At 49.2% G+C, this 243655-nt stretch overlaps 15 protein-coding genes, 3 long non-coding RNA genes and 1 pseudogene across 44 annotated transcripts; 8 read left to right on the top strand and 11 right to left on the bottom strand.

The window, feature by feature from the left end:
- Window positions 1-30866: 30866 nt before the first annotated feature.
- KCTD13 (potassium channel tetramerization domain containing 13) lies at window positions 30867-44201 on the top strand. The gene is made up of 6 exons (XM_058710593.1): window positions 30867-31309; window positions 32618-32787; window positions 40550-40639; window positions 40729-40781; window positions 41442-41637; window positions 43358-44201. Exons 1-6 carry the CDS (start codon window positions 31066-31068, stop codon window positions 43592-43594), a joined length of 990 nt encoding a protein of 329 aa, XP_058566576.1. The 5' UTR covers window positions 30867-31065; the 3' UTR covers window positions 43595-44201.
- ASPHD1 (aspartate beta-hydroxylase domain containing 1) lies at window positions 44148-47629 on the bottom strand. The gene is made up of 3 exons (XM_058710592.1): window positions 46518-47629; window positions 45154-45267; window positions 44148-44618 (listed from the first exon to the last, which is right to left on the bottom strand). Exons 1-3 carry the CDS (start codon window positions 47395-47397, stop codon window positions 44509-44511), a joined length of 1104 nt encoding a protein of 367 aa, XP_058566575.1. The 5' UTR covers window positions 47398-47629; the 3' UTR covers window positions 44148-44508.
- A 1170-nt stretch (window positions 47630-48799) lies between these two features.
- On the top strand, window positions 48800-67605 carry SEZ6L2 (seizure related 6 homolog like 2). Of its 4 annotated transcripts, none has more exons than XM_058710585.1 (18): window positions 48800-49582; window positions 50527-50658; window positions 51321-51620; window positions 51985-52124; window positions 52393-52594; window positions 56917-57102; window positions 57752-57920; window positions 58551-58714; window positions 60684-60884; window positions 61369-61507; window positions 62359-62555; window positions 62696-62890; window positions 65018-65209; window positions 65301-65492; window positions 65981-66019; window positions 66198-66315; window positions 66417-66538; window positions 67011-67605. In XM_058710585.1, the coding sequence occupies exons 1-18, from the start codon at window positions 49504-49506 to the stop codon at window positions 67025-67027; spliced, it is 2784 nt and encodes a 927-aa protein (XP_058566568.1). In that variant the 5' UTR covers window positions 48800-49503; the 3' UTR covers window positions 67028-67605. The 4 variants fall into 4 exon arrangements, with proteins under 4 accessions (XP_058566568.1, XP_058566570.1, XP_058566569.1 ...); XM_058710586.1 differs by having other exon boundaries at window positions 48803-49582; window positions 66442-66538; XM_058710587.1 differs by lacking the exon at window positions 65981-66019.
- A 1534-nt stretch (window positions 67606-69139) lies between these two features.
- On the bottom strand, window positions 69140-73879 carry LOC131500852 (putative protein T-ENOL). Of its 6 annotated transcripts, none has more exons than XM_058710359.1 (6): window positions 73313-73335; window positions 72789-72885; window positions 72292-72439; window positions 71995-72025; window positions 71747-71804; window positions 69140-69337 (listed from the first exon to the last, which is right to left on the bottom strand). In XM_058710359.1, the coding sequence occupies exons 2-6, from the start codon at window positions 72879-72881 to the stop codon at window positions 69302-69304; spliced, it is 366 nt and encodes a 121-aa protein (XP_058566342.1). In that variant the 5' UTR covers window positions 72882-72885; window positions 73313-73335; the 3' UTR covers window positions 69140-69301. The 6 variants fall into 6 exon arrangements, 3 of the variants coding, with proteins under 3 accessions (XP_058566342.1, XP_058566341.1, XP_058566340.1); XM_058710358.1 differs by lacking the exon at window positions 73313-73335 and adding an exon at window positions 73135-73306; XM_058710357.1 differs by lacking the exon at window positions 73313-73335 and adding an exon at window positions 73180-73306.
- Window positions 73880-73966: 87 nt separating this feature from the next.
- Window positions 73967-77822, top strand: CDIPT (CDP-diacylglycerol--inositol 3-phosphatidyltransferase). Of its 2 annotated transcripts, none has more exons than XM_058710354.1 (6): window positions 73967-74330; window positions 74425-74559; window positions 75275-75428; window positions 75892-75973; window positions 76534-76615; window positions 76761-77822. In XM_058710354.1, the coding sequence occupies exons 1-6, from the start codon at window positions 74288-74290 to the stop codon at window positions 76904-76906; spliced, it is 642 nt and encodes a 213-aa protein (XP_058566337.1). In that variant the 5' UTR covers window positions 73967-74287; the 3' UTR covers window positions 76907-77822. The 2 variants fall into 2 exon arrangements, with proteins under 2 accessions (XP_058566337.1, XP_058566338.1); XM_058710355.1 differs by lacking the exon at window positions 73967-74330 and adding an exon at window positions 74971-75160 and having other exon boundaries at window positions 74439-74559.
- Window positions 77823-85084: 7262 nt separating this feature from the next.
- Window positions 85085-109406, bottom strand: MVP (major vault protein). 4 transcript variants are annotated; one of them, XM_058711224.1, is made up of 15 exons: window positions 108900-109406; window positions 102710-102842; window positions 102331-102526; window positions 94651-94774; window positions 94419-94550; window positions 94091-94185; window positions 93556-93792; window positions 90832-91113; window positions 89760-90004; window positions 89425-89622; window positions 88199-88585; window positions 86996-87112; window positions 86714-86840; window positions 86028-86216; window positions 85085-85347 (listed from the first exon to the last, which is right to left on the bottom strand). In XM_058711224.1, the coding sequence occupies exons 2-15, from the start codon at window positions 102832-102834 to the stop codon at window positions 85129-85131; spliced, it is 2673 nt and encodes an 890-aa protein (XP_058567207.1). In that variant the 5' UTR covers window positions 102835-102842; window positions 108900-109406; the 3' UTR covers window positions 85085-85128. The 4 variants fall into 4 exon arrangements, with proteins under 4 accessions (XP_058567207.1, XP_058567209.1, XP_058567210.1 ...); XM_058711226.1 differs by having other exon boundaries at window positions 108932-109406; XM_058711227.1 differs by lacking the exon at window positions 108900-109406 and adding an exon at window positions 108479-108844.
- A 143-nt stretch (window positions 109407-109549) lies between these two features.
- Window positions 109550-112084, bottom strand: PAGR1 (PAXIP1 associated glutamate rich protein 1). Its single transcript, XM_058711241.1, has 3 exons — window positions 111213-112084; window positions 110960-111042; window positions 109550-109839 (listed from the first exon to the last, which is right to left on the bottom strand). The coding sequence occupies exons 1-3, from the start codon at window positions 111692-111694 to the stop codon at window positions 109640-109642; spliced, it is 765 nt and encodes a 254-aa protein (XP_058567224.1). The 5' UTR covers window positions 111695-112084; the 3' UTR covers window positions 109550-109639.
- PRRT2 (proline rich transmembrane protein 2) lies at window positions 111285-116134 on the bottom strand. 4 transcript variants are annotated; one of them, XM_058711239.1, is made up of 5 exons: window positions 115948-116133; window positions 114317-115283; window positions 113795-113927; window positions 112091-112178; window positions 111285-111419 (listed from the first exon to the last, which is right to left on the bottom strand). In XM_058711239.1, exons 1-4 carry the CDS (start codon window positions 115962-115964, stop codon window positions 112126-112128), a joined length of 1170 nt encoding a protein of 389 aa, XP_058567222.1. In that variant the 5' UTR covers window positions 115965-116133; the 3' UTR covers window positions 111285-111419; window positions 112091-112125. The 4 variants fall into 4 exon arrangements, with proteins under 4 accessions (XP_058567222.1, XP_058567223.1, XP_058567221.1 ...); XM_058711240.1 differs by lacking the exons at window positions 111285-111419; window positions 112091-112178 and adding an exon at window positions 112374-113621 and having other exon boundaries at window positions 115948-116131; XM_058711238.1 differs by lacking the exons at window positions 111285-111419; window positions 112091-112178 and having other exon boundaries at window positions 113628-113927.
- A 129-nt stretch (window positions 116135-116263) lies between these two features.
- Window positions 116264-117654, top strand: LOC131501311 (uncharacterized). Its single transcript, XR_009256746.1, has 2 exons — window positions 116264-116847; window positions 116938-117654. It is a non-coding gene; the product is annotated as an uncharacterized LOC131501311 (long non-coding RNA).
- On the bottom strand, window positions 117226-122391 carry MAZ (MYC associated zinc finger protein). 5 transcript variants are annotated; one of them, XM_058711235.1, is made up of 6 exons: window positions 122280-122388; window positions 121539-121625; window positions 120599-121455; window positions 120134-120197; window positions 119686-119857; window positions 117226-118338 (listed from the first exon to the last, which is right to left on the bottom strand). In XM_058711235.1, exons 1-6 carry the CDS (start codon window positions 122313-122315, stop codon window positions 118181-118183), a joined length of 1374 nt encoding a protein of 457 aa, XP_058567218.1. In that variant the 5' UTR covers window positions 122316-122388; the 3' UTR covers window positions 117226-118180. The 5 variants fall into 5 exon arrangements, with proteins under 5 accessions (XP_058567218.1, XP_058567216.1, XP_058567217.1 ...); XM_058711234.1 differs by lacking the exon at window positions 117226-118338 and adding an exon at window positions 118672-118874 and having other exon boundaries at window positions 122280-122391; XM_058711233.1 differs by lacking the exon at window positions 122280-122388 and having other exon boundaries at window positions 121539-122016.
- Window positions 118740-119783, top strand: LOC131501310 (uncharacterized). Its single transcript, XR_009256745.1, has 3 exons — window positions 118740-118854; window positions 119345-119434; window positions 119569-119783. It is a non-coding gene; the product is annotated as an uncharacterized LOC131501310 (long non-coding RNA).
- Window positions 122392-123093: 702 nt separating the features above from the next.
- Window positions 123094-137930, bottom strand: KIF22 (kinesin family member 22). Of its 2 annotated transcripts, none has more exons than XM_058711229.1 (14): window positions 137835-137930; window positions 131391-131586; window positions 129724-129851; window positions 129479-129633; window positions 129033-129242; window positions 128723-128953; window positions 128232-128385; window positions 127971-128106; window positions 125536-125704; window positions 124846-125014; window positions 124408-124475; window positions 123482-123694; window positions 123317-123376; window positions 123094-123227 (listed from the first exon to the last, which is right to left on the bottom strand). In XM_058711229.1, the coding sequence occupies exons 1-14, from the start codon at window positions 137890-137892 to the stop codon at window positions 123180-123182; spliced, it is 1995 nt and encodes a 664-aa protein (XP_058567212.1). In that variant the 5' UTR covers window positions 137893-137930; the 3' UTR covers window positions 123094-123179. The 2 variants fall into 2 exon arrangements, with proteins under 2 accessions (XP_058567212.1, XP_058567214.1); XM_058711231.1 differs by lacking the exon at window positions 137835-137930 and adding an exon at window positions 131930-132203.
- LOC131501312 (uncharacterized) lies at window positions 123612-124696 on the top strand. The gene is made up of 2 exons (XR_009256747.1): window positions 123612-123711; window positions 124435-124696. It is a non-coding gene; the product is annotated as an uncharacterized LOC131501312 (long non-coding RNA).
- A 170-nt stretch (window positions 137931-138100) lies between the features above and the next one.
- Window positions 138101-193848, top strand: C18H16orf54 (chromosome 18 C16orf54 homolog). 5 transcript variants are annotated; one of them, XM_058711676.1, is made up of 3 exons: window positions 138101-138240; window positions 160435-160555; window positions 191999-193848. In XM_058711676.1, the coding sequence occupies exon 3, from the start codon at window positions 191999-192001 to the stop codon at window positions 192671-192673; it is 675 nt and encodes a 224-aa protein (XP_058567659.1). In that variant the 5' UTR covers window positions 138101-138240; window positions 160435-160555; the 3' UTR covers window positions 192674-193848. The 5 variants fall into 5 exon arrangements, with proteins under 5 accessions (XP_058567659.1, XP_058567661.1, XP_058567657.1 ...); XM_058711678.1 differs by lacking the exon at window positions 160435-160555 and having other exon boundaries at window positions 138118-138240; XM_058711674.1 differs by lacking the exons at window positions 138101-138240; window positions 160435-160555 and adding an exon at window positions 191135-191293.
- Window positions 150284-152687, bottom strand: LOC131501479 (zymogen granule membrane protein 16-like). The gene is made up of 4 exons (XM_058711681.1): window positions 152636-152687; window positions 151667-151728; window positions 151350-151482; window positions 150284-150676 (listed from the first exon to the last, which is right to left on the bottom strand). Exons 2-4 carry the CDS (start codon window positions 151719-151721, stop codon window positions 150373-150375), a joined length of 492 nt encoding a protein of 163 aa, XP_058567664.1. The 5' UTR covers window positions 151722-151728; window positions 152636-152687; the 3' UTR covers window positions 150284-150372.
- LOC131501478 (zymogen granule membrane protein 16) lies at window positions 177125-179442 on the bottom strand. Its single transcript, XM_058711680.1, has 4 exons — window positions 179377-179442; window positions 178535-178596; window positions 178219-178351; window positions 177125-177550 (listed from the first exon to the last, which is right to left on the bottom strand). The coding sequence occupies exons 2-4, from the start codon at window positions 178587-178589 to the stop codon at window positions 177235-177237; spliced, it is 504 nt and encodes a 167-aa protein (XP_058567663.1). The 5' UTR covers window positions 178590-178596; window positions 179377-179442; the 3' UTR covers window positions 177125-177234.
- A 12872-nt stretch (window positions 193849-206720) lies between the features above and the next one.
- On the bottom strand, window positions 206721-221909 carry QPRT (quinolinate phosphoribosyltransferase). Its single transcript, XM_058711673.1, has 4 exons — window positions 221771-221909; window positions 207638-208173; window positions 207200-207331; window positions 206721-207118 (listed from the first exon to the last, which is right to left on the bottom strand). Exons 1-4 carry the CDS (start codon window positions 221781-221783, stop codon window positions 206900-206902), a joined length of 900 nt encoding a protein of 299 aa, XP_058567656.1. The 5' UTR covers window positions 221784-221909; the 3' UTR covers window positions 206721-206899.
- LOC131501170 (small ribosomal subunit protein eS27-like) lies at window positions 218609-219174 on the top strand (annotated as a pseudogene).
- Window positions 221910-226632: 4723 nt separating the features above from the next.
- SPN (sialophorin) lies at window positions 226633-230772 on the bottom strand. Of its 3 annotated transcripts, none has more exons than XM_058711670.1 (2): window positions 230507-230772; window positions 226633-230138 (listed from the first exon to the last, which is right to left on the bottom strand). In XM_058711670.1, the coding sequence occupies exons 1-2, from the start codon at window positions 230755-230757 to the stop codon at window positions 228674-228676; spliced, it is 1716 nt and encodes a 571-aa protein (XP_058567653.1). In that variant the 5' UTR covers window positions 230758-230772; the 3' UTR covers window positions 226633-228673. The 3 variants fall into 3 exon arrangements, with proteins under 3 accessions (XP_058567653.1, XP_058567654.1, XP_058567655.1); XM_058711671.1 differs by having other exon boundaries at window positions 226633-230123; XM_058711672.1 differs by having other exon boundaries at window positions 230515-230702.
- Between the last annotated feature and the right edge of the window lie 12883 nt (window positions 230773-243655).

Genomic DNA, 243655 nt, shown 5'->3' with positions numbered 1-243655 from the left:
GAAGGCAACCACTAAGAAAATAATCAGAAAAAAATAGAAAAGGAAGTGAGAAAGGAATCAAAATGTTACATTACTTAAAAAAAATCAAATAAACTTAAGAAGTTAGGAGAAGAATGAAGGAATTGAGAAACCAAAAAGATATGACATACAGTACACAAATAACAAAGTGGCACAGGTAAGTCCTTCCCTATCAGTAATTACTTTAAATGTAAATTAATTAAACTCTACAGTTAAAAGACAGAGATGGGCAGAATGAATAAAAAAAGGAAAACATCTATGTGTTATTTACAAAAGACTCACATTAGATCCAAAGACACAAAGAGGTTGAAAGTAAAAGGATAGAAAAAGATATTCCAAGGGTGCTTGGGTGGCTCAGTTCGTTGAACATCCAACTTTTTATTTTGGCTCAGGTCTTGATCTCACAAGCCCCACATTTGAGCCCCACGTCAGGCTCTGCACTGACAACGTGGAGTCTGCTTGAGATTCTCCCTCTCTGCCACCTGCCACTCTCACTCTCTTTGTGTCTCTCAAAATAAATAAATAAATAAATAAATAAATAAATAAATAAATAAATGTAAAAAAAAGATATTCCATGCAAATAGTAATCAAAAGAGAGCAGGGTGGCTCTGCTAATATCAGACATAAAACTTTAAGTAAAAAATTGTTTCAAGAGACAAAGGGCATTACATATTGATGAAAGGGTCAATTCATCAAGAAGATACAACAATTACAAAGATTATACACACCTAACAACAGAGTCCCAAAATATGAGAAGCGAAAATTGATAAAATGGAAGGGAGAAAGAAACGGCGTTTAAATAATAGTTGGAAATCTCTATATTTTCAATAATGGCTAGAACAAATTGAAGATCAATAAGGACATAGAGAATTTGAACAGCGTTTTAATTTAACAATTAAATCTAACACACATTGAGACATTCTACCCAACAATAGTAGAATACATTCTCCTCAAGTGCACGTGTAAGATTCTCCAGGATAGACTGTATATTAGGTCACAAAACGAATCTCAACAAATGTAAAAGATTAGGGTCAAAGTATATCCTCCAACCACAGTGGAATAAAACTAGAAATCAATAAAAAGAAGAAAACTGGAAAATTCGCAAATGTGTGGAAATTAAACAACACACACATAAATAACCAATGATTCAAAGAAGAAATGACAAGAGAAATTAGAATACTTTCAGATGAATGAAAACGAAAAAATATATGGAAATATATACATTCCCAAATATATATGGAAATAAATATATATATGGAAATATATATATGGAAATATATATATGGAAATATATATATGGAAATATATATATGGAAATATATATATGGAAATATATATATATATATATATATATATATATATATATATATATATATGTATTTCAAAATTTAAGTTTCACATCTCCCATAAGGGATGCAGAGAAAGCAGTGCTCAGAGGAAAATTTATAGTTGTAAACACCTACCTACAGTAAAAAAAAAAAAAAAAGTTCTCAAATTAATGACCTATTTTAATACCTAAAGAAACTAGAAAAAGGAGAGCAAACCAAGCACAAATCTAAAAAAAAGAAGGAGTTAATAAATTTTAGAGTGGAGATAAAATAGAGAATAGAAAACAATAGAGAAAAACAATGAATACATAAGTTGGTTCTTTGAAAAGTTTAACAAAATTGACAAACCTTTAGCTAAATTGACTAAGGGGGAAAAAAAGAGAGACACAACTCAAATTACTAACATAAAAAATGACAGTGGGGACATTATTGGCAATCTTACAGAAAGAAAAAAGGGGCACCTGGTTGCTTGGTCAGAAGAACATGCAACTCTTGATCTTGGGGTTGTGAGTTCAAGCCCCATGTTGTGTATAGAGATCATTTAAACAAACTTTTAAAAAATAAAGAAAAAAGATTATGAGAATACTACAAACAATTGTACAGTAACAAATTAGAAAACCTAGATGAAATGGATTAATTGCTGGAAACACAAATTATCAAAATTGATGAAAAAGAAATAGAAAATCTGGACAGAACTATAACAAACAGACTGAATTGGTAATTTAAAAAAAAGTAAAACCTCCCCATGAAGAAAATCCCAGGACCAGATGGCCTCGCTGGTGAATGTTACCAAACATTTAATGAAGAATGAACACCAATCCTTCAGAAAGAGAAGAGGAGAGAACACTTCCTAACTCTTTCTGTGAGGCCAGCTTTACCCTGATACCAAACCCAGACAAAGGCATCACAAGAAAACTACAGACTAATATTACTTTTGAATAATTATGCAAATACCCTCAACAAAACACTAGCAAATCAAATCCAGCAGCATATTAAAAGGATTATATACCATAACCAATTTGGATTTATCCCAGGAATGTAAGGGTGGTTCAACATACAAAAATTGATCAATGTAATATACCACATTAAATAAATAGATACAAATATACAAATATAAAGTATAAATAGGATGGAACTAGAGTGTATTATGCTAAGCAAAATAAGTCAGTCAGAGAAAGACAAATATATGATTTCACTTATATGTGGAATTTAAGAAACAAAACAGATGAACATAGGGGAAGAGATGGAAAAATAAAATAAGATAAAAATAAAAAGGGAGGCAAACCATAAGAGACTGTTAAATACAGAGAAGAAACTAAGGGTTGCTGGAGGGGAAGTGGGTAGAGAGAGGGGCTAAATGGGTGATGGGCATTAAGGAAGGCACTTGTGATGAGCACTGGGTGTTATATGTAAGTGATGAATCATTAAATTCTCCTGAAACCAACACTACACTATATGTTAACTAGAATTTAAATTTAAAAAAAAAAAAAGGAATGGGGCATCTGGGTAGCTCAGTTGGTTAAGCCTCCGACTTCAGCTCAGGTCATGATCTCATGCTTCATGAGTTCGAGCCCCAAGTCAGGCTCTGTGCTGACAGCTCAGAGCCTGGAGCCTGCTTTGGATCCTGTGTCTCTTTCTCTTTCTGTCCTTCCCCCTGCCTCAAAAATAAATAAACATCAAAAAAATTATAAAGGTCATAGAAGAATAACCCACAGCTAACAATATGCTGAGTGGTAAAAGACTGAAAGATTTCCCCTAAGATCAGGAACAAGACAAGGATGCTTACTTTGGCCACTGCTTTTCAACACACACTGGAAGCCCTAGCCAGAGCAATTAAGCAAGAAAAAGAAGCAAAATACTTCCATGTTGGAATGTAAAAAGTAAATTTATGTCTTCCTACAGATGACTACAAAAAATTTTTAGAGCAAATAAATGAATTCAGCAAAGTTGCAGTATATAAAAACACATAAAAATCAGTTGTATTTCTACATATTTGCAACAAACAATCTGAAAAAGAAATTTTAAAAAATGACTCCATTTGAAATAGCATCCAAAAAATTCTTAGGAATAAATTTAACCAAGGAGGTCAAAGACCATATACTGAAAACTACAAAATATTTCTGAAAGAATTTAAGGAGACCTAAGAACATCCCTGTTCATAGATTGGAAGACTTAATATTGTGAAGATGACAATATTACCCAAAGCAACCCCCAGATTCAGTCCCTACCAAATCCCAATGGCATTCTTTAGAGAAATAGAAAAACCTATCTTAAAATTCATATGGACTCTCAATGGACCCCAAATAGCCAAAACTGTCTTGAAAAAAAAAAAAAAAAGGAAAGAGCAAAGTTGAAGGATTCGCTGTCCTGGTTTCCAAACATACTACAAAGGTACAGTCATCAAAACAGTGTGGTACTGGCATAAAGATAGACAGATAAACCAGCGGAATAGAATAAAGAACCCAGAAACCTTTACATACATGTTCAATTGATTTGCAACAAGGGAGCCAAGACCATTCAATGGACAAAGGACCAACCTTTGATAAGTGGGGAGAGGAAAACTTGATCTCCACATGCAAAAGAATAATGTTGGACCCTTATTTTACACCATGCACAAAAGTTAACTCAAATGGATCAAAGATCTAAATTTAAGTGCTAAAACTATAAAAATCTCAGAAAAAAATAGGAGGGAATCTTTGTGGTATTGTATTTGTCAATGATTTCTTGAGTATAACACTAACAGCAAAGCAACACATTTTTTTTTAAAGATAAATTGGCTTCATCAAAATTTGAATATTTTGTGGGGCACCTGGGTGGCTCAGTCAGTTAAACATCTGACTCTAGATTTTGGCTCAGGTCATGATCTTGTGGTTGTGGGATTGAGGCCCACATCAAGATCTGCACTGACAACATGGAAACTGCTTGGGATTTTCCCTTTGCCTCCCTCCCTCCCTCCCTCCCTCTCTCTCTCTCTCTCTGCACCTCCCCCGCTCACGTCCACATGCGCATGCTCTCTCTCTTTCTCAAAATAAACTTTTTTTTAATTTAAAAGTTTTGTGTATTCAAGAACACCACCAAGAGAGTGCAAAGAAAACCCACAGGAGAAAATATTTGCAAATCATGTATCTGATAAGGGGTTAATATAGGATATATAAAGAACTCCTAACAACTCAACAACAGCAAAAAACAGCCCAACTTTTAAAATGGGCAAAGGGCTTGAATAGACATTTCTCCAGAGGAGATATACAAATGACCAATAAGCATGTGAAAAGATGCTCAGCATCATTAGTCATTAGGGAGATGCAAATCAAAATCACAATGAGATAATACTTCACATTCACTAGGATGGCCATAATAATAATAATAATAATAATAATAATGATAATGATAATAATAATAATAATAATAATAATAATAAAAGGGAAATAGCACATGTTGGTGAGGATGTAGAGATGTTGGAACCTTGTACATGGCTAGTAGGAATGTAAAACGGTGAAGCCACTGAGGAAGTTAATAAATTAAACATACAACTACCATATGACCCAGCAAATCCACTCCTAAGCATATACCCCCCAAGGTTGAAAACAAGTGTTCAGACAAAAATCTGTACACTAATGTTCACAGTGTTTCTATTCATAATGGCCAAAAGGTGGAAATAACCCACATGTCTATCAGCAGATGAATGGATAAACAAAATATGATGGATATATAAAATGGAATACTATTTAGCCTTAAAAAGGAAGGACATTCTGACGCAGACTGCAACATGGATGCACCCTGAGAACATTATGCTAAGTGAAATGAGCTAGTCACAAAAAGACGCATACTGTATGGCTCCACGTATATGAGGTACTAGAGTAGCCAAATTCATAGAGACAGAAAGTAGAATGGTGTTGCTAGGGGCTCGAGGGAAAGGAGAATGGGGAGTCATTATTCAATGGGTACGGTTTCAGTTTGGGAAAATGAAAAAAGTTGAGGTGGACAGTGGTGGTGGTTACACAATGTGAATGTACATAATGCCACTGAACCTTGCCCTTAAAGATGGATAAAATGGTAAACTTTATGTTATATATTTTTTAACACAATAAAAAAGATGGGGAAATAAAGAATGAAGTACTGACATGTGACACAACATGGATGAACCCTGAAAACATTATGCTGAGTGAAAGAGGCCAGACACAAAAGGTCACATATTGTATGATTCCATTTATATGAAATGTCCAGAAGAGGCAAAGCCATAGAGACAGAAAGTAGACAAGTGGTTGCCAGAGGCTAGGCAGAAGGGGTCTAGGGAATAACAGTTTAATGGATGTGGGGTTTCCCCTAGGGTGATGAAAATATGTTGGAATTAGATAGAGGTAATGATTGCACAACATTGTAAATGTACTTAATGCCACAGATTATGCCCTTTAAAATGGTTAAAATTGTATGTTATATGTATTTTACCATAATTTTTTTTAAAAACTGAACTTATTACTTTTGCTTAGTATACCTCTCTTACTGTATCTTCATCTCAAGTAACAGTATCATTATCTACCCAGTCTCCAAAGCAAGAAACCTCTGAGTCAACCTTGACGCCACCCTCCCCCTCACCCCCCACACTCCATCCATCATCAAAACTGGAATCCCTCCCCTTCTCTCCATGCCTACTGCCTTTGATTTCTTGAGGCTGTCATTAGCTCTCATTGGGACTACAGCAGCCAGGTGTCTCCTCACCCTTCTCACTGCCTCCAGTTTCTCCTCCCTTCGAACAATCAGCCACATTGCCTACTGGGTTAGCTTCCTAAAAGAACAATCCCAAGATTCCACTGCTCTGCTAAAGACCTTTGCTGACTCCAGGAGAAAGTTCTAATTCCTGGTACATATAAGATCCTTTACAACCTAGCCTCAACCCTGCTTTCCAACAACGCCTTCCATTTTCCACTCCAGCCACATAAACGTCTTGCAATTCTGCTATTCCCCACCACCATACTTTTGGCTAGCACTGTTCTGTCTTCCTGGAACACACTTACTTACTTCTACCTGGTACACACTTTCTTTCTTCAAGACCAACCTCTAAGGGCACAACCTCTGTAATGTTTTTTTCCTACTCTCAAGAGTCCCCACCCTCATCATGCCTCTCTGCAACACTCCATCCATTACCATACAGAGCATCCTGCATTCCAACCTTCTTGTAGAAAGTCTATCTCCTTTGAGTTGCAAATTTCTGAAAGCAAAGACTGTTTCACATCCTCCTTATCTCTTATACCTCAACACTCATCCGGTAGCTGGCATGTGGTAGTCTCAAAATGTTGGGGAGTTCCCTCTCCCATTCTCCTCAGTAACTGTTCCAAGGCTCTCCCACTCTCCTTCAGATCCTTTACCGAACCTCTGAAACTTCCATCTGAGTTGTCAACAGGTGACCAGAAAGAAGCCATCAGCCATGAAATCCTTGGACTCCATGCTCTTGCCACACACCCACCATACCCCACAAACACACTTGCCTGCATACCCATCTAAGCTTTTCTCCCTGACTCTGTCACAGAGGAGCACGTATGTGTCCCTCATCCAGCCCAAGGCCAATCCCCTCATTGTGTTCCAGATCCCCTCTCAACTCCTCAGTGCTTTCTCCAACATCTTTCTCTCCTTTTCCACCTGCATTCATTCTACAAAAATTTACAGAGCAACCCCATGTGCCTGGATGCTAGGATTATAGTGGGGAACAAGTTCGATAATGCTCCAGACCTCATAAAGCTTCCATTGTAGTGAGAAAGATAGACCATTAGCAAGTAATTTTGAAATGGATGTGAAGGAAATGAATATGAAGATACAGGGAATAAGAGATGGGTCACTTTAAATAAGGGGGTCAGATAGGTTTTTTTTTTGGGGGGGGTGTTTTTTGGTGTGTGTGTGTGTGTGTGTGTGTGTGTGTGTGACATTTGAGCTGATACCTGAAGTTTGCTGTGTGAAAGTCTGGCAGATGATCATTCCAAGTAGAAGGAATAGCAGTGATAAACCCAGAGAGGAAAGGACTGGCTTGTAGGGAGTCAGGGTGACCAGAACATGAAGGAGGGGAGGGTGGTATGAAAAGAAATTGGAGAGCTACTCCAGGGCTGGGGCCTTGTAAACCATTGTAAAGAGACTGGAGTTTATTATAAAGAGAAATGGGAAGCCAATGGGGATTTTAAAGGAGAATAATACGATAATATATGCATTTGTAAGTGATCACTCTGGCCTCTGGAAGGAGAATAGACTGAAAGGAGGAAATAGAGGGAAAGGGGAAATTAGGAAAAATTCCCAAAGTGCAAGGAAGATATGATGAGCTAGTACCAAGGTCATCACATGGGGTTGGAGAAAAGTGGTTGAATTGAAGATACCAGAAGCAATAGGACTTGGTGATGGAGGGAAAGAGAGAAATCTAAGACTATCCTCTACTGGTTCCCTTCCCTCACCCAAACACACTCATACCCATGGTTTTAACTATCCTTTGATAACTAATTGTTATCAAAGGGATCCAAAATCCTAAGAGCAAACCTTTTGGTTGATATATCTAACATCCAACTGTCACCTCCAACTCAACATATCTAAAAGGACTCATGATGAGCTCGTGTTCTATCTGCAACTGCTCCTCTCTGCCTCCACTGTTCCCTGTCTTGATTGACACCACCGCCTGTACTCTTATCAAACCCAAAATCTCGGAATCCATCCTTGCCTCTTCCTGACTCCTGAACCCTCCTATCCAATCAATCTGAAACTCTACCGCCCTATAGGTATTTCTCAAATTCACTCTTCCCTCTGCCTTTCCACTGCCACTGCCTTGGTGCCAGCCCTCAACACCTCTCTTGCCTGGTCGAAACCATTTCCAGACTTGTTCCCCAGAATCCTTTCTCTCAGATGAAGAATGATCATTCTGAAATACCAGTTTCAGAAGTTGAAGTTTAAAGAAGGTAAAGTTGGGGCGCCTGGGTGGCTCACTCGGTTAAGCGGCCGACTTCGGCTCAGGTCACGATCTCGTGGTCTGTGAGTTCGAGCCCCGCGTTGGGCTCTGTGCTGACAGCTCAGAGCCTGGAGCCTGTTTCAGATTCTGTGTCTCCCTCTCTCTGACCCTCCCCTGTTCATGCTCTGTCTCTCCCTGTCTCAAAAATAAATCAAACGTTAAAAATTTTTTTTTAAAAATAAAGAAGGTAAAGTTGAAGTTTCTTGGTTTGTCCCATACCCTTGGCAGCCATGCTCCTGCTGACCTCTGCAGGGCTATCCTCTGTTGCTGTAACCCCCCCTTGTACTTTAAACCCCAGTGAAAACTGAACACTTATGGTTCCCCAGACATAAGTTGCTAATTGAAATATTTATGCCTGTGCTCAAGCTGTTTCTTTCACTAGATCACTCCACACCCTTATCTGCCTCAAAACCCCCTATTAATCATTTACATGTGGAATTTATATTTCTGGTCTAGACCTTTGTCTCAAAGTACACATTCATATCATTCACTGCCTATGTGAGATCTCCACTTACATGTCTAATAGGTCTCAGAAACTTAAAATATCCAAAACTGAATACTCCATCTTACCCCCTGAAACTTCTCTTACCTTCAGCCTACATGTCTCCATTGAGGGTAACATCATTTTTTTTTTTTTCAGTAGCTCAGGCCAAAACCCTGGAGGTCATTTTTAACTCCTTTCTTCCTCTCTCATGCCACTTCCAATTCTGTGGCTCCACCTTAAATACATGTCAGAATCCAACCACTTCTTAGAACCTCCACAACAATCATGTTGGTCCAAGCCTCCATCATCTCACAACTGACTTACTGGTCTCTCTGCCTCTACCTATACCCCACCACAGTCTGCTCTAAATACATCTAGAATAATCTTTTTCTTTTAATTTTTTAAAGTTTGTTTATTTAGAGAGAGAGTGTGCATGCACATGCGAGCACATACGTAGAGGAGGGGCAGAGAGAAAGAGAGACAGAATCCCAAGCAGGCTCCACACCATCAATGCAGAGCCCCATGCGGGCTCGAACCATGAGATCATGACCTTGGCAGAGATCAAGAGCTGGACGCTTAACTGACTGCACCACTCAGTCGCCCTACATCCAGAATAATCTTTAAAAAAATTATTTTAGGGGTGCCTGGGTGTCTCAGTTGATTGAGTGTCCAACTTCAGCTCAGGTCATGATCTCATGGTTGGAGTTTGAGCCCCTTATGGGGCTCCCAGCTGGCAGTGCAGAACCTGCTTGGGATTCTCTCTCTCTCCCTCTCTCTGCCCCTCCCCCAATGGTGCACTCGTGTGCACTCACTCTTCCTCTCTATCTCAAATAAAAAAATTATTTTATTTTATTTTTTCTTTTAATTTTTTATATTTCATTTATTTATTTATTTATCTTTAAGTAGGCCTCAGGCCCAGCATGGAGCCCAGTGTGGGGCCGGAACTGACAGGCCCAAGATCAAGACCTGAACTGAGGTCAAGAGTCAGGTGCTTCACTGACTGAGCCACTAAAGGGAAAAAAAAATTTTTTTAAGGAAGATCATGTTACTCTTCTGCTTAAAACCATGTAGTGACTCTCATTTTACCTAGAGGAAAAACCAAAGTTGTCTCAGTGGCCTACAAGGCCCTACAAGCTGTGGACCATATCATCTCTCTGACCTCCCTCTCCTACCATCCTTCCCCTCCCTCAGTCCACTGGCCTTATTGCTTCTTTTCAAATATGTCAGGCCTACACTCACCCGAGAGCCTTTGTGCTGGCTGTTCTGACTACCTGGAAAGCTTTTCCTTAGATATTTCCTAACCAACTCCCTTTTGACAGATCTTTGCTCAAGAATCACCTCCTTGATGGGGTGCCTGGATGGCTCAGTTAAGTGTCTGACTCCAGCTCGGGTCATGATCTCACAGCTTGTGGGTTTGAGCCCCGCATCAGGCTCTGTGCTGACAGCTCAGAGCCTGGAGCCTGCCTCAAATTCTGTGTCTCCCTCTCTCTGCCCCTCTCTGCTCACGCTCTGTCTCTCTCTCAAAAATAAATAAAAACATTAAAAAAAATCACCTCCCTGACAAGGTCTACCTGACTATCTTACTTAATGTTGCTATTCACATCCCCCTCTACCAAAGATACTCCTTATTCCCCTTACTGGATTTTGCTTTTTTATCTTTTCATAATGCGCATCACCTTGTAACGTGTGATATAATTTACTTATTTATTATATCTACTAGTTATTGACTCACTAGGATGTAAGTTTCATGAAGCAGGAATCTTTGACACTAATACAGCCTAAGAATCTAGAACAGTGCCTGGCACATAGCAGGCACTTAACACATATTTGTTAAATAAATGAATTCTTCACAAATTATCTCAGATATCTGGTTCTTCACCAAGTTTTTCCTGACTGTGAACAAACCCCACTGTCCCTCAAACAGATGAAATTAACCTCTCCCTTTGTTGTGCTACCTTTGTACCTTGTACCGTTGTTGCATTTTCCAGATAATACTGTAGTTTGCATGTCTCAATTATGAGGGCAAAGTTCAGGACTTGTCCTTTTCATTTTTACATTCTTGTGCTCAACTCAGGGCCTGACAATAATATGCATCATTTTGATGAATAAACTAATAAAGCTGCACCAAGATCAAATGTCTGGAAATATCCTATTGGTGGGGGGATGGGAAAATAGGCCCACCCTCAGTGTAGATGGGAGTCTAAATTGATTTAAGCTTTCTGCAGGACAAGGTGAAAATATCTGTCAAGATGAACATAACCTTTGACCTTTACCCTTAGGAATTTATCTGACAAACTTATTTATGTATTTCAAGAAGTATTACAAATATATTCATTGCAGCATTGTTTATACCATCAAAACAAAGAACACCACTGGAATTGTCCCCTCAGTAGGGCCATAATAGAATATGGTGCAGCTGCTGAGACATATCTACATGTACAGACCTGAAATAAGTCCCAAGTGGAGCTTATTTAGGTGAAAACAGTATAATATAAGAAAACATATAGTATGTTAATTAGTGTGTTTCACAAAAAGGAGATTAGATACACACGTGCTTATATATGTATAGTGTGTTTTGTAAAGATAAAGAAGAAACTCGAAACAGGGGCTGCCTCTAGAGAAGAGAACTAGAGGTCAGGGTCGGGGGTGGGGGAGGAAATGAATTTTATACTGCATACTCTATTACTGTTTGAATTTTTTATCATGTGTATCATATTTTCAATAGGAATTAAAAATTTCCTAATTAATAAATTAAGACCCAAAGGTGCATATTGGACAAGGATGGAGAAGAGATGTAGCCCTCCATTATGCCTTGGGTGACTGATTGATCGACTGAAAAACGACAGATCTTTTTTAGGAGCCTCTGTCCCCAACACATCTCTCTCCTCTCCTTTTCTCTCTGTCTCTGTCTTTATCTCTTTTTTTTTTTTTTTTTTTTTTTTTTTTTTTTTGTCATCTCTTTCAAAATGAGCAGCTTGGCCAGAGAGACATCTTGTCAGTAGCATGGTTGGGGTGAGAAAGAGGACAAGACTGGGGCTGGAGACCTGGGCTGGGAACCTGGTCCTGCACAGAGCCACTCCTTGAGAGATATGGCCATGAGCCACAGGACTGTGTCCAAGGCATCTTGATTCAGGCTGTTCAGTTCCATATAGTACACGAGAGGCAGTCAAATACTCTCTGTAGTGGCTGTATTCAGAATGTGGTTCTGAGTAATCAGTTTCTTACAACAAGGCTCAGCCTGACATTATGAGCATAGGAAGACGGTCTTGACTCCAAGGGCCAGCATTGGCCAGGGGAGCTAGCGCCAGTCCTGGGGAAACTGTTTTGTCATTCGGGGAAATTGAGGCAGAAACGTTGGCCCACATAGCAGAGAAAAGGGGAAAGGCAGGGGTTTTATGGGCTTAAGACTCCCAGGGCTCACCTTAGGCAGTCAAAGGAAGACATAGGTCCCTGGGCTTTTTGGAGAATAGAGTGAAGGACATATGGTGTGGGAAATGGCAAGGATACAGAAAGGGAAGTGAGTTAGTGGGAGCACTTAGCCTAAAGCTTTTTCTGTTTTCTCCCATCTTCACAAACCAAAGATGTCATAGAATTTGGTCCCTTGCTCCTATGATTCCAGTGCTGGAAGGATCCTTAAAGATTCTAGCCAATGCCCCGGGTGATGGTAGAATCCTTCTATACTCTAGGCACAATTCATACACTCAGAGATCTGGTAAAGCCCTCAGAGATCATGCTACCTGGTATACAAGCCCCTTTCTCCTTCTTTCTCCTCCGAAGAAGCATGCCCAAAGGATTTTTCCCCATATCCTTTTTCTGCCTGCCCCAGACCTAACTCCCAATAAGAAGCCCATACCTGAGACAGCTCCACTTTCTCTTCCTCCAAAGCCAGCTGGAAGTTAGGAGGTGGCACACTGCTGAGAAGCCCAGGAAGTCCCTCAGATTGCTCTGCAGTCAGACCAGCTTCATTAAAATGAACTTTGTTCCTCAGGGACTTGATCACGGAGATGTTATTGTGTACTTGATCACAGTTCCTATGGCTACAGGCTCACAGTGGGAAGGGAGCAGGTATACATTAGCATTTTCCTGTAAAATAGGGATTTGACCTCATTTATAGTCAAACATGCAGCAGGCGACCTTGCAAATGGCACAGCATGAATAGAATTCAGGGAGTTCTGAATGACTTATGCAGAAAAGAACATTAAATAAAACAGTACATGTGAAAGTATGTGTTCAGCTTAGGTACTTAATGGCTGTTAACTATTCATAATATTAATCTTTACATCCAGAAGGGAGATCTTCCAACAGAAAGGTTGCAAATTGGCAGCCCTCGGGCCAAATCAAGCCATAGACCTGTTGTGTATGATTTCAGACTTCTTAAAACTTATTTTGAGTTAACTTAAAAAAAAATCAGTATCTTTCAGTGAAAACAAACAAACAAAGCCAATTTCCAGTGGCAATGTCCTCCTGTCAAAGGCAACCAAGAACACACCTATAATTGAACAAAGTTGGGTTTATTGACTCATTGCAATGAGGGAGACCACACAAGATGGGAAATTGTAGAGCATTTCAGTATAAGAAGATGTTAGAAATGACTTCATATAGGACTTGAGCTTGGGTTAAGTTTCTGGAGAAGACCCAGGGAAAGGGGCTTTGCTCTGGTTTGAATGCTATGAGGAAATGGGGATAGTTCCATGATTGGGTATCTTAAAATTTTTTATATAAAAGGTGGGAAGAGGGGTGCCTGGGTGGCTCAGTCGGTTAAACATCCAACTCTTGATTTGGGCTGAGGTCATCACCTTGCAGGTCACAAGATTAAGCCCTGCAGAGAGCTCTGTGCTGACAGTGCCGAGCCTGCTTGGGATTCTCTCCCTCTCTCTCTGCCCCGCCCTCGCTCTCCCTCTCTCAAAATAAATTTAAAGGTAAACTTTAAAAAATAAATTAAAGGTGGGAAGAAAGGAGCAAGACTAAAGCTATAATTGATAAAGGAGCATAATTCTCATATTAGCCAGGATGGAGAATATTTGGTCATTTCTGTTTGGATGATGCTCGTTTTTGTCGGTGTTCAGTCATGATAGAATGGTCATGTTTTTGCCTTGATCCCTCACGGTGGTAGCCTTGTCATGTTAGTGTTTTGTGAAATTGTTTATGTTTATTAAGGGAAACCCACAGTCTAGCTGTGAGTGTCATACGAATTCCGATCAACACCAAAGCCTAGATGATAGTGTCAGGCAGTCTCCAGGCTGTCAGAGGATGCTTTCTCTTTCTCAGTCTCCCTCTTGGCCAAGGGCAGATGGAATCAGGACTTAGGAATTTAGTCTACTACTCAGCTCTTTGCCATTACCAAGATTTTTCTCATTAGGAGATTGCCAAGAGAACACCTATAGTTCAGTTTAGGTCAGTCTCACCTTCTCCTTTTGTTACAGCAAGAGTTGTTGAATCCTCTGACATGATTTTGGTTACACAGTAGCATTTAAGACTCTGAAGACAAGGTGCACCTTGGTGGCTCAGTTGGTTGGGCATCCAATTTTTTTTTTTTAATGTTTATTTATTTCTGAGACAAAGAGAGACAGAGCATGAGTGGGGGAGGGGCAGAGAGAGAGGGAGACACAGAATCAGAAGCAGGCTCCAGGCTCTGAGCTGTCAGCACAGAGCCCGATGCAGGGCTCGAACTCATGAAGCATGAGATCATGACCTGAGCTGAAGTGGGACGCTCAACCGACTGAGCCACCCAGGCACCCTGGGTGTCCAACTCTTGATTCTGGCTTAGGTCATGATCTCACAGTTCGTGTGTTCGAGCCTCACGTCAGGCCCTGCACTGTCAGCACGGAGCCTGCTTGGGATTCTCTCTCTCCCTCTCTCCGCCCCTACCCCACTCACTCTTGCTCTGTCTCACAAAATAAATAAATAAATAAATAAATAAAAAAATAAATAAATAAATATTTTTAAGAAAGACTCTGAAAATGGTACATCAGCCAACTACGTTACAGGAAATTACCAAAAACAAACTAGTTTCTATCGAACTATTACTTCTTGTAATAGGTCCTCAAGACAGTGGCCCAGGTTATCAAACCCAGGCAATGAAACCATGTCCAAAAGCCCAGCTTGTCTTTTTTAGAGATTCAAGTGACTTCTTCTTTATTTTAATGTTTATTTATTTTGAGAGAGAGAGAGAGAGAGAGAGAGAGAGAGAGAGAAAAGAAGAAGAAGAAGAAGAAGAAGAAGAAGAAGAAGAAGAAGAAGAAGAAGAAGAAGAAGAAAAAGAAAAAGAAGAAGGAGGAGGAGGAGGAGGAGGAGCAGAGAGAGAGGGAGAGAGAGATTCCCAAGCAGGCTCCATGCCCAGCACTGAGACCCACACAGGGCTCGATCCCACAACTGTGAGATCATGACCTGGGCCAAAATCAAGAGTCCAATGCTTAACCGACTGTGCCACCCAGGTGCCCCTCAAGTGACTTCTTTTAGCACAGTTGCAGACTGTTCTGCTTGACCTGTATTTTTGCAGGTGCAGCAACAAGTGTTTACAGAAGTATAACTTTCACCTTGGTTAACAAATTCAAGTTTAAGTTGGTTGTTGAGCTTCTGAGTAGATGTATCACTTATGATGTCTGCTGAGGTTACAGACAAGTTTTGCATCCTCTTTTCCAGTAGTATTTTCCCTTTCTGGGAAGTGAAGCTCATATCACATGCATGATTAGGGAGTAGGTTATCCCTCCTGGGAATTTATCTGAGTAGCCTATTCTTGTCTCATTTCAGAGATTTCTAGGTACCATTCTCAGGAAAACATGATCCACTGGAAAGGTGGTTGTTGAAAATACCCGAAAGGCTCTAACAGTTACCCTGAATCTGTAGGATAAGTTAGTGTGTAGCAGCAAGTAAGAGCTTGATGTCTGAACAAGAAGTATGACCCCAGCAAGGCATAGGTTGTATTGGGAGATAAATATCATGTATCAAAATAAGTGTATCCAACTTTTGAACTCCTGAGGTAGACAGATTCCTTGAGTGGGATTACATAATTACTATAAGTAGGCTAGGGTGTCTGTAGCAAGAATAGCCCCAACATTAGTTCCCATTCCCGATAACCTAGGTTTTACTAGTAGGGTTATAATGACCTCAGCAAAAACATTTTGTTCAGGTCCAATTTCTACAGGACTAAATTTTGGAATTAATTATGTAAGGAGAACTCAAGACTGGAAAGGACTTGTGGAAGGAATTTTACCTTCTGGAAGTTTTTTGTTTTTGCTTTTGTTTTTTTGTCAGCAAAATTAGCTGGAGAGGCGACAGGTCCAGCAATGAGTTAAATTCAGAGCAATACAAAAAGCAAGTGTTGGTGTGGATATGAAAAAAAGGGGAATCCTCATGCACTGTGAATGGTGGGAATGTGAATTGGAAATGTGCTTTCTACTGTGGAAAGAAGGATGGCAGTTCCTCAAAAAATTAAGAATAGAAATACCATACGATCCAGTAACTCTACTGCTGGGCATTTACCCAAAAAAGATGAAAACACTGGGGTGCCTGGGTGGCTCCATTGGTTAAGCATCCGACTTTGGCTCAGGTCATGATCTCACAGTTCATGGGTTTGAGCCCCACATCGGGCTCTGTGTTGACAGCTCAGAGCCTGGAGCCTGCTTCAGATTCTGTGTCTCCCTCCTTCTGCCCCTCCCCTGCTCATGCTCTGTCTCTCTCTGTCTCTCAAAACTAAAAACAAACAAATAAACAAATAGATACATAAATAGATAAGTAAATAAATAAATAGAAAATGAAAATGAAAACAGTAATTCGAAAAGATATATGTACCCCTATGTTTATTGCAGCATTGCACTAGCCAAGATATAGAACCTAAATTGTCCATCAATAGATGAATGGATAAAGATGTGGTATATATACATAATGAAATATTACTTAGCCATATAAAAGAATGAGATCTTGTTATTTGCAACAGCATAGATGGACCTGGAGGGTATTATACTAAGTAAAATAAGTCAGACAGAGAAATACAAATACCATATAACTTCACTTATATGTAGAATTTAAAAAGCAGAGTAAATGGACAAACAAAAAAACAGAAGCAGATTCATAAATACAGAGAATAAGCTGGTGGAGGCAAACTAGGTGAAGGAGATTAAGAGGCACAAATTTTCCAGTTATGACATAAATAAGCCATGCAGTTGAAGAGAACAGCATAGGGAATGTAGTCAGTAATTATGCAGTTCATAATACTGTAATACTGTTGGGTGGTGACTACACCATATTATAGTGATGAGCATTGAGTAATGTATAGAATTGTCCAATCACTATGTTGTACACCTGCAACTAATGTAATAACATTGTGTGTCATTTCTATTTTAAAAATAGAAAAAAAATTTTAATGGAATGTTGTACTTTACTTAGATTAGTGATAGATAACATTTAAAATGTGATTTTAATGTTTTTGTAATGTGCACATTGTAAAATAATTAAACACTGCCTACCTATCTGTGAAAGAAAATTCAGAGCAGTAGCTAAGGTCTGAGAAATATGCACCAGCATTTTTTTCCCCTTAAGTAACAAAAAGAAACCACTGGGGTTCAAAAGTAACAGAATGAAGATACAGAAGATCATATTAAGAAAATATTAGTCAATTAAAGAGGGGATGTTAAAGACAATAATAGGTAGAATTACTAGTAGAACAAAGGGTATGGAAAAGGGTACAGAAGAACTAAAAAATTACTCTTGTCTTCTGTAGAAGCTGTTCCATTAGCATCCTGTTCCATCATCTGGGACAGAAACTGCCCACAGTCAGCCATTTCTAGAGAAATGCCAAGAATCCTCATTTTGAGGTCCCCTATTGGACTAGATGCCAGTATTCAGGAGAAAGTGATATATGTCTTTTTAGTTGGGAAATATGAGCCTCAGGGTCAACAATTTGGAGTTTATTATCGTATCAGTTATTTGTTAAGGGTCATTTGTTTAGAGGATCAAGGGCAGTTGTTGTGGTTGTTGTTCTTCATTCCTTTCCAGAAGACCAAATCTCTAGGTATCAGATCATGCAGAGCTGCTTAGGTGGATGTTTTGGAAATACTTATCAGTGGTAAGTCTGGAGGTATTATACGAGTCCCTGCAGAAATTAGTCATATAAGTTTATAACAGGATCAGTCTAGGATTAGAAGTAATTCCCAAATGCATGGGGCCATTAACTCAGTAGGAAATAATTGTGAATCCTGGAAGGAATTGATCTTGTGGTACCAAGTGCAGTGGCAAAGCTTGGGGTTTCTGAGAGTTTTGATAATTATGAGCTTTCAAATTCCTTTAGTTCTCTTATTTTTGCTGAAGATAGTGGATGATATGGAGAGTTTATTTTCTGAGTAAAAGAAATTAAGAAAATAATGGTACCAGTGCATGTGTTTCTGTTACTAGAGAGATAAATTGAGACACCCCCCGCCCCAGCACCACCAACGTCGGGAATTTTAAAACCAAGTGATTTTTTCTCCACTAGTACGTACATAGCTCCCCAGCGAGAGAAAAACTTAATCCATCGTGAGAATAAACCACAATAACCAGAACACTCATAGTTCATCTGGAGGTGTTCACAGGGCCTGGGAGGCTTTGGTTCCTGTTCATGTCCTACCTTTATAGATAGTCTTGCAGGGAATATGTCCTTGGCAATTAGGGCATGCATTGGAAGCATCCTCTGCAAGACCCTGGAAGTTACCCCCACACATGTTGGTTCAGTGTTGTTAATTTATCTCTGCTATATGGGCAGTATCAGGAAGCATTTATACTAAACTCCATTTTGACTATGTTTACCTCTTAGATAACAGCAAAACATCTAAAAGTTCTTTTTTTTTTTAGTTTTTTTAAATGTTTATTTATTTTTGAAGGAGAGAGAGAGCATGAGCGGTGGAGGGGCAGAGAAAGAGGGAGACACAGAATCCAAAGCAGGCTCCAGGCTCTGAGCTGTCAGCACAGAGCCCAACGTGGGGGTTGAACTCAAACCGTGAGATCATGACCCAAGCCAAAGTCGGATGCTTAACCGACTGAGCCACCCAGGCACCCCAAACATCTAAAAGTTCTTAATTTGCTGTCCGTTTTAGAGGGATATGTCAGGAAATCTGTTTCTTTTTTAAAATTTAATAAGTTTTTATTTGGAAATAATAACATATCCACAAGTAATTCCAGTAATTCTACTTCTGGGCATTCACCCAAAGAAATGGTAACAATCCCAATGGTAACATCTTACATAACAGTAGTGCAGTGTCACAATCAGGAAATTGATACTTGTACAATCCACAGACTATTCAGACTTCATCAGTTTTACATGCATTCATTTGTGTCTGTGTATATACAGTTCTGTGTACATACTGAATTTTATCATGTGTAGAATTATGTAACCACCACCACCATCAAGATACAGGAGCCTGCTTGAGATTCTCTCTCTCACCCTCTGCTCCCCCCGCTCAAGTTCCCCCCACACACACACAAAAATTTTTAAATAATTTTATGTAAGTGACCTTGAGGTCTAAGTCGTTGCATGTTTCAATAGTTTTTTCCTTTTTATTGCTGAGTAGTATGATAACCAATGGCCGAGAACCCTAACAGGAGGTGGTAAGCTTCTCCAAAAATTAACAATAGCTGAAAGCTGTTAACCACTCTTAGGATGGAGGGACAAAGTTTAGTGTTACCAGATCCTAGGGTCAGGGTCACCTGTAGAAGTTGGAATTATGGCCAGCCTCTCCCATGGGAGATGTGATAGCTACAGCCATCATAGGGTATACTATGGCAATAGGAAGTGAGGGTGGGGGAGGGTGCTGGTAGAGAAATACCCTGGCTCCTCCCTTCCTTCTGCTTTACATTCTCCTTCCATTGCCTTCCATTGCTTGAACCCAACTGGAAGCCAGCTGACATGGCTGCTTGAGATGGATAGCCTGTAGCAGTCACCCAGCCATAAAACTGAGCACAGCAGGGGACTATGAGGAGTGGCTCCAAGAGCAAATAGGCCCAGAACCTGCACAATAGCATATATGAGTGTTCAATTTTATGAGATGAAGCCACACTGTTTTTCTAAGTTAGAATGTCTGTTTCCGATGCATTTTGAAGTCAGGAATTGACCTAAAAGTGTAAACCCACTGTCGGTATGAATATTTGTTTTATTATCTTTCATCAGTTTGCAGGCCTGGGTGAAGGTAATTTATTTACCATCTGAACTGATTTAACATCTGGAACAAGCTTACAAGGATAAATCCAAGATTGTGATAACATAGGCTGCTTGGATTTTTTTTTTTTAATTTTTCTTTTTTTTTTTTTTAAGTTTATTTCTTTATTGGGGCACCTGGGTGGCTCATTGGTTGAGTGTGCAACTTCGGCTCAGGTCATAATCTCACAGTCTGTGATTCTGAGCCCTGTGTTGGGCTCTGTACTGACAGCTCAGAGCCTGGAGCCTGCTTGAGATTCTGTGTCTTCCTCGCTCTGTGCCCCTCCCCCACTCACACTTTGTCTCTCGAAAACCAATAAATCTTTAAAAAATTTTAAGTTTAGGGGCGCCTGGGTGGCGCAGTCGGTTAAGCGTCCGACTTCAGCCAGGTCACGATCTCGCGGTCCGTGAGTTCGAGCCCCGCGTCAGGCTCTGGGTTGATGGCTCGGAGCCTGGAGCCTGTTTCCGATTCTGTGTCTCCATCTCTCTCTGCCCCTCCCCCATTCATGCTCTGTCTCTCTCTGTCCCAAAAATAAATAAAAAACGTTGAAAAAAAAATTAAAAAAAAATTTAAGTTTATTTCTTTATCATGACAGAGAGCAAGAGAGCACAAGCTGGGGAGAAGGGCAGAGAGAGAGAGAGAGAGAGAGAGAGAGAGAGAGAGAGAGAGAGGGTCCCAAGCAGGCTCCGCACCACCAGCGCCTAACCCAGCATGGAGCTCAAACCCACAAACTGTGAGATCATGACCTGAGCCAAAACCAACCGATGCCCAACCGACTGAGCCACCCAGGTGTCCCATATATTTCTCTCTTTTCTAAATTGTTAATTGTGGTAAAATACACATAAAGTAAATCTCATCTTATGGCTTAGCATCTTAGCCATTTTTAGGTGTACAGTTCAGTACATTTTTAAGGTACATTTTAAGAGTACATTCACATTGTGCAACCATCACAACTATCCATCTCCAGAACTTTTTTCATCTTGCAAAACTGAAACTCTGTTCTCGTTAAATGACTCCCCTTCCCCTTTTCCCCAAGCACTGGCAACCACCATTCTACTTTCTGTCTCTATGAATTTGACCACTCTAGTACCTCATATCAGTGGAATCATACAGTATTTGTCTTTTTGTGACTGGCTTATTTCACTTAACATAATGTCTTCAAGGTTCACCATATTAGAGCATATGTCAGAATTTCCTTCCTTTTTAAGGCTAAATAATATTTCATTGTATGCAGATACCATATTTGGTCTATTCATTCATCTGTTGATGGGCCCTTAGGTTTTTTCTACTTTTTGGCTCTTGTGAATATGCTGTGTACATATGGGTGTACAAATATCTCTTTGATACTCTGCTTTCAGTTCTTTTGGGTATATATCCAGGAGTGGAATTGCTGGGTCATATGGTAAATATGAAGTGGTAACTAACTGTGGTTTTGATTTGCATTCCCCTAATGATTAGTAATGTTGAGCATCTTTTCATGTGTTTTTGGTCATTTGTGTATGTTCTTTGGAAAAATATCTATTCAAGTGTTTTGCCCATTTTTTAGTCAGGTTAATTTTTTGTTGTTGCTGTTGTTGAATTGTAGGAGTTCTTTACGTGTTCCTGATATTAAGTCTTTAGCAGATACTGGATTGGCAGATATTTCCTCTCATTCCACAGGTTCCCTCTTCACTCTGTTGATTGTGTCCTTTGATACACAGAATTTTAATTTTTTATGTAGTTCCCGTTTATCTATTTTCTTCTCTCTCTCTCTCTCTCTCTCTTTTTTTTTTTTGTCTGTGATTTTGGTGTCTTATTTAAAAAATCATTGCCAAATCCAACATCATGAAGCTTTTCCCCTATGTTTTCTTCTAAGAGTATAATTTCAGGTCTTACATTTAGTTCTTCCATGCATTTTGAATTAATTTTTGTATATGGTGTAAGATAAAGGCTCGACTTCATTCTTTTGCATGTGGATATCCAGTTTTCTCAATACCATTTGTTGAAAAGACTAGCTTTTCCCCATTGAATGATGTTGGTATCCTCGTTGAAAATCATTTAACCATATGTTTGAGGGTTTATTTCTGGACTCTCTATTTTATTCCATTGGTCTATATATCTATCCTTATGTCAGTGCCCCACTGTTCTAATTGCTATAGCTTTGTGGTACATTTTGAAATCAGTAACTGTGAGATCTCCAATTTTGTTACTTTTCAAAACAATTTTGGCTATTCAGGGTCCATTGGGATTCCATATGAATTTTAGGATGGATTGTCCTATTTCTGCAAAAATCACTATTGGGCTTTTGATAGGGGACTGCACATATCTGTAGATGAATTTGGGTGGTATCGACATCTTAACAATATTAAGTCTTCCAACTCATAAACTTGGATTTCTTTTGATTTATTTGGTTCTTCCATAAGCTCTTTCAGCAACATTTTATAGTTTTCAGTGTACAAGCCCTTTGTCTACTTGGTTAAGCTTATTCCTCAGTATTTCATTACTAAAAATTTGTTTTATGTTTTATTTTACATTTGAGAGAGAAAGAGAGAGAGAGAGCAAGCAGAGGAGGGGTAGAGAGACAGAGACAGAAGCAGACTCCAGGCTCCAAGCTGCCATCCCAGAGCCTGATGCAGGGCTCGAACTCACGAACAGTGAGATCATGACCTGAGCCAAAGTCAGATGGTTAATGACTGAGCCACCCAGGTGCTCCAGTATTTTATTATTTTTGATGCTATTGTAAATGGAATTGTTTTCTTAATTTCATTCTCAGATTGGTCATTGTTAGTATGTAGAAACAACTGATTTTTGAGTGTCAATTTTGTATTGCACACTTTGTTAAAATTCCTTTATTGGCTCTAGTGGGTTTTTTGTGGAATCTTTAGGGCTTTCTACGTATAAGATCATGTCATCCTTGAATAAAGAAAAATTTACTTCTTCTTTCCAATTTGGATGACATTTTTATTCAGTTTGGATGACTTTAATTTTTCTCTTGCCTAACTGCTGTGGCTAGGACTTCCAGTACTATGTTAAATACAAATGGCAATAGTAGGCATTCTCATTATTTTTCTGATCTTAGAGGAAAAGCTTTCAGTCTTTCCTCATTAAGCTCCATTATGTCTGGTATTGGTATTTATCTTTTTAAAGTAAGATTAATCAACAAACGCAATTAAAGCAGGGGTACAAGGGAATCTCTAGAAGGTCTTTCCAGGATTTGTGAGTTCCCTAAGAGAGAAAAACAACCATGGGCTTCTCCTCCTCCATGTAAGAAAAGGAGGGTGTCTGATTTACAGGGTTGCAGTGACAGACAATGACACGTAAAGGGAAAATAATAGTATTTCATAGGGAGATAGGCCACCAGCTGAGAAGTGTTGAGTGTTTTCTGTCAGTAGAAGAGTCTTTAGAATGGGGAACCATAGTTAGCAGAGACCTTAGAACTAAATAAATCGATGGAAAGTTGTATGCATTCTGCTGTTGTTTCTATAGCTCTTAGACAAGGTAGGTATGCCGTGGCTATTGGATCTAATGAAAAACTGAAATAAGCAGTAGGCCTCTGATGACCCCCATCTGAAAGTTGACCAGTACTCCTAATGCTTGTTCAGATTTTTTTATTATTAAAACATTTTTTTTTACATTTATTCATTTTTGAGAGACAAAGAGAGACAGCGTGAGCAGGGGAGGGGCAGAGAGAGAGAGGGAGACACAGAATCCGAAGCAGGCTCCAGGTTCCAAGCTGTCAGCACAGAGCCCGACGCGGGGCTCGAATCCATGAACTGTGAGATCATGACCTGAGCCGAAGTCAGACGCTTAACCCACTGAGCCACCCAGGAGCCCCTTGTTCAGACTTTTCATGAAGATAAAGGAAAGATGCTTGTGACACTAAAATCTTGGAAACTGATCTTTTTGTAGTTATCACACCAATTTTTTTTTAAATTTTTTTATTTTTTCAATGTTTTTTATTTATTTTTGGGACAGAGAGAGACAGAGCATGAACAGGGGAGGGGCAGAGAGAGAGGGAGACACAGAATCGGAAACAGGCTCCAGGCTCCGAGCCATCAGCCCAGAGCCTGACGCGGGGCTCGAACTCACCGACCGCGAGATCGTGACCTGGCTGAAGTCGGACGCTTAACCGACTGCGCCACCCAGGCGCCCCTTTCACACCAATTTTTGTGCTTAAAAATGATTATGCTTGGGGCGCCTGGGTGGCTCAGTTGGTTAAGAGTCCGACTTCAGCTCAGGTCATGATCTCGCAGTTTGTGAGTTCGAGTCCCACATTGGGCTCTGCACTGGTAGTGTGGAGCCTGCTTGGGATTCTCTCTCCCTCTCCCTCTCTCTCTCTCTCTGCCTATCCCCCACTTGTACTCTCTCTTTCTCTCTCCCCTTAAATAAAAACTTAAAAAAATGATTATGCTTTTTTTTTTTTCTTTCAACGTTTTTTATTTATTTTTGGGACAGAGAGAGACAGAGCATGAACGGGGGAGGGGCAGAGAGAGAGGGAGACACAGAATCGGAAACAGGTTCCAGGCTCCGAGCCATCAGCCCAGAGCCCGACGCGGGGCTCGAACTCACGGACCGCGAGATCGTGACCTGGCTGAAGTCGGACGCTTAACCGACTGCGCCACCCAGGCGCCCCTTTTTTTTTTTTTTTTTACTAAAAAGCATATAATCATTGACAGATATTTACATTAACCTACACTTTAGTCACGTGTAAATAACTTAGGAAGAAAACTCTTTGGTTTATTATTTTTTAATTATAGTATAGAAGACAAAGAGTTCTTATTTAATGAATTCAAACTAATAGGAGAATTTGGAGAAGAGGAGTTTGGAGAATTCCTGGTAAACCTAATGATTCCTATTGTTCTTCATTTTATAAAGTAAAGGAGAAGATCTCTGTGTTACCTAATGGCTTTTTTAGAAAATCGAAGCTAATTTAGGCATAAAAAATATGCTAATAGTGTTATTAGTCTAATTTTGAGGACTGAATCTAGGAAAGGAAAAATCAAGAATAGTTGTAGAGGAAACAATATACAGGAAACAAATATCTAAAGAAAAGAGATATTTGGTGCCTGGGTGACTCAGTTGGTTTGAGCATCTGACTCTTGATTTCAGCTCAGGTCATGATCTCATGGTTCGTGAGATTTAGCCCTGTGTCAGGCTCTGTACTGACAGTACTAAGCCTTCTTGGCATTCTCTCTCTCTCCCTCTCTGCCCTTCCCCCCAAAAAATAAATAGATAAACTTAAAAAAAATAAAGTACCAAGAGTTAATAATCGCCAAATTTTTATGGTGTCACAACAGACTCCAAGTAGCCAAAGCAATCCTGAAGAACAAAGTGGGAGGTGTCACAATTCCTGATTTCAAGTTATCCTACAAAGTTATAGTAATCAAAACAGTATGGTACTTGCACAAAAAAGAGACATATAAATCAACAGAACAGAAAAGACCCTAGTAATAAACCCACACTTATATGGTCAATTAATCTACAACAAAGGAGGCAAGAATACACGATAGGGAAAAGACAGTCTCATCAATCAACAGTTTATCCTGGGAAAACAGGACAACTGCATGCAAAACTGGATAACTTTCTTACACCAAACACAAAAATAAACTCAAAATGGATTAAAGACTTAAATGTGAGGGGCGCCTGGGTGGCTCAGTCGGTTGAGCATCCGACTTCAGCTCAGGTCATGATCTCGCAGTTTGTGGGTTCGAGCCCCGCGTCGGGCTCTGTGCTGACACCTCAGAGCCTGGAGCCTGCTTTGGATTCCGTGTCTCCTTCTCTTTCTGCCCCTCTCCCTATCTCTCTCTGTCTCTCAAAAATAAATAAACGTAAAATAATTTTTAAAAAAAGACTTGAATGTGAAACCTGAAATAATAAAACTTCTTAAAGAACACATAAAAGCAGTAACCTCTTGGACACCAGCCTTAACAACATTTTTCTAGATATGTTTTCTCAAGCAAGGAAAACAAAAGCAAAAATAAACTATTGAGACTACACTAAAATAAAAAGTTTTAGCACAGCAAAGGAAGCTATCAACAAAACAAAAAGGCAACCTACTAAATGCAAGAAGATATTTGTAAATGACTATCCAATGATGGGATTAGGGTTCTGGGTGGCTCAGTCAGTTAAGTGTTTGACTTTGGTTCAGGTCATGATCTCAACGGTTCATAAGTTCAAGCCCCACATTGGGCTCTGTTGCTGACAGTTCAGAGCCTAGAGCCGGTTTTGGATTCTGTGTCTCCCTCTCTTTCTACCTCTCCCCCGCTCTCTCTCTCTTTCTCTCAAAAATAAATAAACATTAAAAAAAAATCCAATAATGATATTTTTACCTGAAATATATAAAGAACTTATACAACACCAAAAAAAAAAAATCTGATTTTAAAATGGGCAGAGGACCTGAATAGACATTTTTCCGAAGAGGACATACAGATAGCCAAAAGATACATGAAAAGATTCTCAGCATCACTAATTATCAGGGAAACGCAAGTCAAAACCACAAGGAGATATCACACCACATCAGTGAGAATGGCTAATATCAAAAAGACAAGAAAAAACAAGGGTTGGCAAGGATGTGGAAAAGAGGGAACCCTTGTGCACAGTCATTGGGAATGTAAATTGGTGCAACCACTGTGGAAAACAGTGTGGAGGCTCCTCAAAAAGTTAAAAATAGAAATACCATATGATCTAGTAATTCCACTACTGGGTATTTACCCAAAGAAAATGAAAATACTAATTCAAAAAGACATATGCATCCCTATGTTTATTGAAGGCAAGGGGTTATTTACAATAGCCAAGATATGGAAACAACCCACGTGTCCACTGATAGATGAATGGATAAAGAGGATGTGATTGATATGTATATTCGATGGAATACTACTCAGCCATAAAAAGGCAAGAAATTCTGCTATTTGTGACAGCATCGATGGAACTTGAAGGCACTATGATAAGTGAAATAAATTAAAGAAAGAGAAACACCATAATATTTCACTTATATGTGGAATCTAAACAACAACAAACAAAACTAATAGAGACAGAGAACAGATTGGTGATTGAAAGAGGCAGGGGTTGGGGTAAGGGAAATGAATGAAGGTGGTCAAGAGGTACAAACTTCCAATTATATGATAAGTTCTGGGGATATAATGTACAGCATGGTGACTATTTTATTTTATTTTTATTTGAAGGAGGGAGGGAGAGAGAGAAAGAGAGAGAGAGAGAGTGAGTGGAGGAGAGGGGCAGAGGCAGAAAGACAGAATCTTAAGCAGGTTGCATGCTGAGCACAGAGCCTGATGTGGACCTCGATCCCATGACCCTGGGATCATGACCTGAGCCAAAATCAAGAGCCAGACACTCAACTGACTGAACCACCCAGGCACCCCAACATGGTGACTATTTTTAAAAGAAAAATATTTTAAGGAAAATAGTATCTGAAAACTATGATAATTTACTTAACTTTTAAAATCAATATAAAATATAAGAAGGTTTAAATCACAAGAAGACTGACACTGATCTTATACAAACCAAAATATCGTACTGGTATTATTTTTACATGGCAAATTTAAATTTAAAGACATTGGATTATGCCAAAAGCTCTTCCTTTATCTTTGAACTGAGGCTTTTTCTTATCTTGTACTATAATAACAAAGCCTATTACATAAATATACTTTTCAGTGCACACTGAGGAAATCATATATAGTTTAACAATTAGTTTAGACATGTTTGTTTAACTAGATTAGATATTTCTAGAGTGCACACATTCAACAGAATAATTCCCTAAAGTTTTCCAAGAGAAGAAAATGGACAGCAAAAAAGGTGAGAGGTAGCTACTTAAGGCAAATATAAAATTATCACTCTGAAAGGCTAATTCATGTTTTTCCTGCAAGGAGAAGGAAAACAGTTTAAATGTTAAAAAAAACAAAACACATTTTGACATAATACACACACACACACACACACACACACACACACACACACACACAGTGATATTCCAGCCTATTTAAAAAAAAAATAAATGAGGCACTTGGCAATGTAATACAGCTATACAATTAAAAAGTCAGCATTTATTAATCTCCAAAGTATGGAAATGAAATAATCACCTATGTTAAACAAAATAACCTCTCTCTCTCTCTCTCTCTCTCTCTCTCTCTGTCTCTCTCTCTGTCTCTCTCTTTCTTAGGTAGGCTCCACATCCAATACAGAGCTTGAACTCACAATCTTGAGGTCAAGAGTTGCACACTCCACTAACTGAGCCAGCCAGGCACCCCATAAGATAATCTCTCCTTTTGACAAATAAGACAAATAATCTCCTCAGGAGACTTTCTTCCTTTTTTTGTTCTAAGGTACCTCTCAAATAAATAATCTTGTTAGGGGCCACTGCAATTCTAAATTGTCCCTAGTGAGACTGTGTCAGAGAGATAAGGGTACAAGTTAGTATAATTGTGAGAAGGAAGCAGGTATTTGGCCCAATCTTAGTTGAGACAAGGATCCATAAGGATGCTGTGCAACCTTGCATCTGCAGAACTTTGCCAAAGGCCAATTTTCATTGACAGGGACCAGAGAAAATGTCCTGATTCTGGTCAGAAGAAATGAAACAAAGAAGTTTGCAGGGACACAAACAAAACTGAGGAAGAAGACCTTATAGCAATTTAAAATGGCAATCTGCTGCAAAGTTTACCCAAAAGACACTGGTCCGAGGATACCTTTTGAATTTCATAGCCTCTAAGACTCGTTATAGTACAGACTTATTGGGCATTGGTTGATAGAGTGATTTGTCTGGTTTATCCTGGTAATAAATGACACTCCAGCATGCTAACTAGTTATATGACCCCTGAGTGGTTGACATCTCCAGCTTCTTAAAGGGACAAGTGACGTTCAATCATTAGAGTTTGAGCAGTAACAGGTTTGTGATGCCCTTAGACATCCAGGACTGTATACCTGTCCTTTCCCTAGAAATGTTTCCTGTTATAGACAAATGGCATTCAAAACACTAGGCAGGAGGTCAGACCATAACAGCAGGTATAAAAAGCCCGAAAACAATTTTACCAAGGAAAAATAAAAATCGAATTGGATAACCAAAAAACCAACGGGGACATTATACCAAGGAAAACAAAATAATCCTAACACATAAGGGTCTTAACAAAATATTAGAGCTCAATATAGTGAGAACTTGGCTCCTGGTCATGGACAGGATGGCACCTCCGAGACACAAGGATCTCAGATGTGTACATTATTACTAGAGTGCAGGGTTCCAGTCCACGGTGGTAAGGGCTTTAGCTGAATCTCTGTGGATTCCCCATTTCTGACAATGCCCTCCAGCCAAAGATCAACGGGAACACACCTGTAGTTAAACAGGGGCAATGGCACACCATGGGGAACCCCATCATGGACATCTCAGCAAGCGTGTGTTAGGAAGGACTTATTTATTACAGGATTTAGGCTTGTGTTGGATGATTTTCAAGGAGGGTTTGAGAAACGGGAGATTTGCGCTAGGTTGGAAGTTGTCAGGAGGTAGGGATAATTCTTTTTGGTTATCTTAATAATTCTTATCTAGAATTTAGGAGGAACGGATCAAGGATTAAAGCCGTACTTGGTAAAAAAAATAAAAAGGCAGTCACTCAAACTGGGGGGGAGAAAGAGTTATGTTTGGTCATTTTTGTGGTTGGGACAATGTTCTTGTTTTTGTGTTCAGACATGATTATGAAACGGTCTTTCAATCCATCAGAGACTGCCTTTGTCTGATGTTGGGAGTTCTGTGAAATTGTTTATGCTCAAAAGGACAACACCATAGCCCGGCTGACAGTGCTAGGCCAGCTCCTGGCAATACCAAGGCCCACCTTGGTATTGGGAGGGAGAGTGCCCACCAGCTCTCAGCTGTGATGGGCTGCTTTTCTCTTTTTCACCAGCTACACTTGTAAAATCACAATCGACAATCCCTTCTGGTAAAACATGAACTCTTTAGGTCACCCCAGGCCCCATTACTCCCCAGTGCCTTACAATGGCCCACCCCACTCATTTACACTCCTGTCCCCCGGGCACTGAAATCTGCACCCCTCGCTAACCAAAAAAGGAACCAAGCCCAGAGAGAGGTGGCTTGCCTAGGATCACTCCGTGAACTGGGAGCATGGTGGAAACTACAACTCCGTTTTTCCCTGCTAGACATTAAAGGCCCATTATTAAATCTCTGAAGTAGCAGCTTCTAGAAGGAAAGTAGATTTAGTCAGATAAAACACACGCTCTTGTCAACAAGGTGTTCCGATCTTATTCCTTCTTTCTTTCAGGATTGGCTGTCTCGTGACATCAGCCGGGATTCTGAGACCCTTGGCTGGCTGCAGCAGCCACCCTTGACATTCATTCTGCTCCTCAAAACCACCAAGCGCGTTCTGGCCTGGAGTCTGTGTTTGTGCCCTTCCCACAGCCCGGAACTCTTGTCCCTCACACCTCCACGTGGCCGCCTCTTCTCTGCTTCGGCCCCGCATCACCTCCTCAGGGACGCACTCCCTCTAGACCTCACCTACTCACACCCTGCGTGCCCTAGCACTCCTGTCACCTCCCCTAGAAGGCCACGTCACAGCAGTCTCTTGTAAGAATCTCCCTTGGTGCTTTGTTCGCAGCTCTTCTCAGTTTGTCAAAAACGCGGCGATGGGAGGCGGGAAACCTTGCCCTTCACGCCCACGAAGCGCTCTGAGGGCAGAGACCCAACGACGCGGAGGAGACCTCGTTTTCCACAGCAGACTCGCGACCGGGGGGGGGGGGGCGCGGAGGGGGAGCCTCCTACACTCAGGGTCCCGGGCTCGCGGAGGGGCGCCCGCCTTGCACAAGGCCCCGCCCCGCCATAGGCGGAGCGCTGTCTCCCAACCGGGCCCAAGGCCAGCACGCATGCTCCGCACCGCCAGCCCGCGAGGTCGGGGGCGGGACCTTGAGGCGCCTGCGCAGTTGCTCGGCCCCGGCTTCCGGGCCGTATCGGCGCGATGGAGCTGAGGGCCAGTGCCGCCGAGTAGCGGCGGCGTGAGGTCGCACGGGCCGGGGGGTGTGACCCGAGGGCTTGGGTCTCCGGGTACTTGGGAGCCGCCGGAGGGTGCGGAGAGAGCCTAGGATAGCCGTCCGCCGCCACTCCCGGGCATGTCGGCCGAGGCCTCGGGCCCGGCGGCGGCCGAGGCCCCGTCCCTGGAAGCGCCTAAGCCCTCGGGTCTCGAGCCTGGCTCCGCCGCCTACGGTCTGAAACCGCTGACCCCGAACAGCAAGTACGTGAAGCTGAACGTGGGCGGCTCGCTGCACTACACCACGCTGCGCACCCTCACGGGACAGGACACCATGCTCAAGGCCATGTTCAGCGGCCGCGCAGAGGTGCTCACCGATGCGGGAGGTACGCCGCGCCGCCCTCACCTGTGTGGTCTTCCAGATCCCCGTCTGCCTTCGCCCAGTCTCCTCCTACCCCCTCTCTCGTCTCTATCGTCCACTCAACTCTTTTCACCTCCCTCCAGCCCCACATCCCGTCTTATCTCCCCTTTCTCATCCATAATCTCCCTCAGTCCTTCACCCCCTGCAAATAACCAATGTTTATGGAACATCACTTCCCTCCCACCCCCCCGCAACAGGTGCTACGGTTGTGATTCAACGTGTCACTTCAGAATTTTTATTATCACTTCCCTCCAATTCTCCCACCCTTTGCTCCTCTGCCCAAACGACTTGGGAACCAGCCCTTCTGCCAGCAGCGCCCTTCCAGGCAACCTTCAGGTTCCTTCTAACTGCTTAGCCTTATGTTTGCCTCTCTACCTCAGCACTGCTAACCACCAGCCGGGAGGAGTTGTCTGTTAGCGTGTTCTTATAACACAGGTCCCTGTACACTCTAGGGATTCATCTGTAAATGCAGATTGTAGAAAAGGGCTGCTTTGGGTTTGCTAGGGACACCAGAATGGAGGGTGGACAGTTCTCTTTGGCAAGTGAACCTTACGTTCTTGGAGTGTTGCCTTCAGGGTTGGACACACATGCCCCGGTGGAACCTTAAAGTTTTTGTGAGGGGCGGGGGGGATTTAGAGGGATATAACGAGGATTGTAAGAGCAGGAGAATTAAAATTTCAGAGGTGGAGTTCAGTCTTCAAATATCTGAAATTGAAGAATGTATTTATTCAGCAATTATTTGTAAAGCGCCAGTTAGTGCCCGAGATACTTTGGTAAATGAATCAAACAAGATTAGTCTTGTGGACTTTACTTTTTTGTGGGAGCAGGAGGAAAATAATGAGCAAGTACACATGCAAAAAATACACGTAATTGCAGATAGTAATAAGTTCTATGAATAATATAAACGTTAAAATGGTAGTGAACTGGAGGATGGGGTAGACATTTTAATTAAGTAGGATGGTCAGAATTAACACCAAAGGTTAGAGTTTGTTGATACGGTAATCTGTAATAACTTTCTCACGGTGAGAGGTTTTTCAACATGGGACAGACTTGGAAGGGAGTTAATTCTCTGTGTCTGCAATATGTTGTTAAAAAGGGGCCTATGGGAGAACTCCCTGGAGATTTTTAAAAGGGATGTTCTTGGGGATGGCAGCAGTCTGAGACAGATCAGTATTCAGACTCGAAGAGGGAAAATCTGTTTTTCATAAAAGTTTAGCAGCTCCGGAGCCACCTACAAAGCCAGCCTTCCTCCTGCCTCTCTCCACCCCACCAGGTTGGGTGCTGATTGACCGGAGCGGCCGTCACTTTGGTACAATCCTCAACTACCTGCGGGATGGGTCCGTGCCACTGCCTGAGAGTACCAGAGAGCTGGGGGAGCTACTAGGCGAAGCGCGCTACTACCTGGTACAGGGCCTGATTGAGGACTGCCAGCTAGCACTGCAGGTGAGGGTCCCTGGGTCCCACCCTATGCCCGTGTCCCTGGGAGAGCTGCCCAAGCAGTTAGATACTAGGACATTAAAAAAAAGAGAGAGAGAGAAGAGGCATATGGGGTACTGTCCAGAGATGCTGCCCGTGGCCTGGCCGTGACTGGTCGTGACCACGGAAAATTTGGGGGTGCTTTCCACTGTATCCCTGCTGCCTCAAGAAGGACCTCTTTCACCACCTCATGCCAGGACTAATGCAGTTGTTAAATAACTGCTCTCTCCTTGCTGTTCCTACCCGGCTAATGGAGCTCTCACACTACCACCTGAATGATGGTCCTTAAACACAATCCCAATCTCTTCTCCTCCTTGCTCAGAAATCTTAAATAACTCCATGTACCACTAGGAAAAAACAAAAACAAAAAACTAATTTAAACTAGAATATAGTGACCTGTGTGATTTGGTTCTGTCCTGGGAGGCAGCATTCCACCTCCAACCAGGTTTGGTTTTTTTTCCTTTTCTTAACTTTTTTTTTTTTTTTATAGTGTTGAAATCCTAGAAGCAGAACTGCTCCCAATACAACAGGTTGGGGGTTCCAGAGCCCCAACTGCTGGGCTTCTCTTCTATGGATCTCTTAGGATTCTGAGGAGATAGAAAGCATAGCCAGGTCATTCAGCTCACTGAATGACCTTGATTGAATCATTTCCTACCTCTGGCATTCTGTCCTCATGTTCCAAAAGATAGGGAAACAAGAAAAATATGTACAGTGTAGTGAGTTTTACATAAGCCTTTTATTCTGTTCTACTTTTACAATGTTAAACATGTCCTTTCTTTTATGATACAATATTAATAGGAGATAATGAGGGTTTTTTTTAATGCCCTTTATGTGTTAAAAAGTGGCAACTATTAACAACTTTCTGTTGTCTTGGTGAATACTCACTGGTTCTGGAAATCCAAAAATATAGAGTTCCTTTGGACAATATCCATGTTTTTCAAACTGCATCCCATAGAAGAAAAAATGCACTTTATACTCACATATATATAACTTAAATAAGAGTTTTATGAAATGATACTTTTAGTGAAATACACACTGATATACTCTGTTCTCTTTTTAATGCTTTTTGGGACCCATTAAACTTATTCATGACCCACTAATGAGTAACCACTTGCAGTTTGAAAACCATTGCATTAAATGATCTTGAAAGTGGGTTCCTGCTCTGTAGTTCTACATTTATCCAGTGTTACCTCACACCCACTGTGTGTCAGGAGCAATTCTGCTATCTATTTGTGTGTACATCTTGTACCTCCTGTTCGACATAAAGGAGGGAAGTTGGGGATGCCTTCGAGGTCAAAGAGCCAGTAAGCTGCAGAGCTCAGATTCCCAGGTGCAGTGCTTTTTCCTCTGTACTCCAGCTGCCTCCTTTCCAGGTTTCCCTGACACCATTCCCATCCTCACCCCACTCAGAGTTTTCTTGTTTGCCTGGAGGTTTTGTTTTTGTTAAGATTTGGGTTTAGAGAATTGAGTTCATCATACTCCTCAGTGCGTGGTACTTAATCATTATTGGTGTATACAATCTTTTCTCTTTTTACTTTTTCCCTGTCATTCCCAGTCCCTTGCCCATTTCCCTTTGACCCATAGATAGCCCTCCAATTCTAATGTTTTGATACATATACTTGGATTATGTTTGTACCCTTGAAAAGCTAAAAGCATTGTTTTATATATGTACATGTTTTAAATATCCATAAATGGCATTGAGCTATCGATTGTGTTTTCTGTTTGAACACTTTTTTCAAGATCTATTCATGTTGCTCTATGTACATTTAGTTCTTTACTTCTGACTGCTGCACAAGAATCTATGGCTTGTATTCACCATATTTTATTTATACATTCCCCTGAGGTTGGAGACCTAGATTGCCTCCTACTTCTTCCTTCCCCTACAAACAGTGCCACCTGCCACTGTGAGTGTGGATCCTGGGCCAGGGTTTCTCATGTTTGGGAGTGGAATTGCTGGGTCACAGAACACATACAAATAAATTTCAGCAAGTATCCTCACATTACTCTCCCCATTGACTGTAAGCACTTGATACTCTTGATCAGCAATGCTTAAGGGATCTCGTTTCTGCATATTCTCAACCACACACAGCATTATCCAGTGTTCTAATTTTGCAAATCTGATTCGTATGGAGTGATCTCATTTTAATTTGCATGCCTCTGATTACTAATGAATTGAGCATCTTTTCATATGCTTAACTCACTTTTTTGGTTTCCCATTCTGTGAATTGCCTATTCATATTCTTTACCAAATTTTCTACTGAGTTTCCTATCTTTTTCTTGTTGCTTTGCAGAAGAGCCTTGCATATTTTAGTTTAGTTCCTGGGGAGAATTAAGCCCTAAGGCATATATTGCACATAATAAGTTTATTCTCCTCCTGTGCAGCTAGAATGGTACTATTTGCTTATCATCCTTGGAAGAATTGAGAAAATAGTTACTCAAATTATTTATTTGCTGGGTTTGCGATTTGGGTGAGGAATCCTAGTTGAGAAAATCTGTTTCAGATAATTTCTAGTCAGTTTTAATTGTGGCCAGTATTTTCTCTTGAAATGTCACCTGTCTGTGGCACCTGTTGTTGAATAGAAATCCTTGATTTTTTTTATTATAAATAACCATTTATTATTTTTAAAGCAGTATATATATGTATTGTAGAAATTTAGAAAACACAGATAATCAAAAAAAATAAAAGCACCAAATATCCTTCCGGGTCTATTTGTGTGTGTGTGTGTGTGTGTGTGTGTGCCAAATTATGGTCGTGCTGTATGTGTTGTTTTGTAGTCTGGTTTTTTTGTTTATTTGTTAATGATTGCCATCTTTCCATGTCAATAAATTTTTTTCTTATCTAACATCCAGGGTATACAAATTTCTCCATTTGTTCCAGAAACATCTTTTATAGCTGACTCATCTAAACCAGGATCCAGTCTAGATCTTTGCATTACATCTGGTTATTATGTCCGTTAAGTCTTCTTCCAGCCGAAAACCATCCCTTTTTTGTTCATGCTGACTTGTTAAAGAGACCACCAGCTGTCTTGCACAGTGACCCACTTTCCAAATTTGTGTGGTTGTTTACCTGTGGTGTCATTTGGTTTGTTACTCTACCCTATTCTGAGTTTTCTATAAACTGTAGATTTAAAGACTTGACACTAAACATTTTGGTTAGAATACATTGTAGGTAATTTTATGTATTTCATACTGTGTTATATGAAGTGACCCATAATATTGTTAATATGACCCATCTTTGGTAATGCTCAGAATTGGCTCCTAGATTCAGATGATAATGGTCAGATCCCTCCATTATAGTTACACTTCCTTCGTGCCAGCTGTAAAGCAATCTGTGTAATGTTTATGCACTGTGTGAATGGCAGTTATCTATCAACCACACACCAGTTGAGAATCCTTATGTGAATCAGTAGTTTCATTAGGGTTGTGGAGTAATTATAATTGTTATTATTCCTTCAACATTATGACCTGGGGTTATTTGTAAAGTCATGTTTTCTGTTGTTAACTGGAGAAATTCTTGATTTTTTTTAATTTTTTTTTTTTTTTTTTTTTTTGAGAGAGAGAAAGAGAGAAACAGAGTGTGAGTGGGGGAGGGACAGAGAGAGAGGGAGACAGAATCCGAAGCAGGCTCCAGGCTCTGAGCTGTCAGCACAGAGCCTGATGCGGAGCTCGAGCTCATGAACCGTGAGATCATGACCTGAGCCAAAGTTGGCTGCTTACTGACTGAGCCATCTAGGCTTCCTGTGAAATTCTTGATTTTTAATGTCAAATTCCTCCCCGCTCCTTTATTTCCCCCCTTAATGGTATATCCTTTCAGGGTCTTGCTTAAAAAGGTTTTTTGTTTGTTTTTTCCATTCTACATCTTTTATTAGCTTTATGGTTTTATCTTTCATATATGGGTCTAAATGGAATTCACTGTTAGAAATGTAAATTATGAAGGGATTTAACTATTTTTTGTCCTCCATAGAGTGAACTAGTTTTCCCAGTGCCACCTACTAAATATTCTGTGGTAGCCAGTGTCTAAGATGCCCACCCGCAATTCTTACTTCCTCCTTATTCATGCTCTTGTTTAGTTCCCTTCCACGCTGAATAGGGCTGACCTATGTAATCAGTAGGATATTGCAGAAGTGATGGTGTATGACTTCTAAAGCCAAGTCATAAAAGACATTGCCATTTCTGCCTATCTCGGGTCACTCACTCTGGGGGAAGCCAGCTGCCACACGAGGATAAGGGAGGTTCACTTGGTGAGGAACTGAAGCCCCCTGCCAATAGCCAGCACAGACTCCCAGCCATATGGGTGAACTATCTCAAGCAGATTCTCTAGGCCCAGTCAAGTCTTCGGATAACTACAGCCCTGGCCAATGTCTGGACTCCCAACTTCATGAGAGACCCTGGGCCAGGACCGTGATCTCAAGTTCCCAATCCACCGAAACTGTGTGATAATAAATGTTTATTGTTGTAAGCTGCTAAATTTGTAGTAATTTGTTACCCAGCAGTAGAGAACAGATTGGGTATCTGGAGTGGGGTTCTGTGGTAACAAAACTCTAAAGTGTAGGAGTGGCTTTAGAACTGGGAAGTGGGCACAAGCTGGCATGGCTTTGAGGAGAATATTAATAAAAGCCTAAAGAGCTTGAGAGGGTCTGTTCACAGAAGTCTGATGACCTTGGAGTAGGCTGCTGGGATGAAAATGTTACTGGAAACTGGTGTAAAGGGGATCCTTGTTATGTAGTGGCAGAAGTTTAACAACACTGTCTCCTACAGTAATGTAGAAAGTGGAAAATGTACCTAATGATCTGGGTGGTGTAGCTAAAGAGATTTCCAGAAAGAATGTTGAAGGTGCCACTGGGTTTATTGTTGCTGATAGTAAAATAGAAGAGGAGAGGGTAAGCAAGAGGAAAAACAATTGAACACAAAGGAGCCAGGTATTACTGGGTTTGAAAGTCCCCAGCCTTTCCAGGTAACGCATGATGTTAAAATTAACAAATGGCTTCCAGGCAAAGATCAAATATAGGGCATTCTCAGTAAAACATGATCTAAAGATGAAACTGAGGATATGATTGTAAAATCCTTTGTTAAGACTTCAGAAATATCCAAGAAGATGCCTCAGAGAACCTTTGAATCAAATAATAGTGCTTCTAAGAAACTTAAGGGTGTTACCCCTCAGCAGTCTCAGCACAAGCCCAAAGTAGAGGACAGCTTATCTCACGAAGATTTGTGGGTGTGGCATTCGTCTAATGAACTGAACCCCAGGACTCACAAGACACCCATTAAGTTTTTAAGAGAATTATATTGGCAGAAACCCTGCCAGCTTGGACCAAAAGTGACAGACCGTGCAAGACCTTTGGACCCCCAGAGTTCTACTGGCAGGAAACCATGGAGCTGCAAGCATGGATTATCTTTCATGGAAAAGGGAGGATGACTCAGGGCAGAGCCAAGAGCCATAGAGAATCATTTCTGAATAAGAGTAGGCATCAGAGAGCTCCCGGTATTCATCCAACTGGATTACAGAATTGGTACGAAACAGTGACTTCTGTGTGCCACCTACCTCCTCCCCAACCGTTTGAACAAGAGTGCCCCGGTGATTGTGCTAATGCCTGTTCCACCACTGCATAGTAGGTATATGGGAGAGATGAGTGCTGTCTTTAGTTCACGGGTCTTCAGATAGAGTGGAAATGTTTATGGAGCTATACTTAAGGAACTACACCTAAGGAGCCTCATCCCAACCTACACTGACTTAGATAAGATTCTGTACTTCAAGTGATGCTGAAATGGGATGAGACTTTGGAGGATCTTGGGAAGGAGGAAGTGTGTTTTTCAATGGGAAGGAGTTGAATCAAAGGAGCCAGAAGGTGGCCTGTAGAGTTAGTTAGCCTCCAAGGCAGTCCCCGGTGATTCTTATTCCCTAGTATTCATTCTTTCACGTAGTTTCCTTCCACACTGAACAGAGCTGACAAAACTAGGTCATGAAAGACATTTGAGCCCATCACCTTGGTCTCTCGGATCATCTGCTCTGGAGAAGCCAGCTGCCATTTTGTGAGGACACGCAAGCAACCCTATGGAGAGGTGCAGATGACAGGGATGAGATGTTTCCTGCCGACAGCCAGCATGAATTTGCCAGCCATATGAATAAGCTTTCTCAGACACAAACCGTCCAAATCAGGCATGTCTTCGGATTCCTGCAGCACTGGGTGACATGACTACAACCTCAAGGGAGACCCCTATGCCAAAACGACCCATCTGAGCCATTCCTGAATCCTTGACCCACAGACACTAGGATAATAAATATTTATTGTTGATTTAAGCTGCCAGGTTTGGAGATAGTTCATTACACAGCAGTAACCAATACATACTTCATACTTGCCCCCACTGATATGTGGTGTCCTCTTTATAAATATGTTTTCATATATATACACCAGCCCGTTTCCAAACTCTCTGTTGTGTTCCATTGGTTTCTTGTTTGTTCCCCCAAACCAAAACCACACTGTTTTCTTTAGTATGGCTTTGTAGGATACATTAATATATGATAGATTCAGTCTTTTCTCTTGGTTCTTTTTAAAAATTGACCTAAGTAATAGACTTTTATTTTTCCATATTAATTTTAGAAAAAGTCATATGAGTTTTTTTTCTTTTAATGTTTGTTTGTTTGTTCGTTTGTTTTGAGAGAGAGGAGAGGGGAGAGAAATTCCAAGCAGGCTCTGCACTTTCAGCACAGAGCCCGATGTGGGGATCAAACACATGAACCGGGTGAGATCATGACCTGAGCCAAAACCAAGAGTCAGACGCTTCACTGACTGAGCCACCCAGGTGCCCTAATTTTTAAAAATCTTCTGGAATTTATTTTTTTTTTTTTTAATTTTTTTTTTCAACGTTTTTTTTTATTTATTTTTGGGACAGAGAGAGACAGAGCATGAACGGGGGAGGGGCAGAGAGAGAGGGAGACACAGAATCGGAAACAGGCTCCAGGCTCCGAGCCATCAGCCCAGAGCCTGACGCGGGGCTCGAACTCACGGACCGTGAGATCGTGACCTGGCTGAAGTCGGACGCTTAACCGACTGCGCCACCCAGGCGCCCCTGGAATTTCTAGTTAAGAGATCTTCTGGTTGAGAGAGGTGAGAGGGGTTTTGGCGTAAAGATTCTTAAAGACAGGAAAGAGGAAAGAAGCCCATGTATCTGGTTTTGCCTCAGACCTCATCCCACCCAACCAAGTTCATTTATTGAACAGACACTGAACATCCACTGTATACTAGGAATTCCCTAGGTGAGAAGAGACCAGATCATAAGCAAACATACCCCAAAGTGAGAAAATGTGAAGAACTAAGAGCCATGAAGAATGAGCTGTTAATGTGAAAAGGAAGTAGAGGAGCCTACTTTACTCTAGTAGTGGTCAGGGAGCTTCAGGAATTGGACCAGCACCCTCTAGGGGGTACTGTTGGAGTTATCTTAATGGTATGAAGGGGCCAGCCATACATACAACAGTGTAGACCATTCCAGGCAGTGGGAACAGCAAAGGCCTGGGTGGGCACAAGGAACAGGCTATGGGTGGGGCTGAAGCCCAGCAAGTAGGGGAGAGTGGTAGAGATGAGATCGGAGAGGTTGAATCCTGCAGAGCTTTGTGGACCACTAAGGAGTCTGAATTTTTTTCCCAAAGGCAACAACAACTTTTGACAGCTTTTAAGTGGGGGAGTGAGTGACCTTTGGTTGTGCTGTTAACCACCTTCCGCTTCTTCTCCAGCAAAAAAGGGAGAACCTGTCCCCGCTGTGCCTCATCCCCACGGTGACATCTCCCCGGGAGGAGCAGCAGCTCCTGGCCAGCACCTCCAAGGTGAGGCCCCTGAGCCCTGTAGGGTGGAGGCCGGGGGCCTCTCCTTGCAGCCTGACCCCCACCCTTCTCCATGCTCTCTCCGCCAACAGCCCGTGGTGAAGCTCCTGCACAACCGCAGTAACAACAAGTACTCCTACACCAGGTGACCACCACGGGGCGGGAGGTGCACCGGGTGGAGTCCTGAGCTCAAGCACAGCCCAGGTCTGGGCCCAGGGGGAGGGACAGAGGGACAAAGAGAAGGCCTGCCTAGACCAGGGTTCCAGCTCTGCCACTTACCCACTGGGCACTTTGGGCAGGTCATTTTCATTCCTGAGCTTCAATGTGATCACCAGTAAACAGGCTTGAGGTGAGGATTAGATGATAATGGCTGGCATTTACTAAGTGCTTTTCCGTAACAGGCATTGCTGTCAGTGCTTCACACGTATTAACTCCCATCATCCTCACAGTCGTTTGAGGTCGGTACTATTGTGATCTCCATTTTACAGATGAGGGAACTGAGGCACCAAGAGGTGAAGTAACTTTCCTGGTGTCACTCAGTTAAAAAGCAGCTGGTCTAGGACGTTAGGTGAAGCAGCCCAGCCCCAGAGCCTGCACTGGGAGCCACTCCGCTGTGCTGGGATTTGCTCCGCAGATGCTGGTCCTCCCTGAGGCCCGCTTAGCCTGGCCCCAGGGGTGGAGGAAGCTCCCTGCTGGGCACCAAACCCCTGGGCAGGACCAGAGTGCTGGGTAGGGGGGCCCCTAGGCTAGGGGAACAGCGGGCAGGATGCCAGTGTACTGAGGCCTCCTGGCCCCTGGTCCTCAGCACTTCAGATGACAACCTACTTAAGAACATCGAGCTGTTTGACAAACTGGCCCTGCGCTTCCATGGGCGGCTGCTTTTCCTCAAGGATGTACTGGGGGACGAGATCTGCTGCTGGTCCTTCTACGGGCAGGGCCGCAAAATCGCCGAGGTGTGCTGCACCTCCATTGTCTATGCCACGGAAAAGAAGCAGACCAAGGTCAGAAGGGGTTCAGAGTCTGATCAGGGAGGGCTGTGGTGGTGGGCAGCACCAGGACCCTGGACTGGACAAAGGCAGCTCAGCAGACCAGGCAGCGGAGAGTCCGTTACTGGGAGCTAGGAGCTGCAGTTCCAAGTTCCAGGGTCTTTTGTAACCTTGGGCATGTCACCTTACTTCTGTGGGCCTGTTTCTCTGCCATGAAATGAAGGTGTTGGATTACAGTGGGATTCTTTACCTAGGCCATTTGGGTCTCCAGGCTATCTGGAAGTGGTTTGCAAGTTTGGGAGTGTGTATGCATCTTTCCATTTAGAAAGACCATAGTTGTTAGAATCTCAGAAGGGTCCATGACTCAAAATAGGCTTTTAAAACCTCAGGACCTTAGAACACACAGGTCTCTTAGAACAAGTGAGTGTATAATTCCTGAGTCATTAACATGACAGTCATCAGCAGATAACTTCCTGAGCACTCTGCACTAAGCTTTGCACCAGGCTTCAGATCAAGGTGAATGAAATGTCTGGTTAAGTACCAGCGCTCTGTCATGGCATCTACTTCCTTCTGCCCTTGATATGAGGGAAGAGCCTCAGATACACCCTCTGAGCACCCAGTGCTATCTCATACCTCCCCACCTTTGCACACACTGTCCCTCTTCTTAGACTGTTTCCTCAGCCCCGTCTGCCTAATGAACTTGTGCTTAATCTTTAAGACGCAAGTCAAGCACAGCTTTCTTTGGGACACCTTCGCTCATGAACTTTCAACCCCACAACCCCAGAGTTGATCATACTTCCTTCTTAGTCTGCAGCAGGCAGAGGCGGAGATAGGGGGCTGTCACACCAGCAGCAAGGGGTTAGCTTCTTGAGCGTAGGGGGTCTACCTTTTCTTCCTATCTCTCTAGTACTAGACAGGCACTTGCCACACAGCGAAAGCTAGGAAACATTCATTGAATGCATGCATGAATGAATGAGTGACCAACCCACCTTCCAAGAAGTTTCCACTGTAATTGGGAAAACAAGATAAACCAGTAATGAGAATGCAGCTTGTTAAGAGTTAGTTATATCCCTCCAGGCCACACAAAGAGACCCTCCATCACCTCCTCACTTCACTCCTTTCCACTCTCTCCACTGCCTCCCTCCTTACTATACTAAGTGCACTCCTGCCCCAGAGCTCTTGCACTTGATGTTGCCTGTTCCCCAGACTGCTCTTTCTCTGCTTATCCACCCGGCTCCTTCCCTCCTCCTTTGTCTCTTGGTTCAATGTCACCTTTTCCACGAGACTTTCTCTGAACTCCGTCTCTAAAATTGTAACATTCCTGGCCATGACAATCCCGCCCCCTTTTTATTACTTGTATGTCTGTGTCCTCCCCCTAGAATGTAAACTTTCTGCAGATAGAAACTTTGTTTAATTCACTGCTATCTTCTGAATGTCTAGAACAATGCCTGGTACAGTGCAGTCACTCAGTAAAAATTTGTCAAATGAAAGAACATACCAAGAAGACTTGGCAGCAAAGGAGAGAAAACAAATAACTCTGCCTGACTTTAGAGCTGGACCTTGAAGGATAAGTAAGACTTTGCTGAGTAAAAAATTTGCAAAGAAAATAGTCCAGGCCAAAGAACCTGTGATTGCAAAGGCTCAGGGGTGTGTCAGTGCAGGGCCAGCTGGGGGAGGGGCACGTCTGTGTATCTGGATCAGAGGGTTGGAGCTGGGGGTTGCTGGCCTTTTGCAGGTGGAGTTCCCAGAGGCCCGGATCTTTGAGGAGACCTTGAACATCCTGATCTACGAGACTCCCCGGGGCCCAGACCCAGCCCTCCTGGAGGCCACAGGGGGTGCAGCTGGAGGTGGTGGGGCAGGCCGAGGGGAGGATGAGGAGAACCGAGAGCACCGTGTCCGCAGGATCCATGTCCGGCGCCACATCACCCACGACGAGCGTCCTCATGGCCAACAGATTGTCTTCAAGGACTGACCTTTGACCTTTCTCCCTGTTTTCCTCCTGCCACTGGAACCCAGTTCCTCTCTCTTTCCCTCCTTTTCCCATACCTTTGCCCCGGCTTTGCTGGCCAAGTCGTGGGCCCATCTTCTGTCCCTTCATTGCATGGTACAGTTCACTGTGGCCCTTTTCCATTCATTCCCACCTCACTGCTAACAGCACGGTACATTCCAGCCCCCTCCCTAGGTCAGAGCCCTTCAGGAGGCCTGCATTTGTTCCCTTATCCCATTCTTGTCCTGCTCTTCCCTCACCAGCTGGTTTAGAGTGATTTAGAACTCCCTTTCTCCCCTTCTCTCTCTCTCTCTCTCCCCCCCCGTCCCCCCCCCCCCCCCCCCGCTTTTTCAGCACATTGTACACGCCAAAGTGTCAAGCCAGCCCTTACTGACATCCACCATGTTCTGAACCACCTCCCCACCACCGTGCAGGGTAGTTTCCCTCCCTTGTCCTTCCCCCACCAGCCCCCCCCCCCCACCTCCTTAACTTTGTACTAGGCTGGCCTGGGCTTGCACCAGCTCAGCCATCTTCTCAATCTATTTCATATTATTTATTTTAATTTTCTATTAAATTATTGGAATAAAGTTGAGTTGAGGGTCTGGTGCTGGCTCTGAGGGAGAGGATCGGGGAGATGGCTTGTGTTAAGGAGGTACTTAGCTAGTTGGATGGGACAGGCCAGGAGCTCCTGCCCAAAGCCTTGAACTGGGCTGGTAGCTAGAAAAAGGTAGTCAGGAGTTAGGAGAGGATTTAAAATCTGTATTTCAGTGTTGGCTGGTCCGTTCCCACCCGCAGCCCCACCCCACCCCCTGCAGTGGAGAGGCAGTCCTGGCTACCACTCAAGCCATCCCTGAGTGCAGCATCTCTCCAGCCTAGATGTCTGAAGGGAGCCCCTTCCTTCAAGGGTCTGGTGCGAAGACAAAGTCAAGGGCCTGGCGCTCAGCCCCAGCCACGTTGGGGTGCCAAAGGTCCACGATGAAGACCACTCGAGGCCCATCTTCTGGGGAGCCTAGGGCACATGGGGATGGAGACAAGAGAGCAGCTGACATTAATTATTTATATGCCAGAGCACTCGCCTGGTGCTCCTAACAGCAAACACTTTGTAAATAAGTGCCAGGCATTGTTCTAACCCCTTGTATATGTTAACTCTTCATCATCAGAACAAACTTGAGGGTCAGTACCACAATTATTCCCGTTTCATACAAAGTAACTGAGGCACAGAGAGATTAAATAACCTGCCCAAGATCACACAGCTAGTAAGTGCCAGAGGTAGGACTGGAACCCAGGTGGTTCAAGCCCAGACTCTTGTGCTGTTAACCACTTGGCTATGCACCTACATTAACTTATTTAATCCTTGCAGTCACCCAATAAAGAAGGTGATCGCCCCATTTCACAGGTGTTTGGGGAAGTTATAGGACTCGTTCAAGGTCATGCAGCTGGAAAATGATGGTGCTAGGACAGGAAGCCGGTTGGGCTTGATTCTGCAGTCTCTATTCCCTTTCACTCAGTCTCTCATCCCTCCTAGCAGAACGGGAGCCCATTACCATTATGAGCCACTGTGTGCAGGAACGAGTCGTCCACCAGTAGACAGTGTCCTTCAGCCCAGCACTGGGGCTCGCCCCCGACCACCAGCTCACAGCCAGGAGGAATCTTCAGGCCTGTGGAAAGAGACCCGGGCATCCAACACCCCTGCTTCCGTCAAATGGGCCCACCCATTTAGTCAAAATGCAGAATTGCAAGTCTTAAGCACCCCATGTAGTGTCCCTCTTTGCTGTCTGGAAGGTGACCCAAATGTAATTACGATATAGTAGCAGCTGAAGTGCTGGGAGATACAGGAAAGGCAGTGCAAAGCACAATATTTGTTTCAGAGAAAAGGGAAGGCTCCCTGGAGGAAGTGGCATCTTTTCTTGGGCTTCTGCCAATTTAACTCAAGAAGCTACTTAATGTGTGCTTGGCCCTCATTAGTATAATACTGATGGATCCACTTTGGCCCCAGGACCACAACACAGTAGAGTGCTGTGAGAAAAGTGAGCACCAACTCCAATGATGGGGAATAGTTAGACCTCCCAGAGGCGGTGCGGCACTTGAAAGTGGAGTCCTGAAGGCTGAGTAGGATTTTTCCAGGAGGTGATAAGGGAGAAAGACATTCTAGACTGAGGATAGCGTGAGTGTGGCATCTGCCAGGATCAGCCAGAAAGCTCTCATGATTTAACACATGGTGGGAGGGAAGGGGAGGAAGGGAACAGGTGGGAGATGAGGAGAGAAGGAATCTGGACTTGATCCTGAGACTGGTGTGCTTCGAAGTGAAGGACACGTCAAACTGGTGGCACACAAAATGCTTTTAGGCAAAACAAGGTTTTAAGTAACAGCACATTAAATAACAAAAAATGTTTCCTTTTCCATTTTCTTTCAGCTTTTAAAACATGAAGAAGAGAATCTCAGTTTGGTGCTACCATAACTTTAACACCCCACCAACACTGCTCCCTTCTAAAGGAAGAGAGTGGAGGCTTCAGCCTCAGAGAGACTAGAGTATTTAGCTGGGATTTTTAAAGCTTGCTTCTTTCTTTAAGTTTAAATTTGTTTTTATGAGTCCTTTCTATTTGGAGCAAGTAATACTGATTATCATTGTTCTCTAAAGATTCCTTTTAAATAAGCGAGACAAAATGTAGGGAGAATCGGTATCGAGAAAAACAGTACAGGTGGAAAATGACCATGGCAAAGCTTATGAAGATGGTTCGCAGGTAACTGAAGCTCAGGAAATGCTGCTGTGGGCAACAGGGAGTCATGGAAGATTTCTGAGAAGAGAGGCATGATCAGAACCATAGTGTAGAAAGCTCTGGTGGCAGAGAAGAGTCTGGAGGAGGAATCGTGGAGGCAAAGAGGTTGTCTGTAGGCAGCATCTACTTACCCAGATGGCATCTGACCCGGGCATTGGTGGGCCCACAGCGACCCTCAAGCCGGGCCCCAGGCAGGAGGACAGAAAAGCCAGCATTGCCGAAGGTGTTGGCACTCATAAAGCTCCGCAGCCCCCTCAGTGCCCGATAGGCACCCGGGCACCGGCGGCAGTTGCTGGGTTGGCACCGGCCTGCTTGGTACAGCAGGAGCTGGTAGCACCCAGGGGCCAGGGGTGGGGACCAGCCCCGAGGCAGAGGAGTTGTCCCTGAGAAGTCCCAGCTCACAGCCCCAAAGTCCCGCAAAATGGCAGGGAAGCTGCTCTCCAGGAGCTCCACATCATGCCGCTGGGCATCCCGTGGCACGAAGGGGACTGAGGGCAGGTCTGGCAGGAAAAGCAGGCCTGGGCGCTGAATGCCCAGGACCCCTGGCCCTCCCCCAGGGCCTGGACCACCTTGAGCTGCCCTCCTCACCCTACCCATGCCCGCCCAGGAGTAGCGCCTGGCATAGGCCCGCAGGCGACGGCTCACTAGGCCTTCTGTCCTGAGTCCTTCCCCAGGCTCCCCAGAGCTCCCAGGGCTTGGCCTGCCAGTCTCAGAGCATCCCCTAGGCCCTCCACTGACACCCCCAGCCCGACCCCCAGCCTCCAGGGCCTGCATGTCTTGGGAGCCCAGACGGTAACAGTACCAGAGGAAAAGGGAAGTGAGGGCTCCAAGGAGCAGGGTAAGGGCTGAGGAGGCCAGGGGCGATGGCCACGCAGGCACGATGGGCAGGGAGGCCCTGGCCAGGAGGCCTGGGGCATCTTCCAGACCCCAGTTCCCCTGTCCCCCCAGTTCTCCACCGGTTCCCTCTGTGGCTGCTCCAGGGTTACCCCCTGGGCTGTTTCCCCTCCACATTTCCCACTCTTGGTTCTGTCTCCTTCTGAGGTCTTCTCTTCACCTTCTAGCTTCCTCTTTCTCACCTGCTTCAAATACCTCCAACCCTCCTTTCTCTTTCTTCCCTTCTATCTCTCTCTCCTTCTACCTCTTTTTTCTCCTTCAACACTCTCCTCTTCCTCCTCCCCAACCCCCTCTCCTTTCTCCTTCCGGCAGTTTCCTCTCTCCCCTTCAGCCTCTCCTTTCTCCACTCTCTCTGTCTCCCGCTCTCCTTTCTCCTCTCTTCCCTCCCTTCCCCGCCCCTCTTTAAGCTCTCCCTCCCTTCTAGCTTCCCCGGACAGCAGTTCCTACCCCACCTGGACCCGCAGCCCCGGGAACCCGCAACCAGTCGTCCTCCGCAGCGGCTTCTCTCTCTCCTTCCTCCCCCTTCTCCCCTCTGCCCTCGCTTCTCACTCGACCCGACCCGCGGGTCTTCTCTCCCTCTCTCTCTCCTTCTTCCTCTCTCTCTCTCTCTCTCTCTCTCCCCCCTCCCTCCCTCTCTCCTACTCGTTCCTTCCTTGGCTCCCACTCACCCTGACGTCACCCATCCCCACAGTCCTCTCAGCTTAGCTACCCCCGCCCCCACCCAGTGGCAGCCGCATCTCAGCCGGGATGGGGGGGGGGGTCGTCTCCGGATTTGCCTCCCCGCCCCGACGGGGCGCCACGTGGGGCGCAGGGGGCACTGTGCCAACCTCCAGCCGCCCCGCAATGCGAAAAGAAGGGGCAGGGGCTAAGGAGGGGCGTGGCAAGGCAAGGGGCGGGGCGGGCGCGCGGACTGATGGACAAGGCCGGCGCTCGCGGACTGAGGACAGGGACACTGCGGCCCGTCCATAGGTCTGCAGATCCCTTGACCAGTCGGCCTGTGACTCCCCTCCCCCTCCGCCTTCACTAGAGCCGGCCCCCGGCGGGAGCCTGATTGATAGTGAGGGTGGCTTCAGCCAATCGCCGGCGGCGCGGGGGGCCGGGCCCGCTCCGGCTGGGCCGAGAAGAGCTGTCCGCTGGCTGGTGGTGCTGAAAAGGGCGCCCCAGAGGCGTGGTGACAGAGGCCAGGAGAAAAAAAATCAAAGTTGAAGCTGCCTGGCCGCTGGCCGGGGTCGTGAATGTAAGAGAAGGGGTTTCCCCTCCCCAGATCCCGGCCTGCCGCCCCTGCGACTTCTCATAAACGTGTAAACTTGCCATTCTCCTGGAAGAGGGGAGCCCATTGCACATGAATTGTAAAACAGAAAGGGAAGTCCTGTGGGGGGTGGGGGTCCTGGATGTGGGTAGGGGGCATACTGGGAAGCCGACCAAGCGTGAACCCAGCTGTGCCGCCCCTCGGCACCCTGGGAAGAGGAGATTCAGATTCCAGATGTGCTGGAAAGGCTGGGGGAAGAGGTTGTAATTACAGCTAGGACCAGAGTTTCCTTTGCCTCCCCTAGGGGCCGCGGGAGTGAGGATTACGGTCTGGCTCATGTGGTCCCTCCTTCCTCCATCTGCACTTCCTCCTTCTCCCTCCCCCCTCCCCGTCGCCCCCAAATAAATCCTGGCCCCTCCCTTCGCCCGTCCCCAGGATCTGACGTGGGTTCGACACCTTTCTCAGCTTCTCCCTCCCGCAGCTCCTGTGCCCGAGCTTCGGCTCTCCAGGTTCCGCAACCCCCTCCCCTCCCCGCCAAGCCCCGCTAGAGCACAGTAGGGACCCTCCTGATCCTCGACCCCACCCCAGACCCCCTGAAGCTGCCTTGCCTCTCCCCACTCCCCCAGCTTGGGATCCAGCCAGCTGGGGGGACCCAGGCGCCCGAGCGAGAGGGTAACCCAAGCGACCCGGCCCCTTCGGGCTTCTTGGTCCCACCCCCTGCAGCCGGAGCCGCGCCCCCTCTCCCACAGACCCGAGAGCAGAAGACAGAGGAGATTGGGCAAGGAGGGGGTGGGATCCAGGCGACCTCCAGCCCAATTCTGCCCCTCCAACCCAAGAGGCAGAGAAATTGTCTTTCTTGCTCCATGCTAGCAGGGAAAAAAATAAATAAGGAAAGGGAAAGATAAAAGGAGACGGAGGAAAGGTGACAGATTATTTAGGAGAGACGCAGAGGAGAGAAATCGGTGTGAGTCGCCATGGGGACTCCCAGGGTCCAGCACCCGCCGCCTCCCCAGCTGCTGTTCCTAATTCTGCTGAGCTGTCCCTGGATTCAGGGTAAGGACATGGGAGCGTGGGGGTAGGCCCGGGGAAGGTCCTCAGCTGGGTCTTCTGCCATCCTTTCTCTGAACATCCTGGGCTTTCTGAGCTTCTGGGGGAGGGGAGGGGTACAGCTGATGGGGAAGGGGCAAGCCAGGGCTTTCTCGCTGGTGCCTGGAGCCCTAACCCCCAATACTGAAGAGGTGGGGGAATGAATGAGGGGAGCTTTTACCAGAACCGGGGGGAGTGTTAAATCCAGGAAGAAGGGCTGGGGAAGTTGGGGGGATGTCTGCGGAGGCGGCATGAAGCATGCAGGGTACCTGGGTGGGACACGGAGGTGGTGGGAGAAACGCCAGGCACTGCACACACAAACGCTCTTGGACGAATGGACAAAGACAGATGAACAGAGGCAGTGCTCAGAGACCAGAGACCAAATATAAAGTCCTCTAATCTGACCCCTCGCCAGACTCCAGGGAAGCTGGCAGAGACTGCAGAGAGGGAGAGAGAGAGAGGGGGGGGGAGAGAGAGAGAGAGAGAGAGAGAGAGAGAGAGAGAGAGAGAGAGAGAACACCACACTGCAGAGACAGAAACCCAGAAAGAAAGCTGGGCACTGCGGAAGCAAGGGCTGGGAGGTACTGCCAGACCCTCTGCAGAGCTCCAGGGTTGGGGAAGAGCACCAGTGAGGGGAAAATGAAGGTAGCACTGTGGCCACGCTGCTGGCGCTGTCCAGGGTTCACTGAAGGCCCACTCAGCCTGGGGGGTTGGGGGAGAGGGGAAGGTGCAGGAGTGTGTGAGGCAGCTGGGAGCCCCTCCTCCAACCTTGGCTCTCAGCCCAGTCTGGGACCCTCTGAGCTCCTGCAGGCCCTGCTGACTGGGGAGAGGGGAAGAGCTCTGGAAAAGATCTTTCTGGAGAAGGAAAGAGTGTGGGGCAGTGGAAGGGCTCACACAACTTCATCTCCTAGGTCTGCCCCTGAAGGAAGAAGAGGTACTGCCAGAGCCCGGAAGTGAGGCCCCCACAGTAGCCTCCGAGGCTTTGGCCGAGCTGCTCCATGGGGCCCTGCTGAGGAGGGGTCCAGAGATGGGCTACCTGCCGGGTGAGGCCCCCAGAGTGGCACGAGTGGCATACAGAGAGGGAGGGAATAAACTCAGGGAGATGGGAACCCAAGCCAGTGACGTTCAGAGAGTGATGGTTAGAGCATGTCAAAACTGGGCATAGACAGAGACCCAGGGAAATCGAGACAGAATGATCAAGAGACAGAGCCAGACAGAAAAACAGACCATCAGAGAGAAACATAGAGGGAAACTCAGAGAACCAGACTCGGAGGAACAGGGGGGAGAGAGACACAGAAAGAGAGAAATGCAGAGAGTAGCAGATTTAGACTCATAAAGTCAGAGAGCCACGGGAATACTAAACAGAGAAGAGTTCCAGAGAGAGCGAAAGAGAGAGGAGAGAGAAAGGGGTACACAGGAAGGGGAGCCAGATCTGAAGGGGGAGGCATGGAGAGGCTCAAGGAGACTGTCAGAGTGGAAGGACCTAGGCAGAGAGGTGGCGAGGGATGGGGGGTCAGGCTGTGGACGCCTTGGGAGGAGGCTCAAAGTTCGGGTGGGGAAGGGAGACGTGGGGGGGGGGCTGCACCTTGTGGGGGAGGTCTTTGGGGTTCAGTGGGGGAGCCCCCAGTTTCCCTCAGCCCTGCTCCCTACCCATGGCCCCCCGATTTGCTCCTTCTGTGCCCTGACTTCCGTTGCACTGTCCCAGGATCTGATCCAGACCCCACACTAGCCACCCCTCCAGCCGGCCAGACTCTTGCAGCGCCCTCCCTGCCACGGGCCACTGAGCCAGGGACAGGGCCTCTGACAACAGCCGTAACCTCTAAAGGGGGCAGGGGGGCAGGCCCCACCGCACCAGAGCTGCTGACCCCGCCCCCAGGAACTACGGCCCCGCCCCTTCCTGGCCCCGCCTCCCCAGGCCCACCCCTCGGGCCTGAGGGAGGAGAGGAGGAGACCACGACCACCATCATCACCACGACAACTGTTACCACCACGGTGACCAGCCCAGGTGAGGCGAGGGAAAGGGGATGGGGACAGTGTGCAGGAGTACGAATGTGGGAGAGGAGCGGGTGTGCAGGGGGAGAGGCTGCTGGGAACGTGTGGAAGAAGGGGTCTGGGCTTCCGCTCAATAATAATAAAGGCTGGCATTCATATGCCCTTGCTATGTACCAGCACCTCTCTATGTGTTTTATCTCCATTATGGTTGGGGAAGGGAGTTGTGGGCACGGGGGAGGGCGAGGGGGGAGAGGGAGCACCGGATAAAGGTGGTGAGGGGTGCTGGGGCCAAGACAGGTGAGGACCCCCGGAGTTGCTTGGCTGGGAGGGCAAGAATCCAGTGATTCTCCCAACTCCAGCCACTTGTATCTCTTCAGTTCTGTGTAATAACAACATCTCTGAGGGGGAAGGGCACGTGGAGTCTCCAGATTTGGGGAGCGCAGCCAGCCGCACCTTGGGGCTCCTGGACTGCACATACAGCATCCATGTCTACCCTGGCTACGGCATTGAGATCCAGGTAACTGGACTTTGAAGCCCCCAAGCCCTTTCCTCTAGGCCCAGGGGTGTGCACAAGTTTGGCCTGGGAACCAGAGAACCTGTTTCCTAACTGAAGCGGGCCTGTTTTCCGAGGATCTCAAAGACCCTCCTAGAGTTCTATAATTTGACCGATGTCACAGTGATATTTGGCTGCCACACGCAAGGGAGGGGAAGGTGAGGGGTGGGGGACTTAGGGGTCACCCACCCTCACTGACTTGTCCCGGGGGGTCTGGGTCTGGCTTCTTTAGGTGCAGACGCTGAACCTGTCTCGGGAGGAGGAACTCCTGGTGCTGGCTGGTGGGGGGTCCCCAGGCCTGGCCCCCCGACTCCTGGCCAACTCCTCCATGCTGGGAGAAGGACAGGTCCTTAGGAGTCCAACCAACCGACTGCTCCTGCACTTCCAGAGTCCACGGGTCCCAAGGGGCGGTGGCTTCAGGATCCACTATCAGGGTGAGGAGTCTGGGGTGCTGGTGAAAGGGGAGGGGCCACACTGGGCACAAGGGACATCACCAGGAGCCTTTCCTCCTGGCTAGGACCCTGGGGGCAGAGCCCATAGAGGAGATCTACATACACTTATTTTACACACTCACAGACCTGTGTCTGGGTGTGCACACATCCAGGTGGCAGTTCACCCATTCACTCGACAAATGTTTATTGAGCACCCGTTTCATACCGGCCCTGTGTTATCCCTGGAGGGAGAAATGAACAAGCTAGATGTAAATCATCAAGGAACTCAGAATCTAGGTAAAGAGATGGGCAAGTAATCAGGATGATTATAATTCAGTGAGATTCGGACCTATATCCCTATGATGAAGGAAACACAGGCAGAGGGAAATTTCAAAGGGACCTAAATTTCTCCTAAGGGATACAGGGACACCTTCTTGGAGGAGGTAACTAAGCTGGGAACTAAAAGATGAGCTGCTAGGGGAAGGTGGGAGGGGGAGAAAGAGGCAAGTGTCCTGACGGATGAAAAAGCATGGCCTCCTTGAGGAGTTGAAGTGATTCAGCATGGAAGACAGAATTGTCTTAGCTGTGTGACCTGGGGGGAGTTACTTAACCTTTCTGTGCCTCACTTCTCACCTGAAAAGTGGGGATCATAATACTTAGTTCATGGCATTATTAGGAAGATCAAATTAACTAATACATGTCAGGTGCTTAAAATAGTGTCTCGTACACAGTGAGAGCTCAGCAATGTCAGTTGTTGCTACAGAAAAACCCAGAAAGTGGTGGGCGGGAAGCAGGCTCTAAGAGACCAGACTGGGAGGTAGGTTGGATTCAGATCATGAGGGGCCTTATCAGCTTCAGTAAGGAGTACAGACGACTTTATCCTGCAAGGGGCATGGATTGAGAGGTTTTAAGCAAGATAGTGACAGCCTCAGATATGTGGCCTAGAAAGATCCTGCTGGGTTTGGGGGGCGTAAGAGGCACAACTGCATTCATGAGCAACCACCCACGGACAGCCTACAAACAGGTGGACATTGGTGCTCACCCGTGTGTACGGGAACCTTCCCACAGTGCAAGGGTATGTTCTAGCATACACGTGTGTGTGAGGCAACAGTCCCAGCCCGCTGTCCCATTCTGGACCCTGCTGCCATCTCCAAAGTCCCTGTGTTCCTTGGAAAACAGAGAGGGAACTATGTTTGGGGCCAATGTCCCCATTTACATCACCTCATGGCCTTGCCTGCCTCTTGTGTGCTCTGCTGCCCCCCGTTTCCCTTGTGGGCTTTATCCAGCTCACACACCACCCGTACCCCTTCCTCACACCCTTTTGAGTTTCTCCTGAGGCCTCTGCCCAGCCCCAGGGGCTCATGTGTGCAAGGTGGAGAGACCTATTCACGGAGAACCCAGTGAGGTGGGGGCCATGTAACTGGTGGTCGGATCAGCAGGAAGCAAGGGCATGGCCCAGGGCCCGGGCCCAGGGCAGGACTTCCGATTTTACAAAATGGCTCCCTGCTGGCTCTCTTAAGCAGCCACTTCCCTAGGGCATTGAAAATAGGACTCTTTAGACTAAGTAGAACATTTGGGGAAGCAGGGCTATTGCATAAATTGCCCTTCATTACCTGCCTCGGTCTTCCCTGCTTTGCAGCTTCTCAGGGCACCTTTGGGACCGAGGCCCTGTTTAAGCGCTCCCGAGTCTGCACTAGCTGGGGCCTCTGGTCCAAAGTGGCCTCATTAGCTTCTCTGAAAGGCCAAAGGCTCCATCACTGCTCGCCCCAAGCCCAGCGAGCGTTCCATTTACAAAACCCTTGCGCCAACTGTGGTTTCCTTTGCATCTCCCAGCACCCCCCGAGAGTGACCCCCAGCTCTGAGAGGATGAAAGGTCAGATGGATGCTAAACCACCTGTAAGTTCATTGCAGAGTCAGCAGTCAGTCCCCAGCCCTGACTCTGAGGCATTCATTAATTGAGATGGAGTGGCAAGTGATTAAGCTTTTCTGAGTACTTTCTACGTGTCAGGTGCTTTGCATGTTTCTTTCCTTTAACCTGAAGGCCAGTTGTCAATGATAGTGGTTATTACTGCCATTTACAGGTGACAGGCCCTAGAGGTGACATCACCTGCTCAAGGTCATACAGCTAATAAGTCTTGGAGCTGGACCCAGAACTCAGGTCTGCCCGGTTCCAAATCCAGTGCTCTTGTGTATTGTTCCAAAAATCCTCTTTGCCGCCGCATCAGTGGGCCAGTTAGGCTAGGCTTTTGGGAGACAAAATAAATAAGGCGTGGTTCTGTCTCATCATGGCAATAGACAGCAGTCAATGTGATAAGATTATGCAGGTGCATGTGGAGAGGCAAGAAAGAAACGAACTCAGTTGGAAAGGGGAGGGGTGAGGAAGACTTCCTGGAAGAGGTGGTTCTTAAGTTAGTCCTTGAGAAATGAAAAAGGGCGAGAAGAGGGCCTTGCAGGTGGGGGAAATGGTGTGAAAAGATACGGAAGTCACAAAATTACATTGGGTAGGATATACGGATTGCGGGTGCAAAGACCTGACGCTGGGAGTGTTGCGCTGGACACAGCTATGGAAGGCACTTGAATGTCAACCCAAAGCATTTGGACTTGATTCTGCTAATTGTGGAGAGTCATCAAGAGGCTAATATGTACTTAAACCACTGTATTCTGGAAGGTTTTTGTGTTTATCTTCATAGACTGTGAACTCCCGAAGGGCAAAGCCTGGGGGCCCTTTTTGCCTCTCTGTGCCCAGCGCCCAGCCAAGGAAATGCTTATTGAATTTTGAAGTAGGGAGAGACCAGGTCTCTGACAGAATCACTTAGGGCTGGAGAGTTAGCAAAAACAAAGGCCCAGGCAAACTGGTACCTTCCAAGCACGGTTACCCAGAGCCTACCCCTGCTACAGAGACCCAGCTTTGGTGCACCTCCGCCTGGCAGCCCTTCTTGATGGACTGTGACTGGTCTGAAACAGACACACAGAACTGTGTCAGGACCAAATTTAGAGTCCATTGTTTACTACCAAGTCTCTTCCTTTCTTTTTCTTTGTTCCTTCCTTCCTTCTTTCCTCCTTCCTTCTTTTCCTTCCTATTTTCTTTCTTTCTTTCATTCTTTCTTTCTCTTATTTAATTAATCTCTACACCCAACATGGGGCTCAAACTAATGACCCTGAGATCAAGAGTCGCATGCTCGTCTGACTAAGCTAGCCAGGCATCCCCAAAGTCACTTTCTATTTATTTCTCTCATAGGATTCCACAAGGTTTTCAGGAGGCTTTCAAAAAAGAACACAGCAAAATTAAATAAAATAAGAAGAAAATTGGTGCCAGGAAGTGCGTATTAAAGATGAAAAAATAGACGTGGATGGACAGGCCCTTGTTGCTAGGGACAAGCCTCGATCTGGTTCCGAGCGTCTTAGCAGCCAGCACAAAAAGAGAGATTGGATAGTTCTCACTGCAAGAGAGGAGGAGAGAAACAAAGGAGAGCAAAGCTTTCCCTAGCACTTCACTTTCACTGGAGGATTCATTTAGGGGGCACTGAGTATGAAGGTCTTTAATGACAAGATGGTCAAAGTTCCTAAAGGAGTTTCATGTGGCTCCTCTGGATGAAAGCTGAGGGAATCCTACTACCACGCACCTCCGTGGAAGAGAGTCTGTATGTGTAGAAGGGAGAAAGCATAGGGGCGCCTGGGTGGCTCACTTGGTTAAGCCTCTGACTTTGGCTCAGGTCATGATCTCTCGGTTCGTGGGTTTGAGCCCCGTGTCAGCACAGAGCCTGACGCCTGCTTCAGATTCTGTGTCCCCTTCTCTCTCTGCCCCTCCCCCACTCATGCTCTCTCTGTCTCAAAAATAAATAAAACATTAAAAAAAATCCTTTTAAAGGAGGGAGAAAACATGATGAGGCACTTAGTAACCAATTTCTACATCTGGAAAACGTATCACAGTCTTACTCTGGCTACCTCAAAAGTGCTGCATAAACTCACCTTAGCAGCTGAACAGGCTCTGGAAATACTATTTGTTATTATTAGAGCTGGATGGGTTCAGAGCGGTCAACTGATTTGCCTGAGGTCACACACCAAATATGTACCACAGTCAGAATGTCTTTGAATCTCTGATACTTCATCTGTAAAATGGAAGCCAAAGTGGGTAGATTACAAAGATTAGGGGAGATAAGAGATATTGAAGTTATCTCTTCATTAGACCAAGTAGCCATGTGAAAACTCCAGTAAGGAGCCAGCCTGTGCCTCCAGGGGGATGTGGAAAGGGGGAAGGAAGTGCTGGGTGACTGGTGAGAGTGGCCTGGAGAAAAGAGTCCTTCTCCCTGCTCTGCCTTATCCAGCCTATCTCCTGAGCTGTGGCTTCCCTCCCCGGCCGACCCATGGGGATGTGAGCGTGACAGACCTGCACCCTGGGGGTACTGCCACCTTCCACTGTGATTCGGGCTACCAGCTGCAGGGGGAGGAGACCCTTATCTGCCTCAATGGCACCCGGCCAGCCTGGAGTGGTGAACCCCCCAGCTGTATGGGTGAGTCTCCTGCATGCTAGGTGGGGCCTGTCCTGGGAGCCCCATTGGGAGGGTACTATCTTGGGCATCTCCATCTTTGGGGAACATCCATCTTGAAGTGGTTTCTGCCTAGAAGAGTCCCTATCCTGGTGTCTCCATCTGGAGCGCCTTACACTGAATGTCCCTATCCCCTGAGAATCTCCATTCTTGGGGGTCTCTATCTGGGGATGTCCTGCCTAGAGGCTTTCCATTTGGGGAGTCACCATTCTGGCTGCCTCTTCTTTTAGGGACTCCTCATCCTCAAGGAAACCATTCTTGAGGTCCATATCTAGAGGGTCTCTATCCTGGGGAGTCTTCATCCTGGTGATCCCGTCTGGAAGATTTTCCATTTGAGGGCTTCAATTTGGGGGCTCCCCCATAACTCCAGATGCCAGGGTATCCACATCTGGAGAGTGTTCATATTAGCAGGATTTCCATCCTAGGAGGTGTCCATTCTGGGGTTTCCTATTTTAGGGCTGGTTCCCTACCTGAGTGGTGGCCTGGAAATGTCCTGTCCTCTGCCGTGAGCCTGTAGGGCACCCTGAGGCCAGGTCCCAACCAAAGGTGTGGATGTAACAGCTCTGAAGACAGGAGGACAAGTCACCTTAACATATCCCCCCCCCCCCAACAGCATCCTGTGGTGGTACCATCCACAATGCTACACTGGGCCGCATCGTGTCCCCTGAGCCTGGGGGAGCGGCAGGGCCCAACCTCACCTGCCGTTGGGTCATTGAAGCAGCTGAGGGACGCCGGCTTCACCTGCACTTCGAGAGGGTCTCACTGGATGAGGACAATGACCGGTGAGGATCTGCGCCTTGAGTCAGAGGTCCCCACCTCTGGGAAACAGGGAGGCTGCAGGGGGTGGTCAGACAGGTCTGGGGTGGATCCCAGTTAAAATTTGTGTCAAATACAGATTGGTCCTTCCCCTTCTTAGGCAGTATAGCTGTGTCAATTTAGATGAATCACTGAACTTCTCTGTGCCTCGGTTTCCTCTCCTGTAGAGTGGCAATAATAGGACCTCCTTTTGAAGGTTTCTGCGAGGATACATGTTAAGACACATGAAATACTTAGAAGGGTGCCTGGCCCACAGAGAGCACTGTAAATGTTCTTGGCATCCTCATCATCATTGGTACCCCCTCTATCTAACTGCTATCGCAGCTCGGCCACGAGTTGCTGTGTGATGTTGGGCAGGTTATTTACTCTTTCTGGGCCTCTGTGTCCTCATCTCTAAAGTAAGGAGTAATAAAGAGTACCCACTCAAGGGCTCTTGTGAAAATTAAATGAGACAAAATGTGTAAAGGCTTAGAATACTTGGCATGTAGTCGACCTTTGAAAACAATAGCTTGAAAATGAGTGAGGAGAGCCTGGCAAGAGGTGGGGCAGCTTCTGAGGGGAAACTGAGCTCCTGACGACCCTTTTGTCCATCTCAGGCTAATGGTGCGCTCAGGGGGCAGTCCCCTCTCCCCAGTCATCTATGACTCAGACATGGATGATGTCCCAGAGCGGGGTCTCATCAGTGATGCCCAGTCCCTGTATGTGGAGCTGCTCTCAGAGACACCTGCCAATCCCCTGCTGCTAAGCCTCCGATTTGAAGGTAACCGCCCTCCTCTCGGGGCCCCAACTCCTGCACTCTCCCCTCTTCCTGATGGCCAGGTACAGTCACAAGCACAAACACTGTCCCTATTCATCTCTGTGTTTGGATCCCTGGAACCTAACTTGCTTTCCCACCCCAAAACTCTAAAAATCCCCTCTGATGGACCCCTTCTAATTCCTGAAGTGGCTTTTTCTCTTTAAGTTTCATATATGGCTGGCTCTAGATACACAGCCAAGAGTCAAATTACCTTAATCTCTCAGTTCTTTGCTCTGCGTTGGCTTCATTGTCAGGCTCTCATATGTGGTGGACCTAGCAGTCCTGACTGATAAACCACCAACTTAGTAAGTCAACCAGAAAGAGAAAGTATAGCACTTTCTTAGCAGAAATGCCAAGAAGGGCTCTCATTTCCCTGGCTTAGGTCATGTGCCTACACCCGAGCCTCATTAAAGCTAGGGTCAAGTGGTGTTAGGATTGGCAGATCCACATCACATAACCATCCAGAGTTGGCCCCAACCGGACCTCATTGACCGGGGAGGCATGTATCCCAAAATGAAAAAAGGAGTGCTGTAAACAGAAGAAGGGGGACCGGATGCTGGACAGGTAGAAACAAGGAAGTCAGCCGACCATGGGAGAAGAGGTGTTTGAACACCTTTACAGGATAGAGAGAATTTTGAGAGTCTCATACTCTACCTACTGGCCAGGCTCTGGGATAGAGAGAATTTTAAAAGTGGGAGATTAGGGGCACCTAGGTGGCTCAGTCGGTTAAGGGTCTGACTTGGTTTCCACTCTGGTCATGATCTCATGGTTTGTGAGTTGGAGCATTGAGTGGGGTTCTGTGCTGACAGTGTGGAACCTGCTTGGGATTCTCTCTCTCCCTTACTCTGCCTCTCCCCCACTCATTCTCTCTCAAAATAAATAAACTTAAAAAAATAAATAAATAAAAGAGGGAGATTAGGGATGAGCATCTCAGGTGAAAGGAACAGTGTGAGCAATAGTAAAGAATCATAGAAAGGCCTGGTATGTTTGGGAAACAGGAAATTTCAGTGTGACTGGAGCAGAGGATTTGTGCAAACAGTAGCAGGAGAGAGATAAAGAAAATGAAATGCTCAGAGATGGGAGGGGCTGGTCTCTGGTATGAATCAAGGGAGAAATGGAATTGGCACTGGGCCCTGATGGGTGCATAGGATTTGGACATGACACTTAACCTCACTGGGTTAAATAACAGTAAACTACAACAGTGGATCTAAAAAATAATTTGCATTTTGTCTTTGAAAATGTGAAAAGAGTTCCAGGTTTAAGGCCTGCCTCCCTAGTTGTGGGTCATTGCTGTTCCATGAGCTTCAGATTCCTCTTCACGTATAGTTTTGCAGCTAAGATATGATCACGTGGGCCAAAACTAAAATGCTCTCCAAATGTTTATTTTTGCTGACTTAGTCCAAAATCAAAATTGAGTAGCTTCTGCATTCACTGCACTTTTGGATTCTAGCCACAGCATGGATGATCAGGGGTAATCAGGATCTGTTATTTTTGAGGGGAGAACACACTTACATGAGCCAGTTCTCCAAAGGCACCCTTTCCTCTCCCTCCTCTGCAGTTTCTAAAACCAAGTGTCTCTAGCTGGGAATCAAGCCATGTGAGTCTGAGACCTGATTCTGCCACTGCCTTAGTGTATGACACTGGGCAAGTGACTTTTTGTCCTTGGACCTCAGTTTCCTCATCTGTAGAATGGGAGCTGGGATTTGACTAGCCTAGCAGTTTTCCTCCAGAGGCCAGGAAGGTAACAGAAATGTGTAAATGAGAAGTGTTAGGGTTTGGAGGAGTCTGGAGAGTGAAAGTTAAGCCCTAAGCATTCCATTGTAAACAGACCACGGAATGGCCAAACGACACTTGAATTCAGCCTAAGTCCCCCCAGTCTGAGACCCCTGAGACCTATCTTAATGCTTAATTTCTGTGACTGACTCCTCTCTAGCCTTTGAAGAAGATCGCTGTTTTGCCCCCTTCCTGGCACATGGCAATGTCACCACCACGGACCCTGAGTACCGCCCAGGGGCACTGGCCACCTTCTCGTGCCTCCCAGGATATGCCCTAGAGCCCCCGGGCCCCCCCAATGCCATCGAATGTGTGGATCCCACAGAGCCCCACTGGAACGACACAGAGCCAGCCTGCAAGGGTGAGCCCTCGACATCGCCAGGAGGTCCTTCAGTCTACAGACTCCCCCCGGGCTGGGAATCTTAGGAAGGCCATTCAGGGAGGAGACTTGCCTCTCCAAACCTAATAAACCTAGGCCTTGGGCAAATCCCTGTCCCTTTCAGAAATAGTTTTCTTAACTAAATAACTGGTGGGTTTGTTACAAAACTTAGGGGTCACAACCCAAATGTCTTGAAGAGCTAGAAATAGAACTAAGTTATGGGTTGGCGGGGGGGGGGGGGGGTAATGCATAGGCTGGAGCATGGGCAGGGCTAATTGAGAGCAGGGCTGGGGATTGGGTACAACAGGACTGGGTACATCGAGAAACAGGTGTCTTAATAGATAACAGGAAACCTGTGAGGTGGTCTAGTGCATGCAGTTGGGAGAGGTGAGGTCTGTGGTGAACTGGAGACCGCCCTCCCACCTGGGTTCTGAATCTGACCCCACCCCCCCCCCTTCCACCCTAGCCATGTGTGGAGGGGAGCTGTCAGAGGCAGCTGGTGTGGTCCTCTCTCCTGACTGGCCCCAGAGCTATAGCCCCGGCCAGGACTGCGTGTGGGGCCTACATGTCCAAGAGGAGAAGCGCATCTTGCTCCAAGTGGAGATGTACGTTTGGGTGCTGCAGGGGTGCGGCGGGCGTGGGTCGGTGAAGTGTGGTATGACAAAAGCCTAGCCTGCATTCTGAGCCTGGCCGGCTTGCACGTCTACACGAGATTTGGTGAATATACGACCTAATGAAAGAGGCAACTAAGGGTTCAGGATGGGGGAGTGCGTTGTCGGGTAGACCTAGGTACAAATTATTAGCCAGGCGATTTTGGACAAGGAAATGGGCTAATGCAGTCTTCTGCGGCGGGGGGGGGGGGGGGGGGGGGGGGGGGGGGAGAGGTATAGTGAACAGGGGGCTCTGGCCTGGAGTCTCCCACTCTTTGGCTGTTTCTGAGGCCGCCCCTGGAATAACTTCCAGGGGCCCAGGCCCAAGCTGTTGTATCACCACCAGCACCCAAGGTGGGTGTGGGTGTGGGGAGAATCCAGTGAGCTGATTTGGTGTGAGGTGGTCACGTGACGAACCAGAAGCGGGCCTGCAGATACTCAGGTGGGGCCTGGAGTTGGGCTGGTGGTAAATGAACATGGCCTGTGATTGGTCAGGGCGGGGCTTGTGCGAGACTGTGGCTCACCGCGTGATGGAAGAGGGACCAATGAGTGCGAGGTCGCAAGGAGTTGGACTGGGAATGGGGAAGCAGGAACTGGGAAGAGCCCCAGAACAGGTGGAACCTGGAGTGGTTAGCACAGAGAAGCCCAAAATTGGTCAAAAGGCGGGGCCGGGCCTTGGATGGAAGAATGTGGGCAGGGCTGGAGAGTAGGTAGGGTTACTAATGAACTGAGTTAGGGATTGGGCAGAACCGGATAGGAGGGGCCGATCATAACCCAGCCCCCTTATCTGGTCCCACTCCCCGCAGCCTGAATGTGCGCGAAGGGGACATGCTGACACTGTTCGACGGGGACGGTCCCAGCGCCCGAGTCCTGGCCCAGCTGCGGGGACCCCAACCGCGCCGCCGCCTCCTCTCCTCTGGGCCCGACCTCACGCTGCAGTTCCAGGCACCGCCAGGGCCCCCAAACCCGGGCCTGGGGCAGGGTTTCGTGTTGCACTTCAAAGGTACCGAGGTCTAAGGTCCTGAAATGGGCAGGGTTCCGGTAGGCCAGAGATCGCGGGAGGAGCGCGAGGTCCCCGAGGCTGGAAGGGCTCCCCGAGTCATTCGCAGGGTAGCATCCAAACTCTCTGTCTTTCCCCTGCAGAGGTCCCGAGGAACGACACGTGCCCCGAGCTGCCACCCCCGGAGTGGGGCTGGAGGACGGCCTCCCACGGGGACCTGATCCGGGGCACCGTGCTTACTTACCAGTGCGAGCCTGGCTACGAGCTCCTCGGCTCCGACATTCTCACCTGCCAGTGGGACCTGTCCTGGAGCGCAGCGCCGCCCGCCTGCCAAAAGAGTGAGCTCGGGCCCCGCCCACATCTCTCATAGCCCCGCCCCTCCCCATCTGGGTTTCGCGGCTCAGCTTGGGCGCCGCCAGACCCCTCTGCGTCCCGCTTCGGTCCCTTTGTGTCCCCGCCCCTATCCCGGCCACGTTTCATCCCTTCGTTCTGGGTTCTGCCCAGATCTTGCTCAGGCCCCGTCCCCCTTTCCCTTTGGGGTCCATTCCTCCGATCCTCGGTGTCCCAAAACTGTCCCCTCTGGACCCACTCTCATCTCCGGGCGGCATCCCTCAAGTGCACTGTTCTGGGCTCTGACCCCGCGTGCCCTGGGTCCAGCTTCACCTTTTCGCGGCCCCGCCCCACAGCCTACTGGCCCCGCCTCTGCTGAGGCCGAGTTCCACCCCTCCCGGCCTTCCGGGTCAGCTCTCAGCTCCCGCTCGCTCTTTTCCTCTTTTCGTTCTAGACCCTGCTCCAGTCTCTCAGTCCCTAACCTTTGACCTTACAGGGAGTCACTGTACTAGGGCCGAGGCTGGTCAGAGAATTCGGTTTATTTCAATGCAGTCTTTGAAGCCCCATGCGGGGTTAGGGTTATGCAGAGGGTCTGGGGTCCCTCCCGACCCTGGCGGAGCTCACAGTCCAGAAGGGGGACAGACGCTTAAACAACTCAGAATATTGCACAGTGGTAACTGCGGGATGATTTGGGGCAAAGTGCTTAACATCTCTGAGCCTTGGCTGCCTCATCGGTGAGATAGGAAAAGGGGCTGTGAAGAGCAAATCAAGTTCACACAGCGCGCGTGTCAGCAGCAGTAAGTAGTAGCTGCTATAAATATGAAGAAGGGAAGGGAAGGGGGGGTCGTTGTTCCAGGGATGGGACAGGAGATTTCTCAGAGGAGGTGACATTGAAAGGAGCTGGGAGTGTTTATCTCTTAGAATAGCAGAAAGGGGTGGTTGCTGTCATTTTCTTCAAATTTGGGGAAGCCGGCCACGAGGACATGGGATGGGAGGTCTTCTACCTGGTCCTTGGGGGCAATGGTGGGCCCGATGAGGTTAAGCTCAGGAAGGCAGATTTGGGCTGCGCACAAGGAAAACGTTCTGGAGGACGCAGCTCCCCATCTCTGGAAGGATTCACAGGATGTCCAGTCTGAAACCCAGACAGGACAGGACAGGGACAGAGACAGGAAGGGACGGAGGCAGGACCCAGAGGGGATAGGGGACAGGGGATAGGGCCTGGCCAAGGGCCTGGCAGCACATTGAGCCTGAAGCTGAGCTGAGACTCAAGTCTCCGAATCTCAGCCCAGTGTTATGGGGCTGTGACCTGGCTGAGTGGCCATGGACCAGTTATTTGACCGCCTTGAGCCCTAGGAGACACGTTGGCCTTTCGGGACCATCAGGGTGTAGGATACCGTAGATGTAAAACATTTAACAGGGTGCCTTGTGCAGGTCTAAGTACAAGAAATGGCTATGATTGTTACTTCTTGCAAGTAAGTAAGCACCTGCAGGGCGGGCTGTAGGAGCACACAAGGGGCTGGGAAGGACAGTGATGAGCTGAGCAGGAGGGCTCTAAAGAGGACAGCTACTGGGCCACCTGGGTCGCTCAGTCGGTTAAGCATCCGACTTTGGCTCAGGCCATGATCTCACAGTTTGTGAGTTCGAGCCCCACACTGGGGTCTCTGCTGTCAGCACAGAGCCTGCTTTGGACCCTCTGTTCATCTCTCTCTCTGCCTACTCCTCCCCGGCTCATGCTCCCCCTCTCTCCCCCCTTTCCCTGCCCCCCTGTCTCTCTCTCTCCCTCTCTCTCTCAAAAATAAAATTAAAGAGAGCAGCTGCTGTACCGCCCAAGATCCACCATGCAGGGCTGGCAGTGCTGGGATGTAGCTGGTCTGCTCTGGTACAGGGGCCACCATATTTCAAATTTCACCCTAGGGTGAGGGCCTGGGTTGCCTCCACCACTCTTTTCTGGAAGAAGCCTGAAACCTAAAATGCATGGGGGTTTAGGGTTTTCCAACTTCTGATCTCTTCATTCAGAGGAAATAGGGGGAGAGGGGGGCTTGCCTAGAGGGAAGACGGCCCACGGCTCAGCCCTAAGCTTTCTGGGAGATCCTTTAAGGGCTGAGTTCCCCCTGACCTTGCCCTCCTGCCAACAGTCATGACTTGTGCCGACCCTGGTGAGATCACCAATGGGCACCGTACCACCTCGGACGCTGGCTTCCCTGTTGGCTCCCACGTCCAGTACCGCTGTCTGCCCGGGTACAGCCTGGAGGGGGCGGCCGTACTCACCTGCTACAGCCGGGACACAGGCACACCCAAGTGGAGCGACCGGGTCCCCAAGTGTGCCTGTGAGTCTGGGGACACCCTGGGAAGGGTGGCTGGGTGGCTGGGTGGCCTGCTCAGCAGCGAGCTGGCCTGTGACTGACATGTGCCCTGCAGTGAAGTATGAGCCGTGCCTGAACCCAGGGGTGCCAGAGAATGGCTATCAGACGTTGTATAAACATCACTACCAGGCGGGCGAGTCTCTGCGCTTCTTCTGCTATGAGGGCTTTGAGCTCATCGGCGAGGTCACCATCACCTGTGTGCCCGGCCACCCCTCCCAGTGGACCAGCCAGCCCCCACTCTGCAAAGGTGCCTGGGCAGACAGGGCCGGAGGGGGTGCAGCAGTGTCTGGGGAGTGACAGGGCTGGGAAAGTCAGGAAGCGAATTTGAGACCAGCGGTTAACCCTGCCGAGCTCCCCCTTCACCTACGGAGGGCTCTGATCCTCACGGGTATTACAGAATTGTCCTGAAGGATGATGGAGCAGAGGGGGCTTTGGCTTGGAAGTCCCATGCCCTCTGGAGCAGTCTCCACTTCCCTACTTTTGACAAATTCCACAGACCTGATTCATTTAGACTGCCCAAGAAGGCTGAACTTTTAGGGGTCTGGAGAAGGAGGAAGAAGGTCCTGCCCTGACTACTCCTGCCACGCCCCCGCCAAGGGAAGGATAAAGTTTAGGGTGAGCAGAGGGCAGAGAGACCCAGGCTGTCCAGCCCAGCCCCCCTGGGCTCCCGGCCTCTACCCAGCCTCCTCCCCTCCCTGGCTCAGACCCCGTCCCCTCCCCCTCCTCTCCCTGCAGTGGCCTATGAGGAGCTCCTGGACAACCGAAAACTGGAAGGTCAGTGAGGGCACAGGTGGAGAACCAGGCCTGGCCGAGTCGGGGGGGCAAGGCAGAGGCCGGGGGCAGGAGGCCAGGCCCCGGAGGGGTGAGGCCCAGGGTTCGAGGCCCAGGGCAGGAGGCTGGGAGAGCCCAGGGCTGGGCCCAGCCCCAGCTCACTGGCCTCTCCTCTCCCCAGTGACCCAGACCACAGATCCGTCGCGTCAGCTGGAGGGCGGGAACCTGGCTTTGGCTATCCTGCTGCCCCTAGGTTTGGTCATTGTCCTCGGCAGCGGCGTCTACATATACTACACCAAGTAAGTACCCTACTCGGGAAGCTTCGAGCCAGGGCAGACGTCCTGCCTGCCTGGCACAGACGCCTGGGTGAGGGGGGGTTGGGGGCTCACCTCTCGATAAGCCCCTCTATCTCCTCCCTTTCCCAGGCTACAGGGAAAATCCCTCTTCGGCTTCTCGGGCTCCCATTCCTACAGCCCCATCACTGTGGAGTCAGACTTCAGCAATCCACTGTACGAAGCTGGGGTGAGCCCTTCCCCTGCCCCCCGGAGCGCCACACCTCTCTGCTCCCCCAGGACTCCATAACCTTCTCTCAAAGTCTCTGTAATACCTGTCTGGGGAATTTCAACCTCATCTGCCTACCAAGGCCACGCCAATGAACAAAGCAAGTCAGGTGTGAACAATAGAGGGTGGTGAGGACTGTGGCTAAATGGAGACCTTGCACCCCATCGGGTCCGTAGTGGAGACTCGGGCGCAGTTGCCAGATCTTCCAGTTGTTCGAGACAATCCAGAAACTCTGATTTTGTATGTGATTTTAAGATAAGATAAACCGAACATCCCCTGGCTGTTCCCACCCCCTGGCTCCCAAACCTCGCGATTGATGTTATTTTTAAAAAGCCCACGGTCTCTCCCCTTCCTTGTGGGTGCCTCCTCTCACTTTGTTCCCTCCTCCATCCCCCTCCCACTCCAGCAACTGATCCCACCTCTCTGTCTCCAGGATACACGGGAGTATGAAGTTTCCATCTGAACCCCAAGACGAAGGCCGCAGGACCCAGGACGCCCTTCCCCTCTCCCTCCTGGGCAGGGAGGAGTACAGGACCTTGCCTCTGGCTCCCTTTCTCCCTGATGTGTAAATAGTCTCCTGGTCCCACGAGGGGGCTTTGATGGCCCTTGGGGACCCTACCGTAAATAAACCAGCATCCTGCCGCCCAAGCCTCCTCTTCTCAGTTGCCAAACAAGGGGCCTGCCCCTCCCCTCTGGCCCTACTGGCTTTTGGACCCTGGGAGGGGAACTCGGCCCCCCCGCAACTCCTGGGACCCCTCCAGCCCAGGGCAACCCCCCCCCCCCCCCCCCCCGCCACCGCCCCCTGCCAAAGGACTGCCTGAGAGCTCTGCATTCCCTTGGCCATGAAGCCTCTTCCCAGACGCTCTGGCCCCAGGCCTAACCCCTGGGCTCTGGAGAGTCACAGGAAGAGAGATGTAGGAGGAAAACAGGGACAAGGCCCCTACCCACTTCATGCCGTCTCCCAGCCCACCATCTCCCCGCCTTTGCTTATGGATTTTTGTTTTTGAGCAATAAACAGAAAACCACCATTTGTAACTGGGCTGGTGGGGCGTGGGAAGGTGGGTCACAGAGTGCTGGACACAGTGACGGTGGCCCATGTGGAGAGAGGCCTGGGGAAAGGGGAACAATTTGGAAAAAAGATGGCATTCCAAGACTGGGCACAGGGCAATGTCAAGGGGGGCTGGCTAGGGGTCAAAAAGCCTGGCTTTCGTCTCACCCTCTGTGGAAGCTGAGCCCCCTGTGGGCCTCAGCTGTCTCTCCACCAGGGCTTGGTGCTTCTAGGCTCGTATAGAAGCACCTAGTCAGGAGATGGCGGACAGTAGGCAGGAGGCAAACAGCTTTCCATTTGTTTCATAACCAGTGTACCTAAAATGCAAGCTCCTTTTGAGAACTTTTGTATCCATCCAAGTATACCATTCTTTTGTCCCCTAATCTGCTCTTACACATCTACTAAGGAAGGGTCAAATTTGTAGCATTTCACAAAGAATGAGCTTGTTTTTTACCCTGTGGGCTTCCTTTTCCAGCATATCCACTTTTGAACATTATAAGGAATTTGTAGCCCATTTGTCTAAAGAGTCTCCGAATTAATTGAATTTCACTTAATTCAGATTTTTATATTGAAATATAAACACTCTTAGGACACTCGAAAGGACACTGAAATACTCAAAAGGAGGTTGAATTTAGGAGAACATGATGCAAGCTGATCTTACTAGTAATAACAGCCTGCATTTCTGGGCATTTATTCTGTGCCAGGCATTGTGCTAAGCACTTTCTATGCATTATGTTTTTAACCCCTATGAGGACCCTGTGAGACAGGGACAATTATTCCCATTTTTCTCACAAGAAAACTGAGGCTCAGAGATGTGAATGGACTTCCTCATGAGGCTCCAATAAGTGGCTGGACCAGATTTATTTTGTTTTTCTATTTATTTATTTAATTTAGAGATACAGAGACAGCACGAGTGGGAGAGGGGCAGAGAGAGAGAGAGAGAGAGAGAGAGAGAGAATCTCAAGCAGACTCCACGCTGGCAGTGCAGAGCCTGACGCTCAGCCAACTGAGCCACCCAGGCGCACCCCAACCCCCCCCCCCTCAGATTTAAATGCAAACTCTACAAAGCTGGCTATAATGGGTGTGACCTGTTCCCCCAGGCATGAGGCCCCAGAGCTTGGAGGGGAGGCCTCAGCACTGCCATTAGTGGCAGAGAAGCTCCTCAGATGCCAGAAGCAAGGGTGTATCTTCTCAGATGCCAGAGGCCTAGACCTTAAGCTGTTGGAGTTTGGCTAGGAGGCTGGGTTTGGATCCATGAACTCATCTCTGCCAACAGGTTGACTGATAACAGTTTGTTAACTGCCTATATTAAAGCCATTCCAATAACATGGAATATTCCTGTCCACCAATATGCCCACACATCTGGCAAAACAAAAAAAGGAGCAGGAGGAGGGGGGAGGAGACGAAGGAAGGAAGGAAGGAAGGAAGGAAGGAAGGAAGGAAGGAAGGAAGGAAGGAAGATAGGGCCACCCTCTCATATCCCCACCCCAGAGAAGTCACTCCAGAGCATGACCTGGGTTGGGAGGAGGGAAGGACCTCTGTCTTTTTATTAAAGCCTTTGATTTCTGGTGATGTTCTTGCCAGTTGAGGGGGAGAGGTGTGTGATGGTTCCTGAACACCTAGGAAGCTTCCAGGGGTATGTTGCTCATGACCAGAAGTCCCAGCAAAGTGAAGTGTTAATGACTCGTGAAAGAGGAGCTCTGATGCACGTTCTAGAAGGACAGAACAGGGGAGGACTTGAGAGGCCAAGAGCAGCACCGAAGAGGGTTGGGGTCATCCTTCAGATGTTAAGAATCCTTCTGATTCTTTGGACCCAAGGCTCATGTCTTCTTATCCTTCTATCCTTCACCTATCCATCTAACCCATATACCCCACTCACCTATTTATGCATCCACTATTCCCTATTTACCCACTCATCCATCCATCCACCCACCCACCATCCATCCATCCATCCACCATCCATCCATCCACCGACCCACCCACCCACCATCCATCCATCCATCCACGTATTTATCCACATATCAACCCATCATTCTTCATCAATCTTTCTGCTCATCTGTCTGCCCATCCACCTATCCCTCATTCATCCATCCACTCACTCACCTCTCTTCCACCTAATCACTCCACCCCCATTTAAACTTCTCAAAAGCAAGGACTCTATCTTGCTCACTTCTAGCCTCCAGCCCCTACGGCACTGCTGGCACATAGAAAGTGTCCAATGAACATTCAGTGAATTTACCTAACCATTTATCCATTCATCCATTTGCCTACCCTCTCCATCCACTCACCCATCCCCCCACTCAACATTTCGATCACATACAATGACCTATATTTCAAGGGGCAATTCAAAGGTCTGTAGGCTTCCACGTTCTTTCTTGAGGAAGGAAAAAATCTGTTGGGACCATGGGGTGCTGCCCAGGGGGATGAGAGGGTATTGGCTCAGGATGAAATTCTCAATCAAGTGCCATTTGGGAAGAAGCAGGAAACCACTGTACGGGCAGGTAGGGCCCTTACAGAGCATCTTGTCCAAGGCTCCCATTTGACACATGGGGAGGAAGAAAGCAACTTGCTTCCTATCTAAGCTAACTATTAGGTTGACACCAGATTAACCCAGGGTTTTTCTGCTACTTCAAGCTGCTTCTAACACCAAAGCCCAATTGGGAGACCTCAAGTGTCCCAAAGGCACTAGGAAGCCAGCTCCCTGAGGATAAGAACAGTGGATTGTTCTTAGCTCTCTTGTGCTTCTGGTCTTGGTCATGAACATTTGAAGCAGCAGCCCTGGAGAAATGATTATCCCTCAGACCTGGTGGACCGGGCACGAACAAGACACTCAATAAATATTTGCTGTCAGTTCCTTTTCATGACCCCGTCTCCTCCTCCACCAACTCCTTACACGGAGACACTCTTCAGGGCTCTGCCCTCAGGGTCCTCTTTTTTCTTACTCTGCATAACCCCCACCTCTGGGGGCAACCACACATCCTTCAACTGCCAACTCCCTCCGAAATCCAATTTCTGTCGCCAGCCCAGATGTCTCCAGTGAGTTTTGAAGCCGTATTTCCCACTATCTACACTATGTTTCCACACGGAGTGGGATCTGTCCAAAGGCGGGAGCATGGCTGCCATACTCCAAGAAGAGTGAGAAGGCTGGCATGACTGGAACAGGGGCAAACAAGGGGAAGGAGAGAGATCATGTAGGGCCTTATAAGCTATGATGGGCTATGGCTTTTACTCCAAAATGGGGAACTAGTGTGGAGTTCGGAGCAGAAGCATGAGGTCATCAGACTTGTTACCTAAGTCAGAAACCTGGGGGGAGGGAGGGGTCATCTAATTTCCTCTTTTATTTGTTCCCCTATCATTTCTAATCAATTACCAAACTCAGTCTTCCTGGTCTTTATTTCTCATATCTGCTCCTCTTCTCATCACTGTGACAATTCGAGACCTAATCATCACCGACTCAGTCTCTTGGCACAATTCCTAACTGGCCTCCACCTCCGGTCTTCCCTTTCCAGGTCATTCGCCCCACTGACCACCAGAGTGACTGATCTAAAATTGCAGCCTCTCTTGCTCAAATCTCTTCAGTGACTTCTGATCTTAATAAGCACACATAAGGTCTCTGAATAGTCCCTGGCTACCCTGCCTGAGTCCTCCCGCAGTTAAACTGCCTCTGGTCCCACCCTCTCCCCTGCCCTAAGCATCCATACACTCCCATGCACTCTAGTGAGACTCACCTTTGTGTCTTCACCCAAGCAAGCCCTACCACTTGGAATACACTGACCAATCCATTTTTTTTTTTTTTCCTAGAAGATTCTTTCTTTCGGTGTCACCCCCTCCAGGAAGTCCCATGATTCCTTTCCTTGCTGTTCCAACTGCAGCTGGGATAAGGGCTCTTCTCACTGTTTCCACTTCTATTACACTTCTATTACAGGGCTCTTATACATATTATGCTGTAACTGACCATCTACTTGACCGGTCCCACACGACACCGTGAACTCTTCAGGGGCAGAGACCGTATCATTCGTTTCTGGGTCCCAAACTCCTGAAACGGGGACTCGCATAGCCTGTGAACTCCACACGTTTCGTTAATACTGAATGGCGTTGTCATTCATGGACTCGGTACAAACCTTGTCACGAGGGGATGGCAGGAGGTGGGTCTTGGTGCGGGTACGGTTTCTGTCAGAACTAGAGATGGCGGACGGAAAGGGGAGGGCTGAGAAGTCTGAATTTGAGGACCAGACCAGAAGAGAATCGGACTTCCCGGTTTAAAAATCCCCCTGCCCCCCTAGGATGTTGTCAAACCCTCCCTCTCTCCCCTCCAGGCTCCTTATCCTTTTCCCAGGACAAAGGGCATCTCCACTGAAGATTTACTCACCGGGTGTCGGTGCCTCGGGTCTTGAAGAACACTAGAAGTAGAAGCCCCAGTCAGAGAATTTCCTACCCCTCTAGCCAGAAAGAGATGTGGCTAGAGAGGAAGGGGCTGAGGTGATTCCTGGCCAGCAGTGGGGAGTGGGTACTGGGTGAGTTGTGTGGGGGAAGCACTAAGCAGTCCCAGGGAGGGCTGTGAGATGTGAGATTGCTGGAGAGCTCAGCTGTGGTTCGGAGGGGTCAAGGATTGGAACTAGGGGTATGGTGGGGTCTCTGGACACAGTGGTCCTGGAGGTGGGGTCACCGTGTTTGGATATCTGAGTCCCTCGGTCTTGGGTCTGTTTTTCCTTGGTGGGCACAGGGTTCGTGCCGTAGCCAGTGGTAAACAAGGCCTCATCAGTAAGTTCTGTGCTGATCTGGGTCAGGAATTCCTCAGAACGGGATAATGAAACCTGCAAAAGGGGAAATCAGAGAGACTCAGCCTAGGAGTCCCCACATGGGAGTCCTGGGTCTGGGGGCTCCCAGGCTGGGGCTCTGGGTCTAAGGAGTCTGGTACTGGAGGGCTGAGTCTCGTGCTCGCTTCGGCAGCACATATACTAAAACTGGAGGGCTGAGTCTTGAGATTTGACAAAGGCGGCCCTGGAAGTAGGGGGGCGTTGTTTTTTTTTTAGGGGGGGGGGGCGGGAGTTTCTTTGAGGACCTGAGGGCCTAGTGCTGGGGGCTATGGGCTCAGGGTTGAAGCTAGCCTCTCAAGGCTGGAGACTCTAACCCCTGGCCTAGGAGCTCTCCACTCCGTCTCACCCCCATGCTCACTGGACCTCCACCCAAGGAGGTTGCAGCTTGGGACATCCTGCTGCCCTTTTCCTCCTCATTCCTGGTAGGTGTGGACGCCATCCTCCTGGGAACAGGTGGAGCCTGTGTTAGGCTGAGAAACCAGCCCACTTCCCCCAGACCCATCCCACCACCATTCCTCGGGGCCAGATTTAAATAAGGCCTTTAGGTGAACCATCCTGCTGTCTCAGTTCTCTCCCTGGGTGGGGGAAATCCTTGCCTTAAATCTTCCTGGGAGGAGGGAGTGGAATAGGGACGCTCACAACAATCCTCTCCCCACCCCCACGTCTCCCAGGGACACTCTCCTTCCTCCCACCTAAGGCCCTTCCCAAATCAAGGCAGCTGGCTTGCCGGCCCAGACCTGGCAGGAGTTGAAGTCTCGGGAAGAGGTAAACGGAGAGGGCTAAGGAGCTCCTATTTAGGTCTCAGGGGACGGGGAGTAGGCGCTGGGGAGGAAGGTTGGAAAGAGGGGGGGACCGGGGTGGTGCGGCTACCGTCACTATAAAACCCTTGGTGTCTGCGGACGTTCTACAGCCCGGTTGCCAGGATATTAGGGATTCTAGAACCAAAGGCGGGGGCCGGGGACGGGGAGCATTTTCCCAGCATGTCGCGTTCGCTCCTCTGGTCTCCACTCCACCTCCTTCTGGGTCCCTCCTTGGGGATGCTGGGCCCAGCACCAGAAGTCTGAAAAACTTTGGAAGATCACAGGTAGTGCCTGGGACCCAGTCCTCCTACCACTAGGGGCACGCAAGAAACAACCCCGCCCTCGGCCGCCTTCCAACCTCTCTAGCCATTCTCTCGCTCCCTGGAGCCTGCGAGAGCAAGGGCGAGACAGGGGCGGGGAAGAAACCATGTGGGCTGTACTAAATAACCTTGTATCTCAGGGACACGTAGGTCTAGGAGGGCGGAATATTTTCTCCGTGTCTTCGTCTCCAGGAAGCTATACCCTCCGGAGAGGGAAGAGTAGAAGCAGTTCCTCTGGGCCTCCTTTTCTTTTGACCTCTCCTTCTCGGTTCCCCCCTCGGCGTCATGGGTTCCTTGCCCCCTCCTCCCTCTGCGTTTTGGTACGCGCCGATGGAAAGGGGCGGAGGGAGGAAAGGGAAGAGGAAGCGGGCAGGTCTTAAAGGGGCCGCAGCCATTTTTAAGCTTTTTATTTCTTTTTTCTTTTTTCTTCCAATTTTGCCCGGTGGGGCTCAGCTGGGGTGGCGAGGGCGGCCGCTGGAGGCGCGAGGGCCTGCCCCCCCCCGGGGAGGGCGGCGTGTGCGCGCCCCGGCGCCCGACGCACATCTGGGCCGGCCGGTGCCCCGGCGGGCTGCGAGCTCTAACACCTGGGGCCGGGCGGGGACAGCGGGGAGCTGCGCGCTCTTGGCGCTGCCGGTGCGCCGGGCCGGAGGGGGAGGCCGCGCGGCGGGGCTGGGACTCAGTTGCCACCTCCAGATCGGGCCCGGGGCTGCAAGGGGGTCGCCGCGATGCCAGGCGAAAATATCTTCCTGTTTGTGCCTAACCTCATCGGTGAGTGCTGCCCGCGGCTCCGGGCCGAACGGGAGGGTGAGGGGCCTCGGGCGGGGTCTCTGATTCCACCCTCTCTGCCCCCGTCCATCCCAAGGTTATGCCCGGATTGTCTTTGCCATCGTTTCTTTCTACTTCATGCCCTGTTGCCCCCTCACGGCCTCCTCCTTCTACTTGCTCAGCGGACTTCTGGACGCTTTCGATGGACACGCTGCTCGAGCCCTTAATCAAGGTGACTGACACCTTCCTCCCAACCAGCCTTGGGGCCCGACAACCCTCGGTCCCCTTTTCCTGCTTCCTGAGACCTTAGGGCGGCGGGTACTCGGAACCAGAGGGCTCCGTCATTCCCATCTCTAGAAGGCAGAACAGAATGGCCTGGTTTTGTAACCGAAGGGATTTTAGCGGGCTCTGAAGAAGAACTCACCGATAGGGTGTGGGGTAAGCAAGACGAGGTGGCAGTGGCAGTGCTGAAGGTCTCTCTGAATAAAAATCCACTCGACAGGTGTTTGCTGGGGGGTCTCCTGTGTGCCAGGCACAAGGAATAGGGGTTCCAGAAGGCATGTTTAGAGGGAGAATGGAGAAGGAAGACGGATGGTTTCTGGAGGGTTGATTTTTTTTTTATTCTATTCTCCAAACCCACCAGCAAGACTTTCCCTAAGACTTTAAGTCTGCTTGTCTTGAGTCCCGGACCATTGATTCTGGGATTGATGGGCTGTAGACCTAGCCTTCTCAGGCCCTGCTACTCGCTCCTGTGTCTCTGCATTTCCTGCATGGTGACCCTTGTCCACTGACCTCACACCGCACAGATAGCAGCAGCCTGTTTTCCTCCCCAGGCAAGTAGGTGGTGACATTTTCAGGCTTCTTTTAGACTCTGCATCAGAAAGACACAGCAAACCTGGTCCCTGCCCCTGATGGCCCCTTCCCACCTAACAGCCCCCGTTTTTCAGGGACCCGGTTTGGGGCCATGCTGGACATGCTGACGGACCGCTGCTCCACCATGTGTCTGCTGGTCAACCTGGCCCTGCTGTACCCACGGGCCACCCTTCTCTTCCAGCTCAGCATGAGCTTGGATGTGGCCAGCCACTGGCTGCACCTCCACAGGTCTGTGATTCTGGGGGTGCCGGCCAGCTGAAGAAGAAACTAGAGTGGGGAGGGGGGGAGGCTGTCTGGGAGGGTGTTTGGGACGGCTTCCGGCTTCCTGGGAGGTCTCCCTTTCAGCTCTCCTTTGCTGAAGGACCCTGGGCAAATCCTCTGTCGGTCAGCTCTTGGTCCCGTTCACAGTTGAATTAAGCAATCCCTAAAACTCTTCAGACCGGATGGTCCCAGAATTCCAAATAGATAACAGCTGGGGGCTTTTGAAACAGCCTTCGAATCCTGACTCTGCTAGGTAATTACCAACGAGGTAATTGTGTGGCTTCAGGCAAGACCGTGGTCCTCAGCTGTGCCCCACTTCCTCTGTACGGCAGGGACGATCCCAGCACCTACGTCGTGAGGGTGGATAGGAGGATTAGATGGGCGTTAGTGGTCAGGAGTGCTCATGGATTCCCCTTGCTTTCTCCCCAAGTTCTGTGGTCCGAGGCAGTGAGAGTCACAAGATGATCGACCTGTCTGGAAATCCCGTGCTTCGCATCTACTACACCTCCAGGGTGAGCATTTCCTGCCCCTCCCTTATTCCCCCAGCTCCCTCAGCTCCTGCGGGGGCCCAGCCCTAGTCCTACCTTAGGGGTCGGGAGGGAGGAACCAACCCAGAGTTTTCTCCGGAGGGGGCAGGGGAGGCCTGTAAGCTGAGGCACGAAGGGGAGGGCAGGATTGGTGAGGAGGACTTGTGCAGGCAGCAGGTGGGCTGGAGGCCCGGTGCACCCAGAGAGGGGCAGGTGCATCCAGAGAGGGGGAACCTGCCCGGGAGGGAAGGAGAGAGCGAAGCCAGATTGGCCTGTGGAGCCAGTGCGCAAGGAGTCTTACGCCGTAAAGTGTGGGCTTTATTCTGGAAGCGGAGGTCATGTCTGAAAGGATGTTTCAAGAGAGAAGCAATAAAGAGAGAGCTGAGATTGCTCTTTCCTCTCACCCTTGCCCCACCCTGCACACCCATTTCCCGGGTCTGGTTCTTCCCGGCTACCCATCCGCAGAGGGTTCTGGTCCCCCCTCCCTTCGCAGGGGGAGGGGCGGCACTACCCTTGCTGAAGCAGCTGATCTGCTGTTTGTGCAGCCCGCTCTGTTTACCCTGTGTGCTGGAAACGAGCTCTTCTACTGTCTCCTCTACCTGTTCAATTTCTCCGAGGGACCTTTAGGTAGGAGGCGAGGGGCTGGGCAGGAGCGTGGGAGGGGGGCCTGGCCTGCCCCGGGGTGACGAAGGCCTGAAGGCCTCCAGCTCCCAGGCCTCTCCCTCACCTGCCTCCCATTTTCTTTGTATCCTCCCCGTGCTCCCTTCTGCAGTTGGCTCTGTGGGTCTTTTCCGAGTGGGCCTCTGGGTCACCGCCCCTATCGCGGTGCTCAAGTCTCTCATCAGTGTCGTCCACCTGATCACAGCCGCCCGCAACATGGCTGCCCTGGACGCCGCGGACCGTGCCAGGAAGAAGTGACCCCGGAACCTCCAGCCCCTGGCTGCCTACCTGCCCTGGGAGTCTCGCTGTGCCACGCGGCTCCCCCTCTCACTCCCGTGAGGTCCCAGGCTCACGTCTTCCTAATGTGTTGTCCGGCCTGCTGGGAAGGGCGTCAGCCTCTTTGGTGATGCCATGTTCTCTGAAATCCTGAGGACCAGTCCCACCAGTAGGATTCCCCAGGACCTGGACTTCAAATCAGGAAGGATGCTCAGGAGGCCCTGCCCATACGGGCAGTGCTCCTAGGGCACCAAGAGACCTGTCTGAGGACCGGGCATTGTTGCACCTGCTGGCTCAGCTCTGGGGTCTGGCTTGGCCTGAGGCTTCAGAGACACCTGAATGAGGGAGATGGGGTAGGGGCCAGGTTTCTCGACAGGCAGGGAGTCAGGCCTGTGCCCCTGGCCAGAGGAAGCCTGCGGTCCCACGGCCAAGAGAGAAGGAGCCGAGTAGATCCTTTCCCATCCCAGCCTCCTGTGTCTGGTCTATCCCAGCTCTGAAAACCTCTGTAATAAAGGGGGAGGGGGACGTGACTCTCCAGGATTTGGTTTCCTTTGAGATACAGTTGGACCAAGGCCTGGTTGAGGGGAGCTTGGGGAAAAAGAAGATTCATCTGGATGCTTTCCCCTAGTTGCTTACTGTCTGGCTCTGTCCTGTCGTTCCACAGTGACCTCAGACAGAGGCCCTCCCTGCCACCCAAGCTCGTACCCTGTCTCTGCCTAGTTTCTTGATGACCTCGTCACTGGCTGTCTCATTTATTTGTATACCTCATATTTTCTATCCCCACCAGAATGTAAACTCCCTGAGGGCACAGACTTTTCTTGTTCTTCCTCTGTCCCCACAATGAAGATTAACCTGAACCTGGCATATCATAGCCACTTAATAAATATTCACGAACAGATCAGTTGGTTTCTCGAGAGTGCAGTCTTTGGATCACCTGTGGATTATTTCTTTAAAATTCAGCTGCTCGGACCTTGTGCCAGACCTTTGGAGTTGGAATCTCTAGTGATGGGCCCAGAGGTCCGCAAGTTTAATACACTGCAGGTGACCGATTCTTCCCCATAATGTTGAGAATCACTGTTCCTTCGTAAACAGTTCTGGGCACCTGCTGTAGTAGACATTGTTCTGGGCATCTGTCCCTAATAGCTACCTACCCCTGCCATTTGAGCTTTCTCTGCTGTCTGGCACCAGCTTGCTTTTTAAGGCTATATTGAGCCTACCATATGCCAGATCCTGTGCTGGGGGGTTGTGGATGCCACTCATTTCATCCTTATAATAGCTTGGCCAGGAGGCCTTCGTGTCCCGGAGAGCTGAAATTTAGCAGATGGGTATTGAGCCTCAACGCCTGTGCTAGGCCCAGGGGATTAGGTCAGCCCTCTTGGAGGTCACAGGCGAGCATGTGAGCGGCGGCGTTGGGGGCGGGGTGGGGGGGGGGTGGTCTGGTGGTGCTTGGAGGAGGGGACAGGAGAAGGAAGTCCAGAAGTCCCGGAGCGCTTAGGTGTGGCTGAAGCGGGTGGGTGTCTAGACCGCTGCCAGGGATTGGGGTGGGAAGGGTTAATGTATCAGAGAGGGTGGATTCACAGCTGAGACTTTGGGAGCCTGGAGAGGCCAGAGAGCACACTGAGCAGTTGCAGAAAGGGAAATGGAAACAGATCGATGTGCCTGGAACACTCAGCGCTGGGGGCTGGGGGCTGGGGGGCGGGTAAGAGATGCCCTCAAGCCAGCGGGGCAGCCCGAGGAGTCCCGTAGGGCATTTGGGTTTTGTCCTGCGGGCCACATGGAGCCACCGAGGAAATCTTTCCAAATAATAGGTAAAATATTCACGCGGCAAAGATACTAAATCGTGACCAAGTCTGCCTCCTTAAGCCCCCTCTCCTCCCCAGAGGTGACCAGGGCTACTCAGAGCTCAGATGTCTGTCTCGGTAAATTCTCCACGTCTGCACGCACACATTCCCATATCGTAAACCTCATCCTGCGGGTGTGCTGTTCCACTCTCCCAAGCCACCCTCGTGCCAAGTGCTTTTTGTGTGCGTCTGTTCCCTCACTTCGCCCCACACCCACGCTGTCCTGTGTACTAGACAGCACGACAAGCCTTTTATTGTGCCCATTTTCCAGAGAGTAGGTCAAGGCCCTCAGAGGCGTCCATCTTGCTTGGCCTGGCTCCAGAGCCTGCACCCTTAACGTTTACCGCCCACAGCCGTCCACGTCGGCAGTCTGCTTAATGGTGGCACAGAATGCCATTATTTGTTTCACTAGGTCCTGCCACCAAAACAAATGAGGCTGTGGTAAATTGCCTGTGCCCTCTTTTGGAGGGCACTTGTCTAGGCAGGGACAGATTTATACTTGAAGCTAGTATACGTTACTCAGCTGCCATTCCAATGCTTCAGGAGTCCCCCTGCCTGGCCTGCTCCCAGATTCCCATCTGTCTGCCCACTGTCCTTCATCCCTCGTGAACCAGCTGTCACCTCCAGAGGGGTGCATCCTTTCAGCACTCAAGATGGCTCCCTCCACCGCCGGCCCTGCCTCCTTGGCTCTTTGACCCTAACCATTTACAGCGACACCAGGAGTCTCTAACTTACATAAACCCAGCAAACCATGGCCTAAAAAAGAGGGAGAGGTGGGCAGGGGAGTGTGAGTGTCTCCACTCAGAAGAATACACCCCTGAGGCCCCAGCATCAAAGACTCATGAGTCCCCTCCCCTGGTAGGGCCTGGAGGTCAGCCTGTGCCTTTGGTCCCATGTCCAGTGGCTGGACTGAGCCCAGCAGAGTGGCCTGGAGGAGGCCAGCGGGGAAAGTGTAGGCTGAATTTGATCTAAGGAACGTGGTGGAGGAGCGCCTGGGTGGCTGTCGGTTGAGCATCCAAATTCGGCTCAGGTCATGATCTCGCAGTCTGTGAGTTCGAGCCCCGCATCGGGCTCTGTGCTGACAGCTCGGAGCCTGGAGCCTGCTTCAGATTCTGTGTCTCCCTCTCTCTCTGCCCCTCCCCTGATCATGCTCTGTCTCTCTCTGTCTCAAAAATAAATAAAAACATTAAGAAAAAAATTTTTTAAGGAACGTGGTGGAGCCATATGTTACCATGGGCTGTTTGTATGCTCCTAAAATTCATGTTGAAACCTAATGCTCGATGTGATGGCGTTTGGAAATGGGGCCCTTAGGAGGTGATAAGGTCTTGAGCCTTCATGAATGGGATTAGGGATCTCACAAAAGAGGCCCCAGAGAGCTAGCTCTCTTGCCCCTTCCACCAAGTGAGGACAAAGTGAAAGGTGCCGGCAGGAAGAAGCAGGAAGAGAATTCTCACCAGAACTTGACCGTGCCGGTGGTGCCTTGATCTTGGACTTCCAGCCTCCAGAACTGTGAGAAATGCATGACTGTGGTTTATAAGCCCCCCAGTCTGTGGTATCTTGCAGCCCAAATGGACTAAGACATCATATGTGCAGTAAGAACTTTCTGGATTTCAAGTATATGCTTTCAGAATAAACGAATAACCACCATGCAAGACATTCCATTTGCTCATTCCACTCAACGGGCTCAAGCCTCCGGGAGGGCACGGCCTGGGCACCGTGAATCTGTTCTTCCCTCCGGTAAGCCTCACCGCTATAACAACCTCAAGACGCACAGTGGCTCAATCACAACACAAGTTTATTTCTGACTCCTGTTAAGTCCTCATCAGGAGCTCCCGACTGGGAAGCAGCTCTCCTGAAGCTGAGACTCAGGGAAGCCGCCATTTTCAACACAGGACTTCCAAGAACATTCCACCCTCGCATTAGCTAGGCGGGGGAGGTGGGCCTGGAGGATTGTCTGAGGATGGCTTTTACGGGAAGCCAGGGAATTGGCACGTCTATTTCCCTTCACTTTCCATTGGCTACAACTCAGTCATGCAGCCACATCTCTATGCAAGGGAGGTTGGGAAATAGAGATTAGTTGTGGGCTTAGGAGGAAGAGAAAATAGACTGGGTAAACATCTTACCACGCTGAGTGTGATTTCACTGTTTAAAGATGCAGATTTTTCTTTCTTTTTAAATTAAAAAAAAATTTTTTTTAGCATTTATTTTTGAGAGACAGAGAAAGACTGAGGGCGAGCAGGGGAAGGGGCAGAGAGGGAGACACAGAATCCAAAGCAGGCTCCAGGCTCTGAAGCTTGTGGGCTTGAACCCACAGACCACGACATCATGACCTGAACTGAAGTTGGGAGGGAGCTTAACCAAATGAGCCACCCCAGGTGCTCCATTTTTCTTTTTAAACTTTTAGAGGAAACCAATTTGACAATAAATTTCATATATTGAAAAAAAAAATAAAAAAACATGTCCTTAAAAAATAAATAAATAAATAAATAAAATAAACTGAGAGAGAGAGAGATGGGGGAGAGGGGCAGAGGGAGCGAGAAAATCTAAAGCAGGCTCCATGCTCAGTGCAAAGCCCAGTGCTGGGCTCAATCCCATGACTCTGGGATCATGACCAGAACTGACATCGAGACAGACAACCAACTGAGCCACCCAGGCGCCCAGACACAGATCTTTCTTACTCAAAGTGTCCTTAAGTCAATTACTTTATCGGTATTCAAGCAAAGAAAAGCCAATTGCTTGACTGCTGGAGGAAAACAGGTTGTGTTGAACTTCATCAGAGGTCACAGTGTTCTGTATTTTATGGGCAATCTAAGGGACTCTCAAGGGTAAATTTAGTACCAAAGGGACTGGCTTAGAATCCGGCTCACATCCGGCTCACACCAGATAATGTGAACTCCACATTATCTCCAGTGAAGCCCCTTTTCCTGTCATTGGGGTATATCCGGTCTCCCTCACCCTACAATCAGTACTGGGCCCGTCTTCCTGCATACATTTATTTATTTATTTATTTAATTTATTTTTGAGAGAGAGAGAGAGAGAACATGAGCCGGGGAGGGGCAGAGAGAGAGAGAGAGAGACACAGAATCCAAAGCAGGCTCCAGGCTCTGAGCTGTCAGCACAGAGCCCGACACGGGGCTCGAACTCACGGGCCGCGAGATCATGACCTGAGCTGAAGTCGGACACTTAACCGACTGAGCCACCCGGGCGCCCCATGTGTACAATTTAAAGAACAGCTTCCCCCATTACCTTACCAGACTTTACAACCTTGTGAGGTACACAGAAGTGGTCAGGATAGGCTAGGTTACGCTACGGTAGCACCCCCCACCCCCGACCCCGCAACTTCGGTTCCCTAACACAGCAAACATTTCCTGTCCCTGTGGCAGGTCTACTGTGGGTCAGCTGTGACTCTGCCTCATGCCATTTCTCTCTCGGGAACCCACACTGACAGAACAGCCTCTGTTTGGAATATTGCCTGTCACCATGGAAAAGGGAAAGGAGAGGACAGTGATACCACTTCCCCTTGCATTTCACTGGCCAGAACAAGTCATACAGCCAAGCCCAATGGCCATCAGAGAGCCATGTGGAGACATCAACTCAGTTGGAAAGGAGTCCAGAGTTCAGGGGTGAGGTCAGGGATAGAGGACTACATTTGAAGTCCGTGGAATAGAGATACTCTAAAGCCATGGGACTGGCCAAGGTTGTCGCTAAGAATGGGGTTCAGGGCAACCTGTGACTGAGATGGAGCAGAGGGAGTGGAGCTGGCCAGGGAAACAGGAGTGGCCCCTGAGGTGGAGGCCATGTCATGGGAGCCCAGTGTGGAAGAGGGATGGCCCTTGTCCCGAATGACAGGAGAGGCTGAACAAAGAGAATCTAACTGAGGGGTCTAGCAACAGGGATGTCATTGGTGATGCCAATAAGAGCAGTTTCCATGAAGGAAGGGGTGGAGACAGCAGCTGATGGGAGTGACATGAGGAGATAATGAGAGGTGAGGATGGAAACTAAGAAATGTGGCTGCGAAGGGAAAATAGAGGAGGGGGTGCAGCGGGAGGGAGGGGAGGGCCCAGGGGGAGCTCACTCATTGAGTCTGTGTGGCAGAAAGTAGAGCACACCCACCTGCTGGTGACAGGGAGCCGGGAGAGGGAGAGGTTGACAGTGCGGGACAGAAAGATGATCCGTGGAGGAGTGGACTCAGGGACTTGAGATTGGTGGGTTGTAGAGCTCAAGGGGAGGAGTGGGGCTCAGGGGGACACATCCCCAGTGGGAACGGGGGAGGGGGGGGCGTTGGAGTCCAGGTGCTGGTAGTTTGCTAGATTTGCTGCTGGGAAGCGGGGGTGGGGGGTGGGGGCTTCCTGCCCAAAGTGCTTCTATTTTCTCTCAGAGGTGAGAGAAAGTGGGTGGGGATGTGGGAAGCTGAGGGGAGAGGTGTGAGTGGTAGTTCTGAAGGAGATCTTGCACAAGCAGGAGAAGCGGAGTCAGAGGCCCTAGGTCTCCCTTGAGATGTGTTGCCAGGAATTTAAAATGAGATCAGTCAGCATGTGGGCTGTACCTCCCCCAGCAACATGCAGCTGGGCAGGGGCGGGCAGGGAGGGCGGTGGATGGTTTAAGGAGGGACAGGGCTAAGTAGCCCAGGGGATGGGGAGGGTGGAGTTAAGGAGGGAGGTTTCTAGTGAGTGAATTACCCAGACATGCAAAGGGTGAGTGTCAATGTTGAGGGGGTGGTCAAGGTCACTGAAGGAATGGTTTTTGGAAGGTGAGAGTGAGGCAGCAGTTGTTGGTGGCAGAAGTGGGATGGTCATTAGTAAAGACAAGCAGAGGGATGGCCATAGGAGCCGGTTGCTGAGGGGTAGGAACGTACCCACCTCGCCTGCTGTCACCCATCCCCAGAGGCCCTTGGCCATAAGCTGTGCTAACATAGCATGTAAAGCTCTTCGGCTGGTACCAGGCACATGTTAAGTTCATTACCTCTCTCAAGGGACAATATAGGACAGTTAGAAGGAAGCTGGGCTGGAGGGGCCAATTCACTTGCCTGTCCCATCAACTCTGAGCCAGCTCCACCAAGTGCTGTGGGCTCAACAGTCAGCCCCTGGCCTCAAGCTCAGACTTGAGTGGAGCCACTGGCCACACAAATGCACCTCAACTCGGAAAGAGACCAGGCTCGTAGGGTCAGGCCTCAGTGCACGAAGAGGAAGAAGGCCCTAACCAAGCATCAGCCCTGTTCAGGAGGAGAATTCCTGGCCTCTTTCACAGACAGAGGAGATCAGAGAAGTTGCCTTCCTCAGTTATACCGAAAGTAAACCCAAGCTTCTCTCTCCCCAGGATCTTTTTACTTAGTTATCAACCTAGTACCTACGGCTCTACCTGGGCAAAGGGCTGGTGCAGCCTCCTCTGTGCAGCCAAATTCGATCACGCCTGATCTTTCCTTCAGAAAGGGCTCTGCACTGGTTGCAAATTTGATCATGCCTGGATCCTTCCCCCAGAAAGAGCTCTGCACTGGTTGCGGGGGAGGGTGGAAAGAGGGAACTCCTCCCTCGATGCTTGGGAAGAGCCCATATCAGAAGCCCAGAAAGGCACTCCAGTTCCTGTGGCCCCTGGGCAGGATCCTGACATCCCATCTGAGAGGGACAAGTGCACAGGCCTGCTGGCTATGCGGTGGGACCAGCAGGTGGTGCCAGAGAGAGAGAGTCTCCCAAGTGCTGGGAGGCGGGGGAGGGGATGCAGGGGTGGGTGCACCTGCGGCCTGAGGGCTAGATTCCAAAACCCGCCCAGCCTGCAGTTTCCTGGAGGAATTACCAGTGAGAAAAGACCTAGCTAGTGCAGGAGCCATCCCAGGGAGGCTGCCTAGGTGGGGCCTCATTCTCTCCCCTGTGGTATCAGCTCCCCCACCTGGGGTCTAAGAGAGCTGACCACCAAAGACAGTCCGACTAGTTGACTAGCCATGGCGCCTGGGTGGCTCGGTCGGTGAAGCCTCCGACTTCAGCTCAGATCATATCAGATCATATCACATCACGGGTTCGAGCCCCACGTCAGGCTCCGTGCTGACAGCTCAAAGCCTGGAGCCCGCTTGGTTTCTGTGTCTCCCTCTCTCTCTGCCCCTCCCCTGCTCGTGCTCTGTCTCTCTCACTCTCAAAGACAAACATCAAAAAAAAAAAAAAAAAAAAAGTGCGACTAGTAAGACTTTGGGGTCACATTCCCATCAGCGTGACTGTTCCCTGCCTCAGTTTCCTCTCCACCTCACAGGTGAGGATAGTCTCTAGTAGCTACCTTGAGATTTCAGGGGTATCCACAATGCTCCCTTGTGACAGAGACTTGAGGCCCAAGGTTAGAATGCCCAGAAATGTTTAATTTGTCGGTTGCAGCACGGCGCTAAGGAACAACATGGTTGTCTCCAAGAGACTGAGGGGCAGGAGGGGACCGGAGAAGCAAGCCCTCCTGGGGGCTGGGCATGCAGGCTGCCTTTTTGGTTGGGGGCTGGGCCTCCGACCCCAGCCCCAGGAGACCCAAGGCTGTGTTGAAGAGGTTGATGGGGGTGGAACCATCGGTGATGAGCGTTGATTTCAGGCCCAGGCTCTGGAGCAGTTTCACCTTGAGGAGCAAGAGGGAAGAGTCAGTCCCCTGTTCCTTTTCTTGTCTCCTTGGCCACCACCCACACTTATCGCACTCTGCAGCTGTCACCCGAGCCATCCTCCTAGGATTAGTCACGGACAATAAGCGAGGTGTATCAGGGGAGACTGAAGGTTTCACCGGGGCTTAGAAGGCCTGAAAGACCCGGCCCCACTGTAGCTGCTTCCAGAAGCTCACCATTCCACCCTCGGTCGCGGCCGTTCAGTCCTTTCTGTTCCTTAAACGCACTGAGTTCTGTCGTCCTCGTGTCTTTGCACATGGAGCCTCTCCCAGGAAGCTCCCGTCAACTCTACATCGGCCTCAAGTATCCCCTCTTCAGAGGGACTCTCCCTAAACCAGCCAGCATCCCTGGCTCGACTTCCTTCAAAGCACTTGCCACGGACTGGGGTTCCACTTGATGACCATCCGCCCCAGGGGCTGCAGCTCCCTGCCGAAGCTAGCGCAGTGCCTGACAGAGGCCACCGTGCACAAGTTCTACAGGCCGGGACACGGGGACAGTTTCACCTCCTCTCCCCTCCGCCCCCAGCATCATCTTTCCAGATATGTCTGCCCCAGCTCTGCCTTCTTGGTTTCAAATATGGTCCCAACACACACATACACACACACACGCACACACACACCAGCCCCCTCCCCACTCTGACCTGCATCTCTGGCCCAGCCACAGCAAGGTCCCTGATGGTGCTGGGGCCCAAGGCCTCCGTCATCTGCTTGAACTTCTTCACCTCCACCTCCGCCAGCTGCTGGGCCTTGCTCACCTCCAGCTCCAGCTGGGCCCGGGCATAGACCAGTTCTAGTTCTCGCACTTTCCGTACCCGCTGGAGCTCAGCCTCCTGGAAGGGGGTGGGGGGAGAGAACGCAGCATTGTGTGGCCCCTGGGAACTGTCCCAGCAAGCCAGAGAGAACAGAGGCCAAAGGGATGGAACTGTAAATGGACAATTTGCCAGGTGACTCCTGGCCAGGCTGCCTTGTAGCTGGCGACTGGTGGGAGTCCTCAATCCAAGCCTTGGTTCTGCCATCTGTAAAATGGAGACAGTACCTGCCGCCTGAATGGGACTTCAGACATTAAATAAGACCGTGCGTGTAAGACACGTGCAGCACTTTGCACAAAGCTGGCCAACGTGTGAGTGCACATTACACAGAAGACAGAGGTCATCATGCCCGGAGGGGAAAGGTGGTTAAGCGAATAGACACAGGGCAAAGGACTTTATAAACCACGGAGTATTTAAATAGGGCTTTACATCGGGACACCTGGTCTCCCACTCCTCTCCAGGGCTGCAGTGATGGGGCCTCTTCCAGACCCCCTTCCACAGGCATCGCCCCCACTCACCGTCTCAATGGCCAAGGCTTCGGCTTTCAACTTGGCCTGTAGCACGGAGCCTTCTCCCTCGATGCGCAGGGCCTCAGCGCGGGACTCGGCCTCCGCCTTGGCGGTCCCCGTGCTCTCCACGGCAGTGCTGGAGGGGCGGCGGGGGTCAGGGGACGCCAGGAGGAAGCCCAGCCCTGCCCTCCTCCACCCTCACTTCTGGGCAGCAGAAGTCACACTTGTCTCAGTCCCTCCACCAGCTGCTTTCCAAGACCGGGCCCTCTTTTCCTCTGGTTCTCAACCCACCTCAGAGCCTCCAGCTCCAAGAGTTCGCGGCGAGCCTTTTCAGCTTCGGATTGGTCCAAGATCTTCTGCCTCTCAAGCCGGCCGCGGGCTTCTTGCTCAAGTCTCTGAGCCTCGTGCCTGGACGGGAGAGGGGACTGGGAAGATGCTGGCCATCTTCCAAGATGCGAGCCAGCTCTCCAAGGGCAGGGACCGCCAGTCTGCTGGGGGTGCCCGCGGGAAGCACTCAACGTGCCAACGGAAGAACGGCGTGCGCGCTAACAGCCTGGCATGATTGCAGGCACAGGGGAAGGGACGGACTTGTGACCCGAGGCCCCCGCTTCCACACAGCCCACCCTCCAGTGGGGAGAAACAAAGGGACGTGGTTGATTTCGGACAATGACAAGTTCCCTGAAAGTGGGTGACGGGACACCAAGCAGAGCGGGTGCTGCTTCAGTTGGGGCAGAAAGAACTGGGCTCTGCGAGGAGGTGAGCTTCGGGCTGAGGCCCAAGGAGGAGGCCGGCTGAAGCGCTCTAGGCGAAGAGCATTCTGGCCGGAGGGAACAGCCAGCGCAGAGGGCCCGAAGCGGGGAGCACGGCTGTGCATCTGAGGGGCAGAAAGGAGCTGGTGGGATTGGAGCACGTGAGCCTGGGAGAGGCTGGAAGGTGAGGTGGGGGAGGTAGGCCTGGATCCCCGGTGCCCGGAAGGACCACGGAACAAGTTTGCGTTCTAGCACAAGCAAGGTGAGAAGCCACAGGAGGGGGATGGCACCTAGTGGTAATTTTTTTTTTTTTACTTTTTTTTTTTTTTGAGAGAGAGAGAGAGAGAGAGAGTGAGAGAGAGAGAGAGAGAGAGAGAGAGAGAGAGAGAGAGAAGTCAGGAAGGGGCAGAGAGAGGAGACACGGAATCCAAAGCAGGCTCCAGGCTCCGAGCTGTCAGCACAGAGCCCGATGCGGGGCTCGAACTCACAGACCGTGAGATCATGACCTGAGCCGAAGTCGGACGCTTAACCAGCTGAGCCACCTGGGCGCCCTGTCCTAGTCGTATTCTTAAGTGGGCCATGCCATCTGCTAAGGGTGATCGCAGGCCGTCCGTAGGCAGGGGCGGGGGGAGGGCACCTTGTTACCCAGGTCGTGGCAGTGGGCCGAGGTAAGGACTCTGGAGAGGTCTGGCCCGCAGTGGGCACTGTGGGCAGTGGGGAAGCCCTGCCCCCAGGCCTCACTCACTTGGCAGCTGCCTCCTGGGAGTTGGTGGTGATCTCAATGGCCAGTTGGACGCTGCGCTGTAAGGCGTCCCGGGTCCTCTGGTCCACGGGCTCCACTGACTGCACGTCCACGCTGCTGACCACCAACCCGTTTTGGGGGAAGACGGCCCGGTCCCGGGGCTGGGGCAGAGCCCTGCCGTCAAGCCCCTTGGTTTCTGGGGTCTCAAAGCCAAAGACAGCAGTGCGAATAATGCGGGCAGAATTCTTATGGAAGTCATCGAAGGTGACGGAGGCCACGGCCCCCCGCACCCGGGACGCGATGGCCTTGCAGGCGTCACCCACGAAGTCAGGCACTGAGAAGAGCTTGGCTGTCTCCTGTGGGTCCTTCCGGTCCCTCAGCTCAAAGTGCCTGTGAACAGAGAGGCCCAGAACAGGGAAGCCATCTTCCTCCAGGAAACAGCAACTCTCGTCTTTGAAAAGGACTCCGGCCCCCACCCCCCGTCACTGGCCAGGGTCTCCCACGACAGAGAACGAGAATTGCTACCCACCATGGGCCCAGGTGAGAGACCATCTTATTCTCCCAGCCACCCTAGGAGATGGGGATGAGCACTATCCCCTTTTACAGATGAGGAAAGAGAGGCCCAGAGAGGTTAAGTGACAGGCCCAAAGTCACATCATATGTGGCAAACCAGAAAGGTGAACTCAGGCAGTGTGGCTCCAGGGTCTATGCTCTTAGCGACCATGCTGCAGAGCCCCCCCCGCCCCAGAGAGGTCAGCGCCCCCATCTGCCCCTGTCACAGTCCTGGCCACTCCGCCCAGAGGTGGGTGTGGTGGGGCACAGCCGCCGAATGGGACTCCCCTTCCCCCTCTCCGGTCACTGCCATTTGAGCTCTAACTACGTACAGGGCACTGTTCCAATTCTCACCGCATCCCTTCGACCTCCCCGTGAGGCTGACGGTTGTCACTCTCATTTTACAGATTGGGAGATGGAGGAAAGCACCGAGTCACTGGCCTAGGTCCACAGCTAGCAAACGGCAGGGCCGGGACCCAGGCAGCGAGCCCCAGAGCCTGTGCTTGGGGACATCTGCCCACTCGCACTGGGTGTGTCCAACCGACATTTTCACGACCTTGCAGTTATGTGGTTGGCTGAATGTGAGCCCAGCGCTGCGGGACCCAGGGCTCTTCCTCCCGGCTCCCCCGCCCCCCGGGCCGCACCAGCACCCCTGCCAAGCCCTCCCCACCCCTCACCAGTTGTAGGCGAGCTGCAGCTGCAGCCTGGCATGGTCTGCTGTTTCGATGGTGATGACGTCTGTGAAGAAGTCAGGCCCAAGCAGCAGGCAGAGAGCGCGGCGGGCGTGGGGACGCTTGGGCCTCCCGGCCGAAAGGGACAACACAGTGAACTGCTCCTCCGGACCCAGCGACACCAGCTCGGGCCCAAAGACCACACTGCAGAGGGAGCCGGGAGTCAGACACACGGAGAACCCCTCCCGCCTCGTCCCCCTCGCCCCCGGTGGCCCTTCCGGCCTCCCCCCTCCCCCCCAGTAGCCTCCCCAACTGCCCCCCCCCCCCCGATGGCCCCTCACCGAGCTCTCTTCTCTCTGTAGTCATACACCTGCACAGCAGCGTTGTGAGGGACCCGGTAGCTGACCACGCGGGTCTTGTTGCGGAGAGGGGAGGGCTGGGGGGTCTTGGGCATCTCCTTCACACCCCTGTCTGCCAGTGGGTCCTGCCCCTTGTTCAGCAGATCCTCCACCCCAGGAGGTAGCTCTTTCTCCCACAGGACTTCGTCCTGGGTCAGCATGTATGTGCTTCCAATCACAGCTCGTACCTTGAGAGAGAACGGGGAGGGATGTCACCCGGGAAGGGAAGGGGGAAGGACCCAGCCGGCAGCCCGGTGGTGGGGGAGGGTAGCTTGGCGCTGTGGCCAAACATGGTCTCTGGAACGAGGCTGTATTCAGATGCACCGGCTGCTAGCTCGGTCGTCTTGGGCGCACCCCTGCTTTGGTTCCTCATCCGCACAGGGTTGAGGAATGAATGACTTCTCAGATGTCTAGTGCTGAGAACTTGGCACGTGGTAAGGGCTTCAGAGGATTTCTTCTGGAACTTTCCTTCTGGGGGCAGCTTGGAGGGCATCGGAGGGACAGATGCCATCAATCCTAGGACCTAGGTAACATTCGCTAACACTTCCTAGGATTCTGAGCTCTACTTTCAGGTTGGCGTCTTAGAGAAAGAGGTTGGAGATGTGGTCCTAGGTCAGACCAAGGTCAAGGCTTCAGATTAGGGCGGTGGGGGGGGGGGTTGGCAAAGAGGAAAAATTCCACCTGGATAAGGGGATGGGGGAGGAATTTGGTTCTTGCTGTTCCCAGGCCACTCCCCAGTTAGATCTTTATGCTGGGGCCAGTTCTGCAGTGGAGACAGAGTCCCCGTCCTTAAACCTGGCTCATCTTCTCCCTGGGGAGCTTCTCAAGTTTGCACTTCGCTATTTACGACAAAGGGAAGGCAGATACTCCACGGAATGCCGGCCTGCTCGGATGCCACCACCAAGGCTGTCGAAGTCTCCTCCCCCATCTCCACCACGCACCTGTCCCTGTCAGCCCCGAGCAGGCCACCACCGTGGCCGCACAACAGTAAGGGTGCCCATCCCTCAGCTGTTACCCTTCCAGTCTTGATATCCTGCACGTAGATGCCCTCATTCTCGTCCAGAGGGATGGCCTGACGTTCTTCTACCACCTCTACCTTGGCAGAGGGCACGTACTCCAGGGGCCCGCGGATGAGCCAGTTGTCCCCAGCCTGGTGGGAGACCTTCTCCTCCTCTTCTCCCTCCTCCAGGGGTTGCAGGGCCCTCAGCAGCAGCCCCTGCTGCTCTGACAGCACATATATATCCTGGATGCCTCGCTCCAGCCTCTCTCCAGGCTGGAGGAAAAAAGACTTCTCGCCCTAGTGGAAAGACATGGGGTTAGAAGCGGTTGCCACCCAGAGTTGTGACTGCCTCTGATAGCGCCTCTTTTGGTTCCTGTGGCCACAGGCTTGTGATGAGGACAGGAGCCCCAAAAGACCCTCCTGACGTTCCCACCGTAATACAGCGAAGCATTATCGGGACCATGAGGCTCTTGACAAATGCCCACAGATCTCGTCCGGTCAAACCGCCCTTGATAAATCCTGTAAACCGTCAGGACCTGGACCCTCACAAGCTCAACCGTTAAGAATAAACCTCTTGGAGGGCCTGGGTGGCTCAGTCTCTAAAGCGTCCAACCCCCCCCCCCTTTTTTTTTTTTTTTTAATTCATTTTTGGGAGAGACAGAGCATGAGTGGGGGAGGGGCAGAGACAGAGGGAGACACAGAATCCGAAGCAGGCTCCAGGCTCCGAGCTGTCAGCACAGAGCCCGACACGGGGCTCAAACTCACTAACTGCGAGATCGTGACCTGAGCTAAAATCAGACGCCCAACTGACTGAGCCACCCAGGTAAGTGTCCAACCCTTGATTTCAGGGCAGGTCGTGATCTCATGGTTTGGGAGTTTTGAGCCCCGCATCTGGCTCTGTGCTGACAGTGTGGAGCCTGCTTGGGATTCTCTCTCTCTCCCTCCCTCCCTCCCTCCCTCCCTCCCTCCTCACCACCCCCGGCCCTCCCATGCACTCTCTCTCTCTCTTTTTCAAAACTAAACATTAAAAAAAAAAAGCTTAAAAAAAAATAAGGATGACCCTCTTGTTGCTCATTTCTCCCATGCGTTGTTTTCTTGGGATGGTGTCGTCCGGACATTGGCAAACTCAGTTTCTGGGCCAAATCTGGCCACTATTATTATTTTTTAACCATCTATTTGAGATATAATCTATATACCATACAATTTTTCCGGTTAAAGTCTACAATTCAGTTGTTTTGGCATATCCACAGAGTTGTCCGATCATCTCTAGGATCTAATCCCAGGGTTTTCATCACCCTGAAAAACTCATTAGCAGTTCCTCTCTGTCCATCCCTACCCCCTCTAACCACTAATCTATTTTCTATCACTACGGATTTACCCATTTGGGACATTTTGTATAAACGGAACCACACAGGGGTGCGTGGCTGCCGCAGTCAGTTGAGTATCCAGCTCTTGATTTCAGCTCAGGTCGTGATCTCAAGGTCATGGGATCAAGCCCCACATCGGGCTCTGCACTAAGTGTGGAGCCTGCTTGGGATCCTCTCTCTCTCTCTCTCTCTCTCTCTCCTCTCTCTCTGCCCCTCCCCCCCAAAAACCTACATTTTGAAAAGTAAAATAAATGGAATTAAACAATTCCAAGTACTAGCTGAAATACTAATGTAGTTTTTTTAAATGTTTATTTGTTTTTGAGAGAGAGAGAGAGACAGAACGTGAGTGAGGGAGGGGCAGAGAGAGGGAGACACAGAATCCGAAGCAGGCTCCAGGCTCTGAGCTGTCAGCACAGAGCCCGATGTGGGGCTCAAACTCACGAGCTGTGAGATCACGACCTGAGCTGAAGTCGGACGCTCAGCCGACTGAGCCACCCAGGCGCCCTGAATGCTGATCATTAGCACACGAGCATCCGTACGTGCTTATTTCCTTTTATAGCTGAAGGATATTCCATTGTGTGGATACGCCTCAATTTGTGATCTGTTCATCCACTGCTAGACATTTGGGCTATTTCGGGAAGTAAAATGTTATGGGAACACAGAGGCACTCATTCATTTACAAGCTGTCTATGCTTTTGCTCCAACAGTACAGTGGAATGTGCTCCCAAAGCCCAAAGTATCTACGATCTGGCCCTTTACAGAAAAGTGTGTCGATCCCTGGTAGTCCCATGTATAGTTAAGAGAGGGGTGAGGTGGGGTGGGGAGAAGCATAAACCAAGAGGTTTGTTTTATGCAAGATGACAAGGTTTCCAGAACAGCAGGCACGGATGGGACCCGGGAGGTGCTCCCAGAAGAAACTGTGTGGGGGGTGCCTGGGTGGCGCAGTCGGTTAAGCGTCCGACTTCAGCCAGGTCACGATCTCGCGGTCCGTGAGTTCGAGCCCCGCGTCAGGCTCTGGGCTGATGGCTCGGAGCCTGGAGCCTGTTTCCGATTCTGTGTCTCCCTCTCTCTCTGACCCTCCCCCGTTCATGCTCTGTCTCTCTCTGTCCCAAAAATAAATAAAAAAACGTTGAAAAAAAAAAAAAGAAGAAACTGTGTGGAAACTGAAGTTGGGGGCCACCAGGGAGATCAGGGGGACTCTGTCTCAAAAGATAGAACTAGACGTGCAAGGACACAGAGGGAGCCAGAACGAGCTTGGTGCTTCTAGAACATGTACCTGGGGTGGGAGGAGGGAAGGAAGAGGTCCGAGGGCCTCCACTCAAGGGCATTCACCCTCCCAGAGCAGAGCTCCAGGTGAAATGGAGGCACTCACCTTGACCACACGCTTCTGCCCCAGCTGGTTCTTGCCATCCGGGCCCACTGGGTCGAGAATCACACAGTAGTTGTGGGGGCCCAAGGTGGTGATGGGCACGACCCCCAGCACCTCCTCGTAGACATCTGGCACATGGGCCTCCGTGTCCTGCACGGTCACCAGCCACTCCTCCCCCGTGCGACGGGTCACTCCTCTCAAGTCTCGGAAGTTCTGCCGAGCCCGGAGGTGCAGGGCCGTCTGTAGGACAAGAGGTCGGGGCATTTGGGGAAACCGATCTCCAAGTTCCTCAGGGGACCTGGGAGCCCCACTGGCCACTAAGTGCTCCCAGGCCTGACTGCCAGTCTCCACCAACCCAGGAGGGCATTTTAACCCTCTCAGAGGACTCAGGATACCCCTCAGGTATCTGACCTCTGCAGTTTTCTTTTAGTGGCCTTAGAAATATTGCTTCTCTTTCACATTCATGTCCTCTGCCACTATTCTCTGCCACCCAGAGTGATCCCTACCCCAGGGTCCCTTAACCCCCCAGAGCACAGACCTTTTCTGTGAGGATCACGGCGTCCACCAAATCCAGAACCTCCTCAAACACTCCCGGGAGATATGCCCCCACGGAACGCACCAGCCATTCTTCCCCTGGGTCGGGTGAAGGGTGGGGGTTGGGGGGAGGGAGAAGCCATGTCAACATGACAGCAGGGTCAGGGGAAAGCCTGCACAGGGGGGTTAGGGAAAGCAGCAGTGGGCAGCCCCCAAAAGCTTATAAGAGAGATCCCAGGGAAGAACTTCCTCCCAGGCTGCTAGTGGCCATCCCCAACCCTGTGGGCAGAGCACGGCCTGTCCGACCCATCAGCACCCCTTATCGACCCCACCTGTCACCCTCTCCTTGCCGTCCCGGTCCCAGCACTCCTTGCGGGCCCTCAGCCGCAGGGCCTGGTTCTGCCTGATGACTGTGGCCTGGATAATCTCCAGGACCTCCACCTCCTTCTGGGGGATATATGTGCCTGGGGAGGGGAGAAGAGGCTGGAGGTGAGCAGGTATCAGAGCTATAGTGGGAAGGCCAGGAGCCTCTGACCTGGACTCCGGCCAACGGAAGGAACTTACCAGGTCCTTCAAATAGCCACTCATCTCCGGCCACCACCTTCTCTCCATTCTTATCCTCAAAATCCAGCAACGCCTTAAGATGGAGGGCAGTGTTGGGCATAACCACCTGCAGTGGAGTGATGTCCTGACAAGGGAAGAAGGGAGGTCATGGGACATCCAGTACTGTGACTCCAGGAGTCACGCCCAATACCTTGGAGGTCAGAGTCCGCAGCATCCATCTTTATAGGTCCCCCCAAAAGCTGCCAAGTGGAATGCACAAGGTAGGGGTAGTCCCAAAGCCATCTGACCTGAAGAACTAAAACAGCTGACCGAGCAAGAGGAAGCCACTACCAATGAGCCAAGAACACACGATCCTCTGTAGGAAGTGCTTAGAAGCAGTTCTGAATTAGAAACCTAGGTTGGGAAACTGGGACACACCTCAAGGCCTAGTATGCCCCGGGGAAGTGCGGAAAGTAAGGAAGTGGGAAGCCTGGACGGCTGTAACAGGCATGCTTTGGCACGTGGCTTTGTCATCAGGGTCGCTTCATGGTCACAAGATGGCCACCGTGCTCCAGCCATCACGTCTCTTTTCATCAGGAAGGGGGACCTGGCAACAAGCATCCAAACCTTTTAGAGGTTTGTAGAAAGGTTTCTAAGAGTAGAACTTCACTTGGTCTTTGATCTGAGGGAGGCAGGAAAGGAGAGAAAGAGGCTCAGAGAGGCTGGAAGAGATATGCCCAAGGTCACACAACTAGTGATGAACGGGATCCGGACTTGAACCTCAGTCTTTAGTGAAGCTTAGCTGCCTGCCGCTCCTTTCTCTGACCAGAGTGACCCAGCACGGAAAGGTCGAGCAGCTCTACTCTCTCCCCACTGACCACACACTGGGTTGGAGGCAGGCGAGCCCTTCCTTGTGCATCTTCAATGGGCACAGCACCTGGCTGATTGCGGTAGGGGCAGGCTACACACACACACACACACACACACACACACACACCCATCTTCCTGGATTGGAAGTGTCCAGCAGGTGATAAGACAGATACAGACCCCTGTCTCCAAGTACACCATGGACAGTGTCAAGGGACAGAGGTTGCAAAAACCTAGGGCACATCAGGAAAAGCCCTCTGGGAGTAGCATTTGAGCAGGGGCTCAAAGGAAGAGCTGGCTTTTGATATAAAGGTGCAGGAAGAGGAGAAAGTGAGATTTCTGGAGGGATCGTGGGGGTTTTTCACCTCCCACATCTACTCTATCATCATTTTCTCCCTGTTCTGCTGAAAGCTGCATCTACCTTTATCGCTGCCATTCCCCTCACCTAAGTCACCATCTCTTGCCTGGATAATGGAAAGATCCTCCTAATCTGTCTCCTGGCGGCCACCCTGGTCTCCTTCCTGTCTGTCCCCCACACCACTGCAGGCTTCCAGCTCAGGTGACTAGGTACCCAGTAGTATCGCCACATAAGATTGGGAATGCGGGAGAAGAGCAGATTTGGGGGGAAGGGAAAGTGTCGGGTTTGGATGTCCAGTAGGAAGTGGCAGCGGGACATCCAGGAGAGAGCCTCCCACAGGCAGCTAGGGGCTCACAGGTCAGCAGCTCCCAGCGATGGTACAGGGGTGGATGTCTAACATAGACGAAGTGGTCAAGGCCACGGGAGCATGAGAGGGCTCACAGGAGGTTCAGGACAGAATCTGAAGGCAGAGGGCAGGAGAGGAGAGGGAGACATCGAAGAAGATGGAAAGAGATATCCACAGAGTAAAACAGGAAGATAAGTTTTAGCGGGGGGTCGGGTGGAGGGGAAAAAAAGACAAGTTGTTTTTTTTTTTTAAGTGTTTATTTTGAGAGAGAGAGAGAGAGAGAGAGAGTGAGCAGGGGAGGGGCAGAGAGAGATGGAGACAGAGAATCTCAAGCAGAATCCACGCCCTTAGCGCAGAGCCCAATGCGGGGCTTGAACTAATGAACTATGAGATCGTGAGCTGAGCCAAAATAAAAAATCAGACACTCAACCAAGGGAGCCACTCCAAAAAGACAAGTTTTAATAACAGGGCAGGTCAACAATGGTTGTGGCTAAGAAGACCCGTGAGACACAGAATGTCCACCCAGGTTAGGAATTAGGAGTTGGGAGGCCTTGGAGCCTTGTGAAAGCAAGTTCAGTGGAGGTGGGGGGTGGGGGCAGGGGCCAGATGTAGGGGCTTGTGAGGAAATGGGGCAGAGGACATCAAGCAGTTATCAAAGGGTAAGTATGAAAGGAAAGCAGCAGCAGTAAATAGCTAGAAACTGGATTTATATATAGGGCCCTCATAAAAGTTCCTACTTTTAAATTTAAATTTCAGGGGCGCCTGGGTGGCTGAGTCGGTTGAGCGTCCGACTTCAGCTCAGGTCATGATCCCGCAGTTTGTGGGTTCGAGCCCCGCGTTGGGCTCTGCGCTGACAGCTCAGAGCCTGGAGCCTGCTTCGGATTCTGTGTCTCCTTCTCTCTCTGCCCCTCCCCCACTTGTGCTCTGTCTCTCAAAAATAAATAAATGTAAAAAAATTTCACATGCGTATCCTGGGACCCAGCAATTCTTAATAGTTTCTACTCTTAAAGAACAGCAAACACTATACGTGCCTGGTTGGCTTAAGTTGGTAGAACATGGAACTCAATCTCAAGGTTGTAAGTTCAAGCCTCAGGTTGGGTGCAGAGATTACTTAAAATCTTTCTTTCTTTTTTTTTGTTTTTTTTTACATTTATTTATTTATTTTTGAGAGAAAGAGTACAAGTGGGGAGGGGCAGAGAGAGGAGACAGAATTCAAAGCAGGCTCCGGACTCAGCTGTCAGCACAGAGCCCAACACGGGGCTCGAACTCAGAAACTGTGAGATCATGACCTGAGCCGAAGTTGGACGCTTAACTGACAGAGCCACTCAGGCGCCCCTAAAAATAAAATCTTGAGGGGCCCTGATGGCCAGTTAAGCGTCCGACTTTGGCTCAGGTCATGATCTCACGGCTCCTGGGTTCGAGCCCCACATCGGGCTCTGTGCTGACAGCTCAGAGCCCAGGGCCTGCTTTGGATTCTGTGTCTCCCTCTCTTTCTCTGCTCCTCCCCCACTCACACTCTGTCTCTCAAGAATGAATAAACATTAAAAAAATTTTTAATTAAAAAAAATCTTGAAAAAATGTTTTTAAACACACACACACACACACACACACACACACACACACACAAACAGCAAACAGGAACATGAACAAAGACACACAGACAAGGATACTCGTCTCAACACTGTTTTTCCTTATAAATCGGAAACACCATGAATGATACTCAACAGGAAAATGGCTGAGCTTTTAGCATCATCTGGAATTACATAGAACAAATGAGACTTACATAACAATATGCAGAAGCTCATTCAAAATACACTGGCAAGTGACAATGTGATAGCTTTATGCAAATAGGTTATAGTTGATATGATTTTTTTTGTTTTTTTACACATACTTATGTTAATGCATAAACATATCTGGAAGCACAGACCCTGAATGGATGACAGTAGAGGGCTCTGGCGAATGGCGAGTAGAGATTGGGGGCAGAAGTCACGAAGGACCTTACAGCCTTCTGGATGTATTCTTTAGAATGAAAGCTTCTGCAAGTAAGCCTTTAAGGACAGAGAAGGATGGAAGAGACAGAGCATATTTATTGGCCAAGAGAAAGGCAGCAGTAGTGGGGAAATTAAAGACAGAGGAAAGAGAAGCTCCAGGTGGGGTTACAGGTTAAGTGTTGGACTTCGGCTCAGGTCATGACCTCATTCATGTTCAGGACTTCGAGCCCCCCATCGGGTTCCACGCTGATGACGCGGCACCTGCTTGGGATTCTCTCTCTCCCTCTCTCAAAATAAATAAATAAACTTAAAAAAGATAGAAGTATATAAACTTACCCAAGGAGGTGAAAGACCTGTACCCTGAAACTACAAGACATTGATGAAAGAAATTAAAGGAGACACAAATGGAAAGACATTTTACTCTCATGGATTAGAAGAATATTGTTAAAACGTCCATACTGCCCAAAGCAATCTACAGATTTCATGAAATCCCTATCAAAATACCAACAGCATTTTTCAGAGAACTAGAACAATCCCAAAATCTGTATGGAACCACAAAAGACCCAGAATAACCAAAGCCATCTTGAAAAAGAAAAACAAAGCTGGAGGTAACACTATTCCAGATTTCAAGTTCTATTACAAAGCTGTAGTGATCATGACAATATGGTCCTGGGGCAAAAATAAACATAGATCAATGGAACAGAATAGAAAGCTACAATTATAGGGTCAATTAATCTTTGGTAAAGGAGGCAAGAGAATGCAATGGGAAAAAGTCTTTTCAACAAATGGTGCTGGGAAAACTGGACAGTTACATGCAAAAAAAAAAAAAAAATGCAAGGGTACCGCTTTCTTACACCATACCCAAAAGTTAACTGAAAATGGATTAAGGATCTGAATGTGAGACCTGAAACCATAAAAATCCTAGAAAAGAGCACAGACAGTAATGTCTCTGACATTGACCATAGCAACATATTTCTAGGTATGGTCTCCTGAGCAAGAGAGATAAAGCAAGAACAACCTATTGGGACTACATCAAAATAAAAAGCTTCTGCACAGCCAAGGAAATAACCGACAAAACTAAGACAACCTACAGAATGGGAGAGACATATCCATAAAGGGTTAGAGTATCCAAAATATATAAAGAACTTACACAACTCAACATCAAAAAATAATCTAAATTAAAACAGACAGAAGACATGAATAGACACTTCCCCAAAGACATCCAGATGGCCAAAAGATACATGAAAAGATGCTCAACAGGACTCATTATCAGGGAAATGCAAATCAAAACCACAAGAAGATATCCCCTCATACCTGTCAGAATGGCTCAAATAAAAAACACATGAAACAATAAGTGTTGGCGAGGGTGTGGAGAAAAAAAGAAATCCTTGTGTACTGTTGGTGGGAATGCAAACTGGTGCAGCCACTGTGGAAAACAGGATGGAGGCTTTGCAAAAAATTCAAAATAGATCTACCGTATGATCCAGTCATCACCCTAAGGGGTATTTACCCAAAGAATGTGAAAACACTAATTCGAAAGGATATATGCACCCCTTTGTTTATTTCAGCGTTATTTACAATAGCCAAATGGTGGAAGCCCAAGTGTCCATCAACAGAAGAAAGGATAAAGAAGATGTGGTATATACACACAATGGAATATTACGCAGCCATAACAATAATGAAATCTCGCCATTTGCAACAGCATGGATGGAGCTGGAGAGCATAATGGGAAGAAGCGAAGTAAGTTAGAGACAGACATACCGTATGATTTCACTCATATGTGGAATTTAAGAAACAAGTGAATAAAGGGAAAAATAGACAAACCAAGAAACAGACTCTAACTACAGAGAACAAACAAACTCTGTTACCGGAGGGGAGGTGGAGGGGGATGGGTGAACTAGGTGAAGGGGGTAAAGAGTACACTTATCCTGATGAGCACTGAGTAAGCATATGGCATTGTATGGCACACCCAAGCCTAATACTGTAGGTTAATTACACTGGGATTAAAATAAAATAAAATTAAAAAGAGACAGAAGGATAAGCCAGGTTCCCGGGGCCACCTGATGGAGGCCCCAACAGGTAGAAAGGAGATGAGCACAGAGATAAAATAAGGGAAGGGAATGCAGACCCAGATCCTGCCAGATGGCCTGGACTTCTAAGTATGTGGCGAAGTTGTTTAAGAATGAGTGGGGCACCCAGGTGGCTCAGTACGTCAAGCATCTTACTCTTGATTTCGGCTTAGGTCATGATCTCATGGTTCGTGGGTTTGAGCCGAGCCCTGAGTCGGGCTCAGGGCTGACATCGTGGAGCCTACTTGGGATTCCCTCTCTCCCTCGCTCTCCGCTCCTCCCCCACTCGTATGTGCTCTCTCTCAAAATAAATAAACTTTAAAGGGCTTCTTAAAGGGGCACCTCGGTGGCGCAATTGGTTGAGTGTCTAACTTTGGCTCAGGTCAGGATCTTGCCGTTTGTGAGTTCAAGCCCCACATTGGGCTGTCAGCACAGAGCTGGCTTCGGGTCCTCTTTCCCTTTCTGTCTCCACTCCTCCCCAACTCATGCACACGCAGGCGCTCTCAACATTAAAAAAATTAAAATAAAATGTTGGTGGCTCAGTCGGTTGAGCGTCCGACTTCGGCTCAGGTCATGATCTCACAGTTTGTGAGTTTGAGCCCCGCGTCAGGCTCTGTGCAGACAGCTTGGAGCCTGGAGCCTGCTTCAGATTCTGTGTCTCCCTCTCTCTCTCTGCCCCTGCCGAGCTTGCACTCTGTCTTTCCCTCTCTCAGAAATAAATAAACATTAAAAAAAAATTAAAAAAAAAAATAAAATAAAATGCTACTAAAAAATAGGATAGAAAATAGGAAGGGAGTGGAAAATGATAAATATTTAGAGGCATGCAGAAAAAAAGTGGAGAGAAAGCTGGTTAGGAAGGAAGAGAACCACTGAACAGAGCTGGCCTGGAAATGAGCCACTTGACCCATCAGCTACTTGTAATACTGTCATCTTTGTGGATCTGTCCCCATGGCCAGGAAGCCCCTCCTGGGTATGAGGACAGGAAGGACAGGTTGGGGTCACAGCAATCCAGGACCGGCTTTGGCCACAGGTCCTGCACATAAGAGACTGTTAAGATGACAACCTCCAGTTGGTGTAGGAAAGAGACCAGGAAGAGAATCTGAGGGACAGAAGACGGAATGAAAAGCCCTGAGGGGTCATGACAACTGAGGAGGCGGGGATTGAGTTTCCAAGGTGGGGGAGGTGGGAGAATAACCAGGTCCCGAGTGGACTGGCACCAGGAGGGGCTGCAGCAGAACAGAAGAATTGAGGTCAAGAAGGCCAAGTCATTGACAAGGTTATCACAAGGACATTAGTGAGGCTCCCATGAGTCAGAAGGGGAGGGGGAGGGAGGCCTGAGGCAGGCACCTTCTCAGTGGAGACCAGAAGGGAAGAGGTGTGGGCAGAGAGGGAGGAAAAGGAACGGCTCCATGACATTGGGCTCCAAAGAGGGAGAGGCCCTGTCCTCCTGGCCTGGAGGATGTGGGGTTTGAGAGAAAGAGCTGCTGTGGGCTGGGGAACCTAGGGAGCTTTCAACACTGCCCACCCCCCGCCCCCCCAACCACTCCCCACCCAGAGAGGGACTGAGCTGATCCGAGGTAGGACCTGGGTATGGGGGATTTTCAGGCCAGGGCCTGAGGGCCACGTAAACGAGGGCCAGGCCACAAGCGCAGGCCTGTGATGCCTTCCTGAGGAATGGTCACCAGTCTCCGAGCCCAAACTCATCTCGTCCACCATTGCGGTCACTGTCCACCAGACTGCCCAACAGTCTGGCACCGTTTGAGTGGATGAAATGCTCACACTTGGCATAATTGTTTAGCACCAGAGTGGTCGGGAGCTTCTAGCAGGCTCCAGAGCCTGGAAGGTCAGGAGGGGAGATGGGCTGACATCTCTCAAAGGAGGGGCGGGTCTGCTGTGGGCATGCGAGGAGGAAGGAAGGAAGCAGTAATTCTGTCCTTGGGGAGAACCTGCAAATGTTGGCCCCACCCCCTCCCACAGCCCCAGTTTGTTTTCCCTCCAGAAGGCAGGGCAGAGCCCTAGGACAAGGCGGCAGAACAGGCAGAATGATTATAGAGGAAGCAAGCCAGGTACCTTTTCCAGCACCTCCCCTGGGTACAGGGGGAAGGGGTCCTGGGCCAGCCGGATCTCTAGGTCAGCGTGGCGGAGCCGTACTTGCCCTGTGACGTCGAACAGCACCAAGCCCTGGGGATCCCGGGACACCGGGTTGGCCACTGTGCAGTAGTGGCGTGGGGGGACAGTCACCATGCGCATGGGGGCAAACAGGACCCTGTAGAAGGGTGAGAAGCAGTGTGAGGACCTGGGGGTCCCTGTTCTCATTTCTGAAGGAGACAGTGAATGGGAGAGAAAGCGTCACCCAACCCAGGGCCAATCCTGCCTGGGAACAGGAAGGAGATGGACGGTCATGCCAGCCAGACTAACAGGCACCCCACGGCACAGTCCCAACACCAACCTCTCATTGTCCTGCCGGATGTAAGTCTTTGGCCCGACCTCCACGCGGGACACGTTGCTGTTCTGGTCCAGCACATGGATGTAGTGGTATGGGGGGATGCGGATGATGGACTCTTCGGTTGCCATGGTGACTCCTGAGCCCAGGGCAGCAGGGGGATAGACAGGTGGGGAGAAGATCCAACAAGATGAGCACAGGGGGCCGGCACGGGGCGGCACGAGCCGGAGGACTGGCTGGAGATGGGGGAGTGGGCCTGTCCTCCTCCAGCTCGGATTATTTCACCCTTTTGAGCCCCACGCCAGCCGCTTCCTCTGTTCTCCCCACCCAGGGCACACAGCCCATCCAGACCTCATCCCTGCCGAGACCTGCTTGACACAATTAACCGCGGAAGCCCAGGTTGTTCTCTGCCCATTCCTTTCCCTCCCCAAGCTGCCTGCAGCACCGGAAGGGGCTTTAGATGAAAACTCTGGAGGTGCCGGAGGCGGCCTTCACCAGCAGAGCAGAAGCAGTGACTGGGTGGCTCCCCGGCTCCTCCAGACACAGGCTCGTTTATTTCAGGGGATCCCGGGACCCAGCTGTATTGCAATGGTAGCCCACAGCCTAAGAGTATTTACACTATCTTTGCACCCATGCCCCCCACACACATTTTAAGCAATCTGGGATGAACTGTTCAGACACGGGCCACCTCTCAAGGGAGGGATCCCTGGCGGAAATGGTGCTCCCATAGAGTCAGCTGGGTTGCAAACCCCAACCAAATTAGTCCTTTTCTCCCCAGTTCTCTCTGGTCTGTGGTCACTCTTGGTTTCCTGTGTTTGCAGGTAGGGGTGGGTGGGAAGGGAAAGGGAATGAACAAGTGCGTCTCTCACCCACCCCCATCCTACCTGCTTCTGAATCCTGGGTGGTTCAGGAAGGTCATGCCTCCTGCCTGAACCCCCATCCCTGCCTCCAGCAGGCCTTGGACTTTGGACGATACATCCCTTGGGGTCACACAGAGGGAACCAAGTTTATTAGACAACTCAAAGCCCTGCCCTCTGAGACTTTGGTCAGGCCATTTTGAAGCCACCAGCAGAAAAGGAGGGACACTTCATCTGCCCCACCATTCAACTAACTTCTAACCTGAGAAGCGGGAGCGAGGACGGAGTGGCTGAGCACAGGAGAAACAGGCTGAAGCCCCAAAATTGCAGAAGCCAGGGAAAGGCACAAGAATTCTACTTAACCTACACACTCTGTAAAATTTTTATTTATTTTTTTGCTTAGCAATTGTGAGTTTCCACAACCTCCTGATTCCTGCTTCTCTTGAAGAATTAGGAGCTACACCCTGCATTTCCACCTAGCAAAACTGGCTAGAGTCAAGTCACAGCTGCTGCCTATAGATGTGACACCCCCCCACCGCCCAGGCCCGCCTGCCCCCTCCCCGCCAATCGTGCACTTACCACAATCCCCACGTGCTGTTCCTGTTGTCTTCTACCTAGGCTGCTGCACTCAACGTCACCTGCCTGGCTCCTGCTTAAGTCTCTAACTCAGCATCATCTAGTAGAACCTTCTGTAATGATGGATATATTCTAAATCTGGATTCTTTGGACTGGTCACAGGCGGCTACTGAATACTTGCAATGTGACCAGGGGAACTGAGGAACTAAATATTAAATTTCCATCAAGGTGGCCAAATAAGGTTGGTCAGTCCCACATTACAGTGTACCTCCAAGTAGCTGAGTCCCAGGTAGGGACTATGGATCATTAGAGGCCGCGCAGCAAATCAGTGGGCTGAGAATCCCCATGGAATGCTTGGTCCTGTCCTTCTCTGGTGGCAGCCATGGGACAGTGGTTAGGGGCACAGATTCAGCCAGACTGCCCGGTCTTACGGTTCTGATTCCCTGCCTTGTACTGTTTCTTTAACATCTTACCTCATTTTGAAAGGTTACAGTTTTCACCTGTCTTCCTGGTACACTTTCCACATCAAAAGAATGTTCTGCTCTCTATCTTGCAACTTTGTATGGGATTTGACCTCGATACTTTTTTGTTGCTCTGGTTTATGTGAAGTTAATTCCCCGGGACTTGTAGGAGTGGCTTTTCTGACGTCAGGGCTCCCTCTTCTGTTGTTTTCAGGCAGTGTTTGAAAATACAGGGGCTGCCTTTCTGCTTTCCTTGATCTGTTCTCCTCCCCACTCTTATCTTGACCTTCTCTTTCCTTCCTCCCTACTGCCCAGTCTCTCTCTGCTGTGCTTCCAAAGTGGCTTCCTGAGGAAGCCCCCAAAGAGCCCCCAGGAGCCGGAAGTACCTGCATCCCTTACTGGATGGGGTAACTTCAGACGAGTCCATTGCCCTCCCTATACCCGTTTCCTGGCCTGTAAACTGTGAACGGATAGGGCATCTACCCGAGTTATGAGGACTGAGGTAATCATAAAGTACTTGGAACAGAGCCCGACCCTTCAGAAGCACTATGCTACTTATTGCTGAGGCAGGAATAGCCTGAGGCCCAGCTCCCTTAATCAGTTAGGGGATGTGGCCTAAGGATTAAGGATGAGGGATGAGACCCCCTCACCCACCCGGCCTTAACCCCCCTTGCTGAGTGGTCAGAAAGCTGGCAAGTCTTGTGTCGCCCCAGCTGTGGGGCTAGAATGGCAGCAAAGAAGGGGCATCTGAAGGCTAAGTGAAGCCTTTGCCAGGTTCTCTGCAGGGTAGAAGCCTGGCCAGGAAGCCAGATGGGGGAGAGGAAGGGCTAGGGCTATAAGCGGAGGTGTGGACAGGGCTCCGTGAGGCACCCCCTAGGGAAGATCTGAACTCTAGAAGGCCATGCAAGGGCTGGGAAGCAGGCCCCAGGAACAGCCTCCAATGACTCCTTTTTGGACAATCCCCCACTCCCTATGGCTGAGGCCTCTCCACCATCTGTCATCCCAGCTGGGCCCAGTCAGGGGGGCTGAGAGCCTCACCCAGCTCAGTGACTCAGCTGAGAATCATCCTTATAGCTGATCTGGCTGGGCTTCTGCCTTGTTCCAAAGCCAAGCCCTTGTTTCAGTACTGGGACCCTATCTTATCCCCCCTGACTGCCCACTACCATACCCTAAAGCTGTGCCTTCCACCTAGACCACCTGCTGTTCACCCCAGAACAGACTTTGCTCTTATCCTCTTGCTATCTGTAAAAAGAAGCCTCCACGTATGACCTCTCCAGGGAGCCAGGGAAACCACTTGACTCAGGCAGCTTGTTTGTGACAAGTCCCAGATTTACACTTTTGGGGTGTACCAGATGACATGGATAGTCAGAACATTGTCTTTCCAATAAGGCAGGCCCCTCAAAAAACAATGGTTAAGGATGATGTTGGCCTTTGGAAGGTCTTGCCTAGACCTTGGGGCTGGCCCCGGCACTCCAAATCCACTCATCCCCTCCCCTTCGGGGCCTGCTTCCAGGATCGGCCCCCTAGTCTGCTCTCTGCATACATGCCCAGCTTGGTCTGATCACACTTCCCCCAGATGTCATGAGCTTCCTGCAGGAACCCGTCAGCTGTTGCCCAAAGTCTCAGACACTGCACCACACCCACGAAGAAGGGGGGCGGGTAGTGGGTGGAAGGGCAGAGAACAAAACCTGTAGGCAGAAGCTGCTTCATCCGCTAGTTAAGACGCAGCTATAGACCAGTGTCTTGGCTCCAAAGGAAACTTACACTACAGCAAAACTCAATGAGCCTCTCTGGTCACTACCTGTCAGAGATCTTCAGGGTCAACTGTGAGTGCCTGGCACAGTGACTCAAACAGATGTCTGAGTGACCAGCTTTATGGTGTACTGGTCTGTAGTGAGCGACATCGGCATCACCTGAAGCTTGTTAGTAAGGGGGCTTCTCAGGCCCCACTCAAGAGCTGCTGAATCAGCCGGCATTTTAACCAGATCCCTCGTGATTTGGGCACATATTAAAGTACCAGCAACTCCGGCCTCAAGCAGCCACTCTCAGTCCTGGCTGTACTTGAGAGTCACCTGGAAGTCTTCGAAAAGCACTGATCTCTGGGGATTCTGACCTCAGTGGCCTGAGGTGGGGTGCAGACATGGCTAGATTTAAAATCTCTCCCACTGACCCTGATACACACAGCAAAGATTGAGCTCGGTCAATCTGGGGCCACTTGCTAGCTCTGAGCCTTAGTCTCCTAGACCGAGAAATGGAAAGGAAGGACTATTTCCTGGGCCTAAAGAGATTAGTGACTACAGGATGGCTCTAGGGCACAGGAGCTCAGAGGGTGGCTGGGAGGAGGGAGAATAAAATGAGCTCAGATTACAGACTGCTCAAGGGCAGGGCATTTCGTTCAGCCTGGTCCATGGCAGGTCCAAGGAGCCCCCAAGCAGACCTGAAGCTGGAGGGGAAGTCAGTGACTCAGCCTGCCACCATCCTCCCTATCAAGTTCAGGTTTAGGGAAATGTACAGGACGCTCAACATACACAGGGGCTCATCGTTGCCGTTTCCCTGTGTAAACATTCTAGTTTTTGGAGAATGCAAGAGTCACATTACTCAGGGACTGCTCAGAGGCTGTTTATTTACCAGCTTCCCAGTTTAGGGAGATTATTTCCTACTATAGGGGGACTAGAGTGGAAATTCAAGAATTTGTCTCCCACCAAACAGGTTTAAGAGCAGCTTTTTGGGAACTTTTCTTCCTAGGAAAGTGTTCTCTGAGCTCCAGCTCAACTACCTTGTGGGAGGAGGAGCAGCTTGGTGGCCTCACTGGGGACAGAACAGTTCTGCCAGCTCAGGATGCTCCTCGCCCTATCTTCACCCTACTTCCTGGATGCTGCCAATTAATGCCACTCATTGAAGATGAAGGTCGTCCAGTTGAGAAGTGACCCAGGAACCAGGCTTCAGAACCCCTGATCTAGATCAATGTTTTCTAAACTTGCTCCATCACAGGAACCAGCTGAGAGTGTTGCTCCTGTTCATCTGATTCCCAGGCCTCATCCAGCCCCACCACACCAAAGTTTCCAGGAGACTCTAGAATGTGTGTCTTTGGCAAGAGTCCCCCAAATAACAGCTCCCACTTATTAGGAACTTAAACTGTGCCAGGCATTGTGTTAAGGACCTTTAATTCATTCATTTAATCCTCACAAGAACCTAGATTAGTTAGCAACATCACTCAGGATCACGCAATGATCAAAGGACAGAGCCAGAACTCAGCCTGGGATCGCTGCTGCAGAGCTCCCAAACCAGGAAGCACAGAACAAGAACTTAGGACCCGGGTGGGGCAGATTATTCTCTGGGAGACAGGGTCAATGGCACTTCACAGCCGAGCATTTTCTGCAAGGGGAGGGGGGCTGGGGGGGAGGGAACTCCTCCATCCAACAAGGAGGCCAGAGTCACTTTGGAGCCCTCAGGCTGTCCCTGGGCCATCCACTCAGGGTGGCTGCTCTATTGGCTGGCTACTCCAGAGAGCTGCCCCACCCAGAAAGCTTCACCCGGGGTCAGGCTGGGTGCCCTGTTTGCCGAGGGCAGAAACAGGCAGAAGTTTCCAGGGAGCCCACTGACTGGCACCCCATGTAACAGCCAGCTTTCCCCCCTCACAACCCAGGGGACCACCCAGGCGTGAAACAGACAACACAGGGGACATCTGCCTCAGTTACCATCTCCCACCCCCATACTTCACTCCTGAGAGCCAGCTCTAAGATCCCCATAATCACAGACTGGCGGGTCCAAATGAGTTTCCTGTTTCTTGATTTCAGCCCCCACCCCCCCACACCCCCCAAAAAGAGAAAATGAGAGAGCCTTGCTCAGCAACCCCCAAGCCTTCTAGAAGTCAAGCCTACCTTGAGATGGCTTTGCTAACCACCTCCCAAATGGCCTGCTAGGATCACGGTCAGCATAGCCTTAAGTGAGGCTGTGGGAAATCCTCAACATTTGGCACAGATGAAGGATCTCAGTGTGTGGGGGGCGGGAATCACATTCTAAAAGCTCAGAGAGGACAGGCCAGAGCCGAAGTCCTTAGGAGGAGGAGGCAGAGGCCTACAGCAGGGACCCAGGAGAGAGTGTGAATGGACCCAACTTGCCTCTGCCCTAACTTCTGATGTGGGAGCCTGAAGTCAAGAGGCCTTCGATTTGGGGGGTGGGGGAGTATTCGCAAGGTAACAAGTTGATCTACGTTTACTTCAAAAGACAAAAAAAAAAAAAAAAAAAAAAAAAAAATCCAGCAAGGAAAGCAAAACCTCCCATGGCCAAGCCTCTACCCACCTTCTTCCTCCTCCGGTTCAGAGATGTCTTACCTGCCCTGGCAGAAGCAAGGCCTTAGAAGGCAGGACGGGGCTAGGCGAGCCTTAAGGGACACAAGGTCCCACCAACTGTTTGGGGGCTTTGGGACCTGTACGAAGTACACCCAGAAGGAGTGCTGCCTGCCCCAGACCCCTCAGAGGGGGAAACTCCCAGGCCCAGCCCTAGGGATCACTTCCCGGCAGGGCCGGCACTCAGGGGTGGGGCCTGGCCATTTAAAGGGCCCTCGCAGCTGGTTCTCTCTTCCTCCTCTGGGCGGCTTCTACTGCAGCTGAAGGCACTGCAGCCTCTTGGCTCTCTCGCTGAGGTCCCACCTCAGAGCCAGCCAGCAGTGCTGGAATGAGACCGGGAAGGGTCAGAGGGGCAGGTGCCGAGTTCACCTCTGCCCCACGTGACTTTCATTTCCCAATCTGGCTGAATATGTTTCTGCCACCCCACAACTGTTTGGGCTCCTGCTGCAGCCCAGCCCCTAAGAGAAGATAACTTTGTGTTTTTTATTTTAGATTCAGAAAAGTCAACCCAGGTTCTCCAAAGAGATGTTCACCATAAAACGTAAATACACACATGTCCTCCTTCTGGCAAGGTGCGGTGTTGGGAGCTTGGGAGTCTCTGTCCTCTTCCCCAGTGCCCTGGGTTAGGGAAGGAGGGCCCAGGTCCCAGGACGTGTACACCCTGCATCCTAAAGGTGGCGGAAGGAGCAGCAGTCAGTATTTCCGCTGCCGCGGGAAGAGAGTACTCCCTGAGGACCGGAGTGGGGGGCTGGTGGGGCTGGGGTCCTCGGAGTCCAGGCTGAAGAGGTCCCTGCCAGTGCGAAGGATCTGTTCCTCCAGCTTTTTGTGCCGCTTCATGTCTGAGAGGACCTTGTCCAGGCGAGCCTCCCGTTTCTGGCTCCGGGCTGAGCTCCCTAGAGAAAAGTAAGGTAAGAAATGTGGATGGGAAACAGTGTGCACCAGACCTGTCCGGATGCTAATTAATTACTTGCGGAGCTCATTAAACATAGAGAATTCCAGGCCTCTGTCATGGAGGTTCTGAGGTTTAGGACTCGGCCTCAGATGGGGTAAGCAGTGAAGGTCTGAACCATGAGAAGGGGCCAGTAATGTGCAGACCAGGGAAGGGTATCCAGGCAGGGGAAGGACAAGTACAAAGGCCCCAGGCAGGAGCAGGGAGGCCTGTTCAAAGAAGAGTATAGAAAGCTGGGGGAGGAGACTGAAAGATGTGCTCAAAGAATCGACTCACAGGCCAAAGTCATGAGGAGTGGCTTGGATCTCTTCGTTTAAATGGAAATGTCCTTGGAAGCCTTGGTGACCCAGGGAGTGGCAGAGTTGGGGAGGGGGGGGACAGGGGAGGGGAGTTGCAGTGTATGGATTCTCTCTTGACATGCTCTTTCCTCCAGTGATGGAATCCTTTGGAGAATTTTAAACAGAGTAGTGACGCGATTTATATTTTAATAGGATTGTTCTAGTTGCTGAGAATGGAAGCAGGGAGACCAGTTAGGAGCCACTGCAAATATCCAGGCAAGAGAAATAATGGCTTGGATGTGGGTGTGGTATTGGAGGCGGAGAGTAGCAGATGAACTTGGAAACATGGAGGTAGAGAGCTAACAGAACTTGCTGCTGGCTTGAATGTTGGGGTAAGAGAAAGAAAATCAAGAATGGTTCTAAGGGTAAATTCTAGGAAGGCACATGGGGTGTTAAATTGGGTCAGATTAGGAGATGTAAGCGGTAGTAGAGGGATGAGGATCTAGATAATAATGAATTACCAGAAAGACCTGAACTTTTAGGGAGACAGAGATAAAAGGAATGGGGACCATTATAGAATTATTCGTGAAAGTTTCATAAAGGAAGATAAGGTATCTATCCAAGCCGGAAGGAGGGCACCACTGGGTGAAATGCTCGTTCCTGCAGCTACAAGTTGTGTAGCAACCAAGGCACCAAGCATAGGCCTCTTTTAGGCAGTCACTTTTTAGGTCAGTGGGAGTAGAGGCTCTTCACCACCCCCCCCCCCCCCGCCCCCCTTGTCTGTACCTGGGGTGCGTCTCCGGTCAATCAGGGAGTCCTTTGGTGTCATTGGCTCATCATCAAAGTCAAATTCTGTAGGCATGTGTGGTCTGGGAGAGGTGGACAGAGGGTGAAGGGTGAGGGTGGTCTCCCCAAATACCCCACCCCCACCCTTCGTGCCAACACTTTCTATGCTCCAGGGTCCCACCTCCCCTCCCAATTTCCTCCGGGCATCAAAGGAAGCCAGCCCCAGGAACAAGGTGTAAGGGTATGCCCTCACTTTTCCTCTTCCTCCTCTTTGGGCTCAGGCTCCTCATCGGATCTCTCCTCTTCACTCTGGGCCTCAGGCGTCGGTGGCCGGCGGGGCAGGATCTCAGCCCGAAGCTCCAGGGTACCGTGGGCAGCCAGAAGTTCATAGAGCCGCTGGATTTCGGAGGGGGGAGGCATCCAGGCCTGCCCATCCGCGGGCAGCTCCACCTCCTCATCACTGCAGGGCACGTACCAGTCTTCGGATTCTCCCTTGGCCTGCTCTTCCCCGTCAGCACTGGGGGCTTCTCCCTGCACCTCCTCAGCCCCGGACCCCTCATGCTCCGTCTCCTCCCGGCCTCCTTCCCCCTCTTCTTCGGCTTTATTGGCCGAAGCAGAGGGGCCTCCGGTATCCTCCACGGCCAGAGCTTGGAGGCCAGAGGTCACTTCCCCTTCTTCAGACAGAGGCGCCGCCGTGGTGGCCGAAATGTCGCCATGACCCCGAACAAGGGACATAGGCTACTAGGGGAGGGGCCTTGCGATGATAGGGGATGCAGGAGTAGTAAGCCGGGAGGGGGGAGGGGGGGCTGGGGGGGGCCTCCCGTCCCCCTCCCCCAAGGGATTGGGCTGCCCAGGAGTTTAGGGATTGTCTCTGCAACCAATCAGGCTCCAACAACGGTCCCTGCGACGAGACCGCCGGTTCCCAGGAGGGGGCGCTGAGTCCCCTCCGAGGACCCCGCCCCAAGGATCCAGATCCGGTACTCCAAGATTCCCAGGGATCACCGGAACCACTTTCCGGGCCAGAGAGGGGCGGAGCCGCTCTTTACGCCTTCACACCGCCCCTCTCCACACCTGGATCCGACGCCCTCTCCCCACACCTCGCAGTTCCGCCACTTCAGCCGCCGTACGCACCTGGAGCTAAGACCCGCCTCCCGGGCTGCGCAGGGTCACAGTACGCAGGCGCACAGAGATGGCGCGGAAGGCTCCGCTCTAGCCAAAGCTACTTGGAAAAGGAAAGCAAGGGGAGGATTGCACATGCGCAGGTAGGCTCGGGCACAATTGGCTACGGCCCACAGTAAAGATGGCCACCGGGTCGTCGCATGCGCACACCACCCAGTAGGTTCTGCCAGAAAGAGGGCAGTGCCACGGGCCCCGGCGGCGGCGGACAGACGTAAGGACCAACTGAGGCTTAGAGGCGAGTCTCATGCAGTCTCCGTTTATTGGTGTTTCAGACTCATGCAGCATCCGGCATACAAAGAGGGAGAATCTGTTTGATGTATCTTTTTTTTTTTTTTTAAAGACTTTTTAGTGTTCCCCCACGCCTTTTTTTTTTTTTTTTTTTTTTTTAAGAAAACAAAACCCGCCAACTCCAAACAGCGTCATAGCTCGGTCCCCGCCTCCCTAGCGGACTGTCGCGTGCAACAAACCTCTCTCGTCCTCTTGGAAAATAATTATAGAGCTTCCCGCCCCTCATTCGCTCCCTGCATCTGGGAGCTTTGGATCTATTTCGGGGTTCTTTCGCTGCAAAGCACGTGAATGACCCCAGTCCCGACGCCTTTAAGAAACTCGCTGACCAGGTTAAAAAGCCCAGGTGGGGCAGGTCAACTCGGGCTGACCGGAGAGGGTCAACAGCCACGCCCCTTCCTCCTCGCAGGTGCGTGTTCAGAACAGAGCTAGCAACAGTGCACGACACCCTGCACAAGTCCCCAGACAAGGCCTGGCTTGCCAGCTCTGCGACCCAGAGGCGCCCCGGGGGCGTCAGGACCTGGGTGGGCCCAGCAGAAAATAGTCGGAACCCAGGCTGGGGAGCCCTCCCCTGATACCGCTCCCCTCCCCCAGCCTGACCTAGGTGCTGGAGTTTTTGCAGAGAAAACGGTGGCAAGAGGGAAGAGGAAAGGATCCTGAGGGGAGGAAGAAATGCTGAGGGGAGATGAGGCAGGAAGGGGGCAGAAGGTGTGAAAGGGGAAGGAGAGATGATACCGGGGAGAAGGAAGAAAGGAATGGGGAAATATGCCACGACAGTGAAAGTTGAAAGAGGGACACTGGGGCTGAGGTGCAGGGAATTCGGGAAGTTGGGAGGAGTGCAGGGAGGGTGAGAGCAGAGAGAGTTTGTGAGACCTTCAGGGAGATTTCCAGAAGTGCAGGGAGGTTTCCAGAAGTGCAGGGATAGGGAGGCCAAGAGGCTGGAGGGGATGCAGGCAGAAGTGCAGGGAGGTTGGAAACAGTGCAGGAAGAAGAGAGGCCTACGGTTGGCACAGGAGCCTGGCAGGATGCAGGAGCAGGAAAGAAGCTGGCTGTAAACAAGGCCGCTCAGGCTCCCTTGGTCCCTATGGGTGCGGGCCTGGGCCATCGATCGGGCTCCCCCCAGGGGAGGATGGGCCCAAGGCAGCTCCCAACAGGAAGAAAAATCTTGGAATGCGGGGCAGAGCCCCTCACTTATACACTGTGGGAAAGGAGAGGGAGGGACAGACAGAGACAGTGGGGGGGGGAGGGGGAGACAAGGAGAGACAAAGGAGAAGTAGGGAGGACAGACAGGAGAGAGCAGGGGTAGGGGTTAGTAAAGCTGCCCTTGCCGACCCTTCCATTCCTCCCAGCCTGTCCCAGACCCCCACTCACCGCCTAAGTTGATGACGCAGGAGGCGATGATGATGAGGACCCCCCCTACCAGCGCCACGATGCTTAAGAGCTTTGCCACGCGGCCCAGACGCTGGGCCCCATCCACGTCCCCCTGCTGCAGGCTGTTCCGGGACTGGGGTTAGGGTGAGGGGTGGGGCACCATGGCCCAGGTCAGAAGGCAGCCCAGCAGGGATCAGGTGAAAGAGTTGTCCGGAGGAGACAGGCGGGCCCCGTGGACAGTGGTTAAAGGAGGAAAGAGGGTTGGGGAGGCAGGGGGAGGAGGGCACAGGTCAGCAAGGTGGTGTGAAACACGTCTTGGCATCCCTCCCACCTGACGGGGTAGGGCAGTGGTGGCTCAGACGGTAAAGTCCTAGGGAGAGGCCGGGAAAATCCCCATAATTGGGAAGTGAGATCCATGCAGAGAGGAGAGGGGAAGACAAGGCTACTCCCGGGGTTCTGTCCAGGTGCTGGCAGGAAGCTGGGAGCCACAGCAGGCCTGGGCCAGGGTCCCATGGGGCTCACCATGACAGCATAAGCGAAGGCCACGATGTTGACAGGCCACATGGGGCAGAAGCAGGACAGGATGGCGAGGATGATGTAGTCCCGAGGTTTCTGGGTGCCTTCACCCCCCTCCACCCCAGACCCTGCCAGCTGGGAGCTGGGGTGGCGGCTCAGGCTACCTCTGGGAGATCCTGGATGCCCACTGTGAGCCCTTCCTAGTCGATCCTCCTCAACCAGCTGCTGCAGCACGCGGGGAGGAGCCCCATTGGCTGGGTGGGTTTTTGTTGAGGGTGGCGAGTGAGGCTGAGGGGCTGGGCCCTCTTCCCCATCGCCAGCCTGCAGGGGAACCACTGCCCCATTTTCTTGCTTTTCCCCCACACTCTCAGTCAGGACCTCAGGGGTGGGGTCCTCCTGGGTAGGGGGCTCTGGCTGAAGAGCTGACTTGGGGGTGGGCTGGGAATCTGGCTGGCAGTCTGGCTGAGGGTCTGACTGGGTGTCCAGCTGAGGAGCAGACTCCGAGGCTGGCTCAAGTGGGGCTGCAGACCCCAGATCAGACCCCTGGTCTGCAGTGGCCTCTTTATTTGCTTCTGGTTTGGGTGCCAGCTCTTGGCGTGCTTCTTTGGGGCTGGGGTTGGCATTTGATTCCCCTCCTGGACTTGAGCTGAGGTCTCTGGCCTGGGCTGTTCCTGGGGCCCCAGTTAGGGTCTCTGTGGTGTCTGGAGCCAGTCCAGCTTTGGTTTCTGAGTCCACAGGGGCCCCAGTGTCGTCTGGGCCGGGCTGCAGGGCCTCTGGCTCATCTGGGACCCCAGCTGGGACCTGGAGAGGGCCAGTTCCGGCTTCAGAATGGCCAGGCCCTTCTCCTTGGGTTTGGGGACCCTCTTCTATCACCTTCATCTCCGAGACCTCAGAGCTGCTGGCTGCCATCTTGAGAGGGGAGAGAGGAGAGGACCTCAATGGAGTGGATGGAGCAGCAGAGACAGCAGCAGTCCTGGAAGAGGAGGAGACAGGTTTGGTGTGAGGAAAGCGGTGGCTCTCGGCACTGCAGCCCAAGAGGGCTATGCTCCTGTCTTAGGGCCAGCCCTGGGCTGCCTCTGGGGAGAAGAAGAAAAGTTGGGGTTTCCTTTGCCTTAGGGTGGGACATCCCTGGGGAGGACTGCTCTGCTCAAAGTCTTCTGCTGGGAGAGCCCCGGGGAGATTAACCCTTTTGAAAACAGGACCCTCCCCATGGTCTCTTCCTGGGTCCACCCGTTAAGAGCCAGACTCTCAGATCCTAGCAGATGCCCCAGCACCCCGAAATCAACAAGCTGTGCAGACGCTCGTAACACTCCGACAGGCAGACAGGCACACTGGGCAGAGGACCGATACTCACATTCCACTCCCTCTGCATCCTCCCCTCCTCCCTGGGTGCCCCGCCGGTGCAGTTTTCTCACTGCGCGTCTGGGGCGCAGACGCCCCCGCCCCTCCCTGGGGGACCTGGGCATTTCCTCTGAGCCCCTTCTCAGCCCCTCTCTCAGGGATTCCCTCAACCCCCGGGGAACCGGCGCCTCCTCCTCCCATCGGCGTGGCGCGCCCAGCACCACCAGCCAGTCCGCCAGGCGCCCGCATTCCGGTGCAGCCCTCCCGGCGTCCGCCGTCTGTCCGCGCACTCCTACCCGCAGCCTCTGTCCATCCCCGTCTCACCTCGACGCCGGCTTCTAGACTGCTCCCGCTGCTGCCGCCACCGCCGCCCCGTTGCAGCAGCCGCAGCCCGGGAGGGAGCGAGTCAGCGAGCGAGGGAGGGAGGCGGCGGGTCTCCCCTCCCCTCTGCTCGTCCCCTCCTCTCGCTCCTCTCAGGTCCCCTCCCCTACGCTCCGCTGCCGCCGCGCACCGCCCCCGCCCCTAGCTCGCCTCCCGCCCCTCCCGGCCAGCCCCAGGGAGCCACGCGTGCCAGGCCCCGCGTTACCCGGGCAACCGGCCGGGTAACCACTCGCGCCCCCTCCCTACCCTTTCCCACGCGCGCCTCCTGGGGGTGCCCCCTTCCCAAGCCCCGGGCCCCTCCCGCCAACGGTCACCGGGGGTCCTGGCAGAGGCAGGGGGCCGGGGGAAACCAAGAGGGGTCTGCGAGGAGACGGGACCTGTGAGACAGGCGGGACCCGGTGGTGGCACCCCAACAAGCAGAAAGAGGGGAAGGGAGATGAGGCAAAACTTAGGGAGGCTGCTCAGGAGGAACAGGGTGGGGTTTTAAGAGAGGGGAGCCTGCGGTACAGGAAGTCCCTCTACCCTCGAGGAAGCAGCAGCAGAAATGGGCGCTGGAAGGCTCCAGGGCCCCTGGAGCAGGACTCAGAAGGGAATTCCAGGGCAGAGGCTGCAGGGGCAGTCTGGAACAGGAAGGGGGCTGGGGCCGTGGAGCCCGCAAACGCAGAATGGGCCACGCCTAGGGTGAAAGGGACAGGTGGGGAGCAGTGCGGTTTTTCTTCTCGCCCTCACTGCTCCCAGTCCTGGGGCTGACTTCCCCCGTCCTTTCTGCAACTCCACCACCCGCCGTCACCTCTTAGGGCCTTGAGGGTGTGCAGGTATTCGGCGGGGGTCTCAGCAGCAGGCACGGGGTGTGGATGGGGGAGAGCAGCATTTCTGTCTGGTAACTGTTTGGGTTTCTAACCCAGGCGTCTTCAAACTTCCAGTGGCTATTCTGGGCCTGCCCAGATTGGGTATTCCCCGGAGACCTGGGAGTCCTGGAACCTGCTCTCCAGTCACTGGAGCCTCGGCCCCACCCTGGATCTGGACTGCAGCCACTGGTGCTGCCTCCGGTGAGGGAGGAGCCAGCGCCCCAGAGCCACGGCTGGGGCTGGGTCGAGAGCAAGGCTGGGACTGACACCAGGCGGGGAAGAAACTCCTTGGGGGTGGGGACAGAGGGCTTGGTGAGAGCAATTCATCCAATCCAGAGTCAGAGACAGGTTTTTATTTAAAATTTATTGTAATGGGGTCCGCGCAAAAGGAGGGGATGAAGGGTGGGGAACATGCAGGGGACACAGGAACACGATGACATGGCCAGGGCCACAGCTTCTGTCTTGGGGGAGAGGGATGAAAAGAAAAGGCCAGGGCTGGAGCTGGGGTGGAAGAGGGACGGGGGAGACACTGTGACTGCATTCCCCCCACCCCCAGGAAGCACCTCTAGTCCCTGGATCCCCCCGTTTACCCTGGCACCCTAAAATTCCATCTCTTATCCTGCCTCTGGCCCTAGTGGCTCCTTCTTTTGCTCCCCTTGACGTGTTTTCCCCTGACAGATTCTAAGTAGGACAATGTTTAGGGCCTGACCCTAAACAACCCCACCTTATGAAGGTACTACCGTTGCCTTCCCTGCTTCTGCCCCTTCTCCAATCTCACCTTTTCCCCTCCGGGACAGAATCTTTGATTCCCCTCCTTCCTCTCCTCCCTCCCCCTGAAAAAAAAAAAAAAAAAAAAAAAAAAGCACCAACTCCCCAGGGAGGGGCAGCAGACAGTAGTGGGGGGTGGGGGGGAGATGGAAGGAGGAGAGCAAGGACCATCAAGGAGAAGGCTCACAGATCCCTGGAAGGGCAGGGCAGGGGGTTACAGAGAGGAGAGGGGGTGAGGGCAGTGGCCACTCCTGTCCTCTGCCACCCCTGCCCACTGTCCAGGGGGCTTCAACACAACCGAGGGGACAGGTGTTTGTGTGGGGTCAGGTCTGACAGGGAGAAGAGAGGAGCAGGAGAAACAAATCGTTAAAACCTAGCGAATTCCCCTAAGAAACATCTCTTCCTCCTTTCCTTCTGGAGGCTTCTTGGTTGGTGGGGAAGTAGTGAGGAGTTGGTGGGAAGAGAGGGGAAGAGGAGACGGTACCAAGGGACTTTCCTCCACTTTCCGCTCTCCCCGCCACCAACCTAGAGCTCACCAGGGCTGAGAGGGAAGTGGCTGAGAGCTCACGGGCACCCCCTCGGCCCCCGAGAGGGAGCCCACAGCTGTCGGGGGAGCTGCCACCGCTGCCGCCGCCGCCGCCGCTGCCGCTGCCGCCGCCGCCGCCGCCATAGGACAGACCTCACCGGTACCTGCACAGCGAGAAACACCAGGAGATCACAGTACAATCTGAAAGGCAAGAGCCTCGCCCCCTGCCCCAGACTCATTCCCAGACTCCCTCCCCTGGGACACAGCCGTTGCTCACTTCCTGCTTGGTCCCCAGAGGCCTCCGCCTGCATCCTTACCCAGTTGTCCTGAAGGGCCTTCCCTGTCCCCAGAAGTCTCCCTAACTTCAGTGATGGATGGGCATCCCTGGCCTTCCTGAGATCCCCTATTGGGCCCTTTGAGCCCCCTCGTCCCACACAACCCATCCCACCCCCCCCAGCCATGCCCCACGCCTTGCCTGGTGGGTGCGGGGGTCCCCCTCAGCAGGTGGGCTGTGGCTGGGGGGCGTCTCCCGGGACAGGGGGGGCGGCCCCCCCCAGATGGGTCTGCATGTGGCCGGCCAGCTGGGCAGGGGTCTTGCAGTGCACGCTGCACAGCTTGCACAGGATGCGGTCAGCCCGCGGGGCCTGGAGCCCGTGGTCCTTCACCGCGTGGATGCGCAGGTATGCTGCTGTGGTGAAGCCTATTGGGGGGGGGGGGTGGATTGGGATGGGGGATGGGGGGTCAGCCAGGTGGAGACCCCAGAGACGGGGCTGTTCTCCTAGGCTGGGGACGCCCTGCTCAGATGGCCCTGTCCTCCTCCCACCATATCCTTGGTAGCCTGGGGCCAGCTACTCTGTTGGGGCTGGTGGGGCACATTCCCTCCCTAAGTTTGGGGCCTGGTTGAGTGGTGTCAGCTTCCTAGCCTTGGTGCCCACAGAGCCTATTCTCCGTGGCTGGGGGACCTCTTCCGGGATGACAGCGCACTGATTCCTAGCCACTTGAAGAGTTGACCCTCAGCAGAGACGGCTGTGTCCCCTCCCTCCAGGGCCCCATACAGTCTCAGCCCAATTACTCCGTGAATATGTGAATCTGTTTAAAAGCAGCTTTTTCTGCTCCTGGGGCAGGGCGCGAGCTTGTTAAACCCCTGCCAACGCGCTCTGCTTGCCCCAGGAGCCGAAGAGCAGAACATGTGGCCACACAGCTGAAACCCTGGCTTCCAACCCTTGGGAACTGGCTCTTGACCACTCCTTCCCCACGGCAGTGAGTCCTGCTCCCACCCTCCCTACCCACCCCCAGAGACTGACTCTTCCGGGTAGGTCATCTCCTCCAGGCAACACCTCTCAAAACTTAATGAGGTTCAGTCCTCCTGATGTTGTTCCATTTGCTTCCTAAAGGGCTCTAGATGCCATGAGCTCTGGACTACAACACCTTTAACCCACGTCTGTGGAAGGGCCTCTGGCTTTGTCCCCTACCCATTGTCCCTGGCCCTCCCAGCATCCTTCAGCATGTACCTTTGTTGCAGAGCTCACAGACATGGTGAGGGCCCTGGCTGTGCACCTTCATGTGGTCCGAAATATAAGCCGAGCTCAGCATCTTGCCACACACATGACATGGCACCTTCTCCTCGTGTCGTACTGTGTGCGCCCGCAGTCGATCCTTCGTAGCAAAAGCTGCCTCACATTTCTGGGGAAGGGGGGAGGGGCGTGGGGGGTGTCAGGAGAGTTAAAGCTTTGGGGAGTGGGGAGAGGGGGGCAAGAGGTTAAAGGAATCAGAGCCTTGGGGATCTTTGATCTGTAGGAAATGGGAGTGAGATGACAGGGTCTTGAAGAAGAGATGAGAAAATGGAGTGAAAAAGCAAAAAGAAGAGAGAGAAAAAGGGGATCTGAGAGGCTGAGCTCAGACAGCTACAATGAGGATCAAAATCATGAAAACCGGGACAGGAGGCGGCGGGCTTCCTACCTCACATTTGAAGGGCCGTTCTGTTGAGTGCACTTGTCTGACGTGACTGTTGAGGTGATCCGGCCTGGGAACACGTTGGGGTTGGGGTTAGGGGCCTGGGGAGCGGACGCGCTCCCAATTCTACCCAACTTAGCACGACCGGCCTTTCCAAAGATCCCTGCCTTTTCGCCCAAGCCCAAGGCTTCGGAGCGCTGGCGCGGCAGGAAATCCCTCCCCCTGACGCAGGGCGGGCTGGTCCTCCTCCCACGCGAAGCTTTCTTACAACCGGAGGACCCACCTCCTTGGCTAAGTACCACCCCCTGCTCCCTGGTAACCAGGAGAGGCTTTCCTCCCTCCTCCCGGGGAGTGGCTCCCGGTCCCCGTCCTCAGAAACCTCCTCCCTCCCCGCCAGCCAAGGCCAGGCCACCTTCGTAGCCGTCCCTCCCTCCCCACCCGCCCAGTGGGCGGCCGAGGCCCCGTGCACACCGGGAGAAGCTCTTGCCACAGTGGGAGCAGTTGTAGGGCTTGTGCACAGCGCCGTCATGTGAGCGCACGTGGTAGCTCATGCGGTCCTTGCGCTTGAAGCGCTGCTGGCACACCGGGCACTGGTAGGGCTTCTCGTCCGAGTGCGACAGCTTGTGTCGGTTCAGGTGGTAGACGTCGCGGAAGGCCTTGCCGCACATCTCACAGGCGTGGTTCTTCCGGATGCGCTTTCCCGAGGCGGTCGTGGTCACCACGCCACCCGCGGCCACGGCGGCCGCTCCGCCGCCCGCACCCGCTTCTCCCCCTCCCCCGCCGGCTCCGCTCAGCTGGGGCACGCTCAGGAGGCTCAGGGGCACCATGGTGGGCATCTTCATAGCACCCGAGGGGACCCGGCCGGCCTTGGCTCCCGTGTGGATGGCCTCGTGCCTCCGGAGGTTGTAGCCGTTCTTGAACTCCTTGGCGCACAGGGCGCAGATGTAGGGCCCCTTGCTCTTTGTTTTCTTCTCCAAGGCAGATGCGACCGGGGCCACGGCGACCGTCGAGGTTGGGGCTACGACGGCGGTGGCCGCGGCTGCGGCGATGGTGGCGGCAGAGACAGGGGGCGCGGCCTCGGCAGCGGGCGCCGACACCGGCGGGGGCGGCGGCGGGGGCGCCGGCGGCTGCTTCAGAGCCGCTGTGTCCACTGTGGAGGCGGCGGCCGGGGCCGGGGGCGCAGCAGCGACGGCGGCGGCGGCGGCGGCAGCTGCGGCGGCGGCCGCGGCGGCGGCCGACTCCTGGGCGGCGGCGAGAACCGGGAGCAAGTCCACCTGGAGGGGCTCGGCCGCCGGGGGCTGGGGCGTGGGTGGGGGCGCCGGCGCGGCCTGCGAAGACAAGGCGCCGTGTGGGCCGCTGCCGCGGGTCGGCGCCCTCCCGGCCCGGCCCGCCACGGCCGGCCCCTACTCACCTGGAATGGACTCTGGGCGCAGCCCTGGGAGGCAAAGAAGCGGGACTGGAGCTCAGCCCCGACCTGCAGGGGGTTCTGGGCGTGACCCTGAGGTGGCGGGAAGGAGTTCATGAGGCCGCCCACCCCCCGGGAGTCCAGGCCCAGCACGGGGAAGGGGGGGGCCAGCAGCGTGCAAGGGAACACGGGGAACATGGCCTCGGCCACGGCGGGGCCCCCGGGGCTCAGCGGGGGCCGGGGGCGCGGGCCGCGCGGGGCCCGGGCTCGGGGCGCCGCCCCCGGCCGGCCGGGCTGGGCCGCGCCGAACGCATGGCCCGCGGGCCGCCCCGCCGCCCGCGCACCCCGGCCGGCGGGAGGGAGGGAAGGAGGGCGCCTGGCGGGCCGCGGAGCGCGGCGGCGACGGCGGCGGCGACGCCCCCTGGGTGGGGGCGGGAGGCCCCGCGGGGCCGGGGGCCGGGGGCAGGGGGCGGGGGCCCGGGCGGCGGCGGCGGCGGCGGCGGCGGCGGCGGCGGCGGCAGTTGGAGCCTGGCGGGGCGGGGTGGGGGGAGCGAGGGAGCAGCCTCGGCCCCCGCCGCGCGCGCGCCCAGCCGGCGCCTCGGGGGGGGCGGGGGAGGGCGCGAGGGAGGGAGGGGGACAGCTGCGCGCGCACCGGGCGCGCGGAGGGGGGGTGGGACGGGAGGGAGGGCGGGCGGGAGGGGGTGTGGGAAGGGGGGGTGGGGGGGGGCGGGGGGAGGGGGTTGTTACCTGGAAGATGAAGCTGCTCCAGTTGCCGGGATCCATGGCGGAGGGAGGGAGGGAGGTGGCTCGAGCTCACCCTGGGGCGGGAGGAGGAGGAGGCGGCGGTGGGGGAGGGGGAACCCAGGGAGGAGGCGCGCGGGGCGGGCGGGAGGGGGGAAGGAGGAGGAGGGTGGGGGGAGCGGAGCACACTGCGCGCGGGGAGGGCGGGCGGGGGGCGCGAGGACACACAAGAGGCTGGAGCGGGCGCGAGCGCGAGCGCGCGCGAGGCCAGCGGGAGGGGGGAGGTACGAGAGGGACTCTTGGCGGGAGGAGGGACGGGGGAGCCACCCAGCAGCCCGAGTCGCCCCAAGCGCGAGACCCCTGAGACGGCCGCTGATTGGCTGACGATGGCGCAGGTGGTGGGCGCGCGGGAGACAGGGCGGCTTCTCTCTTCCCCCCCCTTCAAAGATTCCACCCCCCTCCTCCCTCCGCCAGCGGCCGTTATTTCGCGCGCACGCGCATAAAACCGCTGTCGTTGCTGAGCGGGAGAACAGGGGAGCGCGCGCCGGGGGTACGGATGGGGCGGGGCTAAACACGAAGCGCGCGCCCGCCTAACGGTCGTCGTCCTGGGGCTTTTGCGTTAGTGTTTTGATTCCTGTCGGCCACCGTCCTTCCCCTCTCCCCCATTCCAGCGGTTTATTTACAATCCTGCCCCGCTTCTTTCCTGCTTGCTCTTCCCAAAGATGGCGCCGAAAGAGGTTACGCGGCGGAGCTTGTGGCCCATCCCAAGGGCAATTATACCCTTGGCCCCACCCCCGTAGTCCCAAGAATCAGGCTGAAGCACCAGAGTAAAAACTGTATTTACACGACACGCGGTTATACGAGAATTAAAAAAAAAAATGGCCAAGTGAGGAAAGGAGCCTGCAGTCAGGAGGTGTCGCAGCGATGACACGCGGCGAGACCCAAGATGTTCGCCTGCAACACAGGAGGGAAGAGGAGAGCAGCGTTAGAGCTGGGGGCGGGGCACAGGCCAGGGAGAGAAGGGGGCCAGGCCGTGGGCTCACCTTCAGGAATGACTCCATCTGTTTCCCGGATATGCCCTCCACGCGTTCCAGGTCCTCCACCTGGCAGGACAGCAGCGATAGGAAGGGGCAGGGGAGGAGGGGGGGGTTGCCGCGCTTCTCTGCCGCCCCCCCATTCCAGGCCACCCTCGCGGGGCCGTTCGTTACCTGGCTGAAGGGGCCGTGGAGCTCCCTCCAGCCCACGATGAGCTGGGCCTTCTTCTGGCCAATGCGTTGCAGGCTGCGCAGATCCCGGGCTGAGCCTTCATTCAGCAAATCTAGTATTTTTTGGCGCCCGTGGGCCAGTAGCTCTGGGCTGATCTGTAGCTCCCAGCAGTCCTCAGCCTTCTCCTCTGGCTCTGAGGCATCCAGGGACTCCAGCTATGAGGCAGGGGGAGGTGAGTGACAGAAACAGAGTTTGCTATTCAGCCTGTGGCAGCAAACTGCTTTAGACTCCTCTGCCAAGGATAGGAACCTAACAGCAGCTACCTCCCCGCCCTTCCTAGCCTCTCTTTCCTTCAAGTGTTTGTCCAAAAACCCTCCTCCCCGGTCACTCTTTGGGCTGATTCTCATTTTATCTGATTTGTGAAAGAGTGGGGACTGTTGCTGAGGACAAAGCACATAGTAAGCTCGTAAATCTGCATCATCTCCAAAAATCATCTTTCACTCCTAGGGAGGAACACAGAAGGCACGTGATAAATGATACCTATGCCCCCAACATATCATCTCAGTTTTTAGATAATTTTTTCAGTGTTGTTTCATTTCTTGAATGCTTAGGTCATGTTTCCCTAAGTGGGCTCTTAAGTTGGTAGAGAGTGGGACTCAGGCTACCCAATGTACCTATCAAGTAACTACTGACTGAGGGTGAGAGCCATCAAGAAGAAAGGGAAGTAACAGGTGTTGGACACGCTCTCCGCTAGGTACATACTGTATTTCGTCCTAAGTGCCCTATGAGGTATCTCCATATTCAAAGGATAAATAACTTGTAAATTGCTGGTACGTGTTTTGACTCCATGGCCAGTGCTCTTCTCACTAGAGCTTACCACCCACCCTTTTCCGCTCTAAGTGTAGCTGAAGCCTCCAGCTGCTCTCACCTTTCTCTTCCGGCCTTTCTTCTTCAGGATATGGATCTCAGCATTTGGGGATGCCGCCTGCTCCTGAACTGAAGGCAAGAATTGTGAACCAGAATCATGGCAGAGGCTACTTCTTCTCACCCTCCCTGGTGGCCACTTGGTTCTCCCATTTCTGATTCCTTGGGTCGGTCCCCTCCATCCCAAATTAACCTCTTCTTTTGTTGTTTCCATGTGACCTTTCTTGTATTGGAAAGTAGTCTGTTGTTAGTCTGTATGTTAGTTAACATACTAAATGCCTGAGAACAGAACACTCAAGCTCTGTTTCAGACAGTCCTCACCCCTCCCTGGGGTTGCAACATAGTGGGAGCACACAAATGACATGATGAAAGCTGCTCCAAACACCTCTTCCCTTTCCAAGATCTGTTATCTGGCCCTCCTGGTCCCCACTGCCACACTTACTCAGTTGCAGGGGCATCACCACAGCCTTTTTGAGGGGCTTAGCTACTGTGACTGTGCGGCGTGCAAGCGGTCGGAGCACTGCAGGAGAGGAGTTTTCTTTATCCTTTGGGTCTACAGCCTCCTGAGCCAAAACCTTGGCTTCCAGTTCTTTTTGCTTCATCTTCAGCCTCTATTGGAAAGGATCAAGGAGACATGTCACCTAGAACCAACAACTTTCAGGCAGCTTGAATAGCAGTGGATTAGGAAAGTGAGTACAGGGCTCTGACACCCTAGCAGGCAGGGCAAGGACCAAGGAGAGAAGCTACCAGGAGACAACTGGAGCCCACTGTAATTAAGGGCTTTCTAATGATCAGGGATGCTCAGAGGTGGAATGGGCCCCTTTGTGAAACACTGAAGGGAAAGACCGTTCGAAAGTCCTAACTTAATTTGAGCTGGTGTTACAAAATGACAGTCTCTTCTATTGTTCCTTTTACCTGGATTTCCACCCCCCTCACCTCCTCACAGCTGATCAATTATTTTCAAAGTCCAGTCACATTAAGGACATTCAAGCAGAAGCTGAAGAACAGGGATTCCCGGTTAGGTAGAAATCGGATGCTGGTCCAGCCTTTCAGTGTCCTTCCCTATTTGAAGATCCTCAGATTGCTTCTCAATTCCAGTAGGAATCCCAGCCCCCACCTGCCCAACACTTACCTCAATCTCCAAATCCTTCTCTTCCATGGTCTTCATGAGCACCATCCGCTCTCGCCTCGGGGTGTTCAGCCCATGGGTTCCTTGGCTCCCCTGGGAGCCCAAGAGACGGTCCAAGCTGAGGAGGCGCTCCAGCATAGCTGGGTCCATGCTGCTCAGCTTCTGTAGGGGGCTGAGCAGACAAAGGTTACTCCGCACCCACCTCTCCTCTTATCGCCCTCTCCACAGCAGGATTCCCTTCATTATGCCTTAAATTGGTGTATTCTGTGATTCCAGATTCTGCTATTAAGTTGCTGGGCAACCCTGAGCAAGTCATTCAGACTCTCTGGGTGCAGTGTCTTCATTAAGTGAGTGAGGATCAATCACTACTTGCCCAGGTAACCTCTCAGGGATGCTAGGAGATCCGATGAGAACAAGTATTTAATGAACACTTGAGTTGTAGGTGTTCAGGCTCTAAGACACTCCCTGCCCTATAGGCACTCACAGTCTAATGGGGAAGAAGAGACTGTGATAAGGTGACAGCAAGGGCTGTGTGCCTTTATTGGAGGAGCAGGTGGGGAAAGATTCACAAAGGAAGTCATCCTCAGCAGGGCTTTGAAAGCCGCTGCAGACCTCAAATGCCAAGCCTTCTTCCCATGGGCAGCAGGAAAGGCATATTTGAGCTGAGTCCTGACTTAATCTGAGCATAATGCCTAACATTTGTTCCTTCTGCCTGGAAGTTTTCCCCTCACAATTATCATTCAAAAGTCAACCTGATATCACCTTTCCCGTAAAACCCAGCTTGATTGTATATCTTCTTTCCTATGCTGTGAACTAGCTCCTCAAGGACAGGGACTGCCCTGTTCTTTGTGTGCAAGTGCCTAGGAAGAGCAGGATCAGAAAATATGGGTGAACACCAGAAGTCATTTCTTCCTTCCTGGCTCTCACAGAAGCTGCTCCTCTTTCCTTACTGCACCCTGTACTACCTACCCTCCATCATATACTGATGTTCTAGTCTTCTTTCCTTTAGAGCCCGAGGTCAAGGTCTGAATAGGTCTGATGTGCCCCATCTCTGAGCTTTGCCTATTCACATGTGCAGGGGTGTACATTTCTGCTGACAAATAGCTTGAGAGAGACAAAACTGACATGGAGTTCTAAGCAAGCAAGCACCTGTTGCTATATGCCATCCATCCTCAACTACAGCAGCCTCCCCAGGGCAGAGGATGTACTAATCCTTGACCTCCTCTGGTCACCCCTATTCACTAGTCTTTAGACTTACAGTTTATTTTTATTTATTTTTTTTTTTTTAATTTTTTTTTCAACGTTTTTTATTTTTTTGGGACAGAGAGAGACAGAGCATGAACGGGGGAGGGGCAGAGAGAGAGAGGGAGACACAGAATCGGAAACAGGCTCCAGGCTCCGAGCCATCAGCCCAGAGCCTGATGCGGGGCTCGAACTCACGGACCGCGAGATCGTGACCTGGCTGAAGTCGGACGCTTAACCGACTGCGCCACCCAGGCGCCCCTAGACTTACAGTTTAATTTTTTTTTTTTTTTTAATGTTTTTTATTTATTTTTGGGACAGAGAGAGACAGAGCATGAACGGGGGAGGGGCAGAGAGAGAGGGAGACACAGAATCGGAAACAGGCTCCAGGCTCCGAGCCATCAGCCCAGAGCCTGACGCGGGGCTCGAACTCACGGACCGCGAGATCGTGACCTGGCTGAAGTCGGACGCTTAACCGACTGCGCCACCCAGGCACCCCTAGACTTACAGTTTAGAGAGACTGTACTTGGGCTTGGGTAGAAACTGGGCAAAGTAAAAACTGCAGCTGGCTCCCTAGAATTATTAGGGGGGGCCAGGTGGCCAGACACAGAAAGCTAGGCAAGACCACTAAACAGCAGTGACCTAAGGATTCAAGCATACTGGACCATGAGCTGCGGCCATCAGAACTAGGGAGACTCGCCATACACACAGAAGGGAGGGACTCAGTGACTCTGGACTGAGGTTAGAAGCAAAGTTAGATAGCAACGGGCTCCTTGTAGGGTCCTGGAGATGCTGGACTCTAACGCACAGACTGAGAGGTCTCAGGGACACATGGCTCTTCATCTCCTCCTTGTCTCTCTGCTTTGCACTTATCCTCTAGACCTGAAAGACCTGATCTAGATTACTTCTTGAACCAGAAAGAGCTGCCCCCAAATGTGAGGTTTTGCTGACTGCCTAAAGGGATTGGAAAATGGAAAGGGAGGGGCTAGGAACTCAAGGAGGAGGCTTCCTTCAGGCCCCGGGCAGCAGCACCAAGGACAGAGATTGACCTTAGCACTTCAGTGAATTCGGTAGAGTAGGATTTGGGGTGAATTCAATGAGGAACAAGTTCACAGGCTAAACCCACTACTGCCCTGCACCCAACCCAGACACAACAGAACAGGGAATATACCCAAGGCCCCTCCCACTCTGCTCACCTGAGTTTCTGAGAGGCAGAGGCTGGAGCTGCTGTGGGCTCAGGACTCCCAATCTCCTCTTCCTCAGGGCCTCGGGCTCTCTTTGCCTCTGATGGGCCTACCAGTTCTTTCTGAGACAGTTTAATGGGTGCCAAGACTAGGAAAGATGTGGGGCGGGGGGCGGGGGGAGCGGTCAGCCTCTATGCTGATGCTTGGCAGAGTCAGCAAACTCCCCAGCTGTCCAGATCTGGCTTTTCCACTCTTGCCAACCCCAGTCCTCACCACGAAGCTGCAGACTCTCGTTGGTAAAAGGACGATTGATCACCTCCTTGGACCTGGCAGCAAAGTTGAGCGCAGAGACTGTATCTAGGTAGAAACGTCTCTCGGGGGCAATGTTGGCAATGAGGATGCTGTGGGCTGAGCCACCCAGAGAATCCTGAGGGATGGGGATGGGCAGGATAGGCAGATCAGAAACCCCACATTTCCGTTTTTTGTTTTGTTTTTTTTTAATGTTTATTTATTTTGAGAGAGAGAGAGTGCAAGCAGGGCAGGGGCAGAGAGAGAGAGGGAGAGAGAGAATCCCAAGCAGGTTCTGCTGTTGTCAGCAGGGCTCGATCCCAGGAAGTGTGAGATCAAGAGCTGGAGGCTCAACCAACTGAGCCACCCAGGCATCCCCCAACGTTTTCATTTCTTGACTGCTGTTCCCCACCCTCCCAGCACACCTAAGAACCTCCTTCTCCAGCCCCTTTTCACCCTGAGGTGGGTGGCCTGACCTGCAACAGGCGAGTGAGCTTGCTGTCCCGGTAAGGTACACGAGGGAGGCCCTGGTTCAGCGCATCCACCACCTTGCCCAGTACAAACAGGGACGAGTTGATAGCTCCACTTTCCTTCAACCGCAGACCCTTGTTACCCGTACGCCGGTTGTCCTCTGAACCAGCCAAGTCAATCAGGTAGAGTTTACCCTCCCGCTGGCGGAATGGGGCCAGACGTTCCCGCTGATCCACCTGGAGTTAAGAGCAAGGACCCCCAACTTAGTTCAGGTTCTAGGGGCTTCCCGGGTCTCACCCTGTCGGCGGGCCTCACCTTAACCAGGAGCACAGCATGACTGCGGGAGGAGCGCTGGTTGAGCCGGGTGGCTCCTACAGTCCGGTTTCTACTGGCTGGCAGGAAGTGCCGCTCAAAATCAGCAAAGCTAGTGATGGGCTTCTGTGTGAGGCCCGGAATCAGGATGTTTCCTCGACAATCTTCTCGGATCACCAGGTCTCCTGATGCAGGGTCCAAGAGGTCTAATACCTATTGGAGCAGTGAGAGGTAGGGCGGGTTCTGCAGACACAGGCCACTTCCTTCCTGGGCACCAGTCTCCTTTTCTCTGCTGGGCTGTCAGAGTTGTACCATCTGCTACCTCAACCTGTTTTTCCGGGTCTTGCCTCCTTGCTAGAGCAGAGCTTCATGCTTAAGAACTGGATCTTATTCTGACTTTTGTCTCTTCCCTCCCCAACCAGAGTGGGGGCAGGGGGCGGGGTGCTCACCTTTTCCTGGTAGATCTCTAAGTAGGACATAGTGACAGAGAGAGCCCATGGCCGGCCCTCGCCGCCCTCCTCCCTTGTGAGCTGTAGGAGGTCCATGAGAGCCCGGGGAATCACTCCAGGTTGCTCTGGGCTGCCCAGCATTGTGTGCGTCTTCCCTGGGGAAAGAGTGCAGATCGCTGTGAGATCTTCCTCCCCACTCTGAAGCCCTTTCTGACCCATGGCTATTCCCTATCTGGCTCCCTCACCTGCCCCTGTGGGTCCATAGGCAAGCACACTGGCATTCTGCCCTTCCAGCAAGTGCCTCAGGATGGGCTGCACTGATCCCGCATAGATGTCCTGCTGAGAGCTCCTCTCTCCATAGAAGGCATCAAACCTGCAGGCAGGAAAAATGGAGGGAATTAGTGGAGGGTTCCATTCTCACCCAGACTTACAGGGTAATACTAGCCACGGATTTAAAAGAGTCTCTATCCCTTTTCTTGCATAAAGACCTTAGAAAGCACCCACTGAACACCTGTCCTGTTCCTGTCTCTGTACTGGTGTTAGAAATAAAGAGATGAATCTGATGCCCTGATCTTGGGAGTTCTGTAGTCTGGTGGGATAGAAAGATACCCATCCTTTGTTGTGATTCAGGAAATGAAGAGGAGGACACACTAGAAAGAATAAGTGAGTCTGCTTGAGCAAAGAGGATTTTGCCAGAGACAGAGAGGAGAAAGATATTCCACGTATCAAAAAGAGCACACAGGGGTGCCTGGGTGGCTCAGTCAGTCAAGTGTCCAACTCTTGATTTTGGTTTAGGTCATGATCTTCACTGTTCGTGAGACCTCACAGACAGCGAGGGAGCCTGCTTGGGATTCTCTCTCCTCTCTCTGCCCCTTCCCCGCTCGTGTTTTCTCTGTCAAAATAAATAAACATTAACAAAACTTAAAAAAAAAATAGCACAGAGAAGGATGGTGTGAAAGAGCAGGGCTTCCTGATCTTTCCCCCAACACAGTGTATATAGGAAGCAGTATTGGTACACCACGATGGCGCAGAGGATGCTGCTCCTGACTCGGAGACACTCCACTCACCTGCAGTCTACTCTCTATACTCCGGTAGAGAAGCCGTGGCTGAGGCCACAGCAGAGATTAGTATTTTAAGTGGAGTATAGCCTGTGTTGGGGGGAATGAGGCTGGTAAGAAACAAGTCCAATTGCCAAGGGCCTAGAATGAGGTTGTCAAACTTTTTCTGTAAAGAGCCGGCTAATATTTTAGGCTTGGTGAGCCATAGGATTCCTTTTGCAGCTATTCGCCTCTGTCATTATAGTCAGAAAGCAGTCGTGGACCATATGCAAATGAACACGTGTGGTTCTGTTCCAGTAAAGCTTTTATTACAAAAAAAGACTCCTGGTCAGATTTGACCTGCAGGCCGTAGTTTGCCACCCCCTAGCCTAGAACGACAGGCCGAAAAGTCTCAACTTTCTACCTCCAGTGGGGTTTTAAGGTAGCTGCCCTTGTGAGTTCTGTCCCCAAATCCGGATGGCTTCTGTCACATCCAGCTGCAGCCTGGGCTGGCTGGCTGGCTGGCGGGTCTATGTTCCTCCCACCCTTCCCACACCTCCCGGATCCTAGCTGGGGCTCCCCTGGTCACCCTTGCTACTCCTTCCCCACTTTGTGCCTATTTCCCCCATGGGACTGTGAATAGTAATATAAATCTGGTTCAGCTGCCAGTCTTTCCCCAAGTATCCTACAGAACACTGGTCACAAGTGGGCACCTATGAACATTTCTGAAAGCCCAAACGAAGGTGTGGGGAACAAAGTTGTGCTATGAAAGGTGGAGATTCTAAAAAGGCACGTCTGAGAAACTGTCTGGGCAAGTGATAACGTGAGCTAGGAGAGAGGAGAGGGACAGGAGGGAAGAGTGGCCTGAACCTTACTGGTATTTGAGAGTCTCCTGGTGGTTCCTCCAGTTGGCAATCTCTAGTGAACAGCTGTCCAGGCCCCGCACACAAGGGGGCTCACCTGCTGCAGCTGTCCCATCCAGAAATGGTCGCAGCCTCACGGCCACCCTTACCCGAGCTGGAGGTGGGCGCCGGCCAGCCCCCACCTTGCTTAGCCGACAGCGACCAGCTCCTAGAGGAGAGAAGGGAAGTTTTTAGGCATGAAATACGGTGGTAGCACAGAAGTTGCAGGAGCCGGCTTTGCAGAGAGGTAACGGTAGGAGTCTTACAGGAAGAGCTACTTGATAGAGCTGAGCTCTGACGGATGAATAGCAGCTTGCCCAGCATTCCAGGCAGAAGGAATGGCATATGCAAAAGCATGATGGTGTGAAAGCATGGCCCCCTGGAGAACTGGTGAGGTGGGACTCTGTGTTCTGTTAGTGAGGATGAGCAGAGAAGGGCAGGATGGAAGACAAAGATGAATCAGATACATGGTCTCAGGAGGAGTACGGTGGGTGTTGGAGGACAGAGATTACCTACATACAGGTCAGGGGTTGCAAACCATATCATGTACTTAGCAAACATTAAGAGTAAGCACTGGCTACATGTCAGGTACACTTTAATCTTCATGGTGTCCCATGGTGTCCCCTCTTAGTGCCATTTTACCAACAAAGAGGCTTATGGAGGTGCAGCAGCTCTCCTGAGCACGTCGGTATTTTACACCTGGGGCCTTGTGGCTGTCGCACCTTGTTTCATAGCCTACATTTTGTCTTTTTGCTCCTCGAAAGAGTAAGCACAGCCTGAAAACAAAACAAAACCCCAGCATCTTAAGTAGACTAGAGACCCACATAACCTTGACAGAGGGGCAGGGAAGATGGACTGGAGGCTAAGGTCGTGGGGACACCATGGGAGGGCCAGGGGCCACAGCTCGTTTCGGGGAAGCTCTTTCCACCCTGGCTGTACTGTGGGTGTCCCCAACTTGGCCCAGTTCTTTCCTTGCTCTACAAATAAGTCCAGTGGGGAGTAGATTGTCATGTTTACACAAGTAACCTGGAAGCTCTTGTTAAAATGCAGATTTCACTTCAGTCCCTGGAATGATGCCTGAGAAACTGCCAGATGGTGTGGATGCTGCTGGTAGGACATGCTTTGGATTGCCAAGGTGTTGTAGACCAGCATCTTGTAAGGATTAAAAGAGTTGACATTTGCCCCTCCCAAAACCAGTCAATGAACTGCCTGACTCTTCTGTGCTTCTATTTCTCACCTGAGGTTTACAACACACACTTACCTGTACATGTGTGTTACGTACACAAAACTGATGGTTTTCTCTTGATGGAGCTTATGTGGGTTTCTTTTGTTACCCAGTTCTGTGATGCTCTAATGTTTGCATTAAAAAAATAAGTAACAGGGGCGCCTGGGTGGCGCAGTCGGTTAAGCGTCCGACTTCAGCCAGGTCACGATCTCGCGGTCCGTGAGTTCGAGCCCCGCGTCAGGCTCTGGGCTGATGGCTCAGAGCCTGGAGCATGTTTCCGATTCTGTGTCTCCCTCTCTCTCTGCCCCTCCCCCGTTCATGCTATGTCTCTCTCTGTCCCAAAAAAAAAAAAAAAAAAAAAAAAAAAAAGTAACACTGTGGATGGACACCTTTGTTTGGAAGGGATGAGGTTGAAAGGCAGCCCAGTCCCTTTCTGCCCCAGCTCAGTCTGCAAAAGGCATTAATACGCAATCCTCCTCTGTTGTAAGCTTTCTGTTTAGTTTGCTTCCAATAATTAAATTTAAGTCATTAAAAAAAAGAGAGATTATAAATATTTTTATCAGAAAACACAAGATAAAACTTTTTTTAAAAAGCCTGTTTTGAGGGGGGCGCCTGGGTGGCTCGTTGTCATCTGACTCTTGATCTCAGCTCAGGCCCTGATCTTAGGGTCATAAGCTCAAGCCCCATGTTGGGCTTTGCACTAGGCGGGAAGCTTACTTTAAAAAAAAAAAAAAAAAAAAAAAAAAAAAAGCCTGTTTGGGGTGCCTGGCTAGCTCAGTCAGTAGAGCATGAGACTCTTGATCCTGGGGTAGTGAGTTTGCACCCCACAGTGGGTATAAAGACTACTTAAAAAAAATAAAAATTTAACAACAACAAATAGCCTCCTTATTTTCATGAGGACTGAATGAGCTAAAAAATATCTCATGAGGAGGGCATTTCTCTATTTTATGGTGGAGGATACCACACAGTACCTCACAGCTAACAGCAGAATTCCAACCTGGATCTCTTTGCCTCCAAAAATCTGCTTTCAGTGAGGATGCCATATTGCCTATTGGGAAAGTTCTTGGCATCTCTGACTCTCTCCCTTTTTCTAGTGGTTACAGCTGGTTGTCAGGGCCATAGGCCTCAGAGAAGGCAAGAGGCTGGTATGTGTGACCAATGCAGGAACAGCAAGATGAAAAGGTGGGCAGACTACCCTTGCTGAGAATCTTACACATAAGGCATGCCCATAAGCGGATGGCCTACAAAACCTGGGCTTCTGCTCCCTAATCTGACAAACGAAGCCAGTAATACCCCTTCTCATTCCATGGTTTACAAGGCACTTGGGCATCTAGTTTTCGCTCGATCTTCAGGAGTCCTGAAAGTCCATAACAAGTCAAGAGAAACCTGCAGATGCACCCATGCAGGTGAGAACACTAAGGTGCAGAGAGGTTCACTGACTTGTCAGAAATGTGTGCAGGGGCTTCTCCTTGCCTATCTTTCCCAGGGTGTGGGGGAGAACAGAGAAAGTTGGCAGATACAGACACATTTAAGGAAGTTTAAGGGGAAGGGGAAGTCTGTGGTGATGTACTTGGGTCAGACAGAGCTGAATTTCAATTCCAGCTCTAACACTTGTTAGCTTGTGACCTTGGGCAAGTGACTTAACATCCAGGTGCTCTGGTTTTCTTTGTTTATACAGTGGGGTGGGGCTCGGAGAGGCTTAATGAGAATTAAAAGAAGTAACATGTAAAATACCAACACAGTAACCAGCACACAATAAGTAGGTTCGTTATTCAAGGTAAGATAGCCTGGGTTCAAAGCCCAGCACTGCCACTTACAAGGAAACGGGTACATAATGGTCTATTCCTGTGCCTCAGTTTCCACAATTGTAAAATGGGAATAAATATGTACTCGCTGGGTTGCTAAGGGAATAAATGAGGTAATTCATGTCAAAGTGCTCAGAATGGCATTTGGTACATTGGTAAAAGCCTTGGTGTTTTATTTTATATTCATCTTTCATTTTCCAAATGTGGAAACCTCAGTATAGAGAGGTTGGCTAACTTGCCTGTGGTCAACAGCTACCTAGTGACAGAGCTTCAAATAAAGGTCTAACTCTGAAGTTCATTGTATGAGTCCCCAGACCTTCTCAGCTCATCTTTGTATCCCCATGGGCCTTGGAGTCAGAGACAAGTTCCACCCACCCAGTAGCTGTGTGAGCTTAGGAAGCCTTCTTCACTGTTGCAAGCCTCAGTTTCTCTTTATAAAATAACAGTATCATAAGATTGTGAGAAGTCAAAAAAAGAATGTACATACAATGTTTGGCACAGTGGGTGGCATCAGGGGCTCAGTAAATATTAGTTGTTGTTATTATTACACTCTTTTACTTATTTACTCTTGTTACCCACTCCTCCAGGTAGCAATTCACTTCAGCCCTCACCATTCAGCAGGGTCACTAACAACCTCCCTAATGCTAAATCCAGTGGACATGCCTGGTCCCCAACCTATTTGACTTCCCAGTAAGATCGGACACCCTCGATCTGCCTTCCTTTGAAAAATACACTTTCCCCTAGTTTCCATGCCAGAGGGCCAAGGTGAACAGCTCTCTGCTTACTCCTTCTAAGCTTCTGCCAATCTTAAATATTTTTTCCAGGCTCCTTCTATCCTTTCTCTAGCCTGAGGTCACTCAACTTTGGCCCTAATATTTTGGGCTACATAATTCTTTGTAGTGAGGCTGTCCTGTGCACTATAGGGTGTTTAGCACATCTATGCTAAACACTCATGCCAATAACATTCTGCACCCCCCCCCACCTCCTCTTACACCTCCTCTTGAAGTCGTAAGGTACTTCAAACCCCACCTATCCCAAACTGAACCCTTCCCCATCTCTCTTGCCACCTGGTCCTCCTCCTATGCTCTCTAGTGTAAATGAATGGAACCAACCCCAAAGACGGGAGTCTTCCTTAACTCCAGCTTCTTTCTCACCTTCTACATCAGTTATTCAGTATCTGTCAATTCTGCCTTTTTAGAGGAGTCCACTTCTCTCTACCCCACTGCACAATCTTCGCAAAGGCAACCATCATCTCAACAGTCTCCCACATTGGTCTTCCTTCCTCTAGTTTCACTCCCCTCCAGTCGCTCTCTTCCCACTTCCTCCCTTGCACTATAAGCTCTCAGCCACAATGACCTTCCTACAGTTCCTACAACATGCCCAGTTCTCTCACACCTCTGGGCCCTTGCACATGCTATCCTCTCTCCCTGAAGTATCTTCCTTCTCACCACCACTCGCCATGTGACTGAGGTAAATACACCTTACTTCCTCTAAAAAACCCTCTTTTGTAAAATTACTCTCCCATGAAGTTGTGTCCATGGCTCTCTGGCTCCTCCATCCAAGCACTCATGACATCCCACTGTAACTGTAGATGTGTCTCTGTGCTCCATCTGACTGTGAATTCGGTGACAACAAGTCTTACTCTGGTCACCTTTATATCCCCAGTGCCTGGCACAGAGTAGTTCTCAAGGAATATTTGCTGAACAAATTAAGTTTTGGTGAATGAACATAAAGCATTGTCTTGTTTCTTGTTTTCTTCATAAAAATGGCTCCCTGCCATTCCTGTCCCAAAGCTCACAGCCCAAGGGAGAAGGAAAGGAGAGGCACACGTATACAAGTGCTTATAGTACAAGAGTCTATCCCTTTCGTCATAAAAGCAACTTTAAGGGTTGGGCAAGGCTAGCACTTACTTCTTCTAATTTCCTCCCTCTCACAATTCCCCAACTTCATTTGGTTTAACTCCTCTTTTATTGATGAGGAAATTGAGCCAAAGACAGCATCATTGGCCTCTTTATACATCATAAATAAATCACTCGGTGGTCTTTTCATCCAGCTGAGGCCTGATAAACTCCTATCCGACCCTTGAAACCCACTTCAAATATCACTTCCGTTAATTAGGTCCTCCCAGAATATCCAAGGGTTTACTTACTTCGGATTTTACACTCTCTATCGCAGTTTATACATATCTCTCATTGCTTTTCATGATAGCATATATTTATACGATTATCCACTGAAACAGATTATAAACTTGTCTGGGAGAAGGGTCAATATTCATTCAAGCATTTTAACCATATCTACTATGTACCAGGCACAGTGGGTGTCGGAAAAGTGAGGGGAGGGAGGCTGTGCTCCGAAAGCAGGAGTATCATGTGCTTGGGCATAATGGTTAAGAGCAGAGGCCCTAGAGTAGGACTGCCTGAGTGAGAATTCAGACCCCAATATTCACTAGTTGTGTTAACTTCGAGCAAGCTATTTAACCCATCTATGCCTCAGCTTCCTCATCTGTAAAACAGGGACAATAACAACCAACCACCTCATCTCATTGTGTAGCAATTAAACGATTCATCACCGCAAAGTGCTTACAACTGTGCCTGGCACCTAGCAAGGGCTCAACATGTGTTTGACATTCTGCTAGACAGCTTTGTTTCTCCACAGGGCCTGACCAACAGCAGGGGACTCAAATCAATTACTATGGCATCTACCGTAAATCAACGACCAGAATTCAGTGGACAGGAAGAGAGCAGAGACATCTGTAAACAAACACTCACAACATACAAGATTCGTAATGTCCCAACAGCCTTTCCAACCCTAAAATAGCACTGACTTCCACGGCTAGAGCGAAAGGAAACAGTCCCTTATTCCCCCTATTTGTGATCTGGGCACATCTTATACTGTCAACTCACACCCAGCTGCTGTGCCTCGGCCTGCCCTCCAGCGTCTCCCAGGGATCTCCGCTCACCCAAACAGCACGTCATACACAGAACCCTCCCCTCGCAAAATGCGCATCCAGCTCCTTTCGTCTGGTCCCTATGGTCAGTGTCAGCTACTCTTCGCTCGCTTACTCACATAATCTCCCGAGATGGGGTAACTGTCCCCATTCTACAAAGAAACTGGAAGCTCACAGAGGAAAAGTGCGCTAGGCTCAAACAAAGCTCTATATCGGAACTGGGTGTTTTAACACGGTCAATTGACCCGCACGGAGGGCTGGAAACAAGTGAGAAGGGAAGAGCGAGGTGCGCTGACCAGCTCGAGACTCCCACCTTCCCCTCCCCGCCCCCGCGCCATTTCGGCCTCTCCCCGACAACCCGCAGAACCCGGACCAGGCTCCGGCACATTACTCCACCAGGTTCCAGACTTCGGCGTCCTTCCCAGGCCGGGCTCGCGTACCTGAGATCGCCGCCGCCATCTCGCGTCGCCTCAGCTGCGCGGTACCCCCTGCGTCCATTCCGCTCCCTCCGTTGGCCCGCCTCTCCCATTCGAATTTCCCGGTGCCCCGCCCCCCGTCCTGGCCTCCACCAATCACGGCTACTCGCTACCGGAAGCCCCTGCCGGCGGTTCGCAACCATCCCGCCCTCTAGGGCTCGCCTCAGGGTCCTGCAAGAAAGTTTCCCCTTGGCGGAGGACGCATGCGCGCAGGGTGGCCACCCAGCCGTGGACGCTCCGGCGCGCGTCGTGGCTTGAACTCTGGGGCCCGAGGCTTGGGCGGCGGTGGCGGTCGGAGGAGCTGCTGAGCGCCGCTGGGCACTGGACTCTCTGTACCTTCTGGCTTTCGGATTTCGAGTCGTAGATTTGCGTAAGTCCAGACTTTTCGCCTCGTGTTTCCCCCTCAACCACGAATTTTGGTACTAATCATGCAGTGATCGAAGGCACTTAATCGATTTACTCCCAGATTTCCCTGAATTGAATACAATTTTAGCTGTTTTAGTGGCAGAAGAGGTGATTACATGAAAAAGGCAGACGTGCGTGGAAACGGGTTATTCAAAGCGAGTTTCACTTTCAGCAGTTTCTTGCTTCAGCTTGTTTCGCGCTCCGTGGGTTCGTGGGTTTGTGGGTTCTCGGACTGGAACTCAGTGCCAGTCCACGGTACTTTACCGTCTGGTCACTTCTGTAGGTCTGACCTGCGCTGTCTGGTTTGTAGACAGTCGCGTTACACTCCCCCTCTTGCTAAGCCCACATCACCATGCAGATACCAGGTGACATGTCTCCTCTTACGTCAAATCTGAGCGGAGGGGGTCTGGTCTCGGATGTTCCTTGCTTTGTAACTCAATATATCGGAGTGAGCCTTAAAGGCATGTTCAGTCTGTTGCTTAGTCAGCTTCATCCACGGTCCCAGTGTCCTAAGGGTTCAGCCATCTGTGAAGTCCCTGTCCCTTCTGGAAGCTTAACCAGGGATGGATGTCCCATCTCTGAGCTCCTGATAGAGCCCTGGGTTAGACATGTCTAGACTATTAAACAAAACAAGTGTTAGACTAGCGGTTCTCAAATTTTTTGGCATTGGAATCCTTTACATTGTTAAAAAAAATGAGGCCTCAGGGACAGCTGGCTGGCTCTGTAGGTAGGTAGAGCCTGCGACTCTTGATCTTGGAGTTGTAAATAACAGCCCCAGGGTGGGTGTAGCGATTACTTAAAAGTTAATTTAAGGGGCGCCTGGGTGGCTTAGTCGGTTGAGCGTCTGACTTCCGCTCAGGTCAGGATCTCACGGTTCCTGAATTCCAGCCCCATATCGGGCTCTGTAGTGACAGCTCAGAGCCTGGAGCCTGCTTCAGATTTTGTGTTCCCCTCTCTCTCCGCCCCACCCCTGCTTGTGCTCTGTCTCTCTCTGTCTTTCAAACATGAATAAACATAAAAATAATTTAAAAATAATTTTAAAATGTTTTAAAAAATTGAGGCCCAAGAGATCTTTTGTTTATATGGGTTGTGTCTTCATACTTATTGTATTAGAAATTAAAAGGGGTGCCTGGGTGACTCCGCTCTGGTGGTTAAACTCCCAACTCTTGGTTTCAGCTCAGGTCACCATCTCAGGGTTAGTGAGTTTGAGCCCGGAATGGGTGCTAACAGTGTGGAGCCTGCTTGGGATTCTCTCACTCCCCTCCCACCTCTCTCTCTCTCTCTCTCTCTCTCTGCCCTTACCCCTCTTGCTCTCTCTCTCAAAATAAATAAACTTTACAAAAAAGAAAACAAATTTTAAATGTTTATTAATCCACTTAAAAATTGCAGTAACAAATCCATAGAGACAGAGTAGATCAGAAGTTGGTGAAGTGTTGGTGAATTAGGATTATTGCTATTAGTTAGGTATAGAGTTTCTTTCTGGGTGATAGAAATGTTCTAGAATTAGTGTGATAGTTGTACAGCATGGTGAATATACTAAAAACACTGAAGTATACACTTAAAAATGATAAGTGAATTGTACCTCCATTTAAAAATCTTCCCCCCCTGGGGCGCCTGGGTGGCGCAGTCGGTTAAGCGTCCGACTTCAGCCAGGTCACGATCTTGCGGTCCGTGAGTTCGAGCCCCGCGTCGGGCTCTGGGCCGATGGCTCGGAGCCTGGAGCCTGTTTCCGATTCTGTGTCTCCCTCTCTCTCTCTGCCCCTCCCCCGTTCATGCTCTGTCTCTCTCTGTCCCAAAAATAAATAAAAAACGTTGAAAAAAAAATTTAAAAAAAAAATAAAAATCTTCCCCCAAAATTACAATAACAAACCTATTACACAGAATATAAATAACATTTTACTTTTAAAGATAACCAGTTTTTAAATGTCCATAAGATTTACCATTTAAAGTTTATTTATTTTGAGAGTGAGTGAGTGGGGAGGAGCAGAGAGAGAGTCCTAAGCAGGCTCTGCTCACAGGGCTTGAACTCATAAACTATGAGATCATGACCTGGGCCGAAACCGAGAGTCGGATGCTTAACCAACTGAGCCACCCAAGTATGCCCCAAAAATAAATTTGGAAATTTTTTCCAAAGCAAAACAATAGTGAGAAGAGTGGCATTGTTTTATGTTTTTGTTTTTTTTGTTGTTGTTGTTGTTGTTTACAAATATGTCTGGCTTAAGAGAAAATAGCTGTATTCTCATACCTGCTTCTGCATTCCGTATGTTGTGATATCAGTACATCATATAGCTTCTCGAGAACTGTAAGGATGCAAGGAGAAAAGTCAAATGGCATCTTAGTTTTATTATGAAAATGGTTTTGGCCTTGTGGACACCCCCACCCTGGCCGAGACACTTTCAGAATCTCCTAGACTACCCTTGGGAAACTATGGACTTACACCATTGGCAGTTTGGTCTCCCCCCACACTTCAGAAAAGGCTCTTCAGGTTTTCACATTTGTTGCCAGTCCCCAGAAATTTGGTAAGATACCTGCCGGAAGTAGTGGAAAGAGCATAGGTCAGGGAGTCAGGACTTCCTAGGTTGAATAAATAGCTTAGGGACAGGGCTTTGTATCAGACCACCCAGGGTAGGGGTTTAGCCTCTCTGTGCCTCCATTTCCTGAGGTGGTTAAAGGGATTAATGGTTGAATCTGCCTCCTAGGGTTTTAAGGATGTGCATTTGCCTGGTGGAAATTAGGTTCTGAAATACCTGACAGGTGAAGAGAAAGAAGCAGTGGATTTTTTTTTTTTTTTTTTTTTTAATTTCCGGATGAGACCCTTGGGAAGCAAAGCAGAACAGAGGAAAGTCATGAGTTTACGCCATAACAACAGGAAGGAGGCTAGTTAGCGAGGAAGACGGTTCTGTCCTTTAAGCCTGGGAAGATATAAATGAGGATCATCTGGGGTGAGAGACACAGCAGCAGTGATGAAGAAGGGAATTGGCGCTGGAAAAAGACCAGATCTGGGGGGGCCAGGTGGGGAAGGACTCCTGGGAGAGATAACAGAGCACACGGGTGGCCAGGAAGCCTTGCCAGTCTGCCAGGTGGACATCCTTTTCCTTCACATCATAGACTCTGTATAAGAGCTATGGGGGTTGGGGGGTTGGGGGGAGGTTCCTAAAAGGAACCGCAGGTCCTTTACTGAAGGCACGGAGGTGGGCTCTGAAGGGCTGCTGTGCATGGGCAAGTGTGACCTGCTCACTGCAGAGGACGCCTCGAGAAGACAAAACGGAGTGGCACATTCACATTTACAGCATGGGGCGCCTGGCTGCTCAGACTCTTGAGTTCAGCCCAGCTCATGATCCCAGGTTCGTGGGAGCGAGCCCTGCTTCAGGCTAGGCGCTGAGCATGGAGCCTGCTTAAGGTTCTCTCTGTCCCTCTGCCCCTCTCCCTAGAGCACACGCGTGCTAAATAAATAAATAAATAAATAAATAAGATCTTGTAATCCCTAGAGCAAGGATTCTCAAAATGTAGTCTGGGGACCCCTGGCCTCTACAGAGTTAAAGCAATTTTCATGATACCAAAGATGTTATTTGCCTTTTCACTCATTCTCTCAGGGGCGTACAGTGAAGTTTTCCAAGTGCTCCATGCTGCCTAATATATAACAACAGTTTGAATGCAGAACAGGCTAAACTAGGCTATGGTGAAAAAGTCAGAAGAGTGGTTGCCTTTTGGGAGTTGAGGGCAAGAAGTGACTGGGAAAGTCCCAGAAGGAATATTTTGGGCAGTGATGGTAACATCTTGATGATGGTATCTTGATGGAGGAGTTTGGGTTCCACAGGCATATATATTTGTTAGAACTCATGTGCAGAAGCATGGCATGGTTTTCTTTCTTTTTTTTATGTTAATTTATTTTTGAGAGAGACAGAGACAGAGCACGAGATGGGGAGGAGCAGAGAGAGGGAGAAACAGAATCTAAAGCAGGCTCCAGGCTCTGAGCTGTCAGCGTAGAGCCCAACTCGGGGCCCGAACTCACGATCCGTGAGATCATGACCTGAGCCGAAGTCGGAAGCTCAACCAACTGAACCACCCAGACGCCCCATCATGGCGTGGTTTTCTAACTGTAGGATCTTCAGACTGGAAAATCTTGTCCCAGACTTTGTTTCTAAGACGTTTGAAAATCAGACATGTGGAAAATGCCCACATTTCAATGTCAGAAAGACCTGGGTTCGGTCCTAACTCTGCTCTATGCTATGTTTGTGACTTTGGACAAGTAACAGCATTTAGCAGAGTGCTTGACACATAGGCACCTAATGAATATTTGTAATATGACTGAATGAAGCCATGTAATTTTCCAGAGCTCTACTTTGTACTAACTCCAAGAAATCTCACTTTCATTTGCTCCACCAAGATTTGGAGGGTTTCTGGGTGAGTTTCCTTTAATGGCAAACCGAAGCAGAGAAAAAACCAAACATGCTTCTGTTTGGGTTTGCTTGGTTATCACCTACTGGGGAATAAGCAGGGGGTTAAGGCTGGAGGGGGAGGAGACACAACAGGCCTTGGACATCTGCTGTTGTAACTCTTAAGCCACCTACAGACATAACTGATTTCTGTCTTGGTGACTTCATCTGAAAAATGAGACCATGCTTACTACCTTCCGATAGGATTGTTGTCATAAATAAATGAAGTCCTTTTTGCAGAGTGCCTGAAGTCACAATGGATGCAAAATAAATGTAAGTCCCTCTTCTGTTTTTCGTCTCTCTGTACTATTTTGCTTGAAATAACCACGCCCCAAAACATGTATGACTGCTAATATAGACTTCCTACCAGAAGTGATCCTTAAACGTTCTCTCATATGTGCTGTGTTAGTAATCGATCTATATTTGCTCTCCTTCCCCATCACGTTACACGTGACAGCGCCAAGGATCACATCGTGTCATTGGCTGGACTTGAATTTATTGGGCTCAAAACTTTCTTGAAACCCACGAACTGTAGTCCAAGGCGAGTCTTCTCTTTCTTGGATAGTTGGGTTGTTTTGTGGGTGGTGGTTGTTTAGGGATTTGACCTTAGCTGTCTCCTGGGTGACTGCATCAGCTTGTGCATATTGGGGCTTCACTATTCTGGGACTGCTCAAGAGGCCTGGCCCTGCGTTTCCTTAAAATGGCTCTTTCATTGCTCCACTCTGCAGTGGGAGCTTGAGGACTCAGTACCAGCCACTGGGGGGTCCATGATGGTCCAAACCGGGAAGTAGTCATATCACCCAGTTAATTTGGTGACCTCCTGTAGGGAGGGTCAGGGTAGGGTGGGAAGGGTCTTTTTTTTTTTTTTTTTCTTCTTCCTGACCTTTATACCTAACATGGAGCTGAAATTTACAACCCCAAGTACAGGAATCCAGTGCTCTACCAACAGCCAGCCAGGTGCCCCTAGCGGGGGGTGGGCTCTTCTTTTTGAGAGATTGCCTTTCATCTCCAGTTGCCATCAGAGAAGCTGTGGGCTCTCTTTGTAGTTTGTGGGCCTTTGGGCCCTTCATTCCAGGCATGTTCCAGAGTATTCCCTACTTGGAAAGGCCTCAGACATGCCCCCATTCCAGGCCACCTCAGGCTATGTGCCTGGGACCTCCTTCCTACACATATCTCAGTTATCCCTATTTAACATTCAACCACCACACAGTGAGGCCAGTTATTTTCATGTAACAGTAAATTGTTAGATTTCCACCATGTGTGAGCTGGATAGGTCATACAGAGCGTGTGACCCAGAGAAGCTCCTTTTACAAATGGGTAATTGAAACCCAGAGAGGTTAATAGATTTGACTGAGGCCATGTAGCCGAGTGGAGGGTAGGACTTAGGTTTCCCAAGTCCCTGTGCAATACTCTGCAACCCCACTGTGACCTCTAATAGCTATTACCTAAGTTCCCAGCATTCCTCAGTAATCTTTTTATCTGACTTTGGTCAGCAAACTCCTTCATTCCCTGCCATTGTCCTGATTCCCCACCCCAGCCCTCCTAGGTTTTCTCAGGTGCAACAAGTAGTTTGTGTCAGTTGGGCTAGGCTGTAGTAGAGTGTTAAGTCAAAAGCAGTCTAGGTGTTGCTGTGAAGAGGCTTAGTAGGTGTGGTTACCATCTACAATCATTTGACTTTAAGTGATGATCCTGGGTAAGCTGGGTGGGCATCATCTAGGCAGTTCAAAGGCTTAAAAGCAAAACTGATACTACATGGTGTCACTTATGTGTGGAATCTAAAATCAAAAAATTGAACACAGGGGCTCCTGGCTGACTCAGTCTGTAGAGCATGTGACTGTTGATCTCACGGTCGTGCATCTGAGCCCAACCTTCAGGATAAAGATTACTTTTAAAAAAAATGTATTTCTTAAAAAAAAAAAAAGTTGAACACGTAGAAACCGAGTAGAATGGTGGTCACCAGGAATTGGGAAGTATAGGAAATGGGGAAAGTTGGTAAAAGGGTACAGACATTCCACTGTGTAGCATGGTAACTATAGTTGATAATACTGTACTGTATGATTACAGTTTGCTAAGAAAGTAGATCTTAAGCATTCTCACAAAATTTTTTTTTAATTTTTAAAAAATGTTTATTTATTTTGAGAGAGAGAGAGAGAGCATGCAAGCAGGAGAGGGGCAAAGAGAGAGATGGAGAGAGAGAGAATCATAAGCAGGCTCCGCACTGTCAGTGTAGAGCCCGATGTGGGGCTTGATCCCATGAACTGTGAGATCTTGACCTGAGCCAAGATCAAGAGTAGATACCCCACCAACTGAGCCACCCACGTGCCCCCCCCCCAGTTTTTTTACTTTTTAATTTTTTGTTATTATTTTAAGTAGGCTTCACATCCAGCATGGAGCCCAAATGTGAGGCTTGAAGTCACAACCCTGAGATCAAGACCTGATCTGAGGTCAAGAATCAGTTGCTTAACTGACTGAGCCACCCAGGCGTCCCCCACCCCCAAATTTTTTTTAAGTAAGGGTTACTATTTGGATGCCTGGGTGGCTCAGTCAGTTGAGCATCTGACTCTTGATTTCGGCTCAGGTCATGCTGCCAGGGTCATGGGATCGAGCCCTGCATTCAGGGTCTGCGCCGAGCATGGAGTCTGCTTAAGCTTCACTCTCTCTTCTGCCCCTCTCCCTAGCTCACGTGCGCTTTCTCTCTCTCTCTAAAAAAATTAAAATAAGTAAAATAAAAGAGTAACAATTGATAAAGTAAATAAGATATAGGGATATAATATACAGTATAGGGAATATCGTTAATAATATTGTAACAACTTTATATGGTGACAGATGGTGATCATTTCATAATGTATATAAATATTGAATCACTGTGTTGTATACCTGAAACTAATACAATATTGTATGCCAATTATTCTTCCATAAAAAAATTTTTTTAAGCTAACTCTGAGGTGATGGATGTGTTAATGAACTTGATTGTGGGAGTTCTTTCACAAGGTATCAAATCATCACGTTGTACACCTTAAACATTACAATTTTATTTGTCATTTATACTTCAATAAAGCTGGAAAAAGAATTTCTAAAGAAAATTAAGTTACTACGAGTATAAATTTTGATGATAAATTAATTTACAAGGAAGAAAAGACAAAACTAGGGTTTCCCTTAGGAAGAGTAAATTCCGCCTCTGGACTGCAGCACCCACTCCTCCCCAGGAGTTTCCAGACTGTCGGCCTGCCTTACAGACGTCACACTGGCCTCACCTGCCTCCACGGTTGAGGAGCCGATCCCTTGCAGTAAATCTCTTCATGTATAGGAGCACCTGGCTGGTTCAGTCACTAGAGCAGGCAACTCTTGATCTTGGGGTGGTGAGTTCAAGCTCCACACTGGGGGTAGAGATGACTTAAAAATAAAATCTTAAGGGCACCTGGATGGCTCAGTCGTTAAGTGTACAACTTCTGCCCAGGTCATGATCTCGCGGTTCATGAGTTCGAGCCCCAAGTCCCGCTCTGTGCTGACAGCTCAGAGCCTGCAGCCTGATATGGATTCTGTCTCCCTCTTTCTGCCCCACCCCTTTCAAAATAAATAAGTGTTAAAAATGTAAATAAATAAATAAAAATAAAATCTTAAAGGGGCACCTGGGTGGCTCAGTTGGTTAAGCGTCTGACTTCAGCTCAGGTCATGATGTTGCGGTCACGATGTTCACGAGTTCAAGCCCTGAGTGGGCTCTGTGCTGACAGCTGGAGACTACTTCGGATTCTGTCTTTCTTTCTCCCTCTCTCTCTCTCTCTCCCTCCCTCTCTCTCTCTTTCTGCCCCTCCTCCTCTTGTGCTCTGTCTTTCTCCCTCTCTCACAAAAATAAAGCATTTAAATAAATAAAATCATAAAAAAAACCTCTTTATGTATATATGTACGTATGTCTCCTGCTGGTTTTCCTCTGGAAGAATGTGACTCATACAACAGGCAGGTTTACTTAGGCAACAGAACAAGTCAAGGTTGGGGATTGATTCCCTCAAGGTTTGCTCCATACCCACTCCCTCTACAAACTAACCTGTACCTTCACTCATCTTCATTTTCTTCTTTCTTAAGGTTTCCTGCCCCAACAGCTACGTAAAACATCCTCCCCAATCTCCTGCGAGAACTTGTTCCATCAGTTCCCTCGTCTTTCCTGAATCCTCAGCCTCTTCCTCCCTCTGACTCCTTCTTCGTCATATAAACATGCTCATGTCTCCCCTGTCTAGGAAAAAACCCAATCTCTCTTTCCTTACATCCCCCATAACTGTGACTAGCCTATTTTCTGGCTTTCTGGAGCCAGACATCTTGGAATATTCAAGTCTTGCTGCCTGTATTTCCTCATTTCCCATTCATTCCTTAGCCAACTGCAGCCTGGTTTCAGCTTCCCCCAGTCCCCCAAAGGTCTTTCGGGATTATTCGTGACCTTCTGATTGCCAAAGCCAAAGAATCTCAAGTCCGTCTTTTTCTTGCTTAGGTGGCAGTAACAGCTCCATGAAATTTCTCTCTTGCCCCTGAGTGCATTCCCTCCCCGGCCCCTCCCATCTCTTTTCTCTAACCAATTCCTCTTTGGTATTCTCCAATCCTCTGACGCCAGCCTTCTTCTCATTTTATATGCCCACAGTTTTCCCACGTGATTTCTTCCACATACCCATCACTGGAAGTCCATTATCTCTGTGCTTGTGACTCCTGAATCTAAGGCTTACCTGAAAGCTGTATCCAAGCCTTTATTGCTAAATAGTCCTCTGTAATGTTGGGTCTCCATCAGGATGTGCCACAGAAACGTCAAAATGCAACAGGTCCTTGGGGCAGCTGTCTGGCTCAGTCAGTTAAGCGTCTGACTCTTGATTTCGGCTCGGGTCATGATCTCAGGTTTGTGAGATCGAGCCTTGCATAAAGCTCTGCACTAGTGGCGCGGACCCTGCTTGGGATTCTCTCTCTCTTGCTTCCCTGCTACTGCGCTCTCTTGCTCTCTTTCTCTCTCTTCCTCCCTCTCAAAATAAATAACTATTATTTGAAAATGCAACAGGTCCAAAAGCTAATTTCTCCTCCTGTAGTCCTCATCTTAGAGAGAATCTCTCTCTTCCCAGTTGCCCATACTAGACATGATAGTTCTTCTAAACTGTCCTCTTTGACTCACCTTCATGGGTTCTTTTATCAAGTTCTTCTGAGTCTCCCCTCCCCCTCGAATCTCTCAAATTCCTCCCTCTCTTTTTTCCTCACATCACTGCCTTTGTTCAGACATCCATCATTTCTGATCTAGACCTGGTCTCTTAACTATTATCTCATCCTGCTTCACCTTCAATCCATTTTCCCCACTTATACAAGGAAAGATGATTTTCGTATAAATCTTACCAATCCCCTGGGCGAAATCTTGGTTCAGTGGCTTCTTGTAGCCCATAAAATAAAGTTTCAACAGTTTAGCATGACATGCATGGTCCCTGCCTTTCCATGAGGTTTCATCTTTACCCAGTAGAACTTTGCATTTTAACTGTGCAATTGTCATCTTAATGTGTTCATATTTCTGCATAGGCTGTGGCCTGAGCCCAGTACTGTGCCCCTATCACACACGCACATGGGTACGCTCACTCACAAACACACACACACACACCCCTTCCTTCACCAAGTCTTCCCTTTGACTAGAGGAAAAGAAATCTTCAGTGGTCTTTGTATTCCCAAGCACCTAGCAGAGAGCATTTGATAAACGTATGATTAGCTCAATTTAGCAATTTTAGAACTTTATAAGGAAAGGAAAATTTTCTTTAAATAAAATCTTTTACAAAAGCCTAATATGCCAACTACGCAAAAGCCGGGAATCCCATGACTTCGTCCTCTTCTGCGGCAGCTGCCTGTCAGGTGCCAGCGACTTCACTGGCCCAGGGTGAGACCCGCTGGTGCAAAGCTGATCCTGAAGTTGACCAGGTATCTGATGTGTCAGATTCAGCCGCCAAGGGAACGAAGTCCTGACATGTGGTACCACGTGGATGAACCTTGAAAATACGCTAAATGGGAGAAGCCAGACACAAAAGACCACACTACTGGACGATTCCATCTACATGAAATGCCCGGAAGAGGGAAATCCATAAAGACAGAAAGTAGATGGGTGGTTACGAGGGGCTGGGGGAGAGGAATGGGGAGCAACTGCTTAATGGGGATGGGATTTCTTTCTGAGCTGATGACGAAATTCTGGCATTAGTGGTGATGGTTGCACAATCTGTGAATGTACTAAAAACGTCAGAAATGGCACACTTTAAAAGGTCGAATATTGGGGCACCCGGATGGCTCGGTCAGTTAAGTGGCTGACTCTGGATTTCAGCTCAGGTTATGATCTCACGATTTGTGAGATCGAGCCCCACCTGAGCTCCGCACTGAGTGTGGAGGCTGCTTGGGATTCTCTCTCTCTCTCTCTCTCTCTCTCTCTCTCTCTCTCTCTCTCTATCCCTCTGCCGCTCATGCTCTGTCTCAAATAAACTTAAATAAATAAATAAATGGGAGAATTTTATGTACTTTATATCTCAAAACAAATTACTCTGACATGATACTCCATCCCATGGAATTCTTTGAGAGAAATAAAGGAATTGTTCTAAAAACTATCTAGGCATGAGCTTGTTTCTGTAATGTTAATATTTCTTCCTCAAATTACATGTAAACAATTGTTATCTTTGTCTCATTGGGAAGAGATGTGACTCTGGCATTTCCCATCATGTGAATAAATCTTTGGGGAGCAATGAGTGACTTCCCTCATCCCCAACCACCACCACCAAAAGGCAAAAACAAAACACTGTGGTAATTTTAGGACTGGGCACTAGAATCCCAAGAATTATTTCCAAAGTGACTCTGTATCCTTGCTGAATCTCTCCAGCCACTCTGTTGCTTTCCCTGAATGGTAACCAACCCCCGACGTTCATGGAAACCCACCATGGACATCTATCCCTCTTGGAATGCCCTTTTTTTGAGGATGGAATTGGCAGAATAGAAGCTGTTGAGGAGGTAGCGGCTTCCTAGGGAAAGAAGCCCAATTCTGAGCGAGCTAAGCTAAGCAGGGAGCATCAGTGCTTATGGGCAAAGGTGGGGAGGGACTAGGCTGGAGTAAGAGACAAGAGTTCTCGACACAAACTTAGGCCAAGCTTCGGGAGACAGGTGGATTCTGGGAAAGCACGAAGGAGAGTGGCCCAGGCCACCCAGAGACAGCAAGTGGGTTAATGCCAAGAGAACCAGGTGACAGCCTTTTGGTGGGGGAACACTCTCTCAAGGGGAGACAAGGGCTAGAGACTGGGACATCTGGGGTTTGGGGGGGAAGCTAGGCTGCACCCTCAGGCTTAACTCCAGTTTGGGTAAACAGTCTCAGGAGCTATCCTTAAAAAAAAGAGTTGGAGCAATCCAGAATCTTATCTCTTCTCCATAAACCAGGAAGAAAAGCCCAAGGCTTTTACACCTCTCTCTCTCCCTCCCACTCTTCACCAGAAAGACGTCTATAGATAGCCAGAAAGGACATTCACACATCCACAGCCAGAGTCAGGAGGCGGGTCCCAGCTGCACACACCCACATACACTCCAGTGCCAGCTATGTCCTTTTATTATTATTTTTATTGAACCCTGTAGGTGAGGTTAGTGGTAAGGCGGTTCTCACAGCCGGCTGCAGCGGTTCAGCAACTGGTTCAATACCTGCGGTAGAAGCCCCAGTGCAGGCCGATGGCATTGATGAGGCTGCTAGCGCGACCGCTAATGAAGCGTAGCACGGTGTTGGGGTACAAGGGGACAGCACTGAAACTCCTGCCTGTGTCTGTCCCAAAAGGCAGGTACCGGCCCTTGTTAGTCACAAAGACCAGCTTCCTCAGGTAGTAGTCGTACTTGCCAGACACCTGGATCACTGACTCCCCGGGGTGCAGGAAAATCTCCTCCAGGTCTCCCTGGGTGCCACCCACATAGTCGCTCCACACCTTGCCATAGCGCACCTGGAGGCTAGGGGTGGGGGCGGGGGGGGGGGAAGACTGAGCAGGGTGATTGGAATTCAGGACCTCTTGGTCTACAAGCCAAGAGACCTGCAAACTGTGGCCAGGGAGGACAGGTCCCCTGCCAGTCCCAAGGTGTGTGAGGGATGAGGGAGGCCTTGAGGTCCTACTGGGAACTTCAACTCCTTTTGCTGACAGATAGGCTCAGAGAGGAAAAGTAACTTGGCCGGAGCCTCCCAGACAGTGGTAGAGCTTCAGTTTGAAATCTAGGTTCCCGCTCTGCCCCCAACCCCTACGTGAAAGAAGCAGATGGGCCTTTCTGGATGGCTTTCATGAGGGAAGAGACTCTGCTGCCCCAGGATCAGAAGGATACATGTTTTGGGGAGAGGCGTCAGCCAAGATGGAGGATGCCAGAGGGGACCTACACCTCAGGTGGGGCCAAGGTAGCCAGCTTCCCAGCGCCTCAGCGGCTGTGGTACAGATTTGCCCAAGACGTGCACGCTGGGGGCTGTAGGGCTGTAGCAGCACCGGCCTCAGACCCCAGCCTCCTGATACCTTTCACATCCCAAGTTATCCCTGGGACTTGTTGACTGAAACAGATGTGACTCAAAGTGACTGAGAACTTTCCAGTGTGGTAGGATAGGAGAAGACCCCCCAAACCACAGACACACAAAGAATCTTACCCTATGATGTAGTTGTTGTCGATGCGGACCCGGATGGCAGTGATGGGGCCCTCCAGCTGGTAACCAGAATGGGAGAATCGCTCGCCTCCAGCGCCTCCATACTCTCCATTGTAGGAGGAGGACCTAGCCTGAACTGGAGGGGACAGTAGGCGTCAGAAGGAGAGATCTCAAGAGCTCTAGTCCCTCCTCACCACTCCTACACCTCCCACAACTCGACGTCCACCACCCCAAGCCAGCCCCTGCGAGCCTTGGCCACTGGCAGAGCAGGAAGCTGCCTTCCCATGACGCTAATACTGGGCTCCTGGCCTCTCACTTACTGGCATTGGCCGAGGCTGATGCGCAGACAAGGGCAAGAAGAGCAATGGTCAACATTCTGGGGCTGGAGGGGAAAGAAAGGAGAACGTCAATGTTCATTCACCCTGTTTCCTTTGTACTTCATTTACCCATGCTTCCCTGGGTTAGACCTCCAACTGAGACTTGGCCCTCTTTGTCCCTCAACTCAGACCTAACTGACCCAGTCTTGGGCTCAGAAAGGATTGCCCCTAGTCTTTAGTCCTGCTCCTGGCAGGTATGGTGTCCTTAACCCCAATGTCGTCCCTGGTCTCGAGGTAGCCGACCCTCTTGTTCCATCCTGAGTCAGAAGATCAGTCCTAAGCCTCTGTCTGGACCAACCCGTGTAAGTCCTGGTCCCTCCTGGCACAAAGCAGGAAAAGAGTTTCAAAGAAGTGGAAGCCATCTCCAAACCATAGAGATGGTTGAGTTTACCAAACCAGGATTCTGAGCAAAACCTAACTGCAACCTGCCTGTGATATATGGGCCTGCCTTGGGGACCTCCGGGGCAGAGTTTAAATTCCTAGCTTTAGCTGGGTCTCAAATCAGAAGGAAAGGAGCATTTTAGGGGTGTGTCTTTGTGTCACCCAGGCAGTGAGGGTGATTATAGACGAGACTGTGCCAATACCAGAATCGGAACAGTTGAGAAACTGCACAACGAGTTTGGACCACAGCTCAAGATACCAGATTCCAAATGCCTGGTCTATTAGTCATAATTCATTCTCCACTAACACAAATCTGGCTGTATCGATACCCCGAGCATCCCAGGTGTCTCCAGTCCTTCCTCTGAGACCCAAATATCTTTGCACCTCCCTCAGATGCCCCAGGTAGCTGCCACACAGGTCTCCCCTGCCGCTCACTCCAGGCAGGCTGCTGTCCAGCGCCGCTTGAATTCCCCCCAACTCAAATCCAGTCATCCCTTTCACCCCTTAGCCCAGGCCTCTGTCACCCCTCACCTGGCAGTTCCAGGTGCAAAGTAATCACCTGGAAACTTCCAGGTCTTTTATACCAGGTCCAAGCCCTCTGCCTGCTCTTTATCGTGTGAACCTCACCACCTGAGCAAACATGGTCAGCCTCTAGGGTCAGTTGTCAGGCAGGGTCTGGAATACCATATCCTGCCTCTCCCCGCAAGAGTTTCATGTGGCAGGGTGGGTCCACTCTGGGCCAAGGCCCAGATCTCAGGATGGGCAGAATAAACTTGAGAAAAGGTCACAAACCCAAGGGCCAGCAGCTTTTGGTGGGCAAAGTAGCTAAGTGCTTCTGGATGTAGTCTAAGGTTGTCACCCCCCCTATTTGGGTGTTCTGTAGGTGCTCCTACCTGCAATCTGTCATCTTTCAGGAGAAACCTTGTCCTCACTGTCCTGCATTTGAAATCTAGATTCTCCTGTGAAGGGATGATACACCCAACACCCTGTACTTAGGAGCGTCTACTATTTTCCAGACAATTTTTTTCCTTCTCATCCCGATTATTTTATATGAAAAAAAATTCAAACATAGGAAATATTTAAAAAATTATACAGTGAACACTCATACACACCACATAGATTCTACCATGGTTAATACTTTGCTGTACTTGCCTTCCCCCCCTCCCCCGCCCTATCTATCCATCCCCAATCTGCCAGACTGTTTACAAAACTTTTCTGAGAAGGGTAATGTGTTGCTGCAGGTGGACAACTAACACCTGTCAATCTCCCGCCTGGGAGACAGACAGTCAGACCAAGAGGCATGTGGGACGCTGAGGAAGTAACGGTACACGGTTCCTCCCTTGGGGGAAGTTCTGGGCTCAAGGCCCTCGAGGCTCCTGGGAGCCGTGACTGAATCTTCTGGGGGATAAAGCCCACACGGGGCAACAGCTCCTTCCCATAGGCCTTAGATTCGTGTCATAGATTTCTTCTCTTCCGAGGCCCTTCTGTTCCACCGGAGTCTCTAGACGGACTCCTGAGTCCTACTTCCTGACCCCTTTAGGACTGGCTCTTTGACCCTCTGAGTCAGCGGGCCCTCCCAAGCAGAGAGATGGATGGAGCCCAGGGAAGAGCTGGAGTCATTAGCCTTGGTGATTAATGACTAGTAGCTGGACACATAGAGTATCCACCCCTCATAGACCATCTAGGACTGAGGACTCCTCCCAGGAAAGCCAGGGAGCCCCAACCTAAGGAGGCAGAAATAGGACAGGGCTCTTCGCCTGGAGATTCCGAGAGCAAAGAGGGCAGCCAGGGTTGCATTGTCTGATCTCTATTTCAAGTTCAAAACAAGCATGTCCTGGTGAGATAACTTCTCCCTCATTCCAGCTGTTTTGTTCTGTCTCTCTTGTCCTCTCTGATTTTCTTTCTTTCCTACTTCTCTCTTTCCGTTTGTCTTGATCTTTCCCCATCATCTCCTGCTCTAAGGATTGTTCTTTGTATTCACTGTCTCCATCCATTTTTCCTTCTGCCTCTTCTCTTTGTCTCTTCTCCTCCTCCAAGCTCTCTCTCTAAATCTTTCCTCTGTCTTCTCTCACTATTGTCTGTCTTTTGTCTTCCTTATGAGGAGTATATCCCACAGGATGGAACCAAACACTGGATATCAAAGATGCTCAGGGGCATCCAGGTGGCTAAGTTGGTTAAAAATTGGACCAATCGTGATCTCACCACTCGTGGGTTCAAGAGCTGCATCAGGCTCTGTGCTGATGGCTCAGAGCCTGGAGCCTGCTTCAGATTCTGTCCCCCCCCCCCCCGCCCCTCCCCTACTCATTCTCTCTCTCTCCCTCTCTCTCTCTCTATAAAACATAAATAAAACATTAAGAAAAAAAAAGATGGTAGCCCAGAGAGGTCTGCAGTGAATACCTCAGGACAATACCCTCATATTTCCATACATGACACATCTGGGACCCTCAGGGGGAGACCATCACACTTGTCATAGGTTCACTCTGATGCACTGGCCCCACCTATGCAGAGAGTCAGAGTCTCCCCGATGCCCATAGACTGGTCCCTGGTTTCCCCCAGCAGGCCCTCCATCTCCTCTCCAGAGTGTAAAGAGAGAACTTTATTCCAGTGGGAGGGGTCTCAGGGCTCATCGTCTGTGGGTCCCAGAGACCAGCTAGACCACGGTGCAGCTAATGTTGGTATGCCATCAGGTCCAGTTCCATTGCTCCTGTTTGAACTTGTCACATTTTACCCATGTGTCCCCTGGGGGCCGACCTTCCCCAGTCCTACAGGCAGTGAAGGTCATCCCTGCCCAGTCCCAAGGCTGCAAAGTCCAAAGCCTCCCCAAGCTTTCTGCTATGGCAGGGCAGCTGACACTCATTCTCTCGCTGTCTTCTCTGCCCCTTGGCAAAGCGACTCACTCAACACATTTATGGAGCATCTGTATGTTGGAGGCACCATTCTAGATGCTGGAAAGACAGCCACAGAGGAAGTCAAATCGTAGTGCTGGAGCTTTCGCTGCAGGGTGGGGGGTCGGACAATTGAACAACTCGTTCCCATGGGCTAGGCCAGGAGGAAAAGAGGCAGAGTGAACCAGGAGAAGGGCTGGGAAAGCTGTCCCTCTACCTGGGAGGCCCTCCTCTCCTCGGGTAACATTTGCGAAGACCTGACCGAAGTGATGGAGAGACTACAGACGTTTGGGTGAAGATTGGACCTGGTGTGGGAACGAGTAGGCAAACCCTGAACAGGAAGTGTGCGGAACAGTGTACAGGGAGGGCAGGGTGGCTGCTGGGAAGTGTGGCTGCCAGCGGGAGGGGAGGTGTGGGTAGCAGCTGGCGGGCAGGTAGTACAGGGCCTGGGAGGCTGTGGTCAGGAGTTTGGATTCCTCCTGAAGGTGAGGGTAGCCACCGAGTGGTTTCGTTCCACTTTTATTTTTTATTTTTTTTTTTATTTTTTTTTTTTATTTTTTTTTCAATGTTTTTTATTTATTTTTGGGACAGAGAGAGACAGAGCATGAACGGGGGAGGGTCAGAGAGAGAGGGAGACACAGAATCGGAAACAGGCTCCAGGCTCCGAGCCATCAGCCCAGAGCCTGACGCGGGGCTCGAACTACGGACTGCGAGATCGTGACCTGGCTGAAGTCGGACGCTTAACCGACTGCGCCACCCAGGCGCCCCTCGTTCCACTTTTAAAAGTGGAGAATGGACAGGGTGGGGAATGAGGGTGTGTGGAGGGGAAGGGGGAGGGGGAGCCCACCTCAGGAGGCAGGAACAGTGTGAGCTCTCATACCCCCCAACCCTTGTCTCAAGGGGCCCCTGCTCAGAGCATATTTCCTCTCTCAGACAAAGCCTCTTAAATCCTGGTGCAAATTCACACCCCAGGGGGGAGAATCTTCCCCTTGACTCCCATCACTGATTTTTCAAAATGTGTTTCCAAATGATAGCAGATCTGTTTCCTGTTAAGAAAAAAAAAATTCTCTGTCTCCTCATTTATGCCTTGGGTAAATGGTGGTTTCATTTGAACAAAGGGTTTTACCACAAAAGCAAATGTGAACAGTGCTTTTCTGTTCACCCTTCATGGTTCCCGTGAAGAAAGTAAAGTCTTGAGAGAGAAGTGACCTCACTAAGCTGCAGAGAGGGTCCCTCCACTCCCTGCTGTAGAGGCCACTTGTAGGCAAACAGGCTTGGGTGACAGGAGGTAGAAAAGGGCCACAGCGATGGGATGCAAGCTGGTGCAGCCACTCCGGAAAAAGTATGGAGGCTCCTCAAAAAATTAAAAATAGAACTACCCTACGACCCAGCAACTGCACTACTAGGTGTTTATCCAACGGATACAGGTGTGCTGTTTCAAAGGGACACTTGCAGCCCAATGTTTATAGCAGCACCATCGACAATAGCCAAAGTATGGAAAGAGCCCAAATGTCCATCGATGGATGAATGGATAAAGATGTGGTGTATATATATATACAACGGAGTATCACTCAGCAATCAAAAAAGAATGAAATCTTGCCATTTGCAGCTACATGGATGGAACTGGAGGGTATTATGCTAAGCGAAATTAGAGAAAGACAAAAATGATATGACTTCACTCATACGAGGATATTAAGATACAAAACAGATGAACATAAGGGAAGGGAAACAAAAATAATATAAAAACAGGGAGGCGGACAAAACAGAAGAGACTCTTTAATATGGAGAACAGGCAGAGGGTTACTGGTGGCAGTGTGGGAGGGGGGATGGGCTACACGGGTAAGGGGCACTAAGGAATCTACTCCTGAAATCATTGTTGCACCATAGGCTAAATAATTTGGATGTAAATTTAAGAACATAAAATTAAAAAAATGATAAAGTAAAAAAAAATCTTTAAAAAAAAAAAAAAGAAAAAGGCCACGGCAACCCCCTGGCTGAATACAGACAGACCCATGGGTCGGGGGCACCTCCATGAATCAGTTATAGGCTCTAACTGACCAATGGGCTGCTTACAACCAGGCACAGCCACCACCAAAGGGGAGAATTCCATACATCCCCATAAGTCCTCACCTTCCCCCTTCCAAAATAGTCCCCCATCCCCCGCACTGCCTCTTCTCAGACAGCCTCTCCTCTGCAACCTTGCTGTGTATTCCATAAGCTTCTATCTCCTTTGTTCAGCCTCAGGTGAATTCTTTCACGGCCCAAGCCACCAGCCTCCACCAGGTGGTCACTGCACATTTGGGGGCCCCCATCTGATCGGGACACCACACCTTGCCTCCTGTCCCTCGTAACCCACATGCCAGTCCCTACACTAGCCAGCTGTTTGCTCCTGCCACTCTGGCTGCCTAAATGTTCTCCTGTCCTGCTCACCTGCCCATCTTCTACCCTTAAGACATTCAGCCCCTACCCCCCCACCACCACCCCTTGCACGCACCACCCCCTGCACTCCTCCCTAGGGCTTCTATCATAGGGGTCTCCCTCCAGCCCCTCCACTTCAGACAGAATTCCTTTCTCTGGCCTCCAGCTGTGTTTGCTACCTCCCCAGCTCAGCTCTGATTACCCTGCGCTGTAATTTATCTGTGTACACAGAAGCCTTCTCCACCAAACCCCAAGCCCACTCTAAGGCGGAAGGCCTGTCTTGTCCGACTCTGAATTCCAGGCTCCTGCTTCCCATCTGGCACATTACAGGTGCCCCATAAATGACTGTCACATGCCTTGTCTGCGGTGCGAATTCCATTAAATACTCCTCCTTTGTCTTTTCAGGCCAGTGTCTCTCTTCTGGCAGGCTTGAATTTGGGTTTTCTTGTTTCTTATTTCTGAACCTTCTGGTGAAACCCTGTTCGGTAGCATACTGTACATAAAGACGGAATTGTGGGTTGAGGTCCTCCATTCCAACACTCATTAGCCATGTGAATTTTAAAAAGTCACTAGGGTGCCTGGGTGGCTTGGTTGGTTAAGCATGTGTTTTTGATTCAGGTCATAATCTCACAGTTCGAGCCCCATGTCGGGCTCTGTGCCGACAGCTCGGAGCCTGGAGCCTGCTTCGCATTCTGTGTCTCCCTCTCTCTTTCTCTGCCCCTCCCTCACTTGTGTGGGCTCTCTCTCCCAAACTCTCATAAATACATAAATAAGCGCTAAAAAATAAAAAGTCACTATTTCTTAGAGCCTGTATTTCTGCATTTGGAACATGAGAAGCAAATGGTCTCGAGATCAACCAAAATCCTCAAGGACAGAGTTCTTCAGACTGTGGGTCTTAACTCACTAGTGGACCATGAAATCATTTTAACAGCTCAAAAACAACATATTTTTTTAAGTTTATTTTCTTTAGTAAGCACTCTACCCAACGTAGGGTTCAAACCCACAAGCCCTACAACAAGAGTCTCATGCTTTCCCAACTGAGCCATCCAGGTACCCCCAAACCAACATATTTTAGAACGAAATAGAGAAAGTAAGATCCTCGCATGTAACAAGGCTAAATACTATTTCCTGAGATAGCGTTTCAGTCAAATACTCTATCCTACGCGTAACTGGCTCACAATATAAAATGTTCTTTTCTATTGTGAACTGCTCTTAAAAAAAAAAATCCTTGAGAAAAGTAAACTCTACCTCTATCAAAGGGTATGATTTTTTATATGTCAACACAGTTCAAAACTGCCAGGCCAGAAGTGGGTTGGGACACCTTTAGGGTAATAATTAGAGCAGCTCCTGAGACCCAGACTCAGGTATGGAAGAATATGTTGATAATCTTTTTACTTTATTTTATTTTTTGACATGGAATTGACACGTAACATTATATTAGTTTCAGGGATTACAGCATGCTGATTCGATACATGTATATATTGCAAAATGCGTTAATCATTTCTTAAAGTCAGAAACCTATAGCAACCTGCCAAGAATTCATGCATAGAATGGTGCCTTAGTAAGAGACATGTCTTTAATTTTTTTTTAATGTTTATTCATTTTTGAGAGGGAGAGACAGAGGGTGAGCGGGGACGGGGAGGGGCAGAGAGAGAGAGAATCCAAAGCAGGCTCCAAGCTCTGAGCAGTCAGCACAGAGCCCGATGTGGGGCTCTAACTCGCTGACCACCAGGTCGTGACCTGAGCCAAAGTCGGATTCTTAACCGACTGAGCCACCCAGGAACCCCAGCAGGAGACATGTCGTAAAGCTTGGTTCGTGCCCTGCCTCCGTGATCCTCGAACTTCAGTTTGTTCATCTGCAATAGGAGATAATGAGTCTAACCAATTTGTGTCAAGCCCCTGACACAGCTCTGGCACACATAATACTGAGTAAACATTTATTTTTTTCTCTCTTCAATTCTCAAAAAATATGGTCTTTCTTTTTCATTTCTTTCAGATAAGGTTGATGAGGGAGCACGGGCTTTCTTTCTCATTTGCAGTTAGCTTTATTTTTATGGTTTAGCTTAGTTCAGATCCTGGAGAGCTTTGTAAATGCATCATACAACTTGACACAAGTATTTTTTTAATGTTTATTTCTTTATTTTTGAGAAAGAGAGAGAGAGAGAACGAGTGGAGGAGGGGCAGAGAGAGAGGGTTCCACAGAATCCAAAGCACGCTCCAGGCTCTGAGCTGTGAGCACAGAGCCCAGTGTGGAGCTGGAACCCATGAACTGTGAGATCATGACCTGAGCCGAGGTCAGCCGCTTAACCAGCTGAGCCACCTGGGTGCCCTGGGAACCTGGTTTTAATTTCCGTTTATTGAGCTATGATTACATGGTAGCTTTTTTTTAGCCTTTGTGTGTGGTTGTTGGTTTTTTTGAGATCTGATTGTTAAGTAATCTCTACATCCTACATGGGGCTCAACCTCACAACCCGGAGATCAGAGTCACGTGCTGTACAGACTGAGCCAGCCAGGTGCCCCTAACCTCTATCATTTTTGCCTTCAGCCTCCACATCTCTTACCGAAAGGCTCGATCAATTGTAATGCAACTGCAAAAGTTGCTTTGCTTATTTTTTCCTTTGTTTCCTCTATTTGTTTTCCTCCTCACAAAGAGCATTCTCCAGAATATAAAACAATATAACATCAAATATTGATATAACAATATCAAATGGGAATGAGGTGAGGTCATTCCACCAGGACACGGTCATTCTTGCTTTGTGTCAGGAACAATTCAGCTGAAAGTATGAGCTGATTTCGTTTCCTTCATATATGACTGAGGCTCCAACAGTCACCTGCTCTTGCAGTTGGCACGTTCTACAAACGCAGGAAGACAGACGCGGGGTGGAGTGTTTGAGAGGCGCACAGACGGGGCAGGACTCAGAAGCTGGGTCCCTGGGGAAAGTTATTTCACTTCTCTCTGCTTCTGTTCTCATCTGAAAACACACACATACACAAACAAAAAGGCAATAATTTTGCCTACCTCCTCAGGTTGCTGTGGTTGTGATGTACTTAACGGAAGTAAAGTTCCAGAACACTGCCTGATGCAAGGCGAGCTCCGAGGAAGTTCTTCTGTTTCTCATCGTCTAAGGAGAGGCTCCATCCTGACCAGGTATGTTGTGGAGGAGATAAAGCTTAACATTTTCTTGAGACCACCCATCTCCACCAGAATCAGACTAAGAACCTTCGTATGGGCAGGCCCACTTCGTGTAGGAATTGGGAAAATTGTGGCAGCCCCTTGGGCCCTCCTTTCTCCTGGGAACATCTGGTGGGCGGCCATGTATCACAGGGTGTGGGGTCAGATGCTGGCTACAGAAAGCCTCAGTATAGAATGGACCTCAGTGACTTTCCAAGTGGCATCATGGCAGAGAAAAGGGACCCATGTGCCATTCACAAGTGGCCATGTGGGAAGTCGCCCCTACACGTACTTAGCTTCCTTGAGATCGTTCTGGTCCCCTTACCTTCTTTTTTTTCTTATTCATTTTTTAAGTTTATTTATTTATTTTGAGAGAGAGAGAGAGGGAAAACAAGTGGGGAGGGGCAGAGAGAGAGAATTCCAAGCAGTCTCCACACTGTCAGTGAGGAGCCTGATGCGGGGCTCAAACTCACGAACTGTGAGATCACGACCTGAGCCAAAGTCAGACGCTCAAGCGACTAAGCCACCCAGGTACCCCAGGTCCCTTCATCTTCTGATGGGGCCTGTGAGCTTTGGCTGCAGAGAACTGTTAAGGTATACAAGTGGCTAGATTGGACAGGGGGTATCTAAGCAGAAGTGAAGGAAGGCATCCCAAGCAGGCTCCACTTGTTGGCACAAAGCCCAATACGGGGCTCATGAACCATGAGATCATGACCTGAGCCAAAATCAAGAGTTGGATGCCTAACCAACTGAACCACCCAGGCACCCTCCAAAAATGTTAAGCTATTTTTTTAAGTGATAAGAGATACTTAAGAATCAAAACATCCCATTTTGATTCTAGATCATGTCGGATCTTCCTGGTTTTAATAATGTTTACCCTTCTATTGTTTTGTTTAAATTTTAAATTAAAATTTTATTTTAGTAGGTTCCACACCCAGCATGAAGCTTGAACTCACAACCCTGAGATTAAGAGTCACAGGCTCTACTGACTGAGCCAGCCAGATGCCCTTAGTGTTTTTTTTTTTTTTCTGAGGAATGACTAATTAAAACAGAACATACATAATATTCAGATTTTACTTACTTATTAATTTATTTAGACATAACATTTTTATTGTTGTAAATACATGTAACAAAATTTATTATATTAACCTTTTTTAAAACTTTATGTATATATTTTGAGAGAGAGTGTGTGTGCACGGGCAAGCAAGCAATTGGGGGAGGGGAGAGAGGGAGGGAGGCAGAGAATCCCAAGTAAGCTCCACCCTCAGTGGGGAGCAGGACTTGGGGCTTGAACCCCCAAAACAGGAGATCATAACCTGAGCCGAATCAAGAGTCAGAAACTCAACTGACTGAGCCACCCAAGCACTCTTCTTTTTTTTTTTTAAGATTTTATTTTATTTATTTGTTAATTTTTTTGGAGAATTTTGTAATGTTTATTTACTTCTGAGAGACAGAGAGAGACAGAGCACAAGCAGGGGAGGGGCAGAGAGAGAGGGAGACACAGAATCTGAAGCAGTCTCCATGCTCCAAGCTGTCAGCACAGAGCCCAACATGGGGCTCAAACCCATGAACGATATCATGATTTGAGCCGAAGTCGGACGCTTAACCAACTGAGCCACCCAGGTGCCCCGAGCTCTTTTAAACAAACTTGAATACGTGCCCAGGAAGTCTCCTGAAGTGGGTATGGAGGATCCCTCCTTGCCTTGGCCTTTGGTGGTGTGAGCTGTGGCAGCCTGCTCCCAGATGGTCTTAAACTAGGGTTTCCTCACCTTCACAGTATTGACATCTGACCCACGTAATGCTTGGTGGGGGAGACTTTCCTGTATGCTGTAGGATATTTTGCAGCCTCTCTGGTCTCTATCCACTAGGTACCAGTAGTAACCCCATAGATGTTACAACCAAAGATGTCTCCAGACATCGCCAAGCGTCACCTGTGTGAGGTCAAGCCCCACGTTGGGCTCCATCTTTGGCATGAAGGCTACTTATGTTAAAAAAGAAAAAAGAAAAAGTTAATCAAAGGAAGGTATGAGACGAAAAGTTGAAAAATCTCTCAGGATGTAGAACAAAATGACAACGAAATGGAAAATATGAAAGAAAAGTTAAGAGATGGAGGGCCAATCTATTCCATATTAATCTAACAGAAGTTCCAGAGAGCACCAAGAAAATGGAGGAGAGGAGATAATCAAAGATTCTATTTGACCGAGAAAAAAACATTTCAAGCAGAGAAAACAAGTCTGTAAAGTGGCTCTCACCTGGCTGCACCCTGGATCACCTGAGAGCTCTTAGAAACACACACACCGGGGCGCCTGGGTGGCGCAGTCGGTTAAGCGTCCGACTTCAGCCAGGTCACGATCTCGCGGTCCGTGAGTTCGAGCCCCACGTCAGGCTCTGGGCTGATGGCTCGGAGCCTGGAGCCTGTTTCCGATTCTGTGTCTCCCTCTCTCTCTGCCCCTCCCCCGTTCATGCTCTGTCTCTCTCTGTCCCAAAAATAAATAAAAAACATTAAAAAAAAAAAATTTAAAAAAAAAAAAAAGAAACACACACACCAAGATCCCTCCTTCTCCTCAAGGTGGAGTCATAGGGACCAGTTTTACCTTCCCTCCAGAAACCGCCACCACCACTGCAACAAAACCAGACAAAACACACGATACAACGGTTTTCAAAACAGTGGACACCAAGCAATGAAAGGCAGTAACATGGCTTGCAATCCCAGAGAGAAAGGAAAACAAGCGAGATTTGTCCTTTGAGGACACCAGGACGAGAGCCATCTCTGCAGTCGGCTGTGCTCAGGGCCTTTTCGCACCAGCCCAACTAGCAATGTGACAAAGTGGAGGGCAGAGTGTTCAGGAAGGGTTTCACTTAGTAGTGGGGAATAATCAGCCCTAAGCTGAACACTACTATGCACCTGCCTAACAAATCACACAGATTACCAAAGTATCTGGCACTCGGCAAGGTAAAATTCACAACGCTGGCCAAGCAACCACAGATTATGCATGACACAGAATGAGGAGAATCATCAATCAATTGAAACCAACCCAGCACTGATACAAACGCTAGAGGGAGCAGAAAAGGACATTAAACAGCTATTATAATGGTATTCCATATGTTTTTTAAAAGTTAAATAGAGACATGGACATATAAGAAAGAAACAAAAATTCCAATGTCAGGGACGCTTGGCTGGCTCAGTCGGTAGAGCACGCAACTCTTGCTCTCGGGGTTGTGAGTTTGAGCCCCACGTTGGGTGTCGAGATTACTTAAAAAATTAAAATCTTAAAAAAATACAGAAAATTACAGTGTCAGAGATGAAAACTACACTGAATGGAATCAACAGTAGATTCGACATTGCAGAAGAAAAGATTAGTGAAGCTAAAGGCATAGCCACAGAAATTATCTAAATGAAACACACAGAAAAAGGAAGTTTTTGTTTTGTTTTGTTGTTTTTAATTTACATCCAAAGATTTCAGGAGTAGATACCTTAATGACCCTTACCCATTTAGCCATGTCCCCTCCCACCACCCTTCCAGTAACCCTCTCTTCTCCATATTTAAGAGTTTTGTTTTGTTCCCCTACCTGTTCTTATGTTATTTTTGTTTCCCTTCCCTTATGTTCATCTGTTCTGGGTTAAAGTCTTCATATGCGTGAAGTCATATGATATTTGTCTCTCTGACTAATTTTGCTTAGCATAATAACCCTCTAGTTCCATCTATGTAGTTGCACATGGAAAGATTTCATTCTTTTTGATTGCTGAGGAATAATCCATTGTATATATATATACCACATTCATCCATCCATGGACATTTGGTGTCTTTCCATGCTTTGGTTATTGTCGACAGTGCTGCTATAAACATGGGGGTGCATGTGTCCCTTCAAAACAGCATCCCTGTATCCCTTGGATAAATACCTAGTAGTGCAATTGCTGGGTTGTAGGGTAGTTCTATTTTTAGTTTTTTGAGGAACCTCCATACTGTTTTCCAGTGTGTCTGCACCAGCTTGCATTCCCACCAGCAATGCAAAAGAGTTCCTCTTTCTCTGCATCCTCACCATCATCTGTTGTTGCCGGAATTGTTAATGTTAGCCATTCTGACAGGTGTAAGGTGGTATCTCATTGTGTTTTTGATTTGTATTTCCCTGATGATGAGTGATGTTGAGCATTTTTTCATGTGTCTGTTAGCCGTCTGGATGTCTTCTTTGGAGAAGTGTCTATTCATGTCTTTTGCCCATTTCTTCACTGGATTACTTGTTTTTTGGGTGTTGAGTTTGATAAGTTCTTTATAGATTTTGGATACTAGCCCTTTATCGGCTTTGTCGTTTGCAAACATCTTCTCCCATTTGTCGGTTGCCTTTTAGTTTTGCTGATTGTTTCCTTCGCTGTGCAGAAGCTTTTTATTTTGATGAGGTCCCAATAGTTCATTTTTGCTTTTGTTTCCTTTGCCTCTGGAGACGTGTTGAATAAGAAGTTGCTGCGGCCAAGATCAAAGAAGTTTTTGCCTGCTTTCTCCTCGCGGATTTTGATAGCTTCTGTCTTACATTTAGGTCTTTCATCCATTTTGAGTTTGTTTTTGTGTATGGTGTAAGAAAGTGGTCCAGGTTCTTTTTTCTGCGTGTTGCTGTCCAGTTTTCCCAGCACCACTTGCTAAAGAGACTGTCTTTATTCCATTGGATATTCTTTCCTGCTTTGTCAAAGATTAGTTGGCCATACGTTTGTGGGTCCATTTCTGGGTTCTCTATTCTGTTCCATTGACCTGAGTGTCTGTTCTTGTGCCAGTACCATACTGTCTTTATGATTACAGCTTTGTAGTATAGCTTGAAGTCCGGGACTGTAATACCTCCTGCTTTGGTTTTCTTTTTCAAGATTGCTTTGGCTATTCGGGGTCTTTTCTGGTTCCATACAAGTTTAGGATTGTTTGTTCTAGCTCTGTGAAGAATGCTGGTGTTATTTTGATACGGATTGCATTGAATATGTAGATTGCTTTGGGTAGTATCAACATTTTAACAATATTTGTTCTTCCTATCCAGGAGCTTGGAATCTTTTTCCATTTTTTGTGTCTTCTTCAATTTCTTTCATAAGCTTTCTATAGTTTTCAGTGTATAGATTTTTCACCTCTTTGGTTAGACTTATTCCTAGGTATTTTATGGCTTTTGGTGCAGTTATAAATGGGATTGTTTCCTTGATTTATTTTTCTGTTGCTTCATTGTTGGTGTATAGGAATGCAACTGATTTCTGTGCATTGACTTTCTATCCTGCAACTTTGCTGAATTCCTGAATCAGTTCCAGCAGTTTTTAGGTGGAATCTTTGGGTTTTCCATATAGAGTATCATATCATGTGTGAAGAGTGAAAGTTTGACTACCTCCTTGCTGATTTGGATGCCTTTTATTCCTTTGTGTTGCCTGATTGCTGAAGCTAGGACTTCCAATACTATGTTAAATACCAGTGGTGAGAGTGGACATCCCTGTCATGTTCCTGACCTTAGGGGGGGAAAGCTCTCAGTTTTTCCCCATTGAGGATGATATTAGTGGTGGGTCTTTCATGTATGGCTTTTATGATCTTGAGGTATAATCCTTCTATCCCTACTTTCTTGAGGGTTTTATCAAGAAAAGATGCTGTATTTTGTCAAATGCTTTCTCTGCATCTATTGAGAGGATCATGTGGTTCTTGTCCTTTATTTTATTGATGTGATGCATCACATTAATTGTTTTGTGGATACTGAACCAGCCCTGCATCCCAGGTACAAATCCCACTTGGTTGTGGTGTATAATTCTCTTAATGTATTGTTGGATCTGGTTGGCTAGTATCTTGTTGAGGATTTTTTCATCCATGTTCATCAGGGAAATTGATCTGTAGTTCTCCTTTTTAGTAGGGTCTTTGGTTTTGGAAGCAAGGTAGTGCTGGCTTCATAGAAAGAGTTTGGAAGTTGTCCTTCCATTTCTATCTTTTGGGAACAGTTTCAAGAGAATAGGTGTTAACTCTTCTTTAAATGTTTTGTAGAACTCCGCTGGAAAGCCATCTGGCCCTGGACTCTTGTTTTTTGGGACATTTTTGATTACTAATTTCATTTTTTTTTTCTGGTCATGAGTCTGTTCAAATTTTCTATTTCTTCCTGTTTCAGTTTTGGTAGTGTATATGTTTCTAGGAATTTGTCCATTTCTTCCAGGTTGCCCATTTTATTGGTATATAATTGTTCATAATATTCTCTTATTATTGTTTTTATTTCTGCTGTGTTGGTTGTGGTCTCTCCTCTCTCATTCTTGATTTTATTTATTTGGGTCCTTTCCTTTTTCTTTTTGATCCAACTGCTAGTGGTTTATCAATTTTTTAAATTCTTTCAAAGAACCAGCTTCTGGTTTCATTGATTGGTTCTACTGGGTTTTTGTTTTGGTTTGTTTTTTGTTTTGGTTTTGATAGCATTTATTTCTGCTCTAATCTTTATTATTTCCTGTCTTTTGCTGGTTGTGGTTTTTATTTGCTGTTCTTTTTCCAGCTCCTTAAGGTGCAAGGTTAGGTTGTGTATCTGAGATCTTTCTTCCTTCTTTAGGAAAGCCTGGATATACTTTCCTCTTATGACCACCTATCCTGCATCCCAGAGGTTTTGGGTTGTGTTGTTATCATTTTCATTGGCGTCCATGAACTTTTTAATTTCTTCTTTAACTTCTTGCTTAGCCCATTCATTCTTTACTAGGATATTGTTTAGTCTCCAAGTATTTGTTACCCTTCCAAATGTTTTCTTGTGGTTGATTTCGAGTTTCATAGCGTTGTGGTCTGAAAATATGCACAGTGTGATCTCGATCTTTTTGCACTTGTTGAGGGCTGATTTGTGTCCCAGCATGTGGTCTATTCTGGAGAACGTTCCATGTGCACTGGAGAAGAATGTATATTCCACTGCTTTAGGATGAAGTGTTCTTTTTCTTTTTTTTTTTTTTAACGTTTTATTTATTTTTGAGACAGAGAGAGACAGAGCATGAACGGGGGAGGGGCAGAGAGAGAGGGAGACACAGAATCGGAAGCAGGCTCCAGGCTCTGAGCCATCAGCCCAGAGCCCGACGCGGGGCTCGAACTCACGGACCGTGAGATCGTGACCTGAGCCGAAGTCGGACGCCCAACCGACTGAGCCACCCAGGCGCCCCTAGGATGAAGTGTTCTGAATATATCTGTTATATCCATCTGGTCCAGTGTGTCATTCAAAGCTATTGTTTCCTGGTTGATTTTTTGATTAGGTGATCTGTCCATTGCTGTGAGTGGGGTGTTGAAGTCTCCTACTATTATGCTATTACTATCAATGAGGTTCTTTATGTTTGTGATTAATTGATTTATATATTTGGGTGCTCACACATTTGGCACATAAATGTTTACAATTGTTAGGTCTTCTTGGTGGATAGACCCCTTATGTATGATATAATGCCCTTCTTCATCTCTTGATACAGTCTTTATTTTAAAGTCTAGATTGTCTGATATAAGTATGGCTACTCCGGCTTTCTTTTGTTGACCGTTAGCATGATACATGGTTCTCCATCCCCTTACTTTCAATCTGAAGGTGTCTTTAGGTCTAAAGTGGGTCTCTTGTAAACAGCATATAGATGGATCTTGTTTTCTTAATCCATTCTGTTACCCTGTGTCTTTTGATTGGAGCATTTAGTCCATTGACATTTAGAGTGAGTACTGAGAGATATGAATTTATTGCCATTATGTTGTTTGTGGAGTTGGAGTGTCTGGTGGTGTTCTCTGGTCCTTTCTAGTCTTTGTTGCTTTTGGTCTTTATTTATTTATTTGTGTTTTTTGTTTCATCTTTTCTTCCCTCAGAGAGTCCCCCTTAAAATTTCTTGCAGGGCTGGTTTAGTGGTCACAAATTCCTTTAATTTTTGTTTGTCTGGGACACTTTTTATGTCTCTTTCTATTTTGAATGACAGCCTTGCTGGATAAAGAATTCTTGGGTGCATATTTTTCCAATTCAGCACATTGACTATATCCTGCCACTCCTTTCTGGCCTGCCAAGTTTCTGTGGATAGGTCTGCTGCAAACCTGATCTGTCTTCCCTTGTAGGTTAGGGACTCTTTTTCCCTTGCTGCTTTCATGATTCTCTCCTTGTCTGAGTATTTTGTGAATTTGACTCTGATATGCCTTGTTGATGGTCGGTTTTGTTGAATCTAATGGGAGCCTCTGTGCTTCCTGGATTTTTATGTCTGTGTCTTTCCCCAGGTTAGGAAAGTTTCCCGCTATGATTTGCTCACATAACCCTTCTACCCCTATTTCCCTCCCTTCCTCTTCTGGGACCCCTATGATTCTGATGTTGTTCCTTTTTAATGAGTCACTGATTTCTCTAATTCTTAAATCGTGCCCTTTTCCCTTAATCTCCCTCTTTTTTTCTGCTTCATTATTCTCCATAAGTTTGTCCTCTATATCACGGATTCTCTGTTCTGTCTCATCCATCCTTGCTGCTGTGACCTCCATTCGAGATTGCAGCTCAGTTATAGCATTTTTTATTTCATCCTGACTAGACTTTACTTCTTTTATCTTCCCAGAAAGGGATTCTAATCTATTTTCAACTCCAGCTAGTATTCTTATTATCATGATTCTAAATTCTGGTTCAGACATCTTGCTTGTTTCTGTGTTGGATAAGTCCCTGGCTGTCGTTTCTTCCTGCTCTTTCTTTTGGGTTGAATTCCTTCGTTTCATCATTTTGAAGGGAGAAAAAGAATGAATGAGGTAAAAAAATAAAATTTTAAAAATACTAAAATTAAAAAATATTAAACTTAAAAAATTAAAAACGAAGACACACACACACACAAAATCGAATAAATGATCCAAGATCCTAGGTGTGTTTTGGTCAGGGCGTTGAAAGGGGCTTGATAGATTAGGGAAAAAAGGGGAAAGGAAAAAAAAAGGAAATCATTTGAAAATTTGAAAAAATGAATACACTGAAGTAGACTAAAATGAAATGATGGAAGTAAAATAGAATTAGAAAAAAATACAGAAAATTAAGAAATATAGTAGAAAAAAAAAGAAAAATATCTTAATAAAAATTGAAAATACATGATTTTTATTTTTTTCTGTATTCAAGAAAAAGAAACGAAAAAGAGAATAAAGAAGAAAGGAAAAAAAAGAAAGAAAATTGAATAGATGGCATGGTGAGCAGACTGAAATACCACTGAAATTATTTCGTTTTCTCCTAGTAGTCAAACTATGAAGCACTTTATAGTCCATAAACTAAGCAGGCGGAGAGTCTTCTGTTCCTGAAGAGCGAGGTTGGCCCAGTTGGGCGGAACTTAGTGTAATGGCTCCGTTCTCCAGTAGATGGCACTGCTTAGCTTGCTGGGGTGGACGGTTGTGGCGCTTGTTGTAGGTGCATTTGCGCATGCACGGGAGTGGTGAAAATGACGTCACCCAGCCACCCATTCTCTAGTGTCAGAACTCTGTTCTCCCCGATCAGCAATTGCACACCCGTCCTTTGTATTTGGCTTCCATCCACTCCCCGCTTTTATGCAGTTCGTGACCAAGCCCCAGGCAGCACCTCCCTCCTGAGTTTTGTCTCTGATGCGGCTGTTTTTCCTGGCCCCTTACTTCTGAGGGACTGGGGCTTTGACCCGTTCTGCCCTCTGTGGAGGGTCTCACTGAGCAATGGCCTGGTGCCAGCCGCACCCAGGAACGTTTGAGAGACCGTGCTGCTGCTGACGCCCAGAGACTGTGGCCGGGTGCCAGCCTGCCCCAGATAAAGTTCACACGATAGTGTAGCAGCAGCATTTCAGGGACTATGGAAAAATCACAACACGTGTCTGGCACCAGGCTTTACCCCCAACGACCCTGCTCTAGTACCAGCGAATGTGGTTGTTCTCCCGGGTCCACTGGGGCCTTGCCTTTGGGAACCACACAGGTGTCCTCCCAGCAGGGGAACCGCCTCTCCCGTGTGGCCTGAAGAACCCCAGACTCCACTCTGCTCCTGGAGATTCGCCCTTCCCACCAGAGCACCACCAGGTATCAGCTGCGGAGTTTCAGCCTCTGCACTCCCCCTGTTTGTAGAGTCTTAATGGAATTTAAACCCTCTCCTTTCTCCTTCTCCTTTTTTAGTTCATTCCCTGCGGCTGTTTACATTTTTCCACTTTCTCTCCAGCTGCTTTTGAGGGGGGTGCTTTTCACCTCCTCCCCCCACCCCCCATGTCTCCATCCTCTCTCCACACACAAAAGCAGGTCCCTACCCTCCTTGGCTCTCTACCTCCCAGTTCACCTCTCTGTGCTGCATGCCTGCTGACTTCTGTGGTTCAGGTTGTGCACATTGTTGTGTTAAGCCTCAGGTCAGTTTTCTAGGTGTGCAGGATGGTTTAGTGTTGGTCTGGCTGTATTTCATGGATGCGAGACACACAAAAAACTTCCATGCTGTTCTGCCATCTTGGCTCCTACCCACCATAGGTCCGAAAGGAAGTTTTTTAAATGAAAAATGCATCCTTGTGCTGTGGGATGACCTCAAGTGGCCTAGTGTGTGAATGATTGGAGTTGAAGGAGAGGAGAGACAGAGAGATGGAAAAATATTTTAAGAACTAATGGCTGAATAATTTCCAAGCTTGATGAAAATTATGAACCTACAGATACAAGAAGCTCAACAAATCTCACCCACAAGAATCTCCACCGAGGCACTCCCAAAGGGGCACCTGGCTGGCTTCATCAGTAAATCACGCACCTCTTGGGCTCGGGGTTGTGAGTTCAAGCCCAAAGCCCCACATTGAGTATGGAGATTATTTAAAAACTAAAATCTTTACGGGCGCCTGGGTGGGTGGCTCAGTTGGTTAAGTTCCAACTTTGGCTCAGGTCATGATGTCACAGTTCATGAGTTCAAGCCCCAAGTCCAGCTCCATGCTGATGGTGAGGAGCCTGCTTGGGATTGTCTCTCTCTCTCCTCCTCTCTCTGCCCTTTCCCTATGTTCTCTCCCTCTCAACAGTAAGTAACTTTTAAAATAAACAAAAGTAAATCTTTAATGGGGTTAAGATGGTTAAGTGTCCAACTCAGTGGTTAAGCATCCAACTCCTGATCTTAGCTCGGATCTTGATCTTGGGGTCGTGAGTTCAAGCTTTATGCTGGGCTCCATGGTGGGCGTGAAGCTTACTTAAAATAAATAAATAAGTAAATAAAATTTTAAAAAAAGCAAAGCCCAAATTCATAGATCCTGAGAACAGATTGGTGAGTGAAAGGGGTCAAAAGGTACAAAGTAGAGTCATAAAATAAATAAGTCCTGAGGATGTAATGTACCGTGTGGTGCCTATAGTTAACAATATTGTAATCTATACTGGAAAGTTGCTAAGAGAGTAGATCTTAAGAGTTGTCATCACAAGAAAAGAAAACTGTGACTATGTGTGAAGATGGATGTTAACTAGACTTCTTGTGGTAATCATTGTGCAATATACACAGATATCAAATCATCACATTATACATTTCAGCTAATATAATGTTCTATGTCAATTACATCTCAATTCAAAAAAAGTGAAGGCAAAAAAGAGACATTTTCAGATTTACAAAAGCTGAACCAGAAGACCCACACCCAATGAAATTGTAAAATGACATCCTTTGAGCAGCAGAAAAATAATCCTAGAAGAAATCTGGATTCACAAAAGGAATGAGGAGCATCAGAAATAGTAGAAATTGTAGGGGCGCCTGGGTGGCTCAGTCAGTTAGGTGTCCAACTCTTGGCTCCAGCTCAGGTCATGATCTCACGGCTCGTCAGTTTGAGCCCACATCAGGCTCCATGCTCACAGCACAGAGCCTGCCTGAGATTCTCTCTCTCCCTCTCTCTCTCTGCCCCTCCTCTGCTCTTTCTGTCTCTCAAAATAAATAAACTTAGATATAGGGGCACTTGGCTGGCTCAGTCAGTAGACCACGTGACTCTTGATCTCTGGGTTGTGAGACCAAGCCACACGTTGGATATGGAGATTATATAAAAATTTAAAAATTAAAAAAATAGTAGACATATGGATATATATGTGTGTATATATATATACACATAAATATACATATATATGTGTATATATATATATGTATGACTTATTTTCTTATTATTTAAGTACCTTTCAAAGATAATTGATTTTTTTCAAAAAAAAAGAATAGTATACTGTGGAGGTTACAATATATATAAAAGTTAAATACATGACAATGATAGCATAGAGGCCAGGAGAGGTGAAATGGAAGTCTACAGTTGCAAGGTTTTTATACTATGTAAGATGTGGTGTAATGCTTCTCAGAAGCAGACTGAGAGAGGTTAAAGTTGAATGCTATAAACCCTAAAGCAACTACACACACACACACTGAAATAGTTATAGCTCATAAGTCAACAAAAGAGAAAAAAAAAGCATTAAAAAATACCTCCAACAACAGGCACAAGAAGGGACGCCTGGGTGGCTCAGTCAATTAAGCGTCTGACTTCAGCTCAGGTCATGCTCTCAAGTTCATGAGTTCAAGCCCCATGTCTGGCTCTGTGCTGACAGCTCAGAGCCTGAAGCCCACTTAGGGTTCTGTCTCCCTCACTCTGCTCCTCCCCAACTCACGCTTGCTACCGTGTGCACTCTCTCTCTGTCTCTCTCTCTCTCTCAAAATAAACATAAAATATTTAAATAAATAAATAACCTTAAAGTGGCGCCTGGGTGGCCCCTTCGGTTAAGCATCCAAATTCAGCTCAGGTCATGATGTTGCAGTTCACGAGTTCAAGCCCTAGTGGGCTCTGTGCTGACAGCTGGAGCCTGCTTCGGATTCTGTCTTTCTCTTTCTCTCTCTCTCTCTGCTGCTCCTCCTCCTGTGCTCTTCCTTTCTCTCTCTCTCACAAAAATAAAGCATTTAAATAAATAAAATGAAACGAAATCTTAAAAGAAAAAAACTCTTTATGTATATATGTATGTATGTCTCCTGCTGGTTTTCCTCTGGAAGAATGTGACTCATACAACAGGCAGGTATACTTATGCAACAGAACAAGTCAAGGTTGGGGATTGATTCCCTCAAGGTTTGCTCCATACCCACTCCCTCTACAAACTAACCTGTACCTTCACTCATCTTCATTTTCTTCTTTCTTAAGGTTTCCTGCCCCAACAGCTACCTAAAACATCCCCCCAATCTCCTGCGAGAACTTGTTCCATCAGTTCCCTCGTCTTTCCTGAATCCTCAGCCTCTTCCTCCCTCTGACTCCTTCTTCGTCATATAAACATGCTCATGTCTCCCCTGTCTAGGAAAAAACCCAATCTCTCTTTCCTTACATCCCCCATAACTGTGACTAGCCTATTTTCTGGCTTTCTGGAGCCAGACATCTTGGAATATTCAAGTCTTGCTGCCTGTATTTCCTCATTTCTCATTCATTCCTTAGCCAACTGCAGCCTGGTTTCAGCTTCCTCCCATCCCCCCGAAGCTCTTTCGGGATTATTCATGACCTGATTGCCAAAGGCAAAGAATCTCAAGTCCGTCCTTTTCTTGCTTAGATGGCAGTAAAAAAACAGCTCCATGAAATTTCTCTCTTGCCCCTGAGTGCATTCCCTCCCCGGCCCCTCCCATCTCTTTTCTCTAACCAATTCCTCTTTGGTATTCTCCAATCCTCTGACGCCAGCCTTCTTCTCATTTTATATGCCCACAGTTTTCCCACGTGATTTCTTCCACATACCCATCACTGGAAGTCCATTGTCTCTGTGCTTGTGACTCCTGAATCTAAGGCTTACCTGAAAGCTGTATCCAAGCCTTTATTGCTAAATAGTCCTCTGTGTAATGTTGGGTCTCCATCAGGATGTGCCACAGAAACGTCAAAATGCAACAGGTCCTTGGGGCAGCTGTCTGGCTCAGTCAGTTAAGCGTCTGACTCTTGATTTCGGCTCGGGTCATGATCTCAGGTTTGTGAGATCGAGCCTTGCATAAAGCTCTGCACTAGTGGCACGGACCCTGCTTGGGATTCTCTCTCTCTTGCTTCCCTGCTACTGCGCTCTCTTGCTCTCTTTCTCTCTCTTCCTCCCTCTCAAAATAAATAAGTATTATTTGAAAATGCAACAGGTCCAAAAGCTAATTTCTTCTCCTGTAGTCCTCATCTTAGAGAGGATCTCTCTCTTCCCAGTTGCCCATACTAGACATGATAGTTTTCTAGACTCTCCTCTTTCACTCACCCTCATGTGTTCTTTTATCAAGTTTTTCTGAGTCTTCAAATCTCCCAAATCTCTCAAATTCTTCCCTCTCTTTTTTTCATCACATCACTGCCTTTGTTCAAACATCCATCATTTCTGATCTAGACCTAGTCTCTTAACTATTATCTCATCCTGCTTCACCATCAATCCATTTTCCCCACTTATACCAGAAAAGATGATTTTTGTATAAATCTTATCAATCCCCTGGGTGAAATCTTGGTTCAGTGGCTTCTTGTAGCCCATAAAATAAAGTTTCAACAGTTTAGCATGACATGCATGGTCCCTGCCTTTCCGTGAGACTTCGTCTATACCCAGTTGAACTTTGCATTTTAACTGTGCAATTGTCGTTGTAATGTGTTCATATTTCTGCATAGGCTGTGGCCTGAGCCCAGTACTGTGCCCCTATCACACACGCACATGGACACGCTCACACACACACACACACACACACGCCCCTTCCTTCACCAAGTCTTCCCTTTGACTAGAGGAAAAGAAATCTTCAGTGGTCTTTGTATTCCCAAGCACCTAGCAGAGAGCATTTGATAAACGTATGATTAGCTCAATTTAGCAATTTTAGAACTTTATAAGGAAAGGAAAATTTTCTTTAAATAAAATCTTTTACAAAAGCCTAATATGCCAACTACGCAAAAGCCGGGAATCCCATGACTTCGTCCTCTTCTGCGGCAGCTGCCTGTCAGGTGCCAGCGACTTCACTGGCCCAGGGTGAGACCCGCTGGTGCAAAGCTGATCCTGAAGTTGACCAGGTATCTGATGTGTCAGATTCAGCCGCCAAGGGTACGAAGTCCTGAACGTGCTACCACGTGGATGAACCTTGAAAATACACTAAATGGGAGAAGCCAGACACAAAAGACCACACTGCTGTAAAATTCCATCTACATGAAATGCCCGGAACAGGGAAATCCATAAAGACAGAAAGTAGATGGGTGGTTACGAGGGGCTGGGGGAGAGGAATGGGGAGCAACTGCTTAATGGGGATGGGATTTCTTTCTGAGCTGATGACGAAATTCTGGCATTAGTGGTGATGGTTGCACAATCTGTGAATGTACTAAAAACGTCAGAAATGGCACACTTTAAAAGGCCGAATATTGGGGCACCCGGATGGCTCAGTCTTAAGTGGCTGACTCTGGATTTCAGCTCAGGTCATGATCTCACGGTTTGTGAGATCGAGCCCCGCTTTGGGCTCCGCACTGAGTGTGGAGGCTGCTTGGGATTCTCTCTGTCTCTGTCTCTCTTCTCTCTGCCCCTCCGCCGCTCATGCTCTCTCTCAAATAAACTTAAATAAATAAATAAATAAATAAATAAATGGGTGAATTTTATGTACTTTATATCTCAAAACAAATTACTCTGACATGATACTCCATCCCATGGAATTCTTTGAAAGAAATAAAGGAATTGTTCTAAAAACTCTCTAGGCATGAGTTTGTTTCTGTAATGTTAATATTTCTTCCTCAAATTACATGTAAACAATTGTTATCTTTGTCTCATTGGGAACAGATGTGACTCTGGCATTCCCCATCATGTGAATAAATCTTTGGGGAGCAATGAGTGACTTCCCTCATCCCCAACCACCACCACCAAAAGGCAAAAACAAAACACTGTGGTAATTTTAGGACTGGGCACTAGAGTCCCAAGAATTATTTCCAACTTTATATCCTTTATAAAGCAACTTTATATCCTTGCTGAATCTCTCCAGCCACTCTGTTGCTTCCCCTGAATGGTAACCAACCCCCGACATTCATGGAAACCCACCATGGACATCTATCCCTCTTGGAATGCCCATTTTTGAGGATGGTATTGGCAGAGTAGAAGCTGTTGAGGAGGTAGCGGCTTCCTAGGGAAAGAAGCCCAATTCTGAGCGAGCTGAGCTAAGCAGGGAGCATCAGTGCTTATGGGCAAAGGTGGGGAGGAACCAGGCTGGAGTAAGAGACAGATTTCTTGACACAAACGTGGGCCAAGCTTCGGGAGTCAGGTGGATTCTGAGAAAGCACGAAAGAAAATGGCCCAGGCCACTCAGAGACAGCAAGTGGGTTAATGCCAAGAGAGCCAGGTGACAGCCTTTTGGTGGGGAGACACTATCTCAAGGGAGACATGGTCTAGAGAGTTGGACATCTGGGGTTTGGGCAGTAAGTTAGGCCGCACTTCAGGCTTGGAGCCCCAGTTTGGATAAACTAGTGTCAGGAGCTATCCTTGAAAAAAAAGAGTTGGAGCAAGACAGAATCTTTCCTCTTCTTGATAAACTATGAAGAAAAGCCCAAGACATTACACCTCTCTCTCTCTCTCTCTCCCTCCCACTCTTCACCAGAGAGACAACCAACAGATAGCCAGAAAGGAGATTCACACATCCACAGCCAGAGTCAGGAGGCGGGTCCCAGCTGCACACACCCACATACACTCCAGCGTCAGCTATGTCCTTTTATTATTATTTTTATTGAACCCTGTAGGTGGAGTTGGTGGTAAGGTAGTTCTCACAGCCCCACTGCAGTGCCCGGCCCAGGGCAAGGCTGCGGTTCAGCAACTGCCACAGTCGCTGGGATAGACGTCCCAGTGCAGGCCGATGGCATTGATGAGGGCACCAGATCGGCCGCTGATGAAGCGTAGCACGGTGTTGGGGTACAAGGGGGCAGCATTGAAACTCGTGCCTGTGTCTTTCCCAAAAGGCAGGTACCGGCCCTTGTCAGTCACGAAGACGAGCTTCCTCAGGTAGTACTTGTACTTGCCAGACACTTGGATCACTGACTCCCCGGGGTGCAGGAAAATCTCCTCCAGGTCTCCCTGGGTGCCACCCACATAGTCACTCCACACCTTGCCATAGCGCACCTGGAGGCTGGGGGGGGGGTGGTGAGGGAGGGAAGACTGAGCAGGGTGATTGGAATTGAGGACCTCTTGGCCTACAAGCCGAGAGACCTGCAAACTGGTGGCAGAGATGACAGGTCCCCTGCCAGTCCCAAGGTGTGTGAGGGATGAGGGAGCCCTTGAGGTCCTACTGGGAAATTCAACTCCTTTTGCCGACAGGCTCAGAGAGGAAAAGTAGCTTGGCTGGAGCCCCCCGGCCAGTGGTAGAGCTTCAGTTTGAAATCTAGGTTCCCGCTGTGCCCCCAACCCCTACGTGAAAGAAGCAGACAGGCCTTTCTGGATGACTTTCATGAGGGAAGAGACTCTGCTGCCCCAGGATCAGAAGGATACATGTTTTGGGGAGAGGCGTCAGCCAAGATGGAGGATGCCCGAGGGGACCTACACCTCAGGTGGGGCCAAAGTAGCCAGCTTCCCAGCGCCTCAGCGGCTGTGGTACAGATTTGCCCAAGACGTGCACGCTGGGGGCTGTAGGGCTATAGCAGCACCGGCCTCAGACCCCAGCTTCCTGATACCTTTCACATCCCAAGTTATCCCTGGGACTTGTTGACTGAAACAGATGTGACCCAAAGTGACTGAGAACTTTCCAGTGTGGTAAGATCGGAGAGGATCCCCAAACCACAGACACACAAAGAATCTTACCCTACGATGTAGTATCTGTTGACCCGGATACGGATGGCAGTGATGGGACCCTCCAGCTGGTAACCAGAATGGGAGAATCGCTCGCCTCCACCGCCTCCATACTCTCCATTGTAGGAGGAGGACCTAGCCTGAACTGGAGGGGACAGTAGGCGTCAGAAGGAGAGATCTCAAGAGCTCCAGTCCCTCTTCACCACTCCTACACCTCCCACAGCTCGACGTCCACCACCCCAAGCCAGCCCCTGTGAGCCTGGCCACTGGCAGAGCAGGAAGCTGTCTTCCCATGACGCTAATACTGGGCTCCTGGCCTCTCACTTACTGGCATTGGCCGAGGCTGATGCGCAGACAAGGGCAAGAAGAGCAATGGTCAACATTCTGGGGCTGGAGGGGAAAGAAAGCAGAACGTCAATGTTCATTCACCCTGTTTCCTTTGTACTTCATTTACCCATGCTTCCCTGGGTTAGACCTCCAACTGAGACTTGGCCCTCTTTGTCCCTCAACTCAGACCTAACTGACCCAGTCTTGGGCTCAGAAAGGATTGCCCCTAGTCTCTAGTCCTGCTCCTGGCAGGTACGGTGTCCTTAACCCCAATGTCGTCCTTGGTCTCGAGGTAGCCGACCCCCTTGTTCCATCCTGAGTCAGAAGATCAATCCTAAGCCTCTGTCTGGACCAACCCGTGTAAGTCCTGGTCCCTCCTGGCACAAAGCAGGAAAAGAGTTTCAAAGAAGTGGAAGCCATCTCCAAACCATAGAGATGGTTGAGTTTACCAAACCAGGATTCTGAGCAAAACCTAACTGCAACCTGCCTGTGATACACGGGCCCGGCTTGGGGGACCTCTGGGGCAGAGTTTAAATTCCTAGCTTCAGCCAGGTCTCAAATCAGAAGGAAAGGAGCATTTTAGGGGTGCGTCTTTGTGTACCCAGGCAGTGAGGGTGATTATAGATGAGACTGCCAATACCAGCATCGGAACAGTTGAGGAACTGCACAACGAGTTTGGACCACAGCTCAAGATATCAGATTCCAGATGCCTGGTCTATTTGTCATAATTCTTTCTCCACTAACACAAATCTGGCTGTATCGATACCCCGAGCATCCCAGGTATCTCCAGTCTTTCTTCTGAGACCCAAATATCTTTGCACCTCCCTCAGATGCCCCAGGTACCTGCCACACAGGTCTCCCCTGCCACTCACTCCAGGCAGTCCAGCTCTGCTTGAATTCCCCCCTAACTCAAATCTAGCCAATACTTTCACCCCTTAGCTCAGGCCTCTGTCACCCCTCACCTGGAAGTTCCAGGTGCAAAGTAACCCCCCTGAGACTTCCAGATCTTTTATATCAGGTTCAAGCCCTCCCCCTGCTCTTTATCGTGTGAACTTCACCTCCTGAGCAAACGTGATCAGCCTCGTGGGGTCAGTTGTCAGAGTGGTGTCCTCTCTGGGCCAAGGCCCAGGTATCAGGATGGACAGAATAAACTTGAGGAAACAGTCACCAACGGAATAGCCAGCAGCTTTGGGTGGCCAAAGTTACTAATTTCTTCTGGGTGTAGTCTAAGGTTGTCGCCCCCCTATTTGGTTGTTCTACAGGTGCTCCTACCTGCAATCTGTCATCTTTCAGGAGAAACATTGTCCTCATTGTCCTACATTTGAAATCTAAACTCTCATGAGAAGGGATGATACACCCTATGCCCTGTACTTAGGAGTGTCTACTATTTTCCAGACAATTTTTTTTCTTCCTCTTTCCTGTTATTTTATATGAAAAAAATCCAAACATAGAGAAAAATTGAAAGAAATGTACAGTGAACACTCATATGCACACCACGTAGATTCTACCATGGTTAATATTTTGCCGTACTTGGCTTTTTTTCCCCCATCTATCCATCCTCAATCTGCCAGACTGTTTACAAAACTTTTCTGAGAAGGGTAATGTGTTGCTGCAGGTGGACAACTAACACCTGTCGATCTCCCTCCTGAGAGACAGGCAGTCAGGCCAATAGGCATGTGGGACGCTGAGGAAGTAACGGTACATGGTTCCTCCCTTGGGGGAAGTTCTGGGCTCAAGGCCCTTGGGGCTCCTGGGAGCCATGGCTGAATCTTCTGGGGGATAAAGCCCACACGGGGCAACAGCTCCTTCCCATAGGTTAGCTTGATGTCATAGATTTCTTCTCTTCTGAGACTCTTCTCTTCCACCCAAGTCTCTAGGATGGACTCCTGAGTCCTACTTCTTGACTCCTCTAGGATTGGCTCTTTGACCCTCTGAGTCAGCGGGCCCTCCCAAGAAGAGAGATGGGTGGAGCCCAGGGAAGAGCTGGAGTCATTAGCCTTGGTGATTCATGACTAGTAGCTGGACACATAGAGTATCCACCCCTCATAGACCATCTAGGACTGAGGACTCCTCCCAGGAAAGCCAGGGAGCCCCAACCTAAGGAGGCAGAAATAGGACAGGGCTCTTGGCCTGGAGATTCCAGGAGCAAGGAGGGCAGCCAGGGTTGCATTGTTTGATCTCTGCTTCAAGTTCAAAACAAACATGTCCTGGTGAGATAACTTCCTCATTCCAGCTGTTTTGTTCTGTCTCTCTTGTCCTCTCTGGTTTTCTTTCTTTCCTACTTCTCTCTTTCCATTTGTCTTGATCTTTCCCCATCATCTCCTGCTCTAAGGGTTGTTCTTTGTATTCACTGTCTCCATACCTTTTTCCTTTTGCCTCTTCTCTCTGTCTCTTCTCCTCCCCCAAGCTCTCTCTCTAATTCTCTCCTCTGTCTCCTCTTACTACTGTCTGTCTTTTGTCTTCCTTATGAAGAGTATATCCCACAGGATGGAACCAAACACTGGATATCAAAGATGGCAGCTCAGGGGCACCCAGATGGCTCAGGTGGTTGAGCATCTGACTTCGTTGGCTCAGTTCATGATCTCACCGCTCGTGTGGTCAAGCCCCACATTGGGCTTTGTGCTGACAGTTCAGAGCCTGGAGCCTGCTTTGGATTCTGTATCTCCCTTTCTGTTTCTCTGCCATCCCCCACTTGTATGCATGCTGTCTCTCTCAAAAATAAATAAGCATTTTTAAAAAACAGAAGTCACTATTTCTTTGAGTCTATATTTCTGCATTTGGAACATGAGAAGTTAAAGGACTCGAGATCAACCAAAATCCTCAAGGACAGTGCTTTTTATTTATTTATTTTTAAATTTTTTAATGTTTATTTTTGAGACAGGGAGAGACAGCATGAACGGGGGAGGGTCAGAGAGAGAGGGAGACACGGAATCCGAAACAGGCTCCAGGCTCCGAGCCGTCAGCACAGAGCTCTAACTCACGGATCATGAGATCATGACCTGAGCCGAAGTCAGATGCCTAACCGACTGAGCCACCCAGGCGCCCCAGGACAGTGCTTTTTAAACTGTAGGTCTTAACTCACTAGTGGACCACAAAATCATTTTAACGGCTCAAGACCAATATATTTTTTAAGTTTATTATTTTTTTGGTAATGTCTATACCCAACGTGGGGCTTGAACCTACAGCCCCTAGAACAGCCAGGTGCCCCAAGACCAACATTTTTTTTTTTAATTTGAAAGAGTGAGTCGGGGGGAGGGGTGGGGGGGGGGGGAGAGAGAGAGAATCTTAAGCAAGCTCCATGCTTAGTGCAGAGCCAGACTCGGGGCTTAATCCCACAACCCTGAGATCATGACCTAAGCCAAAACCAAATCGGATGCTCAACCAACTGAGCCACCCAGGTGCCCCAAGACCAACACATTTGAAAAGTGAAATAGAGAAAGTAAGAGCATCACATGTAACAAGACTAAATACTATTTCCTAAAATACTGTTTCAGTCAAATACTCTATACTGCATGTACTGACTCACAATATAAAAGGTTCTTCCCTATTCTGAACTGCTGTTAAAAAAAAAAAAATCCTTGAAAAAAAACCCTACCTCTCTCAAAGGGTAAGATTTTTATTTTTTTAATGTTTATTTATTTTTGAAAGAGAGAGAGAGAGAGAGAGAGAGAGAGGGTGTGTGTGTGTGTTTGTGTGTGTGTGTGTGTATGAGTGGGGGAGGGGCAGAGAGCGAGGGGGACACAGAATCCGAAGCAGGCTCCAGGCTGTGAACAGTCAGCACAGAGCCCAACACAGGGTTCAAACTCACTGACCACCAGGTCATGATCTGAGCCAAAGTCAGACACTTAACCGACTGAGCCACCCAGGAACCCCAGCAACAGACTTATCTTAAAGCTTGGTTCGTGCCCTTCCTCCATGATCCTCAAACTTCAGTTTGTTCATCTGCGATAGGAGATAATGAGTCTAACCAATTTGTGTCAAGCCCCTGGCACAGATCTAGCACACATAAGTACTGAGTAAATGTTTATTTTTTTCTCTGTCTTCAATTCTCACAAAATATGGTCTTTCTTTTTCATTTCTTTCAGATAAGGTTGATGAGGGAGCAAGGGCTTTCTTTCTCGTTTGCAGTTAGCTTTATTTTTATGGTTTAGCTTAGTTCAGATCCTGGAGATCTTTGTCAAATGCATCATACAACTTGACACAAGAATTTTTTTAATGTTTATTTCTTTATTTTTGAGAGAGAGAGAGAGAACGAGTGGAGGAGGGGCAGAGAGAGAGGGAGACAGAGAATCAGAAGCAGGCTCCGCACTATCAGCACAGAGTCTGATTTGGGCTCGAATTCACAAACTGTGAGATCATAACCTGCGCCAAAGTCAGACACTTAACCGACTGAGCCACCCAGGCGCCCCCCTGCAAAAAGAATTTTTTTAAGTTTATGCTTTTTTTTTTTTTTTTTTTTTTTTTAGTAATCTCCATACCCATCATGGGGCTTGAACTCCCGACCCTGAGATTAAGAGTCATATGCTTGTCCTACTGAGCCGGCCAAGCACCCCTCAAAGAAAGCTATTTGTGTAGGTTGATTTGGACAACTAAAGTTAAAGTCACTTGGAAACCTGTTATATGTATATATATATATATATATATATACACACACACATATTGTTGTTGTTTATTTTTAAGACAGACGCGGGGTGGAGTGTTTGAGAGGTGCACAGACGGGGCTGGACTCAGAAGCTGGGTGCCTAGGGCAAGGTATTTCACTTCTCTCTGCTTCTGTTCTCGTCTGAAAACACACACATAAACAAAAAGGCAATAATTTTGCCTACCTCCTCAGGTTGCTGTGGTTATGATATAGTTAATGGAAGTAAAGTTCCAGAACACCGCCTGATGCCAAGGAAGTTCTCTGTTTCTCATCATCTAAGGAGTAGCTCCATCCTGTGGAAATAAGAAAATCATAAAATTCCTAAATACCCCTCATGTTTTAGTTGTAAACCTAAATCACATTTTCCTAGCCTTCCATACATTTGCTAACATTGTGAGGTTTGGTTTTCCGCCCCCGCCCCCCAATTGAATATGTTGCAGGCAAACTAAAGGTGTGTGTCCACCTGAGGCCAGACTTGCTGATTTTAGTACTTCTCAACACTGGCCTTATCATATCAAGGTTATGAGGATGTCACGTGTCTTCTCTGGTATCATCACCTCATCATGTCTACGCATCTTATAAAAGAGTAAGGGCAAAATGGTCAAGTAACCGGAGAATACTGATACACAGGCCAATGTAGCTTGAACTGAACATCAAAAGCACCTACTGAGGGCCCTGGGAAAATGGAAATGAAGTGTCCTGCCCTGGAGGGACTCACACTCTCCTGAAGGGCAAACCTAATCAAGCTGGTCTTCAGAGTGCAGGGAAGGAGCATAGCTGGATGCATAGGGATTCAGTCAAACCCAGAGGAGGGGACAAGGATCCTGGCTGTGGCCAGGAAGTGTGGTCACAGATGCCAGAATTGCACAGTGAAAAGAGAGAAGCGGGCTCAGGCCTGGTTTTGCCGCTTTCCCTTGGCAAATTAAAGTCTCTGAATCTCAGTTTCCTCATTGCAAAAGGAAGGATAAGATCCACTTCAAGGGTTGCTTTACAGGATTAAATGAGACATAGCAATGTGCTTAGGGGCGCTTGGCTGGCTCAGTCGGTGAAGCATCTGACTCTTGATCTCTGGGTTTGACTTTGAGCCTGATGTTGGGTATAGAGATTACTTAATAAGGAAAGAAAAGAAAAGAGAGAGAAGAGAAGAAAAGAGAAGAGAAGAGGGGTTAGTAAATTGCTAGGCACATAGAAGCGCCTTGGCCAGGAGCAGTAGCTTAGGAAGAATAGAGACGTTGGAACAAAGTAGGAAGATCAGCACAGAGGACGAAGTAAGTGGGCCACACCATCCTTCACTGAGGGAAGAAAGTATCAGGGCAGACAGGGTCCGCAGAGACTGGAGGAAGCCAGTGAGAATCCCCAGGCAAGCCATGAACAGAACCAAGAGTGAGCATGGCCAACCCCACTCTCAGAGGCTGAGAATGAACAAGGCAGAGAGCTGGAGCTCCTGCCTGAAGGCCTCAGCTTTCTGCACAAGAGAGAGAAAGTGTATCCGCTGATGGTTAGAGTCGAGGTTGGGCAAAGCTGGTAGGGAAGGGAGAGAGAGAGAGCGTTGCCCAGATCCACATGACAACATGACTGAGGGACCAGGTGGAGGTGGGGGCACTACACGTGGTCAGTTGTGTGATTTTCTCCAATGTGGCTCACCAACCTGTTAACAGGACAAAAGGAAGTAGTTGTACTGGTTCCAGGCAGAAGCTTTATGAGGAAGGTGTGTATGTGGGGGCGGGGGGGGGGGGGACAAGGAATGGCAAATGCCAGGCAAATGCCAAGGAATGGCAAATGCCAGGAAGAGAGCGGTTGGAACAATACAGCACAAAGTCAAGGTTATAGAGGAAGTGGAGTGAGATTGGGTAGGGCTAGTCAGGAGGGGACTCCAGGATGTGGGCTCCAGGAAAAGAAGTACAATGGGATGGACCAGCAGGTGGAGTGGGAGAAGAGGGAGGGAGGCTCAGAGCCTGGGGGAATCTGATGGTTGGTATAGAACAATCTTGAGTGGTAACAAGATTTCAGGTGGGTGAACAGATGTGAAGGGACAGATCCTTTAGGGCCTTTCAAAGATGAGCAACAATGCTAGACCAAGATGGAAGGGGACAGAAGTGCTGAATGCCTACTTTAAGAGGTGCTTTATATAAACTATCTAGTATTACCCTCCAACAACCCTTCAAGTTGGGAATTCATGAAAAAATGGAAATCGAATAGATTGCCAAGGGTCTCAACAGCTGTGGAGATAGGAACCTCAGATTTAATCCCAGGGCTGCCTGGTTCCAAAGTCCGGATTCTTTCCACCTTCCCCGATTTCCCCACACAGGTGGCACTTGGGACCTTTCTAATTCATTCTTATCATTTTTTAAAGTTTATTTATTTAAATCATCTCTAATACCCAACGTGGGGCTTGAACTCACGACCCTGAGATCAAGACTTGCATGTTCCTCTGACTGAGCCAGCCAGGCACCCCCAATCTTATCATTTTTCACAGCTCTCAAGGTTGGAATCTCTGACTCTTGGGATCCTGAGCAGCCAGTAGGTGCCACCCAGCAGGCCCTGAGCAGTGATAAAACGCTCCTGAGCTCAGCCCTGTGTTTATCCCCTGTCTGGCAGCAAGATAGCTCCGGGTGAGGGCTGGGACTCTCAGCAGGGTAGACCCCACTGCAGAGGGGGTGAGGGTGAAGGGAAGAACAACCGGAAGTGCCTGGACCTTTCTGTTGATACTCTGAAGGTGTTTCTTATGACTGACCTGCTCAGTAAGTCATTCATTCAGCAGCAGGAGGTTGGAGATGGTCAAATCTGGGTTCCGATTCAGCTCTGGGACTTGAGTTGTGTGACTTTGGATGACAACAACCAACTTTCTCAGTTGACCCAGAATTAAAGTGTTTTCTGGGATGTGGAACTTCAAGTGCTAAAACCAGGATGGTCCCGGGTGCCTGGCTGGTTCATCAGTAGACCATGTGGCTCTCGATCTTGGGGTCATGAGTTCAAGCCCCACGTTGGGCATAGAGCTTACATTTTAAAATGAATGAATGAATGAATGAATGAATGAATGAATAAAAATAAGGATGGCCCCAGGCACAATGGGAATGGTTGGTCACCCCGGTTGGGCTACTCAATCCTCCTAAGTCTCAGTTTCCAAGTATAAAATGTGGTTATAGGCTGTCTGCTTCTCTGCTCCTCACCACCTGGGGTTGTGCCTTTCAGATAACACAAGAGCAGAGAACACGATTTAATTCTGTCTGGCCAGGAGATGTTGGCTGATAGGTTGGCTGTATGCTCCTTCATCCACTGAAGCTGCTGGAGCCTCCTTCTGAAGTGCAAAGCAACTTTTTTTTTAATGTCTATTTTTGAGAGAGACAGAGTGTGAGCAGGGGAGGGGCAGAGAGAGAGGGAGACACAGAATCTGGAGCAGGCTCCAGGCTCTGAGCTGTCAGCACAGAGCCCAACATGGGGCTCAAACTCACAGAACACAAGATCATGACCTGAGCTGAAGTCAGACAATCCACTGAACCACCCACGTGCCCCTGCAAAGCAACGTTTTACTGACATTCTGCTTGGAGACCTCAGACTGTAACTCATGTTGTGACACGGACCCCAAGTCATGAGCTCCTCTACTTGCCCCCCTCCCCTACTGTTCCTGGCTACTCCCTCTTGTCGCCAGGGGAGCATGGCAAGATCGGAGCACACCATGCTCCACAGGCAGGGGTGAGACAAGGGTTGGGTGTGCGTGGATGAAGGCAGCTTGAAACACAAAACCTAGAACTCTGGTCACAGTATCATTGCATAAGAAGAGGTCTTTAGGCCTCAGCCAGGACAGGTGGCATGAGCATGGAAGGACCGCAGCCATCTTCTTGAAGGGTTGTCTTCCCTCATGCCTGTTGACGGTCGATTCTCCTCTTGCCTGAGGTTGGTGGCCTCCACACGTTTCCTAGAAGCCAAGTGCACGGTGGACCCAACACGGTGCAGGAAGAAGTTGTGGAACCGTTGCTGCTGTCAGAGGGTGGGCCCGGAGCAGAGAGTAAGGAGAGGTGGATGAACTCAGCAGTTGTAAATTTGGTCACCCACACTTCCTCAAAAAGGTGAACACAGTGTTGCCATCCGACTGTGAGGTCTGACTCCCAGCTATAGAAACTGAGAACATGTCCACACAAAAACCTATACATGACTATTCACAGCAGCATTACTTGCAATAACCAAGAAGCAGAAACAATCCACGTGTCCCTCGACTGATGGATGGATAAAAATGTAGTATAGCCATACACTAAAATATTCAGCTTTTGTACAAAGAAAAGAATGAAGTACTGGGGCGCCTGGGTGGCTCAGCTGGTTGAACGCCTGGCTCATGGCTTCAGCTCAGGTCATGATCTCATGGTTTGTGGGATCGAGGCCCGTGTCTGGCTCTGTGCTGACAGTGTGGAGCCTGCTTGGGATTCTCTCTCTCCTCTCTCTTTGTATCTCCCACAACAGTCTCTCTCTCAACATAAATAAACATTAAAAAAAAAAAAAGGAAGAATGAGGTACTGATTCATTAAGCATGGATGAACCCTGAAAACATGATGTGAAGTGAAAGCTGCCAGGCACAAAAGGCTGCAGGTTACGTGATTGCATTTATATGAAATGTCCAGAAGAGGCAAATGCATAGACACAGAAAACAGACAGTTGTTGGGGCACCTGGTGGCACAGTCAGTTGAGCATCCAACGTCAGCTCGGGTCATGATCTGGCGGCTCACGGGTTGGAGACCCACATCCAGCTTTGCGCTGACAGCGTGAAGCCTGCTTTGGATTCTCTGTCTCCCTCTCTCTCTGCCCCTCGCCTGCTGTGTCTCTCTCTCTCTCTCTTTCTCAAAAATAAACATTTAGAAATATTTTGAAAAAAGAAAACAGCGTTGCCAAGGTCTGGGGGAGGAGGGAATGGGGAGTGACCACTAATGGGTACAGGGTTTCTTTCTGGGGTGATGAAAATGTTCTGAAATTAAATAGTGGTGATGGTTGTGCAATCTTATGAATATATTAAAATCCACTACTACTGTACTGGGTGAACTTCATAGCATGTGAAGTTCAATAGAAATAATAATAAACGAAGTTTGGCCACTGAGTCCTGTGCATGTAGAAAGTACAGCAGTGGAGTGATGCCTTCAGGCTCCTGTTGATATCCTCTGGCATTGGGATGGGGTGTTAGAAAATGGGTGGGTTTGGATGGGGATGAGTCTCCCACACCCAGGCTACAAGTGGATCCTCCAATTGGATCACCAGTGGTTAACTGCCCATGGAGGTAGTAAAACCCTTGTGATGAATGGGGCTGTGACAGCCAAGTATGTTGTGGAGGGGATGAAGCTTAACATTTTCTTGAGACCACCCATCTCCAACAGAATCAGACTAAGAACCTTCGTACGGGCAGGCCCATTTCATGTAGGAATTGGGAAAATTGTGGCAGCCCCTTGGGCCCTCCTTTCTCCTGGGAACATCTGGTGGGCGGCCATGTATCACAGGGTGTGGGGTCAGATGCTGGCTACAGAAAGCCTCAGTATAGAATGGACCTCAGTGACTTTCCAAGTGGCATTATGGCAGAGAAAAGGGACCCATGTGCCATTCACAAGTGGCCATGTGGGAAGTCGCCCCTACACATACTTAGCTTCCTTGAGATCGTTCTGGTCCCGTTACCTTCTTTTTTTTTCTTATTCTTTTTTTAAGTTTATTTATTTATTTTGAGAGAGAGAGAGAGAGTGAGGGAAAACAAGTGGTGGAGGGGCAGAGAGAGAGAATTCCAAGCAGTCTCCACACTGTCAGTGAGGAGCCCGATGCGGGGCTCAAACTCACAAAGTGTGAGATCACGACCTGAGCCAAAGTCAGACGCTCAAGCGACTAAGCCACCCAGGTACCCCAGGTCCCTTTATCTTCTGATGGGGCCTGTGAGCTTTGGCTGCAGAGAACTGTTAAGGTATACAGGTGGCTAGATTGGACAGGGGGATCTAAGCAGAAGTGAAGGAAGGAATTCCAAGCAGGCTCCACTTGTTGGCACAAAGCCCAATACGGGGCTCATGAACCATGAGATTATGACCTGAGCCAAAATCAAGAGTTGGATGCCTAACCAACTGAGCCACCCAGGCACCCTCCAAAAATGTTAAGCTATTTTTTAAGTGGTAAGAGATAGTTAAGAATCAAAAACATCCCATTTGGATTCCAGATCATGTTGGATCTTCCTGGTTTTAATAATGTTTACCCTTCTAGTGTTTTGTTTTGTTTAAAATTTAAATTTAAATTCTATTTTAGTAGGTTCCACCCCCAGCATAAGGCTTGAACTCACAACCCTGACATTAAGAGTCACATGCTCTACCGACTGAGCCAGCCAGGTGCCCTTAGTGTTTTGTTTTTTTAAGGGATCACTAATTAAAACAGAACATACATAATTTTCAGATTTTATTTACTTATTTATTTAGACTTAAAATTTTTTATTGTTGTAAATACATGTAACAAAATTTATTATATTAACCTTTTTTTAACTTTATTTATATATTTTGAGAGAGACAGTGTGTGCAAGCAAGTGGGGAAGGGGAGAGAGAGAGGGAGAGAGAGAATCCCAAGCTTGGGGCTTGAACCCATGAACCAGGAGATCATGACCTGAGCCGAATCAAGAGTCAGATGCTTCACTGAATGAGCCACCCAGGTGCTCCCTTAACCTTTTTTTTTTAAAGTTTATTTTTTTTAGTAATCTCCACACTCAACGTGGGGCTTGAACTCATGACCCCAAGATCAAAAGTAACATGCTCTTCCGACTGAGTCAGGCAGTCGCCCCAATCTTAACCATTTTTTGTGTCCATCTCAGTGGTATCAAGTTCAGGTTTTATTTTTTATTTTATTTTAGTTTTTAATGCTTATTTATTTTTGAGAGAGAGAGAGAGTAGGGGAGGGACAGAGAGAGAGAGGGGGGGACACAGAATCTGAAACAGGCTCCAGGCTCTGAGCTGTTAGCACAGGGCCCAATGTGGGGCTTAAACCCACAAATCATGAGATCATGACCTGAGTTGAAGTTGGATGCTCAACCGACAGAGCCACCCAGGCGCCCCAAGTTCCAGTTTTATTTTAAGGCTTATGATCTCATCGAATTATAATCACATCAGGTTTCGGCATATGTCGTAAAGCCAGGAGCCTCGGGACTCTCCATTTCCACCTACCCCCATCCCATGCCACATTTTGTGCTCCTTCTGGCCCTTTCCTCAAAACCACCGGGACAGACCAATGTGAGTCAGGCTGCCCTTGTGACCATCTTGTAAGACACTAACATTGCAACATATTTTTGTAGCATTTCTCATGAAATGGCTGTCATTTTGCAAAAGCAAATATTAATACCTGGTAAGGATTGTGTTCAGTTGCTTGCCAGACCAGGAATTTATACCTATGCTTCTCCGGTCCCTCCCGTATACAAGGGTTGTGTGACTTTGGGCACAACGTCGCCCGTGTGCGGGGCCTGTTTGTCATCTGTCAGCAAGCGAGTGGAACTAGACAATCTCCGAAGGGATCCGAGTGGCTGAACAACACTCCCTCCTCACTCCTTGCTCCCAGGTTCCTCCGAGCCTCACCCCAGGAGAAGGGAGGCCGGAGGGCAAATGTTCAGGGTCTTGGAGACAGGATTCTCCCAAGAGGCCTACTTTGTTGGTGCCCACGCCTCACCTCACAGATGGCTTCCAACCAAAACTGAGTCTAACTGGCCTAAAGACGAAGAGATGCATATTCATGAAAAGTATGGGGAAGGCTGGGTCAAGCAGGAGGGGGCTGGATGGCAGGGGCGGGTTCGGAGGGGTGCAGTGGGCAGGCCAGGGCCAGGGCCACCCCTCGGAGATCAGGCAGAGCGAGGGGCCTGGGGCCTGGCTATGGGGTGAGAGTGAGTTCAGCACAACCACTGCCCATTCCGGCCCCACCTCTCGCCAGGAAACGCCTCCCCACCACATTGACCACATCCCCCCAGGTTGCCTTGGAAACACTCCCCAGGGGCAAGAGGAGTTGGGGCACTGTTGCCCAGCAACAGGTGGTGCCCTCCCTTCCGGCCTCATCTGAGGCAACTGCCTGACACCCTGCACAAGGAGGAGTGCTCTGAAGGGAGAGCCAGGAGCCCTGGGGCCGCCCTGAGTTAAGGTGAGGCGTGGTGAGGGCCCCTGCAGGTGGCGGACCTGGGGGGCAGAGAGAAGCAGGCAGAGTCAAACAAGGTAGGCACGTTTGGCCAGGCCCGGGGCCAGAGCCGGAGAGGAGAGGCGGGGACAGGTGCAGAGGTGGCGCCCGGGACCTGGAAGGACAGCAAGCTCAGTGGAACCTGCAGAGAGCAAGACCAAATCCAAGGAGAGTCGTGAGGGCCCAGGAGCACCCAAGGTGCCAGCCAAGCGGTGGGAGGGGGCGCACAGGCAGGGTGGGAGTCGGGAGGGGAGCTTCTCGTTTTTGCACCCACCACTTCCTCTGAGGCCCAAACAAGACGTGGGGGAGCCTAGACAGCAGGAAAGAATCTCTGGGGGCCCTTACAGTTTTGTCTGAGGCACCCCGGGGTCTGGGCGGCAGGAGTAGGGGTGGGGGACAGGGCTTCTGGAAGCAGGTTCAGGAGCCAGAGCAGGAGGGCCGGCTGCCGACCAAGGTGGGATCCTGGCTCTCCAACCTTCTGCCTATCTCTCGCCGTTCTGGGCCCTCTTTGTTCCTCTGTCTGCCGGGGTCTGTTTCCCAGGCAGGATGCGGAGCCCCTCGGGCCTCTGTCTCTCTCCTCATTCTTGTTTGGACGCACGCTGCCTCTCTCTTCCTGTAGGTTGTGCTGACCTTGTCTCATGTGCTTCCTCTCCTGACCCCCTGTCTCTTCAGATGCCTTCAACTCCAGAGCAGCCCTCTGGGCATGTGGAGGGACTCCCTGAGTCGGAGCTGGTTACATGGCCCCCGCTGCCCTGTGGGCCCTGCATCCCCATCATGCTGGCCCTGGCCTCCCTCGCCGCCCTCTTCCTCATAACGACAGCTGTGTTGGCCGAACGCCTCTTCCGCCGCTCTCTGCACCCAGACCCCAGCAACCGTGCACCCACCCTGGTCTGGCGCCCCGGAGGAGAACTGTGGATCGAGCCCAGGGGCACCCCCCGAGAGCGCTCAGAAGACTGGTATGGCTCTGCGGTCCCCTTGCTGATGGATGGGGCCCCAGACCCTCCCATCTCTGGAGGCACCTTGGAGGCCCGAGCCACAGCCCCACCTGCCCCTATAGCCCCACTCTCCCCTCCCAGCTCCTTGGGCCTCCAGAGCCCACCCAGGGCCCCAGTCCGCAGCACCTTCTGGGGGCCCCAGGCCTTGGAGGAGAGGCCCTATGCTCCGGGCCTGGTGAGCTGGGCTGAGCCTGAACAGAGGCCAGAGGCCAGCATGCACCTGGGGAGCCCCCAGACCCGGAGGCAGCGGCTAGGGAGCTCTGATCTGGAGTGGGGCCTCCAACCTCGGGTCACCCTGGAGCAGATCTCTGCTTTCTGGAGGCGTGAAGGTCGGACCAGCGTGGGGCTCTGATTCCCCAGGGCCTGGAGGACTGGCCTCTCCGAGACACTGAGGAAAGCCTTACCTCAGAGGGTCTCTCTGAGGCCTTAAGACCCTGAGGCTCCAGCCTAAGAGCCCAAGTTCATACTTGGGCCCACAGGGAAGAACACCCCTCCCAAGGCCTTTTACATCTGGATTTCAATTCCCTGGATCTGGGGCTGGGCAGGCACCGCATGGACAGAGCCTGTGCTGCAGGGGAAGCCCAGAAGTATCTCTCTGGCTGCCCAGGGTCTCGGCACAGACAATTGGAGGTGGGGCTGACTACGGGCCAGAAGTTGCCAAAATCATGTTCTAGATTAAGAAAGATCTCAAGCTACCAAACAGGTAGGAAATAGCATCATCACAGAAGCTTCCACCTTCATTGTGCACCTAAGATGCCAACATCGGCATGCAGGGGTCCTGTGGCTGCCGAAGAACAGACTGAGTGTAGATGACCAGGGTCAGTCCTGCCAGCAGGAGAGGACAGGAAGCCAGCCTCCCAGAGCCATGGATCATGCCTCCAGGAAAACACAGACAGAGGTCAAGGCCAGGCAAAGGAGCTTCTTATTACATCCAAACTGTAGCTTTGACCCCCAACTTGCCACAGGAAACTTGGACAGCCAAATTGGAGAGGCCCCTCCTTGCCTCCAGCTAGGACCTCGAGTCAAGGGAGGTCAGGGGGCAGCCGTCCCATTAAGGTTGAACATGGCAGCCCGCTGACTCTGACCCCTCCGGGGTGAGGGAGGCCCGCGGAAGCGATCGGAGTTTGATCCAATGTGGAAAAGAACACTGTCCCTGGGGAAGAGCAGCTCCCGGTGTGCGGCCTCTGGCCATCCTCCCTCCCAGCTTGCTGGATCAATCCAGACAGATTTGCCCCATGACAGGCTTATTTATAATGCCTCACCCGGTAGAAATGGAGCCCAGAGAGGTCCTTGATTCCACAGCCATCTGTATCAGCTGGCCGCCCCCTGAGAGGAGAGCCAGGAGCTGGGGAGAGGTAAAGGAGCTGCAGCCCCGGCACGGGGAGGGAAGGGGGGCCCGATTTCCCAAACTTCAGTCACGAATGTTAGGATTTTTGCCTTATCACTTTACCACCTGTACTATTATTTACTTCATATTTTTCCTTAAGATGATTTCCTATTTGCCGAATAAATTTATTTTAGAAGGAACATTTTTTGTATCACTTCTGCAAATGGAAAACCAGTTATCACGTGCCATAAATAGAAAGTAAAACATGAAAATAAATACAAGGTTAAACAAAGATATTATGTTCTAAGTAGATATTGTTCCCTCCCTGCTAGTAGCATTCATTGACCCAGAGGTCTGCTCTTTCTCTTTTTTTTTTTATTTTAATTTCTTAATGTTTATTTGTTTTTGAGACAGAGACAGAGACAGAGGGTGAGTGGGGGAGGGACCGAGAGAGAGGGAAACACAGAGTCCGAAGCAGCCTGCAGGCTCTAAGCTGTCAGCACAGAGCTCGATGTGGGGATCGAACTCACAACTGTGAGATCATGACCTGAGCCAAAGTTGGATGCTCAACTGACTGAGCCACCCACGTGCCCCGTGTTGTTTCTATGTTCAAAGAAAAGAGAATTGATGGGTCAGCAAGTGTTAAGAAAGTGTTAGACATTCGAGTACCATCCTGAGACATTCCCCCGGAAGTACTGAGACAGACTGAGAGTTCTCCACGGGGAGCAACCACCCTGTGCTATTTGATGGCTAGGAACCTCCCAAGTTCACACGCAGGAAATGCTGCTGGGCAGGGACCTGCAGTCAGCTCTTCCTTCCTGCTCAGGAGGGCCTGGACCTCCCGCTCGCTCTTTGGGTGCCAGAAGTCAAAGTAACACCAGAGCACCGTCTCTGAGCCAGGCCCTGGGGGTGGAGGCGTCAGCCTGCCCCGGCTCTCAAGGAGCTCAGACTCTCTGGTGACAGGAGCAGGGGTTGAAGGAGGTGCCATAAGATAGAGACACATAACTGACACAAGATAGAGATCAGAGCCCCCGTCCCATCTCGGTCACTCAGGAGCTGGATAAGGCTGTCACTTCTCATTGTCGCCATCATATGACGGGACTGGGTTGTGGGGACTCTGCCCACAGGAGCAAACACACAGCCCACCAGGGAAACAGACATACAGTGTTCAGAGCTTAGATGCTGGCCTGCCAAGCGCTCGGCAGAGGCAGGGCTCCGGCTCTCCATCTGGCTTTGCCGCCCACTCGCTCAGAGACTTCAGAAAAGTGATTTTTACATTGCTGGGACTCACATTCTTTTTCTGTACGAGAAAGTCGAAAGGTGAACAGGATGCCCTATGGGAACTTTTCTAGCTGTGACCTCTAAGGATGCTATAAAATGAAAAAGGGGTGGGGTGCCTGAGTGGCTCAGTCGATTAAGTCTAACTTCGGCTCAGGTCATGATCTCGAGGTTTGTGAGTCACCATCAGGTTCTTGGGTTCGAGCCCTGCATCAGGCTCTCTGCTGTCGGCTGAGAACCTGCTTCAGATCCTCTGTCTCCCTCTCTCTGATCCTCCCCCACCCTCTGTCTCTCTGTCTCCCTCTCAAAAACAAATAAACTTAAAAAAAAAAAAAATGAGAGAGGGGTGTGTGCCCGCAGTGCTGAACGTGATCTTCCTGATGTGGAGCCCAGAGTCCCCTTCCATTCCCAAACCCAGACCAGGGGCCACATGTTACTAGCAGCCCAAAAAAATGAACAGATGACTGAGGGTTGGATTAACAGAGGAGTTAGTTTTACCCTTTTTCCTTTCTGTTGTTGTTGTTTTTAAGTTTATTTGTTTATTTGGTTGGGTTTTTTTGTTTGTTTGTTTGTTTTGAGAACGAGAAAGCACTTGTGCACAAGTGGGGGAGGGGCAGAGAGAAGGAGAGACAGAATCCCAAGCAGGCTCTGCGCCATCAGAGCCCGATTTGGGGCTCAAACTCACGACCGGTGGGATTAGGACCCGAGCAGAGATCAAGAGTCTGACGCCTAATTACTGAGTCACCCAGGAGCCCCACTGCTTTCTCTGTTTTAAACCTCTCTGCCGCTTATTTTTAACACCTGTTAATTACTTTCGCGCATGGAGTCCTTCTTTTAAGTCTTTCGGTGCTTAAAATATACTCACTGTACCGTCCTTTGCTTGATGGTTCTGTTGTCTGGAGCTCGAGGGTACTTACTCTCATCCATGACAGATGGTTTCCTCTTGTGCTTTCTAATTTGGGGCTGTGAACTCAGAGTCAGCAGGGCCTTACCTATGCTTCAAAAGTATTATGAACCCTGAGCTATGTTATTTGTTCATTTTATCAGGGCTGACGATTCAATTTATCATTTTATGCAGATGGTGATCCAGGTAAGGACAAGCCACTGGTAATGGATTCTCAGGAGAGATTTTCTATTGCCATCAGATCTCGGTGAACCAGATGGTTCTTTTATACTCGCTAAGCTGATGGAAATGGAAAGATTTTTTTTTTCTAGTCTACTCTTTTGGTTTTTTAAAGTCTACTCATTTATTTTGAGAGGGAGAGTGCAGGTGAGGGAGGGGCGGAGAGAGAGGGAGAGAGAGAGGATCCCGAGCAGGCTCCTCAATGCCAGCACAGAGCCTGACTCAGGGCTCGAACCCACGAACCGTGGGAGCCAGAGTCACGACCTGAGCCAGAGTTGAACACGCTCAACCGACTGAGCCACCCAGCTGCTCCATTTCTAGTCTGTTCTTTCACTGAAGGTGTCTCCCTTTAAGGGGTTGAGCTTTAAATTAGGGTCTCGGTTTTCAATGCCCCAACGAGGCCGGGCCTCATCTCCAATCTCCAGGCGGGTATAAAACCCAAGCCCCTGCATTGCCAAGATCTGCACAACCACACAGCCCCCTCACAGCTCTGGTTTTCAATTTCCTCTTTGTGGGCGGGGATTCCCCTTACTAAACACAGTTATGCATTTTTAAGGATGTTTACTTGATTTTATGCTGAATTTCTAAACGCGTCAAGGTGGGCATGTGTTTGTCAGGTTATACCGTTCACAATATCACAAAGCCCAGACTATTTCCTCTGTGAACAACTTCAAATCTCTTCCACCATAAAACAACCAACCAATCCAGCCTCTAATTCTCCATCCTTCACCACACGTTGCCTCCCACCTCCCGCACAGCCGAACTTTCAGAAAGAGCTGTCTGTCCTAACTGCCTACATTTTCTCCTCTCCGGAGCGCCTGCGCCCTGCTGCAGGCTCCCACCTGCTTCCAGCACTCTAGAGAGGCCGCTTTCACCAAAATCACGGCCTGCATATTTCAATGAAGGGGCACTGGATACGCTCCCATCGGCAGCGTTAGACATTTTGATTCTTTTCTTGACACATTTTCTTCGCTTGGCTTCTGTGACTCCTCACACAATCTGATCTCCCTTCCCTCCCTTTGGCCATCCTCTCTGGCCTTTTTGTGGTCTGTGTTCTTCGGAGGTCAGTCCTGGACTGCTTTTGATGTCTGACACACTTCCCCTGGGCAATCTGTCTCATACTTGAGAGTCCCTGATTCTCCACCTCCAACGGCGGCAGATACGGTCCATGTTCTGCCATTATTCCCAACTCCTAGTAACAGCGGTGGAGAGACAGAACGATCAACTAAAGGATTATCTTAGAACCACTCCACAGCTATACCTGGGTACAGAGTCAGTATTCATCCCCAGGATAAAACCAGAAAGAAAGAGGGACGCCTGGGTGGCTCAGTTGGTTAAATGTCCGACTTCAGCTCGGGTCATGATCTTGCGGTTTGTGAGTTTGAGCCCCACATCGCGCTCATAGGTGACCAAGTGGACCAGGGGACAGAGGTGGGAAGGGATCATATGCCTGTCTGTCGGACAGCAGCCACTAGGCTCTACTGATCATGTCTGTCTTGATTTTCCAGCAGAAGCTAGAATCCAGATTTTTAGGTAAAAATCAAGGAAAATGTTGGTCACTTTATATAGATTTAGATGTAGATATAGGTATAGATAGATCAGGGTTTCTTGTTCCCCTTCCCCCCACCCAGGTGACACTTGGCGTGTCTGGAGACATTTTTGGCTGTAACATCGAGGGGGATACTACCGGTACCTAGCGGATAGAGACCAAAGAGGCTGCTGAATATCCCACAGCATGCAGGAAAGTCTCCCCCCACCAAGAATTATCTGGGTCAAAAGTCAATACTGTGAAGGTGGGGAAACCCCTGATTTAAGACCATCTGGGAACAGGCTGCCACGCCTCATACCACCAAAGCCAAATGAAGCAAGGCTGTGGGCCACATGTGATTCATGACCCATCAGCTGGAGATCACTTTTTTATTTTTTTTATTATTATTATTTTTTTTAATTTTTTTTTCAACGTTTTTTATTTATTTTTGGGACAGAGAGAGACAGAGCATGAACGGGGGAGGGGCAGAGAGAGAGGGAGACACAGAATCGGAAACAGGCTCCAGGCTCCGAGCCATCAGCCCAGAGCCTGACGCAGGGCTCGAACTCATGGACCACGAGATCGTGACCTGGCTGAAGTCGGACGCTTAACCGACTGCGCCACCCAGGCACCCCAAGGAGATCACTTTTTAAAAATTGTTTAAAATTTCTTCTTTCTATAGAGAAAGAGAGAGCGCGCATTGGTGGGGAAGAAGGGCAGAGGGAGAGAGGGAGACTCTTAAGCAGGCTCCATGCTCAGTGTGGAGCCCAGCATGGGTCTGGGCTTGAGGTTGTGAGTTCAAGCTTTATGTTGGGCTCCATGCAGGGCATAAAGCCTACGAAGAAGAAGAAGAAGAAGAAGAAGAAGAAGAAGAAGAAGAAGAAGAAGAAGAAGAAGGCAAAGCCCAAATTCATAGATCCAGAGAACAGATTGGTTTTGGCAGAGGTGGGGTGTGGGGGGTAGGCAAAGTGGGTGAAGGGGGTCAAAGGTACAAACACAGTCACAAAATAAATAAGTCCTGATGATGTAATGTACCATGTGGTGCCTATAGTTAACAATACTGTAATTTATGCTGGAAAGTTGCTAAGAGAGTAGATCTTAAAAGTTCTCATCACAAGAAAAGAAAACTGTGACTAGGTGTGGGGATGGATGTTAACTAGACTTCTTGTGGTAATCATTTTGCAATACACACAGATATCGAATCATCACATTATACATTTCAACTAATATAATGTTCTATGTCAATTACATCTCAATTCAAAAAAAAGTGAAGGCAAAAAAGAGACATTTTCAGATTTACAAAAGCTGAACCAGAAGACCCACACCCAATGAAATTGTAAAAGGACATCCTTTGAGCAGCAGAAAAATAATCTTAGAAGAAATATGGATTCACAAAAGGAATGAGAAGCATCAGAAATAGTAGAAATTGTAGGGGCGCCTGAGTGGCTCAGTTGGTTAGGCGTCCAACTCTTGGTTCCAGCTCAGGTCATGATCTCACAGTTTGTGAGTTCAAGCCCTGCCTCAGGCTCCCTGCTCACAGCGCAAAGCCTGCCTGCTATTCTCTCTCTCCCTCTCTCTCTCTCTCTCTCTGCCCCTCCTCCACTCTCTTTGTCTCTCAAAATAAATAAACTTAGATGTAGGGGCATCTGGTTGGCTCTGTCAGTGAACCATGCGACTCTGGATCTCTGGGTTGTGAGATCAAGCCCCACATTGGATATAGAGATTACATAAATTTTTTTTTTAAATCTTAAAAAAAGTAAATAGTAGACATATGGATACACACACACACACACACACGCACATATATGACTTCTTTTCTTTTTTTTTTTTTTTCAACGTTTTTTATTTATTTTTGGGACAGAGAGGGACAGAGCATGAACGGGGGAGGGGCAGAGAGAGAGGGAGACACAGAATCGGAAACAGGCTCCAGGCTCCAAGCCATCAGCCCAGAGCCCGACGCGGGGCTCGAACTCACGGACCGCGAGATCGTGACCTGGCTGAAGTCGGATGCTTAACCGACTGCGCCACCCAGGCGCCCCAATATGACTTATTTTCTTATTATTTAAGTGCCTTTCAAGGATAATTGATTTTCTCAACAAAAAGAATAGTATATCGTGGGGGGTTGAATATATATATATATAAGTTAAATACATGACAATGATAGCATAAAGGCCAAGAGGGGAGAAATGGAAGTCTACAGTTGTAAGGTTTTTATAATATATATGATATGGTGTATGCCCATCAAAAGCAGACTGATGAATGTTAAAGATGAATGCTATAAACCCTAAAGCAACCACACACACACACACACACACACACACACACACACAAGCAAAGAGTTATAGCTCAACAAAGGAGGGGGGAAAAGCATTTTAAAAAATACCTCCAACAAAAAGCATAAGAAGGGACACCTGGGTGGCTCAGTCGGTTAAGCATCTGACTTCGGGTTGGGTCATGATCTCACAGTTCATGAGTTCAAGCCCTGCGTCGGGCTCTGTGCTAACAGTTCAGAACCTGGAGCCGGCTTTGGATTCTGTGTCTCCCCCTGTCTCTGCCCCACCCCTGCTTGCTCTCGGTCCCTGTCTTTCTTGAAAATAATCATTAAAAACATGTTTTAAAGGCAACAAAAGAGGAAAAGGGGAACAAAGAACACATAAAAAACAAGTAGCAAGATGATAGATTCAATTCTAACCATATCAATGATTACATTAAACATAAATAGTCCAGGCTAGATTGGAAAGGACACCACTTTATACCCTCTAGGGTGGCTAGAACAAAAAAGACAGATAACAAGAAGTGTTGGTGAGGATGTGGAGAAATTGGAACTCTTGTACATTGCTAGTGGGTATGTAAAATGATGGCCCAACAGCTTTGGAAAGCAGTTTGACAAGTGCCTGAAAAAGTTAAACATTGGGGCGCCCGGGTGGCTCAGTTGGTCAAGCGTTAGACGCTTGATCTCAGCTCGGGTCTTGATGTCAGGGTCGTGAATTCAGTCATTCATGCTGGGCATGGAGCCTACTTAAAACAACAACAACAACAACAAAGTTAAACACGATCCAGAAATTCTCTGGGTGTATATACCCAAGAGAAATTGAAAACATAAGTTTACACACACAAAAAACCTGCCCATGAATCTTCATAGCAGCATTATTCATAGTAGCCAAAAAAGTGGAAGCAAGACATATGTGCACCAATGATGAATGAATAAACAAAATGTGGTCTACTCACAAAATGAAATACTATTCAGCCACAAAAGGAAATGAATTACTGATGTGTGCTACAATGTGCATGAACCTTGGAAATATGCCAGGTGAAATAAGTCAGACACAAAGGGCCATACACTGTATGATTCTATTTACATGAAATGTCCAGAAGAGGAAAATCCATAGAGACAGAAAGTAGAATAAAGGTTGCCAGTGGATGAGGGAATGGGGAATGGGTATTATATAGTGGAAATTATACAGTGGGGATGGTTTCACAACTCCATAAATATACTAAATACCACTGGATGGAACATTTTGAAAGGGTGAATTTTATGGGATCAAATTACATTCTCAATTTTCAGAAGTTAATACATCAAGAAGACGGGATTAGATCTGTTATTTAAAGTTGTATGGGGCCTCTGAGTGGCTTAGTCATTTGAACGTCCAACTCTTGGTTTGGGCTCAGGTCATTATACACTTTTCATTCATTAGAATTAATTAGATTGGAATTAAAATGAGGCTCTGGGTTTGAGCCTCGCGTTGGGCTCTGTGCTGACAGGGTGGAGCCTGCTTGAAATTCTCTCTCTCCTCCCCCCTCTTTCCCTGTCCCTCCCCTGCTTTCATGTGCGCACACTCTCTCTTTCTCTAAAAATAAGTGAACTTCAGAGGCACCTGGGTGGCTCAGTCGGTTGGGTGACCAACTCTTGATTTCAGCTCGTCATGATTTCATGGTTCATGAGTTTGAGCCCCACACCGGGCTCTGCGCTGACAGTGGGAACCTGCTTGGGATTCTCTCTCTCTCTCTCTCTCTCTCTCTCTCTGTCCCTCCCATGAGTGCTCCTTCTCTCTCTCAAAGTAAATAAATAAACTTTAAAAAAAAAAAACTTTACAAAGGGGTACTTGGGTGGCTCAGTCAGTTAAGCATCCAACTTCAGCTCAGGTCATGATCTCTCAGTTCGAGGGTTCGAGCCCCACATCAGGCTCCGTGTTGACAGCTCACAGCCTGGAGCCTGCTTTGGATTCTGTGTCTCCCTCTCTCTCTGCCCCTCCCCTGCTTATACTTTGTCTCTCCCTCTCTCTCAAAAATAAATAAACATAAACATTTTTTTAAAAATAGCAAAACTAACAAAAATTAAAAAAAAGTGTGTATAAGCTAAATTCTTTCTCCTTCATACAGGGAGTCCATAGAGCTTTAAAAGCTATAAAGGATCATCTTTACAATTCAAGAGAGCCACGAGAAGAATTAAAAACTTCTTAAAAGTGGTTCTCTCCAGGGAATGGGAGTGCATAGAGATTTTCACTTCTTCATATTATACCGTGGTACCTGAATTAATTAACAAATGAAAAATAAAGGTGAAGATAAATTAACTGTTGGTTCTCTTTTAATTATTGTATGCAGAACTTCCCTGAATTGTTGCCACAGACAGGTCATGGAAAACAGTTTTCTTGCACCTTCTCTGTCTTCCCCAATACACTTTTCATTCATTAGAATTAATTAGATTGGAATTAAAAAAAAATTCAAGTCTTGGTTTAGCCCCCGAAATCATCCGTCTATTTGGGTAGTTACTTTACCACAAATACAAAACTGTGTCAAGTACAATCCTTTACCTAAAAAACTGCCAAATCTCAATAAATTCCCCTTCCGGCTCGCAACATTCGAGAAAACAAAGCAAATCATGCAAAAACTAAAAATGACATAGTTTTGGTTCTTGGTGAGATTACAGTTAAGGGGCTTTTATTGTTGTTTGTTCATATGGGAAGAACGATTTTTATCCAGCCTTTAGGAAATCAGCATTGTCCTTCACATACTGGTATATTATTCGAACAAAACTGCTCTCCTTTGGCTAAAAAGCAACCAAATATCAAGAAGCAAGTGGCTTGCGGGGTAGCTCTTTGTTGGTACTGTCTAAGGCTTTGGAATCCCTCAGCTGAATTGCTGGGAGAGAGGAAAAGAGGTTACCCAGCAACCCACCAAATAGAGATATGTTTGAGGATCTCTGCTTCTGATCATTTTCCAGGAGCGCTGTACTGGATTCCAGTGGTCTAAACAGCACTACATACCTGAAATGAAGAAAGCCCTCATCATCTGGCATAAATCTGAGGTGTACAGGGATCAATGGAGACGTTATTCACAGCCTTACGGTCAGATTCCCTTCAGTACTTTGTAGATTGGTTTTACAAGCTGAGCTACTTAGGGCCTCAGAAAGCAGGTCTTAAAATGTTGCCAAGTAACTGCCAAAATGATCTATTACTCGGGAAGTGATTGGAACAGAGTCCACAGGTACTGAAATATTTATGGAATTTCACCTACTATATTGTCTTGAAGGGCTGGCGATAAATTAATATATGTGTCCACACCACATAATGCCACAGTGGGATCTTTTAAAGATCCGAAGTTGAATTGCTTTCAGATACGGTTTGGTTTGCTAATAATGTCCTGCCGTTTTTAAATGCCTTCAGTTTTTAACTGGCCTTGGCACGCTAAAACTCATGCCCACTGAGTTCACTGACTCTGTCAGCCTGGTGTGACCTCTTTGCCTTCCCCGTCCCCGGCCCCGGCCCCCGCTGGACTCGATGCCCCAGTTGGCGGGTGGAGGGCTGGGAACAGGGACGAGGACATGGAAGCAGGGTGGATGGGTTGGTGAGTGAGTAACACTTGGGTAACCTCTGGAGTCCACAGGGCCTTATAAAATCGCTGAGAGACCTTGAGCGGTTGGATGGAGATGTGGTGAGGGGAGTAAGCTGGGGAAGTGGGTGGAAGAAGGAACTGTGGCACACCTCTCCTTCGTTTCCATCCTTGAGCAGCTGCACTGTGTATTCATAGCCTCCTTGGCCGGTATCTTTGGAGCCCAGAAAGGAAGATGGAAGCAGAGAAAGGAAAGGTGGTGTGATCGCAGTGCCCTCTGGTGGTCAAGAGGGGACTCGACATGTGGTATTCTTAGGTACAAATATTTTCATTGTCTAGTCTCCACCTCACCCCCCACCCTCCCGCCGCGTCCCCCCCCCCGCACCCCCCTGATAGAATATAAACTCCACAAGGACAGGGATTTTTGTCTGTTTACTCATTGTTGTATATCCACCGTCTCGAATTGTGCCTGGCACCATAGTAGGTGTTGAATACATATTTATTGAATGAGTGGCTGACGGATTTCAAACCCGGCTCCGCCACTTTATTGATGTACGACCCTGAGAAGCTCTCTCAACTTCATAAATCCTCAGCTTCCTCACGGGTAAAATAGAGACGCTCACCCCCACCCCTCATGAGCACTGAGGGAAAGAGACCCACCTACCCGGGCTGAGCAACTGCGCTCAGGCAATGGGTGTTCCCGCCCACCCACCAGCCAGCATTGATGGTGCATTATATGCTGACTGCAGCACCCGATTTGATGGGCACACTCGCCATGATGAGCATGGGTCTTACTGGGCATGGGCAGCTTGGGAGAAATCATCCAAACCCAATCCCAGGCTGGCCAGGCAAGAAGGAAGTGTACCCGATAGACAGGGTGATATCAGGTGAGGTGTGAGATTTCTCTTCTCCCAATCCTGCCCCCCACCCCCCGCTCCTTCCACCCCACCCCCCAACTCCCACAGCCACACCCAACTCTTCCTACTGCCACGAACCCATGGGGCTCCATCTGCCCTCTGAGCCTTTGCGCATGCTGTTCCCTCTGACCGCAGTCCCTTCTCTCCACCCGCATTGCCACAACCCACATTCAGAGCTCTGAGGGGCTGCATCGGCCTCCTCCTGGGCTCTCTGCAGCCACTGCAGCCCCCTCGAACGCATCTTTGTGCCACGGACTCGGTCTAAACTGCAAATATGCTTATCTCACTTTCCAGCTTCGGTCTGATTGTTCTCGGGACCGAGTCCAAGTCCTCTGACCTACCATCTCGTGGTCTGGACCCAGCCCAGCTCCTAGCCATCTCGCCTCTCTTGATCCCATCTTCAAATCTTCCACCAAACAATCCAAGTCATTTCCCACCTCTGAGCCTTTGCCCTTGCCCTCCCCTCTGCCTGGAAATCCACTCCCTGGCAAGGAAGGCATGTGTTGTTTTTGCCTGCTCAGGATCCATTTCCTTTTCCTCTGGTAATGGAATCCTCTCCCAGCTCTCCGATCTGGAGGTGCCTGTAGGGCTGACCCATTTCTGCCTTCAAGGCAGCCTGAGACTCAGCCTGGTAGATTTCTTTTTTCTGTCTTAATTGGGATTTGGTGGGTGCCGTTGGCCGCCGCCCACTCAGCTTTGTCTCATTCCAGCTTCTCCCAAGTATTTTATCAGCTTAGGTCCCGGAGGCTTTGAGTTTGAGATTCCTGGTACATTTCTCCCTTCTGCCTCTGTCAGGCACTGATTCCCTCCTGGACCCCAAGTATTTTGCCTTCCCATTCCCAGCACATCCAGGAATCCTGACTTCCTTATTTTGATATTCAGAAGTGCCCCCCCATCCCCCCAGTTCTATCGGTGCTCAGTTATGCCTCTCCGGGTCTGGGGATCTGAGGCTCAGAGATCTAAATTCTTCCAGAGCCGGGAAGTCTGCCTAGCCGACCATGACTGTTTTCCCTGGAGAAAGGACAGGAGGACCCAGGGGTGGAAGTGTGTATTAAAGAGAACAGGTGCGGCCCCAGGTGGCACGACTGGGCTGTGTCCTGTGAGAATGGTCCCTTCAGACCAGGGCATCACCAAAGGCAGCAGCTTACCACTTCCGCCCGGCATCTTTGCTAGATTATTCTCCACTCTGTGCTCTCAGCCTGGCCACAGCAGGCACTCAGTGCATAATTAGTGTGTGAATGATGGTCTTGGCTTGTCTGGGGCTTTCACATCTGAGATGAGCTCATTGTTTTCTTGATCTGCTCCCTTCCCAGCAAGGGGTCTCCAGCACTGATGAGGGGGGGAAGGGGTAGGTTACCACCCTCAAGGCAGCCTGGGACCCCCCAGGCTCTCCCTGGGGAAGGGGCTTTGTGGACAAGCTGTTTTTCTCTCCTCCTGGCAAAGGGCAGAGAAGACAGTGGGTTCTAGGAGGGAAGAGGTGGCTCCAGAAGGGAGCCCTTCTGGAAAGTCACCTCAGGAGCCGCTTTGCCCTGAGGGACCCCTCATGTCCTTTCCTGCCCGAAGGGTTAGAGAGAGGCGAGCTCCCCGCGCTTGAAGTGAGGGTACAGTAGCCAAACAAGTGAGTGATACCTCAGGTGTGCGAGTGTGTTTAGGAAGCTGGATTTATATCCTCTGCTTAGACCCCTGAGTCTTGACTTAGCAGGAAAAGTTGATGTCTGAACATGGACTTCCACTTGCCCCATCCCTCCTCCCTCAGGTGACCTCTGCTCTGGCCCCAGCTGCCCACCTTCCTTTCCCAGCTGATGATAGCGCTATGGGACCAGAACCTAAAAGGCCCTCGGCACCCAATGGCGACACACATCTAGGTTGGAAACCTTGGAAGTGAATGGTCAGGTTCTCACCTCCTCCAAGGAGGTGGTAACAGGAGTCAGAGGAGAGAGGGAACATACTGAATACCCAGTACAACACGGGCATCGACCCAGTGGAATGTTCTAGCTGAATACCAGACCTGATGCCTATACCCTCAAATATAAACTGCCATTGACCTTAAAACACACACATTACTGGAAAAGAGACTTGTCAATTACACTTGGACCAATGTTTTCTTATGTACCAGTTCTTTCTGGTATTTGCTAAAAGAGCTGTCTGGGACTTATTTCAAACATAGATTGTTATCATGTTTTATCTACAAGCTGCATGCTAGGGCCATGATGCATGGCTATGTGATTACTGATGCCTGGCTGACGGTGACCACTAGACGCCATTGGTTAAAGACGCACTTTGATGCGGGAGAAGGTAGTATGTGAAAAAAAGCCTATCTCAGAATCGACGGACTATGGGAATTTCTAAGAGTTACTGAACACTTCTTATGTGTTAATTATCACCCAAAGAAATCCATAAGGTTGATCATTTATCAGACCCATTTTACAGATGAGCAGAGGTGAAATCAGCCCCTCCACCCCCACACAGGCAGAGCCAGACGTCAGCCCAGGCTAACGCCCAGAGAGTCCTGTACTGCAGACTCCCGGGGCCCAAGAAACCGTGTGATTCCCCTGCCAGGGGCGCCCCCTTTGGCTTTAGGTCCGGTAGGCGTGGCACACTGGAGTGGCACCTTCCGCAAACAGCTTGAGGGAGAAATCCAGGGCCGGGGCAGCCTGGGTCAGCATCCCCAGGGAGATGACGTCAATGTGGGGCCCGCAGAACTGAGGCAGGTTGGCCAGGGTGATGCCCCCGCTGGCCTCCACGCCCACACTCGGGAAGCGGGCCTTCAGCGCAGCGGCCGTGGCGTGCAGTTCCTGCGGGACACAAACACAAGCCGGTGGGGAGGTGACTGCGCGGGACGGCGGCCCCTTCCCGGGAAGCAGACCCCACCTTACCTCGGGCTTGAAGTTGTCCAGCAGGACGAGGTCTGCGCCTGCCTCGGCCGCCTCCACAGCCTCCCGCAGACTGCCCACCTCGACCTCCACCTTCAGGGCGAAGTCCGCCACCTGCCGGGCGCCTCGAACCGCCTGTCGGGCAGAGGGGGCAGAGGGACGGGAGGGTGAGGGCGAGGACAGGGGCACTTGACACGGGGCACAGTGAGCTGGGCCTGGTGTTGGAAGGGCCCCGGGGGGATAACAAGCTTGGGTTCATGAGAACGTCTGGCATCAGGATCGCTTCTTTTACATGGGGGGGAGGGGGGGGGGGACCGCGTGAGGGGTCTAGCAGACCCCCCAACCCCCCAGGGCGTGGTCGGGGGGGTCTCAGGTAGAGGGGAAGGGCTGCAGCGGGGGAGGTGGGAGCGGGGCGGGGCAGGGGCCCGGCCGGACACGCACCTTTCCCACACCACCGGCTGCCAGGATGTGGTTGTCCTTCACCATCACCAGCCCTCCCAGGTCGTATCGGTGGGCGGCGGCCCCGCCCACCAAGAGCCCGTACTTCTCCACCAGCCGGAAGCCTGGCGTGGTCTTCCTCGTGCCCGCCACGTGCCCGGCCCAGCCGGCCCCCCGCGCGGCCTCCACTGCCGCGGCCGCGGCGCTGGCCACCCCGCTGCAGCGGGCCAGCGCGTTCAAGGCCACCCGCTCCCCCAGCAGCAGGCCGTGGGCGGGGCCCCGGACCTCGGCCACCTGGGCCACGGGCGCCAGCTTGGAGCCCTCGGGGAGGAGCCAGGAGACCTGGCAGTTGACTCGGGCGAAGATGGCATCGAAGAAAGGCCTCCCGGCCAGTACGCCGGCGGACTTGGCCCACAGCGCCGCCTGCGCGGGGGCTGCCCCCGTCACCAAGGCTGCGTGGTTGGGACCTGGGCAGTCCTCTCGGAGCCAGCTGTCTGCCAGGGCGGCCAGAGTGGCGGGGGGCAGCAGCAGCGCCAGGCCTGGGAAGGAAAGACAGAGAACAGGTTATGCTTTGGCCCCCTCTCCCGTAGTCAGAGGTGGTTGTCAAAACATGTAACGACCAGTGGGGCGCCTGGCTGGCTCCGGCCAGGGAGCCTGTGGCTCTTGATCTCCCGGTTTCCAGTTGGAGCCCAGTGCTAGGTGTAGAGATTACTTAAAAATAAAACCTTAGGGGGGGAAAGAGAACTTTTAACAACCAGCTACATTGGGGACTAGCCAATCAGGACGAAGACGTGGGGGTCCTGGAAGAGGGGTTTGTGGGCAGGACAAGGTTGTCCCATTAAGGAAATAAAAATACAGGGCACCTAGTTAAATTTCTGACAAACATCAAGTTTGTTTTTAAATTTTTAAAATTATTTTACTTGTAATGTGTATTTATTTTTGAGAGAGAGAGAGACAGTGCAGGCGGGGGGGGGGGGGGGGTGTTGGGGGGGGAGGGGCCACTGAATCCAAAGCAGGCTCCAGGCTCTGAGCTGTCAGCAGAGAACCCCATGCAGGGCTCGAACCCACGAAGCGTGAGATCATGAACCTGAACCCAAGTTGCGCACTTAACCAACTAAGCCACCCAGGCACCCCCCTTTTTTTAGTATGAATATATCCTAGGTGATATTTAGAACATACTTACACTTAAAATTTATCCGATTATCTGAAATTCAAGTTTAACTGAGTGGCCTGTATTTTATGTGTCAAACCTAGTGCTAGATCAACAGCTATTTATCAACTGGAAGAGAAGGCACCTAAAAGTCACCAGCAGCCTTTCCAGTCTGCCTGGCATAGGAGGATTAGTTGTGAGTGGAAGCTTCCAGCAGAATGTGTGTGCTCCACAGCACCAAGGGTTTTCCAGCTGGAAGCTCGGCTTTTTACAGATGTGGAGACTGGGGAGAGGCAGGTCGGCTGAGGTCACACAGCAAATTGGTGGCAGGGTCAGACCAACCGGGCCCCTCTGCCTTTGCTCTCTTGCTTGTAGACTCCTCCCACGCCTGATGTTTCCACAAACTGTCCTCTCTCTAGAGATGGGGGCGGTACAAGGAGGAAGGTGCAGGGGAAAATTGGGTTTGAGCCCTTGCTCTATGAGGCACAGCTTCAGGAGTGTGGGTGAGTCCTTTCCCTGTAAAAAAAAGAGTTGCGGACAAGGTGGTAGTTCCCGCCAGCGTGTAGCCGCTAACGGGCCCCTCATGTCTGTTGAATGAGTGGGTGACGGCAGGGGCCGAGCTCAGACACGGTGCGACATCGCCATCTGTCGGCCAGGAGGAGACCTGAAGCCTCCTGTGCTCGAGCCAAGGACAGAACTCGTGGCCCCTCTGGGGGAGGGGGGAGAAGGCTGGATAGCACGTTGCAGGGTTTTGTTTTGCTTCCTCATTTTGCTCCAAGTCGAAGACCAGGCATTCTGGTTTGCTCTACTCTCAGAATAAGGCCCTTCTTGCCCAGCCTTTCTCCCCAACGCCAAGCACCCAATCTGCACGCCGCGCCCCCCACCCCCCACCCTCACTCTCAGTGATTGCACCTGGCCCTTCTGTCCCACACTCTGCCCCATGTGGCTTCCATTCCTCCCTCAGAACCGTCTGTGCCCTGGCGGGTGCTGGGAGCCGACAGTAAAACCGACAAAGACGTGGTTTCCATCTCCACCGTTCACCGTCCAGCCAGCGGACGTAGGGCAGAGACGCGGAAGCTCCCACTCCATCCATACCAAATACAGTGGTGTTTGCTTTTTAAAGTGAATCTGAATCCATCACCCGGTGAGTATATGGTAAACAAGCTGTGAGACTCCCCTGCAGGGTAATTCTCCTGGGCAACAAAGAAAGGAACCGAGCTCGCTCGCTCTCTCTCTCTCTCTCTCTCACACACACACACACACACACACAAGACAGGGACACGTTTCCAATGTATTCTAAGTAAAGGAGTCAGATTCTAAAGGCTACATGGTATTTGAGTTCATCCACATGACATTCTGGAAAAGGCAAAAACCACAGCAAGAGAACAGACTGGTGGTTTCCTGGGGCGGGGTGGGGGAGGGGCGGGCCACAGGGGGGGGGGGGGTTGGATAGGACTGAACTATATTTTGTCTCTGATGGTGGCTGCACCACTGATGCGTTTGTCAAGACTCATAGAACTAAACATAAAACAGGGTGAATTTTGCTCTCTGTAATGATACCTCATTAAACCTGACTTGAAGACAATAAAAAAGTACGTCACTCTCCTGCTTAGATCCCCGCTTTCGTTGTGTCAGTTCCAGCTGACCCTTCTCTCCGTTGTTTTCATTTAGTCTTTTTTTTAATGTTTATTTTTTATTTTTGACAGAGAGAGACAGAGCATGAGCAGGGGAGGGGTAGAGAGAGAGGGAGACACAGAATCCGAAACAGGCTCTAGGCTCTGAGCCATCAGCACAGAGCCCAATGCGCGGCTTGAACTCACAGACTGCGAGATCGTGACCTGAGCCGAAGTCGGACACTTAACCAACTGAGCCACCCAGGCACCCCCGTTTTCATTTACTTTTTTGACAAGTCCTTATTGAACACCTGCTCTGCGCCAAGGAGTAATTTCTGGGTGACAGAATGGGCAGCTCTTCCTCTTAGCTTTTGGGCCTCAGCCTATGTTGTTCCAAGCCTGTGCCTCTGCCTGGAAGTCCCTTCCCTTCTTCCCCTCACCCCAAACTCCTCTACACCTCTTTCAGGTCTTCTCTGGGGCATCAGTTCCTCGGCAGGGGCGCTCACACACCTCCTAAATCAGGCCACATGCGCAGTCGACTCCTTGTTCTTCATCCACGCTCTACTGTTGTCTCTCTAGGGACAAAAGTGTGTCCATCCAGAGAGTTCTCTGCTCTGTCTCAAGTGCCTAACACACCAAACCATACAAATGTGCCGCTTTTACAAGTCAAAGATGGTCACGTATTGGCGATTTCATGTTATTTAGCTTCACACTAGGTGTTCAATGATATTCATCCAAGTAGAGAGGCCGCCCAGTTCGAGGAACCAGAACCCAGACTGGGGCCATACGGCCTGCGTTCCAATACTGCCCCAGCCGCCTCCAGCTGAGTTATCTTGGGCAAGTTACTGAACATCTCCAGGGCCTCAAGGGTGCCTCCTTTGTGACAGGGATAACAAAAATAATCGCCTCACAGGGTTGTATGGAAATTAAGTGGGTTAATATTTGCAAAGCCCTCGGGAACACTGTCTGGCACATAGCAGATGTGTTTGCCAAAGGGTGGCTGAACATTTACCAAGGGTCGTGGGAGCAAAGATGAAGAAATGACTAAGTGTCCAGGAGGAAGGGGGAGGTGGTTTTAGTGGCCTTGAAGGATGAGTAATGTTTTCCAGGCAGAGTTATGAGGTAGGGAGGGGGTGGGAAGACATTTCAGGCTGAAAAAGCAGGTGTTCAAGGCTCAAAAGTAAGAAAAGAGAGAAAGTTTGTAAGGGAGGACTTCAGGGAAGAAAAGGGATGGCCAGAGTGAAGAAGGACTGAATTATTTAGCTCAGCAATTTGGACAGAACTTAGGGGCCATCACGGAATTTTAAGCAAGAGAATTATTATTTTTAAGGTTTCATTTTTAAGTAATCTCTACACCCATCATGGGGCCCGAACTCACAACCCTGAGATCAAGAGTCACATGCTCGAAAGGGCACCTGGGTGGCTCAGTCGGTTAAGTGTCTGACTTCAGCTCATGTCATGATCTCACTGCCTGTGAGTTCGAGCCCCTCGCTCTCTGCCCCTTCCCCACTCACACTCTGTCTCTCAAAAATGAATAAACATTAAAAAAATTTAAGGACGGGCTAGGTGGCTCAGTCGGTTGAGCGTCTGAGCGGCTCAGGTCATGATCTCGCGGTTGACGAGTTCAAGCCCCACATCGGGCTCTGTGCTGACAGTTCAGAACCTGGAGCCTGCTTTGGATTCGATGTCTCCCTCTCTCTCTGCCCCTCCCCGCTCATGCTCTGTCTGTGTCTCAAAAATAAATATAAACATTAAAAAAAATTTTTTTTTAATTAGAGTCGCATGCTCTAGCAACTGAGCCAGACAGGTGCCCCAAGCAAGAAAATTATAGAATTATGATTTTGTTCTAGAAGAATAACTTCATCCACCAACTGGAGACAGGTTGGGAGGCAAAAGGAGGCTGAGGCGATTGGCCAGACAAAAAAAGAGACGAAGCCCTGAACTTGGGCAGGAACCATAGGAATAGCAAACAGGGGCAAACGTGAAAGCTGTAGGAGCCACCGGAATTAACAGCTCATGAGATGCAGAATCCTTGGGTTTCTACCGTGAGTAGCTGAAAACTGACATAAGGAGAAGTTCAGGGTGGAGGATGGGGACAGCAGAAACCAGCAGCCCGCGTGCCCGCCGTGGGCACCGCACTTCTCTCAGGCTCTCTCCTCGGAAACCCACCGCAGGGAATTATTACCATTTTACAAGTACAGACGCTGGATGTCAAGGAGCGTCCTGCGTCGTGCCCTGGTGCCACAGCGTATAAATAAGCAGCAGAGCTGGGGGGAAAGAGTGGCTTCGGCTTTGCAGATGTTAAGGTTGTGCTGCCAGCAGGAAAACGTGCGTGGCCGTGTCCTGATGGTGGGACCTGGAGTTCGGAGAGACACTGGGTGAGGAACGGGGATTTTGGAGCCACCAGCAGACATGGGTGATGACTAAGCATAGCAACTCGTAAGATCATCAGGTCAGGTAAGAAGAGGAGGGCTCTGGGAAGCACCAGTATTTAAAAAGAGAAGTGGCACCAGGAGGGAGTGGGCGTCTGGAGCCGAGGGTTTCAAGAAGTAGGATGTGAGCAGAAGCAAATAGAAGGAAGGCTGCAAATGGGCATAAGACTTAGCAGCTGGGAGGCCATTGCCAGAGCAGTCTTAGCACTGGGTAGTGGGGGCAGAAGCCACATGGTCATGGTCAAGGAGTGCATGGGAGGAGAGGAAGTGGTGGCGGTGGGTGTGACCACTCTACTTGGCAGAAGCTGAGAGAGCAGGGGGCCCTGCTCCCCGGGGAGCTTTTCAGACAGTCTGCTGCTCAGCCCCAGCCCAGACCAACCGAATCAGAATCTTTCTGGGTGGGTCCCAGGCATCCAAGTTTTGGAAGAGCTTCCCCTGTGATTCAGATGCACATAAGGGCTAAGAACCCATGCTCCAAGGCATGGCTGGATTGGTCAGTAGAACAAGTGAGTCTGGATCTTGGGGTCATGAGTTGGAGCCCCATGTTGAGTGTAGAGATTATTAAAAAAAAAAAAAAAAAAAAAGAAGAGGAAAAAAAAAGAACCTATGCTCACTTGTGCTCACACAAGTCCACACCTCCTGCCTTCATTTATATGAAATGTCCAGAAAAGGCAAATCAAAGAGACAGACATCAGAATAGTGGTTGTCAGGGGTTGGGAATGAACTCTAAATGGCATAGGGTTGGAAGGATGGCAATGACCTGTTGGCACAGGTGCCTGGGTGGCTCAGTCAGTGAAGCATCTGACTCTTAAGCATCTGACTTGATCTCAGGGTCGTGAGTTCAATCCCCATATTGGGCTCCGTGCTGGCTGGGGAGCCTACTTTAAAAAAAAAAAAAAGACAGGCACCACCTTGCACCCCAGTGAACTCTGGGCACTGAAAATCAGGAAGAAAGACAACTAGATACTGGGCGTTTCTGACAGGAGAGCACATCACCACCCAGCAATACTCTTGCCCAAATAGGCAACCCAGAGTAAGATCAGACTTCTAGATGCAACCACCAATTTACAAGAAAACCAGAGGGCAGAGGAACATGTTAAACTCTACCATGGGAATACAGCCAGCAAAATTCAGACCATAGTAAACTCTACCAGAGGACAGTCTAATTTTTCCAACAAGTACAGTGCAAGAAAAAGAAAAGGTTAAAAGAATCTTAAAACAGGGGTGCCTGGCCGGCTCAGTCAGTAGAGCATTGATCTCGGGGTCGTGAGTTTGAGCCTTATGTTGGGTGCAGAGATTACTTAAAACTAAAATCTGTAAGGGCACCTGTGTGGCTCAGTCGGTTAAGTGTCTGACTCTTGGTTTGGGCTCAGGTCATGATCTCATGATTTGTGGGATCGAGCCCCTGACAGCATGGAGCCTGCTTGGGATTCTCTCTCTCTTCTCTCTCTCTGCCCCTCCCCCTGCTCACGTGCTGGCAAACAAAATTCTCTCTCAAAATAAACATTTTTCGGGGTGTCTGGGTGGTTCAGTCAGTTGAGCGTCTGACTTCAGCTCAGGTCATGATCTCACAGCTTTGAGTTCAAGCCCCACATCGGGCTCTGTCCTGACAGCTCAGAGCCTGGAGCCTGCTTCGGATTCTGTGTCTCCCTCTCTCTCTGCCCCTAACCCACTCACATTCTGTCTCTATCTCTCTCAAAAATAAATAAACATTAAAAAAATTTTTTTAAATAAACATTTTTAAAAACTAAAATAAAATGTAAAAAAGTTTTTTAAAGAATCTTAAAACACATGCTAATCGACTGCAACATACAGATCTTATTTGGATCCTAATTCAAACAAAGTGAAACCAAATTAGAGCATTAATGAGACAACTGAAAACTTGGACACCGACTGGATGTTTGATAATATTAAGGACTTTTTTTTTTTTTTAAGTTTATTTGTTTTCAAAGAGACAGAGAGCACAAGCTGGGGAGAGGGGCAGAGAGAGAGGGACAGAGAATCCTAAGCGGGACTCGACCCCACAAACCATGAGATCATGGCCTGAGCTGAAATCAAGAGTCTGATGCTGAACCAACTGAGCCACCCAGGCGCCCCACATTAAGGATCTTTTTTTTTTAACTTCGTTGTAAAGAAAAGTTAGTTGTGATAATTGTATTGTGGTTGCAATAAAAAGAAACATCCTTATGTGTTCTTAGGAGATACACGTCAAGATGTTCATGTATGAAAAGACTGGACAGCCGGCTTTACTTTAAGGTAATTCTGAAAGGTAGAAAGTAGAAATGGTGTGGATTGAGCTGGGCTGGCCAAAAGTTGGTGGTTGTTGAGGCTTGTATGATGGGTACATGAGGGTTCATCATCTTTTTCTGTTTATTTTTGTTTGAAAAATCTTTATAATGAAAAAAGTTAGGAAGGAAGGTAGGAAGGAAGGAAGGTAAGAAGGAAGGAAAAAGAAAAGAAAGAGAGAGGAAGGGAAAAAAGAAAGAGAGAAAGGGGAAGAGAGGACCGTCATTTGACATAGGGTCAAGGAAAGTTGTGGGTTGTTTTGTTTTGTTTTGTTTTGTTTTGTTTTGAAGTGGGCTTCACGCCCAGCACAGAGCCCAATGTCCAACTTGATTGAACTCACAAACGTGAGATCAGGACTTGAGCTTGATCGAGAGCTGGATGCTTAACCAACGGAGCCACCCAGGCGCCCCAAGGAAAGTTTTTTCAGGATGGGTAAGGCAGTCCTGCTCAACCTTGGCTGCCCAATGGAATCATCTGGGGAGCTCTGCAAGATGCTGATGCCTTGGCTGCCCTCCCCCCACCCCAAGATTCTAACTGCAATGTGGTAACATAATTTTAATTTGTAGTAAAGCTGAGAGCTTCTGAAGTGCAGGAAAAGAATCATCTCTACCATGGGTCCGTGCCTACAGGCCTGGCCCGTTGTCACAAATCCTACCCCCAGTTCCTCAAGCTCGAGCTCACTCATATTTACAGGTGGAGATCTGAGACCCAGAAATGTAGAGGAAACTACCTACAGAGCAGAGCCAGGAAATGATAAAGCAGGACAATGACCAGGGTGGACCCAGGTCTCCCCTCTCCAGGCCGGGTGCTTTGGGAACCCCACGAAGCCTCTGCCAGCAGGGGTTACTCTCTCGGAGCCTTTGAGATCCATCGTTCGGCGTGTGAATCGCTGAGTGAGAATGTTACAGGCTCCGTGTTCTGTTTGTGAAAAATAAACAAATACCTCTGGTTTGCTTCAGCCTCCCCACCCCATGCATTTCCAACAAAAGGGATTCCTGAGGGAAGCAGCTGTTACTGAAAGCAACTTCAGAGAAGGGAGAGCTGTTTTGGCAACTGCCAGAGGAGACCTTGCCTAGAAACTGCCACCCAGAGGGCGGCTGTAACGCCCTGTCCCGCCTTCTACCCTTGCGGTTGTCATATGTAAAAGTTCTCTCAAGGTGCCCAGACTTCAGAGATTATAGTTTTATCCTGTGGGCTGTAACTTACATCTCTTAATTGGCTGTCCAGAATTTCATTAAAATTGGCATCTCGGGGCACCTGGGTGGCTCAGTAGGTTAAGCATCTGACTTTGGCTCAGGTCATGATCTCGTGGTTCCATGACTCCAAGTCCCACATCGGGCTCTCTGCTGTCAACGTGGAGGCTGCCTAGGATCTTGTCTCCTTCGCTCTGCCCTTCCCCTGCTCAAGCATGGGCTCTCTCTCTCTCAAAAATAAGTAAACATTAAAAAATTAATGGGAATGAAAGCTGGTGCAGCCACTCTGGAAAACAGTATGGAGGTTCCTCAAAAAACTAAAAATAGAACTACCCTACGACCCAGCAATTACACTACTAGGCATTTATCCAAGGGATACAGGTGTGCTGTTTCGAAGGGGCACATGCACCCCCATGTTTATAGCAGCACCATCGACAACAGCCAAGGGATGGAAAGAGCCCAAATGGCCATCGATGGATGAATGGATAAAGAAGATGTGGTATATATATACAACGGAGTATTACTCGCCAATCAAAAAGAATGAAATCTTGCCATTTGCAACTGATCTCACATGATCTCAGTGGATGGAACTGGAGGGTATTATGCTAAGTGAAATTAGAGAAAGGCAAACATCATATGACTTCACTCATAGGAGGACTTTAAGAGACAAAACAGATGAACATAAGGGAAGGGAAACAAAAATAATATAAAAACAGGGAGGCGGACAGAACAGAAGAGACTCATAAATATGGAGAACAAACTGAGGGTTCCTGGAGGGGTTGTGGGAAGGGGGATGGGCTAAATGGGTAAGGGGCACTAAGGAATCTACTCCTGAAACCATTGTTGCACTATATGCTAGCTAATTTGGATGTAAATTTAAAATTAAAAATAAATACATAAGTACATAAATACATAAAATTTAAAATAATTGGCATCCCTGTTCCTGAGGGGATGCAAAGCATCATGGCATATTTCTTGCCTGCACTTCCTTCCTCCCTCCCTTCCCACTTCCTTCCTTCCTTTCTCCCTCCCTTCCTTCTTTCCTTCCTTAAGTTTTATTTATCTAAGTGATCTCTACACCCAACATGGGGCTCGAACTCATGACAAGAGTCGTGTACTCTTCCGCCTGAGCCAGCCAGGCATCCCTCTTGCACCTTTTTCCTTTACAAATCATGTAAAAAGATACAGATAAAGCGATGACCCTGGCAGAATATATGAAGATTTCTCCCCATGGGCACTTTTGCTGTTCTTGTCTGGACGGTGGACTGATTCTTACTGTGCTTCTGTGTGGCCCTAAGTGGATGGTGGCTCCTGGCCGTGAGGGACGAGGCCAAAATGAGAACTTCCACACCTTCCTCTTTCCTTCGGTCGTTTAACTTGCTCCTGCGAACACACCCAAGATGAGTGTAACAAGTGTGTTCTTATTTTTGTGTGTGACAATGTGGACTGTGTCGGCAGCTATGGGGGTGGTATGTGTTCCACCTAAACCCAAGTCAGGGGACTCCTGGGTGGCTCAGTCGGTTAAGCGTCCAACTCTTGATTTCGGCTCAGGTCATGATCTCACGGTTCGTGGGTTCAAGCCCTGGGTTGGGCTCTGTGATGACAGCACGGAGCCTGCTTAACATTCTCTGTCTCTCCTTCGCTCTCTGCCCCTCCCCTGCTCTGTCTCTCTCAAAATAAATAAATACTACAAAAAAAAAAAAAAAAGGATGGGGGTGCCTAGCTGGCTCAGTCGGTGAAGCACACAACTCTTGATCTCGCGGTTATGAGTTTGAGCCCCATGTTGGGGGTAAAAATTACTTAAATAAAATAAAACAACAGCTAACACTTTCACAGTCCTTCTGAAGCACTGTGCCAAGCATCTTACATGTATATATAGACATATTCAATCCTCACAACGACCCTTTGAGATAGGTCCCATTATTTCCTCCATTTTACAGTTGTGGAAACTGAGGCACTGAAAGGGCAAGTAGCACCCAAAGTTCACAAATTTCACCCAGCTGGGAATGGGGAGTCAGGATCATAAACTCAGGCAGGATGGCTCCAGAGTCCCCTCACTTACCCCACCTCACCACACACTGCCATAATCTAGCACAAAATTATATTTTGAAATTGCCATATGTTTATTACGTCAACATTCAGAGCTCTGCAAACCACGCCCACGGTTCCAGGGCTCTTCCCTACTGACCTCGGAACACCCTGGATCAGGGCGTCAGAAACACCAGGGGTGGGGGTGGGGGCGCCTGGGTGGCTCAGTCGGTTAAGTATCAACTCTTGGTTTCGGTTTAGGTCATGATCTCATGGTTCCTGAGATCAAGTCTCGAGTTGGATTCCAGGCTGACAGTGTGGCGCCTGCTTGGGATTCTCTCTCTCCTTCTCTCTCTCTCCCCATCCCCAATTCGTGCCTGCGTGCGCGCACGTGAGTGTGCACTCTCTCTCTCTCTCTCTCTCTGTCTCTCAAAATAAAGTAACAAACAAAAAAGAAACACCCGGGTTGGAATCTTACTCCGCCACCTACACGCTGAGCGACCTGAGGCAATCTGCTGACCTGAGGGTCAGTTTCACGCAGAAATCACAGGTTTTCCGGAGGCGAAGATCTGCCCACAAGAACATGCCCCTCCAAGGACCTCCTGCCCCCGTCCCCGGAAGAGGAGGAGAGGAAGCCCAAGAAGCAGCGCCTGGCGCAGAGCCCCAACTCCTACTTCACGGGCGTGAAGTGCCCAGCACGCTACAAAAAATCACGACCATGTTCAGCCACGTGCAGACCGTGGTGCTGTCTGGGGGCTGCTCCGCCGTCCTGTGCCAGCCGACAGAAGGACAAGCAAGGCTCACGGAAGGATGCTCCTTCAGATGGAAGCAGCACTAAAAGCCCCGAGTCAACATGAGTGGGGAACTATCCCAACAAACAGCTTTAGGATTAAAAAAAAAAAAAAAGGAAAGAAAGAAGAGAAAAGAGAAGAAATCACAGGGCTGCAGGGAGGAGGGGGTGAAGCAACTGACAAAGAGTGCCTGAGCCGATGCCTGGCCAGATGGCTCTGAACCCAGGTGGGTGACCCTGGCAGCTTCGTTCTTCCATCTATTTATTTGTTGATCCATTTGGCCAACGCCAGATGGAGACAGAGGCTGGTGAGCACAGCAGTTTCTAGATAAAGTTCTTTTCTTATCTCCTTCTCTCCCTAGAAAGAGAAATTACCTCCAAATAGGGCCACATGGGACCGCCCATCACACAAGTGGGAAACCGATCTACAGAATTTCAGAGTGACCCAAGAGTAGAGAGCTGAACCGCAGGAAGGGGCCAGACCGAGCAGGCCTTGAATGACAGAAAAGAGTTCGGGTTTTGTTCAATGGGCAATGGGAAAAGCACTTAAAACTTTCGATCGGAAGTCACTTTGACGTTTAAATATTTACATTGTGCCTAGATGCAAGATGGGAGGCTGTTGCCACAGCTTGGGCAAGGAACATTGAGCCAGGATGTGTATGTGAGAAGTGTCTACCCCAAGGCTGTAAGGAAAGAACACAGCACCAGCACCCTGCACCAGACTGGCCCGCTCTGGCCCGTCCTGCTCACACTTTGGCCGAGTCTGACTTCTCCATCTTTGCCCACCAGCCTGCCACCTGCTTCTGCCGCAACTCTGTCCTTGCCCTCCCTTTCCCCCATGTCCCCAGCTTTTGATTCACCCCTTTAATTTTCCTGCTCCCTCCTGGCTTAATTTCCACGGGGCATTGATCCCCGCCAACCCTTCTGACTTGGCCCAGAGGTCCACCAACATCACCAGAGTGAAGGCACTGAAACAAAGGAAGCCTCCAGCAGGCTCCGCCCCCAGAGGGAGGTGGGAACAGAAAAGGAAGAGGTTCAGGTGACACTCTGGTGAAGGCAAGTCATAGGACGTGGCAGCTGCCTGGATATTGGGGTGCGAGGGAGGATGGGCAAAGATGACCCTGAGGTCAAGTAGAAGGATGGTGAGGTAAGGACAGAAATGGAGCCAACGTGGAGCGCCCGGGTGGCTCAGTCAGTTAAGCGTCCAACTTTGGCTCGGGTCACGATCTGGCGGTTTGTGAGTTTGAGCCCCGTGTTGGGTGCTGTGCTGACAGCTCAGAGTCTGGAGCCTGCTAGGGATTCTGTGTCTCCCTCTCTCTCTGCCCCTCCCCTGCTCATGCTCTGTCTCTCTCTCTCTCTCTCTCTCTCTCTGTCTCTCTCTCTCTCTGTCTCTCTCTCTCTCCCAGAAATAAATAAAAACATTTTAAAAAATTTAAAAAAGAAAGAAAGAAATGGAGCCGATGTGGGGGGAGGTCTTTGAGTCTGACACACCAGGGAGATGTCCAGATGCAAATGGATCCCACAAGGCTTCCAAAGATGGGACCAGAATCTGGGAGGGCGCAGAGCTGGACAGACACACATGGGGAATCAACACCATCACCGGCATAACGACATCAAGTGATTTCTGTGTAGCTGGCACAATGAGTATTATCTCATTTAATCTGAACCACAACCCAAGCGAAGGCAGTGTTTTCACTTCATCAATGAGGAAACTGAGGCACAGTGAGTGGAAGCGTCCCGGTTCTGTCCGAGGTCACACAGTTAGCATGTGGCAGGGATAGGACTTGAACCCAGGCTCTGACTCTGAGGTCATTTCTAAGCCAAAAGCTGGCTTGGACCCCAAAAGCTGGCTCCACAGCCAACCCAGAGGTGCCAGGTGTGTGGGGCCAGCAGATACCTCAGACCAGGGGAGGCAGGTCAGAGCCGGAGAGAAACAGCCCAGGGTGGGGAAAGAGAAAATGCAGAGAGCTCAGGAAGGGGCCTCCTGTCTTTCAGGCACTGGCCAGATACCTTCCAGGAGTCTGTCGTTTGTGAGCTGGGAACTATTATTGTCATTTTACAGATGCAAGGAAATGAGGATCTGAGAAGTCAGGTGACCTGCCCAACATCACACAGCCTGTTCCTGGTGAAGCCCAGATTCAAACAGGAGCCTTTGGACTCCAGAGCCTGGCCCGTATCCTAGTGCACACGGCCTCCTTAGCGACAGCACCCCCACCCCAGGCAGAGTCACTGGGCTCCAGCCCCCTCCCCCAGCCGGCTGCACAAAGGACCGGACTTTGCTCCCCTCCTCCCCCGCCAGCTATGTAGGGGCAAAGTCCAGAGCTGCTCGCAAAAGCGGCCTCCTCCAGACCACCCTGACCTTTCCTTTCCGGGGGCTCCAGCCCCTTTCTGCCCCTTTCTTCCCCAGAACTCGTTGGGGAACCATAGAAAGAGAAATAAGGGTAAGAAGTAGACTCTTGGAGACAGAAGAAGAGCTTGGGGTTCAGAGAGGTTGGGGGCAGAGAGTAGTGGGGAGGGAGGAGAATAGGGGGCAGGCGCAGTTGAAGGGGGTAAGAGACTGAGATGTGTTGGGATGAGGAGGGAGGCAGGATAGGGGACATGGTGAGACAGGGAAGGGGAAGCCAGGCCTGGGAGCCTCCTCTACCTTCCGGGTCCATGACCGCTTGAAGCTGCAGGACCGGTGGGGCGGCGTGCACTGCTCAGTTCCCCTTCTCCTCGGAGGCCGGAGGGGGTGGGACTGCCAGAGGAAGAAGGAAGGGGCTGGTCCAGCCAGCCCTTCCCAGATTCTCTGGGGCTCCCTGCCTCCTCCCCTCTGCCAGGACCCCTGGGGCGGTACACACCTTCTCCTTCCACTTTCTGCTGGACTGGAAGAGCTCTTGCCTGTCTTACTCAGAAGTCCTCACCCCGTTCCCTCCACACAGCCAGCCTTCCCCAGGCCGTGAGGCTGCTGGTGACAGCTGGAAAGCTTCTTTGATGGGTGCCCTGGAAAAATCGCGGGCTTGGGTCCTAGGTTCAGATCCCAATTCCCAATTAGTTCTAAAATCTGATTTTCTGAATAAGTGTATTTCTCACTTGACCTATTTTCCCCCCCTTAGGCCAGACCCCCCACTATATCCAACTTGAACTAGAATAACGCTCTCACTTTGGGCTGCACTCCCTTCAGGCCATCCTCCTGGATGCCCGGTTTACCCAAAAGACAGATCCAAGCTTGCCACAGGTGTACTTGAAATCGTCATTTTTTCATTCACTAATTCATTTACCCCTCCATTCAGTAAACACATATCAGGTAGCTACTGTGCCGGGCCCTGGACCCTGGAATCACAAAGATGACACGTGGACTTGGAGGGGCCACACTCTAATGAGTGAGGGACACCGTCACACAGTTACAGCTCGGGTGTCGTGCGGTCACACGAGGTGCCGTGGAAGAAATACCATGTCTGTTGGGGTTGGAAGCGGCAAGGGCGGCTTCACAAAGGCGGTGACATTTGAGCTGAATCTTGAAGGTTGAGGAGTTTGGTGCGAAATCAAGATGTGTGCGTCATGGGGCAGGCCGGGGGTGGGCTGGCTTCAGGCAGAGCGCGTGCAGTCTTGAGTAGGTGGCTCTCTTCAGGACCAGCCCTCCTGGGATGGATCTGGCCCATAGTCCAGCTAGGCTATCCAGAGGCCACAAGCTGGCCAGGCAGGGACTGAGCACCCTGGGAAACTGAGGCACACAGGCACCCATTTGCAGCTCATTGTCCCCAGCAAGTAGACTGTCTTCAAAGTACCCTGGGTTTCCTTTGTCTGACAGCTCTACCCCGAACCTCCCTAGAGGACAACAGCCACCCACTGTGTAGGATACCCTTGTGGAGTTTGAAAGTTTGGCTGGAGTCTGCTCCTGCAAATACTTTGGGAATCTTAGCATCTTCTGGTTATATTCCTCTCTGGTCTTGCTAACAATCCAGGCTTAATCTGCTTCCTGGCACAGTCACTGAGCTTGGGGCTCAGGGCTGGGGTCTTTCTCATTCCCTCAGCCCAAGGGCTTAGAGGACTCAGAACTGACAGGTGTCACCTCTACTTGTATCCCACCCATCACAGTTTCCGCCTGCCGAACTGAACGTGGTCCAGGGTCAGAAATAGGGATTCAGAGGACATTTAGGTGTAAATATCCCTTTTCAGAAATGAAATGTCCTCAGAAGAATGCATGGGGGCTCTTTCTCCTGTCTGCAAAAATGAATTGCATTAATAGATTTCTCAAGACTTTCTCTAAATCCTTTTACCACCTGGAAATGTCATTTTGTATGACACAGCTTTATTTGTAACCATAATCTTGAGTGCACTTTTGAGAACAAAATGGAAACGTATTTGAAAATATAAGACGAGGAGTGTCTGGGTGGCTCAGTCAGTTAGGCGTCCGACTCTTGATCTCGGCTCAGGTCATGATCTCACGGTTCATGGGATTAAGCCCCACAGCGGGCTGTTGGCTCTGACAGCATGGAGCCTGCTTGGGATTCTCTCTCTCTCTCTCCCTTGCTCTCTGCACCTCTCCTGCTCATGCTCATGCATACTCTCTCTCCAAATAAAAAAAACTTTAAAAATTTAAAGAAAAAAGAAAATATAAGATGAAGTATAGTACATCATGTGTACGTGTGTGTGTGTGTATGTGTGTGTGAATCCTGTTATTAAGAAACTGGAATGGGGCGCCTGGGTGGCTCAGACGGTTAAGCGTCTGACTTCGGCTCAGGTCACGATCTCGCAGTATGTGAGTTCGAGCCCCGCATCGGGCTCTGGGCTGACTGCTCAGAGCCTGGAGCCTGTTTCAGATTCTGTGTCTCCCTCTCTCTCTGACCCTCCCCCGTTCATGCTCTGTCTCTCTCTGTCTCAAAAATAAATAAATGTTAAAAAAAAATTTTTTTTTTTATAAAAAAAAAAGAAACTGGAATGTGCTGGTAATTAACTTGTTACTGTCTGGACAAAATAAATATTTTTAACATTTTGAACTATACCCTCAAGCACACATCAAGAAAAACACATGGCCTATTCAGGGACCTACAAGGAATGTGATGTGGCTGGAGGGCATAGAGTGTTTGCACCAAGGGCTGACCAGTCAGGGCCAGATCTCGAAGGGGTCTTATCTTCAAGCTAAGGCTCTGTCTTGACCTCATTAGGAGGGAATCTGAACCCTTGTAGAAGAGTCATTGGGAGCATCATGGGCAGAGGGTAGAAGAGGTTATGGTCAAGAAACCCAAAGAGAAGTCTGGGCAGGACCCAGACAAGGTGTGTTGGGGCCTGGGGGAAGGAAAGACTCTAAGGGACCATGGACACAGAGTCAGGGGGACTTGGTACCCAAGAGGCAAAGACAGGAAGAAGTGAGGTTTGATGATGGGTCTGAGAGGCCCTGGAAGAGTCTAGAACAGACTTAGGTTTGGTGACCTCCCCGCTGCTTTCAGAACTGAATCCAGGAAAAAGGCATTGAAATCCAAGAGGCACAGAGAACTCCCTTCAGACGTAACTTGAATCGATCTTCTGCACGACATATCATAGTGAAACTGGCAAAATACAAGGATAAAGAGAAAATTCTGAAAGCAGCAAGGGATAAACGTGCCCTCACATATAAAGGGAGACCTATAAGACTCGTGACTGACCTCTCCTTTGAAACTTGGCAGGCCAGAAAGGCTTGGCACGATATCTTCAGTGTGCTAAACAGAAAAAATATGCAGCCGAGAATCCTTTATCCAGCAAGTCTGTAATTTAGAATAGAAGGAGAGATAAAGGTCTTCCCAAACAAACAAAAACTGAAGGAATTTGTCACCACGAAACCAGCCCTACAAGAGATCCTAAGGGGGATCCTGTGAGACAAAGTACCAGAGACATCACTACAAGCATAAAACATACAGACATCACAATGACTCTAAACCCGTATCTTTCTATAATAACACTGAATGTAAATGGATTAAATGCGCCAACCAAAAGACATAGGGTATCAGAATGGATAAAAAAACAAGACCCATCTATTTGCTGTCTACAAGAGACTCATTTTAGATCTGAGGACACCTTTAGATGGAGAGTGAGGGGATGGAGAACTATTTATCATGCTACTGGAAGCCAAAAGAAAGCTGGAGTAGCCATACTTATATCAGACAAACTAGACTTTAAATTAAAGGCTATAACAAGAGATGAAGAAGGGCATTATATAATAATTACAGGGTCTATCCATCAGGAAGAGCTAACAATTATAAATGTCTATGCGCCAAATACCGGAGCCCCCGGATATATAAAACAATTACTCATAAACATAAGCAACCTTATTGATAAGAATGTGGTCATTGCAGGGGACTTTAACACCCCACTTACAGAAATGGATAGATCATCTAGACACACAGTCAATAAAGAAACAAGGGCCCTGAATGATACATTGGATCAGATGGACTTGACAGATATATTTAGAACTCTGCATCCCAAAGCAACAGAATATACTTTCTTCTCGAGTGCACGTGGAACATTCTCCAAGATAGATCATATACTGGGTCACAAAACAGCCCTTCATAAGTTTACAAGAATTGAAATTATACCATGCATACTTTCAGACCACAATGCTATGAAGCTTGAAATCAACCACAGGAAAAAGTCTGGAAAACCTCCAAAAGCATGGAGGTTAAAGAACACCCTACTAACGAATGAGTGGGTCAACCAGGCAATTAGAGAAGAAATTAAAAAATATATGGAAACAAACGAAAATGAAAATACAACAATCCAAACGCTTTGGGATGCAGCGAAGGCAGTCCTGAGAGGAAAATACATTGCAATCCAGGCCTATCTCAAGAAACAAGAAAAATCCCAAATACAAAATCTAACAGCACACCTAAAGGAAATAGAAGCAGAACAGCAAAGGCAGCCTAAACCCAGCAGAAGAAGAGAAATCATAAAGATCAGAGCAGAAATAAACAATATAGAATCTAAAAAAACTGTAGAGCAGATCAACGAAACCAAGAGTTGGTTTTTTGAAAAAATAAACAAAATTGACAAACCTCTAGCCAGGCTTCTCAAAAAGAAAAGGGAGATGACCCAAATAGATAAAATCATGAATGAAAATGGAATTATTACAACCAATCCCTCAGAGATACAAACAATTATCAGGGAATACTATGAAAAATTATATGCCAACAAATTAGAACTGAATCCAAACTCCCTAGTCCTTCACAGTGGGGCTCCAACCCGCCCTTCCCACCTCATGTTCTTGAACCAGACACCCCATCCCCCCAGCGAATACCTTCTTGGTACTATTTTTTTCTAATCGTAAAAGTGATAGGTATTTATTACATAAAACTGGGAAAATACAGAAAAGTAGAAACAAAGTAACAATCATTCGTAAACCTCTCACCTGACAGATAACCACAACGAACATTTGGGATATTTCCTTCAAGTTCTTTTTTTTTTTTTTCCACAAACGTCCATGTTTTTGCATTTTCATTACAAATCTAGATTCATACGTATTTACAGATTAGTAACTAGCTCTTTGTTCCCCGGTGACATTATATTATAGACGTTTTATTGCATAGTTTTGGAGCACATGGTGTAATAAGCCATTTACAAACATTTTCGTACTCGGTATGTTTGGCCCTTTCATTACCACACTTGATAATTCTCTCTTTTGTTTCTCTCCCCACCCCACCCTGGCCTCCTTTTGGTCTTATAGTATCTGCTGCACCCATTCCAACGTGCGCCATAGTCACACGGCCCTTATGGCAACTTTGCGTTTACTGCCCCCTCTGCTGAGGGGGCCTTTCCCCCCTTTTCAGCCTGGCAAACACCTTCCACCCAGCCATGGCGGCATGACTGGCGAGGGCTGCATTCGTCCCAGCTCAGCCTGTCCCCAGTCCAAGCACAGGTGGTGCAAGCCACGGTGGCCAAGTGGACCCATGGTCACTTTCTACCCCCATCTTCCGTGGCCACTTTCTGTCCCTTCTCTCCCCTCCCCTCCCCTCCCCTCACCACAGGAACAGATGCACCCCTGAGCTGTTCCCCTCCCCTCAAGGTCAGGCCACGGGCAGTCACACACTCAACTTCCCAAGGGCCTTTCTGTGGGTCAACCTGTCTCCTCTCAGCCACTGCACCCTCTGACTCAACAACTTCCTCTTTGCAAATTTCCTCTTTGTCCTGGGGAAATACCGACTATCTCTGGCGCCCTGTGGCCCCTTGGGCTCTGGCCTGGGGTGGGGTCTTCTTCCCGCTCCCAACCATCCCATCCCAGAACCGCAGGGGAAGCTCCAGCGTCTATGGGCCTGTCAGTCTCACGGACTTTTCTCAGAGAAGGGAAGGAGCCCGCCCCCAGTGGAAGAGGAGATACAAACACATTAAACGAGGGCCGCCTGGCTGGCTCAGTCAGTTGAGTGTTCTCGACTCTTGATTTCGGCTCAGGTCACGATCGATCTCATGATCTCACGCTCCCCGCGTTTGAGGCCTGCACTGGGCTAGTGCAGGGCCTGCTTGGGATTCTCCCCCTCTCCCTCCGTCTCTGCCTCCTGCACTCTCTCTCTCAAATAATTAAAACGTTAAAATCCACATTAAACGGGTAACAGCACCCCCCCCCCCGCCCCCCCAGCTCTCCTCTCCTCTGCCTTGGGAGCAAGCCAGCTGGAGTAGGGGAGGCTCTGGGCACGGGAAACAGCGGCTGAGCTGAAGAATCACACATGCAGTCCATCAAGCCCCACGCTCTTTATTGGGCTACAGACATGGCTAAATCTTCTGCCGCCTCCACCCCACCTGAACCAAGATGAGGACACAGATGTTCTCAAGGGCTCCTCGGATTGGCAGCTCCCATCCCCTCCACACGCCGGCCCTACTCACCGCCACCTGCACAAACGCAGCCAAGGCCTGGCCTCTTGTACGCAAGCTGCGCCCGTGACAGGACACACGCGGGTGCCAGGGTTTCTGGAGGACTACACCGGCCAGGAAACTTTTCTCACCTCTGCCCCGGGGAAGAGAAGGAGCTGCCACCTCAATCCACAGGTAGGGGGTGGGGAGTGTGGGCCAGGCGCCAGCCTAGGATCCGAGAGCACAGCTAGGTGATGCCCCCCCACCCCCACCCCCAGTCCCTGCTCTGGGGGCCAGTAGCTGGGCACGGAGCACTGCGCAGTGTCAAGTTCGTGGGCTGAGCCGGTAGGACTGTCCTAATCTATGGGGCCAAAAGCACTTTCCAGAGCAATCCTCGGCGAGAGTTTGCTGGGTTGTCCCCATCTTCCTTCCTAGACTCCGGTGTCCCTGGGGAGTCCTCTGAGAAGGCATTGGCCAAGGAAGTTTGGCATTGTGGAGACTCAGCAGCTGATTTCAAGGACAAAAACGCGGAGAAGAGGGTGATGAGGACCAGTTGGGATCGATGACGAAAGTCTGTTGGTTCCGGGGCTGTGGGTGCCGGCTGGGAGACCTGGGGTTGAGAAGCCGGATGAGGGCTCGGGATGAACATACCGGGTGAGGACCCAGACGATGCTGCGTGACAAGGAAGCTGGAGGCGATGATACGAGGGAAGGTGGTGAAGGCCGGGAGCCATTCTGACCTGCGCTCCTGTTTTTCACAAGCACTGAGGGGCCTCCACATCTCCGGCCTCTGGCCCCTGGGAAGCAGAGGCCTCCACAGCCTCATCCTTGCTGCCCACCAGCGGCTCCTCCTCCCCGTTTAGGACGGGGGGCGGCCTGGCCTTCAGCTCCTCCAGCTCCAAGGAGCCCGGTTGCGACTTGCGTCTATCGAAGAAAGTGGTGAGTGTGGGCTGCCGGCCAGACGCTTCCCCCTCGGAGACCCCGGGGCCCTTCCCGCCCCCAGACCCGCCTGCTGCTGCTGTCAGGGCCTCCTCGTCAGACACCTGGGCCGGCCCAGCCCAGGCATCTACTACCCCGTTGCGCTTTCCTCCCCTGCTTAGTATCAGGGCCCCTGTCCTCCTCTTCTGCCGCCGGCGCCACAGCAGGAGTAGGGTCACAAGGATTGTGAACACCACCAGGGCCACAAGCACAGCCACCAGCAGGGTGCCATTTTTCTTGGGAACTAATGAGGGATGCCTACTAACTGTGCCTGTAGAAATGGGGGTTGCTTTTGCCGAGGAGGTGGGGAAGCCACTGGGCCCCTTAGGGCTCGCCAGAAAGCCAGTTGACATGGTGAGAGGGGTTACACTGGCTACATCAGAGGTCTTCAGAGAGCCAGTCGCCATGGTGGCAGAGGGTCCCCTGGCGACATCAGAGGTCTCCGGAGGGCCAGTGGCCATGGCGGAGGGTCCCCAGGTGACATCAGAGGTCTCCGGAGAGCCAGTCGTCATGGTGGCGGAGGGTCCCCAGGTGACATCAGAGGTCTCCGGAGGGCCAGTCGCCATGGTGACGGAGGGTCCCCAGGTGACATCAGAGGTCTCCGGAGGGCCAGTCGCCATGGTGGCGGAGGGCCCCCTGGTGACATCAGAGGTCTCCGGAGGGCCAGTCGCCATGGTGACGGAGGGTCCCCAGGTGACATCAGAGGTCTCTGGAGGGCCAGTCGCCATGGTGGCGGAGGGCCCCCTGGTGACATCAGAGGTCTCCAGAGAGCCAGTTACCGTGGTTCCATCAGTCATAATGTGAAGTTCCAGAAAGTCTTCTAGTGATTGAGCATTAGTTTCCAGGTTTGATGACTTCTTGGTGGCAACTTCCCCAGAGACCGATGGCTCAGGTACATGGAGGTCACCACCCGCAGTAGTGGACGCCCCGAGAAAGAACACCTCATTGGCTGTATAGGAAGCTGAAGAAGGTGGGGAGATCTGGGGCCCGGTGCCGTTGCTCTCCTCGCGGACCCTGGCTGTTGCAGGACCGGGAGTCACTACGCTGAAGTTTGGGGGCTCAGAGAAAGTTGGGGTCAAAGAAGCAGAGGGTCTTGTGGGTGCAGACATCCCCAAAGTGGTCGCGATGTCCACAAGCTCTGGGTTCATCTCTTGGGTCCAGACGCCCCCAAAGAGGAGGAGAAGCAGGATCATTCCCATGGCCACAGGCGTGAGCAGGAGCAGAGACCTGAGGGAGGGGAAGCTGGAGAAATACCAACACACAAAGCACTGAGGGGGAGAACCTGGCCGGGCCCTCCTCCCCGTCTGCCCACTTCCCTGCTAACTGCCAGGCCTAACTTGCGGCTTAACGGCTTTTTCCACCCTTGCTTTTACTATTATCAGAAAGAACAAGGGCACAGATGCTGGCCGCTCTGCCGTCAGCCCTGATCCACGGGCTCCCTGAGCCCTGGCTGCTCGTGCTCCAGCGATGGCCAGCCCCCTGGCCCTCCCTGACTCCATTCAGCCCCGGTGGCTCCTGATCTTTTCCTGTCATCTACCAGGCCCTTTTCAAGCCACAGCACATCTCCCGCGGCCGTGAAGTCTCCCGCCCCGCCAGGCCGCGCCCCATACCAGCTCACTTGATGAGGGCACAGGGCTGGGACCAGACCACTCCAACTCCTCCTGAGGCTGGGGCAGGACTGGGCAGATGGGCCCCAGGGGGAAAGGAAGTGGCCCTGGCTCCACCCACCCCACCCCGGCATCCTGCCCCACCCGCCCTGCTCCCACAGCTGCTGTGTGATGACAGCTCCATCACTCGCTCTTGCTGGGGTCTGAGATGATGCCAGGGGCTCTGGGGTCTTGGCTGAGGCAAGTGGGGTCATGGCGGGTGCCGGGGGGAGGTCTGGAACGGGGACCTCGCTGGGAGCCGGGACGGCGAGGGGTGAGGCTGGCAGAGGGATAAGGGTCAGAGCCGGTGTGATGCGAAGCCGTGCTCTAGAACAGGGGGTGCGGAGGAGGACATGAGAGGGGAGGGTGGCTTCCTTTGCATTTGTGGTTCCCAAGTTGCTAGGCCCAAACCCAGGGTAGCACCCTTTCCTGCCCCCGAGAGCAGGGTAGCACCCTTTCCTGCCCCGAGAGCTCCCCAGAACTACCAGGGTAAGAGGCCTCGGCTCTGGCTGGGGGGGCCGCGAAAGCCTTTGCAGACCGCATGCAGTCCTGATGGGCTCTGGATGACATCTCAAGACTGGTGGCTTGGGGGGCCACCACGCGGGGTCCCAGTTGTGGGGTGCTTAACTAGACCAAGGTGGTTACGAAGCACTCATTCGTCATGATTTTATTTGGGGGGAAAACTAATAAAGATGTGGGAAGCTATATGGAAAACAGTCTGGAAAAATATGTACGGAGGCATTAACCAAGTTTCTTTGGATAGGTATGAGTAGGGGGTCCTTTATTTTCTTCTTTTGATAGTTGTTGTTTTCTGAATTTCCTCTAATTGTTTTCTTTTTCCTACTCCTTCTTCTTTTTGTGTGTGTATACACATATTTTTTCACTTCTTTTATTTATTTATTTATTTATTTATTTATTTCTGTTTCTCTCTTCTAATTTGTAAGCTTTGACTTTCTGCATGAGTGTGATTTTGGCTTTTTGCCTTTCTTTAAAAGAAAAAAAAAATCAAAACCAGAGGTGCCTGGGTGGCTCAGTCGGTTAAACATCCGACCGGCTCAGGTCGTGATCTCCCGGTTCACTAGTTGGAACCCCGCATCGGGCTTTGTACTGACAGATCAGAACCTGGAGCCTGCTTTAGATTCTGCATCTCTCTCACCTTCTGCCCCTCTCCCACTCGTTCTCTCTCTAGCTCTCTCTCTCTCTCTCTCTCTCTCTCTCAAAAATAAATATTTTAGGGGCGCCTGGGTGGCGCAGTCGGTTAAGCGTCCGACTTCAGCCAGGTCACAATCTCGCGGTCCGTGAGTTCGAGCCCCGCGTCGGGCTCTGGGCTGATGGCTCAGAGCCTGGAGCCTGTTTCCGATTCTGTGTCTCCCTCTCTCTCTGCCCCTCCCCCGTTCATGCTCTGTCTCTCTCTGTCCCAAAAATAAATAAAAAACGTTGAAAAAAAATTAAAAAAAATAAATAAATAAATATTTTAAAAAATCAAAACCATGTTTATTTTTATGTATGTATGTATTTATTTATTTACTTTTTGAGAGAGAGCATGCATGAGCAGGGTAGACAGGCAGAGAAAGAGAGAATCCCAAGCCGACTCCACTTTTCAGCACGGAGCCCTACATGGAACTCAATTTGATGACCCTGGGACCTGACCCAAAATCAAGAGTCAGACGCTCAGCTGACTAAGCCACCCAGGTGACCCCAAACTGATTTTTATGTTGTAAAAGTAATAGTATATGTACGTGATAAGTGATTGAACAGGTCCGTGTGAAGGCCTGGGGTTATACACCACGCACAAGCTAAAGAGTTCGTCTGACACAGATACATGAGACACCTGGGTCCCAGACAGGGGAATCCATCACTCACAGCAGAGCAGGCAGGAGCATAATGTTTGCATCAGTTCCCCTCGCCCCCACGTCCCACAAGGGTGACACACAAGGGGCTTGCCCTGCCGCTAAGGAACTCTGAGCTTGGGGCATTTCCCCCTGTTTGAGCAGGTGGTAAGCAAGCCTGCTCTTCAGGGCAACATTACTGTGTCCCTCAGTCACTCAGCCCAGAGAACAGCCCCAAGAAATGGCCCGGATGTAGAGCAGCTGGGACCTGTGTTCTTGGCATGCGAGCAGGAGTGTGCGGGGATGCTTAGCGCCCTGGCGGATTGCCTCTCCTGACAGGAGAATGTAACGAGGAAAAGCTCCAAACCCTGCCACCAGATAAACGTTCAGAGCAAAGTTGTGTGTTACGTCTGTGCTTACGCAAGCATATATGCATGTATTTCATTATATTACATCTTATTCTACATACTGTTCTGCGCTTAACGGAAGAAGGAAGGAAAGAAAGAGAAAAAAAAGAAAAAAACCATTCCATTGTCAGACATTTAGGTTATTTTAACATTTTACTATGGCAAATAGAAAAGTACAAACAATTGGCTGAGAAGTAATTGGAGGTTAAATTTTTTTAAGTCGATTTATTTATCTTGAGAGAGAGAGAGCACGAGAAGGGAGGGGCAGGGAAAGAGGGAGACAGAATCCCAAGCAGACTCTGCACGGTCAGCACAGAGCCTGACACGGGGGGCTCAAACTCACGAACCATGAGACCATGACCTGAGCCGAAACCAAGAGTTGGTCCCTTAACCGACAGAGCCACCCAGGCGCCCAGGTTAAAATTTCTTTCTTTCTTTCTTTCTTTCTTTCTTTCTTTCTTTCTTTCTTTCTTTCTTTCTTTCTTTCTTTCTTTCTTTCTTTCTTTCTTTTAATTCTAAAAAATCAACCAAAATATTTGTAAGACTACACAGAGACTCCCAGTTTCCGAATCTTTAAAACAATTACTGAAGCATAATGCATTTTTGACAAAAATGTCATTTCAACCAAATTGCTGCTGACAAAGTTGGATGTTCCCCAGGCTCTATGCGGGGCCCCAGTTCCGGGGAGAGAAGAGAGAACCAGGCTGGGCCCGGGCTCTAGCCTGAAGCGCTCAAGAAGCAGGGACCTATCTGAAAGACTGTAGATCCTGGGGTGGAGGGAGAGATCATGAAAATGTGAAAAAGACATCACAGAAGGGCATTACTTCGAAAATTCTGGTAGCAGCACTCTGCCAGGTACAGAACCAAAGGTTCTCTGTGCATGGTCCCAGCTGCTCCTCACAGCAAGCCCATTTTACAGGTGAGAAGGCCAAGTACAGAGACATTAAGTGACCTGTCCTAGAACAGGCCAGGCTCAGTGCCAAGCACTTCACATTTACATAGTATTTAGTCTTCACAACAACCCTGTGAGATACCAATCATCACCCCTAATTCTGCAGGTGGAGAAACTAAGAAACAGAACAGTTCAGAGACTTGTCAAGGCTCAGGCAACCAGCAAGGGCTAGAGATGAGCTTCAAAACCAGGTTGGTCTAAGGACCCAAGGCCAAGGATAAGGATCTCCCAGGTAGTACCAGGGTCGGAAATTTAGTTACTGGGCTACATGCAGAGACATGTTTGTGTATAAATGATTCAAATAATAGAAGACCTGCTAAAATAAGGGCTAGGGGCGCCTGGGTGGCGCAGTCGGTTAAGCGTCCGACTTCAGCCAGGTCACGATCTCGCGGTCTGTGAGTTCGAGCCCCGCGTCGGGCTCTGGGCTGATGGCTCGGAGCCTGGAGCCTGTTTCCGATTCTGTGTCTCCCTCTCTCTCTGCCCCTCCCCCGTTCGTGCTCTGTCTCTCTCTGTCCCAAAAATAAATAAAAAACGTTGAAAAAAAAATTAAAAAAAAAATAAAATAAGGGCTAGAGTCAGCCTTGGGAAGCGCCTGGGAAAACTTCAGAGAAGCAATGTCTTCAAAAGCTGAAAGGAATGGGGACTCCGCTCCTTCCTTTATACCCTACATCTAATGTGTCTGTACATCCTGCGATCTCTACCTTCAAAATGGGGCCAGCACCTGAAACCCAGATCTTGGCTCCTAAATACCTCTCTCCTTGGAAAGGAACCAGGGCTCCTAAGAAAATGGCTGATTCCAAAGCCGGGGCAGGGAAAGCACAAGGTAAGCCTGGAATATCTTGTTGCATCAGGAAGTAAGGACATGCTCAAAGAATGATAGGAACGGGTCAAAGGGACAAGGAACTAGCTTGAAGGAGTTTCCCTGGGGCCAAAGCAGAGACACTTCGAGCATCAAAATGAATAAGTGTAGTGATCGATTAATGCACTGAATAAAGAAAGAACCCATGAGTTCATATGGCTCCTGAAACTACCAGAAAGATAGAGTGAAGGGGGAAGGGAGGAAGATGGGAGAGAGGAGGGAGAGTGGTAGGAAAGCTTTTCCAGTAGGAAAAGCTACTGGATCATTGTAGAAGGAATGTAGAGTTTTAAAATGACCAATCTATAGCCACCATATAACTGATTCAAGTAAGAATGAACTGTGGAGTAAAATTGGGGCAGCAGGGGCGGGGTGCATATATGATATTTTTACAGGCTTAAAATATCTCCCCACCAGATATATACACATTACGAAGGAAAATTAGCAACTTCACGGTGGAGAAATCTAGCAGACATCATGTTAACCGAATGATCGCACTTTTTTTTTTTAAAGATTTTATTTTCAAGTAATCTCTATACCCAACACGGGGCTGAAACTCACAACCCCAAGATCAAAAGTCACTGCTTCACTGACTGAGCTAGCTAGGTGCTCCAACCAAGTGATCAAACTTAACATCACCAGTCATGGGGCAAACCAACATTGGGAGGCTCCAGATATGGTACACTGAGAAGGACACAAAATCGCATCTGTGGTAGTCCCAGCAACAATGCAGAACCTGATTGTTAAGAGACATCAGGCAAGGGGTGCCTGGCTGGCTTGGTCAGTTGAGCGTTCAACTCTTGATTTCAGTTCAGGTCATGATCCCAAGGTCATGAGCCCCACATCCAGCTCCGCTCTGAGCATGGAGTCTGATTGGAATCCTCAATCTCCCTCCCTCTGCCCCTCTCCCCTGCTCATGTTCTCTCTCTCTCTCTCTCTCTCTCTCTCTCTCTCTCTATCTCTCTCAAATTACATTATATATATATATATATATATATATATATATATATATATATATATATATGGCAAATCAAATTGAGGGACATTTTATAAAATAACAGGCCTGTACTCTTCAAAAATGTCAGCATTGGGAAGGACAAAGAAAGCCTGAGACATTCTTCCAGATCTTGAAAGAATGAAGAGATGTGACAACAAAACACATTATGGATTGGACCCCGGAATCAGGGGGGAAAAGTTGCTATCAAAGACACCATGGGAATAGTTGGCAAATCTGAATGCAGACTGTAGAGTAGACGGTAATATTGAATTCACATTCACTTTCCTGAACTTGATAAGTACCTGCTGGTTACAACAGAGAATGTTGTAGTTTGCAGAAAATACATCGTCGAAGCACATAGGAGTGAAGGTGCACAATGCAGCAACTTCCTCTTAAATGATTACACACATTGGGGCGCCTGGGTGGCTTAGTTGGTTAAGCATCCAACTTCGGCTCAGGTCATGATCTCACAGTTTGTGAGTTTGAGCCCCGCGTTGGACTCTGTGCTGACAGCTCGGAGCCTGGGTCCTGCTTTGGATTCTGTGTCTCCCTCTCTCTCTGCCCCTCGCCAACTTGTGCTCTATGTCTCTCAAAAAAATAAGTAAATGTAAAAAATTAAAATAAAAAATTTTAATAAAAAAATTTTAAAAACGATTCCACACAAATAACAGTAATAACAAAAGTAATAATGGAGGAGATAAAAATGAAGCGTATGTGTCAAAATGTTCACAGATAGTGGAGAAGCTCCTGGGTTGGTGAGCTGTGGGGATTCGAGGAGAGCCGCGCGCTCCCAGAAGGCACAGAAGCTCCACCCCCTTCTCTCATTGATGCCCTGTGCACCTCTTCCATGGGGCTGTTCCTATATTCTCATATATTTTAACATTTTCCTAGGCCATCATTTCCCTCATTTGTTTAGCACCTGCCCTGAGATTTGAGAAGACAACTATGGAATAAAAAAGCAAGAAAGAATGTCTTCCAAATCTTAATTCTCTACTCAGTTACTCATAAAAGAAGAGAAAGAAGTCTTTTTTTAAATGTTTATTTTATTTTTCACACACACACACACACACAGTGCGAATGGGGGAGGGGGAGGGGAAGGGGAAGAGGGAGACATAGAATCCGAAGCAGGCTCCAGGCTCTGAGCTGTCAACACAGAGCCCAATGCAGGACTTGAACCCACAGACCGTGAGATCTTGACCTGAGCTGAAGTCAGATGCTTAACCGACTGAGCCACCCAGGCCCCTGAAGAAGTCTTTTAATTAGTGGTCATTAACAAAAACGCTGGATGGGGTCATCACACTTCCCCAAGGACAAGAACAAAAAAACCCAGGGGAGACTTCTGAGAACTACAAAGTTTTTATGATGTATCCAGATGCCATACTGAAAATGTAATTCTACCACCCGTCTATTATTCACTTAGGCATACAGCAGGGGGACATGTTTTTTTGTTTTTAAAGTTCGTTTATTTATTTTGAGAGAGAGAAAGAGAGAGAGAGAGAGAGAGAGAATGCTTGGGGCTTGATCTCAGGTACAGTGAGATCATGACCTGAGCCAAAATCAAGAGTCAGATGCCTGGGTGGTTCAGTTAAGTATCTGACTTTTGATTTCAGCTCAGGTCATGATCTCACGTTTCATGAGTTCAAGCCTGCTTGAGGTTCTCTCTCTCCCTCTCTCTCTGTCCCTCCCCTACTCATGCTCTCTCTCTCTTTCTCAAAATAAATAAGCTTAAAAAAAAAAGACACTTAACCCACTGAGCCACCCAGGCGCCCCTAAAATTTTTTATTTTTAAGTAATCTCTTCACCCAATGTGGATCTCAAACCTATGACCCCCATATCAAGAGTTGCACACTCCAGCAACTAGGCTGGCTAGGTGGCCCCAAAATTTTGAAAATAAAACAACACAGAAAGATCCAGAGTCTGCCTACTCTCCTCATCACCACTACCCCCTGGTCCAAACCTCTCCTCTCACCCAGTACATGCACCAGTCTCCTTCCCTATGACCTCATCCTCCTTTGGAGCTCTCTTTCCAACAGAACAGCCAGAGGGCCCCAGATCACACATCTGATCCTACCCTTCAGCTGCTCTACACCTGAAGACAGTGCCCACCGCCTCAAGTCCCCAGAATGGCCAACGAGGCCATACCTGATCTGCCCCTCCCCCCCTCCCCCCCCCCCTCCCTCCCTCTCCTGCCCTTATTCCCCCTCCTCCTACCACCAAGGCCTCCATTTGTTTCTGAAAAATGTGAGCCTTGGGGCCTTGGTGCTGTCATGGCCCCACCTGGAAGGCTCTTCACCCAGATATCCAGATGGCTCCTTTTTTCATAGATTGGGGTTTTTGTTTTGTTTGTTTATTTTGTTGCTATGGTTGGTTGGTTGTTTTTTTTTCCCTCACAAGTTTTTGCTCAAATAATAGCTTCTGGCTCTGTCTGGCCACCCTATTCAAATTGTGCCCACCCCCTGGTCTGCACCCCCCCCATTTCCGCCCCCCACACGTTTCTCTCCACAGCACTTCTCACCTTCTCGAATGCTGTATCTTCTACTTCCCTATCTTGTTTCTGGCTGCCTGGCCCTACCAGCATGTGAGCTCTGTGACGGTGCAAGGTGTTTCTGTCTGCTGTCCCGGCAGACCCTGGAAGGTGCTTCGTACACAGTAGGCGCTAGGGTGATGCAAAGTTCTCCAGCCCAGAGAAAGAGAGGGTGTCCTGCAGGGCAGAACGGGGTGAGGTAGGGGTGGGGGCTGCGGGCATTCAAAGGGTCTGGATCTGCGACCACCCCCGCCCAGCCCGCAGACATCCAGGAGGTCATCCCGGGTCATCAGAGGGTTTCAGGCTTCCAAGTGACTCGAGCAACTTGTGTTCTATGAAGATAAGCTCTTCCCTCCCAGCCCCTTCCTCACCAGCGTTTGGGCTTGCAGTTCCGACCTTCTGCAGGGCTGTGAGGGGCCGTTTGCAGCCAGACACCACAGCAGATAGGAGCTGGCACCAGAGAGCCTGCCCCTCCCTGCTCCTAAGCCAGGCGCCAGGGGAGCCACAGAAGAGCGGACGGGACACTGGCACTGAGCTGCATTGCCTCCTCTGTGTGCGGCCTAGGGTCGGTGATTTCATCCCCTCTGCCTCAGTTTCTTCATCTGTAAAATAGGGATAACATTCTATAATTGCACCAAGACCCATTAAATACCTAGGAATAAACCCAACCAAAGAGGTGAAAAGCTACACATTGAAAACTATACAGAAAGCTTATGAAAGAAATTGAAGAAGACACGAAACAATGGAAAAAGGTTCCATACAGTTTCTTCATCTGTAAAATAGGGCTAATAACCATTTACAATTGCACCAACACCCATAAAATACCCAGGAATAAACCCAACCAAAGAGGTGAAAAGCTACACATTGAAAACTATACAGAAAGCTTATGAAAGAAATTGAAGAAGACACGAACAATGGAAAAAGGTTCCATACAGTTTCTTCATCTGTAAAATAGGGCTAATAACCATTTACAATTGCACCAACACCCATAAAATACCCAGGAATAAACCCAACCAAAGAGGTGAAAAGCTACACATTGAAAACTATACAGAAAGCTTATGAAAGAAATTGAAGAAGACACGAAAAAATGGAAAAAGTTCCATGCTCCTGGACTGGAAAACAAATATTGTTAAAATGTCGATACTACCCAAAGCAATCTACATATTCAATACGATCTCTATCAAAATAGCACAAGCATTCTTCACAGAGCTAGAACAAACAATCCTAAAATTTATATGGAACCAGGGGCACCTGGGTGGCTCGGTCGGCTAAGTGTCTGACTTCGGCTCAGGTCATGATCTTGTGGTCTGTGAGTTCAAGCCCTGCATCGGGCTCTGTGCTGGTAGCTCAGAGCCTGGAGCCTGATTTGGAGTCTGTCTCTCTGCCCCTCTTCCGCTTGTGCTAGCTCTCTCTGTCTCTTTCAAAAATAAATAAGCACTAAAAAAATAATAAAACTTGTATGGAACCAGAAAAGACCCTGAATAGCCAAAGCAACCCTGAAAAAGAAAACCAAAGCTGGAGGCATCAGAATCCCGGACTTCAAGCTGTATTACAAATCTGTAATCATCAAGGCAGTATGGTGCTGGCACAAAAACAGATACTGAGATCAATGGCACAGAATAGAGAACCCAGAAATGGACCCAGAAACATACGGCCAACTAATCTTTGACCAAGCAGGAAAGAATATCCAATGGAATAAAGACAGTCTCTTCAGCAAGTGGGGCTGGGAAAACTGGACAGCGACACATGGAAAAATGAACCTGGACCGCTTTCTTACACCAGACACAAAAGTCAACTCAAAATGGATGAAAGACCTAAAGGTAAGACAGGAAGCCATCAAAATCCTTGAGGAGAAAGCAGGCAAAAACCTCTTTGATCTTTCCCGCAGCAACTTCTCACTCAACACGTGTCTGGAGGCATGGGAAACAAAAGCAGAAATGAACTATTGGGGCCTCATCAAAATAGAAACCTTCTGCACAGCCAATCAGCAAAACTAAAAGGCAACCAACGGAATGGGAGAAGATATTTGCAAATGACGTATCAGATAAAGAGTTAGTATCCAAAATCTATAAAGAACTTCCCAAACTCAACTCCCAAAAAACAAATAATCCAGTGAAGAAATGGGCAAAAGACACGGATAGACACTTCTCCAAAGAAGACATGCAGATGGCCAACTGACACGTGAAGAAATGCCCAACATCACTCTTCATCAGGGAAACACAAATTGAAACCACAATGAGATACCACCTCACACCTGTCAGATGGCTAACATTAACTCAGGCAACAACAGATGTTGACGAGGATGCAGAGAAAGAGGATCTCTTTTGCACTGTTGGTGGGAATGCAAGGTGGGAAAACAGTATGAAGTTTCCTCAAAAAACTAAAAACAGAACTACCCTAAGACCCAGCAATTGTACTGCTAGGGATACGGGTGTGCTGTTTTGAAGGGGCACATGTACCCCAATGTTCATAGAAGTGCTATCGACAACAGCCAAAGTATGGAAAGAGCCCAAATGTCATCGACAGATGAATGGATAAAGAAGATGTGGAATCTATATACAATGGAGTATTAGTCGGCAATCAAAAAAGAATGAAATCTTGCCATTTGCAACTACGTGGATGGAACTGGAGGGTATTATGCTGAGCGAAATTAGCCAGTCAGAGAAAGACCAATGTCATATGACTTCACTCATATGTGGAATTTAAGATACAAAACAGATGAACATAAGGGAAGGGAAGCAAAAATAATATAAAAACAAGGAGCAGGACAAAACATAAGAGATTCTTAAATATAGAGAACAAACTGAGGGTTGCTGGAGGGGTTGGGGTGGGGGGATGGGCTAAATGGGTAAGGGGCGTTAAGGAGACACTTGTTGGGATGAGCACTGGGTGTTATCCACAGGGGATGATGAATCACCGGAATCTATTCCTGAAGTCATAATTGCACTACATGCTAACTAACTTGAATGTCAATAAAAAATGAATAAATAAGCAAGTAAATACATTTTAAAAAATAAATACAATACAATAGGGAAAATAATACTATTTTTCAAAGTTCTTGGGGGGATTAAATTAGATCGTGTGGGGCCCTTCATCAGAACCTAATGCCTAATAGCTGACGTAATAAGAAACGAGTTAAGTGCCATTCTGATCTTCCACATCAGACTCCAGGGCTACAGGATTTGGACTTGCTTTGGGGCCTGGGGCTCTTTCTTCCCATCTATCACCCTGTCCAGGAACGGGACAGGCAGACATCCCTGTCCTCCAAGGAATTTCCATTTAGCCAGAGAGAGGTTTACGTACTAATTTATTCACTGAACACAACTGCTTTTTAAATTTTTATACAAGGGGCACTTGGGTGGCTCAGTTCTTCAAGTATCTGACTTCGGCTCAGGTCATGATCTCAAGGTTCGTGGGTTTGAGCCCCACATCAGGCTCTGTGCTGACAGCTCAGAGCCTGGAGCCTGTTTCAGATTCTGTGTCTCCCTCTCGCTCTGCCCCTCCCCTGCTCACATTCTCTCTCTCAAAACAAATAAACATTAAAAAAAATTTTTTTTAATTTTTATCCAAGTAATGATATTATAAGTACAGAGGATTTATCACGAATGGCAATCCTTCTCCCCTTTCCTTGCCAAGTCATGGTCCTGGAAAAAAAAAATTTTTTTAATGCTTTTAACTTATTCTGGTCTCAGTTCTTCTGATGGGTCCATATCCCTAAACAGCATGCTAATTCAACTATTTCTTAATGTATCCGTTTTGCCTGAATCTACGGGCTTCCAGCTTAATAGATGAACATTTGACCCACTGGCCCTGTCTCACTTCCCAGGTTTCCTACATGCTTCTCTTTAGGCCCTTTGTAACTGTAACTAAAGTTGTTTTTTGTTACTTTATTTTTTTTTAATTTTTTAAAAATGTTTTTTAGTTTTTTTTTTTTTGAGACAAAGAGAGACAGAGCATGAGCAGAAGAGGGGCAGAGAGAGAGAGAGGGAGACACAGAACCCGAAGCAGGCTCCAGGCTCCGAGCTGTCAGCACAGAGCCTGACGCAGGGCTCGAACCCACAGACTGTGAGACCATGCTCTGAGCCGAAGTCGGACACTCAACTGACTGAGCCACCCAGCTGCCCCTGCTTTTTGTTACTTTAAATAACAGCTGGCCATGGTCATTGGGGGTATCAGTTAAGCTCAGAGGCACAGTGGTTCAGGGAGTAGACTCTGGGACCAGATGTCCTGAGTCAGATCCGGGCTCAGCCCCTGACTGAGAGTGTGAGACTCTGGGCAACAGATGTGGCCTTCCGGTGTCTGAGGCTGCTCAGCCACGAGAAGAGGCTAACAACAACAGCATCTGGCAGACGGCCTTGTCCTGAGGATTAAATGAGCGCGGACGGGGCTCGGAACACCACCAGAGCCTCTAACCGCCTGTACGCGGTGTCCACGTTGGCTGTAACAAATCCTCCGTTGTCACTTTGTGGCTTCCCTTCCTTTAGCTCTCTTCTGCCCAGTTTCTGTTACGCGTACATTTACTTTGATAACGCTCTGGGTAGGGGGCAGGTGGCTCAGTCGGTTGAGCTTCCGACTCTTGATTTTGGCTCAGGTTGTCATCCCAAGATCGTGGGATTGAGCCCCACGGTGGGCTCCAGGGCGGAGCCTGCTTCAGAGTCTCTCTCTCCCTCTGCCCCTCTTCCTCCCTCTCTGAAATTAAAAAAAAAAAAAACTATTTATAAAGATCTGGGTAGATTATACTTGCATTCTCTTCTTTGCATGGTCTAGAGCTATACTGTCCCATGTAGCAGTCGCTAGCCACATGGGGCTATCTGCATTTCGATCAATTAAAATTAAATAAGATTTAAAATTCATGTCCTCCATTGCAACTAACCAGCTACATTTCACATACTCAAAAACCATATGTAGCTCGTGGTTACCTTACTGGATAGCACCTCAGCAGAATATATGCATCGTCTCAGTAGAATATTTACATCGTCTCAGTAGAATATTTGCCTCATCTCACTGGCTCGTCCAGAATTTGAGTCTAACAGTGAAAAACTATCAGTTGTCTTTCCTTTTAAAGATTACATAATTTTGTTCAGTGAACAACCAACACTTTACTGTGATTATCTCCCCTAACTCATACATCTTTTAATTTTTCCCAGAGTTTCTAATTGCTTCTCATAATTCCTTGTTCCAAGAGGCTTCCTTGCCCCCCTGCTCCTCCCTATTGCTACACAGCTTTATCCTAGAACCAGTGGTATTGTGCTCCCAGGTGGGGTCCCCTATTTCCTGCACCCCACATCCTCCTCTTTCTAGGTTTAGCCCCTCATTTTTGCTGGAGCATATCCTCAAGTCATTTTCTAATAAAGGGGACTTCTTAAGCAGAAGGTAAACTTTCTGATTAATCTTTCACCTTCATAGGTCTTTATTTCATTCTTACACCTGCTTGATATAGAATGCTAGGCTAGGGGCACCTAGGTGGCTCAGTCGGTTAAGAATGCCAGGCTAAAAATTATTTCCTTAGAACCTAGAAGCATTATCTTCTTTTCTTCTAGGATCTGGA

This window comes from Neofelis nebulosa, chromosome 18 (genome assembly GCF_028018385.1).
Source record: "Neofelis nebulosa isolate mNeoNeb1 chromosome 18, mNeoNeb1.pri, whole genome shotgun sequence".
NCBI classification, from domain to species: Eukaryota; Metazoa; Chordata; class Mammalia; order Carnivora; family Felidae; genus Neofelis; species Neofelis nebulosa.
The sequence above is the reverse complement of the archived record's forward strand: the minus strand, read 5'-3'. Positions and strand labels throughout refer to the sequence as shown.

What these genes read in the sequence shown, in the direction of transcription:
- CDIPT (XM_058710354.1), top strand. Translation starts at nt 74,288, where the DNA reads ATGCCAGGCGAAAATATCTTCCTGTTTGTGCCTAACCTCATCG. An exon ending in GCATCTACTACACCTCCAGG is followed by an intron (nt 75,974 to 76,533) that starts GTGAGCATTTCC and finishes CTGTTTGTGCAG; the next exon opens with CCCGCTCTGTTTACCCTGTG. An exon ending in TTTCTCCGAGGGACCTTTAG is followed by an intron (nt 76,616 to 76,760) that starts GTAGGAGGCGAG and finishes TCCCTTCTGCAG; the next exon opens with TTGGCTCTGTGGGTCTTTTC.
- MAZ (XM_058711232.1), bottom strand. Translation starts at nt 121,730, where the DNA reads ATGTTCCCCGTGTTCCCTTGCACGCTGCTGGCCCCCCCCTTCCCCGTG. An exon ending in GCGCCCAGAGTCCATTCCAG is followed by an intron (nt 121,456 to 121,538) that starts GTGAGTAGGGGC and finishes TTGTCTTCGCAG; the next exon opens with GCCGCGCCGGCGCCCCCACC. An exon ending in CTGTGAGCTCTGCAACAAAG is followed by an intron (nt 118,875 to 119,685) that starts GTACATGCTGAA and finishes CCCCCCCAATAG; the next exon opens with GCTTCACCACAGCAGCATAC.
- MVP (XM_058711224.1), bottom strand. Translation starts at nt 102,834, where the DNA reads ATGGCAACCGAAGAGTCCATCATCCGCATCCCCCCATACCACTACATC. An exon ending in ATCCGGCAGGACAATGAGAG is followed by an intron (nt 102,527 to 102,709) that starts GTTGGTGTTGGG and finishes ACCCTTCTACAG; the next exon opens with GGTCCTGTTTGCCCCCATGC. An exon ending in CTGCAGCTCGCCTACAACTG is followed by an intron (nt 88,586 to 89,424) that starts GTGAGGGGTGGG and finishes CTCTGTTCACAG; the next exon opens with GCACTTTGAGCTGAGGGACC.
- LOC131501479 (XM_058711681.1), bottom strand. Translation starts at nt 151,721, where the DNA reads ATGTTGACCATTGCTCTTCTTGCCCTTGTCTGCGCATCAGCCTCGGCC. An exon ending in ATCAGCCTCGGCCAATGCCA is followed by an intron (nt 151,483 to 151,666) that starts GTAAGTGAGAGG and finishes TGTCCCCTCCAG; the next exon opens with TTCAGGCTAGGTCCTCCTCC. An exon ending in GACAACAACTACATCATAGG is followed by an intron (nt 150,677 to 151,349) that starts GTAAGATTCTTT and finishes CCCCACCCCTAG; the next exon opens with CCTCCAGGTGCGCTATGGCA.
- LOC131501478 (XM_058711680.1), bottom strand. Translation starts at nt 178,589, where the DNA reads ATGTTGACCATTGCTCTTCTTGCCCTTGTCTGCGCATCAGCCTCGGCC. An exon ending in ATCAGCCTCGGCCAATGCCA is followed by an intron (nt 178,352 to 178,534) that starts GTAAGTGAGAGG and finishes TGTCCCCTCCAG; the next exon opens with TTCAGGCTAGGTCCTCCTCC. An exon ending in AACAGATACTACATCGTAGG is followed by an intron (nt 177,551 to 178,218) that starts GTAAGATTCTTT and finishes CCCCCCCCCCAG; the next exon opens with CCTCCAGGTGCGCTATGGCA.
- KCTD13 (XM_058710593.1), top strand. Translation starts at nt 31,066, where the DNA reads ATGTCGGCCGAGGCCTCGGGCCCGGCGGCGGCCGAGGCCCCGTCCCTG. An exon ending in GGTGCTCACCGATGCGGGAG is followed by an intron (nt 31,310 to 32,617) that starts GTACGCCGCGCC and finishes CCACCCCACCAG; the next exon opens with GTTGGGTGCTGATTGACCGG. An exon ending in CGGAAAAGAAGCAGACCAAG is followed by an intron (nt 41,638 to 43,357) that starts GTCAGAAGGGGT and finishes GGCCTTTTGCAG; the next exon opens with GTGGAGTTCCCAGAGGCCCG.
- QPRT (XM_058711673.1), bottom strand. An exon ending in CAGCCGGTGGTGTGGGAAAG is followed by an intron (nt 207,332 to 207,637) that starts GTGCGTGTCCGG and finishes TCTGCCCGACAG; the next exon opens with GCGGTTCGAGGCGCCCGGCA. An exon ending in TGGACAACTTCAAGCCCGAG is followed by an intron (nt 207,119 to 207,199) that starts GTAAGGTGGGGT and finishes TGTGTCCCGCAG; the next exon opens with GAACTGCACGCCACGGCCGC.
- ASPHD1 (XM_058710592.1), bottom strand. Translation starts at nt 47,397, where the DNA reads ATGTGGAGGGGAAACAGCCCAGGGGGTAACCCTGGAGCAGCCACAGAG. An exon ending in CCGGGTCAGATGCCATCTGG is followed by an intron (nt 45,268 to 46,517) that starts GTAAGTAGATGC and finishes CTCTTTCCACAG; the next exon opens with GCCTGAAGATTCCTCCTGGC. An exon ending in GCACACAGTGGCTCATAATG is followed by an intron (nt 44,619 to 45,153) that starts GTAATGGGCTCC and finishes CATGTGCCCTAG; the next exon opens with GCTCCCCAGAAGATGGGCCT.
- LOC131500852 (XM_058710359.1), bottom strand. Translation starts at nt 72,881, where the DNA reads ATGGCGTCCACACCTACCAGGAATGAGGAGGAAAAGGGCAGCAGGATG. An exon ending in GACTCAGATATCCAAACACG is followed by an intron (nt 72,026 to 72,291) that starts GTGACCCCACCT and finishes TTCTACTTCTAG; the next exon opens with TGTTCTTCAAGACCCGAGGC. An exon ending in ACCCGAGGCACCGACACCCG is followed by an intron (nt 71,805 to 71,994) that starts GTGAGTAAATCT and finishes CGCCATCTCTAG; the next exon opens with TTCTGACAGAAACCGTACCC.
- KIF22 (XM_058711231.1), bottom strand. Translation starts at nt 132,023, where the DNA reads ATGAAGATTAAAGTGTACCTGACATGTAGCCAGTGCTTACTCTTAATG. An exon ending in CTATGGACCCACAGGGGCAG is followed by an intron (nt 129,634 to 129,723) that starts GTGAGGGAGCCA and finishes CTCTTTCCCCAG; the next exon opens with GGAAGACGCACACAATGCTG. An exon ending in AGAAGGATTTGGAGATTGAG is followed by an intron (nt 125,015 to 125,535) that starts GTAAGTGTTGGG and finishes CCTTTCCAATAG; the next exon opens with AGGCTGAAGATGAAGCAAAA.
- C18H16orf54 (XM_058711676.1), top strand. Translation starts at nt 191,999, where the DNA reads ATGCCTTCAACTCCAGAGCAGCCCTCTGGGCATGTGGAGGGACTCCCT.
- SEZ6L2 (XM_058710585.1), top strand. Translation starts at nt 49,504, where the DNA reads ATGGGGACTCCCAGGGTCCAGCACCCGCCGCCTCCCCAGCTGCTGTTC. An exon ending in CACAGAGCCAGCCTGCAAGG is followed by an intron (nt 60,885 to 61,368) that starts GTGAGCCCTCGA and finishes CTTCCACCCTAG; the next exon opens with CCATGTGTGGAGGGGAGCTG. An exon ending in CCAGCCCCCACTCTGCAAAG is followed by an intron (nt 65,493 to 65,980) that starts GTGCCTGGGCAG and finishes CTCTCCCTGCAG; the next exon opens with TGGCCTATGAGGAGCTCCTG.
- SPN (XM_058711670.1), bottom strand. Translation starts at nt 230,757, where the DNA reads ATGACCCCACTTGCCTCAGCCAAGACCCCAGAGCCCCTGGCATCATCT. An exon ending in TGCCCTCATCAAGTGAGCTG is followed by an intron (nt 230,139 to 230,506) that starts GTATGGGGCGCG and finishes GTATTTCTCCAG; the next exon opens with CTTCCCCTCCCTCAGGTCTC.
- PAGR1 (XM_058711241.1), bottom strand. Translation starts at nt 111,694, where the DNA reads ATGTCCCTTGTTCGGGGTCATGGCGACATTTCGGCCACCACGGCGGCG. An exon ending in AAAGAGGAGGAAGAGGAAAA is followed by an intron (nt 111,043 to 111,212) that starts GTGAGGGCATAC and finishes CACCTCTCCCAG; the next exon opens with ACCACACATGCCTACAGAAT. An exon ending in TGACCGGAGACGCACCCCAG is followed by an intron (nt 109,840 to 110,959) that starts GTACAGACAAGG and finishes ACTTTTCTCTAG; the next exon opens with GGAGCTCAGCCCGGAGCCAG.